The sequence below is a fragment of the Engystomops pustulosus genome, chromosome 3 (genome assembly GCF_040894005.1).
Source record: "Engystomops pustulosus chromosome 3, aEngPut4.maternal, whole genome shotgun sequence".
Taxonomy (NCBI): Eukaryota; Metazoa; Chordata; class Amphibia; order Anura; family Leptodactylidae; genus Engystomops; species Engystomops pustulosus.
In genome coordinates this window covers 117,496,387-117,784,744 of record NC_092413.1, presented here as the reverse complement: position 1 = coordinate 117,784,744, position 288,358 = coordinate 117,496,387, and the positions used below count along the sequence as shown (strand labels likewise).

General features: G+C 41.5%; 2 protein-coding genes and 2 long non-coding RNA genes across 9 annotated transcripts; 2 read left to right on the top strand and 2 right to left on the bottom strand.

Moving 5' to 3' along the window:
• Positions 1–37,379: 37,379 nt before the first annotated feature.
• Positions 37,380–73,349, bottom strand: LOC140121835 (uncharacterized). 6 transcript variants are annotated; one of them, XR_011854198.1, is made up of 6 exons: positions 73,010–73,348; positions 57,987–58,135; positions 45,717–45,773; positions 43,215–45,082; positions 42,998–43,079; positions 37,380–42,074 (listed from the first exon to the last, which is right to left on the bottom strand). It is a non-coding gene; the product is annotated as an uncharacterized lncRNA (long non-coding RNA). The 6 variants fall into 6 exon arrangements; XR_011854196.1 differs by having other exon boundaries at positions 37,380–42,855; positions 42,934–45,082; positions 73,010–73,349; XR_011854197.1 differs by having other exon boundaries at positions 42,998–45,082.
• A 135-nt stretch (positions 73,350–73,484) lies between these two features.
• On the top strand, positions 73,485–76,692 carry POU3F2 (POU class 3 homeobox 2). Its single transcript, XM_072141918.1, has one exon. It carries the CDS (start codon positions 73,609–73,611, stop codon positions 74,746–74,748), a length of 1,140 nt encoding a protein of 379 aa, XP_071998019.1. The 5' UTR covers positions 73,485–73,608; the 3' UTR covers positions 74,749–76,692.
• Positions 76,693–124,944: 48,252 nt separating this feature from the next.
• Positions 124,945–166,355, bottom strand: FBXL4 (F-box and leucine rich repeat protein 4). Its single transcript, XM_072141916.1, has 8 exons — positions 166,172–166,355; positions 158,816–159,411; positions 151,499–151,844; positions 148,155–148,399; positions 136,808–137,021; positions 132,276–132,347; positions 127,244–127,556; positions 124,945–125,823 (listed from the first exon to the last, which is right to left on the bottom strand). Exons 2-8 carry the CDS (start codon positions 159,325–159,327, stop codon positions 125,660–125,662), a joined length of 1,866 nt encoding a protein of 621 aa, XP_071998017.1. The 5' UTR covers positions 159,328–159,411; positions 166,172–166,355; the 3' UTR covers positions 124,945–125,659.
• Positions 166,356–166,463: 108 nt separating this feature from the next.
• Positions 166,464–228,559, top strand: LOC140120544 (uncharacterized). The gene is made up of 3 exons (XR_011853856.1): positions 166,464–166,658; positions 204,191–204,313; positions 228,328–228,559. It is a non-coding gene; the product is annotated as an uncharacterized lncRNA (long non-coding RNA).
• The last annotated feature ends 59,799 nt before the right edge of the window (positions 228,560–288,358 follow it).

Here is a 288,358-nt window from a genome sequence, read left to right as displayed (position 1 = left end):
GCTGGTGGCATCATCACCGATAAGCGTACACGCCTGTCGACTGACAGCGCTGACAGGCTGACGCTTATCAAGATGAATAAAGCCTGGATTTCTCCTAATTTCCAATCTCCACCAGGTGAAGGAAGCTCAACCTGAATAATTTATCCACTCCTCCTCCTCCTCATTTTCCTCCTTCTCCTCCTCTTTGTACAGTAAAGCAGAGGAAACTGGCTATTTTTTGACAGGGCCCACTGGCTCTAGCTATAGTACTTTATGCATTTAATTTTTATGGAGGGCCACCGACCCGGTCCTCTGTTTTAAACAATTTTTGGGAGTGCCACATACAGGCACTCAATCTATTCAATTTTTCTGGAGGGCCACCTACCTGCTCCTCTGGTTTGAAAACTTTTTTGGACTGCCACATACAGGCACTCAATCTATTCCATTTTTATGGAGGGCCACCTACCTGCTCCTCTGGTTTGAAAACTTTTTTGGACTGCCACATACAGGCACTCAATCTATTCCATTTTTATGGAGGGCCACCTACCTGCTCCTCTGGTTTGAAAACTTTTTTGGACTGCCACATACAGGCACTATCCAAATTGAATTGTCTCCATAGCAGCCTCCACACGTTGTCTCCATTGCTACCTCCAAAAGTCGTCCATATAGCTGCCTCCATACATCGTCCCTTTATCAAACGAGGTGTGTCAGGCCGAAATTTGGGTTGTTTTCATGGATTCCACATCAAAGTTGTTAACTTTGTCGCCACCCTGCTGTGTTATTCACAAAATACACTGGCAAACTTTTACCATTTACGGATATTATTTCAGCGCTTCTTGCGCATCTGTTTACATTCCCCTCACCCGCCATATCCTAAACTTATAAGAACGCTACTACACTTGATCTTATACAAAAGGTTCTTAGAAGTGCTGTTTGGGGAGTAGCCTAGAGACAGGGGCTTGGATTGGCGAAAGCTCGCCTGGCAGCGGAGCGCCAGCTCCATGCCAAGAACCAACTAACATAGTTTTAACTGCAGCACCTTTAATCTACTACTAGTTCACTGCCTCCATACATGGCCGCCTTATCAAACGTGCTGTGTCAGGCAGAATTTTGGGTTGTTTTCATGGCTTCCACAACAAACTTGTTAACTTTGTCGCCACCCTGCTGTGTAATCCTCAAAATATACTGGCAAACTTTTACCATTTACGGATATTATTTCAGCGCTTCTTGCGCATCTGTTTACATTCCCCTCACCCGCCATATCCTAAACTTATAAGAACGCTACTACACTTGATCTTATACAAAAGGTTCTTAGAAGTGCTGTTTGGGGAGTAGCCTAGAGACAGGGGCTTGGATTGGCGAAAGCTCGCCTGGCAGCGGAGCGCCAGCTCCATGCCAAGAACCAACTAACATAGTTTTAACTGCAGCACCTTTAATCTACTACTAGTTCACTGCCTCCATACATGGCCGCCTTATCAAACGTGCTGTGTCAGGCAGAATTTTGGGTTGTTTTCATGGCTTCCACAACAAACTTGTTAACTTTGTCGCCACCCTGCTGTGTAATCCTCAAAATATACTGGCAAACTTTTACCATTTACGGATATTATTTCAGCGCTTCTTACGCATCTGTTTACATTCCCCTCACCCGCCATATTCCAAACTTATAAGAACGCTACTACACTTAACTTGGTGCAGGCTGGGACCGAGTCTGACCCTGGGGCTGGTCATATACTGCCGACGCAGAGGATTGCGGGGCCTACCTCGGTCCAGGTGTTTCAGGCCTACTATGCCTCCTCCTCCTCCCACCCCTCCTCCACCTCCTCCTCCTCCTCCGAATTACCATCCGTGGGCATGGCGCCATCAGTCGGTAGCTCTAGGCACAGCAGCAGTGCCGTCGCTAAGCGACAGCAGGCGGTGCTCAAACTGCTGAGCCTAGGTGATAAAAGGCACACCGCCCAAGAGCTATTACAGGGCATTACGCATCAAACTTGTTAACTTTGTCGCCATCGTGCTGTGTAAGCCACAAAATATACTGGAAAACTTTTTTCATTTACGGATATTATTTCAGCGCTTCTTGCGCAGATGTTTACATTCCCCTCACCCGCCATATCCCAAACTTATAAGAACGCTACTACACTTGATCTTATACAAAAGGTTCTTAGAAGTGCTGTTTGGGGAGTAGCCTAGAGACAGGGGCTTGGATTGGCAAAAGCTCGCCTGGCAGCGGAGCGCCAGCTCCATGCCAAGATCCAACTAACATAGTTTTAACTGCAGCACCTTTAATCTACTACTAGTTCACTGCCTCCATACATGGTCCCCTTATCAAACGAGCTGTGTCAGGCAGAATTTTGGATTGTTTTCATGGCTTCCATGTTAACTTTGTCGCCACCCTGCTGTGTAATCCACAAAATATACTGGCAAACTTTTATCATGTACCGATATTATTTAAACGCTTCTTGCTCACCTCCTTTGGTTCCTCTCTGCCACCCATTGGTTTGAAGCCTGAGTCCATTTAGGGTATGTTGCCATGACACTCTCTAGCCTGCCGCTGCTGCCGCTGCCTCTGCATGCCGTCCCCTATAGTGTCAGGGTCAATTATTGCATGTTTTAGATGCTATCTAGCCTCATTCGGTCACTCTGTCATGGCCATGCTGTTGCCCATAATTTTGGCATAATGGTGCGATTAAGCAGCCTCAGAGGCATCCATGCATGCTGCCCCTGCTGTTTCCTGTCCATTTCCGTGGTGTTTCCATCCTTTTCTGAGGTTCCCAGGTGTTTGGCCAAGCTTCCCTGTGCAGAGCCTTGGTCCCCTTGAAAAATGCTCGAGTCTCCCATTGACTTCAATGGGGCTCGTTACTCGAAACGAGCACTCGAGCATCGGGAAAAGTTCGTCTCGAATAACGAGTACCCGAGCATTTTAGTGCTCGCTCATCTCTACTATTAATATAATCTTAAATGGTAGAAGTTCTGCAGCTACTTAAGCTCTGCAACAGGATGTCCAAGATGTGACATCAAGCAAGGTAGAAATCTCAAAACTAAGTCAACAGATGGTGATAAAAAAGGCACATGAACCAGTGCTTTAAATAAAAAATGTTTGACATCCCATAAACCATGCATATGGGGATTATGTCCCCTGCCAAGTCCAAACCAGGATATTCGCTGATCACTTGCTCATTGTTTTTTAAGCACCATGATTACAGCCACAGTGGGTCCCTCCTACCATTATTGAGATACAGTCTACTAATAGCTGTCGGGGTGAGGAAGTCTTGCTACTCTTAATCATGTGTTTTACTCCTTTGCCACCTGGCCTAGCCGGACATGCTAAAAAACACAATGAGATTACACCATTCCATGTACATTACATCATTGAGCTAAGGCTTACTTGGCAGCTGTAATATATGGCTTAGAGTAGAAGCGTTGAGCTTGTTTAGAGTCACCAATATTTACTACTACTGTATAGTAAGACAATAAAACTAATCATGTTGTCTGTCAAATTTCATTTATTTACAGCAGACATATTGTCAAACAGCACAAGCTTCTGATGTGGGACCATGCACAATTATTGTAGAGGTGAAAGGAGATCATGAAAAATTAACAAGGTTTTTGTTTGAACTAATTGCATGAGAATACATTAGTAAGGGTGCACCGTGTGGGTTTTATGTTTCCACAAAAAGGTCACTCTGCATTGAGGCTGAATAGTGAGATAGGAGACCATACAAGCACAATATCTAGAGACACTGGAGGATGCATTTACTCATGTTCATTAGCACTATCTGATTGTAACAGAATAGCTGAGCTTCAGGAGAACCATGAGAGTTACCATGTAATGGGAAAGCCAAGCAAAACCAGAGATTGGCTATTTGAGACTTTACTTATGTCAAAGTGCATGTTTTTCCATGTACAAGGTAGATGGTCTATCTGCTTACAAAGGTGACAGTTTTATTCACAGGTATACATTCACGTACAAGGTTGTCAATTACTCAGGATCTTGCAGTTTTCTTTGAAAGGGCAATTGTAATCGAAACATTAATGTAATGAAATACAAAGCACTCACCACTTAAATTCCACCCAATAAAAGTGTATTACTTTTTTATGTGCAGGCATGGCTCTGTTAGCCATCAGGATCAACAGGCAAAACAAAAAGAAAAAAGGGACCTGGATTTCAATATGTACAAGCAATCACACAAGTGTAATACAGATTTCTGATAGGGACATAACTTGCTTCAATGATACCCAGATTTCTTACAGGGATAGAGGCATGGCTTTATGCTATAAAAGAATGATATGGAATGTATATGTTAATGTCATTTAGTAAATCTAGTACATTTCCATATTCATAAACAACACATTGTTAAGTGAAACATCCAACCAGGAGTAGTTAATACCATCTTGTGTGACCTGTGGAACCCTTCAGTCCCATGCAGCCCTATTTTGGTGCTATTTTAAGCATCTGAAGAGAACTGATAAGGGATTTCATCAAACTCAATAATTCCCACCATTTAAACATGGCCAGGAATGGAGTGTACTGTCGTAGACATTACCTCAATCCCTGGCAGCACCATCAGCTCCTACAGCCATGACATGACATCAGTGCTGCGCTTATGTAAGCATACAGAAATTGGGGGTGGCTGGAGGAGTACCACTGGACCAGAATGCTGGAGAGAGGTAAACTTATTTGTATAGCCACCCCCAGAAGAAGCTTGAATTGGTGAAACCTGGGACAGCAATGTGCTACCTGCTGACTTCACACACCACAATGTATTATATCATTGAGGTGCTGAGGGGGGGGTTATGGAGAGAGCACATGGGCTGAGCTCTCTCCATACACATCGGGTGTCAACTGTATAACACAGCTGACACTAGCTTGTAACTGCTGTGGTCAGTGCTGCCACAGTCCCCTAAACAGAGCTGTGGGTGGGTGCCACCATGTCGGATGGCCGATCAGTGCCCCCCGTGACGTGATTGGAGGACGCTGATCAGTTTCCATGGCAACCTACAGTCTCTTGTGGACTCATAGGCCAATGTAGGCCTAGCATGGATAGTGCTCTCTAATAGCCTGCTGATGGATAAAAAAAACTGTAAAAATCATAAATATGTTAGGTATCGCCACGTCCCAAATGTGCGTTCTAACATAAAAAAAGATTATTCCCAGCCGTGAACACAGTAACAGAAGATTGCACCAAAATGTCAGAATCACCACTTTTTGGCCATTTTTCCATCCATAAATATATGTGCAAATATATGATCCAACGCTCACATAGGTTCCAATTTGACATAAATTAAAGTGTAACCGTGTACAGCAAAAAATGCTACAGATGTCTGTACACATAAGTATGAAAAAGTTATTGGTCTCACAATTTGGCAAGAATAAAGGGGAAGTGCTATTTGGAGCGCACAAGGAAAGCCTTAAAAACCACATCCACAAGAAAATGCTGAAAATGTGTTTTTTTGTCAATTTCAACGCACTTGGAAATTTTTTCCATCTTTCCAGAACATTGCATGGGATATTAATTAGCTGCAGTGAAAAGTACAATCTGTACATATACTTCTCTGTTAAAGGAAAAATTAAAAGTTATAGCTTTTGAAATTACAGGAAAAAAAGAAAAGCAAAAGGAGTTAAAGCGCTTATTGAAGTATTGCTCATATAATAAATATTTTCAAATCACTTTCCCGCTTAAAGTGGTCTGCACTAGGGCTCTACAATGATTTCATTCAGCCTACATAGGTTGTGGATATTAGGTGGACTGACTTTCCTGGATGATCTGCATCATGTGAACACAGCCATAGAAGACACAATGAAAGTATTTTTGTGTCCGGATACAGTTGAAACCACGAGTTTAATATTTACTATTTTCATTACAAACGTCTGGTGACACCAAACTTGTTTTGCTCCCCTGCTTGATGTTCTTAAAGAGTTGAAGTACAGATTTTAATGTATACAGATTTTTATCTATACAATTTTTAACATTAACTTATGATTCTTTTTCACAAATAAATGATAAACTGAGTGTACCAGTGTCACTTCCTGTGTGAACAATAAAGGCAACCTAGTAAGTACCCCAAACTTGCAAAACCAAATTTTGTAGAAGACAAAAACACTCTGGGCTGTAACTTCTGTAAAAGTCTGTGGCACTCCCATTGTCAGGACAGGATTTTTTATGGGTGAGTATAGCTACTACAGTATTCTTATTATTTCAGTCATGCTTCAACTTCACAATACAATCTGGAGGACCAAAAAACATGCTTGTTACTACCCTACCTACTCACAGTATTCCAGGACTGTAGAAAGTTTGGTTATGGCAGTCGTGGGTACTTGGTGCTTTTACTGGACTTTGTACACTCTATTTACCATTATTTGATTCCATGTTAGAACATTTTGTTATTTTGTGTTTCTTGGAGATTATTGATATCGTACAAAACAATTAAAAGAGAAAAGTATGAGATATAGCTCTGGACAGGTTACAGCCTAGGTAAGTTCCAAGTGTTTCTATTTTTAAGATGTTTCATAATTTTGCTCCTTCATTTAAGACTAATTCCACAGCTGGACATTAATGCCTATGTATCCATGTTGGCCATAATGTATAGTTTTTGTAAAGGAATAACTGGAGACAAGTGGAAAAAAGCATGAACAGCCCCAATTAGAGATGGGCGAATCATTTCGAATTAAGTTGAATTTGGTGCGAATTTCAGGGAAAATGCGATTCGTCACAAATCCGAAGTTTACGGTGATTCGTGGGAACTAAGTTTTTTTTTCTCCTTTATTACCAAAATGGGCACGAGTACAACGTGTAATGTGGGGCAAAGAACTCTGGGAATACGAAAGGAACACCCTCGATCACATGTGCAGACCTGTAAGCCAATCAGCTTATGTGATGTCACACAGGCAGCCATTTCCAATCTCGGCATTTCACACTGCATGTGCTGTCTGTAGCATCCAGCTGCTTGTACTATACTGTGCTGTAGTGATTTTTGCTCTAAGGGTGTCTGTTTTTTGTTGCTGAAGTGAACAGGAAGAAATCTGTGCAAAATCCCCATATTTTCTGTAGTAATTTCTGCTCCTATTCCAGGGTGTCAGTGTGCTTTCAAGGTTTTTTGGTAAATAAAGAAGATCTGTGTCAAATCTACATAGTTGACCAATATGTCAGACAGAGAGATGGCAGGTGGAGAAGGCACAGGTTGCAGCACAGTAAGGGGACGTCGCGGCAGGGGTGTCTCTGTGAGGCCAGAACTGCCAGTGTCATCTAGCGGCAGTGTGTCACCTGTCTTCAACAAGCCTCTATCCTGTTCATTTCCCCCAGCCAGAGATCTACTAGGTGGTCTGGGCTCAGCGCCACTATACAGCAAGGATGAATTCTTTGAGGACAGTCAGCAGCTGCCTGGCAGTGAAGAGGTGGGGCAGACATCTGCTGCTTTGTGCAGTAGGCGGGAAAGTAGAGATGTGGAGAGTGAAATGGGAGGTTATATTGCACTTGCAAGTAGTAGGGCTCTGCATACTAAGACCGTTGAGGAGAATAGCAGTGACAGGGAAACATAAATTGATGATGATGTAGCCGATCATACTTGGAAGCCAGGTGAACCCAGGGATTCATCATCATCATTGGGAGAAGAAGGTATCAGCTTGCGCGTTAGGCAGCAAAGCAGGCAGCAAGTCGCTACTGTGGCTGTGAATCAGCAGGGTGGCAGCAGTGCGAGGACTAGAGCCAAACGGCCGCTGGGTACAATCCCAATTCGCAGGTCCAAGTAAGGAGTGGCACAGGGGCTCAGCGAGGCAGCAGCATTAGTAGTCACTCAGTGCAAAGTGTTGGCAGTAAAGTCACCACCTCGGCAGTGTGGCAGTTTTTTGTTAAGACACCAGAGGGGCCAAGCGTGTGCATATGTAGAATCTACGGGCAGAAAGTGAAGCATGGCCATGGAGCTAACGTTCAAGAAATGGTAGGTGTTTGAGCGATAAAAAGGCGCTGGATACTTTAGCCAAAGATAAATGGCTTTTATTTTATGATAAAATTACATCAATAAATAAATGAATAAATAATAAAAGGATTAGAACAACGCGTTTCGCGCCCGAACTGAGCGCTTCATCTGGTACCAGATGAAGCGCTCGGTTCGGGCGCGAAACGCGTTGTTCTAATCCTTTTATTATTTATTCATTTATTTATTGATGTAATTTTATCATAAAATAAAAGCCATTTATCTTTGGCTAAAGTATCCAGCGCCTTTTTATCGCTCAAACACCTACCATTTCTTGGATTTTCATACTGGGACTTGTCATCCACCTTGGAAACGGGACACCCCCAGGAGCGAGGCAGCAGGAAAACGCCACCGCGTGTATTAACAAATACACCCCAAGTCTTCACTGGAGTTGTGCCCAACAGCACAACCCCAGAAGGTTAGTAGTTTCTTAACTATTACACCAATCATTGTCAACAACAATACTACTCTATAGGAGCGCCCCTTCTCTCCTTATATATTTCTACTCATGGAGCTAACGTTGGCACCAAGGCCCTGTGTCAACACATGCAGAGTCACCATCCAATGGCTTGGGAGAAACTTGGCTCAGATGTGGAGATCCATTCTGTTGCCGCAGCAACAGCAGCAGCACCAAGTGGCACACAAGCCATTTCAGCCAGTCAAGGCTCCAGCACCTTGGCCGAAGGGAGTTTTTTGTCTTTAGCATCATCTCCCAGTCCAGATGCTCCTGCTCCTCGCTACATATGGCGCCAGCAGTTGTTGAAAGAAGCGATTACAAAGAGACAACTGTATGCGTCCAGCCAGGGCCGGTTCTAGACAAAGTGGGGCCCTGGGCAAAACTAAAAGTGGGGCCCCAAAATAAAACTATTTTATGACCAGTCGCAGTCAGCAAGAGGCTCCTTTAGTATGGTAAAACAAACTGTAATATGGGAGAATTTTATAGGAGATAGATAAATGATAGGGAGATTTATGGGCAGCATGGTGGCTCCGTGATTAGCACTACAGCCTTGCAGTGCTGGTCAACATCTGCAAAGATTTTGTATGTTCTCTCTGTGTCTGCGTGGGTTTCCTCCGGGTCCTCTGGTTTCCTCCCACACTCCAAAAAATTACTGGTAGGTTGATTAGACTGTGAGGCCCATTGGGGAGGGGGACCGATATTTTCTGAAAGCAGACACTTGCCCCATTTTCAAAATTGCATCAAAGATTTTATAGACATAGGCGCCTTCATGCAATTTTGGTTCAAATTGAAACATTTTATTAAAAATACTTAAAATTTGACTTTGATGGCAAAAAATTTGATCCAAACAGAAAATGTTTACCTCCACATCTCCTAAATGTAATAGATGGACATGTGTAGATTTCACAAATGTGCCCTATTGATATTTTCACATGAATAAATCCACATAATATCACTAAAACTGAAATAACTAGATATCTGCTTTTCAGCTAGACATTTTTAGACAGTCACAACCTGCAAAATATATCAATAAAACAGAATAAAAACCTATAGAATTTTGAAAGCAGACGACCAGGCGATGCATTTGGCAATTAACATTCAAAATTTCCTCTAAAATATGTACAAATCCAGAATACTTATATAAAGAAAATCTACTTTCCTAAAACAGTAAGATGAGAGGAGATGATACAGACCCCACATGTGGATATTCACCAAAATATGCAGCAAAGGGAACTGCAGAAAATTCACACAGATGTATCATTGTCTGTTCCTTACACAATGGTCACCCAAATAAATAATTATATATCCATAAACCCCTCTAATGAGATAATAAAAGTCACGTTTAGATGTGCGCCATTGTATTATCCGCACAATAACAGAACCCTCCGCGCTTCATAAGAATGAGAGTGAGAACGTCATAACATAGGTGGAAATAAAGGAGGATGGTGGGAAATAAAAACTTTATTCCAGGACATGTGTGTGTTTTTGGTATTACATATAACTTTTCGGACATGTTCTGGTCGCGGTGTAGTCACATTAGGCAAAGAGGATTGAATGTTCATCGTATCAGTCAATTTCCCCAACAAAAAATAACTATCACAAAACAAAAGGGAATAAGAGAGAAAGGGCCACATTTATCACTTTTGTGCACATAGGTGTAGTAGTTGTGCCTAAATTCTGGTGCACTGTTTTCCAGAATTATCACAATCTACAACCATCTGTGATAAGTATATTTTCTGCCTCTTATTAATCACTTTACTTTAACACAGTTTAGGCGCAATTTTGGCGCAGTTAAGGCGTAATGTTAGATTCAGGCACTTACATGTGATCCTGCTACAAGCTCCTCTCTGCTTCTCCCACAGCCCAGAATGAAGATAACACTCACAGTAGCACACAGGTGTGTGACACCCTGCACCCAGTGACCTCCTCAGCAGGGGCTTCTCCTGGAGGGGATCCCCCAGTGCTGGTCTCCTGCTGCACCCCTGTAATTCTGCACATTATCCCCCTCAGAAACACTGGTGATACTGTGCAGAATTACATGGGGGACACTTGTCTGTCGTATCTGCAACATTCTGCAAACTTCTGCAAACTTCTCTTCTCTCTTGCTGTGAGCTCAGCGTTTTGCAGAATGTTTTGTAAATAGAAGGTGATGAACTGTAAATAGAGTCTGCAGCTCCTGTCTGCAGAGTATCTAATGACTGTATTATCTGTACTAGTGTCTGCAGAGTATCTCATGTCTGTATGATCTGTTCTAGTGTCTGCAGTGTCTGGATGAGCTTTTCTGCTAGAAATGAGCTGTTCTGCAAAGGGGCTCAGTGCTTTCTTCTCAGTTAACGCCAGCTCCGGGCTGTAGTGTTTTTGCGCCCGTTTTTGCGCCTAAATGAAAAGTTGCAAGTGATGAATATCATTAGCCGCATCAAAACATCTGGATTGCTAGGATAAATGAGGGAAAGCTGGTTATTTTTTGCTGCACAGCTAGCATTTATCCGCATTTAGTCACAAAAATGGCACAAAAACGGTGCGCCTGAATGAAAAGGCGCAAAAACAACAGAAAAAAACGATTGATACATGTGGCCCAAAGTGTGTTCTTAGATTTGCATAGAGAAGGGTTAAAAACATGAATATTAGTTGATATTATCCCTTCTCAAAATGTAGTAACATATAAAGTGAATATTTCCATTATCTGTGCGGTGCAGCAGCTCCTGTGTGCAGCTAATTCTGCCTGCAGCCTGATGGCTAAGAATCTGGAGGGGGGGGGGCACTTCAGGGGGCTGTATCTCTGGTTCTGTGACTCATAGAACCTCACTTCTTTTTTCCTATGAAAGAAGAGAGTCTCCTCTTTTATATGAATCTAAATTTGTGTTTCTAAAATGTAGAAAAACGGAGATATTAACTGTTAAACTGCCGTCGGAAGTGATATTTTATATAAAAATGGCACCTGATATTCTCACTTTAAACCTGAATATCTCTGGATCCAGGGCACCTAGAAACAAAATTCAAGATTAATTTGAAAGAAGAGATTCTCCCCTTTCTCCCTGGGGGCCCTGGGCAATTGCCACCTTTGCCTACCCATAGCGCCGGCCCTGCGTCCAGCCATCCTTAGGTGCAGAAACTGACCATACTCCTGTCCAAGTTGTTGGTTCTGCAGTCCCTCCCTTTCCAAGTCGAACCGAGGTGGAGAGTTCCAAGCCTAAATTTATTTTCCAAAAAGGCAGTGCCAACCCTTCACAAATATGTAGAACAGAAGGTGGGCTAGTCCTTGAGCTTATCGGTTTCTTCCAAGGTGCATGGAAGCGCAGACGTGTGGAGCTGTAACTATGGTCCTTTACGGCCCACTGGGTGAATGTGCTTCCCACCCAGCCACACCAACAACTTGAAAAGGAGACGCAGCTTTCTCCTCCACGTTGTCAAACTGCTGCTTCTGCGCCAGTGTCTGCCTCCTCCTTCTCCACCACCACCTTAGCCCCCAAGTGCTGCTCCATCATACCACATGTGCAGGGCACAGCAGTGTCATGCAGTTCTATACCTAGTTTGCCTGGGAAAACAAAATCACACAGGGGAGCAACTGCTCCGCGTCATGTAAGAAGAAATTAATCTGTGGCTTTCTCCGTGACAACTGAGAATTGGAACCATGGTGAAAGACAATGGGAGGAAGATGGCGTCCGCGCTGCTCTGAGGGGGGATGGTCCATGCGCCATGCTGGTTGTCAACAGATTCCTCAAGTCTTCCACCCATCTGTAAGACTCTAAAAATGGCCAGGAAACTGTGCATGCACTTCAGCCACTCTTACAAAGCCAAGCACACCCTCCTCGAGTTGCAGCGTCAGAACGGCCTATAGTCTGATATGCAATGTTTCCAGCCGTTGGAATTGCAGCCTCCATATGTTAGACCGCCTGTATGAACAGAGAAAAGCCATTAATGATTTTTTTGATGATGCAAGTGGACCGGAGCACTCCCCTGTGTAACTTGGTTGTCAGCCACTGGCAGCTCATGCGTGACACCTGCCGTTTGCTCAGGCCCTTTGAAGAGGTCACGTTATCTGTCAGTCGCCAGTACTGCAGGATGAATAATGTCATTCCACTGCTTCATGTCCTTGTACTCATGCTGCAAAATCTCTTTGTTTGGAGAAGTGGAGACTACATCTCATGGCCACATGGGTCCAGTGGGGGCTGAACTGGAGGAGGAGGAGGACATTGGCGCACATGCAGAGTCTGGTGAAATTAGTATTTGTTTACTCAGGTGACAGGAGAGGAGGAGCAGGAGCATCCGAAGTAAATAGAAGACGAGGCAGAAGACCCAGAAACACCATGGCAGTATACAGTGAAGATGAAGGCCGGGAGTCCCTCAGAGTCACTTGCGCAGATGGCCCACAGCATGCTGCTTTGCCTAACTATTGACAGCCGAATAGTCAACATCCGGCATAGGGATGACTTTTGGCTCCCCACCCTCTTGAACCTTTGTTACCTTTCAAAAATGGGTGTCTTTCTTCCAGTTGCCGAGAGAGAGGAACAACTGGCCGCTGCCTATGTGCGCCACTGTCCATCCTCTGTCAGGTCTGAATGGGGGATTCCTTGCAGTCATTGCTAATGTACTACTGCCATGGCTGCTGTGGGGAGATGGGGGTGTAGAAGCAGTAGCTGCTCCATCAGCAGCAGCTTAAGTCTGGATTCCTTAATAAGCATCTTCCTTCACCCGCCTAATGAGGAGGGTAGCTGCCACCAGCAGCAGCAGGATATGGATCAGACCCTGCACCAGCAGGTGGTGGCCTACTTGGACAGCACCTTACCACCCCAGTTAGAGGATCCCCTGGACTGAACAGCCAAACTTCATGCGTGGCCGCAACTTGCAGGGTTTGCAGTAGAGAAGCTGTACGGCCAGTAGTGTGGCTTCAGTGAGGCGGGGCCATCGTTACCCCAAGGAGAACCCGCTTGTCCACCTGTAATGTGGAAAGACTTACCTTTGTTAAGATGAATCAGGCTTGGATTGGCCAGGATTTCAACACACCAATCGTTGAGAAATAGGTCTGGATTCTAACTACCTGCCTCAGCCACTATTCTGATGCTGCCACCCGCCTGCTGCCACGCATATGCTGCCAGTTGCTCCATCTGCTTCCCACCATCTTTACCAGGGACTGGAATTGTCACCCACCTCCACACTGTGTCATTTTGCCACTCTATGGCCTCCCATGCTGCTGCCAGCTAATGAATTTGTCATTGTGCCACTCTCTGACCTCCTGCTGCTGCTTTTGATGCTGCCACCTCCACACTCTTTCATTCTGCCACTTTGTGGCCTACCATGTTGCCGCCAACTTCACACTTCACTCCGCCACACTCCACCTAAAGAATTTGTCATTGTGCCACTCTCTGACCTCATGCTGCTTCTGCCACCTCCACACTTTGTCATTGTGCCACTTTATGGCCTACCAGGTTGTGGCCACCTCCACATTCTGTCATTGTTCCACCCTGCGGCTTACTCATGCTGCTGCCAACTCACCACTGTCTCCCTGGAACACCCTGTGATTTCCATAATGCTGTTTCCACCCTCCACCACTCTATGACGTTGCCACTATGTTTAGTTTTCCCCTTCATTTCATCTGTCAGAAGGAAAGAAAAGCCTCAGGATTGATAGCCAAAAGCAGGAGTGGATACACAACACAGAGGATATGCAAATATCCCATTTACTGGTCATCTCTGTTTTGGATCAACTCCTGTTTGTCCGTTTGGCTTTAGCAATACTGATGATGGATTATTGACCGATTGAATGCGGACACTGACGGATGAAATGAAGGGCAAAATTATCAGTGACGTCAAAATTACTGCCGACACCCTCACCACTCTTTTGGGGGGTTTCTATATGTATCTGCATTTAACAGAACAGGTTCTGTCGGAATCATCTGATGGCAGCTTAAAAAGAGTGCACTCTTTGATGTTATAGTGGGATCTTGGCCCTCAGCTCAGTCCTTTCGAGCTGGCACAGACATTACCTTGTCAGGCTGCATTCCCGCTTCACTTATTTGGTGAAGTTGGCCTCTGTAAGTGCACATGGAACTGAAGAGTGAAGCGATTCTAAGAGTGGCGTCTGTCATGTGCGTGTCATACTAAAACACAGCATTGTTGGAAACCCAAACCACGGTGCCTATGCATATTTGAGCATGGCACAACCTTCTACAACACCCTACAGGATCTATGCAGCCAGGAAATACCTGTTTTTAACCTGATTCATCATGATTCGATTCGGGTCGAATCAAATGTTTTCGAAAAATTTGGCGAATCGGCTCGAACCAAATTTCAACAAATTCACCTGTTGGGGTAGGATTTAAGATATCCACTTTTAGTGTGCGTTGGCTGTGTTTTTTTTTAACTGTAAATTTTTATTAAGAAAATTTTTTAAACATAGAATAAAACACAATATAAAACAGCAGGTAATGCATGCATTGCATGATGAGTCATACATTCTTCTGCATTTGCAGTGTAGAGAGCAGTAAATAAGAGATATATGCAAATTCAAGTACAAGAGCTTTGGGTAAAAGACATGCTTGTAATGCGATACAATGTAAATCTGTGCCTTTTCACCTTAAACTAAATAAAGCTGCTACATTATGCCATATGTCTCCAGTATTTCCTTAATTGTAGTAATGCTACAACACCCGCTTCAAAGGATGAATAACCGGGATAACACATTAGACAAGACACACAACACACACTTGGTAAGTTAGGACCTGTGGGGGGTGGAAGGGGGGGGCAGAGCCGCATTGTTAGTGGTACAATGGTTATGTATCATTCACACCCGGGGAGGACCCACCGCATCTACAAATCATTGAGTACACAAAAGGAGTTCCAAGGTTCCCATACCTTCTGGTAGGCGTCAACTGTATTATTGAGGGAAGACGTTAATTTTTCTAATCAGCACATCTCTTTCAGCCGAGCGAATGGTTCTGATTCTGCCGGGGGTGCACTCTGCTTCCATGCCCTTGCTATCAAGCATTTGGATGCTGTGCAAAGACTTAAAAAGAAAGTAGAAAGATGTTTTCTCAAATTGCGTGGGGGGACATTGAGGAGATATTGCATAGGGTCTAACGGGATGACACTACCAAACAACTCCCCAGTGAGAGCTTCTATTTGTTGCCAAAATGGGGTTATAAGTGGGCATGTCCAGAAGATATGGAACAGTGTGCCTACCTCAGTATGACACCTCCAACGGGCATCTGGAACCATTGGATTCAGCCTGTATAGCAGTGCTGGAATATGATACCAGTGCATTAGCACCTTGTACTGGGATTCTTTATAAGCGGTACAAATGAACGACTTGGCTGTTCTGCTCCATATAATTTGCCACGTCTCTATCGAGATTTTTTTGTTGAGGTACCCCTCCCATTTTGTCATATATTTGTGTTAGTGGGGCGTCACCTGGTGGGGTTCACAATATTTGGTATATTCTAGAGATCGTCCCTTTTACTGATGTACCTAATTTGCATAGTTGTTCAAATTCAGTAGGCTTAGAAACCTTAGTAGATCCAAATAAACTAGTTATATAATGCTTCACCAGGAGGTAGTGGTACCACTCATCCTTATGAAGGGACCGCTCACTTGATAGATAGGTAAAGGGCCTTAGCTCCAGCGTGAGTGGGTCCACCATATCTGCCAGATGAAACACTCCTGCCCTGATCCATCTCTGGACCATATTTGCCTTCAAGCTGTCAGGGATGTCCGGATTATAGAGGACTGACATCAATGGTGGGCTGCTGGAAGACAAGTTAAAGATCTTTTTACACACCTGCCAAACCGCTAACGTAAATGCTATGGGACCTAATAAAGACTGTGTAGGGGGAGATGAGTTAGAACCCCACAAATACGAGTTCGGGTGTACCGGTGCCATCCACAACTTCTCAATCTTGACCCACTTAGTGTAGGCCGCTGAGGTCACCCAGTACAGTAAGTATCGTAATTGAGCAGCCCAATAATAGTGGGCTATGGCCGGTACTGCTAGCCCTCCCAGGGGTTTTGGGGGCAAGCATGACTGATTTTGGCATTCTATGCCTCCTGTTGTCCCATATAAAGTTAAAAACTGCTCCTTGCAGAGCCTTGAGTCCCGCCTGAGGAACTTTCAGAGGCAACGTCTGGAAATAATATAGTAGCTTTGGTAGCCAAGACATTTTTATTGCTGCCACTCCACCAAGCAGGGAAATATGGTGTCCCCTCCATCTAGTTAGCATTGCCTTCAATTCCCTAAATAAGGGTGGTTAGTTAGCGTTATATAGAGAGGAGTATGAGGCTGTTATTTGTACCCCAAGATACTTAACGGAGCCCGTCTTCCATTGGTAATTAAAGTTCTGCTGTAGTAATAACAATTCCGTAGTCGGAATATTCAATGGGAGGGTTTCCGTCTTTGAGGTGTTTACCTTATACCCAGCATAACGCCCATATTCCTGCAGCACAGTATGCAAATTTGGGAGAGAGACATGAGGTGACCTTAGTGTAAGCAAAATGTCGTCTGCAAAAAGTGATACTTTAAATTCTTTGTCCCTTACTAATACTCCCTTAATATCTGGATGCAGCCTGATTTTGGCCGCTAGGGGCTCAGTGCATAGGGAGAATATGAGGGGAGAGAGGGGACAGCCCTGCCTGGTTCCATTCCGGATAGGGAGAGGGCCTGACATAGCGTGAGGGAAACGCACTACTGCCGTAGGGAAATTGTAGAGTCCTCGTATAGCCGTCAGGAAGCTTCCTGTTATACCATATGCCTCTAAGGCTGCGAACATAAAAGACCAATCAAGGCGATCAAAGGCCTTCTCCGCATCCAGGCTAAGGAGCAATGCTGATTTTGATTCCAGGTTGACTACATCTATAAGTTCAATTGCCCTTCTAGTGTTGTCCGACCCCTGCCTCCACGGTATAAAACCCACTTGGTCTTTATTGATCAAGGAGGGGAGTAGGTTATTGAGCCTATTAGCCAGGATGCAGGTGAAGACCTTCAAATCTGAATTTAAAAGGGCAATAGGTCTGTAATTGCTGCAGACTGTTATGTCCTTACCAGGTTTGGGTATAAGGGATATAAAGGAAGATAACATATCCCGATGCAGGCATGTCCCTTCCATAAAGGAGTTAAATAGGGGAAGCATATGCGGAGCTAAGTCATCAATGAAGACTTTGTAATATAGGTAGGTAAACCCGTCCGGGCCCGGGGATTTTCCCGAAGGTAGCATTTTCACTACCTCGTCTAATTCCTCCCTAGAGATAGGGGCATTGAGGCCGGCCACTGCGGATTCCGTTAGTTTCGGCAGATGGCAGGTGGACAGATATTCTTGTAGCAACTGCTGTCTTACTTTAACATCCTGTGGGAGACCACTTGGCAGTGAATATAAATTAGTGTAGTATTTTTGAAATGCTTGAGCTACATCTCTAGGGTGATATCTAAGGTCCCCTTTTTCATCTCTGATCGCCTGCGGAGTGCCATTTGTGTGTCGCTCTCTAAGCATACAAGCTAGCATTGTATGGGCCTTATTGCCTTTTTCATAATAACGCTGTTTGGAAAATATCAGGAGCTTTTCTACCTTCTGGTGCGCATGCTCTTTCAAACGCACCCTAGCTGCTATCAGGGCTCGTAAAGTAGTAGTGTTAGGACGGGATACCATTTTCTCCTCTAACTCCCTCACAGCCGCCATTATCTTCAAATAATAGGCCGATGCTGTCTTTTTCAGTCTGGCAGACAGTGCCATGCACTCACCCCTCACCACCACTTTGTGCGCCTCCCAGAGTGCCATTTTAGAAGAGAGTCTTAGGCTCTCTTTTGCATAGAATGTGTGGAGTGCAGTCCTCACTTGTTCACGGAGTGCAGGATCTTCATTTAGTCTCCATCTGCACAGTTTTGTTGGCAAATTTGTGCGGGAGAGGGTGACTGTGACAGGCGCATGATCTGACCATGATATGGTGCCCATGTCTGCTGAACTTAAAAGACGCAAAGCTAATATGTTCCCAAAAAAGTAGTCAATGCGAGTGTGACAACAGTGTGGGTGAGAATAGAAGGAGAATGAACAGTCTCCCGGGTGGTCGACCCTCCACAGGTCATACAGCGAATGCATTCTAATTAACTTGCAGAATTCCCTTGCTAAACGCTCCTGAGTCCCCGATGTGGGATTATTAGACAAGGATAGCCTATCTACCGTGGAGGAGAAGACCATATTGAAGTCCCCTCCCAATATCAGGGTCGCCGGTGGCATTGACTGAAGCTTCCGGAGTATGCGCTTCAAGAATGGGATCTGGGCTGTGTTTGGGGCATATACGTTACTTAGTATAAGAGGCTGACCCCTCAATGTACCCTCTAGTATGACGTATCTGCCGTTAGGGTCTATGTGAGTGGTAGATACAGTTATTGGGCAGTTACGCGATAATAGGATCGCCACCCCCGCTCTCTTGCTATCCTGGAAAGCTGAATATACATGCGGGAAGTGGTCTCGAGCAAAATTGAAGGTCCCTGCTTGGTCAAAGTGGGTCTCTTCTATAAAAGCAACCTCAGCTTTCAATAGACGGAGCTCTCTTAGTAATAGTCGGCGTTTAACATTAGTGTTAAGGCCCTTAACTTTTAATGTGACAAGTTAACCATTACATAGGACAAGGATAAACATTAGCAACCCAGTCATGCTCACCCCTCTTGCGTATATTCGAAACCGACACCACCAAGTATATGACCTGCTGGCCACTATACAGGCCTTAGTTCTGGAAAGGCTGCGGCTCCTGGGGAAGGGAAAAAACAAAGAGAATATAGGGGTAAGAAACATAGAAAAAACATAAAAAGAAAGAGAAATTGAATTAGTAAAAACAGGCCTTGGGCACCCGGCAAGGGGCAAATTGGCATTGGGCTTCCACTCCCCACGCCAACCAACTGGATTCCAAATGGGTAATAACCCTAAGTATTAGGAAGGTGAACCATAAGCCAACAAGAGATAACATACCCTTCTAATAATAAACATAAATCCTAGACCACCTTGTAAGCCTTTGTAAGAAGCTATTTTACCCCTATAGGGGGGAAAAGAAAAATAGACAGATTTAAAGAAAGGGCATATGCGTCAAACCCTCTGAGCCATCAACTGTGTGCCATAGAGTCAAACATTCGGAGTTGCGGTTGGGGACCTTCCAGGTGTCGATCTAGCAGATGGAGGGCGACGTTTCTTTGCCCGGACTGGTTGCCAAGCGGGTGGAAGAGAAGGTGGTGGAAGACTTATTTCCCAGTCAGGCAGTTGCGGGACTTGTATGTCCAATTCTTTACAGAAGTGCTGTAGCTCCCCATGAGTGCGTAGGGTGGCTGAGTGGCCATCCCGCCTTGCTGTGAGGGCGAAAGGATATCCCCATCTGTAAGGTATCTGGTGTTCTCTCAGTACTGCCAAGAGGGGGCGCAAGTGCCTCCTTTTTGAAGCATAAGACATGACAGGTCCTGGAATAATATCACCTGCGAGCCTGCGAACTTGAAGTCTTTTGTCGTTCTTGCTTTTGCCATAATTGCCTCTTTGGTGAGAAAGTCATGCACACAGCATATAATATCCCGTGGTTGTGGAGTTAGGCCCTTTGGGCGCAATGCCCTGTGAGCCCAGTCTAGCTTTATCTTGTGAGTGGCAGGTCTGCCTAGTATTGAATTGAAGAGTTTCTCAAGCGTCTCAGGAATATCTGCATCCGCAATAGATTCCGGCATCCCCCGGATTCGTATGTTGTTTCTCCTTCCACGGTTATCTATGTCCTCTATGTGGCGTTGCATTGCTCTCAGGGCTTCTGATTGGTCAGAGACCGTGGATTGGAGTTGGGAGACATATCCTCTAGTAGTGTCATGATCCTCTTCAAGGGTTTCTACTCTTGAGGCAATATGCTGCAGGTCCTGCCGGACCGACGAGAATTCAGAGCGGCAAACTCCCTTAACCTCTGAGATAAGTTGTTGAAAATCTTGCCTTGTTGGAAGGCTGCGCAAAAATTGTGAAATTTCTAGCGGGAATCCATAAAAATCTGCATAGGCAGGCCTGGAGGGGGAGGGTAGAGTGTCCCCAGTCATCATGGAGTGTTGGGCAAACTGTGACAAGGAGGGGGTTGCCCCTAGGCTGTCTTCTGAGCCATCATCCTCCCATGAATGTGGCTCCACCTTTTCTGGTGGGGCCCCCTGCTCTTCCCCATCTGACATATCTCTGTCCGTGTGTGGGGACATCTTCCCCGGGGGAGCACATAAAGGAGTCTCCTGAGGTCCTGTTTGAGGGGCAGGGGGTACCTCTAAGTCTCGTGGCAACTCCTTCTGCCGCTGGGGTAATGCTGCTGCTGGAGGTGGTAACGCAGGCCAGTCTGATCTCTGTTGCTCAGTAGCAGAGAGAAGCTGGGGCCGTGGGTCTGATTTAATGGCGGGCAGTGAAGGAGAGCATGGACGATGATCTTGCTGCTGCCCTGCCTGCTGTTTCTCTGCAGGCCCCTGTTGTACCTGTTGTTCCGCCTTCAGCAGGTTCTGGCTGTCGGGTGACAAGCTCCGTCTCGCCGGGGGAGAAGAGTGGGAGCGGGTCGCAGCTCCGGTTCCTGGAGTCGTCACCGCCGCTCTGCTGCTACGCTGTGCGTGAGGAGAGCCTGCTAGCTGCGGTGCAGGCCAATATGGAGCCTGTCCGCGAGCGGACCGCATGTTCCTCATCAGGAACGGCTCTATGGAGCCTCCGGGAGGTCTCACTGGAGCTGGCACGGAGCTGCTGGGGGTCTTCTTTTGCCTGCTTTTCCCCATCAGAGGCATGTTGGCGGTGGTCTGCGGCTGTAAGGTGAGTGCAGGGACGGAGCCACGAGCTCACACGTCCTCTCTCATCGGCAGTCAGGTCACGCCCCCTCATTGGCTGTGTATTTAATCAATAAGCATGCAAAGAATGACTCAGACAAATTGCTGATTTGCAAGATTTGCTAATGCTGTTACCCAGGGCAAAAATCAGCACTGCGCAGGTTTATTTGGTTTCACAAATCTATATAGAAAAACAAGAGAGAAACAGAAGAGGGAGGAGAATACTCATGATTCCCAGATCATGTAGTCTGTTGATTGGAGAACTTCCCTGCTGTCGCACATTGACGTCAACTAGATTTACCTTAACACACCCATCTCTAGCCCCATTTCAATATTCTTACTGATTTGGCAAGCTCTGTGTAACACTGCGTAATCTATGTGCGCTATGTAAATAAAGATGTTGACCTGGATGGGACTTGAACCCAGGAACTCAGCGCTGCAAAGCTGTATTGCTAACCACTGAGCCACCGTGCTGCCCCCCACTTCTACCTATATTTCAAAATAGAAGGTTTAGGATGTATGATAGTTTGTCACTGTTGTTTTGTTTAAAGGAAGGCTCCTACTTTATACAAGTGTTTTGTTGGTTTGAGACGTTCTCATTGTGTATATGAGTGATGACAGGTTCCCTTTAATTAACTCTAAAGCTAAACTAGACTTACAGTATATGCCAAAATACTATAAATCAGGAGTTCTATCATCACCACCTTTTAGACATTCAATTCCAGTCCTGCCTAAAAATACAATTTCATTTTTTTTTAATGAGTGTGGTTTTTGTTAATATTTTTCATTTTTTATGTGTTATTTCTGTTTCAATAACCACTTTCACACAACAACTTCAGAAAGGCATTTATAGATTGGAGTGAATCATAACTAAACTTAATCAAGCAATAAGAGACTTTTCAGGTTTTTGACTGTGTGACAAGGTAGTTTTATAACAAATTAATAGAAATTGTGAAAAGTGAATTTTCAAATGAAACAAGTGTCGTAAGAGACTGAACTGGGATGCAGAATAACAATAAAAAAGATTAATCGCCTATCTAGATCGTACTATGAAAAGAACTGAAATTTAGCTTAAATTTAAAGCATTGCTACATAATGAGACATCAGGATGATTCCTATAAATTCCTCCAGCCTGGTAAAAGAGGCAGAGATTTAATCAAACTTCCAGAAAGAGAATATTACAGCTAAATTATTTCTCTCTATGTAATGTATTAAGATGAGCAGCATCAATTGTGTTATCAAGAATGATGACCGCTTCTTTATGTCAGAAATGTACTCGATCTGAAAAATAGGAGCTGTATTTTTTAGTGTTGCCATGAGCAGGGTATGTTTTGTTTTAAAACCATGTAATATACATATAAAGACAATTTAAATGTTCTTTTCTGCACATTTGACTTGGGAAACATTCATATTTTATATATGTATCTATAAACGCTGACATTTAAATTGCATAACCTAAGTGAGGGATTTTTACATTTTCTATTTTATAACCAAGATCTGCTTTGTTTTACATGCCTGCTTCTGGAACTACAAGTTCAGGGCTCAGTAGGCATTTCTTATGATGTACTGTGTATTCGCTTACTCACTGCTCTCTTAATGATTTAGCCTGTCCCTTACCACCCATACTCCAGTGATATTAAATGCTTAGAAGATGGCTTATGAATTTTATACTATGAATACTCCATTATCCTAAATATGTTTCCAACATTTAAAAGTACTTTTCACTACCTCCATCAAATCCAACTCTTTGCATCCTTTAATTGGAGTTGGGATTTTCTCTGTAGCCCCTGTTGTTCCCGAGCAAACAGTCACCTTATTTGTAGACCTCTATTGTCACATGGGCGGAGCTATGTGGCCTGCTCAAGTCCAAAACCACTCAGCAGACAGTAAAGAATTTAATTAGCATATTGGTTACGGAAACAGCCCTGCCACTAACTGAGCTCTTACTGCCAAATGGGTGGTTCTGGGCTGGAGCAGACATCCTGGCACCTTCCATGTGACATGAGAAATCCAAAAAGTTTGACATCATCAGTTAAACAATGCTGATTAATATATACGCAGAATTGAGGCTGGTAAAGGAGGCGAAAGGTCCTCTTTAACATGTGCAATATAAAAAGTTGTTTTAGAAAAAAAAAACTAATGTGATAAACTATAATTTTTTTCTATAACAAATAAAAATCTCCTTGAAAGTCATATGCAAATGAGCAGAAAAGAGTCATATTTGACTGAGATGAGTCATTTTAAGAGGCTTCCTGGGAAGTGTTTATTTCAGATGCTCTATCTTCAATTCTATATTAGATAGAACCATACATTTAAAATTAAAGGTAAGAATATCCTCTCTCAAATTGCAAGATTCCAGAGATACAAGCAGTTAAAAAAACAGCAATAAATTCCCAGCTGTGCCTCTAGCTCATTTTTTTTTAGATCACAGAGCAACAAGCCTGATGTGATTTGGCATATGAAGTGATACTCCCCTTCATCCTCAAAAAAATGTTTCATCTCCTGCAAATATGACTCTTTTCTGCTCATTTGGATGACCTATAGGCAAATAGGTAAGACTTCACATAAAAGAGGGAATTCTAGAGAAGGCATTTCATAACCTACCTGAAAATGCCAAAAGTTTAATGAGGTAAAATCTGGTAGAGTCTCTTAAAGGTGCAGACTCCCAACTTAAATTTTCTTCACTTAATTGGTGGAAAAGTTTATGAATTACAGCTATTTAATTTGTAGCTGCCTTTTTACATGGGATTGAAGGTAAATTGTATTTGAAAGGGCTACTGGACCATTCCCTCGTTAATCCATCATCTAAGCAGGTAAAAAGGTCTGTAGTTGACTCCGATTGTGGCATGTTAGCGCGCCAACAAGTGGTCAAAGACAGTGAATCAAACCATCAATCAATCAGTCCAGATGGCACCTCTTCTTTAGGCCAGTACAATAATGGAGAAACACAGTTTTGTTATGTCTAAAGGCCTTTAAAAAACACCATATTCTCATTTAAGTTATTTAAGTTTTTAACACCTTAACGACATTTGACTTATCTGTACATGTAAAGGATGTATTGCGAGGGTGCACAGGATTTATGCACCTAACTTCCTGCACCGAATTTCCTATAAATGTAGTCATATGGTCTTTTAGAAACAAATAGTTTATCCATAAGAAATGGCCAGGAACTGCATGTCCTACAGCAGTCCTGTGGTAATGAATGCCAAATCCAAGTGGTTGGGTGCCTCAATAGCGCATGTGTGTCCACTGCTGCCAGAGTGTGATGGTGGTCGTATCCAAGGACGACTATCTAGTTTCTAAGGTATAACATGCTTACATTTATAGAAAATTATCTTCACATAGGTATATTATTTTAAATAACATTCAAATGAAGAAATGTATATATACAGCAGATAAATTAAAGTAAATGTGGATGCCCAGATGAAAATACCTTTTTAAGTGTCACCATCAAATGCAATGGTAACACTTGTAAGATGGCACCGCAATGGTGCCACCATCTTTGATCCGGCCACCAAACATCCCCTATCTAGGACCCTTAGCATAGTATAATTGATCAGACCCCCTAAATTTCAATAATCGTAGAGGGTCTACAAATACAATAAAGAAAAACGATTTAAAAAGTAAAGAAAATACAATTAAAAAAAAAAGTTCTAATCAACTTCCTTTCCTTAGATCGTAAATCTAAATACATTAAAACACATAAACATGTTAGATATCACCATGTCCCAAAGGTCCAGATCTGTCAAACTATAAAAATAATTATTCCCAGCGGTGAACACTATAACAGAAAATAGTCCTAATGTCTGAATCCATACTTTTTTGCCATTTCACACAAAACACATAAAAATTTTAATAAAACTTTATCAAAAAGTCCATACACTCCTAGAAATGCTACCAATAAATATGTCAGCTTCTCCTTCAAAAAATGACACTTCACACAGCTCTATACACTGATGTATTGAAAAGCTGTTAGCATCGAATATGGCAAAATTAGGAAATCTTTTCTCGTACAAAAAGTTTTCATTTTTAAAATCTATTAAAACCTAATAAATAACTATAAACAAAGAGATGCAAAAAATGTGAATATCCAGTGCTTACCAATCACGACGAAGGACTATAGTAGACATAGGCCTGCAGACATAGGTCTGCTCGGTGTTTTTAACAATGAGCATGCATGCTTTATGTTTTGTCACATTTTTTGTATTCATCTATGGAGTTTTTTTTAATGGAATGAAATGAACAATCTGTTTTGAGTGCCGGACTACTGCTATTCTTGGAAAACCTAATAAAACCTATATAAGTTTGTAATCCCCGTGATCGCATCAACCCAAAGAATAAAGCAGAGTGTCATTTAGAGCCCACAGTACAATCATTGGTACAATCATGAAGATTAATTTAGGTTTTCTTAGGATTTAATACATAAAAAAAAAATATGCAGCCACAGATGTCTAATATGTGCCCTGTCTGGTCTACATTCAGTGAAGGCCTTCACCAGATTTGCGCCAAGGGGCCCTAACGAATCTTATTCCGGCCCTGTGTATATCCCACACAGAAGAAAGGCTACATTAGAGAACACAGTTAGAATGCTGCGTGTAATGCGTCTGTTAGGGTCAGAAGGACAGGACCAACATGAAGCGGGATCTCTTGATTTACTGCTAGTTGAGGAAGCTATTGAGAAGTTGTGTTTGCCTAGCAAAGCCATTATTTTTTGGTTTTAATGTCCATGACAAGCTTTAGAGCGGGTTACAGCAAGGAGACTTGCCTTTTTTAAAAAGAATTGTTAGGAGTTTTAGCTGACCTCAGGATGCACAATAGCGTAGCTTTTTATTACTGTGTTTTCTCCATTGGGTCTTTTGTATCTAGAATTTCATTCAATCCCTTAAAAGTAGACCCCAAATACACTTGTATTGACTCAAAACATGGGGGGGGGGGCATTAAAAGGGCTTATATAAAACATTACAAATATATTGTTTACATGTACATGAATGTTTAACCTTAACTCAATCCCAACCACCAACTCTCTTTTGACGGCAGGCGGTGCAGGTCTCGACTGTGCAGTGATGTCCATTGGCTTTGCTACAGTTTCTCCTGCTCCTGCACAGATCGCAGGAGTAGGACCGGGACAATAGAATGGTCTATTACAACTTCTGCCTTCTCCTTTCCTCACTGCATAGCACTGAAGTAGCACTATGCAATGAATATAGGAGCTGGCATTACCACCAGCTCTATAGACTGCTCTGAAGTTAATCAAAGCTGCTGGGATCAGACCCAGCACAGCTCTGATCCAGACATTTTCCTCACAGGGGTCATTTCAACCTGTGACTGGGGCTTTTATATATGTCCCAGTTACAGTGGAAACCTAGTAAATATGTCTGTGAAAATGTCCCCCAGGAGTCTTTTATGACCTTTTGAGGACATATTAAATAAAAAAACACAAACAAATAAATATATAGAAATACACTAATATTTCCCAATAAAATAAAAAAAAATCTATTTGCAAGACTATATTTAACTTGTACATTAAAACAACTGTCACAAAATAGGGAAGTAATTTGTAATGTTCTGTTTGAGTTCATTTGAAAATTAAAAAAATGTATACTATACATTACAAAAAAAGAGATGTTTCACTTTTTGTGACTCTAACCTAAAAAAAAATAAAAATGTAAAAAAAACATTATTTTTTAACTAACCCTATGTCCCATGAAAAAAAAAAAAAACGCTGCAAAAGTTTTTAAGGTAGCACACAAAAAAGTGAGGTAATGGTACTTAAACCAATACATCTGAAAATTCAATAAAAATGCAGGGACATTATAGCATTTTCAGGCCTCATCATTAAGGGGTTAAGATTACCATTCATTATAGGAGGCCGCTGTAATCTAGTCTCTGTTTGGTGTATTTTAAAAGACTTGAGTTTTTTCACATGAATATATGAACAATTCAAATTCAACTTCTATTCTGTGGATTCTACTTCAATTCATAGTATCATAGTTTATATGGTTGAAAAAAGACACTTGTCCATCAAGTTCAACCAAGGAAGGGAAGGGATTGCATGAGGAAGGGATTTAGGGGAAACAATTCTATATAACATAACCATCAATGTTATTTAGGTGTAAAAAGGCATCTAGACCCTTCTTGAAGCTCTCCGCTGTCCCTGCTGTGACCAGCGCCTGAGGCAGGCTATTCTACAGATTGACAGTTCTCATAGTAAAAAAGCCCTGTCGCCTCCAGTGATTAAACCTTGATTTCTCCAAATGGAGACAGCGCCCCCTCGTCTTTTGATTTTATTTAATCTGAAAAAATTTACCACCATATTTTTTTTATGGACCATTCATATATTTAAATAAATTAATCTTGTCCCCTCATAGTCATCTCTTTTCCAGACTAAATAAATCTAGTTGTTTTAATCTTTCCTCATAACGGAGACCCTCCATACCCCTTATCATTTTAGTGGCTCTACGTTGAACCTCTCCAGCTCCAGGGCATCCTTTTTATGGACCGGTGCCCAGAACTGGACAGCATATTCCAGGTGAGGCTGAACCAGAGGTAATATTACATGCCTATCACGAGAGTCCATACCACTTTTGATACATGACAAGATCCTACTGGATTTAGAGGCAGATGATTGACATTGCATGCTGTTATTTAATTTATTATCTACTAGTACCCCCAGGTCCTTCTCAACAAGGGACTCTTCTTGATTTACTCCCCCAAGGACATATTTTGCCTTTAGATTATTAGCCCTGTACTAGGGGCTAGCCCAGTACTATTAGTACTGTACATTTATCCACATTGAACCTCATTTGCCAAGTGGATGACCAAACATTCAGTTTGTCTAAGTCACCCTGCAGCCTATGAACATCCTCCATAGACTGTATTACACTACACAGTTTGGTGTCATCTGCAAAAATAGACACAGTGCTATTAATTCCTACCTCTATATAATAAATATATTAAATAGTAGTGGGCCAAGCACAGAACCCTGGGGTACACCACTCATTACTGGTGACCATTCCGATTAGGAATCATTGACCACAACTCTCTGGATACGATCCGTCAGCCAGTTTTCAATCAAATTGCAAATGATTTCTGCCAAACCAATAGCCCTAATTTTACCCATCAGGCATCTATGAGGGACAGTGTCAAATGCCTTTGCAAAGTCCAAGAACACAATATCCACAGCTGCTCCTCCATCCATGCATCTGCTCATAAAAGCAGATCAGGTTAGCTTGACAACTTCTATTCTTGGTAAACCCATGCTGGCTGTCACTTATTATACTATTTGATATCACATACTCCAGTATGTAGTCTTTTACTAACCCTTCCAATAATTTCCCCACAATAGAAGTTAAGCTTGCAGGCCTGTAATTGCCTGCGAAGTTCTAGAGCCCTTTTTATATATTGGCACCACATTTGCCTTGCGCCAGTCACTTGGCACCACACCAGACATTACGGAATCTCTGAAAATTTTAGACAGCGGTACAGCAATAACAGAACTGACTTCTTTAAGAACTCTGGGGTGTAACCCATCTGGTCCAGGAGCCTTGGACACATTGATTTTATTGAGCTTAGATTGGATCATGTCTACATTCAGCCAGTCTAGTATATTACTGGATGCCTGACCCGCACTGGCACCACCCACGTTAGAAGTTCTTTCTTCTATCGTATAAACGGAGCTAAAAAACATACCGGTATTAAGTATCTCCGCCTTCTCTTGGTCTCCAGTCACCAATGCCCCATTTTCAGAATAAAGGGGTCCAACATGTTCTGACCTTTTTTTGTTTTGCTATCTTTAGCCACCTGTCTTTCATTTTGTATTTTGGCTGATTTGATTTCTTTTTTATAGATTTTGGTAAGTTTTTTTTAAGTATTGAAAGCCTCAGGTGACCCGTCAGATTTATATTTTTTAAATGCCCTATTTTTCTCATTAATTGCCCTTTTAACTGTAGCTGTAAGCCACGCGGGGTGTAATCTAACCCATCTATACTTGTTACCTATTGGAATAAATTTAGAAGTATAATGACTCAGGATAGATTTGAATTTCTCCCATTTAACATTAGTATCATCATTTGACAGTATCTGATCCCAGTCTATACGTTCTAGTGCAGCCCTGAATTTCTGGAAATTCACCTTCTTAAGATTCAATGTTTTCGATTTTCCCACCTGTTTCTGCTTTTTACAGTTTAAGAGGAAAATAATTATATTATGATCGCTGTTCCCAAGGGGTTCCCGGACACTGACATTTTGGACAATCTCCTCATTGTTAGAAATCACAAGGTCCAACAATGCATTAAACACCAAGACGGGGGGTGTAGCACAGCCCAAGCATATGCGAGCCAATACACAAGAAACAATATCAAACCAAACACGAGAAAAATAATGCATCAAAAGGCTCATGGGATCATGCAAAAACATAAATCAAATTTTACTAGTACATGGCAGACAATTCACAACGCTGATTAAAAACATTTAAAACACATAATACACAGACCAGAACATCGTACAGTGACCAGGTGTTGGTACACTGTAACTACCCACTGTCAATTACAAAATAGTGATGTTAAACCTCCCAATTGATTCTCAGCCTGAACATAACAGTAAGTGAGAAAAAGTACCAAGCATGCTAAATGCACAGAAAGAGGTCCAAAGATCTGTGTATACACAAAGCTGAGGATTGGGACCCCCACTCATGTGACAATTCTAGGCCTAAAGGTGCTAGTAATATGGTAAACGTGACAAAGTATCAAAAAGAGAATAAAAATATAATCAAAGTGTTACCACCAATGAACCAGCATACAGTGGGAGGAGGTTAATCAAGACAGGGGCGACGGGCTCTGCACGCTTTTCGTCGTCAAAAGAGCAGCCAAAGCATTAGGACCAGGAGGAGGCAGGATCAGCCTCTGTTATCTCCTCACATGACTTCTTCAGACATGTCAGGAGGTAGCGCCGCCCACCGGCTGGTGCCGCCCCTGAGTTACAGTCTGAGCTCGGGAGAAGAAGTGACTGCAGCTGGGAAACAGCACAAGGTAAGTCACAGAGATTTTGGGGTTTTTTTTGTTTAAAACCCACAGGGACCTACAAAAAGTGGAGGATAGAAGACAGGGGGACACAGGAGAAGACTGGAGAACAGGAGGCCACAGGAGGAGGCTGGAGGACAGGAGGTGACAGAAGGAGAATGGAGGACAGGGGGCCACATGAGAAGGCTGGAGGACAGGAGACCATAGGAGGAGAATTGAGGACAGGAGGCCACAGGACCAGGATAGAGGACAAGGGGCCACAGGAGGAGGACAGGAGGCTGCAGGAGGAGGCTGGAGTACAGAGGGCCACAGGAGGAGGCTGGAGTACAGGAAGCCACAGGACCAGGATAGAGGACAGGGGGCCACAGGAGAAGGCTGGAGGACAGGGGGCCACAGGAGGAGGCTGGAGGACAGGAGGCCAGGAGGCCACAGGATAAGGATAGAAGACAGGCGGGCACAGGGGAAGGACAGGAAGCTGCAGGAGAAGGCTGAAGGACAGGGGGCCACAGGAGGAGGCTGGAGGACAGGAGGCCACAGGAGGAGGCTGGAGGACAGAAGGCCACAGCAGGAGGCTTGAGGACAGGAGGCCACAGAAGAAGGCTGAAGGACAGGAGGCCACAGGAGGAGGCTGGGGGACAGGAGGTTTCAGGAAGAGAATGGAGGACAGGAGGCCAGAGGAGGAGGCTGGGGAACACGAGTCTGCAGGAGGAAGCTGGAGGACAGACGGTTGCAGTTAGAGACTGGAGAACAGTAGTCCACAGGAGGAGGCTGGAGGACAGGAGGCTACAGGACGAGGCTAGAGAACAGGAGGCTACGGGATGAGGTTGGAGAACAGGAGGCTTCAGGAGGAGCCTAGAGGACAGGAGGCTGGAGGACAGGAGGAGGCTACAGGAGGAGGCTGGGGGACAGAAGAAGGCTGGTGGACAGAAGGCCATAGGTAGAGGAGGATGTAGGACAGGAGGCCACAAGAGGATGGAGGACAGGAGGTTGCAGGAAGAGGCTGCAGGACAGGAGGCTTCAAGAGGAGGCTGGAGGACAGTATTCTACAGGAGGAGGCTGGAGGACAGGAGGCTGCAGGAGGAGGCTGGAGAACAGGAGGCCACAGGAGGAGGCTGGAGGACAGGAGGCTACAGGAGGAGCCTGGAGGACAGGAGGCTACGGGAGGAGGCTGGAGGACAGGAGGTTGCAATACAGGAGGAGGATGGGGGACAGGAGGAGGCTGGAGGACAGAAGGCTACAGGTACAGGAGGACGGAGGACAGGAGGCCAGAGGAGGAGGACAGGAGGCCACACCATGTGAGGATGGGTGGGGGTGGGAGTACAGATAGTATTATGTATAAGTTTGGGCAGATAAATAAAATGTAAAGGGATGATAAAATTAAAGTGGTTGCTAAGTTGCATTAGAGGGTATTATATGGGTCCATATGGGGGTTGGCCACAGGAAGGGGACATTATAGTATGTGGGGGTCATTAAGGTCAATATTACACTATGCTTATGGATGTGGCAATGGGCATGGTTTATAAAAAAGGGAGAGGTACATTTTGTCCCTCCTTCTCTCTCCCAAAAGTTGGGAGGTATGCCACTGTATTTTAGAACTAAAATGCTATTTCTTTCATCCGTAGTATATCAGTTTTCTTAAAGAAAATCTACCATTTGCTTTTATGCATTATGAACCAAACATACCTTGAGAATGCTGTAGCAACACTGATGCAGAAACATATCGTGCTTAATCCCTGAACAGAGTGGTTTTGCTGAAAAAACAATTATAAAATTATGATAATGAGGCTCTGTAGCTCCTGTGGCTGCCCTGGCGCCCTTCTTACCCTAACTATGCCGAGAATACATCATCACTGTATTGTCCCTGACAGGCAGAAGTAATCAAACACTGAAGAGTCCCCTCAGCTGCTGTGTATGAGTCATCCAGCTCAGGTTGATTAGTCCTGTCTGGACAGTTCAGGAGGCTCAGTGTAATGTGTTTATGTATGGCAGCCAGCAGCACCCAGCTTTCCCAAGGTCCTGAATTCTATAATTGTTTTTAGAGCAAAATCACTATGTTCATGGATTAAACAAGATATGTTTCTGCATCGGTGTCTCTACAGCATTCTCAAGGTATGTTTAAAAATAAAATACCTGGCATAATGGATAAAAATAAATGATAGATTTCTTTTAAGCAGCTTTAATTGGTAAGCAAATGACTGACTTTGAAAATCTGTTAGAATTGTGCTTAGAGAGTGAACACCAATTTAAGGAATCATTTGCAGGTTTTGTCCCCACCAAACCATCACCACTGCATCGAAGGCGTAAGAATAAACACTAGATCTAGGGTTTACTTGTATATAGTGGATCTGACAGCTGCACCTCTTATAAATTTCCATTTATAATGCAATCTCATTATGCACTGCCTACTTCTTCACAGTGCATCTATACAAGCATGTATATAAAGGTATGTCCAAGACCTATTCTTACACCTACAATGCAGTGTTAATGGTTCGGGGGAGACAAAATATGTGGCAGACTCCCTTTAACACAGAATACCTTCGTGTGAACCTACACTTAAATATTTGCTGTTAACCACTAAGTGTCCAATGGGCACTGGGCTGTTCACATGACTAGGCCACCCCCCAGCTTCCAAACAAATATATGCCCGGCATGTTAGGGCTTAAAGAGGACATGTCAGGCTAAATAAACCTTCTAGGAGCACTTACTAAAGTAAGCAGCTCGCCAGTAATAGCAGTGTTAAATCACTAGCGTTATCAGAACATACTGATAAGCTAGGAAACACTGCAGTACATAGCCGTCCGAATGTCGGACCAAGATAACAGAGGTCCGGCGGATTCATGAGGGGGAGGTCCAAGGAGTCAGTGACTGCAGCATGGAGCCTGGCAGTCACCGCTGGAAGCAGGTATGAAAGTGTCGGTCTGGGGCAGAAACTGAGGAGAATACGCCGGACTACTGTAGGTGGACGGCTATGTGCTGCAGTGTTTCCCAGCTTATCGATATGTAGCTAGTGGTTTAACACTGCTATAACTGGGGAAGGGATAGGGAGCTTCTTACTTTAGTAAGTGCTCCTAGAAGGTTTATTTTGCCTGACAGGTCCTATTTAAGTTCTACTCTATATCCTTAATCTTGTACTGTTCATAAAGGTCATTTAATGATGAACTTCAAACCTGTTCTTATAACACATCTTTTTAGGAAAGCCAATCACATTCCCTAACTGCATGGAACCATCCGCCCCGACTACCGTCCAGACCAGATGTCCCAGACAGTGTAGGAGCAGCTGAACTCCCCCTCATACTGTAAATACTCACATATAAGGCAATACTCCTAATTTTAGCACAAAAAAACTGGGAAAGTTATTAACTTGATGATACATCCTGGGGATGGAAATACAGCCCCTACTCTAATAAAATGCCCAGCAGCAGCTGCACTCCATTAATGACATGTCCACAACAGAGCTCCCCTTTAATGAAATTTCCCCAGCATAAGACCCCTTTAATGAAATGATCACAACAGAGCTCCCCTTTAATAAAATGTCAACATCAGAACCCACTTTACAGATATGTCCACAGCAGAGCCCACTTTACAGATATGTCCACAGCAGAGCCCACTTTACAGATATGTCCACAGCAGAGCCCCCTTTAAAGAAATGCCCCCATTGCTGTCAACATTTTTTTCCCCAGACAACCCCTTTTAATCACTGAGCTACCATGTAAATCTTCAGGAACATACAAAAGCTTTAGCAGTAATATTTACTTAATTTTGGAAATATGCTAACTGAAGCCACAAATCATGGACCTACTATAAAAGGAAACTAAAGTACCCTTCTGTAATACTAATACCATTTATACATTTTATACTGCCTGCGGGAGATCTACAATAATAGTGCAATATATTTTTACTCTTTTTAACTGTTTAGTGTTTGAGGGATTGAGTATACTTAACAACATACTAGTTTATCAAAAAGTATTACATTACAGCTTTTGAATGGAGAAGCCTGAGAAAAGATAGGATGTTTAGGCATCTAGAAATTGGGTTATTATACAAATGTCTTCAAAAAAATTAATTTCTGGTTATCATTTTGCCTAAGGGCTCAGCTGAGACAAAATTTGATGAGAGAAAAAAATGTAAACTGCTCTCAGCTAAAGCTGTAACATCTTACCTGCAGTACTCTGTTATCTTTAGAAGGCAGAAAGCTTGACTGTACAGTGGCATCACTAGTACGGCAGGGGCAAAGCATTTTCCATCACAGACTTTAAATATGCAAGAAATTCCAAAATTCCAAGAAATACATTTTTCTTTTGTTTCACTTCAATGTTTACTACATGGGCTTAAAGTGATCCAGCTTTGTAGCAATCTCAGGCTCCAGCCATAAAGTAATGCAGAAAGAAGCAGGCAACAGTAGCAATGTCAGCACAATAGACTGGTAATTGATCCAGACAGTACAAGAGTAGCAATGGTAATGAGAGGTGGCAGGTGGCATAAAACCAAGTATGCAATAAAGAGCCAGGGTCAAAACACAAGAGAGCACAATGAAGAAGAAATAAGGTGGCCATAAAACAAGTCCTACCACTCATGGATAGAATTTAGGGTTATGTCTCTAGAAGCCTGTAATTGTCTGTCACCAGACTATAGGTTTAGATAATGCTGTAGGGACAGCCCATGAAGCAGGGCAGCTGCCAAAAAGGTAAAACTTTACACCAAGTCAAAAAAAAAAAAACACCTAAAATGTATTTTCAAAACCAGGTTTTACATCCTAAGCTAGATTTTCCAATATCCAAGTATATTTTATAAAGTTAATTAATCTGTTGAAAAATATATGCATTTTAAAAAAATATAGGCGGTCCTCTACTTAAGGACACCCGACTTACAGACAACCCCTAGTAACAGAGCGACCTCTGCCCACTGTAACCTCTGGTGAAGCTCTTTGGATGCTTTACTTTGCTCCCAGACTGCAATGCTGTAAGGTGTCTGTAATGAATCTTTATTGATAATCCTTGGTTCCATTACAGCATAAAATTTTGAAACTCCAATTGTCACTGGGGCAAAAAAAACATTTTTTGTCTGGATCTACAATTATAAAATATACAGTTTCAACTTACATACAAATTCAACTTAAGAACAAACCTATGGAACCTATCTTGTACGTAACCCGGGGACTGCCTGTATTATATTTTTTAAATAAAGGAAATTCTTATTTCCAGCTCTTCATCGTTCATATATAATAAAGAACTGGAGTATGGTATGTTCCTTATGATGTTTCTTTCATTTCAGCATGTACTGTGGGGAGTTTTTAATCCCATGAATTCCTGTTTCAATGTCTTTTTTTGCAACAGTTTGAAATATAGACAGACCAGGATGTAACTGGAGGGGTATAGACTCATGACAGATTAACAGCATCTAGACCATAGCACTAATCTACACCAACTCATGGCTGCCATAGATTTACACTTGTGTTGAATGGATTGCTCTAATACGCACCAACTATATTAAAGGGGTATTCCCATTTCAGCAAGTAATTGATATTGTTTGAATAACGAAAAGTTAATACACATTCAGTGTCAATTTGCCACAATTTTCTAGATCTCTGCTTGCTGTCATCCTATAGGAAGCTTTATTGTTTATTTCCTGTAGACAGAAATCTGACCATAGTCACACAGGTGCACAGTTTGTTATAACACGCAGCTCTGATTACTTTCTATGATAATAACGAGTCCCGCACCTATGTGGCCATGGTCAGATTTCTGTCCACAGGAAGTAGACATAGAAGCTTTCTATAGAATGACAGCACGCAGAGATCTAGAAAACAGTGAGGAATTGATACAGGAAGTATATTGGAAATGGTATCATTTTTCATCATACAAACAATAACATTAATTTGCCAAAGTGGGATTATTCCTTTAATATTAAGAATATTACTGTTAATAAATTTGGCACCCACAGTTTCTTAATAAAAATGTGGCCCTACAATGTCCACCATCTGGCCTGATGCCATAGCCACTCTGTGCGGAAAGGTGGCAGAACAATTGTAGCTCTCTCCTTTCACATCTATGGAAGTTCTGGCATTTGCCTTCAACTCCAAGCTGATAGCCCCTACATACACACTTTAGCTGCATTACTTTCTTTCTTCTTAGCTTCCTGGACTTCTATGAGCTCGATATGTAAGGCAGTGAACATTGGAATTATTTACATGTGCTAAAAAATATTCTAGTACAAGCCGATATTTCATAAATTGATCTACACCTTGATGTACACCTTGAAATCAAATGACATACACTCTGAACGTGTCCAGAGACATATACTGGTAGATGGTTGTATCTTTTGGGGCACCGTCTTCTCATTAGACAGAATGAAAAAGTGTCTTAGTCTGCAGTATTTCATCCAGCTAAAAGGTGTTATACATTCAGAGGAGAGAGGTGTCACTGTATGGCGCACTCCATTGACCATACACCCAGTGTAATTCCTCAGTTATGAAACTGCCATCATATATAGACATCTTGAACATCGGCAGCAGAAAATCCATGGCTGATGCTGATACTCGCTCTTTCTCTAACTTTCAGAGTAGCGGTGCTGAACTTGAGGATGTATTTGAATAGATGAGCATGCAATGGGATATGCTGTATCCCTCCATTATAAGGATATGTTGGGAATCTTCCTAATGAATACTTACAGAGGAATAAAACCAAGTCTATTTTTTCTAGTTTCATCAAATAAATGCTTAATTTTTGTAATATTTTCAATATTATTTCTCCTTTTAATTGTAGTTTTCTACATCTCCTCTTGCTGTTATTCTTTCGCAACTCCAAGTCCATTTATCCACTGGGAGTAAATAATAAATGGCAGAAAGCAGAGATCTTAAAAAACATAATATATATTATTAAAATAATAAAACAATACGATGGGGGACTTTATACTATGTGACGCCATTAAGGGGATGTAAATTACTTTTAATGGAGTTGTAACTGTACATTGTGTTGGCCATTCTATTTGCACACCACAACGTACAGTTTGGGGGGCCCCTGCCAAAACTTTTGCTTTGTAGCCCAATTGATTCTATTTATGCCCCTGATCTTAATGGTATGGAAATGTCTTCTCTAAAGAAGTGATTGACTGCAGTGGCAACATATCAAGACATTATGATGTCGCACAACTTAAACTTTTTTCAGTGACACATTTTTTATTGTTTTATATACCAAGAAGAACACTACAGTAAACACACACAAGCATAATACATATAATACTGCTAATTGAAAGATATTATTTATCTAGCTATCTATCTTTACATGTTTCTTTCATTTAGTGATAAGAATATATAGATAAATTCTCCTTTTTTTCTCACTTTTACCTGTTTCATTTTATCCCTACATATTTCTCAGTAAAATCCACATAAACATAGTAAGACTTGTGTACAATAGTCCTACACATTGATTGTGATTGTCTAATGGTACATGATTCAATCTCATTGAGCATCTGACAATCTGATGTATGAGACACGGCTCCTTTTTCTTCCAGACACATCAGGGTAGGGCCCCCTGTTGTGAAGCAGAATATCTTATGCAAAAAAAAAGACACCAACTCACGGTCCTTTCTTGATTATAATGCATTGCCTTCTGATTAAAAAGTAGTGCTGATTTTAACTCTTGCATAGACTGTATGTAAGCGAATATTAGATTGCAAACATGAAAAAAAAAGTTCTTCTGCCTTTTGCCATAACAGCTGGATATCTCACATTAACATATTTGTTCTGATTTACAAGTAATGGCATTTTCCAAAAATCTTTATTGTAAATGTGTCTAAATACTGCCCATGGGAGCTTTTAGACTGCTAAAAGTCAGAACAGATAATTCACTTATCATTTCAACATTATTTCTGTAAAAAATGAAGTACAAATTTGCACCACACTGTACATTTGTAGGATTTATAATCAACAGTGTTGAGCAAATCTAATCTGTACTGTTTGGGTCCATGCCGAACATTCGCTTTTAGCCCCTAGCCACCACGACATGTCCAGTTTGGCCGTGGCTGTAACTGGCCAGGCGGGACAGATGACCCCACTATATAAGGTGTGGGGTCAAATGTCCCAGCACCATTACAGCCAGGAGAGAGCTAGGCAGAGGTTGCTCTGGCACAATCAGGCAGGGAAATATCTATTTATTGCCCTTTTCAGGGCAGATAGGTAGAAAGGGAGGCTGCTATATTGAGGGACAGATACCCATATACCCATAGCATCTTATAGCAAAGTGCCCTTAAATTCATGCATATACCCATAGTGTCTTATAGTGAAGTGACAATAACTGTGTGGGGTTTACCCATACTGTCTTATAGTGCAGTGACAGTAACTGTGTGTGTATACCCATAACATCTTAAAGCGCAGTGACAGTAACTGCCGTAGCACCTTATAGCACTTTCCAATTCTTCTCAGGACAATTCCCCTGTCATTACCCCCCATTTTGCAGCCCTCTACCCCTTACTACCCTTGTTTCACAGTCAATTTGAGGTCATAAAGTCCCTATTGATTTTAATGGGGTTCGGTTTAAGGTCAAGTTCAGGTACTAGAACCAATCTTCTGCCAAATTCCTGAACCTGGACGGGTTTGCTTAACACCAATAATCAATTGCTTCAGATTTGTAATTTATAGGAAAATATTTACCTTTAAAAATGATAACATTTGTTTTAATTGTACTATGCTCTTCCCTTCCACAAACTGTATATGAACAAACTAAAGGGGTAATCCACTATCAAAAAAGGGTCTACTTTTTTCCAAAAACTAAGCCACAGCAATCCATGGGCTATTTCTCATATTGATCATGATCCCTATTGAAATGCATAGGGCCAAATACCAGATGCTGAAGACCCTTTTTATAATCATACGGACAATGCTTTTACTCTTCCCATTGCAAAGATAGAAAGCTGTAGAGAAAAATGACACGCACCTACACCAATGCCCATTGATCACCCATTGCCCCACCCGCAAGCAAAGTATAATGTCCCCTTCATGTGGCCAGCCCCTTATGGACCCATATACTGACCAATAATACAATTTAGAAACATATAATACACCCTCTTTAATTTTATCCTACCTTTACATTTGATGCTCCACTTTTATTTATCTCCCTATAATAATAATTCCCTGCTTTCTGTACTCCTACTCACTCCCTAAAATTGTAGCCCCTCTCTCCAACAAAGTGGCCCCTTTCTTCCTCCTCTTCCCATTGTGGCCACTGTTCATCAACCTCCCTCATATTGTGGCAACTGTCCTCCATCCTCCTCACACTGTGACCCCCTGTCCTCCATCCGCCTCATATTGTAGCAACTGTCCTCCATCCTCCCTCATTGTGGCCTCCTGTCCTCCATCCTCTTCATACTGTGGCCCCCTGGCCTCCATATGCCTTATATTTTGGCCCCTTTCCTCCACCCCTCATACTGTGTCCTCCTATACTCCATTCTCCTCAGACTGTGCCCTCTTGTCCTTCATCCTCCTCATACTGTGGCCCCCTGTTCCCCATTGGTTGGAGGACTCTTCTCCTTCTGTTGCTGGTATTAAGCAAAAAAAGCCTGTTACCTTCCATCATTCCCCCACAGCAGGCACAGCAGGCAGTTTCCTCTTCTGGCAGTTATGTGCAGTTTGCCTGTGTGGTGTGCAGCGATTCATGATTTGTGGCGCCCATTCTGCAAGACTCTGGTGCCCCCTGCAATGCTCCGAGGGCTTGCAACACAATTCTGTCGGACTTTGCATGAGAAATGTAGTGCACGGGCCAACTAAGCACAGGAACGCCCATTTCAGTGCAGAATTTTGTGTCACATTGGGTATAGTGCAAAGTGCGCCACAAATGTGTCTCGGGCACTTCTTAAATACCTGTGCAAGTATTTTGCACATGAAAGAACATGCAAAGTCCAATAGCAAACTGGTAAGGGGCTTTAGTAAATCTGGGCCTTTGGGCTAAAAAATTCACCCCTCCCCTCTCCATAGAAAATACATAGAGCTGCACAGCCATTTTTACAGAATGCTCTATTTTTTTGCGGCCATGGCACGGTACAGTGAGACAGCTATAGGGGGGGGGGCGTATACAAGGCCGCAAATTTGTGGCCGTATAAACGTACCTCATACATTTGTGTGAATGCAGCTTTATTGTATGGAGTTGTGTGAACACAGAGCTTAATATTCTTATTAGTGTGGGCTGAGGGATTTTATGATTTTATGATCTATGTTTTTTTGTGAAGGAGTGGGGTCATAGGAGGCACATATATTATATTGGGTTGGGGTAAAAGGGGTCATGGTGTATATAAATAGAGGTACACACTATAATTTGACACCCATATCCTTTTATACTTTAGTGAACAGAGCTGTGTATTTTTTGTGAGACCAACTGGTATCTTCATGATACCATTTCAGGAACTGTACAACATTTTAATTTAAATTTTATGGGTGGCAAAATAGTGACAATTAGCAAGGCCAAATTTTCATTTATACACCAGTATTTTTTCAGACCCTCTTTCTGCCTCTCCCATGTCACCATAGAGAATATTGTATAAATTGCTAAAGAATTTTTATAGTAAAACAGTCATTTAAATAAAAAAAGATAAGTTAGATCACAGATTACCTTTCTGTATGCAGAGCTGTGTCCCTAGTCCCATGGGAGTGGATATGGGGGCATAGGAGTTTTTTTTTATTTGAAATCAAGCATGATGGAATGGTTTCCCAAAGGTGGGTAGGGGGAGAATAACTCCTCACTGGCCACTCACATGGGACTAGGGACATAGCTCTGCATACAGAAAGGTATACTTTTATGTAACTTATCTTTTTCGGGAAAAAGACAGTTTTACTATAAAGACTCTTTGGTAATGTGTACACTATTCTCTATGGGGATATGGGGGAGCCAGAAACTGGTCACAGGTTCCCTTTAACATGCAGGCATCTAAATGGGGCATGGATTACATAGTTGCCCCTCAAGATTTTATCAGGGAAAATTGCAATCAGTTGCTATGACAGCCGGGACAGCCTCTCAAAGGCTCCCATAGCTATAATAGTAGAACCTGCATTAGACCCCCCCCCCCCCCCATTTTGATCCCGTAAAAATGACACCTTACATACCAAATTAAAAAAGTTATAGCTGTCAGAATATGTCAATACTACCATAATAACAAATTAGTTAATATTGGTATCTCCTTGAAAACAAAATCAATACTTGATCCCACATCTCCTCAGCCTCAGTCTGACCTCTGCTTCCTAGACCCCCTGATACAAAAAATACTACTTAGACTCAGCCATGTTTTCCCTTCAGCTAGTGATGGGTCATTTTATGTGGATTGTGTCCATATAATTTCTTCTAAGTGACAGACAAGGGGATGGTATTACCCAGTTTTCAATTTATTTATACATTTTCAGAATAAATAAAATAATTTCCCAATTAAGCCTTATTAGAAAAAATGTTTTAGACTATTTAATTTCTAAAAAAAGAAAAAAAATTAAGAAAGAAAAAATCCTGGAGTGCGTCTTTAATTGTATTACATTACAAGTACATTGTCGCTTATAAATAACTACGGTATTATATGAAATGACTATATTGTATGTAGCACTGCACATCGGAGAAGTGTAGAACTCTCCATCTGTACAAATAATCTTGCAGATCTGAAAAGTGTTGAAATGTTAGTCTTAATAAAAGTGATGGTATATTTTGCTGCCGTGTTTCTGTACGGAACTACCTAGAGAATCCAGATCTTATGACTGTGCTGAATTAGCTTGTCAAGTTGTCGACATGGAATAGAAACTGATGAGTGTTAACTTGCAGCAAGAGGGAAGCAGATTGTTGCCTTCCAGTACAAGGATATGATAGTCAGATGTTTCTGGTAAAGAATTTGACAAGAGCTTCATTCTAGTTCAAGAGAGGGAAAAAAAAATATTAGAGCAATGAGACTGAGGAAAATCCATTGAAGCATCAAGAAACCAACGTAACATATCACGCCGGCTTTAGTATACACTGTGCACTTTATTCACACTTTGCTTTTATTCACCTACTATCTATCCCATGTCAATCTGCATAGTTGCGATAAAATAATATATAACAAAAGATATAGATGGTTATTGTTTTTATAGTGAATACAGTGAAATGTTTTCAGTTTTCAAGCTAAACATGAATCTGGCAAAAATTATGCTTGAAGGTAATATGTCATCATACATACATATTAAAGCTACAATTTTAGAAAAAAAAAATTATAGTTTTTGATGATTTTTTTATTTATTTTTTAGTGTTACATTTCGCTATCTTTATTTAAAATAGTCACGAAAGTGTAAACTGCCTCTTTGCAGTTGGGATATACCCTAACTTAATCAAACCTTGCTACTGCCAGTCCCAGGATACACAAGTCCCAGGATACACAAGTGATCCAAGTGGCATTGACTTGAGTCCTATAGCACATTCATAAAATTCACCTCAACGTGCACATGTATCTAATGGAGAGAGTTACTGCCAGACACCTCCATCAGTGTTTTAACTCAAAAGAACAAAAAGATCAGGCAGCTGAATTTCAATCAGCCCAATCTTTATCTCCCCCAACATCTGCTGGCTAAGGAGACTTGTGAGGAACTAGAGAGGCCACAAACACATTAGGTGGTCAGTTGAACCACCAAAATCAGCAGGTGTGTGCAATTTTGATCTAATGTGAATAGGAGCCTAAAGTCCAATAGCAGGCTGGTACTTGCTAATTTTTTAATGGATTCGGTGCAGCAGTTACATCACAGCAGATTCATCATTTGCATCACACACAAGACAGATAGGATTACAATAGAAAATAACACCTCTATAGAAGACAATCATTGCATCTACTATTGACAATTCATGATGTCACAGCTTATCTATTCCTCCGTGTACTTATCATGCCTAGAAAACAGATAACAAAAACTGATAAGAAAAAGGTCATAGTTTCACTATCTGGTTTAGTCAAAAAGAAATATAGCGATATGTTTCTTCATATACATATATACATATTTAACCAAAAAACAGAAAGGTATTTACCCAAAGTTATAGATATACACTGGGGTCTGTATATTCTTTGGTATGCCATATCATGTCATGTTCATTTGTCCCGGAGAAAAAAAGTGGACACCAAGGCTACTGTATTGCAAAGGCCTTCATCATACATGGGCTGTCAATAATAGAGCAAGCATGAGCTATCACTTTGCTGATAAAGAATGAATTGACATATGCATGTACCACTTCATTATTAGAATAGATTACCAATGAATTGGCATGTTTTTACAATATTCATTCATATATGGGTGTTAAAATAATATGCAATACTCCACTGCATCTAAAGAAAATATATTTTAATACATCAACCTTAAAGGAGTGTTCCCAGGTTTTCATTATATCTGCACCTGAGATGTCATAAATACATGATAGTTGCACCTATTCAGCACAGTCTACCCTGCAAACCAAGCAATTATAGTGTTTACTGCACATGCACATACACTCTCCATTCATGTTTATGAAAAAGGTGAAAACACATATATACTCTTGTATACCTGAATGGAGAGTTTCTGTGCATGTGTATCAGAACCCCATTCTGATATCACCTCAGAGGTGGGATCCACATGTCTCAGGTATTTATGAAATATCCATGGACAGATTTCTGACAGATTCCACCAGATTAGCTCCTAAGAGCAGGGCAGCTGAAAGCCACTGGAACAGGATCGTGGGGTGTTAACAAGTTGCTATGAGAGTCAAAGCCATAAGAATGTCCTCCATGCTAGCTCATTGTGATTTCTGTTAGGCCCAGCTGAATAGTCCAATTCTGCAAACCACAATATACTGCAATACAGAAGTATTTTCAGGTGTCCTTGTGGCACTGTATGGAGGGGGACCAGGCACAGAAACAAGGACAAGATAGTGAACCCTAAATCCGAACAAAACATTCTTGTCATTCCTTTTTACTTGAAGCAAAGTTTTACTTAAACAATGGCTGTTCGTCCCTTCCTATGCTTATGTGTAAAACATGTACACAAGAACAAAACAATACAAACAGATATGAATGGTCTCTAAAGCAAGGTCACAAAAGAGAAAGCATATGAAGTACAAAATCACAAAAACGGTAGAGAGGTCTGAACAACAGTCAAGGTCGCAATACCAGAAACACAATGAACAAATGGGTATAGAGCTACCTAAAAAGCATTTTCACCAGCCTCCTAAGAATGGTGGGCAGGACTCTTATGTGATCGCTATAGGCCAGAACTCCAAACAACAGAGGGGCCGATGGTTAGTGTGAGAAGCTGTTAATTACAGCAGGTTAACTAATTATGCACCAGAGTTAATACTACAGGAAAGAGATGGGTATGGTGCAAAGATACAATGGTACAATCAGCGCCTCCACAGAATTATACCACGAACATAGGATGACACCAACACAGGTGTTGCAGGTCCTAAAAAGATAAACCCTAATAAAAAATAAACTTTCCTATTTATCATATAAAATTACACATATAATTGGTATTAATAATTCATGCCTCCAAAATATTTTTTTAGTCCTGTAAAATGAACACTACAAAAAATGCACTATGCCACTAATATTGTTTTTTCTGTTTATTATCGTTTTTTCTACTAAATTAAAAATGTTATTTATTTCAATTTATGTCAATTTAAAAAAACAATGTGTAACCAATTTACAACAGCCACCATATACATCCGTGTAAAGATGGTGCCAACTCAGGAACTGTATGTGTAGCAATCTCCAATCCCGTCCATAAACCCTTAATTAGATCGAATTAGATCCCTTCATCTGAGGGCTTATTTTCATAGAAAGTATAAGCAAGGCAATGGATCCTCTTGTGTGGAGATCGAGATAGCATTCCTCTTTCAGAACGTCTATGGCGTAACAATTCCATATACTGTAATACAGAAATATTGGATTATATGGTACATGCAGATAATCACATGTTTAAGTCTCTTACAGGGATTGTAAGAAAATAAAATACAATAGCAAAATTAATAAACACATATACACCAACTAATCTGAGACCTTTGCTTGTACCCATTTTCTTCTTTATTTGTGAATTGAATTTTCTGTAAAATAACAGATTATATTGAAGCAGGAACAGTGGGAGGGGATTTACTAACGCCACAATTCTGGTGGTTTTGCTCCAAAAATGCCACCATTGCACCACAGTTATCAAGACTTTGAGGTCTTTTTTTGGCACTTTCCAGACTTGTCGGCTGAGGGGGCGTGACTTTCGGGATATGGGCTTCACAAGAAAGGGCAGTGGCTTGTGGGAAATCGTCCATGCACCCAAATTCTGGCGCACAGTTTAGACCAATTAAAAGTAGGTCTAAAGTCTTATCCTGCACCAGAATGACCATGATAAATCTGGTGCAGCAAAAGACTAGTGTTTTCCAGCCAGAGACTGGTGGAACCTGAGACACATTGTTAAATCCCCCCAGTGTGTCTGGAAAGCTTATATAGTGCCCTAAACACCATGATTTGTGGTACAAGTGTAAGGAAAATAGTTTGAGCCACAAGATTACCTGTTTGTGTAAAGATGCTCCCTGTCCGCGCCTATTTCTGCATACTTCAGTTGAATCCTGTTAAACAATGTCATGTTTAAAGAATTTATACATATCATTTTAGAATTTACAGTGTAACAACGTTTTGTAAAGTACATAAAAGATTTGGTAGTTTTTCAAATACTCATTGGGGCACATTTACTAGGGGCTGTGCGCCAGTTTTCTGTCAGACTTGGCACATTCTTTTAGGTGAAAACTACCGGCACATGTATTTAAGAAGTGTCTGCACCACTACTGTGTTGCACAGGACCCTTTTGAAGCGCAGCAGCACTAGGCATAATGCGACACAAATTAGGGGGGGTTCCGGTGCACATTTGGTCCATGCGCCAGATTTATCATGCAAAGTCCGACAGAATTGTGTTGCACGCCTTCTGTTAACGGTGCCCACAAAAAAAAGTTGGTGAAATCTGTCGGGACAGTGCAGAGAGATCCATGAAGAACGGGCGCCATAAATCCTGAATCTGGAACACCCTGCACTATACACAGGATAACTGCATTTAGTGCAGTTTGCCCTGTTGTTGGTAAATGTGCCCCATTATTCGTGTTCGTATATACAATACTATGCATGGCAAAAAAAGAAAAGATTGAGATTTCTGGTGCATGTTCTCCATGAATCTGTTGCTTCCCTGCACTCCCCCGAGTGCTACAACTTTTTTTGGTGCACCTTTAACATGAGGCGTGCAACACAATTCTGTCAGACTTTGCATATTTAATCTGATACACATCGACTATTCATCAGAACCCCCTAAATTTGTGTCGCATGGTGCCACAAAAGGGTCTTGTGCGGCACAAATGTGATGCGGACACTTCTTACCTGTGCAAGCAGTTTGTACCTAAATGAACGTGCAAAGTCCATCAGAAAACTGGTGCAAGGTCTTTAGTAAATGTGCCCCTGAGTGTTGCATATTTAGTCAACTATTTACTATGACACATAATTTAGTGAACGTTCATTGTTGGAATTCTACCAATCCTACATATCTATTGATGATTCAGGGAATAGATCATTCAGGTTTGATATTACTGTCAGATCTTTCAAAGAGCAATGACAGTAATGTCGGCAGCTCACCCCTCCCAGCTCCTAATATAAATATTCAACAAAGCTAAAAAGCATGTTAGCCTAATGGTCAGAACCCCAAACAGAAACCGCAGCTAAGATAGCAAGGGTGATGGAGGACCCTTGGCAAAAATTCCAAGTAACAGTAATGCCCGAAAACTGATACTGAATAGATAGTAAATAATAAATAAATCTTTAATTCTATTGCACCTTCAAATCACAACTTATGGATAAACTCCCACCTCAGAACCTTATATTATAAACCACAGTTGCTGCAGAACCTAATAATATAAAACTCGGCTGCTGCAAAACATCACAGTACACACCTGAGCTGCTGCAGAACCTCATAAGACACACTTGAGCTGCTGTAGAATATCATAATACACACTTCAGCTGCTGTAGAACATCACAATAGACAAATGAGCTGCTGCAGAACATCATAATAAACACTTCAGCTGCTGCAGAACATCGCAATAGACAAATGAGCTGCTGCAGGACCTAATCATAGACACCTGAGCTGCTACAATACTTCACAACAGACGCCTGAGCCTCTGCAGAACCTCATAAACACACCTGATTTGCTACAGAACCTCATAATACACACATAAGCTACTCTTACTAATACACTTACTGTATATACTGGCGTATAAGACTACTTTTTAACCCCTTAAAATAATGGCTACAGTGGGGGGTCGTCTTATACGGGGGCCGCACTGTGTGAGGTGTTTTTTTTCCCCGTCAGCGCGCAGAGAGCCGCTTCCTGGGACCGCCGCGCATGCGCGGCAGTCCGGCTCTCACAGTCATTAGAAGAGGCTTAGTATGTGCTGACGGGGTATGCTAAGTACGCGCTGTATGCTAATGCAGCCGCCCTGTCACAGCGGTCGGCGTCACAGAGCTGGGGGTCACAGGCGGCACTTACAGAAGCATGTCGGATCTTCATTAATATCGCAGCTTACAGTTATGATCACCAGGCACTCTCTTGCTCTCTTGTTTGTTTTGCAAAGTTTTAAGCAGACTTTTTTTCATTTGGTAGAGGGGTAGTCTTATACAGTGAGTATATACCAAATTCTATATTTTTAGGGCAGAAGTTGGGGGTCGTCTTATACGCCCAGTCGTCTTATACGCCGGCATATACGGTAACTGCTTCAGAACTTTATAATACAAACCTCAACTGCTGCTGAACCTTATAATACACATTTGAGCTGCTGCAGAACATTATAATAAACACTTCAGCTGCTGCAGAACATCACAACAGAAACCTGAGCCGCTGCAGAACCTCGTAAACACACCTGATTTGCTACAGAACCTCATAATACACACATAAGCTACACTCAGCCACTAAGCTACTCTTACTTATACACTCCTGCTGCTTCAGAACTTTATAATACAAACCTCAGCTGCTGCTGAACCTTATAATACACATCTGTAGGAAATCATAATACACACCTCAGCTGCTGAACTATGGATTGATTGCCATAGTGCTTTATAGAAAAGGACATTACCATTGTGTATTCATTTGCATGTAATCCCTTTCTTTAATTGTTATCTGTTCTGTATTCTAATATTGTATATTTTACACTATCACCTGCTTTATTCCACAGTGACCTTCTTTATTGTTTACTTTATTGCTGCTTATCAGATGTAAGTGCTTATAATGAATTAAATAAAGATATATAAGTATATACTACCATTGCAGGTAGTAAATTATTGCCAAATTATATATATATATATATATATATATATACCAAAAAGAAAATTTCTCTACATCCTATATATATATATATATATATATATATATATATATATATATATATATATACAATGGTCCCTATGTAGGTTTACATATCAGCTGCTGCAGAACCTCATAATACAGACTTCAGAAATTCAAAATACACAAAACTGTTGCAACATAAACTTAGCTGATGCAGAATCCCATTATACACAGCTCAGCTGCTGGACAATCCCATAATACATGCCACAGCTGCAGCAGAACCTCATAATGCACACCTCATTTGCTACAGAGCTGTGAGCACTCTCCATACAACCCCCGCAGTACCAGGACGTTAAAGTACGTCCTAGTGAGCGTAGGGGTTAAATAACAATTAATTATACCAGTTAAAATTATACTGTCCCCCCAGGGCCAGCTCCAGGATTCTGTGGGCCCCTGGGCGATAAAGCCTCAGCGGGCCCCTTAACAGTGAACTCATGTGGCTTCATGACCCTGTCACCTGAGCTCAGACACAGTAAGAGAAAATTATATCTTTCAATTACATCAGCGACAAGGATGCTGTCGCTGATGTAATTACATTTTCTGATCAGAGGTGGGGCTCTATAGCATACCTTTCCCTTAAAAACACATGCATATTTTTACACAATCATTTTTACACTCATACACGTGTCTACAGATTCCTAAATTTATACACACATACAGTATATACACATCAAATTTACTGCATACACACAGATATACAGCATATATACACACGCATCCAATATATACAACATACACACACATCCAGTATATACAGAATGTATACACACAAATATATAGCATATATACACAGAGATATATAGCATATATATATACACATCCGATATATACACACAGCATATACGCACAGATATACACACTCATCCAGTATATTCAACATGTACACACAGATATACAGCATATTTACACACACATGCAGTATATACACAACACATACGCACAGATATACAGCATATATACACACGCATCCAGTATATACACAACACACACGCACAGATATACAGCATATATACACATGCATCCAGTATATGCACAACACATACGCATAGATATACAGCATATATACACACACATCCAGTATATGCACAACACATAAGCATAAATATACAGCATATATACACACACATCCAGTATATACACAACACATACGCACAGATATACAGCATATATGCACACACATCCAGTATATACACAACGCGGTCGGGACGTGGTGGCAGGGTCAGGAAGGAGACCGCATAGGAGAGGCACGACGGCTGCGCCATACGTGAGGTGGATAGTGCAAGGCAGGGAAGGGTAAGGCAGGGTGGGGCACGGTGGTGCGGGCAGGACAGGAGTGGGTGGGATTCTGAATTATACTTTGCCTACGTGCCCGTCTCACTAGTGGTAGTGGGAGGGTCCCGGGGGCACGTAATACGGCTGTTGTTAGCGGTGCCACTGTTTTTGGGCCATCATCGTGGTGGGCCCCTTTGATGCTGACGCCGGCCCTGCTGTCCCTCAAGAGTAGAACACGAGAGCAGTTCATACGGGAAGTAGACGAAAATCATACATATTAATTTGTACATATTAGCATGAAAGCCATGAAAGTAGAATATGTATTTGGAGAAGAGGAAGCGCAAAATATATATTTTTTGATACGACAAGGGGTCCTGTAACCTTTAATGGACAATTTAATAGTGAATAGTGTCTGCTGGAGATTTTATTCATGTTGGGAGGCTGCTGTTTGACATTTTCTTTTGAGCGGAGCTTGTTGCTGGACATCTTATTAATGAGTGGAGGTTGCTAGATATTTTGTTGAGGTGAGGCTGCTGCTGGACTTTTTATTAATGATGGTAGGCTGCTTTTGAACATTTTACTAATGAGGGGAGACTGATGCTTGACATCTTATCGTTGGGGAGAGGCTCTTGCTCAACATTTTGTTAGTGAGGGGAGATTGATACTGGACATTTTATTGAGGGGAGGCCACTGCTGGACATTTTATTGAGCAGAGGCTGCTGCTGGACATCTTATTAATGAAGGGAGGCTGATGCTGGACATTTTATCGCTGGGGAGAGGCTCTTGCTGGACATTTTTTTTAGTGAGGGGAGACTGATATTTACATCAATTCTTGATATATTTATTAGTGTTTCTATATATTGCATGCTTAGATTTTTTTATCATTTCAGGCATATTATTTTTCAGTAATCTATTAGTGTTTCTTTCAATGCAGAAGAATGGGGGTAAACAGCTCTTCTAATAATGACCGTCATAAGAGCAGTAATGTCTGCATTGCCATTATTGCCTTCATCCTTAATCCTGCACATATTTCTTAGATCACTCTAGATACATCTTGGAAATTGGTGCCAAGAAACCCTACAATTCAGTGTCCTTGTAATAAATGTGTGTCATTCCTAAGCTTCCTCAACCTTGCTGATAATCTTTATTGGCTGCGACCCATCCTGCTTCATAAATTACACCATCCTTTACTTTCCCTAATAAGGTTATTTTTATGTCAGGCTTAAGTGTAGTATATTTCAACAAATGTCGTTTTTGATCATTTAGATTTTAACATAATCTATATAATAGTTATTTTTGTCATTTTTAATGCTGTGAAAAGTTGATTTAAAATATCATCGGAAGCACAGAGGGCTCAATTAATGTAATGTGCTGAAGACTTTCCATTAGGATCAATTTTAATAAACTTTAAATGAAATTTAAACACTTAGTGACAGCCAGATTTAATAATGGGGGATATTATAGAACACCATGCGAATGGTCAGAGGGATTGGAATCAAAAGTATTAAAACTTACAGTGGGTCTGCAGGGGATGAGACAATTTTTTAATGAAAATATCAGTAAAACTAGAGGAACTTATTTTAGGCTCACAAACACACACACTCATTACTAGTGACCGATGCATATTATATCAGATTAGAAATGTATACGATAACATGATCATGATGTCTGTAAAATTGCAACATAACCAATTGACCTTATAGTGAACAGTTACTCTAGTGATTGCAATGCCTCCATCAGTTGCGTAACTAAGAGAGGCAGGGCCCCCTAACAGACTTCTGCATGGGGCCCCTTCCCCTTAAAAAATATGTCCATACTAATACACACACGTTTATATAAGTATATAAATGTGTGTATATAATGCCCCCCAGTATTTCTTGTCTCAGGCGTGTACTGTGCAAGATGTACACGGTTAAATACATATTATTTAATACAGAATTTATTTATCTGTTGGGGTTTACTATAGCAGGACAGCTGAATAGAACTTTCATCCTATGTCAGGAAGTTCAGTCGTTCGTTTTCTTGATGCCAGAGAACAGTTTGCAAGAAGCAAGCTCTGACTCACTCCCTACTTATCTTTCACTTATTAAACTCTCTCTTCTACAATCTATTCTTACTGCAGCAGCCAGACTCGTCTATCAATGGATGCCATCAGTCACTGCACTGGCTACCATCACCTTCCGTGTTCAATTCAAATTAATAACCCTTATCCACAAAGCTCTGCACATTGCTGCACCTCCCTACTTCTCCTTGGTCATATCATTCTACCGCCAGTGATCTAAGATTACTTTCTTTCTTAATTCAAACCTCCCGGTCGCATTCCCAGGACTTCTCCTGAGCTCCTTCTATTCTCTGGAGCATGTTACCTTGAACTATAAGACTAATAACCAACTACCTGAGTTTCAAACATGTCCTAAAAACCCATCTCTTCAGACACGCCTATCACGCTCCCTTGGTTTCTGGAAGTACCAATAGCCGCTGGTTACTAGTTCATTCAGCGTTATTTATTTATTTGATTATTTTATCCCTTAAAGAGAACCTGTAAGGCAAATTAACCACCCAAAACTAAATAGATTTTTATAAACTCCATTAGAAAGCATTGCCCTTATTGCTACATTGTCCCTGTACAGGCCTGTAAACTTAAACAATCAGGTCCTAAAGCTTTATGCAAATGACTTGAGATGGGTCCAATGATCATATTTAGCAGTCCAGCTTATTCATGAGTGAGAGGCACAGCCACACCCTCAGTGCTTGACTGACAGCCTGTATAATGAAGTGACACTCCTGCTGCTGGCTCCTCTATGTGCTTCCTGGTTCTGGTGGCCGTGCCCCCTGCAGCATGTGTGTATGAGATACTCCTATACACATGACTGACAGCCTGAATAATGCTCTGACACTCCTGGTGCTGGCTCCTCTATGTGCTTCCTGGTGCTCCCGGCCACACCCCCTGTAGCCTGGGTGTGTATGAGATACTCCTTTACGGATGACTGATAACCTGTATAATGATGTGACACTCCTGGTGCTAGGTCCTCTACATTCTTCCTGGTTCTGGTGCCCCCTGCAGCCTGTGTGTGTGTATTAGATACTCCTATACACATGTCTGATAACCTGTATAATGATGTGACACTCCTGGTGCTGGCTCTTCTATGTACTTCCTGGTTCTGGCGCCCCCTGCAGCCTGTATGTGTATGATATAATTCTATACACATGACTGACAGCCTTTATAATTACGTGTCACTCCTGGTGCCTCTTGTGTTTGTGAGATACAACTGCTATAGGATGTAGCCATGTGTATAGGTGAGCAGCCTGACATGCTGTTACTCCTTTACACTACTTGAGTAGCTGATGTCTTTCTCTTTCACACAAACAATATCAATGCTTTACTATACATTACACACAGACATGGGCAGGGGGAATAGTGGGGAAGGGGTAACTTTCTATCTCCATGTGTCCAGGCTCATTTACATAATAAAGAAAATGTATTATTAGAATGATAAATGTATGAATTAACTAGATAAAGGATTGGATGGATCCTTGTGAGCTACTCCAACAGGTAGTGGTGACAGAATTAGTTACAGAGAGATGATGACAGGTGTCCTTTAAAGAATGGCTGGACTATTGAACAAGCTCTGTCACCCCCTGATGCTCATAGATTGTAAGCAGGGACCTCATTCCTTTTATTCCATCTCACAATATTATTGCTCTGCTATGTCTGATTTTATTTAATTTCTATATGCATGTAAATAAAGAGTTATTACTAATATTATTAATATTCTTATTATTAAGAAAGAAGTTAAATTGGCTAATCTCCTCAAACATATCTAGAAGAACTTATCATACATCACTCACCACATGAGCCACATTATTGATTTTATTTCTGTGGGTGAAGCTTTTTACTTGTACAAAATTTTCAGAAGAAAATAAAATAAAAACACAATTGTGTTTGTGGTTTTTCTTTTCACATTATACCCCATGAAAGAGAGATTAAACGTTAACTATCATACTTTATTATGAACTCAGGAGTAGAATAAAGTCTTTTCTATGTTTTGCTCAATATTTTTTTAATTGTGATAAAAATAATATGTTTATTCTTTGTGGTGGTAATAACTTTTTTCTTTTCAAATTAAATTCAAATAGATTTTCCATTTTCTATTTCACTTGGTTACTAACCATTGTATTCACTTGCTTGCCTACTTATTATTTCAAATGATCATTTTCTGTCACTATTATATTATTTCATATGATAAGGAAAAGTTGGCAAAATAGATCTGGGTGGTAATATCCTTTTATTAAAACTTATTAAAATTTTTCTTGTAATTTTCCATTAAAATATAGTAGCTTCTTTTAAAACAATGGCGACACAGGACGAGAAGTCTCGTCCTAATTATTGACTGATTTGGCAAGCTCCATGCAGCGCTGCGTAATCTGTGTGCACTATATAAATAAAGGAATCATTATTATTAATTAGTGGGCTGTTGCCAAATCAGGAGGAGCGTTCTCATACTGATGATTGCATCGGCATTGTGAGAGTGTCAGCCCGATCAGCAGTAGAAGACTCTTCTGGCTGCTGCTAGGTCTGCCATATGTAATTATTTAGTAGTTTTAAAAACACAAAACAAAATTGGTGTTGTCACATCCATAGCGACCTTGGCTAAGCAGATATAACATTAATATACATATACTTTGGAGGGCATAAAAATAAGAAAAAAAACCTATTTCAAAATTGCAATTTCAATGCCAAAAAAGTAAGTGTAATAAAAAAGCCATATAAACTGTTACCTTATTCCACAATAAATAAACCCTATTAGTGTTCTTTCCATTGATAAATAGAAAAGTTACAGGGGCACATTTACTTACCCATCCCTGGCGCGTTCCCCGATGTGCATTGTCCCACTAAGATTGTGTGACCGATATCCTGCATGTGTCGCTTCCCCACTCAGGTCCGACGGAGTTCACCATCTTCTTCCTGGTGCATATAAGTGCTTGTTCTTGCGACACAATTTTAATGTTAAATCCCGCGTTCAGTCCGAATCAGTCAAGTCGTCCAACGCCCTCCCCCCATTTCTGTCCCATGAAAGCCAGAGCAGCTGCGCCAAAATCCAATTGCATGTGACACAATCGCCTTCTAAATACCTATCAAAGCAGCGAAAATCCTGAAAAACTTCTGGAAGTTCAAAGGAGATGCAATCGGGGACCCTTAGTAAATAAGCCCCATAGTTTTAGAATATGTAAACACATAATCAAATTTTCTTTCTCTACAAGGTGTTTTTTTCTGAATGAATGAGTATAAGAAATCATGTACATGTTTGGTGTCTCCTTAATTCTACTAACATATGCACTAATATTGTTATGTTTTCATACTGTACGGTGAACTGCATAAATAGTTGTTTCCTCTGCTCCCCCACAGCAAAGCATTAGTACATTTTTTATCATCATGCTATTTTTACCCTAGAAATTAATCTATTGGAAAATGCACCTTTTACCACAAAAACAAGCCCTTATATACCGATTTCATATAAAAAATCAAAAAGTTATGTTTTTGTGGCAAGTTGAGCAAATATAAACAAACAAAACTGTGTCCTTAAGTTGTTGAAGAAAACAACATTATGTACAAAATTTGAAAATTAACCAAGCGTCTTATTGTATAATTTTGGTCAGTGAAACATTGCAGAAGTTAGAACAGACTTTGACTTTTGGTCCTAGTGCTATTTGACCATCTGTTTTTGTATTTCTAGTGTCAATTTAGCTGTGTCAGATTTTCACATTCAATTTAGACAGCAATTGGCCTTATATAGAGACATTTCAAAAGTGGGATCTAGGTGTTTATATGTATTTTCTATTATTGTACATAATATTGTATTCAATAAAATAATGTACAATATTTCCAAGGGGTATTCTGGCAAAATGAACGTCTGATATAAAAACCCCATAATGATATAAATAAATTAATGCATACAACAAAACTCAGTGGTGCAATCTGCACTGCTATGGGAAGTGTGAACACAGTTGTGCCTTTTTCTTTTTGGTCCATCTTTTATATACAACGTCACAATAATAAATGTCTTGCAAACTCCGACTAAGCTCAACCATGCCCCTTTAGGTGCACAGTTTTCGAAAGTGTCAGACAAAGTGCATAAAACTAGCACAAAAACTTTATATAAAACTGGTGCAGACAGAATGTTATATCTGGCCCCATGTCATTAATCACAAAACAGAGCCTAAATAGTTTGTTTATATGATTTATATACAAATGTATATGAGCTTTCTAAAGCTATCTTTAAGATGGTCACCACAGGATACTACAACTCCCATGATGCCTCAGTTGTTGGTAACAGCTCCTCACTCTCAGGCTATTCTTCTAGTGATGAGTTAACAGACTGTCCTGTTCTGTTACCAGAAAAATGATGTGTATAACTGACAATACTGCACATTGCTTCACTGAGATGATGTTGTACTACTGGCAATACTGGATCTGGAATTGTTCAGTTCACTACAGTTAGTCCTAAAAATGAAACATCTGGTGCCTTAATAATATCCTTCTACATATATTTTGAGGCCAGGATGATTGTGTATATGCATTCTTATCATGTATATATGAATATACACACATCAAAATGTTAGTTCTGACCATTACTCTCACAAATGAAACCAACTACAGCCAAACATAGTGGTGATCACATGACCAGCCCATGCAGGTGCAGGACATGTGATGTGGACATGTGACCAGCAGCCATCTTCTGTCCTGTGTCTCCTCCACAGGGAGGACTGACTGACTAAAGGGCCAGTAGTATTTTAAGTCTTTATGACAGTGTATAAGAACTAATGACAGTAAATAACAACTAATTACATATTAGCTTATATTTTAATAACCTTTTTGAATATAAATTATGCTGATTCCTTGAATACCCCTTTAATGTTAAATAACAAAGTTAGGTTTTAATAAAAAAGATGTTACTACCAAATTCTATCTCCCTACCCTTGCCTTAGCTATGAAGTCACATCAAATCCTTTGCTGCTGTGGTGGACCATTGGCACCAAATATTTGCACCCCTCTAAAGCTCCTTGGATGCTGAAATGGATTAAAAGTACATCATTTAGGGGTTTTGGCTGAATATATGAAACCACAATAAGTACTTTGTAAAGTAGGTTGCATGTAAGGGGGGTTGGGTTCCGGGCACAGCAGTCAAGGAGGTGCCAGCCCTGACAGCCATATCTTTACATAACTGCGCCTCCTTATCTCCTCGTAGCCACAACAGGCCCTGCCTCCTCGCTTCTTGTCCTCTCCTTGGCCTGTCAAGGTTTCATCTGAATTCTCGCGCGGAAATTAAGATGAGACGGAGATAACAGGGAGATTTATGTAAAGATTTGGCCATGAGGGCAGGCTGTACCAGGAAGCCCACCGCCATGATTGGAACCGGACCATGAATATAAGTTAATTTTTCTGCCTGCAGACAGCGGTCTCAATTTATTAAAGACATGTCCAGCACACATGCAGCCAGCCATACAAGGTACTTATTGTGTTTTCATAGCGTTTTGCCTAGTGACAGGTTCCCTTTAAGGCAGGATTTGCCATGAGATACATTTACATCAAACAGAGTTAAAGAGTAAATCAAACTGCCAGCATTAAAGAGGTTTGCCCAGGATTTCTGATAGTGGTGTGCTTTAAATGTTTCCTCAGTATTAAAGGGGACATACCAGAATTACATGTTAGTGCATCTCAGCTAGAGTGTATTTGATTATGTAAAATTGATCTTTTAATAACCATTGTTCATATCATATTTTTTAATTTTTTTTTTTACACAAGAGTAGTGCAAACTGCACTAAAAGTGTTTTTTCCTGTGTATAATTCAGGGTGTGCCACAAAGTTTAGCGTGTGCCACAATTGTATTCTTAAATACCTGTGAAAGCAGTTTGCACTCAAAAGGACAGGCAAAGTCTGACAGAAAACTGGCACACGGCCCTAAGTAAATGTGGGCCTATTTTCTACAAAGCCTGTTTACATGGATATGTTACTGTAAACTGGGTTTATTTACCACTAAGCTCTTGACCATTTCCTGATGTTTAATGACTGTCAGCCACATACAATTTGATGGATAGAAGCAGCAGTAGCCAATAATTTGATTGTAACACCTACCTCATTATGATCGATTCACAGTTACAAGGAAAGGAAATTAATATTTTCAGCACCATGAACAGCGATGTCCTGCTCTCATGTAACACTCTCAAACCAAGCACAGGATGCGGCTTCATCAGAAGTATTGGAAAGCATTTTAGACGGTGTTACTAAAAATGAAACATGGAAATAAAGATGAATGGGGAATAATGGGCACATTTATATCTATCATAAATGGGCATTCATTAGAGCAGTAGTAGTGGCATTGTTTAAAATAGTTTTAGTAAATGTACTTAATACTATAGACTGATATATAGAAAGTATAATATTTGCTTTTATATATATATATATATATAATCATATATATATATATATATATATATATATATAGGAAACAAGCAGTACCATCTAAATCAGAAAAGAAGGGATGCTATCTTTAATCCTCTTGCCCAAGAGTCCAGATATACAATAAGTGTGCAATGTGCACATGGCATTATACTACACTTATACACATAGCAAGGAGGGAAGGACTAACTTGTTGTGCTTATTGTGCAGGGCCTACATCTGCACCATTCTCCTTACTTTCTAAGTACTGCCTCCACTTTATAGGTGGTGGGATAATCACCCCCACACATCGTAAATTTCTAAAACAAAATGGTATTATGAATGTATCCCTTTCATGAAAAGGTCTTTTACCTAATTTAAAAGGGTTTCCACACCTCAGTCATATATTCTGTGGATATAACATGAATGTCTGACATAGAAAACAAACCTTTAGATTTCTTTGAAATGGAACATACTATACATTTTCAGAGGAATAACTTCTCTATCCGACTAACTTGTATCAGCTAAATCATCTTAATTCTAATCAGTAAGACAGCAGCTGGGCCTTACCGTACTTTTATCTGAATTCAGCACATTCCATAGTAATAACCCCCAAGAACACCTCAGGCATAATCTCATATGATCAGTCATAGTCTTACAACTTAACTTAGTCTGACAATATACATTTGATTCATTCAAAACTAAATAGCCAGCACTACCTTTGCATCTCTTGGAGCTATAAGTGAGATCACATAACTATACAGATAACCATCCAAATAAAACAATGTGAGTACTAAGGAGAAACTGCTCTAAGTTCTGAAAAATAACATAATCTTTATTTTTTAATAGGCACTCTACATCACACACAGGCCGTCTGATAATAGGGATAGGGGAGTAAGATGCTGTCAGACGCTAATACAGGTGGTCCCCTACTTACAGTCACCCCACTTACACACGAGTGTCCCCTACTTAAAGGACACCCGACTTACAGATGACCCATAGTTACAGACGGACCCCTCTGCCCACTGTGATCTCTGGTGAAGCTCTCTGGATGCTTTACTATAGTGTCAGGCAGCAATAATCAGCTGTAAGGTGTCTGTAATGAAGCTTTATTAATAATCCTTGGTCCAATTACAGCAAAGAAATTTTGAAACTCCAATTGTCACTGGGGCAATAAAGTTTTTTGTCTGGATCTACCATTATAAAATATACAGTTTCAAATTACATACAAATTCAACTTAAGTACAAACCTACAGACCCTATCTTGTATGTAACCCGGGGATTGCCTGTAGTGATGGCTTATCAACCCAAAATTGCAAAGCATGTTGAAATACAGCTCTTTGGCCATTCCCTGCCCCAAAATCTGTGTTTAGGATTGACTGGGAGCAGGGGTGGAATCCAGACGGCTCCCCCTGCTGGATCACAGACCCAAGGGGAATTAGTAAATGGAGCAAGATTTAGCTACCTATGAGCGTATGTGGTCACTGTGCTTTGTGCAGCAGTTTGCTTCTAGCACCATTATCCACTTTGCAACTCCGGTCCAACTCTTCTCCATTTTCCAGTACTATACATCTAGTACTGTACATCTAGTACTGTACATCTCCCCATAACCCCACACACGGCCTACAGAGAACCGTCTGTAAAAAAAAATAGAATTCCACCCCTAACTAGGAGGACTTCTTATGGACATACTATGGTTGACACCAGGTGCTAATTTTTTTTTTGTGTCCATAAATCTCCCTAAAAATATGGAGCAAATGTAGTTTCTGAAATTTCTACCTACAGGAAACAAAAACTTTATGTAGGTGCAATAAATTTCAGGGTTGATGTCCCAGTAAAAAGTCTAAAATGTTGTATTCTATTAAGCCTTATTCAATGAATATGGAGATGCACATAGTAGGACTGAAGGAAGTAAATGTACACCCCCTCACCCCCCGATATATAGCCTGGGATGGCCTCCAGCTGTGGGATAAAGCCTGGAACTTCAGCCTGTTGTTCTCCAGGTTCAATACACCAGCAAAACAGCTCAGGAAAGCCCTCTCTGAATTTTAATCCGGAAATATGAAAATGCAAATGGAAATTGTTTGATGTATGAGGAGACGTTATCTAATTAGGGCGTAAGAAATGTAATCTTTCCAGCAGGCAGGTCATATAATTAATGTTAATTTAACGCTCAGATTCTCAGCCATTAATTTTTATTCTCTTAACTGTAGTTTGGCAGGGGCCCCTGGTCCTCAGCAATGGATGTGAGAGCACACTGGCTCTTTAGAGTGAATTATCTTGGACCTCCTGGTTTCAATAACAAGATCACATCATGTATGCATTATTAAGCCTTGTAATTGAATGGTCTATAGTTTGCATATCAGACGATTAAAATAATATGTTTTCCTTTTCTTCCAACACGTAATGTTAAAGCCTCTGCGAATATTTGGTGATTCTGATAATTATCAACAAATTACTACAAATGTTCTCTTCATTACAGTCATTTCTTTCAAGCAGTTTTTTTCTCTAAATGTGAATATCATTATCCATTTCCTCTTTTCTTATGAACTGATTAACTTTTAAAGAACATCATATGTTATCAGAGAAAAGAATACTTTGAGGGTAGCTGCTGTATTATTAATGCAGTGTGTTACAAGAACTGCGGAGATGAAGACAGAGTAGTGTTTAAATGTATTGCTCTCCAGATAAAGCATGCATACCCCCAATAAATCATGGAGGTGCCCCAATCTGCAGCATAATATATTATATTGCTGCACCAATAGGGCAATTGGCGCTGACTTTACTCCTTTGCAGTGAACAACAATAGTTTCCATACATGTGTATTAAGAATACTATATGCTACCAAGTTCATTGAACAGCTAATTTAGGGTAATTGAATTATTTTATGTTGCCAATAATAGGCCAAGGAATGACTTGTCTTTAACCCCTTGCCACCAATGCTGTTTTTGCATTACACTTTTCTGCTCCCCTATTTTTTTCTGTTTACGGAGCTGTAATCTAGTGTTGATATTTAACCCCTTAATGACCAGGCATGAAAAGGCTTTAGCGATCGGGGTATGTTTAGTGAATTTTTCTACTTATCAGTTTAAGGGCCAGAACTTTTTTGTTTGTGTGCTACATTAAACATTTTTGCTGTGGTTTTAGGGCTTCTTAAAAATGAACAAATATTAATGGATTTTTTGTAATATTTAGTTTTTCTGGAGGTTTAAAGTTACAAAAAGTGGGAGAAATTACTTTTTTACTATTTTCAATGTATAGTATATATATTTTTGGTATTTTTGATTTTCAAATTAACTCAAAATGACCATTATATATAAATTCCCCTGTGTGTGACTGTGGTTTTGGAATATAACTTGGATAGTCCCGGTCCCACAGGGAAGCTATGGCAATGTTTTGTATAAAGTAGCAGGGGGATTTTTTATTTTATTGGAAAATATTAATGCATTTTTCTATATACATATCAATATTTTATGTGTGTATGTGTGTTTTACCTTATATGTCCCCCATAAGGTCATAAAACCCCTGGGGGACATTTTTACTATTTTTTTCCTTATAAGTTTTCCACCGTAAATTGGGGCATTGACAAGAGCTCCAGCTACAGGTGAAAAATAACTCCTGTGAGGACAAATGTCAGGGGCAGTGCTGTACTGGATTTGATTAGACCCAGCAGCTCAACTTAACTCTTTCAGAGACAGATGTTACTTGACTGCTGGGTCGATAGTACGGGCTCCAGCATGTACAGCATAGTGCTACTTCAGCTCTATACACTGTGGAAAGGAGAAGGCAGAAGCAGTAATAAACCCCTTCTGTCTTCTCCCTAGAGTATTGGCTTCCCCTGACCCCTGTCCTGCTCCCACAATTAGTGCAAGAGAAACTAGACTCAAAAGACAGTGGTCAGACAGGATTTAGTTAATATACCCTGCAGTGTACTGGGAAGCTGAAAAAAAAATTCCATAAGCATCAGGACTATTTTTTTGTTGACTGTTTTTGCCACTTTTATTTCACCATGTTCTGACTTTTTAGCTTTTTCATACATCAGTGTATAGACCTACTTAGAGTGTAATTTTTTTAGGGATGAGATGAAGTTATCATCGCTACCATTTTGGGGACTGTATGACGTTTTCATTACTTTTTATTCAAATTTTTCTATTTTGCAAAATAGCAAAAAAAGATGCAATTTTTCATTAGAGGGTTCGCCGCTGGGAGTTTTATTATTCTGTTTCATTGGCAATTTTCGGATACCTAACATGTTTATGTTTATTTATATTTGTAAGCTAGGGAAAGGAGGATTATTTAAACTTTTATGATTTTTCATTTTTTTTCTTTTTTTTAACTTTATTTTTAGGGCCCCTACAGTACCCTAAAGGGTCTGATCACTCAAACAATAAACTGCAATGCAACAATATTGGTGTTGAATAAAAAGCCTGGGAGTAATGCATTTAAATATGGCAGGAAGCTTAGCCACGTCATTTAAACTGTAAAAAACAAATCAATGCCAGCATAACACAGAAGACACTCAGAATGTACGAAGAGGACTCAGCCTGTAAGCACTCTTTATACATTCTTAACAGCATCATGATGTACAATGATGTCACGTGTCATAAAGACTGCAACCAACATGTGGATATATGAAAAAAAAACTAAAAAAAGAACATCACGGACCCCCACAGTATCATTGCAGAAGCAGAGAAGGAATTAAATAGGTGCCTTAGGCTGTCTTTTTAAAATCCTTAAAACCATTTAAAATCATAGTTGTAATAATGTTGATGATAAGAAGAATTGGATAAAAAAAAATTATGTATCCTAATTTAAAGAGATTTTTAGATTTTATTGTTTTGTGCCTTAAATTGCTATTATGAAATGAATGGAAAAATCTCAGCACTTTTAGACCAAAAAAGCAAAATGTGAAGAGATGCTTTTTAGTATATTTATTGCCACTCCTGCTCCCATGGCTGCATTCACGTATTTTAGCTGTGTAGGGCCAGCAGTTTTATGCTGGAGCTGGACATAACAGGGGAATTTTTGGTGCATCCATTCAGGGCCCGTAGATAGAATATAGCTAGGTAGGAAGGCTGCACTTTTTTGTCTAGCAAAATAACATGAAACTGATTTGCATAAAAAACTATAGGATGTTTTCTGGCATCAGTTTCCCTTTGGCTTTACTGCTCTACAACAGAGAGAAAATAACGTGAATGTAAAATAACGTGATATGTGAATGTAACCTAACAAGTCATCCATCATAAAAACATATCAGGTCACCAAAAGTGACATTGTAGCAGCCATCTCAGGGCACACATTTGTCTCTATCTGATAGTCCTTGATATGGATTGAAACAAATTACCTACGAGTCTTAATATTCTGTATAATATCTAGACTCGGACCCTACACATATACCTTGCACATAAACTTTAAAAAGTCTTTCCCATTTTTTACTTTGCACCTAAGATGTTTAATTTAATAGTCAATAAACGTTAAGATCACACTCTGTCTGGCGCACCATGACTTAGCCGTGTGGCTGAACGGAAAAATATAGGATAAGTCCTATAATTTGACGTATTACAGGGAAGGTTGCTCGGCTTTCAGTGGAAAGGGGAGGAGTGAGGAGCACTCACCCCTCCTCTCTCCTGCACCCAGTTGTATGATCGCCCTGGCTGCAGCCCGGGGGTGTATACGTTCGTGTGCATGAGACCTAACATGAAATTAAATAGAACAGCAAATTAGAAGTTCCTGTGAGCAGGGCCATCACACCTGTTGTTTCATATGACTTTGTTATCGCTCCATGAAGTCTTTTGTTCCCCATGATCAGTAATGTACTGCAGAGTATACCGGAGCCATATAAAAGATTTATTTATAATATTATTATTTATAGTTTCTCTGCATTCAGTATTGTATTTATGTCAGTATTTTTACAGATCTTTGTATCTATATTTTTCTCATGTTTAAAATACAAATACACATGTAATAGATGTAATATAAATATAAAACTTTACATCAGGTATACTCGTAAGAAAGTATGGGCAAGGAATATGTCTACTATTGCCTCTATATCATATAATATAGTAATACAAAATACAAGCACATCTAAACAAAGAGTTATATGCTTGAGACTAAAGGCAAAACATTACATCTATAAGCGCTCAAGTTTGGCAAAGGTAAGTATATGAGATGGAATTGATCTGCGTCTCCCACTTTATGAATATTGAAGCAAATTATATAGAAGGCAATAAGGCAAATATTGTCACTTTCTCATAATAATAATATTTCATATATTAAATTCTTATTTGTATAGCGCCATCATATACAACAGTGCTTTACAAATCATGGGGAACATGTATAAACAGAATAAGACGTTACAGAGTAAAACATTGTCGTATCAGAGTCTGGGCTCGGTGCGCAAGAGCTTACAATCTATGATTGCTGTGTGGGATGTTGTGTGGATCAGGTAAAGTGATTATAAAATAATGGTAATGTGTACAATGATATAAAATAAGGTATAAATGAAAGGCCCCATATTTTAAGTCTAATTTGAGCTATAGTTGTTGCTTTATGACTATTACAGGCATATTATGTCTGAGTGACTATGTTTCTAAAAATTGTAAATGATAAACATGCTTATTTATTTCAAAACCTGCCTTGTAGTCTGTTGCTTCTTATCTTGATATCACCATCTAATGTCACTATTATCAATATGACTTTTTTTTTTATTATTATTATTCAGTTCTTACTGTGCATACTTTGATTATCCATCTAGTTCTCCGTTCAGAACTTTTAGAGTCTTGTAGAGACTTTATACAGAATGTTATTGTATAATTCATACTATCGCTATTGTGCTATAGCAGTACTGTAGATAAACGTATAGAATTATTATTGAGATGTGCAAGAGGAGGGGGTTCTTTCTTTTTTAGTATAACCATCTATTTCCGTCCACCTCCTCCAGTTTGTTTCATGGATACATTTTTGAACATTGAGATATATAGAAAAGCACATTTAAAGCTATGAAAGCACATATAATGCAGCTTATACTACGGTAGATGAGATTTTGACTAATAATACAATTTTATTTACTTTGCATACTAGTGAAATGTCCTATCGCCAAGTTTACAATTGTATATATTTGACGTCGAGTTGTGGATAATGACTATATTATCTCTTCTATCATATAAATTAGCAGCATGGGATCAGTAGCACTTTCACTCTTTATCTCCCTGTTTAGGGTTGTTTGGAGGTAATGAGAATTTACATTTCATTAATGCACTCAGTAATGGTGCTTCAGAGGCCACCAGGTAAGTTCAATAAAGCTCAAATACAGCCATCAGGGGCACATTCATATTCAAAGCAAAGTGGCTACTTGGGATCACAATGGGAGCACTGTGTGAGCTGCTTACATTAGAAACAGGACTAAAAGTTATTTCCTGTACACCCTGCTGCCTTACAAGTCACTGCTACAATGTATGAGATAGATAGAGAGAGGAGAAAGGAAATGGATATGAGATGAATAATAGTAAGAAAAAAACAGAAAGATAAAGAAGACAGATAGAAAAATAGATACAAATAATAAGATGGAAAAATAGTTCAATAATCCCAAAAATAGGTAGGTAGACAGAAATAATAGAGAAGATAGATAGATAGATAGATAGATAGATAGATAGATAGATAGATAGATAGATAGATAGATATTTGTAGGAAAGAGGCAGCACTCCAAAGTACGTGGAAAAGGGTGAAGCGTTTATTCCATGTGCAACGTTTCGGCGTTGTGGCACGCCTTTTCAAGATAGATAATTTATTATTCTTTGGACGATAATGTATTTCTCTAGCTCACTGTATCAGGCTACACCTTATATGAAAACCAACGACGTACATGACAACACTTTAGGCCGGGTGATGTTATAGATCTGAGATCATTGTACATTATAGTCTTCATTTTCCATTACAGATCTGGGATAACTAGCAGAACATTTTCAGCAGCAGTAGAAATTACCACATAGTAGGAGATGAATACACTCTGAGAAACTTTGAGGAAACTTCAGATAAATTCCTACATTTATTTGTCTAGTGGGAATCAATATCCTGTCACCATAGCACCTGGAAAGTGGGCAATTTGAAAGCTGATCCATATATGCATGCGAATATGTTTTAATATCAGGGAAGCTATGATATGTCTCAGTCATTTTCCATCCATTTTGTTTAGATTTTCTTTCTGCTTTGAAATGTGTTTTCTAGATACCTTAGGGAAAAGCCAACAGCAAGTGTTGCTATAGACTTGTCATAAATTTCTCCCTAGCACTGTAGCCTTCTTAGCTGTTTCATTAGAAGAGCCAGCTGCCTCTTTGTGGGGATGGGGGGTTTAAAGCAATCGCTTCTGAAGGAAACCTGGGCCTCAGTTTTGTCCCTTTGGCCCTTAAAGTTGAAGCCTCATTCAGGCGCTGGGTTTATGCACCAAATCAGGCTCCTTGTCTTGTGAGAGCTGCACTGAAGACATGAACCATTCAATGGCTCATACAGAGGAGGTTAAAAGGGGAAGGGTGGGGGAGACCAAAACATTCACTCCTCACAATAGTTACATTAAATGCGACCAGCAATATGCATTACAAAGAGACACCTCCATTTTCATTGTACTCACAGACTAAAGCCTCAACCCCATTCCTTCACCAATCTGGGGTTAGTGAACCAAAAATGGATATACCATCCATAGAAAACTAGTGGAATCCACTGAGAAAACACTTTCTGCCTAGCGGTTCAGCCTATTTATTTTCTCGTTGCAAGCAATGAACAAAACAAATCTTTTAACTTCACCCATGCCAGCTAGTATTTTCTGAGAGAACCGGGCAGCTGAACAATCAGGTATGGGGGAATAAAGTGCAGGCTTTGTCCAATGGGTGTAAAAACTTTCTATTTCATCTAAGGACGTTGTGAGACAAAGAAGTGGCAGAAGGAGTAGAAGTAGAATCAGATAAATATTGGAGCCTGCATAATGTCTCTGTTTAGAGTAGCAACCACATAAACTGCCAAAGAGATTAGGAGAACATATGAAAAATGTAATTGTAATTCATAGCATTTATCATTATTATTGTTATTACTACTACTACTATTGCAACTATTAGTATGGGAGCATTTACAATTATCATACAGGTGGCACAGCACTGCCATACTGTATGTATGATATTTAGGAATATATGTCTCTGTAGATAAAAGTAATCAATAATAACTACTTCTGTAGTATTGTAGAAAAAGGTAGCCAGACCGATACATAGATATAAGATAGATAGATAGATAGATAGATTAGATAATTATACAGTATACATCATGTGTACAACTGTGTTTTCTTATGTCAGTTGAGATGGAATTATAGATAGAAAGAAAAATAAAAAGATATGTAGATAGATAAATAATATACTCAGTATAAATGCTGAATCTATATATATATATATATATATATATATATATATATATATATATATATATAAACATCAGTTTTTGGTATAAATAAATATACTGCATTTATACCGTACATAAATGTTTACTCTGTAATGTCTTATTTTATTTGTATTTGTTTGCCATAATTTGTAAAGCGCTACGGAATATGATGGCGCTATATAAAGATTACATAAAAATAAATATTGTGCTGGTCTATCCACCTAGCCAGTTTTTGGAATATGTGTCATTTATGACCGTTTATTTATATTCATATTCAGTTTTTTCTACCAAACTAGTATTGGCTTAACAAACTAGTGTATAGATCCACTTCCTATAGAATTTCTAACACATCTGGGATATAAGTCTAGGTAATCTTGTGACTCTGTACAGAGGACCCATAGCCTGCCTGGGTATTAGTGTGTAACAAGTCCAGGGCTGCTTAGGAGGCATAATGCAGTAGTTGAAAGCTTTGCATGAGCTGTTTGAAATCTCCTATATCTGAAATGGAGCACAGCCCTGGTATTTGCTCAGCAGCTTTGAAGAGTGAATGAGCTGAACCCAGCTCTGCAGTGTGTACCCCAGGCACAGCATCACCTTCACCTTGCACAGACATGAGAGAGGAAAAGCCTGGATGTGAAGACAGCTAATAATGCACCTAACACTCTGTCATTCACCCTCTAGGGCTGCACTTACTTAAGCCTCATTTACATTAACTTCAGCCCCAGTGCTTCAGGTAGGACCTCTAAACACATCCAAGTCAGGCGGCCCTCCTATATACAGTACTAGGGGACACAACATGACTTTCTATTGCCTAAGATAAAATATAATTTTATTGATAACACCTTCAGTGCAAGAAATATTGCTGTCCATTGTAATGATGATCAACTAGCTGTTTTATTGAGTGAAAGATAGATGACAAGCAAAATATTTTTTAGAAAAGAAAGAGCTAAATAAATACAAAATGAATAATGTGTCTACATGAAGAAACTGTCTGCATAGATATAGAATAGATAATATAAAACAGGCATAAAATAAACAATGACTAGCAATAAAAGATGGCAGATAGATAGATAGATAGATAGATAGATAGATAGATAGATAGATAGATAGATAGATAGGATGTGTATGAGTAACCACCACTGATATGTATAGATTGAAGAATGTGATGGCATCAGTCTTTGCTTGCAGACTTGTAATCCAGCGACCCCAGTCAGTAATGCGGGACCCCCTGATATTCTCCTAATCACATTACAGTCCGGTATAAGAAGGAGAATACAATCATCTACCACTGAATGTATGGATTAGATACATGGGGTATCTGCTAGGAAAGCAGATCTCAAGCAGTGCAGTGTATCCAGTTAATTCTGTGCACCAGACAGGATATTGATACAGTCCCCTGACAGTCTTCTGCTTGATGTTATCTGACACTGTGATTGTACTTTCCCCATTAGTGATTATAGGCTGCCGCCACTTTAACCACTTCACTGCATGCCCAGATAGGTGCCATACTGTGACTTTAATATGTACATTATTCTAATATGTACGGGAGCAATGAAGGTGGATTATAGAGAATGTAAAACACACGGATGTGTCCATTGTTCCTTTACACCCTGTGCATACTATGAATATCCTGGTCATGTACTAGTAACATTGTATGGTAGGTATTTATATACATACAGGCAGTATTATGTGCTGTATATAGTACAGTATAATGTATACTGGTAGAAGAATGATTAAATCTCTTTTCACATGTCATGTGTCTATACATCCTGTGCACACCACTGCTATACTGGTTATGAACTTGTATGGTAATAATTTATATAGATATATACCGTATTATGTGCTTTATATACATATAAAGAACTGTATTATGTATATTGGTAAAATAATTATGAAATCTATTTTCAGATAACATGTGTCTATTGCTCTTATACATCCTGTGCACACTAGTGCCATACCCCTTATGTAATGTTAATATTGTATGGTAGTTCTTTACATGTAGATATAAGTACAATATGGTATGTATGTGTCTATGTGTCTATTTATGTCTATAGAGGTAGAAAAACGATTTAGTTTATTTTCAGATGACATGTCTATATTGCTCCTTTACATCCTGTGCACACTGGTGCTATAGTGGTTATGTTCTGGTAATATTGTATGGAAGTTCTTTATATGCATATAAAGTACAGTATTATGTATAATGGTAAAATAATTATTACATCTATTTTAAGCTGACATGGGTCTATTGGCCCTACACATCCTGTGCACACTAGTGCTATACTGTTTAAGTACTGGTAGTAGTGTATGGTAGTTCTTTATATGCAGATATAAGTACAGTATTAAGTAAACCGGATGACATGTGTTTATTGCTCCTATATTTCCTGTGCACACTAGTGCTATACTAGTTATGTACTGGTAATATAGTATGGTAGTTCTTTAAATGCAGCTATAAGTTAACTATTATGTATACTCGATGACGTGTCTATTGCTCTTACACACCCTGTGCACACTTGTCCTATACTGGGTATGTACTGGTATTATAATATGGTTATTCTTTATATGCAGATATAAGTTGTATGTATACTGGATGACATGTGTATATTGCTCCTATAAATCATGTGCACAGTAGTGTTATACTGGTTATGTACTGGTAATATAGTATTCTAATTCTTCATTTGCAGATATAAGTGCAGTATTATGTATGCTGGATGACGCGTATATTGTCCCTATACATGCTGTGCACACTAGTGTTATACTGGTTATGTAATGGTAATATGGTATGGTAATTATTTGTATGCAGCTATAAGTACAGTATTATGTATACTGGATGACATGTGTATATTGTCCTTGTACATAATTTATACATCCTGTGCTCACTAGTGTTATACTGGTTATGTAATGATAATATGGTATGGTAATTCTTTATATGCAGATATAAGTACTGTATTATGTATACTGGATGACATGTGTATATTGTCCTTGTACATCATTTATACATCCTGTGCACACTAGTGTTATACTGGTTATGTAATGATAATATGGTATGGTAATTCTTTATATGCAGATATAAGTACTGTATTATGTATACTGGATGACATGTGTATATTGTCCTTGTACATCATTTATACATCCTGTGCACACTAGTGTTATACTGGTTATGTAATGATAATATGGTATGGCAATTCTTTATATGCAGATATAAGTACTGTATTATGTATACTGGATGACATGTGTATATTGTCCCTATACATCCTGTGCACACTACTGCTTTACTGGTTATGTAATGATAATATGGTATAGTAATTCTTTATATGCAGATATAAGTACTGTATTATGTATACTGGATGACATGTGTATATTGTCCCTATACATCCTGTGCACACTAGTGCTTTACTGGTTATGTAATGGTAATATGGTAGGGTAGTTCTTTATATGCAGATATAAGTACTGTATTATGTATACTGGATGACATGTGTATATTGTCCCTATACATCCTGTGCACACTAGTGCTATACTGGTTATGTAATGGTAATATGGTATAGTAGTTCTTTGTATGCAGATATAAGTACAGTATTATGTATACTGGATGACATGTGTATATTGCCCTTATACATCATTTATACATCCTGTGCACACTAGTGTTATGCTGGTTATGTAATGATAATATGGTATGGTAATTATTTATTTGCAGATATAAGTACAGTATTATGCATACTGGATGACATGTGTATATTGTCCCTATACATCATGTGCACAGTAGTGCTATACTGGTTATGTAATGGTAATATGGTAGGGTAGTTCTTTATATGCAGATATAAGTACTGTATTGTGCATACTAGTTAACATGTGCCTATTACTCCTATACATCATGTGCACAGTAGTGCTATACATTATATACTGGTAATATAGTATGATATATCTTTACATGCAGATATAAGTACAGTATTTTGTATACCGGTAGACAAAAGTCTAATTTTAGATGACAATGGTCCTTTTAGTTGTACGCAGGGCAGGAGCTAAAGACGGAAGAGAAAAAAAGTTTCATATGCAGCATCGCTGATTTCTTCTGGCACCACAGAACAAAGTTATCTTTGCTACAAGTGTATGAGAAAAGTGAGAAAGCAGATCGGACAAGACTGGATTGTAGATCCATTAGACCCACAATGATGTACCTCTCAGGTACCAGTCACTGATCGCATCAGGATCAGATCAGTCAGTCAATACTTTCCTTGATCTGGTGTGATGATCAGGGGTCATAACACAAGACATGACCAGTACTCGGAGCAACACTCACCCCCGACTACTTATCACACACATAGAGCATTTTGTTACAATTATGAGAAACAAATTGTTAATCTGTACTTTTGATCTCGATAATATAATAACGAGCGACACAAGAAGTGTATCAGTGCCAAGACCTCCCCTATGTATATGATATATGGGCACACGTGGAGTGCCCACTCAGGGTATTTCATAGAGAAAAAGAAACTTTATTTTATGTCACCTTGAAAAGACAGCACTCTTGTGAGTCTGACACGTGTATATATGGATAGCAATGACAAGAAAGGATAGATAGATAGATAGATAGATAGATAGATAGATAGATAGATAGATAGATAGATAGATAGATAGATATGCAAATATATAACTATGGGGTAGATTGATGATAGATATAAGATACATAGACATTAGATAAATAGATAGACATTAGACTATGCATTACACAGAGATTATATCATTGATTACTTATTGCACGTGGCATTATGGCAGATTGTGAGTGCCAATACCTCCTCGATACAACACTTAGGACACATGTGCAGTGTATACTCCACCGATCAATAGAGAAAACACATTATCATCTAACACTATGATAGGACTCCCAGTCACTACCCCCAGTCTACCTGTCTATCTAGGATGCATGGCTAGATGTCAGATGGATAGATAGACAGATAGATAGCTAGACAGGCAGACATGCAGACAGACAGATAGATAGATAGATAGATAGATAGATAGATAGATAGATAGATAGATAGATAGATAGATAGATAGATAGATAGATAGATAGATAGATTTCAGATAGATCATATAGACAGATAGATATGAAATATTTGATTGATAGACGTCAGATAGATAAATGTCAGATGTGATCGATGATATATAAATAGATAGATAATATATGAATATATAGATGTTAGATGGATTGATATGAAATAGTTGATGGATTGATATGAGCTGGATAGATACATATGGAATAGATGATAGATAATATTGGTGCGGGATCATTGTGCCTCTTCAATGCTTACATGCCTGGCACCTGCTGGCAGCGGCTGGCAGTCGTGTGGTGCCGGTGGCCCCTCCAGCAGCTCCTCTGTCATTGGCTGCTCTGACTCCCGGTCTCCTAATGACATTTCGGTTAATGACAGTGACATCACTAGTGGTCGCGCCTCTATTGCATAATGTGAGAGTGAGCTGTGAGTAGCGGGAAGCAGCTTATAGCGGGCACCGCCGCCCATCACTCTCCATAAAGACTCAGAGAACAGTTTATGGCATAAGATGACTTTTATTCCCCTGCACACCCGCAGCCCTCTCACTGCTCCTCTTCCATGTGGATGCAGCAGCTGCAGGTTGCTGATGGGAGTGGGCGGGGCGCCATCTTCTCTCTACCATTCAGCGCGCAGGCCTTCCTCCGGTTGCTAATGGTATCCACGTAAATCAGCCGGAAGGCAGCCAATGGCGAGCGCGTAGGGGCGGGGCTTGGGACGCGTGCACAGGCTGCTGCAGGGGAGAGAGGGGCAGAGACACGCAGGAGAGGGAAGAGAGAGAGGGGCGCCCGGGGCGAGGGGAAGTAGCTGTCAAATGCTCGGCTCCTTTAAGCAGGGCTATCAGTCGGGCTCGGAGAGTCATGGCGACCACAGCGTCTAACCACTACAACCTGCTGAGCTCCGGCTCGTCCATCGTCCATGCGGAGCCCGGCGGCATGCAGCAGGCTGCGGGATACAGGGATGCACAGACTCTGGTGCAGAGCGACTACACATTGCAGAGCAACGGGCACCCTCTGAGCCACGCACACCAGTGGATTACGGCTCTGTCTCACGGGGATGGAGCCCCCTGGTCCACCAGCCCCCTGGGCCAGCAGGACATCAAGCCCACCGTGCAGCCCAGTAGGGAGGAGCTGCACAGCGCAGGTAGTTTACAGCACCAGAGCAGGGCTCCTCACCTGGTGCACCCGTCACACGGGAACCACCATGGGGCAGGGGCATGGAGGACCACCACCTCAGCCCACCTGCCCAGCATGGCCTCCACCAACGGCCAGGGGCTCATCTACTCCCAGCCGTCCTTCACGGTCAATGGCATGATCAACCCCGGCTCCGGGCAAGGCATGCACCACCACGGGCTGAGGGACGCCCATGAGGACCACCACGGCGACCACGGCCACCAGCAGCAGTCCCAGCAGCAGCAGCAACAGCACCAGGGCCACCACGACCACTCAGATGAGGATACCCCAACTTCAGACGACCTGGAGCAGTTTGCCAAGCAGTTTAAGCAGAGGAGAATCAAACTTGGATTTACCCAAGCTGACGTGGGGCTGGCCCTGGGCACCCTGTATGGCAATGTCTTCTCCCAGACCACCATCTGCAGGTTCGAGGCCCTGCAGCTCAGCTTTAAGAACATGTGCAAGCTCAAGCCTTTGTTGAACAAGTGGCTGGAAGAGGCGGACTCGTCCTCTGGAAGTCCCACCAGTATAGACAAGATAGCAGCTCAGGGCAGGAAAAGGAAAAAGAGGACCTCCATTGAGGTCAGTGTAAAGGGGGCTCTGGAGAGCCACTTCCTAAAGTGTCCCAAGCCCTCTGCCCAGGAGATCACCTCCCTTGCGGACAGTCTACAGCTGGAGAAGGAAGTGGTCAGAGTTTGGTTTTGTAACAGGAGACAGAAAGAGAAAAGGATGACCCCACCAGGAGGGACTATCCCAGGGGCAGAGGATGTATATGGGGCTAGCAGAGACACACCACCACACCATGGGGTGCAGACTCCTGTCCAATGAACCCTTCACCCCCCAACACTTAGAACTTTTCATTGTCCTTTTTTATACTAAGAGAGAACAAAGCAGCTCCCTGGACTATCATACTTGGTAGCAGGTGTAGTCATGTGTTATGACCTTTACAGGCGACTGCTGGAGTAGAGTGAGTATACACCACCACATGTCAGGGGCTCATGTAGAATAAAGGAAGCCACCCAAATCCACACCGTTGACAATGGTGACAGCAAGAGTTAGCTTTATCCCTCGGAATAATGATGATGATTCTAACTACTACTGTGCATATCTAATGTGGAGCCCCGAGTTAAAATATTGACTTTCTGTAGAAGTCTAAATTTGCACTGTAAGGAAATTGAAGTTTACATGAACCATTCAATGAAGATTTCATTCCTCCCATACTCATGAATAGACTGATGATACAGGGAGCATTTGTGGGGTTAATGACACCATGTGACACAGTGCTCCCCTTTGTTTTAAGTTCTTCTGTGTTTGTGGACGTTTGTTATAAAAGTTATGTTCCCAATTTTGTGTTCTTCTTATTTACACCCCCCTCCCAGAGCAGGTATTTCACACCCCTAGCCAGGACCGTAGAAAACATACTGGTCATATTATTTCTGGGATATCCTATATCATAGTCATGTGGCATAATGTCCAGCACACAACATGGAAAATCAATGTATCCTCTGATTGCTTCATTTTACCAAAGAGGCCTGAGGTCCTGAGGAGGAGGAGGTTAAGTGTATCTAGAGAATTGGATGTATTCGGCCATGAGGCTGATGGGGGTCTATTTCCCTAATCTTTTATAATGTAATATTTCTAATAATATTTCATCTTATCATTGGCTATTTTTACTCAAAAATGCTATTTTCCCCTCGCCCTAAACTGATGGGGTTTTTGCTTAGCATTTTATTTTTCAGCAGATGTGAGACTTAGAAAGGTTTTGCTTTCATCTATTGTGGGAAAGGGAGTAGAGGGACAAAGGATCTACCCATTTCAATCTCTATTCATTGCGTTGTCTAGAAGCTGAATTCTTGGACATTATCTTGGAGGTAAACCGCTAGTCCTAGTCGAACAAAGGTTTTTGGTGGCCAGAAATGAGCCTAGTCAAAAGTTCTATAACAGTGAAGGCGCATATGGGAACATGGCAACCTGAATGTGGCTCAGATCCCTATCCGATCAGTAGCCATGGCATGTGTTTTGCACTGGGACATTGTGTTGCTCTCCAGCTCCGAAAGGGTTAAATTAATCCCAAACTTCATTGAAGTGTTCCATGTTTAACAGGAATGAGTAGGCTGTTGAGGAAGAGGGCATCACTCTACCGGCTTACTAATATACTGTACAACTCTGTAAATATGTTGAAATGTGTCTTATAAATGCAGAAATAGTTTAAACGTTACTTTTTGTCTATGTTTTTTAATGCTGCCCAGGGAGATATTTTTCATATAAGTGGCATCTGCCTCACTGTATATTTATTTCTTCAAAAAGATTCTGGAGACTTTTATTTTGTTTGTTTGTTTTTTTCCCCCTATCATTTTTCTGTCGGTTTTCAGAAGTAGGTGAATGGAATCTATATAAAGATGTACATTTTACAGACTCTCTTTCTGGTCTATTTTGAATGTGCTCGTGGGGAGAAATAAAATGCAGAATCTCCTTCTATATTTATGTTAAAGGAAGATTTTATTATTGACATAAAAATACAGAAGAGCTATTGGATTTATTTCTTTCTTCATGTCACCACACACCTGATACTGTAGAACAAAGATTACAAACAATTCTGATATTTATCTTTTTTGGACCTGATACATTTCCTATGAAATCTGGTTACTACGGGGAACGTTTTGCACTCCATAGGGCTGAGCGCAGTTCTTGTTATTATAGCTCATCTATTCTATGTAAAAAAAAAAAAAAAGGGTAATTAACAATGAAATTAATGCAAATGAAGTGTGGATGAGCGCAAATCTATAGCCAGGGAATAGATAATGCCCTAGCGTGTGCAACCATTGTAGTAAATAATTAATAAACACTGTAAACAGTATAACAGTATAAATTATTGCTATATATGTATATATATATATATATATATATATATATATATATATATATAATATATTTGTGTATATATATATTTGTGTATATATATATATATATATATATATATATATGTGTGTGTGTATGTATAATTTTTTGCATACATGTATAGATAATATTTGCATTATTATAGTTGTTATATTTCAATCAGTGACTGGTTGATAGATTGGATTTGAGCGGTAGATTGGAATCTACATTGTGGGTTATTATATTTGATCATCTTTTCTAGCAGCAGTCAATACTACACGCGTTTCAGATTCAGCTAAATGATCTTATCAATAGTCTAGGAGGAAAGTGACAGAAAGAAGAAGTGTTTGGTGACCGCAGACATGCTGATGGGGAAGATCTTTAAGCTGAGTATAGATCTCAGTGCTATGGTCAATACTATCCCGACCATCACAAGCTGCATGTGCCCTCTGCAGGACGTTTCAAAGGACCAGGGATATGATGGGGGCCTCTAGCTGCCCTCTCCCTGCCAATGGCTCTGATTGATGGGAGCCTGGAGTTTATTGTTTGGCATGGGGCAGGCAGCGTGCTGTAGGTCATGTAGCCACATAATGTGTATGTTTGAAGGCGGATTTCTGTATATATATATATATATATATATATATATATATATATATATATATATATATATAATACAAGTGTAGCAGATGTCTCGTTATGCTGTGTGTCGCCTATACAGAAGGCCTTTGCCTGGCACTGACTGGTGTGGCTTGCAATAGTCACAGATGTTTAGCAGTGCTAGTGCCCTGGGCAGGTTGTTAGTAAACAAGAGCTTGTGGTGACGCTATACTATGCTACCAATCCTCCTGGCAATTCCGCTCCACTCATACATAGCACAAGGTAGAGCCGATTTTATGGCTATTTATGGGAGTCCTATGGAAATGTGAAGTTGTAGAATAAAATAGATATCGTCTGCTAGAAAAAAAGTATATAAAATGTAATTTATTTTGCAGAAGCTTTATTTCTCTTTTGTCTGTTTAGATTATCATTGGTTTAAATATCTTCAAAATCTATATCTATTTATGTTAGATTATCATCGGACTAAATTTCTTCATATTTACATGACCATATCTATCTATCTATCTATCTATCTATCTATCTATCTATCTATCTATCTATCTTATTTGTCTGTTGGCTAAATATCTATCCTCCTACTTAAAATACTCGCAACACAATATAAAAATGATCAGCCAAGAATTAGCTTCTTACAGAAAATTTTAGATGATGTATTAATTTCCGATAAGGATGCTAGAGTAGATGTAGATTGCGCTATACAGAATATTGAGTCTTAAAACATTTGCTCTAGTCCTTAAGTGTATGAAAGTAGTCTTATATAAATTACTGTATTATTTTATGATTTTCAATATTACTATTTGTATTATTGTTTGTTTTATATTCATTATTCTATTATTATTATTATTATTATCAACAATAGTAAAAAAAAAATCCGAAGCATTTTAATTCAACAAGCAACAGATTTTGTATACAAACACATTTTAATAATAATTTTATAATACAAACTGCTACACTGTTTGCAAGATACGGCTAGTTTTGTGAAATATTATATATAGGTTTATTTATAATAGCATTTGTGTGTGTATAGTTATATATATTATAACAGTAATCTATTTTTGTAACAAAAAAAATGGAAAGAAAAAAAAATTACAATTATAGTTGATAGAAAATGAATACATCAGATTTTGGTTCTTCATATTCTCTAGGAAATTTATACAGCCCATAGAATTTTTTTTTTTAAATAATAATAGTAATTTTAAAAAGTTGTAACAAAATATTAATATTGATAATAGTCACAATCCTATCATAATAATAACAGAAGTAATTATAATATTGATAATAATAACAGTCACGTTCCTGCTATGTATAAATTATAATAAAACAAAAAAAATAACTGTGTTGTTAAACTATTGCCGACTTCCCAGTAGAGTGGATCTTGTAGATTGTGTGTGGAGTGAAGTGTCCTATAGAAGAATAATAAATTCGGAGACATGGCGCATTGTGTAATATCCTAGCCATGTGTAATATAGCATTCACTTATTTATGAAGCAGATCTACATCATCCTCAGCCATCATTCATTGTTCAAACAATATTGTTATTCCTCATGCACCTCTATCAATGATCATACTGTATAGATATTTTAGATTTAGTTTTTTTTTTCAATGTTTGGCCACATGTGATTGTGTATTAATTATGTGGCTGTCATTAGTATGTACCTAGCAGAAATAATCTATTGCCAGGGTCAAATGGCCTTTAATAGGCCATGGTGTGGGCCTCCCTCCAATGGAGCTGTTTAGTATATATGTATGCATTATATCCTGCTCCCCCTCCCTGTGAGTCTCCAGACAAGGCTCAGTGTCCCCCTGCCAGTGCCTGTGCTGTGCATTCATTTGTATGTGATTGTCTGGGAGGGCTGGGGGTGACTGGGGCTGCACTACACATCCAGGCATCACTGATTAACAGTATATATTAGATAAACCTGTTTGTACACATTGTCCTTCCCCATAGAAGCACAGTCTTATTACTCTAATTACTGTAATTAGTTCATTGAAATGTTTGCTACTTGATTTGAAGCGACAGTCACTGGCTTTACATTTCTGGATGAAAAGAACACCATGTGCACTGCATGATATTTACTCCACACAGATGAGCTGGTCCTGCATACCTATACTTAGTGCATGCATGTGGGTAGTTAGTTGAATCTGCACTTTTGTTCTTTATTTTGTTAATATAAGTTAGCAAAAGGTCTAGGAACAATCATTAAGAAATTATCAGCACTGCTACGGCAACTTGGAGTTTTGTCACCAGAATTTGCCAGCTGGTATATATTCTACACATCCCCTCTACTTGTATATACTGCATATATTTCTACATGACTGATGTGGATACTAGCACTAGACCCAATACCTTTAGGTAAATAGAAATCACTTATGCATCCGCATCGGTTTAACCAAATTGCTTTTCCCCCTCAGTGCACCCAGGTCCTGTGTAATTGTGTCCCACAAGCCTTAAATGAATGTTACTATTAATTGATAAGATCAGGTAATCAGACATTGCTTTTCGATAGGGAATTGTAATTAAAACTTCAATCCCTTCTTGCTCTCTCTGTACATAGTTTGGGGAAGTTCAGGGTAATAGAACATAGTACTATGAGAGCTGGGATTATTTCTTCTTACCTAAATTACAATCGCTATTGATCAATGGCTGCTAGTCACCTAGGATTAAAGAAAGGAGGACTGAATGAGCCCACAGCAGCCATGGCATAGGAGGCCTCAGCTACTGAAATGTAGAGAAGCCTTTATTCAGGTTTACTGTAAGGTTATTGATTATTGGCAGCGAGAGGCAGCTGGCCATATACAAGCAGGATATGATACACTTTTGTTTCCACTTTATTACTCTTAGATGATTTTCTATTTCTCTTTTTATCCATCTGTCTGTCCATCCCAATTAGTGTTTCCTTGCACTACTTTATGCAATGAAGAAACACAGTACATAATAAGTATAGAACAATGATGTAACATTCCTGTAACAGCAGCCAGTGCAGCTATTTAGAGCAAACATTTACTTGTGTGAGTGTGTTGTGTGGATGCTTTGTAATACACGAGTGATACAAGTGCTGTTATTTTAGCTTTGATGTTCTTTCCCATGGTATTTAGAAAGTGAGCACTGCTTCTATGCTGGCCGACTCCTGTGCTGACTAGTAGAGCTATGGCGACCTCTATAGATAATATTGAGGTATTACTTAACGATGAAAATTTTATTTCCACCCTGGAAATGAAGTTTCCAGTTATAATGCAGCATAGGGCGATCAAACAAATCATATGATAATGTGTTATACAGAGCATTTTTCTTCATGCATCTATCCATCTCTCTCTCGGATATGATTGGGCTCAGCTCATACAGGTTATCTTTTGGACTGTACTTTTTAGCCATTTAGTTGAACTGCTGTAAAACCTAAAATTCAAGGCTATATCATCTTTACTACACCCACAGACAAATAATCTTTGTTTTGTGGATATATATATACATATATATATATATATATATATATATATATATATATATATATATACATATATATATATATATAATGATTAAGACTGCACAAACAAGATGTGTGATTGGGGAAACTTTCAATGTACAATATTGATATCAATATCTGAATGAGCGGTTCCTGCACTGCTACATCTTCCATCTCAGCTGTGATATGTGTTAATAGTAGATGCATGTGATCAGCTAGTGTATGAGATGATAGGGAGCACTTAGTAGGGAGCTTACCCTTGCAGAGTTGACCTACCCTCCAAGCTCCACACTGCTACTTTCCCTCTTGTCTAACATCACAATACAACCAAGTGGTTCTTCTATTAGGAGGAACTTTTCATTGACAGGGATGTGTGACAGGAGGAAAATAATTTGCAAGTCTCTGAAGGTTTGGAGGAGTGATCACAGGACAGGCTGTATTGTGACAGTGCTGTGCTGCTATGGTGAGATGTATCTTCAGATGAGCCAGTGACAATGCCATCTTCAAAGCCTCTCACAACAAGCAGCCTCACGTTTGATATTTTGATTCAATAGGACCTGAGCTTCACAAGATCCCTCTTCCCTGTTTATCACTTTCTTCCTTCAAGTTCTGATTTCTTCCCTCACCCAGTGTCTTTCTGGTGCCTGCTCAAATTAAGCTTGTCTTGTTTCCACCCTGACAACTGTTCCACGACTTGTCCTTCTTCAAGCTCCTCAAAGACTCTCTCATCCTGCCTGATCTTCCCCAGCAATCGTTCTGAATTTGCCTCTTGTCTTGCAGTTGATGCTGAGAATGCTGAAGGATAATGTATTTAAATGGCGCTTTGCAAGGGATGCACCAGATCCAAATACATGTTCTCTGTGTGATTCCTCAGGTCTTTGCAGAATGAAGAGGGTTAATAGTACACACAGTGAAATGCTGCACCATTGTATAACCAATAGAGGTCATGTATAAATTGAGAAATGACAAACAAATGACTGCTCTGTTCACATTTAGTTTTTAAGCTTTCCTTAATATATTTTAACTAGTGACATATGTCAGATGCTACACTTGAGAGAATGATAGGCCGTATTTAAGAATCGTTCACACTAGTGTGTTTTTAAATATTTTTGTTGTGCACTGTGGCAGAAATGTGTACACTAAAAATTAATACAAGCTGTCAATCAATTCTTCATTATCAGTTAAAAAACAGAGTTAAAAAAACTGCAAAAAAAAATGCAGAACGTACATTTTAGGCTACTTTTGCAGTGTTACTTCATTTTTTCTTTTCCGTTAGTTATGTGATACTTTATTGTGATGTGTTGGTTTTGTGCCACTTTGTTTATGTAATTTCCAAGATAGATGTGAACATAGCCGTAATCTATTTTGCACCTCAGAAAATGGAAATATAACTAAGCCATTGCTATATGCCACCATATGTATTAACAGGTTGCGACTAATTCACTTTGTGTCCTCTATAAAGGGATGTTATACATATACTGTCAAAGAAAAGATCCCTCACTCCTAATTGCTAATAATTGATTTATTCTGTTAATATTTACTGTCCATTTCTTATTTTTTAATTCTTACTTTTTATGGCATAATTATATTAGTTTGCATCATTTATATCAGTTTTTTTCAGGCCTATTTGATTTCCCAGAACTTAGACGTAATGTACTACATTTTCCATAACATGGATAAAAACTACATTTTTATACTGTATAGAAATTTATGGTACATATCAAGCCATATATTAAAACACCTTAAGATGAAAAATGAAACGTTTCATTTGCCTCAAAAGTAACAATTTTAAAAAAAACTCCTTAATACATGGGATGTTTTCCAGCACAAAATAAACTACACTGAACATACATAGCCGCAATATATAAAGTAAGAGTGTATCAGAGTACGTAGCTTATTTTTCACAGTAATGCAAATAATAATCATTATGTTCATCCTTTTGTATTAGCAACAACAATAATAATAATACAGAGACCAATTATAGCTTCTATTTAAAATGATTATTGTAAAAAAAATACTAATTGTTCTCTCACAATAGAAATATTTTAATATGTCCATATGTTATATGATTATGGATTTTTTTTTCGCCGGTAAGAACAATAGCAATGATCTCAAAATCTTCATTCCACATGGACTAAGAATGAGGTATAATCTTGTACCTAATGTATTTTAAAAATGACCTATTCTTCTCTAGCTAAACTAAAAAATAAAGTTGGAGTCACGGTTACCATTGAGATACCTGCACATATCCAATATTATAGCTAATCCCCCACACCCCTAAAAAGATGATAACAAGCCTAAAGAAGAGAACCATTTCTTTGAATCCATAATTTACCCTATAAAAATGACTATAGATTTATCGCTTTCACTAAAGCAGTCAGAAAAAGTAAAAGGCCATCAACCTGAAACTTAACTATTAAAATAATGGGCATTCTAATTTATGTAAATGTGCTATTATAAGTCATAAACATGTTATATATTTTTTTTATTATAATACTATTGAAATGTTTAAATGTTTATCAACCTGTTTACATTTAATACATTTTTATTAAATCAAATGTACACTTTTCTGGTAATTACACAGAAAGAAAAAATTGATTGATGTTAATGAGGATAATAACATCAATAATAACATAAAATAATTGTAACAAAACAATTCATCATAATTCTTATTCTCCTGCACTCGTTAGAATATTATAATTAGCAAGAACATATTTTAACTACTAATCATGGAATATTATTATTAATTTTATTGTGATTGTTAATATTCCCATCATGTTAATATTATAACCATGGTCATAGATGGGCATTTTATTAAAAATCTAATTTACAGATGTTTCTTCTGTAATATTAAAAGATCATACATATTACTACTAACTAATTCCTATTGTTATAGGCCCGAATCCCCCTGTAGGTTAACTGAAGCCATTTACAATCCGAGCCTATTTTGATTTTACCTAAAGACAATGTAGCAGTTGTGACTGCTTTCCCCATTACAGACTCATTAATAAGAGCATCTCTGAATCTGCGAACCCTGCAGAACTGCAAAATGACTTTTTACACTATGGCAGAGCTTAACAAAAGATGACATAGTCTATGGATATTCGATTTTGTGTATCTTCCATACATAATGAGTATGGGGGGGGAAAAAAAAGCTTCTAGTCAAAGGGCATCTTATTAGATGAGGTTTGTATGTGGCTTTCTGCAGCCATGCAGCCACACTAATTCAGAGGGAAAAAAACATTTACAAATCATTAGTATTAGGCAGTCCCATTATACAGGCCTTTCTTACCCATTCCATTATCTTTCCGTTTCCATTTTCATGTAGCTAATTTTACCTCTCCATTTTTATTGCTGTGCTTACTAACCTTTAAGCTGCAGTGGGTATAATAGAAGGGCAAACAATTTTCTCACAGTTAACTAGACAGCATAAATGTCACATGTTGCAAACTGAAGCTTATTTGCAAAAAGAAAAAGAGACAACAGTGAATACATAACATGCTGTAATCCCAGTGATTTGCTTTCCACATTGATGCAGCTGGAGCTTCCTTCCACTGTATGTTTCTGCTCGGAAGTGATGGATTGTTTACTGCAGCACTAAACAAAGAAATAGTGGACAACGCCACCATACATCACATGGCAAGTGGCCTTTTCAGACAGCAGGCAATAATAGCACATTGGATTGTTAAAACTCACTCTCTGTTACATTTTCCCAAAAATCAAGCCAACAATGATCAGTCTTACACCAATATTGGAGAAAAAGTAAGCCCAATACTTGATACCTGCCAATACAATTAATAATTATTACTATTTATTATCAATATTACATTTTCTGTTGCGAACATTTTTCTAATATACTTTGTTAAGAAATCCTGCAAAGTTTGTAAATCTCGCGGCTGCAGAGCTCCCTTCTTAGTAACAGAGTGTAGAGATTGTATTCTAGGCTGTATAGTGTGTGTCTATGGAGAATGACTGTATCTATTCTCCCTGTGCTTGTTTAGCAGCTCTGAGCAGTGAGGATTAACCCTTTCTGCTCTTTTCTAGGCCACAGTTTTCTACGGTAGATCTTATCAATCTCTGCCTGTCTATTGATATCAAGCTGAAAGTGAATGTAAAATACAGGGAACACGGATGTAATTACAGTAGTAGCAGCCATAGCAGCTTCTATGGGGCACAAAGTGTCAGTGGGCCCGGTTACCGACCGGAAACACTAAAGAATGAAGGATGTGCACCATTATATACATATTATGCTGCACATTGTACATATTAATATGTATATAACAGTGCACCTCATCAATCTGCAGCGTGGATAAGAAATGTCAAGGGAAAGTGAGTGGAAAGCAGACTGACAAGACTAGGGATCTGTAATTTCTGCCATGTACTTCCCCATGTGGTCAACTGCTACTGGGACAGAGCTGTGTACGTGTGTGAATGTATATATCAGTGCATAAATGTGTGTGCATAAGTGTATAAATGTGTGAGTATACAATTATATACATTTTCTCAGGGGTTAGGGGAGACCCATTCAGAAGTCTGCTATGGGGCCCTGCCTCTCCTAGTTACACCCCTGACAAAAAGAGAAACAATTCTGCTTGAAAGCAATGCTCATAGAATACTATTGCCAGAAGAGAGAGAGCAGAAAGAGTTAAAACACACTCCTCAGAGCTGTTTAAACCATCATACAAAGAACAGAAAAACATTGTAGTCTGTCTGGAATATGGATCTTACTCATCAGCAGAGATGAAGCTGTTACTAAAGGCACTTTACAACCTTTTTGTTTACAAACTAAACTGAATTTCTGAATAAAGTATATTAGAAAGTGTTCACAACACTCCTCCTGACACAATATTAAAAATGATTTCAAATGACGGTTTCTCTTAAATCACAATAGTTATTATCATGTTATAAATAAATATCAGAATAATCGTTTTATTCATATTTCAAGATCAACACATTTCCCAAAAACAATAAATAAAATAACAGTTAGGGGCTTGCCCATTGCAATGGAACAGAACCATTCACATTCAAATTTGTTCATTTCTTGTAATCTTGTTGTTAGTACACATTATTTATAGTTTTGATGTCTTGGTTAGATTTGACTGAAAATGAGTGCTCAGCAATGGATAGAGAACAGTTAATTGTATAGTACTGTTGTAGTGGTAACTTTCTTTATAAATAACAATAAATTGTTTTTTTTACATTGATCGGAACTACAATAGTAATGGAAAGTCTAGCCAGACAGCATTTTAGTTTTGGATGGAGTAATTTGGGAAAGGATGTGCACATCTGGAATAGACGATGGAAAAATGCCAGCCAGCAGGTGTCTAGGATTGTCCAAAGAATTCATTAACATGCATGTTTGGCTCATCCAAATATTCCTGTTAATCCCTACGGATGAGATGGTGGAAGTTGCTGCCAAATTCCTCTGGCACCACTTATCTATTGGGAAAATCAATAATACTGTATGTAAAAACTAAACATGGTTAATCTAATAGGCCTTAAAAGAAATCAACCACTCCAAAAAATAAAAAACGCTAGAAATACTCACCTCAGCTCCTCTTCATCTTGATCCCTGTGGTGTCCGTCGCTAGTCTTGACACGCCGTGATCACCTAGAAAAGGAAGTTATAATTAGCAGCACGGAGCATGGCTGTTAATTATGCACATTCTCGCACCTCCCATGGTGGGAGTGGGAGGAGTCATAGTAAGACATCTTGTCCACGCTTTGTGCTGCTAGTTATACGTTTGTTTTCTAGGTGATCCCGGCGTGTCAAGATTAGCGACAGGGATAAAGAGCAAATACCTGAGGGTGCACAGCAGCCTTCATAGACTGATCAGCAATCAATGCAGCTGAGAACAGATATCCAAAGTCTAGTGTTGAGCGTTCCCCTAGACAATATGTTCCTCTTGTCTGCACCATGATGGTCACTAAAGTTTTAGCAAACTTTGCATAAATTAATAATATTAGTAGATACAGGAAACTTTGTAATTTTTTTTATCAATAGTGATGAGAAGACCTGAACTGGTTGGGAACCAAACTTTCTGAGTTCAAGTCCCCCAGACCAGATCCCAAACTTCATTAGAAGTTCATGACCAGCTCCAGGTTTGGCTCAATGATCCCCCCAACCGTATCATTTATTAACTTTTATTAAATGAAACCTACCATGAAAATATAGCATAATAATAATTTTACATCATGCTAATGAGTTAGAAGAACTCTAGGAGGCATTAGCGGAGCCCCTCTGTACTGTAGTTTTGCAGGCTGCAGGAGCACTTTCCCCTCCCACTGTGGGAGATTAAGGAAGGCAGAGGGAGGAGACATGCTCCTGCACTGTGTAACAGTCTGTGAAGTTGAAGAAATTAGGGGGTCTGGTAAAAAGCCCATAGCTATCCAGGATCATTAGCATAATTTTTTTATATTTTAGAAGGAAGGAGGCCATGGATAAAAAATATAAGAAGATTAACTTGAAGATTTTGATTTCATTTTGCACTTTAAATTTTGTGCAATTTGCCATGTGACTTAAGCCACATAATACATTATTTTTATGGTCTGAGATTGTATCATTCCAAAAATTTTTTTTTTACATTTTTTTACAAGTATAAAAACAAAACTATATAAATTTGGTATCTCTGTGTTGGAACTGTCTACTGTACCGTATAGGTAATTATGTAAAAAACAACCTGTAGGAAAATAAACAACTGTGTTTTTGTCAATTCTTCCCCCTTTGAAATGTTTTCCAGATTCCCTGCACACTGAACAAAATATAAAATGGGGCCACCTGGAAAAACAATGTGTCCCACAGATAACAAGCCCTCTGTAAACAGAAAAAATAAAAAAAAGATACGGCTTTGAATTGTATGGGGCATAGCTGCAATGCCCCATATAACCTGCAGATGGTTTGGGGGCTATTTTTGAAATAAACAAGCCAATTTTTCTTTAAACTTTGCATAGCCCCTGTAGCATGTGATTGCCTGATTGCTTCTGAAGCAGACTGCCCTACTGTATGTATGTAATGCAGTATACTAAACTTGCACAGCCTAATATGTATATGCTAAAGTCCACTGTGGAGCCTTTGCTAGACCTGTAGATTCCACAGGTAACGGTTAACAGATAACTCAATGGGTTAAAAGTTCCAGGTCAGAGTTGTTCTGATCCTAGGTGTTAGGACCCTGAATGTCTGGGTATATATAAATAAATAAGATGATAAAAGGCACATAGAAAAATGGAAAGAACTTGAACTAATTGGTGTTTCCACGGCTTTGCAGATTTTTTTGGACGTTTGTTTTTTACATTGCAGATTTCCCCCCGAAATCAAATCACAGGTAAAAACAAGAGGTAATAAACATTTGAATCTGCATCAAAACACACTACATATAATACACATCTGTACAACATTTGTGAACAGAAGGCTAGATTCATAGCACATTGGGGCACATTGCCCGACGATAACATATTGTACTGCAATTCACTAAGATCCTGCGCCTGATATAGTGCATGTATCGCTTCCCCGTTCAGGTCCGACAGAGTTCACCATCTTTTAAGTGGTGCATGTAAGTGCTTGCTTGCGTCGGATCATCCGATAGTAAGCCCCCCCAAATTAGTGTTGCATGAAAAATACTTGCGAGTGCCAAAATACAAGTGCAGCCACCTGTTAAATACTTGTCCAAGCTGTGTAATCCCCGAAAACAGTGCAAAGTCTGACGAAAATGAGCAGTGCAACCCTTAGTAAATGAGCCCCATTGTGTCCCTCTTCCATAAGGATACAGAGGGCCCAAACTATCCCCTGCATGCACATACAGCCGGATACGTTGTTCAGTGCCTTCTCCTCCACCTCAATGCTGACTGCTGCATCTGCCTCCCCATAGATTTTCATGTCATCTGCAAATCGATGAGATTGGGGCCCAAATATTAAGCCAAAAATAGCAACCACAAGGCTGTAACTGTGGTAGTAGCCCTAGCAGCTGCTACAGGACCCATAGTGTCCAGGGGACCAGTCACCTGACCTGCCACACTAAAGAATGGATGATGTGCACCATGATATACATATTATGCTGCACATGGTCTATATATCTGCTGTATTTGTGTGTATGCTGGATGTGTGTTTGTGTTTATTGTTTGTGTATGTCTATAATGTTTATATACTGTATGTACGTGTAGTATTTGTGTATGTAGTGTGTTTATACTGTATGTATCTGTATCTATTGTATGTGTATGTATATGATATATATATGTGTGTGTATATGATGTGTATGTACTATACAGTATGTGTATATACTGTATGTGTTTATATGATGTGTATGTGTGTATAAATGTATGGATTTGTACATATTGTGTGTATATATACTGTATGTATGAGTATATAAATGCTTTTGTGTAAAATTGTATAAATGTGTGTGTAAATAAATATATAATTGTGTGTATATTTGAGTGTATAAATGTGTGTGTACATATATGTATATATTTTTTAAGGGGAAGGGGAACTCCATGCACAAGTCTGCTTTGTGGCCCAGCCTCTCCTAGTTATTTCCCTGGCCAACTAGATCACTTTTCAAATAAGCCTCACTTTGATAAACGACAATTTACATTGCCGTGTCCTTCTTATCACCCAAACAAAAAAGGCCGATGTGATACATACATAAATGTAAAAATACATGTATAAAATAATTATATGAATTCTAAGTAACTTCTATTTTTACTTGAAAAATAAAGTCTCACTGAGTATCTCATGTAACATATTTTTAACATCATTTTATATTATTACTTCTAGAATTTGTGTTAGATCTTTTGGTAAATCCAATCTCACAGCTTATTTACATGCTGTGCACAAGCGCTTTCTTTACTATGTAATTAAACATTAAACAACACTGCAAGAATGAATATGCAAAGCATGATGGGCACATTATCAAAGACAACAAGAAGACTCAAATTTAGTGCTGGGAAAGCTGCACGTATCTCTCCAGGAACACAGCGTAATGGGTATGTCCTCACAGTGTTTATACAGTGCTTATACCAGTAGTATGTATTACATGGAGTGTTTCTGGAATGGTATCTACTCATACACATACTTCACTCAATACTCAGTTTATTAAAATAATTTACATTAAAAAAAATAAATAAAAAAAATAATGTATATATATAAGTAGAAAAAGGTGGTACTCTATAATAGTACAGGATGAAGGAAGTAGTGGTCCTCTTTATTCCATAACCCAGTACAGCGATGTTTCAGCTCAGTGTGAGCCTTTTTCAAGCCATGTGATAAGTGTGAACAATACATATATATATAAAAAAATTCAGGTCACATGACCACATAGTTCCACCCCCTCATTAGCATAACCCACAATGAATATTGATATGCAGAAATTGATATTATGCAAAAACTCAAACTGAGCCGAAACGTTGCTGTATTGGGTTATGTAATAAAGAGAAACACTTCTTTTCACCTGAACTATTTGGACTGCTGCCTTTTTATTACTTTATATTACTGAAGACCTGCTGCCTGGCCCTGTTAGGTGTGCCACCTAATTGTTTGTGTGCGGCTCTGGACTTTTTAAAGTATATATATATATATAAATCCACAGCGGCACAGCCAATTATATATATATATATATATATATATATATATATATATATGGGTGCCATGGTTCTGAAGAAAGGAAGCTAAAGGAATAAAGTCTGCTGATTTTGTCCACATTTTTGGAGTGCCGCTATTTTTCTTGTTTCATTATACACTTACCGGCCACTTTATTAGGTACACCTGTCCAATTGCTCGTTAACACTTAATTTCTAATCAGCCAATCACATGGTGGCAACTCAGTGCATTTAGGCATGTAGACATGGTCAAGACAATCTCCTGCAGTTCAAACCGAGCATCAGTATGGGGAAGAAATGTGATTTGAGTGCCTTTGAACGTGGCATGGTTGTTGGTGCCAGAAGGGCTGGTCTGAGTATTTCAGAAACTGCTGATCTACTGGGATTTTCACTCACAACCATCTCTAGGGTTTACGGAGAATGGTCCGAAAAAGAAAAAACATCCAGTGAGCGGCAGTTCTGTGGGCGGAAATGGCTTGTTGATGCCAGAGGTCAGAGGAGAATGGACAGACTGGTTCGAGCTGATAGAAAGGCAACAGTGACTCAAATCGCCACCCGTTACAACCAAGATAAGCAGAAGAGCATCTCTGAACGCACAGTACGTCAAACTTTGAGGCAGATGGGCTACAGCAGCAGAAGACCACACCGGGTGCCACTCCTTTCAGCTAAGAACAGGAAACTGAGGCTACAATTTGCACAAACTCATCGAAATTGGACAGTTGAAGATTGGAAAAACGTTGCCTGGTCTGATGAGTCTTGATTTCTGCTGCGACATTCGGATGGTAGGGTCAGAATTTGTCGTCAACAACATGAAAGCATGGATCCATCCTGCCTTGTATCAACGGTTCAGGCTGGTGGTGGTGGTGTCATGGTGTGGGGAATATTTTCTTGGCACTCTTTGGGCCCCTTGGTACCAATTGAGCATCGTTGCAACGCCACAGCCTACCTGAGTATTGTTGCTGACAATGTCCATCCCTTTATGACCACAATGTACCCAACATCTGATGGCTACTTTCAGCAGGATAATGCGCCATGTCATAATGTTGGAATCATCTCAGACTGGTTTCTTGAACATGACAATGAGTTCACTGTACTCAAATGGCCTCCACAGTCACCAGATCTCAATCCAATAGAGCATCTTTGGGATGTGGTGGAATGGGAGATTCGCATCATGGATGTGCAGCCGACAAATCTGCGGCAACTGTGTGATGCCATCATGTCAATATGGACCAAAATCTCTGAGGAATGCTTCCAGCACCTTGTTGAATCTATGCCACAAAGAATTGAGGCAGTTCTAAAGGCAAAAGGGGGTCCAACCCGTTACTAGCATGGTGTACCTAATAAAGTGGCCGGTGAGTGTATATGTGTTTAATCTTTCACTTGAGATAAATATTTGATTAAAATAATTCAGGTGAAGGAGGATTCTCTGGTTACCAATGGCTACATATTTGTACAATAGACAACTGGTGGGCAAAATACATTAGCTTTCCAATAAAGTCAAATAGATCAATTAAAAGAAGTAAAAATGGTTTCTCTTTCCCATTAAAATTAATGAAGGATAATCCCAATAGATCAATTGCAAACATGTTAAAGTCAATGATGCGGGATAGAAAATAGGTTAAAAACAACTAGAATTCTTGCTCCCATCAAGCAATAATCCATTATTGATTGACTGTGGATGGATGTTTTTTGTAGAAAAAAAAATCATTATGCTAATTAAAAGAAACCTACCAATCAGGAATCTACCTATTTAGATAGATCTGTTGGTAGGTTCTAATGTCCTAAGCTATCTTTCTTTATTCCTTTTCTATAGCCTAACCTGATCCAAACTTTATCTTCCTAATATGCAAATTTTAGGAAAGGCTACTGGGGCATAGAGTAGCCTCTCCTGGCTGTGGGAGTAGGGGTCACTCCACGCCCCACGAGGAGGTGGGACAGCAGAGGATACTGGGGCAAGGAGTAGCAATTTTCTCCCACAGCCCAAAGAGTCCACTCCATTCCGGTTCACAGGCTGCAGATGGTATTGCAGTTCCACCCTACTAGAATAAGGCTAGAATAAGGTACAGGACAACAGTGGAAAGATTTCTGGAGAACCTACAACCTCATCCACATATTACAGATCTTTGTACAATGGATCTATGTGCAGATCCCATACAATTCTATGGCCTATATATGTGACTTACATATTGCTTATATTCAGGGTTGGGATCTGGTCAGTTATTACTAGTTTTTCCAAACAGATAAAAAACCTGGAAAAGCATGACTCCCAACTGTAACAGATCCAGCAAGAGAGAACCCAAATTTGATGTGCTGTCTTACAGTCCCTGAAGGCGGGGCCATATTTACAGCTCGTACTAGGCGCTCCTGGACAGGTTCCCATTAAAGGTCCATTTTCATGCAACAATTTTCTCTCTGTTAGGTCTCATCCACACTAACATAATAAGGACCAATATTCAGGGACCATTTGAGGCCACATATTGGTCCCCATTGACGTCTATGGTGCCCAATCACCGTGCAGTGAGCACATGCTGTCTCACCACACGGTAACCATGCACAGCGAGATATAGAACATTTCCTATATTTCACTGTGTTATGACAGCTGCCATGTACTGCTCCATGGAGAGGGGAGCGGTGAGCAGCGCTCATCCCTCTTCTTATCTGGCGCGCTGATGTGTGCCAGGCAGGCACACGTTCGTGTGAATGTACCCTTAGTGATAAATATCAATTGTAACCCCATAGATCATAGTATATAAGTTTGGAAAAAAAAAGTCCATCAAGTCCAACCTTTAAGAATTAAATATTTTTAATAATAATAATTTTTATTTATATAGCGCCATCAAATTCTGTAGCGTTTTACAAATCATAGACATATAATATAAATTATATACAAATATAATATTACATTACAGAGTACAACAGTCATATGGAACACTAGGAGTGAGCCCCCCAGTCATTATTGGGCTAATTGAAGTGCCCCATGATAAGTTCTTCACCATGCTTTGAGACCACATCTATTTGACTTATAAGCTCTTCCCCTGCTTCCTCCATTATATTAAGAGCCTTATAACAAACACTGCTCCAACCTTATAGCCATTTTCCCCCCAAAACAGCTGCATCTTCTCCATAGAGATGAAAACTATTCCAGATGTAGAGCCCGTAGCTGACAGCAAAGTCAACCCGATCCACAACATGCCGAGCCCCAAGCACCTGGTAAACAACAGATGACACCCATGAGACTTTAACCTTATGATCAAGATTTCTTATCAGCTATGACTTTCTTGTGCCTCACTCGAATATACTGTAACCCTCTGTGTCCCAACTTCTATAGATTTTCTACTTAAAGAGAACCTACCACCACGAATCTACCTATAAAGGTAGATCGGGTGGTAGGTGGATGTAAGGGACGTGAGGATAGCTCTTTTTAGAGCTAATCCTCACGTCCCCGCTAACTTTAGGTACACTTTATTAACCTAATAAGTAAATTTCGTTATGCAGCTACTGAGGCGTGGAGTAGCCGGCACGAGGCTACACGGCGCGGCTACTCCTCGTAGCTGCGCGCCCTCGTCTGTCATGATGGCGTTCTGCGCATGCGCAGAACGCAGGCCGACGGCTGAGCAGTCCCAGCTCCGAGGCCAGAGCTACGAGGGCGAGGGCCGCACGCAACAGGGTAGGAGTAATGTGTCTACTGGGGCGTGGAGTAGCCGCGCCATGTAGCCTCGTGCCGGCTACTCCACGCCCCAGTAGCCACATAACGAAATTTACATATTAGGTTAATTAAGTGTACCTAAAGTTAGCGGGGACGTGAGGATTAGCTCTAAAAAGAGCTATCCTCACGTCCCTTACATCCACCTACCACCCGATCTACCTTTATAGGTAGATTCGTGGTGGTAGGTTCCCTTTAAGTATTTACTCCTATTTACTATGATTCTATACATAACTCTTCTAACTTTTATACACTGTTAACCTCACTCTCGTATAAACTATCATGCCCCCACTCCTATATACTTTGATGCCACAGTGGCATAGGTAAAAACAACACACAAAGGCTCAAAATGGGTTCAGATAACCCCCGGCCAAGTAAATGAAATTCATTCATTTTTATTACAAATGAGTAGCAAACAAATGTTTGAGATAGATTCTAGATCCCTTAAAATAAAAAAGTTGCATTGGCTGAATACCAACAATGAGATGAGCCTTCTATGTAAAGTGTGTAGCTGAAGTTCTGCGCTAAAGATTTTAAATTGATGTATCACAGCCAAATCCTGACCTGCATTTTGAGGGCTTCTATAGAGAAAATGAGATACAACTGTTTCAGCCAAGGCTCCATACAAGCTCAGCACCAGAAAAAACACTTGTTGTTCAGGACATGTGAATATCCCTGACGTCAGAAGACATTACTTTACAGCATGAACATTTTTTGGCAAGCTAAATCCATATTTTTCATCAGACCAGAAGACTCCTTCCTGCTGCATTCATTTTCTTCTAGCACCAAATAATATATCTTGCTTTATACAAAGTAAGGGGAGAACCAAATGACCAAATGATTGTACAGTAGAAATTCTGAAAATCAATTGTAGCAAATAATACACTTAGGTAAAGATAGAAGTGATGACTATGTTATTTATGTAGAGAGAAATAATACAGCTATGGCTCACTTTTACATCAGATGTTTGTATATTTAGTAATTATGTTACACTTATTACACTTGGTTATAGATTTTTTATGTTAGATATTCCCTGCTTAAGAATGTGAATAAGGCCAGAATTTTTATCCTGTGTGAACACTGTAAAGATGCTTCTAACATTCAACCAAACAGTATTGGGCCAATGAAGAGGATGCATTGTTGCACCATATTCCATTCCATCTGCAGTTCAGAAAGGATACTGGAAAACAAACTCACACTGGTTAGTCACTGATGGCCTATCTGTGCATATGGTCCAAACAAAACCCCTTTAAAGTAAATCTACCATCAAAATCAAGCATAATAAACCAAGGACACCACCAGGGGCCCCCCACCCCAGCAGCCTACCCCTGATCTCATTCTATATTCATCCCACTAAATTTACAGACAAAACTTTAAAAGGTACCCACAACCCTGAACAGAAAATGCTGAGAACATTACTAAGACCCCTTCCACACGATGAACTCGCATCACACTCGCAACACATGCCTCCCGGATCTCCCGGCCCAAACTCTGCAAACCAGAACTGAACTCAGCATGTCAGTTCAGTTCCGTTTTGCTGCGTTTGGGCCGGGAGATCCGGGCAGCATGTGTTGCAAGTGTGGAAGGGGCTTAATAGCTGCCATTGTCTCTCACATAGTAGTAACACAGACATTAGCTTGATTACACACCTTATACTGCTGAATTCACTGCCAGATATTGTCACTTACAGTATAATGTCACCTGGGTAACAATAAATAGCAGCCCCCCAGTCTATATTCACTGAACTCATAGTTTATAAACTGCCCTCTCATAGTACATATACATCACCCTCACAGTCTGTATACAGCTACCCCTAGTAAATGTATATGACATGGCCATCAATAAAATAATAAAACTACTGTATATACTTGAGTATAAGCCGACCCGAGTATAAGTCAAGGCACTTAAGACCCCTGCCCCCCCAGGTATATAACCAGCAGTCCCTATCCCCAAGTATTTAGCCAGTAGCCCATGTCCCCCAGTATATAGCCAGCAGCCCCCAAGTATATAGCCAGTGCCTGCCACTAGTATATAGCCAGCAGTCCCATAGTATATAGCCAATGCCTGCCTCCTAGTATAGCCAGCAGCCCCCTAGTACATAGCCAGCAGCCCCATAGTATATAGCCAACGCCTGCCTCCTAGTATATAGCCAGCAGCCCCCTAGTATATAGCCAGTGCTTGCCCCATAATATATAGCCATCAACCCCCTAGTATATAGCCAGCAGCCCCCTAGTACAATAGCCAGCCCCTGCTTCCTAGTATGATAGCTAGCTCCTGCCCCCTAGTATAAAAGCCAGCCCCCTGCGGCGAGTATGCTCAGCCTATTAAAAAAAACCCCTCTGTACTTACCTTTCTGATGCACCCTGCAAGTCCTCAACCCATGACATCAGCACACACACTATGATGTTGGCAAGTGGCTGATGTCATGGTGTGTGCAACACAGCGCTGAGGGACAGAAATATCCACGGCAGAGTACCCTTTTTCAGAAATATCAATTTAATCCAGCAATTTTATACTGCACACATGAACCAATTACTTGGGCCTCATGTACACAAGTGCGTGCAAAGCCATAGAAAATGGACCGTGTGCCATTGTTTGCAGCCTGTCTCTCATGGCACGGTGCATACACAATGCATACACCACACTCTTAGCAAACCCATTGGTAATTCAAACACAATTTTTCAAATGTTTTATTAAAAAATGCTTCCATCACCACAGCCCACTAAACCTAACCCTGCTAACCTTTTACCTGCTAACCCTATGGCACAATGGCATAGCCCATTAACACTCCCTAACCCAAGCCTCATTAAATACATAAAAAGAAACCCTTCCCCTTGAACCTAAACCCCAAAAGGAAACCAGGCCCTTTGTGAACACTGGCTTCAAACAATACTGGGCCCAGAAACTTCCCCCAGGGACCCCGGCACCATCAGGAACCCAGGCATCAACCAATAACTTGCTTGAAGATTAGGAGCTGCATAATCTTAAATCTGCCAGAAGGAAAGTATATCTTACTACAAAAGCTGCTCCCGCACAGTACAAAGCAGTTGAAGCTGCTATATTATACTCGGAGTGAGGTTGGTCACAACTATGAGGAAGTGTTGCTTAACTGATGATGGATCAGCGCTGATCACTGTGCCAATGCCCAGGTCTGTGCAAAGTGATGAGGAACAATCCAGTGACTGGCACTGATCCCACTGTACACTGAAGTTTGCTGGTTTAGAGTATTCAGGTGTGTTACCACAATACCAAGGATTATCAAGAAGATTTCATTGCTGTCCATTAATCTGGGAAAAATCATAATCAAAAGATTATTCAAAAGTTAAAAACCAATCATGTGCCCAAGAGTGGATGTTCCAACAAATTCAAACAAAGATCAATAAGACCCTGGCCTATCATATAATTATCACTTTATTCTGTGCGTATGGGACACAAAGAATGGCTTCATTGCCACCAGTGTTGACTTGGTCAGTTCTGTCAGCAGGTTAGTTGAGCTAACGAGAGTAAGACCCTCATCGATTTGATGTTAAGCTAAAGGAGGACTCTGGTCTCTTATGATACTTATTTATACAGTCATATGCAGACACATAGCAATAGCAAGGCCTGACAAAGTAACGTTATTACCTGTGGACTGACTTACAATGACTTATCCCAAATGGAGGTATAATAAGGCAAAAAAACAAAGACAAAGTGCTCATAAAGTAGTATTATCTGGTGAAACTTATAATTGGTTCTTTAAAAAAGTTGGAGGGAGGCTCAACATAAAATAATTGTGCTGCAATTAGGCACAAATCTAGTTACAGGGTACAGCTTGGTGCTGCCTTCAAAAACAATCATCAGGTCTCAGTAGCCGCACTGGTCTGGATCAAACTGGGAAAGAGGGAGGTGTTTTTATGCTGGGTGCATACCGGTAACCAGAGATGGATGCAGGGATCATGTTTTGGGGTCACTGTGTATGTATAAAAAAAAAATAAAAAAAATATGGTCAGTTTGGCATTATCCGTTATCCATGTGTTATTTTCAAAAAAGCCATGGATAACGGAAACCTGCGTAAACGAAACATACCAGATGGCATAAACTTTACATTGATGTCAATGGGATTTTTTTATTGAAACGTTAAACCTTAGTTCTTTACTTTTTTATCAGAGGAAAGGAACGGAGGTTTGAATGGTAGTGTGAAATTAGCCTACATTATAAAGGAAGAAAAAAAATGGCAGACTAGATACCACAAAGGGCTTATAGAAATAAACTAATAGAGGAGTGACTTGGGGACAGTGAGAGGAAGTTATTAAAAATGATTCTCAAGGGATTTGTAGAGAACAATTGGGACTTAACATTTGATTTTATGAATCCTGACATAAACACTGATATTTATTCAGATTGTGAGTGTGCCCATGACTGGAAATGCTACGTTTTATATAGCAATTTGTGGTATTACTGCGGTGCCTATCATTCTGGTTTTCAGTTGTTGTATAGTTCGACCCCATAGTGCAGGCCACAGGTACATTCCAGAAGATATTTTTTTGAATAAGTAGAGCAATTCATAAAAGTGTTAATATGAAATACTTCATTAGTGGTGTTGCTTCTTGGTCTTGATTTTGTTGCAGATGTTAAAACAACATTTGCAGTTCGGTTAGCCACATTTATAGCTACCAACTAGATTTGACAAAATTGTATTTCAAATCAGTTTTTGAGTTTTGGGATTAAGAATTCTTTCAAAGTTCAGCATCCCGTGTAAGTGATAGAGGGTTTCTTTGCTATATGGCTGAACAGCTAACGATCATTGAATAGGACTGGCCAATGTTTCTGAGAGTGTTTCCGACAAGATTATGTAGTTAAAGGGGTAGTACTATTTCAGCACATAAATGTTATTGTTTGAATTATGAAAAGTTATACAATTTTCCTATACACTTTCTGTATCAATTCCTCATGGTCTTCTAGATCTATACTTGCTGTCATTCTATAGGAAGCTTGATTGTTTATTTCCAGTGGACAGAAATCTGACCATGGTGATGTGACACAGCTGCGTGACTCGTTATAACACACAGCTCTGCACAGCCGTGCACCTTTTACTGGAAGTAAACATAGAAGTTTTCTATAAAAAGGACAGCAAGCAGAGATCTAGAAATCCAGGAGGAATTGATACAGAAAATATATTAGAAAATTGTATAATTTTTTTATAATACAATCAATAGCATTAATTTGCTGAAGTGGGAATACCCCTTTATGGAGTATTAAAGTGGTAATAATGTTTGTATTGTATTTCTTTTGTGATTGGCTAAAGGTTTGAGATAAAGGTGTTTTTTAGAAGGGAAGGGACAGTCCATTTGTGACAGTTTTTATGCGTTCGAGTGCTGAATGCACAATCTATTTTTGGAAGCCTTTGTCTAGGAATCTTTTATTTAGAAACAAATGTATTCATTTCTGAACAATTCCTTCTAATCCTCCTGATATCGCAAACAAAGGATACCAAATGTAAAGTTGAGGATGAACAATAAATTTGTTTAAAATTTTATGCCCTAATTTAGATGTCAACATACAACACAAAAAAATCATAACTATAAGGTAAGTAAGCTTTATTATATAAAAATGTAATATCCATTGTTTTAATTTCTGCATAAAGCATGAATTTACTTACTGTATTTTTTCTAATACAGGTGATAACAGTAAACTAATTAATGATAGATCGGAGGAAAGCTTAAAACCTTCTCACAGTTGCAAACGGAATTCGGATTGGATGATAACATGTGGTATAGCTATTTGCAAATACAAGTAATTATTAATCAGCAAAAAGATAAATGTAGCATTGTTGAAACTCCCCCATTGATTCAAATGCTATATGGAGCAGTTCTCTCTAAAATCAGAATTGCCAAAATTTATTAGATACTTAATAACAGCTTTAGAGAGATAAGTATAGACAAGATATACAAAAAATGGGATAAGGTAATACCTGGGATGGAAAGGGATACTTGGGTGTCACTTCAAAGAGATTACTCAAAAGGTTTTTTCACTCCCAGTCAAAAAAAAAAATGCAATTCTTCATTGCTTATCGATTATATTATTCCCCCAAGAAGCTATCCCAATTTTACAGGTCAAAAGATTCTAGATGTAAACGATGCAAGATGGAGGAAGCTGATGACGCACATATATTATGGCTATATGAAAAAATCAAAGGTTTTTGGGGCAAGGTGATACAGGAGATAACTGATTTATATAAAATAGATGGTATCTTGAAATTCGAAACCTGTATCCTGGGGATAATGGGCAACAACAAGTCCTTAAGTAATATAGACATCCCGGTGAAGAAGCTATTAATGACTGCTAGATACTGTATTGTAAGAAACTGGATAATGGAACATCCACCTACAAAAGAAATGGGGATTAGTATGACAAACAAAACGCTGCAGACTGAAAGGTTTTCGTTCTATCAAAGCAGAAATAAAAAGTTACAAAGGTTTGACTGCGCATGGAAGATATGGGAAGATAGGAATTTTCCTAACAAAGATATATTTTGGTAAAGGGATGATACCAGGCGTGGAATTGGAAAAACCTGTATAGAGAAAGCATGGTACAAATGTTGATTATGCTTGAATAAGTAAAAGAGAAGGGGAGCAAGGAAGGGATTTTTTAATTTTTTTTATTTTTTATTTATTTTTTAATTTTTTTATTATTATTATTATAATCTTTTTTTTGGGGGGGGTAGAATATATTGACAGTATAGGTACAAGGAGAGAAGATGGAAATTTGTGGATGGAGTGCAACGGGCAGTTTTAAGAGTATTTGTCAATTTAAGTGTTTATATGAACAGTAGAAAATATTGTCTAAGATATGCAATGTATAAATATTGTAATTCATCGAAAGTAATGTGTCAATGTATTTCTTTTTATAAGAGAACAGTTAATAAAAATTATAAAAAAAAATAATAATAATGATAGATCGGACATTTTGGGATACCTAACATGTTTATGATTTGTTTATTTATTTTTCTTTCCTTGTTTTTACAGTTTTCCTTCTCTTTATTGCAGGTGGTACTTATCAATTAGCCCCCTTTGGTTCGTCAGATGGCAGTTGGTTTTCGTTGCTTCTAGAACTTTCCTGTCACCAGGCAGAGATGTGTAGGTGGATGACAATAAAGAAAAACATGTTGTTTATAGAAAAAAATTCAGCTCACCGCACGCAGGTTCTAGATGGTGGTGTGAGATGAGAGTCAGGTGCACTGCTACCTTGGACCTCAAATCATCTGCTTGTGCATGGCCATTGTGAAGTAGCCACTCCATAGAGCAGGATGGCATAAGAACGGGGCTGGAAACTCTTATACTCTTTCGTACCTTCCATATAATCCAGAACTCTACACTACATAAACAGTTTACCCATCTCTACTGCAACATGTACAAATAAGAGTGAAGTTGCATCTTTATTATATTTCCTATGGTTCCTGGCAAACCTTAACAGGGTATTCCCATTTCAGCAAATCAATGTTAATGTTTTACTATAAAAAGTTAGACAATTTTCCCATATCCTTTCTGTATCAATTCCTTATGGTTTTCTAGATCTCTGCTTGCTGTTCTTCTATAGAAAGCTTCTATGTTTACTTCTAGTGGACAGAAATCTGTCCATGGTCAAATCTGTCCATAGTCACACAGGTGCCAGGTTCGTCATAACACACAGCTCTGATTACTCTCTGTGATACTAATGAACCTGTGTGACCATGGTCAGGTTTCTGGCCACTAAAAATAAGCCTACTGCATAGTGACAGCAAGCAGTGATTAAGAAAACCGTGAGGAATTGATACAGAAAGTATACAGGCGGTCCCCTACCTAAGGACACCTGACTTACAGACAACCCATAGTTACAGACAGACCCCTCTGACCTCTGGTGAAGCTTTCTGAATGCTTTACTATAGTCCCAGATTGCAATAATCAGCTGTAAGATGTCTGTAATGAAGCTTTATTGATTATCCTTTGTCCCATTACAGCAAAAAATGTTTAAACTACAATTGTCACTGGGGCCAACATTTTTTTTTGTCTGGATCGACAATTATAAAATATACAGTTTTGACTTACATACAAATTCAACTTAAGAACAAACCTCCGGACCCTATCTTGTACGCAACCTGGGGACTGCCTGTATTGGTAAATCGTATAACTTTTTATAATACAAACAATAACATGATTTTGCTGAAATGGGAATACCCCTTTAAATTGTAAGCACTTAGCTCTTTAAGGGTAAGCCAATTATGTATAACCATTATGTATAACAGGGGTAAGTGTACTTATTATTGGTGAGGTTCACAGAGAAGGAATGAAATCTTGAGAAACTCACTTTAAATATTTACACATATCAATGAAAGTAGAGATTTTTGTAGACAAACAACTAAAAAATTCTGTTCAGGCATCTGTTATCTGCATACCGTAAATTAACTGACAACAAGTACTGTGAACAAACTAGGAATCTAGTATCTTGTGGATTGTAGACTCCCATGGTTGCAATATAAAGCCAGCCCAATGCAATTTATCAGTGTCCTCAAAATAGATAGTTATAACATTGCTGTGGGATGTAAGTATTGACAGCAGTAAATGCTCCTGATGCTTCATAAAATAAAATTAAATAGACTCACATTCTAGAAATCATAAATTAAGCCCAACCTAACTCAATTATTAATTGAGACTTCATTAGCAAAGAGTCTCAGGGCGGTTGTTACTGCAGTTTCCATTTATTTTCTAACCATTAGACAGAGGCTGTCAGATATAATCTTTGTGGATGCATGCAGAGTTCAACAAGTTCTAGCAATAGTCAAAGTGGTACATAAACAGCATGCAGACGGCACCATGTAATGAAGGAGTGAACTACACAGGCAGCAGGAACATAACTTTTTTCATAACATTTTTAGAGTACAATATACTAAAACCCCTCATTTTAATAATACTAAAAACCACATTATATAATTTTAAAAGTTGCTTTTAGAAGGAATACAAGGGGTGTCGTCTAGCAAAGTTAAAACAAAAAACTTTGACATTGCACGTGATGTTGATTTAATCTGGGACCTCTAATCCAATATCTACTGAGAAGCAAGAGGATGGATTTTCTATTTCTATTCCATCTGATCAGGTTTCAAGAATAACAATATTAATTGCCTAAAATTAGTAAAAAAAAAAAAAAGGCTAGACCAGATTGGCATGAGTCTGGCTCTACACAGCCAAACATCAATCAAATCTACCTGAATGTTGTTTACATGCAGCTCCAATGCAGGGCATTACATCCCAATCTAATTTACATGAATGGAATAAGGCAGCATTTTCTACCACTTCCTCTACCACTGCTACTAAGTAGTGTCATGGATGGACTGATACAACTCTCCAAGCATTATGGCTTCATCGAACAGCTGATTGGCAGAGGTGCAATCAGTTGCACTGCACCTATCTGAAGTCCAAGGACATCAATATTGCTAAACCTTATTGTTCATGGGGATCTGCAGATAATAATTTGTAAGCTGGATCTGTTAAATATGAGAAAAAAATGTGCACCTGCTATGAACTGGTGTACTAGATGAATATAACTATTACAGTATGCTCTTTTTGCCTCTTTTCTTCTGATCATAATACCAATTCTTATATATAAGATGCACAATGCGAAAACTACAAACTCAGATTGGTGAACATTCAAGAGATAGCAACAAGTCCCTGAACCATGTCAGTAGCATCCAGACATGTTGCCACATACCATGAGGGAGATGTGAAATGTTTCAAAAAGAGAAGGTGATTGGCATAAATGGTTATTGAAATGTGGAGCCTTTTGGATCTTCTGGCAGAAATCCGATTTTCCTGCTGGATTAAATTTTAAAACAGATATCACACTTTTTTACTAGAGGTTTGTCATCTTGGAAATCAATTATATATATATATATATATATATATATATATATATATATATATTATATACATACATACAAGGAAAGAGTCCAAACAGCACAAACGATAGTCCAAAATGGTGGGTGCGCGTTTTTAGAACCGGGCCTCGGGTCCTCCAAAAATATCCTAAGGAAAAAACAGCACTCGCACAGGCTATTGATGAAAGATGGTGACTTTATGTATTCCATAAAGTGTGACATTTCAGCTCTACATGAGCTTTCTCAAGCAGTGCACAAGTGATATACAGGGGTTATATATGGTGATATACAAGGGTCACATGACCTTAATAACAAACCCCCTAATAAGCTTACAAGTTATACGTAAAAACAGTGAAATAGTGTTCAAATGTATCATACAATATATCATTACATATTAGAATATCAACAGTGACTGATGGACATAGATGTAGGTGCTAAATTAATGCATACACTCACCGGCCACTTTATTAGGTAAACCATGCTAGTAACGGGTTGGACCCCCTTTTGCCTTCAGAACTGCCTCAATTCTTTATGGCATAGATTCAACAAGGTGCTGGAAGCATTCCTCAGAGATTTTGGTCCATATTGACATGATGGCATCACACAGTTGCCGCAGATTTGTCGGCTGCACATCCATGATGCGAATCTCCCGTTCCACCACATCCCAAAGATGCTCTATTGGATTGAGATCTGGTGACTGTGGAGGCCATTTGAGTACAGTGACCTCATTGTCATGTTCAAGAAACCAGTCTGAGATGATTCTAGCTTTATGACATGGCGCATTATCCTGCTGAAAGTAGCCATCAGATGTTGGGTACATTGTGGTCATAAAGGGATGGACATGGTCAGCAACAATACTCAGGTAGGCTGTGGCATTGCAACAATGCTCAATTGGTACCAAGGGGCCCAAAGAGTGCCAAGAAAATATTCCCCACACCATGACACCACAACCACCAGCCTGAACCGTTGATACAAGGCAGGATGGATCCATGCTTTCATGTTGTTGACGCCAAATTCTGACCTTACCAACCGAATGTTGCAGCAGAAATCGAGACTCATCAGACCAGGCAACGTTTTTCCAATCTTCTACTGTCCAATTTCGATGAGCTTATGCAAATTGTAGCCTTAGTTTCCTGTTCTTAGCTGAAAGGAGTGGCACCCGGTGTGGTCTTCTGCTGCTGTAGCCCATCTGCCTCAAAGTTCGACGTACTGTGCGTTCAGAGATACTCTTCTGCCTACCTTGGTTGTAACGGGTGGCGATTTGAGTCACTGTTGCCTTTCTATCAGCTCGAACCAGTCTGCCCATTCTCCTCTGACCTCTGGCATCATCAAGGCATTTCCGCCCACAGAACTGCTGCTCACTGGATGTTTTTTCTTTTTCGGACCATTCTCTGTAAACCCTAGAGATGGTTGTGCGTGAAAATCCCAGTAGATCAGCAGTTTCTGAAACACTCAGACCAGCCCTTCTGGCACCAACAACCATGCCACGTTCAAAGGCACTCAAATCACCTTTCTTCCCCATACTGATGCTCGGTTTGAACTGCAGGAGATTGTCTTGACCATGTCTACATGCCTAAAAGCACTGAGTTGCCGCCATGTGATTGGCTGATTAGAAATTAAGTGTTAACAAGCAGTTGGACAGGTGTACCTAATAAAGTGGCCGGTGAGTGTATATATTCTTATAAAAGACATTCAATCTTGAATCCTTTGAATAATGAAAATCTATAAAATGTTGAGTGGTATCAGTGGGAACACCACATTTATAAAGGTTTTATTATACTTTAATAGATTTGAAAATATTTAAATCTTCTGTACAAGAATGTAAAAAATATACATTTTGCCATATTCTGACACCAATAACTTTCTCATACTTCGGTGTATGGTGCTTTGCAGGACATGATGAATTTTTCATTGCTACCATTTTGCAGACTGTACAATATTTTTATTACATTATTTATGGCATAAATGGGCATTTTGTCAAAATGCAGCCAACACTCACCATGTATCGAGAGGGATCAACCTGTGGACCCTCTTCATACATCCTTAATGTATATGTAAAATACATATAAGATAAAATACATATAAGATTAAGGACCTTAAAACTGCATATAAACTATTTTAGCACTGTCGCCCAAATAATTGAAAGACGGGGGGTAATTTTTGCATCCCTCCCATATTCAGCATATAAGTTTTTCTTTCACATTTTAAACTTTCATATCTCTTCTACAATTATATTATACTGTATGTACTGCTAGAAGGTATTTCTTGAATGTGACAGACATTATAGAGCAAATATGAAAGTAATAATGTTGACAACCTTCTTCTTGAAATTATTCCTTTCTTAAAAACCTTTTCATAATCTATAGACCCTGACCATATTGAATATTTTTTTCCCAGAGTTCTTCCCATAAGGAAAAACTAAAAAACAGACCGATAATGATCGGGAAGTAAAATGCTTTTGTCTTTTAACCCCTTAACGACTTGGCCTTTTTTAGTTTTTTCACTTCCATTTTTCACTCACCAACTTCAAAAATCTATAACTTTTTTAATTTTCCACATAAAGAGCTGTGTTATGGCTTATTTTCTGCGTAACAAATTGCACTTCGTAGTGACGGTATTTAATGTTCTATGGCATGTACTGGGAAGCGGGAAAAAAATTCCAAATGCAGTGAAAATGGTGAAAAACCACATTTGTGACGTTTTCTTGTGGGCTTGGATTTTACAGCTTTCACTCTGCGTCCCAAATGACATGTCTACTTTATTCTTTGGGTCGGTATGATCACGTGGATACCAAATTTGTATAGGTTTTATAATGTTTTCATACATTTAAAAAAATTAAAACCTCCTGTACAAAATATTTTTTTTTATTTTGCCATCTTCTGGGGCCAATAACTTTTTCATACTTTGGTGTACGGAGCTGTGGATAGTGTAATTTTTTGCGAATTTTGATGCCGTTTTCATTACTATAATTTTTGGGACTGTGCGACCTTTTGATCACTTTTTATTAATTTTTTTATATTTTTCAAAATGGCAAAAAAATGCCATTTTCGACTTTGGACGCTATTTTCCGTTACGTGAACATAGTGAAAAAACATTATCATATTTTGATAGATCGGGCATTTTTGGACGCGGCGATACCTAATGTGTTTATGATTTTTACTGTTTATTTATTTTTATATCAGTTCTAGGGAAAGGGGGGTGATTTAAATTTTTAGGTTTTTTTATTATAATTTTTTTTTTTTAAACTTTTTTTTATTTTTACTTTTACTATTTTTCAGACTCCCTAGGGTACTCTAACCCTAGGTAGTCTGATCGATCCTATCATATACTGCCATACTACAGTATGGCAGTATATGTGGATTTTACTCCCCATGCATTACAATGTGCAATTAGCACATTGTAATGCATGGGTTAAAAGGAAGTAGCCTCGGGTGTTCGGAACACCCGAGGTTACCATGGCGACGGATCGCCGCTCCCCGTGACGTCATCGGGGAGCAGCGATCCACAACAAGATGGCGGCGCCCATGCGGCGCCATCTCTTTGAAGCCGCCGGCAGCATTGCCGGCGGCGATCACTGAGAAAACACCCGCGATCGGTGCTAGCACCGATCGCGGGTGTTACCGGTAAGCCTTTGCTGCAATATGCAGCAAAGACTTACCGGCTATGGAGAGGGCTCGGCCCGCGAGCCCTCCCCATGCACCGGGACCCGGCGCGCGCCTTACTCGTACGGCGCGCGTCGGGAAGGGGTTAATGTTTGTTCCCAATTCAGCAACTACATATTACTGTCTGAATAATGAAAATGAATACAATTTTCCAATATACTTTCTGTATCAATTCCTCCTTCCTGGTTTTCTATATCTCTGTTTTGTCATTGTATAAGAAGAAAGCTGTCCATGTGATGTCACACAGGTGCACACCTTGTCAGTATCACAGAGCGTACTTCTGCTGTGGAATACATGGCTTCGGACAAAGAGAACAATCATCTTTAAGACCATGGACAGGTTACTATCCACTGGACGGGAACATAAAAGCTTTTTATAGAATGAATCAGGCAGAGATGCTGACAACCAGCAATTGATACCGAAAGTATATTAAAAATGTATACAACTTTTTATTATACAAACAATAACTTTTATTTAATTAAATTGGAACAGCCCTTTAAGTTTGCCACCTCTCTGGAACTCTCTCTTTAAATCCAACAATATTGGGGGCCCTTCTAACCTGGAAAGCTAATTGCCAACGCAAAGAGGAGGGGGGACTGAGGGCAGCCTTGCCTTGTCCCCCGCTCCAATACAAAACTATCAGATAATTTTCCATTTGCCCTAATAAAAGCTGAACCATTGCAATGGATTTAAAGCCCAACCTGAATAGTATCGCATTGTATGAATTTTAAATAATTAATAATTATTTTATTGCATTAAATAAATATTTGATACCATAGAAAAACAGAACATAATATTTGGTACAGAAACTAATTACAGAGGTCAGACATTCCTGTATTTCGTGACTAAGTTTGCACACACTGCAACAGGGATTTTGGCCGAGTCCTCCATATAGATCTTCTCCACATGTTTCATGTTTCAAGGTTGTCACTAGGAAACATTCAGCTCCCTCTAAATATTAAGTCTGGAGACTGGCTAGACCACTCCAGGACCTTGAAGTTCATACAGAACCACTCCTTAGTTGTCATGGCTGTGTTTTGATTGATTGTTATACTGGAAGAACCAGCCAGCTTCAATGCTCTAACTAATAGAAGGAGGTTTATGTCTTTCCATACATATCCCCATGCATCCTTCCTTCGATATGGTGCAGTCATCCTGTCTCCTTTTGCAGAAAACCACCTCCAAAGTATGATGTTTCCTCCCCCATGCTTCAAGTTTGGGACTGTGTTCCTAGGCATGTACTCATCCTCCTTCTTCCTCCAAACCTAGCAAGTGCAATTGATACCAAAAAGTTCTATTTTGGTCTCATTTGACCACATGACCTTTTCCCATGCCTCCTTTGGATCATCCAGATGATCAGTGGGGGACTTCAACTGGCCTGGACATGTGCTGGTATGAGCAGAGAGACCCTGCATAATTTTAATCTGTGGCGGTGCAATGTTTTACTAAAAGTAATCTTTGAGACTGTGTTCTAAGCTGGCTTCAGGTCATTGACCAGGTCCTTCTGTGTAGTTCTGGGCTGATTCCAGACCTTTCTCAGAATCATCCTTACCACATGAGGGGAGATTTTCTATAGAGCCACAGATAGATGAAGATTGACGGTCATCTAGTGTTTCTTCTATTTCCTAATAATTGTGCCAACAGTTATTGTGTTCTCCCTCAGCTGCTGTCTATTGTCCTATATTCCATGCAAGCATTGTGCAAGTCTACATTTTTGTCCCCGGTGCTCTTAGATAGCTCTTTGGTCTTTGGAGTGTGTATCTCACTAACTCCATTTGCATGTCTCTCAGTAACTCTGTCTCTCCCTCACTCTCCCTGCCTGTTTCTCTGTCTGTCACTCACTCTCTCTGCCTGTCTCCCTATCTATCTTATCTCACACATAAGCTGTTTTATACTCATTACCAATAGTAACCAATCGCAGCTTAGAACTCACATCAATGACCTGTGTCAAAACAGCAACCAATCACTTCTCAGCTTCTAACTGCCACAGTCGCAGCAGACAATGGCTCCTGTATATGGTGATTAATAAGTGTATTTTGGAAAGCACAGGGTGAAAATTTTGATTCAAAATCTATGATGTTCCCTGAGTCACAGAGAGCAACTATGCAAAATTTGGTGATTGTAAATGCAATGGTGCAGATTCCTTGAGAGGACACACATACACTCAGCTTTATATATTAGGCTAGCTGTAACTCCTGGCCAATGATAGTAAATAACCACTCTTAGCTATAACAAAATAAGGTTAATAAAATGGGTTAGCTATTTCTCTCTCTTACTGTTTCTCTCTCTCACAGTGTCTGTGTCTCTCTGTCTCTGTCTGACTCGAGTATAAGCTGAGGGTGGGAAATGCATTGGTCACAGCCTCCCAGTATATTGCCAGCAAGCCCCCTGTAGTATATAGCCAACCCCCTGTAGTATATAGCCATCCAACCCCTTTTAGTATATAGCCAGCCTTCTGTAGTATATAGCCAGCCCTCTTTATTATATAGCTAGCCCCCTTTAGTATATAACCATCCAGGCCCCTTTGATATATAGCCAAACCCCTGTGGTATATAACTGGCCCCCTTTAGTATATAGCTTGCCAGCCCCCTTTAGTATAGCCAGTCCCCAGTTTGCGCAGCACATAAAAAATAAACTAAGCACTCACCTTTCTAATACCTTTCAGGTCCTCTACTTTCCTTAGCTCCAGGTCAGTGACGGCTATAACTGCTCCGGAAAGGCAAGTTTTGACTTTATTTTTTTTCTTGACTCGAGTATAAACCAAGTTTGAGTTTTGTGCTTGTACTCGAGTATATACGATATATATAAAAAAAAAAATCTAAAAATTCAAATCACCTCCGTTTCCCTAGAAGTCATATAAATATAAATAAACAGTAAAAATCATAAACATGTTCGGTATCCCCGCTTCCCAAAATGTTTGATCTATCAAAATATAATAACGGTTTTCCACAGTGTTTAACCTTGTAACGGAAAATAGGGCTCAAAGTCGAAAATATCACTTTTTTTGCCAATTTGAAAAATATAAGAAATTCAATAAAACACGAACAAAAGGCTGCATGCAATGGTAGCATTGCAAACATAAACAAAAATTGTAAAAATTACACCACCCACAGCTCTGTACACCAAAGTATGAAAAAGTTATTAGCGCCAGAAGATGGCAAAATAAAGAATTCTTTTTGTACAGGTTTTAATTTTTGAATATGTATGAAAACATTATAAAACCTATACCAATTTGGTATCCAATCTTTGGGTCGGAGCGATCATGTGAAGTAGACATATCATTTGAGAATCACGGCACTCACCAGCTTCATCGTAGAAACGTTTCTTTATAAAACAAGGTGACTAGCACAGAGAGGGTGCATGCCGTACCCGTTATAGACTGTGCCTACCTCATGTACTTATTCTTGGACTTGACTGCATTTTTTTCACTATTTTCACTGCATTTGGAAATTTTTCTCACTTCCCAGTACATGGCATGGAATATTAAATACCATCAATATGAAATGCAATTTGTATCACAGAAACAAGCCCTCATACAGCTCTTTACATGGTAAAATAAAACAAGTTATGGTCGTTTGAAGGTGGGGAGCAAAAAATGAATACACAAAAATGAAAAGGGCCTCAACGTTAAGGGATTAAGAGTAATGGCTCCTACAGACTGGCAGGCTTGAGGGCTAGTGGACCGACTGGACCACCACTGCATACTGCATCATTTGTAAAGTTGCCAATGGCATTTAAAGTTACTCAAACCTCGCTTGTGCTAATACTAACATGCTGTGTGTTACCATTTTGGGGAGGATTGTTGCTCCTTTGCATGTGCGTAAATTGTGCCCCCATACAAGTATGTGCATAAGGCCTAAGCCTGCATATTTTTCAAATCATGTAAATTCTGAAATTACTTTTTACAATGCAGCAAAAGTTCTTTTGCATGTGGGATGAAGGGGATGTGGAACCTTGTGCTCTGTTGCTGCAGTAGTGTGTCGTGTTGTGTATTGGGTGGGTGTAGTTTTTCACAATTGCGACAAATTTCCTAAGGCATCTGGTTTGCCAGACATCCTCTAGTGCAGTGATTTTCAACCTTTTTTGAGCCGCGGCACACTTTCTATACTTAGAAAATCCTGGGGCACACCACCAACCAAAAAGCTCATATAGTCAGCATTATTGGTGGGCATTACCTTGGCGGTGGGCAAATGCGAGAGTCTCTCCGCTCTCAGGATGATGTGCCTGCCTCGGTGATGTCATTTTGTCGCGCGAGGTTCAAAGCTTGCGCATGTGTTATTGTACATGTCTCCTACATTGTAAGAAGCCGTGACTGCGCATCGCTGCGCATTGCCGGGAAACAAAACACAGGCGGCACCATAGTTTGGGGAACTTTCCCCGCGGCACACCCGACCATGTGTTGCGGCACACTGGTTGAAAATCACTGCTCTAGTGGACGCATAGTGCTTTGGGCTCTTCGGATAACCTTCTTAAACCAGTTTTCTCTACTGTTTAGGCCTCCTCCACAACTGCGTAGAACAACACACTCTCCATCATCGTTCGTAAAATATTTTCAATATTAGGTGGAGATTTGGAATGACCTCAACTTTCTCAACAAGTGCAAACTGGTCATCGCCTTGCTGCATACCCAGTCAATATTGGTCCTCCATTCCAGCCTGTTCTATAGGCATCCGCCAGGTGCTTGTAGGTGTTGACCAGATCTATTTCTCGCCCGTTGATCCTAATTGATACTGCGGCTGTTTTTTTCCTCTTTAGGTTGATGGCCATCTCCTTTGTTTTTTTTGACATTGTTGCTTTCACTCCACTTTACAATGTCTAGTGATCAAAGTGGCTTATAGTATTTCTATACTCCGCATTGTTGCCGTTGTTGATGCAACTGACAATATCCAAGTCGTCCGAAACTTTTTGCAGGAGGCAGGAGATAGTTATGTCTTAAAGGGGTTGTCCGAGTTCTGAAAAAAAACTAATTGTGGCCGGGAGGGCGCTGCTTAAAAAAATAAAGTCCTACTAACCTTCCGGTGCCCTCCGGTATCGCTGTCGCTTCAGTCCGGGCGCCATGTAAACAAACATGACCACCGGAACAGCGCTGGACTCAGCTTCCGTCCGGACCCGACAACCTTCCGGCCTGCATTCACAATGCTGTGAATAGGGACGGGCAGGCGTGCCCGGCCGTGGCCGGCCAGAAGCTGAATCCAGCACTGCTCCGGAGGCCATCTTCGTTTACATGGTGCCCGGACCGAAGGAACAGCAGCGCTGGATACCGGACGGCACCGGAAGGTAAGTAGGACTTAATTTTTTTTAAGCAGCGCCCTCCCGGCCACCTTTAGTTTTTTTTCGGAACTCTTGGACAACCCCTTTAAGTCCAAAGTGTAGAGGGTGAAGAGAAAGGGGGACAGTATGGTCCCTTGTGGTGTTCCGCTGTTGTTGATGACTGTATTGGACGTACTGCGGTCGATTCCTCAGGTAGTCATAGGTCCAGCCTATTAGGGTGGTGTCCATTCGCAGTGCTTTCATTTTTTTCTCTCACGTCACCTGGTTCTATTGTATTGAAGGCACTGGAAAGATCGAAGTACATAATTCTGACTGAGGTTCCCCTATGCTGTAGGTGAGAATATGCCCTATGCAGCAGAAACAGCACTGCATCATCCAGCTTATCCTGTCATTGTAGGCGAACCGGAGTGGGTCCATAAGCCCTTTAACCTCCCTTTTTAGGTGCTTTGAATGACTTCATTATATGTTATGTCAGAGCAATCGGCCTGTAGTCATTTGGGCTAGTCAGTTTCTTGATGTTATTCAAAGGTCTGATGCATAAGGTTTTCCATGCCACTGGTACCTGTGCCTGCCTTAAGCTGACATTGAACAGATCCACCAGCACATTACATAACTCCATGGCACAAGTTTTGAGTAGGATTGGACATATCTCATCCAGTCCACTAGCTTTGTTAACTTTGAGGGCCCTCAGTACATCTAGTTGCTCCCCTGTGCTCACCGGTACTATGCCATTGGTTTACTCGATTTCTGTTCAGTTCTGCAAGCTCTTGTTTCAGTGCTTGCTTTGTCCTGGTGCCCTTCTGAGAACCAATTGAAAAAGAGGTTCATGTCTATTATATGCTTGCTTATTTACATGCACTGCTCTTATTTTGTCTAGGCCCGTAATTTTCTTGAGTCCTGTCCACACCCTCCTTACATTATCGGTTTCTAGATTGGCTTCCAATTTTCTCCTATAAGCTTCCTTCCACTCTTTAATCTTAGTTCTCCGTTCTTACTTAATTATATTCAAAGCCACTTTGTCCTTTTTCCTAAAGGCTTCCTTTTTCCTGTTTAGGACTGCTTTCAGGTCTTTGGATACCCAAGGCTGTTGCTCTGGAATCACCGGATTTGCTCCTTAGGGATTACCTGATCAAGGCAAAATTTGAGATAGGCTGACAAACTGTCGGCCCACTCATTGATCTCTTCTGCTCTAAAGACTCTCCAATCAGTTAGTTAGGGCTTCAGTTTTGGTTACTGGTAAAAATCTTTTCACCTGCGGTTTATAGATAGGCATCCCTATGACTATGTTGTGGTATGATCTGCCTAATCGTGGGCAGGTCACTATTCTATATGAGTCTTTTGAATTTGCCAGGACCAGGTCAAGGGTTTTTTTCCTCTCTAGTGACTGTCTATACATACTGCTGGAAGTCTGATAGGACAAGGTGGGGGGCTGCCTGGTTGAAATCCCCCATTACTATGATCAGACAGGTGGAAAGTTTATTCTGTTGCTCACGGATACTATCAGTGAGAATTTCACAGGCGATGTCTGCGTCTGCAGCTGGGGGAGATGTATAGGACACAAACCAAAGTGTGAAGTTCCGGGGCAGATAGTAACGACGAGTACCATTAGTAGCTCAAGGTTTACACAACAGTGCTGTTTCCTGATGTTGTAGTGGTTGTGGTGGCTCCATTTGTGGTTAATATAGAGCATCAATCCTCCTCCTAAACCCTTAACGACAAAGTAACGTAGTACTACGTCAAACGTCATCTGCAGGTGTTCTGAAGGCTTAGAGGCTGAGCCCCCTATATAGCTGGTGAGTGCTTGCTGCATATTGTAGAAAACACCAGCTCCTAACAGGGAGTTAAGCCTGCAATCACCAGCTGCAAAGCTTTCTTGTGGACTTTGATTTTACGGCTTTCACCGAGTGCCCCAAATAACATGGCTACTTTATTCTTTGGATCATACAAAGCCACGAAACGATCTGGTTTTTACCCTTTTATTACAATGTGTGATTTTCACGATGTAGATGATGTGGAAAATTCCCATATCCTGCCATATTGTAGTATGGCACTATACGGTAGGATCAATAAGACAACCTAGGGATAAAGTACCCTAGAGTATCTGAAAAAAAAAAATCAGTTCCTTTCCCTAGAACTGATATAAATTTAAATCAATAGTAAAAATCATAAATATGTTAATTATTGCCACATCCCAAAATGTCTGATCTATCAAATATAATAACTTTTATTCTGGGCATTTAACCCCATAGCGGAAAATAGTGACCAAAGTTGAAAATGGCACTTTTTTACCATTTTGCAAAATATAAAAATATATACACACCACACACAGCTCCGTACATCAAAGTATGATAAAGTTATTAATGCCAGAAGATGGCATACAGGGGCGCACCTACCATGAGGCGAGTTGAGAAACTCGCCTCAGGCGGCAGCGCCTCCTGGTGGACGGAGGGGCGGCATCAGGTAGGTCACTCACCGCAGCTCGGCTGTGAACGTCCACGGCCCGCCTCTCCTGTCCGCGCGGCCCGCCTCTCGCAGCCACCCGGCCCGCCTCTCCTGTTCGTGGCCCGCCTCTCCCGTCCGCGGCCCGCCTCTCGCAGCCACCCGGCCCGCCTCTAGCAGCCACCCGGCCCGCCTCTAGCAGCCACCCGGCCCGCCTCTAGCAGCCACCTGGCCCGCCTCTCCCGTCCGCGGCCTGCCTCTCCCGTCCGCGGCCCGCCTCTCGCAGCCACCTGGCCCGCCTCTCCCGTCCGCAGCCCGCCTCTCCCGTCCGCGACCTGCCTCTCGCAGCCAGTCGGGCCGCCCTTTGCAGCCACCCGGCCCGCCTCTCCTGTCTGCGGCCCGCCACTCCCAGCCACCCGGCCCGCCTCTCCCGTCCGTGGCCCGCCTCTCCCGTCCGCGGCCCGCCACTCCCAGCCACCCGGCCCGCCTCTCCCGTCCGCGGCCCGCCTCTCCCGTCCGCGGCCCGCCACTCCCAGCCACCCGGCCCGCCTCTCCCATCCGCGGCCCGCCACTCCCAGCCACCTGACCCACCTCTACCGTCTGCGGTCCGCCTCACCTATCTGCGGCCCACCTTTCCCACTCGCCCGCCGTCCACGTAAGTATGTATCTATTTTATAGTAAGATGTGTGGGTATATATATATGTTTATATTCATCTGTATATACTGTATGGTGAGTGTGTGTGTGTGTGTATGTATACTGTATGACTGTATAGAAGTGTGTGTATACTGTATATGTGTAGCGAGTGTGTGTGTTTATGCATGCTATATGAGTGTATATGCTGCATATTTGCTGTATATATGTGTACATGCTGTATGACTGTGTGTGTATATCTACATATACTGCCATATAGTATATTTTACAAGGATGGTATACTGAATGTATCTAAATTGCATGGCGGAACGCTGTAAATAATATAGGGTATATGGCGGCACAGTGTATGTATTATATGGTATATGGCGTCACAGTGTATGTATTATATGGTATATGACGACACACTGTATGTATTATATGGTATATGGCGGCACACTGTATGTATTATATGGTATATGGTGGCACAGTGTATGTATTATATGGTATATGGGGGCACGCTGTATGTATTATATGGTATATGGCGGCACGCTGTATGTATTATATGGTATATGACGACACGCTGTATGTATTATATGGTATATGGCGGCACAGTGTATGTATTATATGGTATATGGCTGCACAGTGTATGTATTATATGGTATATGGGGGCACGCTGTATGTATTATATGGTATATGGCGGCACGCTGTATGTATTATATGGTATATGACGACACAGTGTATGTATTATATGGTATATGGTGACACGCTGTATGTATTATATGGTATATGGCGGCACAGTGTATGTATTATATGGTATATGGCTGCACAGTGTATGTATTATATGGTATATGGCGGCACAGTGTATGTATTATATGGTATATGGCTGCACAGTGTATGTATTATATGGTATATGGGGGCACGCTGTATGTATTATATGGTATATGGCGGCACGCTGTATGTATTATATGGTATATGACGACACAGTGTATGTATTATATGGTATATGGTGACACGCTGTATGTATTATATGGTATATGGTGACACGCTGTATGTATTATATGGTATATGGCGGCACAGTGTATGTATTATATGGTATATGGCTGCACAGTGTATGTATTATATGGTATATGGGGGCACGCTGTATGTATTATATGGTATATGGGGGCACGCTGTATGTATTATATGGTATATGGGGGCACGCTGTATGTATTATATGGAATATGGCGGCACGCTGTATGTATTATATGGTATATGACGACACAGTGTATGTATTATATGGTATATGGCGGCACGCTGTATGTATTATATGGTATATGGCGGCACAGTGTATGTATTATATGGTATATGACGACACAGTGTATGTATTATATGGTATATGACGACACAGTGTATGTATTATATGGTATATGACAACACAGTGTATGTATTATATGGTATATGACGACACAGTGTATGTATTATATGGTATATGGCGGCACAGTGTATGTATTATATGGTATATGACGGCACGCTGTATGTATTACATGGTATATGACAACACAGTGTATGTATTATATGGAGGCATGCTGTATGTATTATATGGTATATGGCGGCACGCTGTATGTATTATATGGTATATGGCGGCACGCTGTATGTATTATATGGTATATGACAACACAGTGTATGTATTATATGGTATATGGCGGCACGCTGTATGTATTATATGGTATATGGCGGCACAGTGTATGTATTATATGGTATATGGCTGCACAGTGTATGTATTATATGGTATATGGCGGCACAGTGTATGTATTATATGGCATATGGCGGCACGCTGTATGTATTATATGGTATATGGGGGCACCCTGTATGTATTATATGGTATATGGCAGCACGCTGTATGTATTATGTGGTATATGGCGGCACAGTGTATGTATTATATGGTATATGGAGGCACACTGTATGTATTATGTGGTATATGGGGGCACAGTGTATGTATTATATGGTATATGGGGGCACACTGCATGTATTATATGGTGTATGGCGGCACAGTGTATGTATTATATGGTATATGGGGGCACGCTGTATGTATTATATGGTATATGGTGGCACGCTGTATGTATTATATGGTATATGACGACACAGTGTATGTATTATATGGTATATGGCGGCACGCTGTATGTATTATATGGTATATGGCTGCACAGTGTATGTATTATATGGTATATGGGGGCACGCTGTATGTATTTTATGGTATATGGCGGCACGCTGTATGTATTATATGGTATATGACGACACAGTGTATGTATTATATGGTATATGGCGGCACGCTGTATGTATTATATGGTATATGGCGGCACAGTGTATGTATTATATGGTATATGGCTGCACAGTGTATGTATTATATGGTATATGGCGGCACAGTGTATGTATTATATGGTATATGGCGGCACAGTGTATGTATTATATGGCGGCACGCTGTATGTATTATATGGTATATGGCACCACGCTGTATGTATTATATGGTATATGGGGGCACGCTGTATGTATTATATGGTATATGGCGGCACAGTGTATGTATTATATGGCGGCACGCTGTATGTATTATATGGTATATGGCAGCACAGTGTATGTATTATATGGTATATGGCTGCACAGTGTATGTATTATATGGTATATGACGACACAGTGTATATATTATATGGTATATGGCGGCACGCTGTATGTATTATATGGTATATGACAACACACTGTATGTATTATATGGTATATGGAGGCACACTGTATGTATTATATGGTATATGGCGGCACGCTGTATGTATTATATGGCATATGGCGGCACAGTGTATGTATTTTATGGTATATGGCTGCACAGTGTATGTATTATATGGTATATGACAACACAGTGTATGTATTATATGGCGGCACGCTGTATGTATTATACGGTATATGGCGGCACGCTGTATGTATTATATGGTATATGGCGGCACGCTGCATGTATTATATGGTATATGGGGGCACGCTGTATGTATTATATGGTATATGGGGGCACACTGTATGTATTATACGGCATATGGCGGCACGCTGTATGAATTATATGGTATATGGTGGCACGCTGTATGTATTATATGGTATATGGAGGCACACTGTATGTATTATATGGTATATGGCGGCACAGTGTATGTATTATATGGTATATGGCGGCACAGTGTATGTATTATATGGTATATGGCAGCACAGTGTATGTATTATATGGTATATGGCGGCACAGTGTATGTATTATATGGTATATGGCGGCACGCTGTATGTATTATATGGCATATGGCGGCACGCTGTATGTATTATATGGTATATGGGGGCATGGTGTATGTATTATATGGTATATGGGGGCACGCTGTATGTATTATATGGTATATGGTGGCACGCTGTATGTATTAAATGGTATATGACGACACAGTGTATGTATTATATGGTATATATGCGGCACAGTGTATGTATTATATGGTATATGGCGGCACGCTGTATGTATTATATGGTATATGGAGGCACACTGTATGTATTATGTGGTATATGGGGCACGCTGTATGTATTATATGGTATATGGAGGCACACTGTATGTATTATGTGGTATATGGGGCACGTTGTATGTATTATATTGTATATGGCGGCACGCTGTATGTATTATATGGTTTATGGTGGCACGCTGTATGTATAATATGGTATATGGCGGCACGCTGTATGTAGTATATGGTATATGGCGACACGCTGTATGTAGTATATATTACATGAAGGACGCCGGATGTATTTTATGATATATGGTGGCACGCTATATTGATTTTATATTATATGGCGGATCGTTTTTTGTATTTTGTTCTTTGTGGTAACTTGCTGTGTGTATTATATAGTGAACGGTGGCACACTTTATGTATTTTGCATTGCTTTATTGTCATATTAACCCAATATGATTGGGTCTGGTCCTGACGCTCCTTGATATATTACATATATGGATTGGGGGGGGGGGGCGTCTTTCTATAGCTCGCCTCAGGCAGCAGAAAGGCTAGGTGCACCCCTGATGGCATAAAATTAATTTAAAAACATTTTGTACAGGAGGTTTTAATTTTTGTAAATGTATAAACACATTATAAAACCCATTTAAATTTGGTGTCCCTGCGATCGTACCAAGAGAAAGAATAAAGGATATTTGTCATTTGGAGCGCACAGTGAAAGCCATAAAATCCAAGCCCACAAGAATATGGTGCAAATGTTTTTTTTCACCAATTTTACAGCATTTGGAATCTTTTCCTGCTTCCCAGTACACGCCATGGTACATTAACCCCTTAAGGACGCAGGGTTTTTTTGCTCATTTCTCGCTCTCCACCTTCAAAAATCCATAACTTTTTCATTTTTACGTGTACAGACCTGTGTGCAGGCTTATTTTGTGCGTAACAAATTTTACTTTCCCGTAACGTTATTTATTTTAACATGCCGTGTACTGCGAAATTTCCAAATGTGGAAAAATTGAAAACGTCACGTTCTTGTGGGCTCAGTTTTTACGACTTTGACTGTGCACTCAAAATAACACCTCAGCTTTATTCTTTGGTTCGGTGCGATCGCGGTGATACCAAATTTATATTGGTTTTATTGTGTTTTAATACATTTTCAAAAATTAAACGAATGTGTACAAAAAAGAAAAAAAAAAATTTGCCATCTTCTGAGGCTAATAACTTTTTCATACTTTGGCGCATGGAGCTGTGTGAGGTGTCATTTTTTGCGAAATGAGCCGACATTTTCATTGCTACCATTTTGAGGTCTGTGCGACATATTGATAATTTTTTATGTGATGTAATAAGGTGTAAAAGACGGATTTCGGACATTTGGGCACCATTTCCCGTCCCAGAGGTCACCGCCGGCCGTAACCGTTTTTATATTTTGATAGATCGGGCATTGTGGGACGCGGCGATACCTAATGTGTCTGTGATTTTTACTGTTTATTATGTTTTATATCAGTTCTAGGGAAAGGGGGGTGATTTGAATTTTTTATATTTTATTAATTTTTTTTTATTTTTTAAACTTTTTTATTTTTTTTTACTATTTTTTAGACCATCTAGGGTACATTAACCCTAGATGGTCAGATCGCTGCTACCATATACTGCAATACTTCTGTATTGCAATATATGGCATTTTTGCAGCACATTCATTACAATGAGCCACTGGCTCATTGTAACAAATCTGCAGAAGCCAGATAGCTTCGGGTCAAATGAAGACCCGAGGCTACCATGGCAACTGATCACCGCCCCCCAATGACGTTCGGGGGCACGGCGATTGCAACAAAGATGGCAGCGCCCGCGCGCCGCTTTCTTTTAAATGCCGCCGCCGACTTTGCTGGCGGCAACGGAGGGGTTAATAGCCGTGATCGGTGCAAGCACCGACCACGGTTATTAGCGGTGGGGGTTTTCTGAAATATGCAAAAACCCCCACCTTTGTATGAAGAGGACTCAGCCCGTGAGCCCTCTTCATACACTCCTTATACCTCTGTGGCGTAAAGCTATGGAGCAGAGCGTTAAGGGGTTAAATACAGTCACTATGAAGTGCAATTTGTTACGCATAAAACAAGCCCAAACACAGTTCTTGACATGGAAAAGTTTGATTTTTGAAGGTGGGGAGTGAAAAATGAAACCTCAAAAATGGAAAAAAAAAAAAAAAGGCTGGTTGTTAAGGGGTTAAACTTTTAAATCATTTCCCAAAATAAAAAAAATTTGATGCAACAAATTTAGATGGATATACATACATTTAAGCAAAGTTATTTGTGCATAAAATCATCATATTGGTTTTACATGAAGTGACCATCATAATAATCTCTGAAAAAATTTGAAAGATTGATTGTTTTTTTAACGATTCGAAATTTAACTTTACTTTTGGTAAAAGTATAGCTGAAACAAACTTTCCAAATGATATGACATTTTACCCTGGAAATATCAAATTAGCATAGCAGACAAACATTTCATAAGTCTGCCAAGAAAAAAATATCTTGGTTTTTGTTTAACTTTTAGCTGGTGTTTTAAAAATGCTGTGTAATCATCCCATAAAACCACAGATATACAGGAGAGATGAAGTCATTACTTGATAGTGCTCTGTAGTGAAATTAAATGCTCTAACCTCCGCTTCAATACCAATCTTGTAATTTCAAAAGTAGAAGGGGAATACACAGGGATTGGAAAATGAAAGATTGATCTGTCGGCGTAATATTGACAGAACATAACCACAAGTTCTTATTTGTTGCTGAAGAAAGATAAATTGGGCATACATTTTTATTGCCAATCTATTATAAAAGAATAACCAGAAGTGCAGAATTCAATTAAAGACAATCATTTATTGATATTTATGTCTTATGGAATGTGATACCATATCATAAGGCTGCAGATTTTCAGTAATTTTTTTTTTATGTAAAAAAAAATAAATAAAACTTAGATACTTTTTGAAAATGGTGAAAGGTCTTAAAATTATCAATGAGTTTAAGTGTAGGACATATGGTTATTGCTCAATAGCTTTAGTGCTTGTTGACATTGATGGCACCAAGTGGCAGATATTCTTTATCCTGAAATCCACTAAAAAAAAAAAAGTGTAGTGCAAGAATGGTAAAATATTGGGCCGTCCATTTACTAGACAATAGCTGACTGGAGAAAACATATGTTAAACTACTTTTTGAAGACAAAGATAAGACCGAATAAAGTCTATGACACCCAATGGATACCCTGTTGAATTATAGGATACTTCTATCTGGTAAAGGTTCAAAAGTCCTCCCCATATCACATTAAATTACTTGCCAATGATATGCAAATGAGGGAGATGTGTCAAATTCTGAACTGAATTTGTTTGGGGAGAGATTTTACTGGTGGTTGGAGCCAAATTTAAAGTGGGACGCCTTCAATTTCCAACAAAGGCACAATGAGGGGGGAGGGTAGGTTGTTGAGGGGAGAGTAAGCTTTATTTTTAATCACAGGTTCTCTTTAAGGTGGATAAATTAAGGCGAATGGTTTACATTTACTCTCTATATCACAACTACTACCTATCCCTCTACATGCTTTGACATAAGGGGAAGTGAAACTATTCTCTGTATTTGCACTAGCACATAATCCAATGAACTACCTCTTGTGATTATCATGCCACATCTGCTGCCTTCTACCACCGACTGACTTGTTGATGATACTAATGGTACTACCCCATTTTCCCTAAAATAGGACATCCCCGAAAATAAGACCTAATAAAATTCTGTTCAAGGTTGGAAATATAAGACCTCCCATGAAAATAAGACCTGGCGGTAGTCATCGCTACAGCTCCACCCACTCCATACATTAGTAGATCTTTTAGCTGCTGCAAGAGGTTGTGCCATGGGTGAAAAATTAATGGGGTAAAATTGATGACTATTGTACTATGAGCAGGCTACCAGAACAAGCAGGGGTCATTTAAAGGAAGGTGCTATTGCTAAACATGAGAGGTTGGGGCCAAAGATTTTGATAGAAATCAAGTCACAAGAAATTCAGAGTTTTGAGAGTTTCAAGGATGTTAGAAAAGTTGATTTTTTGTTCAACAGTAAATGTGAATTCTTGTTTATTGGAAAATAAGACATCCCCTGAAAATAGGACCTAGTGCCTCTTTAGGAGCAAAAATTAGTAAAGGACACAGTCTTATTTTTGGGGAAACACGGTAGTGCCTAGGTACCTTTTATCAATAGAATTGGAATCTATCACTGTGAATTATGTTCCATACTTTTTTTTTCTTGGGCTACAATCACATCATGATTTATAGATATGTTCAGTGGATACACCAGGAAAACTTCCAGAGTATAGACGCAGAATACATCAATAAACGTATAATGGCAGGTGATGTATACTGTGCAGACAGAGGCAAACATCACATCCATCAGGAAAAACTGTGAAGTATACAGTCTGTGGAGGCCATAATAATCTATGGAGAATGCATGCAACTGTATCACATCCATCCCTAGGCTCTGCTGAGCATATGCTCTGGGAGGGAGGGGAGATTTATCAGAAGTGTCCAAGGTAAAACTGTTCTAGTTGCCCATGGCCAAGCTTTAGTTTTATTAACAGCTTTGGAAAAGGTAAGCTTTGATTGGTTGCCGTGGGCAGCTAGAACAGTTCTGCCCTCAGACACATCTGATAAATCTCCTCCTAGGAGTCTTCCCATTTATGTAACTGTCCTATCAGGGTAACTGTCCTATCAGGACAGTTGCTTCTCTTGGGAGACACCCAGAACATTGGCAGCAGCCAATCACTGGCTCAGATGTTCACTCCTCCCACTTTAAGGGGATAGGGGTGGAACAGGACAATGTTTCCCACGGTATAAGCATACAGTGGCATACATCTTAGCCCTCTGTTTTAAGGATTCCTGAAGTATCCTTACAACGAAGGGCAAGAACGTTGTTACATAGTTTGCACTTCATAATTCCACTGGACCATGCTCCAAAATTTGTAGCAATCTTATATACTACATCCAAATAACTGTATATGCTATGGGTTATGTTATAATCATAGTGTAAGGCACAGTGGTGGCCACTCAGCAGATTAGAAAGAAAGACTGGTATAAAAAATATGGAGCAAAGCATATTATCATACATCAATTTGAGAGCTCCCATACAAACTCATACAGGGTCAAAATCTGTGAGTGATTGGTTTGAGGAGCAAGCAAGAAAATATTTCATCTCCGAGCAGTCACTTTTAGAGGTCCATCTTACCTTTTACTCAAAAAAGTGCCCTGATGCAAGGTGAACTATGTTCTGTAACACCAAAAATAAATCACTATCAAACAAATAATTTTGTTAACAGTAACATCACTTTGTATAGTTCATGTACTAGAGACATAGGCGTCTGATAAAGAAAGACAAAATTTGTAGGTATGTGCAGGAAAGCATTTTATTTTAAAAAGAGAAGATTGATGTTTTTTGCCTGTACAGGCAGTCCCAAAGTTAAGTACAAGATAGACTCTTTAGGCTTATTCTTAAGTTGAATTTGTATGCAAGTCGTACCAGGTATATTTTAGAATTGTAACTCCAGACAAAATTTTTCTGTCACTGTGACAATTGGATTTTCAAAATTTTGTGTTATCATAGGAACAAGGATTATAACTAAAATTTAATTATAGACACCTTGCAACTGATCACTGCAGCCTGTGACTATAGTAAAGCATCCAGAGGCCTTCACCTCACAATGGGTAGAGAGGTCTGTCTGTAACTAGGGGTCGTCTGTACGTTGGGTGTCCTCATGTCAGGGACCGCCTGTACATCACAAACAGTTTTATTGAAGAATATCCTTAGAATCTCTGTCTTCAGAGCAATAAATAAAATACATGAACATTAAGCCTGCTATATACTCAGAGTAAGGTAAAGATCAGTACATCTGCCCAAGAGGCAGTCATTTTTTAATATAAATGTGTATTTTAAGTACAAGGCAAAAATATAATAATTTATTTTTAAAAAATCCACTTAAAGAACAACATGGTCTTTTTAAGCATAAAATCTTTCTTATTTTAAATGAACTCTGCAAACATATCTATAGAGTGGAAGAGTATTTCCATAGTAAAAGAAAGTAAAAACTGGAGCAGCATCTAGATTCATTGAGTAAAACTCTTTTTGATGGACACATTTGGAAATCTGGAAGCCAGTTCCTGCACCACTCGGCTGTCAATTTGTGAACAAAAGGAAACATCTAATAGGATGAGTTCCTTGCAGCATTCCAGCAACTTTCGTAAAGATATTGGACTCACCAATCTGGTACCTAGAAAAAAAAAGGCAAAAATACAGACATCATTTTGGAACACAACTAACCTGTGTGCTGAATTAAAATGGTTAAAAAGGTGTTTTTCTATGCGACCTTAAAAACCGCACAACTTCACTTTCTACACAGACCTTTTAAATAGTTTAACGGCTTAAAAATATCTTTGGTACAGTTAAAGTATCCAAAGCTTTTTTTTGAGGTGGCCAACAACCTATACTGTCATCAGATTCAGTAATTGGTTGGGACTAGTATTCCAACATTGATAAGGGTTGTCTGTACTGAGGAGATTAATTGTATACTGTATATACTCGAGTATAAGCCAAGGTACCTCATTTTAACACAGAAAACTGGAAAACCTATTGACTCGAGTATAAGCCTAGGGTGGGAAATACATTGGTCACGGCCTTCAGACAGTATATAGCCTACCAGCCCATATCCCCCAATATGTAGCCTGCCAACCCTTCCAGCCTGTGCCCCCCCAGTATATAGAATGCCAGTCCCCCCCCCCCCCACACACACACACAGGTCCTAGCTTCTGATGCCTCTTCGGGTCCCTGTGCAAGGCCGGCATACACAATGACGTCAGCCACTTGCCGAAGTTATTGTTATTTGCGCCGCCGGCATCGCGCGGGAACCTGAAGAGGCACCTGAGCATCCGAAGCAAGAAGAGGATCTGATGGGGGACGTCAGAAAGGTGCGTACAGTGTTATGTTATATAGAATTGTTTCCCCTAAATCCCTTCCTCATCCAATCCCTTCCCTTCCTTGGTTGAACTTGATGGACAAGTGTCTTTTTTCAACCGTATAAACTATGAAACTATGAAGTTGTTTTTATAGACTCAAGTATGAGTATATACGCTAGTCAATCACTTCCATCTTTATGGTCTGATGTTCAAAGGCCAGGAAAGACCAATATAGGATTTGAATCAGCTGTAGCTTCACTACAGTACTAGTGACCTGGTAAATTCAGCAGCAACACTGCTTGAGCTGCCTTATGTCTGTTTAATATGCAAATACATTTTCCAGGATGGGATAAGAAAAAACATTGACTCTTCTTTCAAAAGGAACTTATTCCCAACTCTAGACAGAGCGGTTATGAGGTCATGACTCAAAAATTTCTTATAACTTCCACTCTTCAGTACAATTTAGGGAACTGGTTTAGTTGAGTGAGAGACTTTTGACGAAGGTTGAGTATATTTTCAATGATGAGATAAGGAAAACATTTCCTCTTATCTACCTTGTAAGGCAGCCCCTTGACAGTATGTATGTAAGTGTATAATATATATCATGCATTTTGCTGCTACTTAGAATTGCAGGTGGAAATACCTGGTATTTAGTGATGGAAATTCACCATGCACCATGTACACATAACCTCTTTAACAAAAGAAATCTTAAAAACATAGAAAACAAACATTACTTACCCAATATATCAAGGTATTGCAGATGTTGACAACTTGCTGCCAATTCTTCTATATCAGTGTCACACACAGAGCGGTTAGCAGTAAGAAAGAGCTTTCGTAGACCTGGAAGCTTATGGGCAAGGTTTGTAAAGCATCCAGTACCGCTATGAAGTGTAGGACACCAACCAAGGTCAAGCTCTTCGAGAAGAGGACATCCAGATGCAAGTTCCTTTATACCCTTTTCCGTAATATTTTTACACCTCCATAAGTCTAAAGAGCGTAACTTTTTGCACTTGGCACCTATAACTCCAGCTATGAGGTCATAGTCTTCAATCTGCCAAAATAAAAGATATTTGGTACTTAAAGATTCATTAGATCCAGGTTTCCCATTGTGTTGTTTCGTAACCCCTTAACGCTGCAACCCTTTTTCATTTTTGCGTTTTCATTTTTCACTCCCCACCTTCAAAAATCTATAACTTTTATATTTTTCCATGTACAGAGCTGTGTTATGGCTCATTTTCTACATAACAAATTACACTTCAAAAGCGGTGGTATTTAATATTCCACGCCATGTACTGGGAAGCGGAAAAAAAAATCCAAATGCAGTGAAAATGGTAAAATAACACATTTGTGCCGTATTCTTGTGGGCTTGGATTTTATGGATTTCACTGTATGCCCCAAATGACATGTCTACTTTATTCTTTTGGTTGGTGCGATCACGGAGATACCAAATTTGTATAGGTTTTATAATGTTTTCATACATTTTAAAAAAAGTAAAACCTCCTGTACAAATTTTTTTTTTGCATTTTGCCATCTTCTGGCGCAAATACTTTTTTTTATACTTTGGTGTACGGAGCTTTGGGGGGTGTTGTTTTTTTTTTTGCGGCTTTTGATGACGATTACAATGTTATAATTTTTAGGACTGTACAAACTTTTGATCACTTTTTATAGAATTTTTTTTTAAATGGCAAAAAAGTGCCATTTTTGAGTCTGGGAGTGATTTTCCGTTATGCGGTTAAACGCAGTGAAAAAAAAGTTATTATATTTTGGTAGATCAGGCATTTTTGGACACGGCGATACCTAATGTGTTTATGATTTTATGGTTTTTTTTTTAAATATTTTTTTATCAGTTCTAGGGAAAGGGGGGTGATTTGAGTTTTAAGGTTTTTTTAATCATATTTTTGTAACTTTTTTTTAATTTTTATTTTCACTATTTTTCAGACACCCTAGGGTACTTTAACCCTAGGTGTCTGTATGATGCTATCATATACTGCCATACTATTCCTCATTCATTACAATGTGCTGATAACACATTGTAATGAATGGGTTAACCCGAAGATGCCTCGGGTCTTCGCAAGGCTACGATGGCGGCGCCCATGCTGGCACCGATCGCGGGTGTTACCGGTTAGCCTTTGCTGCAATATGCAGCAAAGACTTGCCAGCTATGGAGAGGACTCAGCCCGTGAGCCCTCTCCATGCACCCGCACCCGGCATGTGACGTAGTATTACGTCGCATGTCAGTAAGGGGTTAATGATATATGAAAAATGAAAATGGTTGTGAATATAATAAATAATTTTGGGTAAATTCATTTATCCTGTATCTATACAATGCCCTCCTGGTGCACTATTGTACACTTATTCTCCTAATCCTTCGGTATCCTAGCACTCGGGTTTGGAGAATGAACAAAGAAATGGAGAACAAATTGGTGTATATAAAAAATACAAACCAATAACACAAAATACCATATATCCTCAAGCATTAGCATAGTTTTTCACTTGTCTTATACTCGAGTAGGGTTGCATAATGTATGAAAACCTAGCTGTCCCACATTAATCCTCTCTGATGAGATTGAGAACTTCCATCAACTGTCCATATATGGTATTCCTACATCTCTGAGGGTTTCCCTTGATACAAGGTATCTAAAATATTTAATGTTATCCAATTTATGCATTTTTGGCCAGATAAAATTGAAACAAACTCTACTCTCTTAGGTACGGTGGCGGGCTTGCTCTGCTCACTGTAACAGCCTGTAAAAGCTACAGCATTGAGAGGCACTGGAAACACCCACAATAGCCTTCCTGACTAATAAACCAAGCCTTCTGGCCAATTAGCATATGTTTATTTTAGAAGGAAAGAGGCCAAGGATAACAGATATAAGAAGATTGCCACATTGCCTTGATCTATAAGCAAGGACCCCTAGTTTATCATGTGTGATTTTGATTTCTATGAAAAAAAAAAAAAGAAACCACATCATTTAGGGCTCATTCACATGGCCAGGGGCGTTGCTAGGGTGGTAAAAGATCCGGGGCACGGGCCCCAATGCATGTGTATTGCACTTTCAGTAATGCCCTCCTGTACATAACCTTGTCACATGTGGTTGTGCCAATAACAAGGTTACTTCTGGTATATACAGCTACAGAGAACAAAGGAGAAATCCCCATCACCACATCTTATGTTCCTCATTGTCCCTACATCTTGGTTCCCTGGCAGTGTTATCCTGCTGCCGCCCCTAACAATCTCCCCCAAATACTGTAAGGCGGAGCTCACACTTTGTCTTGCATTTAAACAAAACCAGGTGCGTGTTACCCATCACATGTGTATTACTGGAAAATATATGTGATCAAACCAAGACCTGTGCTAGTGCCATGTGTGAACACGCTCCAAGAAATGTCCCCCACACAGCCCCCCCCATAAGTAATGTGTCCACACAGCCCCCCAGTAAATAATGTGCCTCACACAGCCCCCCAGTAAATAATGTGCCTCACACACAGCCCCCCAGTAAGTAATGTGCCTCACACAGTCCCCCCAGTAAGTAATGTGCCTCACACAGTCCCCCCAGTAAATAATGTGCCTCACACAGCCCCCCAGTAAGTAATGTGCCTCACACAGTCCTCCAGTAAGTAATGTGCCTCACACACAGCCCCCCAGTAAGTAATGTGCCTCACACAGTCCCCCCAGTAAATAATGTGCCTCACACAGTCCCCCCAGTAAATAATGTGCCTCACACAGTCCCCCCAGTAAGTAATGTGCCTCACACAGCCCCCCCAGTAAATAATGTGCCCCACACAGTCCTCCAGTAAATAATGTGCCTCACACAGCCCCCCAGTAAGTAATTGCCTCACACAGCCCCCCAGTAAATAATGTGGCTCACACAGCCCCCCAGTAAATAATGTGGCTCACACAGCCCCCCAGTAAATAATGTGCCCCACACAGCCCCCCAGTAAGTAATGTGCCTCACACAGTCCCCCCAGTAAGTAATGTGCCTCACACAGCCCCCCAGTAAGTAATGTGCCTCACACAGTCCCCCCAGTAAGTAATGTGCCTCACACAGTCCCCCCAGGAAATAATGTGCCTCACACAGTCCCCCCAGGAAATAATGTGCCTCACACAGTCCCCCCAGTAAATAATGTGCCTCACACAGTCCCCCCAGTAAATAATGTGCCTCACACAGCCCCCCAGTAAGTAATGTGCCTCACACAGTCCCCCCAGTAAGTAATGTGCCTCACACAGTCCCCCCAGTTAATAATGTGCCTCACACAGCCCCCAGTAAGTAATGTGCCTCACACAGTCCCCCCAGGAAATAATGTGCCTCACACAGCCCCCCAGGAAATAATGTGCCTCACACAGCCCCCCAGTAAGTAATGTGCCTCACACAGCCCCCCAGGAAATAATGCGCCTCACACAGCCCCCCAGGAAATAATGTGCCTCACACAGCCCCCCAGGAAATAATGTGCCTCACACAGCCCCCCAGGAAATAATGTGCCTCACACAGCCCCCCAGGAAATAATGTGCCTCACACAGCCCCCCAGGAAATAATGTGCCCCACAATGTTCTCCCCCTTCCCTAGTCCCTATCATGTTTCTCACCTCACAGATGCAGCTCTCTTTCTGTGCTCTGCTTTCCCCTGCAGGTCACGTGATAATGACATCATCACAGGTCTTTCAGCCTCTGGAACTCTTGGAGGCTAGGTCCTTGCAGGGGAAAGCAGCGCCTGCACTCGTTCTCATCACGATCTGAGGACACAGATCGTGATGAGAACGAGAGGGAAGGAATCTCCCGGGCAGCGGGGCAGATGATCTGCTGACCCGAGGAGATTCGGGGCACTGGCCAAAAGATCCGGGGCACGAGCCCCGGATCTTTTGACCTAGCGACGCCCCTGCACATGGCTGTCTGTGGGAACGTACATGCGGCTGCAAATTTGCAGCCACATATACGTCCCCATAGAAGGGAGTGGCCGCCTGACGGCGGTATGGTCCCACACAAGTGTGGCACCGTTCCACGACGTACAAAAAGATAGAGCATGCTTCCTAGGGGCCACCTACTTCTCCTCTACTGCACACGGCGGAAGTCTAAACCTTTACAAAGTGCCACCAGTAGTTTGTAAAAAAGGTTAAAAAGATGAACATCGGCATACTTTTATGAAAGAAAATAGCCATCAGTTTTTTTGTAAAAAAAATTAAAATAAAGGGTTTAACCTTAATGTAAATTAGCCTGAATGGATGGGTTAGAAGCACTCTTAGAGGTGTGCTTTCGGAGCTTAGAGGCCTGTGACCAGGCAATGTGAAATGATAACATCTGGAAACAGGGGACCCATGTGTATTGTCACAAATTTTGCTTTCTCAGGGGGATTCCGAATCATCTAAGGCGAGTGTATATACACACAATAAGCTAGGTCAGGCTACCAAAATGGAAGGAGATAACTGCATGCAGAAATATTTACTGCATGTTGTTGCATTCTTCCAGTGTTCCACCGACACACGCACAGTTCCCCCAGAGTCCCCTAGCTCCCATTTGGAGAAGCTATGTAATCATAATGGCCATGCAGCAAAGCCATCCACACAGCCAGAGTATGAAGGGCAGCAAGGTAGGTTTTGGAGTGTAAATACAATTAGCAATTCACCATGAAAATAAGATCTGTACAAAGGTTTGTACAAGGTTTGTGCAAACTATAACGGTCTCCAAAGGGTTACCCTGCTATCTAACAGGTTATGCATTTTCAGCTGCACATAGCTTAGTAGTAGGTGAAATGCTGAGATAATAAATGCTACTTACCAGGACACAGCTTCCAAGGTTAAGGTGCTGTAGATCTGGACAGAAGTTCAGAATGCTAAGTAGAGCTGTTTGCTGCCATTGGAATTATGTCAAAAGCAGATTTGAGAGGAAGAGAAGAAAAAAAAAAAAGAAAAAAGGGGTCAATTGGGTCATCACCTGCCTTGCTTAAGATGCAGCTTTAGGCTTCCTATACAAACATTACAAATGCTATCTAATGAGTCCCTAGGTATCCTTAACATTGATTAGTTTATAGTCTAAAAATCATTACAGGGCTAAATGTCTGTCACTTTGAAAGTGATTTCTTATCCCCTGGGGAGATCTATTCTTTAACTTTGGCAGGCATTCTCCCCAGGGATTTTTCTTTCCGAGAACAGTTAAGTTCAAAGATGTAGGGAAGCCGGGTCAGAAACACACAGACCGAAGAGCATCATATACAAGTGGGCAATAGCATCTCGGACGTCTCCATCCAGACTGATAGAAATGCCAATAGAGATGAAGAGATTCTGAATGAAATTTCTGACCTTGGAGTCACATGTGGCACTGAGCTGACAAGGCTACTCTCTGGAATCTACCAGAAGACAACCTAGCCCGGAGCACACAGTAATCCAGATGTGCACACAATACATCCGAGTGAGGGATGCAATAATATTTGAGTGGGAATCATGTCAGTTTCTGTACAGGTATTACATTGTTATCTGCTATGTATTATATAACAAACGTGGACAAAATCATTCAATGAAAGAAAGACCCACAATGGTCACAAAAATAACTCGAATTTGACAAAAGTAAAAATAAATATAGTTTCTATAAAAAAAAAAGAACAAATAAAAAGGCAGACATTGCTTTTCAACCATGCTGCAACAGAATTTTATAAAAAATAAAACTCATGTCAGATCAGGACAGAAATGAGGGTCCCTTAACTTAACCCCTTAATGACTGCTATATTGTGTTTTTACAGCGGCCATTAAGGGGACTCTTTTTGGAGCGCTGCCTTCCTACGTCGGCACGTCAGAAGAAGATTGCGGGACATCATGTCCTGTTGGTGCCAGAGCTTAGCTGTGTCATCACAGCCCAGCCTGGCACAAACACACGGGATTGGAAAAACTCAAGCATGAAAGCAACCCCTTCCTGGTGAGCTTAACGGGGGATCCTTCCTGCTGCAGCCCCGGGGTCCAGCAGGTGCCCCGAAGCTGCTGCATCCTCTTCATGCCGGGCTCTGCCTCCTGGCAGTACCCGGCTGTAGCTGCATGCTCAGTTACTTTCATTGTACACTGCAATACAAGTGTATTGCAGTGTAAGGGCTTGAACAAGCGATCGGATGAACGATGCCGAGAAAAAAAAAAAAAATCCAAATAAAGTCTATAAAACAAAAAAAAAAAAAACCACAAAAAGGCATACGTATTTGGTATCACAGTGTCTAGATTTATTGTACAGATTAATACAAAATCAATATTGAACCCACTCAGTGACCGACGTAAATATATAAACAAAAAAACAAAAAAAACACATCCCGTTATATACAATTTTTCATCAAATACTTTCACAAAAAATGTTCTAAAAAGTGATCAAAAAAGTTACGCACCCAAATATAATACGACTGAAAAGAACAACTCTTTTTGCAAAAAAATAAGCCCTCAACCAGATCTGTCAACAGAAAAATACACAATAGAAAGTATAGGTTGGACTTAATGGACTGATGTCTTTTTGTAACCTTGTTTACTAGAATACAGAAAAATATGCTGTTGAAGGGTTACAGAATTCATCCTTTGTCTCTCTATGTTCAGAAGATGACACTTCTCACTGTGAACAGTTGGCATACATGCCACATTATAGAGGCATCTACTGTACAACCCAGCTGCTGTATTCTAAGCGGTCGTCATATAGGCTTCTACCTATATGGGTCATGTGAGCTGATGAAAAACCCGTTTTGTGAAAAAGGTAGAATTTCTCCTCTTCAGTTTTTTGTATATGCCAGAAGCGTAGAGCCCCTCGCAAGCCAAAAACGCCGGGCCCTATATGAAGATTCGTCATCAGTCTTAAAAAAAATATAGATATCTATACTCACCTTCCAGCTTTATCCCACCCCCTACCCCGGCTCAGTCTTCTCCTCTTCCGCCCCAGGCGCATCACAATGGGGTCGGGGAGAAGAAGCCAGAAGGTAAGTATAGATTTTTTCAAGAGTGCTGTACTGTGGCCATTTCATTAATAATGGGGACCATCTGGGGTGGCCATTTCTTTTGTACAGGGGGGGCTCTGCTGAGGCCATTTCATTTGTAACGGGGGGCTCTGCTGTGGCCATTTTATTTGTAAAGGTGGGCTCTGCTGTGGCCATTTTATTTGTAAAGGGGGTGTGGCTGCTGCTGAACATTTCAGGAAAGGGGGTGTGGCTGCTGCTGAACATTTCATTAGAGTAGTAGCTGCAATTTAGTAGCTGGTGTGGATGGTAGTGGGGGTTGATGGTTTCAGATGATTGAACAGGATTGAAGTTCATCATTAAATTACTTTTATGAACAGTATAAGATTAAGCATGTAGAGGATACAGAGTAATACTTAAGTCCTAACATCCAGGCTCATGTTGGTTTGGACGCTGGGGTACCCTAGTCATGTGAACAGCCCGGGGCCATGGGACACTTAATCCGCCACTTTAGGCTATAACAAGGGTAAAAAAAAAAAAAACATACTTCCTAATATTGGCAATACCTACAATCTTACTTCCAAAACTTCTAAGGAAAATAAGTAGAGCTAATTCAATATTCCAGCTTCTTGTACAAATTAACTCATTACTGAACACAGTTGACATGAATTTGACTTTGTGCTGCCAAATTATTATTCACAAGCCAAAGGCACTAAAATGCAGGTCATCACCTTCATACCTGGGCAGGTTAGGGATAGTGAAATAATTGACAAGAGAACAATATAAGAAAACACTGCATGGAATAAAGACCTGAATATTAAAAGTGATTTACAGCCAATATAAAAACATATAAAACAAGCAATGTATGCTGATGGAGGATCTAACTGAAAAAAGGGCAAAACTGATGCTCCAGCAGTGGTGAATTGTTTAGAAAGTCCACAAAGAAATTACAGAAAGTAAATAATCAAGCAATTACTTCCCCTCCATGCTCTAGACCAGTGATTTTCAACCAGTGTGCCGCAACACATGGTCAGGTGTGCCGCGGGCAAAGGTCCCCAAACTATGGTGCCCCCTGTGTTTTGTTTCCAGGCAATGCGCAGTCACGGCTTCTTACAATGTAGGAGACGTGTACAATAACACATGCACAAGCTTTGAACCTCGCGCGACAAAATGACGTCGCCGAGGCCAGCGCATCATCCTGAGAGCGGAGAGACTCTCGCATTTACCCACCGCCAAGGTAATGCCCGCCAATAATGCTGACTATATGAGCTTTTGCCTGAGTATATGAACTGTTGGCAGAATACTCAGCATATGAGCTGGTACTTGTAGTACTCCAGCAGTATACTGCATATAACAATGAGAAATGTAACATGAGAAATACTATAGTAATGAGGCTGGAGTACTACAAGAACCAGCTCATATACTGAGTATACGAGCCGGCACTTGTAGTCTGGCCTCATGGCCATAGTACTTCTCATTGTACCCCTTTATTTTGCAGTATATGAGCCACATAATAATCAGCACCATATACTAAAAACAGGGAGAAACAGAACTGTTGAGGAAGAGCTTCGTGTGAGTCTTTCCACCATTCCTGCCAGGATATCCCTTTTGTGTTTATCGAAACAGGCCCAGGTTTCACACTGAGTAAAATAAATTTAGAATATTTAGAATATTATTAACTATATGTATAATATGACTGTTTTAGTGTCATTTTGTGCTATTTTGGTTGGTGGTGTGCCCCAGGATTTTCTAAGTATAAAAAGTGTGCCGCGGCTCAAAAAAGGTTGAAAATCACTGCTCTAGACTACAATATTTCACAAAATCTAAGGATTTAAGACAGCATAGATACAATTACAGGTGCAGGGAACCCTTGTATCTCAGCTAGAGCAACTGCATTTTGTGAAGAAATGCTGCTGTCCCATTCAACTACATGTGGCCAATGTAGATAGCTGAATGAACTTGGCATGCCTTGAGCAATACCCAGAAAAGGGTACAGGGGCCCCATTCTTATGAGTGGTGGCGGGGTTGACTTTCAATGATCAGACACATCATCTATTCTAAGTACAAGTGTTTTAACAAGGATTGCTTAATGCCAGTGATAAGTATCTTACTGCATAAACAGATCTCAATAATGTAATAAAAGTGTTCTGAACAAACAGAAAGCTAGACTTAAAAACTACAATGAATTTTTACATGTACATGAACTACATGAGGAAGATATCTTGGGATCAAACCCTATTTTATAAAAACATCGCAAACCATGAAACTTTATTTTGCAGCTATTCTTTCTATAGTAACACAATTTAATGCAAAATACTAAAGGGCATGAGTTTTATTAAGCTTCATTTTTGTTTTTTCAATTTACAGACATAAGGCCAAAACATCAGCATGTCCTCACCTCAATTTTTGTGCGGTAAAGAACGAGGCGTTTCAATCCACAGAGCTTGGAAATATGGCTGAAAGCCTGAGGTGGCAGCTTATCACAAGAGGAGAGATTTAATTCCTGTAGGTTTGGGCACATCTCCGCTATGACTTCCAGACATGCTTCATTTAAGAAATGGCCACAGGCCAGTTCCAGACGCACAAGCTCCGAGCCACACACTTTTAAAAGTCTGAGAAAGGAGGGAAAGAGTGAGACAGAATTTAAAGAAAGAAATATGACCATAGAAAAAGAAAAAACAAACAAACCAAAATCAAGTTGCATATTTTTCTAGTGGGCTTTCAATCAGCACAATCATGGAGATAACAAATTGTTTACAGTTTTGTTATATCTTCCTACCTTTAAAACTTTTTTTCTTCCTTAAATGACAGATTGAGTCAACTTTCGACTTAGTACATTAGACTACATGCACACAGTACATGCCATTATGCAAGACATAAACAACAGTCCACTAGAGAACCAAGGTGTCATCGGTGGGTGAGAGCCACTCAAGCAGGTAGCAATACGGTCAGGACCTTGTCTATATTTTGTTGCTCAGGCAGTTGACGCAATCGGCTATGAAATCCATGTCCTGGTGCATGAGCCCATATAAAGCGAATGGGATGTGTGCTAGCTATACATTTGTGTGCAAGTAGCATTACCCAGTACAACTTAATTGATCAAGAACCTACATCAATCTAACTTGACGATTGAACCTACATTTTAAAATGTTTGGGATCGAACCCTGATTGAGATTTTTACAGACTAGTGTCAAGGAGTAGGAGCTCTCCTTATGGAGAGTTTTTCAATTAAGGCCGCCTTGCAGGCTTGTGGAGACTTATAGCCATTCATGCTCCACAAGGGGATTCTGGAAAATAGGCAAAGGTTCCAGGATGGAACAAGCAAAATCATGCTGCTGTTCTTACCTTGTAAGGCAGCCATATCAAGCATGATTTTCAGGAAGCCTAATACGGGATTAAAGCCAAACCAGTATATCTGTTCCAGAAGGATCAGATTCCTAACTGTAGATAGTGCTGTTTCGACATAGTTGCATCTCTTTAGTAAGTGTGGGGAAATGGCTTAGCTGAGTTATAGGCTATCATTACAAAATAGGAATTTCTATAAACAAACGTGTGCCATTGGCCCGTGAAGTCCGTTCATGAAAGAAAGGCCTTGAGTGTGAACCAATTAAAATAAAAGTTAACATGTGCCATCTGTTGCATCAGATGGCACTCACACAAAATCTATATTTGTGTGCAAGGAACCTAAGAACGACTATAGGTAAATAGAAAAAAAAAAGTGGAGGATTCTTACAGCAATTTTGGGACAAGTTGAGAGTCCTCAGTTGATGATGCCTTTTACTGACCAAATAAAAAAAGATTAAGACAGTTGCAAACTTTCAAGGCTACTCAGGTCTCTTCATCAGGCATGTTGTTATAAGACAACATCTGAATATAACACAAATGTATACACAAATAGAAACAGTGGGGGTATGATCGCCCCGCCGCTGCAAATCCGCAGCCCGATACACTGGCGGTGCGCAGAGGTCCTGATAAATATGCCCCAGTAAGGTTATGTTTGATGAGACAAGTGATAAGAATCAGAACAATCAATTTAAGGAGAGAACAATATATACAATTCGCAGTAAATATTGAGGAATTACATTGAATAGTTTTATTGTCCATTGAATGATTGCAATTGTCATCATCTTTTTTTTTTAATTCAAAAGCTTTATTGACAAATTGAAATTCCAGAGTTTGTGAATCAATCCAGGACTCACCATTTACAATACAAAACAAAGCAACGATAAGATAGACCATCTCTCCAACTCAAATAAGGAAATAGGCATAGTCCAAAGGGCATTATACCAGGAACGTAAGGAGATATTGTTTCATTGGATCAGGCGCACACCACCCACCCTTAGGGAATATAAAAATAGGATGAACAATATTATTTGCTTGGCGTATGGGGTTTATTTGAAACGAAAGGCAATAAAAAAATTTGAAAGTATATGGGGTCAATGGTGAGACCACCCAGACCTTCTGTCGGAAGCATTGCTATCTATTAGGCAAGGACTATCGTACCTATTAGCTAGTGCGAATAGTAGGGTTTCTTAAGTAACTAATAATATAAGGGACATCACCATATAGGGCCTAGATACTGGTTAAACCTATGACGGCTGCTAGGGGGTGGTTGGAAAGACACCGGACTGGGGGGGTGGGGGGGAATGGGGAGATAGCTGGCTGCGACCGGCTGGGAGGGGGGGATTGTGGGTTACGTTGTATCTATCACGCAAGATGTTTTGCTGGCTCAGTGTCTCTTGTCCTTGTGTACCAATGGTGTAAATGTATGTGCTGTCTGTGTGCAACTTAATGTTACAAAATGTAAAACTGTTAATAAAAATGTTTTGATCAAAAAAAAAAAAATAAATAATACACACAAAGTAAGAAGCTCCTATTCTTTAAAAATACTTTTTTTCAGAAATCGCCACCTACCTTTTATACAAAAATAACTTTTAAATTCATACACAATACCACCTTCATCGAACTTTGCAAACATTATGCAAAAATTACATGAGAATTCAAAATTTCCTCTAAATATGTACAAATCCAGATACTTCTATAAAGAAAATATACTTTCCTAAAAACAGCAAGATGTGAGGAAATCATACATACCCCACATGTGTATATTCAACAAAATATATACCAGAGGGAATGTTAAATCCACAAGGGGCGCCAAACATTTTTTGCAGAAAATTGCACTAAGCTTCACACAGATCTATCATTGTATGCTCCCTTACACAATGGTACCACAAATAAAAATATATCCATAAACCAAGCTAATGAGGTAACAAAAGTCACTTTTGGAAGTACGCCAATATAATAGCCACGCAATAACGGAACCCTCCGTGGTCCATAAGAAATTGAGTAAGAAGCCATAACATAGGTATCGGATGTTGTGAAATAAAAACTTTATTTGTGTTACATATAATATTATAGACATGTTCTGGGTCGCGGTGTTAACATGTAGCCACATTAGGCGAAGAGATTCAAATGATCATGGTCTCACTCAAATTTCGTAAAAAAAACAAAAACAATCACAAAATATAAAGCAAGTGTTCTCAGATTGTCCTGGATAGGAGAGTGTTAAAAACATGAACATTAGTTGATATTATCCCTTATCAAAATGTAGTAACATATAAAGTGAATATTTACATTATCTGTGAGGTGCAGCGGCTCCTGTGTGCAGCATCCTCCAAATTCTCCCTGCAGCCTGATAGGGAAGAATCTGGAAGGGGGGGGGGGGCACACTTCAGGGGGCTATATCTTTGGCTGAGTGGCACCTACAAACTGACTGATTTTTTTCCCTATGAAAGAGGAGAAGCTTCTCTTTTAATTTGTGTTTCTCGGTGACAGGAAAAGTCGCATTTAAAAAATAAAAAAGAAACACAATAGGAGTGATACATTTCCCCCATTGAATCACATTAATTGGTACCAGGAAATCCAAGGCCAGGGACATTTTACATGCTACATACAATAAAATGCACAAGCGTGGAGACCCATAATCTCCCTCACCGAATCTATTTCAGGATTTCCGAAAGGTTTTCTCAAGGCACTGGTGAACGGCACAGCTCTGACCATTCTGTTCACCATGGAATTTGGAATCCCTATATTCAAATATTCCACATCACAATGGATTGAAAGCCTGATGACCACCCTGTAAAATAAGGGTATTGACACCGATTCTTTGGTAAGACTCACAAAATTCATCCTTACTCATAGCTACTTTTCATTTGGAGACAACATGTACTTACAGCAAACCGGCACAGCCATGGGAAGTAAAATGTCACCACAATAACTTTAAAGGGGTATTCCTATCTGTGCATTCACATTTAAAAGGGCACCTACCACCACAAATCTACCTATAAAGGTAGATCGGGTGGTAGGTGAATCAATGGGACGTGAGGATAGCCCTTTTAAGGGCTAATCCTCACGTCCCCGCACTGTTTTGTAAACTTTTATTACCCTAATATGTTAATTTACTTATGCGGCTACTGGGGCGTGGAGTAGCCGCATCTGAGATTACACGAGGCGGCTACTCCACGCCCCGGTAGCCACTTTTCCCCTCCTACTCACCATGTTTGGTGCGCAGCTGCTCGCCCTCGTCCGCCGATCCTGCCGTCTGCGCATGCGCAGAACAGCAGGCCCGCGTCTGTGCAGCCCCGGCTTCAGAGCAGTGACCGCGCAGGCGCGGGCCTGCTGTTCTGCGCATGCGCAGACGGCAGGATCGGCGGACGAGGGCGCGCAGCTACGAGCAGCTGCGCGCCGAACATGGTGAGTAGGAGGGGAAAAGTGGCTACCGGGGCGTGGAGTAGCCGCCTCGTGTAATCTCAGATGCGGCTACTCCACGCCCCAGTAGCCGCATAAGTAAATTAACATATTAGGGTAATAAAAGTTTACAAAACAGTGCGGGGACGTGAGGATTAGCCCTTAAAAGGGCTATCCTCACGTTCCATTGATTCACCTACCACCCGATCTACCTTTATAGGTAGATTTGTGGTGGTAGGTTTCCTTTAATTTAATTCATTTGCCATATGTAAACATTTCTGCAATTGGACGTTATTAAAAAAAATGTTCCTGTGTGAAGATAATTTCTTATAAATGTAGCCATGTTGTCTCTTAGAAAAGAGATAGCTTCCTCGGATACGACCACCTCACATTTTGCCAGCGCAAATCCCTCCAGCAGAGGTGGCCGTATCCGAGGAAGCTATCTGGTTTCTAAGGGACAACATGACTACATTTATGAGAAATTATCTTCACACAGGTACATTGTTTTTAATAACATCTAATTGAAGAAATGTTTATATATGGGAGATTAATGAAACTGAATGTGAATGCCCAGACGAGAATACCCCTTTAACTTTGTAAAACAACTGGAGGTGCTCAGGCCAATGGCGCCCGAGTGTCTCTTGGCCTCCACAGCTTTCAATTTAAGCACAACTCCGCTGCACTCCTCCTCCTGCCGGCCGGCCAACTAGGAGCGATCACACAACCGGCTCTCTCCGCACCCTGTAATTCCCCAGCTGGGAACAGGAGAAGGCTTGCTTGGAGGGGAAAGTGGGGGAGGGGAACATCAGCCTAAGCACCTCTGGCTGTTTTACAAAGTAAATATTTTGTTATTAAAAATGCCAGAAAACTTGAAAAAAAAAAAAAAAAAAAAAAAAAAAAAAAACCTGTTCCCCCATCCCCTAGATGGAATAAGCAGCCAAATTAGGACACTCCTCCACCAGTATCATCAACTGAGGACTCTTAACTTTCATCTTTTTACCACTTGCTAACAAAGTACAAAGAATCTTTAAGGAATTTAGGTAACATATGAAATATGCGTATAGGCAAAATGTAATATATTAAAAATGATACCTCTAATGCTTAAAATAAAATGACCAATTGTGCAACACATGTACAGCTACAAATATATCTCTCATAGTAATGAAAAGAGGTGTGAAGCCTCCGTTGTGGAAAAAAAGGACAAAAGCATCTATGTATCACATTAGTAATTTGTTGAAAAGGAACAGTCATTTGCTGTAGGGTCAGCAAGTAAACATGGAAATATATGGACTAGGAAATCATTGCTACAGGCCAACATCTTGCACAAGAGGAACCTGTGAAAGAATTAATTAGGAAAGGTGCAATGCTTACCTTGACTGGCTCCTGGCATGGAGACACTTATGGTGTGATAGCACCTTCTAGACCTTCTGCTTCTCTAGACAAGCCCGACAATTGCACATTTTCAGTGTGCTTCCTAAATGAAGTATTGACTTGCAAAGCACAGCTCAGCTTGCTGCTGAAAATGACAGCCGATGGCTCTCATAATTACGCTGATGCATTCAAATAATGAGGATTTTTGCTCTAGAGATACTTTTTCTCTAAACATCATATGACACCAAGATGGCATAAGATACCCTTTTCTATAATAGAAAATATCCTGAGCTTCATACAGTGGGGTAACCTCCACTTTCAGGCACCATCCACTGTTTCAACAGTGATTCTTCCACTGAGACTAAGACAAGGCATGGCTTTTTCCATTTACCTCTGCAAGGCAACCTAAAATTCCCATACAGAAGACAAGGGCCTTCCTTGGGGGGCGTCACTTTGCCATCTCAAACAAGAGAGACAATGCAAAAATCATGTGGGATGCATCTTGTTCACAAACGTTTTTGGTTTCAGTTTCCTAGCCCCTCTATTAGCGGGTAACTTGTACTGAAATCTACCATCAAAATCAAGCATGATAAACAAGGTACACTAGATCCGAGATCTGTGACCACGGTAATCTTTTTTTTTTTTTTTTATCTTTGGCCTCCGTCCTTCTAAAATAAACTTTTATAATTATACTAGTTAGCCTAAGGGGCCCGAGGGGGAAAGTGAACCTGTCAGTGATGTCCTTTCACTGGTTGTTGCAAAGAGCAGAGCAGGTCTCCCCTCCCCATAATGGTATACAACAGAGTATTCTAGGGAATCTGGGTCTGCTGAGGCTGTAATTCCACATATTTTCTGGCCCATTTCTTCATCCCGCACTTATAAGCCAACAGACGGCTCACGCTTTATTTCCCTCTTATTTGTTATACACCTGTGGAATATCCTTTGCTTATAATCAAATATATATGGTGGTACAAACTTATTACATTGAGGTTGCATGCAGAGTTTTTCAGCACAAACAAATGTTCTAAAAAAATCTAACTCAGTTTATACTAGGAGTCTATAAAAAAATGTATTCTGTACTCACCTTTCCAACGTCCTCCACAGGTCTTCTTTCTTCTGGTGCTCCAGCTGTTAACGCTCACAATATGGCGTCAGCCTCTTGATAATTTCATGTGTGCGCCGGTAGATGGAGACGGAGCACCGGAAGAAAGACCTGCAGGGGGCGTTGGAAAGGGGAGTACAGAGTTTTTTTTTTTTTTTTTTAATAGACTGGATTGCTATATACACCAGGAGGCAGGGGCTGTGTGGCCGGCTATACACCAGGGGGCAGGGGCTGTGTGGCCGGCTATACACCAGGGGGCAGGGGCTGTGTGGCCGGCTATACACCAGGGGGCAGGGGCTGTGTGGCCGGCTATACACCAGGGGGCAGGGGCTGTGTGGCCGGCTATACACCAGGGGGCAGGGGCTGTGTGGCCGGCTATACACCAGGGGGCAGGGGCTGTGTGGCCGGCTATACACCAGGGGGCAGGGGCTGTGTGGCCGGCTATACACCAGGGGGCAGGGGCTGTGTGGCCGGCTATACACCAGGGGGCAGGGGCTGTGTGGCCGGCTATACACCAGGGGGCAGGGGCTGTGTGGCCGGCTATACACCAGGGGGTAGGGGCTGTGTGGCCGGCTATACACTAGGGGGCAGGGGCTGTGTGGCCGGCTATACACTAGGGGGCAGGGGCTGTCTGGCTAGCTATACACTAGGAGGCAGGGGCTGTCTAGCTAGCTATACACTAGGAGGCAGGGGCTGTGTGGCTAGCTATACACTAGGGGGCAGGGGCTGGCTGGCTAAATACTGGGGGGCAGGCTATTTACAGGGTGGAGGCTGTGACCAATGCATTTCCCACCCTAAGGCTTATACTCGAATCAATAGGTTTTCACAGTGTTTTGTGTTAAAATTAGTTACCTTGGCTAATACTAGAGTCAGCTTATACTCAAGTATATACGTTACTCAATTATTTAAGGGCATCGAACCCAGTTTTTATGTCTATAATAATATGAAAAACAAATACAAAATACAAAACTTCTTGTGACTCAAACACAACAAAGAGATTTTTGCCCTCAAAATAACCCTCCAGAGCTCTCATGGCTGATTAGCATACTTTTAAGAGATGATTTTAGAAGGAAGAAGAAGGTCATGAATAACAAATATAAAATTACCACAAGTCACGGTGGTAAGCGTCGCTGGTTTATCATGCTCAATTTATTGGTAGATTTCCTTGAACTGTGAATTTGAGCAAGTGAATTTGATTTTGAAGAGGAAACCTGTTCAAACAGTGTCTTTCACCTTTTAAATTAAGAAGTTCCATGCAGTTGAGACTGCTTCCAACTTCACAAACACATAATAAATTATCAAAATTATGAAATTTCCTTTCACCGTCTGTTCTATTCCTGATCTAAGGATATAGGCCAGGGGTGAACAACATTTGTAGGTTCAAGGGCCATAGTGTCATACAGCTCAACTTTAAGGGGCTGCACCAGTAACCAGCACAAATCCTGGAGACCCCCAGAGAAGACAAATGTTAGAGATCACCAGAGCAGATAAATGAAAAAAATCCTCCCTTTTCCCGGCTTCTACTCTCCTCTGTGAACCACACTGCAGCTTCTCTCCTCCATGTGCCACTCTACTCCATTTCCTGCGCTGGTTGTACATGGTGCATTTAGGACCCGCAGAAGAACTGAGCAAGGAAAGGACCTGGGAGCAGTACAGACCAGACAAGTATTTTACAGCTCCAGGGTCCTCTCCTGCTCGCCTGGAATTAGGAAACGAGGCAGAGGGTTGGGTGAGGATCTGGAAGCAGTGAGGACTTCTCGGCTGCACTCCCCTGCTACAGATTTGGGGCCTCTGAAGTGAATTTACATATTACTAAAATAAAGTTTTTTAAACAAGTTAGGTTCCAAGATTATTAAATTACAGATTAGGACAGAGGCGGACAGGGGAAATCTACCATCAGATCTACTTCTAATGGTAGATTGTTCATGGTAGGTTTCCTTTAACGTCATATGCAGATTTCCTCTAGGTGTTAACTGTAACAAGGTGTTGAAAAGGAGAATGTGTGAAACTTTATAAACAGGATGTTGCACTTGGAGAGACTGGAAGGAGCCTGTTATAAATACATAAATAAGGCACCTGAAAGAAATGCCATTTTACTGCAATTGTACCAGATAACTCGGATAATTCCCCTAGCAAGTCCCCCCCCCCCCCCAAAAAAAAATACAGCTGGATATATTTTTATGCCAAATTGCATATAGCTCACCAATAAATAACATCATCAATAAGTTAAATTACCTTCAGCCTAGCCTCTGGATATTTACATGCCTGAAGCGGTGTACTGTGTATGCACAGAGCAAATATACTGGAAAAATGTATGTCAAATCATTTGGCTGGAGGATGAGGGGGATTTGAAAATAGCAAGGTGGTTAAACTTTTACAAAAACCTTCTAGAAAGTCTATTAAATTATAATCGCTGTTGCACATTTCGTTAAAAGAATGATGTGATTTTTAATTATTATGTCATTGCCTCTGGCGCAGTCCAGGAGCTTTGCCAAGGATACATGCCTGGAATGATGCTCTACTCTAAACAGTCATTCAAGCAAATGTGGTGCCTGCATTCAACTATTAAAAAAACCAAACCAGCCTTTTCTCATGCTGCCCAGAGGGTTTAATTAAACGGCAAGACTGATGTTTCACACAGAACATGAAATGGTTAACAAGTTCTTTTGTGGCCAATTAGCCACTTGTTGTAATTGCACATGTGAAGCATAAATGTTGCCATACACACACACACACCATATATTATATACCGTATATTTGTGTGATAGATATATATATATATATATATATATGCAGTGTGCATGGATGCACTGACCTGCTGAATCTTGGAAGTTGGTAATTATCGAAATTCAAACATACATACCTACCATTCTTTTAAATCTTTGTTTCAGCACATTTTATATCACATTCACATGCTGCTGCAAAGCATTAGAGATGAAAATGAGGCCTGAATCATGGCATATAGGCCAGAGGACATGTCAGGGCAGGTTCCCACGTGGTGTTTTTATTGCGTTTTTTAAAATGGGAGGGGGTTTGCCCGAAATGCACGTTTCCAATGAAATGCATGCGTTTTATTGGAAACACATATGCATTTTTAAAAACGCAATGTTTATTTACAGAGGCAGGGTACACTGACCTGCAATTTCGATTACCGGCTACAGCATTGAATTTAGTGTGCAGCAGTGGTTGGGTCATTGAAGCTAATGCTCACATGATGCAGTCACTGCGAGAAAAATAGATAGAAGCCTGACTGTAGACTCCTGCTAATAGCACAGCTCCTGCCTTGTTGTGTCATATGGTGGGCAAGGACTGTGAAAAAGATACATGAATATTTATATGCATTCAGCCTTTTTCAAGGAGTAAAGCAGCCTGGACAAGCATCTATGATACTTTCACAGGCGTTAATGTAACCTCTGATACTGGTTAGGGGATATTTAAAAAGAACCCGTCATGCAAAATAACCCCCCTAAACTAAATATATTTTCATAAACTGCCATTAGAGAGCATTGCATCAATCCCTTCATTGTCCCTCTACATGTCTGTAAACTTAAGCTATGAGGTCCTAAAGCTGTATGCAAATGACCTGTGAAATGTCCAATGAAGCAATAGCATATTCAAACTGTCCAGCTTATTCATGAGTGGGAGGCACAGCCACACCCCCAGTGCATGACTGACAGCCTGTATAATGATGTGAGGCTGTATAATGATGTGCTTCCTGGTGCTGGTGGCCACATCCCCTGCAGCCTGTGTGTGCATGTGTGTGTGTGTTTAGGAGAGATACAACAGCTTCAGGCAGCCATGTTACAGCAGAACATGTCAGGTACTTGTGTAGCTGATGTCTGTGTCTCTGTGTATTAGGAGAATGCAGCATGTCAGCAAATGCAGCACACACACTAGCAATGCTTTACTATACATTACACAGACATGAGCAGGGGAAGGAGAGGGGAGGGGTAACAGGAGTGACATCACTGCCTCTGACCATGTGACCAGCCTCATTTACATGATAAAAAATAGATGATTTTACGATGAATAATGTATGAAATAACTAGATAAAGGCTGGGATGGGATCCTTGTGAGCTGCTCCAACAGGTAGTAGTGACAGGACAAGTGACACAGACCTGATGACAGGTGTCCTTTAACAAAACATATTTCCCCTCCATTCTGCAGGGATTCGGCGACATGGTGACTTCAGGGTCAGCATTCTATTGGTTTGCTTTCATTATTTTCCTTTAAACAGGGTTGGATTTTATTAATTTTCTGTCCAACATTGGACATTATCCAATATGTATTGCTCCTGATGATACCCCACACACATGTATGTTTTCTGAATAGGTAAAGAAAAAAGTATCAGGCCTTTTGGAATACAACAGGCTGTTGAGCCTTTTCTCTGCCAAAGGGGAAACCACCATAAACATCAGAAGGGTCAGTAAATTTTGCTTAATTTACCAGGTTTGGTCAACATGTATTCAATGTTTATTGCCACCTACAGCACAGTTTAACAAAACAATATGGAAAATGTAATTACCTGCTAAATCCTGAGGTAGAGATAAAGCCTCTGTTTCCAGTCCAGGACAGGTTCAGCCACTGGACTAAGGTGCATCGAGGTAAAAGGTACTCCAAAGAAGCGTCAGTCAGAGAGGCCCAATAAGGCTGTAAACTCAAGTGCGTGTACTGGAGAGGATCACAGCAATGCTGATACAGTAGCTTGCAGGTCTGTGCAAGCCGACACAAGTCTGGAAGTGCTAAGTGGCTAATGATCAACTGGATTAACTACAAAAGAGAAAATACAAAATCGTGCAGCACATTATAATACATTGTCACAATCAAAAGCCAAGTGAGCTCAAAAGAAAGTGGCATCTTTATAAAATTGCGATCTGAAATGTCAACAGCAATGTAATTAGACAAATCTCCACTCCTCAGGTGTTGGATTGCGTTTTAAAATTGGTGTGTGCTCACATTTGGATCAACTCCTCAGAAGATACCAGCAGTCATGGCAGCTTGTAGCAGACAGAGACTCAAGCGCCCATATCCACTAGGAGGCTGCATTAGTGACTGCTCATGACCTGTGGCCGAGATGTCCGTGCTGTTTTGATTGGGGGTGAGGAGGAGGAACGGATTGAAGACATCTTACAGAACGTGAGGAACTCTTTGCCTTGCACAGGCAGTCCCCGGGTTACGTATAAGTTAGGTTCTGTAGGTTTGTTCTTATGCTATGCAAGGCAGATCTGTATATTTTTTTGGTCTTTGTGACAATTGGATTTTAAAAATGTTGAATTGTCATAAGAACCAGAATTAAACAATTAGCTGATTATTATAGCTTAGGGCAGTGATGGCGAACCTTTTAGAGACCGAGTGCCCAAACTACAACAAAGACCCGCTTATTTATCGCAAAGTGCCAACACAGAAATGTAATTTGTGATTTATTCTCCCTTCTCTGTCACAGTTTTCATTGATACCAGCCCCTGAGGACACAAAGCAGAAAATAGTCCCAGGTACATCTGTCACTTTAAAACAGCTCTGTGCACAGAAAATCCTGGGCTGTCTGGGACTGCAGGAAGATACCTGGAGTCATCTCTGGTGATGGCCTGAGTGCCCACAGAAAGGGCTCTGAGTGCCACCTCTGGCACCAGTGCCATAGGTTAGCCATCACTGGCCTAGGGTAAAGTACAGTGAATTACCAACATCCAGAGGTCCATTTGTAACTAGGGGTCGTCTGTAAGTCGTGTTCTTAAGTAGGGGAATTGATAAATGCCTCAACTTTGACGAACCTCTCAATTCTGGAAATATGCAAACAGTAGTTCACCCTGCCTTAAAAAGCCCAATTATTTACAATTTGTAGCTGCCCCTAGATACTAGAAAAATTGGAAGCAACGGGGAGGATATCTGAGTATGTCAGAGGCAAATATTATTTTTATCCCAAAAGAAGGGAAGGGTAAACTGGAAATGGTATCATACAGACCCATCTCACTATTAAACGCAGACATTAAAATTATTGACAAACTCCTAGCAAATAGACGTCAAAATATAATAACCTCTATTTTTCCATACTGACTAAAATGGGTTAATACCAGGGGGTTGGTTACATGACTGTATTCATAGGCTGTATTCTGCAATAGAGATGGGTGAAGGAAGGCTCTGTTCCTTCCCGTCATTAGATGCAATGAAAGATTTCGATAGGGTAGAGGGGAGCCTCTTATGGGAAAGTGCTGAAAGGCTTTGACTTTGGGACGGCTTTTATAAGCTGGATTTAAAGAATTTACAGTGCCCCAGTGGTGGTGAATAATGGTATTTATTTTGATCAGTTTGCCCTAACTAGAGGAACATGAAATGGTGTCCCCTCTCGCCCTTATTATTTGCCATATATTATCGAACCCTTGGCCATTTTGTTGAGAGATAAGAAAATAATGGGAGGAGGATGTGGGGGGAGTAGGGACAAATTATGCGTATATGCAGATGACCTGATTTTATATCTACAAGATACAGAGGTTGCAGTCCCCAGTGTGATGGAAGTTTTAGAAGAATTTGGAAAAAAGTCTGGATTAGCAATCAACAGGACAAAAAACACAGTTACTCCCACTGGTCTCTGGGGTCAGGGGTGAACTTTTAGGCCAAAAGGCAACTATATGTGATACCAGTTTGAGATATTTGGGGATACAAGTGGCGAAACAATTGAATACGTTTGTAGAACTCAACCTAATACGCCTTCTGAAAGCACTTAGAGTGAAAACATTGTTGGGATAGACAGCCAGCATCCAGGGCAGATAGAATTCCTGTAGATTCCTTTGCCACAAATGTTCGTGTGTTGTCAGCTAGCCTGACTTGGATCGAGGAATAATATTTAATGATTCAATATTTAAGGCGATTGTGGCAAAGATTACAGTCCTTTGGAGGGAGTAACTTATTTTTTCCCGGTTATTGTATAGCTGCACAAATGAACAGTTGGGAAAATGGGAAAGCAATCACACAATTGGCAGGTTGATGCACACCTACTTGTTCAAGATTGTCTACAACACACATTAACTGCTCTCCACCTACCCTCCCATATAGATTGTGAGCCCTCAAGGCCAACATCCTTCTCCCACTTGTTCCAGGTCTCTGTAGTTTTTGTATTAGTCTTTATGTAACGTATGTGATCCAGTCATTGATTATAGAGCGCTATGAAATTAATGGTATATATAATGGCATATATGCAAGTATAAGGCTAATTTTAGCACAAAAAAAAACTGGGAAAACCTATTGACTCGAGTATAAGCCTAGGGAAATGCATTGGTCACAGCCCCACCTCCCCCAGTAGTAGATAGCCGGCAAAAAAAAAAACCCAGTGTACTCACCTTAAGAGGCCTTGTGGTATCGGCTCCACGTTCCCGCTTGGTCCAACGCAGGCACCATGACGTCAGCCAATTGCCATCAAGCCCCCGCACACTTTAGAATGTCAGCATGCGGCTGACATCACGATGCCTGCGATGGACCGTTGCGGGACACAGAGCCGATGCCCGAGCATTACTGTATAGAAGAGGACCTGCTGGGGGGGGGGGAGGAAGCGGAATGGCGTCAGATAGTGAGTACACCATTTGCTTTTTCTCTTGACTTGAGTATAAGCCGAGTTGCTACACTCCTATGCTGCTACAACCATTGAGTTACTTTTGAGGGTAAACATGTCAGGTCCCCCCTAAAATGTGCCCACCCTGTGATAAAGGATGTGCCAGGCACCTGTAGAGTGGGCACAGGTGCTCACCACAGAAAATAATTTACTCAGTACATAACAATATGTTATACCCCACTTTAGATTAGCTTTGTTAAGGGAAGATACAATCTACACAAAAAGCAGTAGCATAAAACCAGGTATATGTAACAAAGCGATCATTTTACCTCATAAGGCAGCTTGTCAAAATAGCCATTATTTGTCCAATCCCTGAGGCTGGAGCTACTGAACTGGTTAGTAAGGCAGTCAATACCACAGCCATCTTTATCTTCATACTCGTCATCTTCTAAGTCATTCATATCAATGGCAACGGTCTTCAGCGAAAGCATGGGCTTCTCTTTAACACCATGTAGTTCTACAGCATCTAACTCAGTGTAGTACTCTAGAAGAGAACTATTGGTTTCCAGACGTAATAGATTTGTTGGGAAATCGATTTCTTTTATACAAGGTGTGAACTGGCGAGCCTGAGGAGAATGAACATGTGTGGGTTCTGCCGACCAGATTGTTTCCCATCTAGAGATGACACAGAAAATATTAACATTTTCACACGTTCAGGATGCCAACTTTTTTCATAAAATGTTATGGAAACAGCAAACCCCAAAGATGCAACCAGGTACTTCTAAACCAGTGTTTCTAAGGGCTCATTCACATGGCCGTACTGGGGGCCGTGATCTGGTTGCAACTGCACACCTCTATGGCTCCCCATTAAGGCGCTGTGAGCACAAGGTGCATCAACACACCGGGACCGAGTCGGTCGGCTGCACTACAAGGTATAGGACTTGTCCTATACTTTGGCATTGAAGCGCGACCGTTCATCTGCCTATATGGGAGGGCAGAAGAGTGCTTACCCGTCCAACCTCCTCCTCCCAACCCTGTGCTTGTCTGGGATCCCAAAAGATAAGGGCATAGTATGTAAAGCAGAGGATGGTTTACAATGCTTTATCCTGGTGGTAGATGTCCTTTAAAGCTGTATTTTGTTTTTTCAATAAACTTTGGTGGAGCCTGGACTTGGGCTTTATATTGGTGTCTGTAAAAGCCCCAATTGCCTACCGGATCTTAATGCCAATCCACACAACGTGGGGCTCTATGGTCATTTGTAGTGTAAGCAAATCTCACAAACGTGAAGCACGCAATGGACTAGGGGCCATTGTTTGTGGTCCTTGAAATGCACTAGGCCTTAAATCGGAGATGCTCCAGACAACTATTGCAACTCAGGAGAGGAGAGCCGTGGTCATTAATATGAGCTCTGAGCTTTGATTGGTTTGGTAATATGGAGAGTGATACAGATATAGGGGGAGATTTTCCAGTTGCCCATGGAAACCAGCGATCAGCTGTAATTTTATGAACAGCTGTGCAAAGAGACACGGGAGAGGAGAGAGCCAGAGAGCTGGTTGTATATAAAACTGGATGGTAAGGCGATAGAAGATATATGATTGAATTCTGAATCAGTAAAAGGTGAATAACAAGGCAAATAAATTGTTGAAGTTGTTTTTTTATTTCCGTAATCAACAACACAAGTGTTTATAGTGAACTGTAATATACTTTATAAGAAAAAATGTTCAGTGTTCTTTTTTATTAACCTGCAGGGAGCAGCAATTATGGAAGTTGCATATGTACAGACTGATGAGAGGAGAGTAGGCTAAAGCTTAATGGGAACTGGCCACCTACTTTAACCACACTAAACTACTAGCACCCTCAAGTAGAGTATGAAATGCCCCCCCTCTTATGTAAAATCTTGTTGGTAACGTGTAGCACTGTACGTATCAGTATTTGGCCTGGTTATGGCGGCAGAGAGGAACCAAAGGAGGTGAGCAAGAAGCGCTGAAATGATTCCCTATGTGAACAAAAGGTTGACAGTATATTTAGTCGATAACACAGCATGGCGGCGACAGAGTGACCAACTTCCATAACGTATCTGGTGAAACACCCGAAAAATGTGGAGGCAGCTATGGAGACGGCGTGTGGAGGCAATTGGGATGGTTATGGCACCCGAAGTGAACGTAAGGAGGTGAGAAAAGAGGAGTGAAAAGATAGATTTTAAAGGTAAAAGTTTATAGGTTGTCGGTTGAAGGTTGCTGCAGTTCAAACGATGTTAGTTAGTTGGATCATGGGATGGAGCTGGCGGTCCGCTGTCAGGCGAGCTTTGCCAGGCCTTGTAAAGCGTACCCCTGCCAGTGCTGGACAAGCTGCCTGCTCGCCTACTCTCCCTCGCTACTTGTCCCGCAGAAGTACGCCCTCTGCCGCTAGCACTGTCAGAAGGGAAATACTGTTTCAGCTTGTGCACCAGGGCCTGCTGGTATTCATGCATTCTCACACTCCTTTCCTTTCCTGAGAGTGGAAAGATTTTGCTTGTAATGAGGGTCCAGGAGAGTGAATACCCAGTAATCGGTGCTGGAATAAATTTTTTGAACGCGAGGGTCACGGGATAGGCAGCCTAGCATGAATTCTGGCATATGCGCCAGAGTCCCAACGCGCAAGAATTCACTCCCCTCACTGGCCTGACTCTCCATTTCCTCCTCAAACTCTTCTTCTTCAGCCCATACACGCTGAACAGTTAAGGACTGAGCAATGCTCCCCTCTTCTGTCTCGTCAACATTCTCATCCTCTTCATCCTCCTCCGATATGCGCTGAGAAACACACCGGAGGGTCTGAGTAACTCAGCACCTGATAGATATCAGACATCCACGTCCAGTCCTCATTGTAGACTTGAGGAAGCTGACTGACCTGACTACCAGTTCTGGTGGAAGTTGACATCTGGCAGTCTACAATCGCTCTGCGCTGCTGGTAAACTCTGCATAACATGGTTAATGTTGAATTCCACCTCGTGGGCACTTCGCACAACAGTTGGTGAGCGGGCTGTTGGAGGCGGTGCTGCACTGCCCTGAGAGTGGCAGCATCTGTGCTGGACTTCCTGAAATGCGCACAGATGCGGCGCACCTTCGTGAGCAAATCAGACAGATTGGGGTATGTCTTGAGGAAACGCTGAACTATGAGATTTAACACATGGGCCAGGCATGGCACATGTGTCAGTCTGCCGAGTTGCAGAGCCGCCACCAGGTTACGGCCGTTGTCACACACAACCATGCCTGGCTTCAGGTTCAGCGGTGCCAGCCACAGATCAGTCTGCGCCGTGATGCCCTGTAATAGCTCTTGAGTGGTGTGCCTTTTATCGCCTAGCCTCAACACTTTGAGCACCGCCTGCTGTCGCTTAGCAACGGCACTGCTGCTGCGCCTAGAGCTACCGACTGATGACGCCATGCCCATGGATGGTAATTCGGAGGAGGAGGGATAGTAGGCCTGAGAGACCGTGACCGAGGTAGGCCCCGCAATCCTCGGCGTCGGCAGTATATGAGCGGCCCCAGGGTCAGACTTGGTCCCAGCCTCCACCAAGTTAACCCAATGTGCCCTGCCCGGCAGCACTCGTCCACGTGTCCGTGGTCAGGTGGACCTTGTCAGAAACGGCGTTGGTCAGGGCACGGATGATGTTGTCTGACACGTGCTGGTGCAGGGCTGGGACGGAACATTGGGAAAAGTAGTGACAGCTGGGGACCGAATACCGAGGGGCGGCCGCCGCCATGAAAAGCCTCAGTCTCTACCAGTCTATAGGGCAGCATCTCCAGGCTGAGTAATTTGGAGATGTGGACGTTGAGCGCTTGGGCGTGTGGGTGGGTGCAACCATTTCCTCTTGCGCTCCAGCGTCTGGGGTATAGAGAGCTGGACGCTGCGCAATGAGACATTGGTGGACGCTGTGGAGGATCGCGGAGGCGAAGGTGTGGTTTTCGCCCGGGAGGTGTTTGTGCCAGTGTCCTGGGCAGGGGGCTGACTAGCAGAGGCAGCAAATGACACAGGGGAAGGGGCAGTGGTGGACCGGGCCGGAGGTGAACGGCCTTGGTTCCATTGAGTGGGGTGTTTAGCATTCATATGCCTGCGCATACTGGTGGTGGTTAAGCTAGTAGTGGTGGAACCCCTGCTGATCCTGGTGTGGCACAGGTTGCACACCACAGAACCTCCAGACTTCAGAAAATCTAGCCCTCGACACGGGAGCTTCACTACGTGAAACATTTGGCGCTGATGCACCAGCTCTCCGTCTGGCCCCACCACTGCCTCTTCCAACCTGTTCTCGTATAGGACTCGCCTCAGTCTCACAAGCACTTTGTTCACCCGGCCTATCAACACAGCTTGGGTCTGTCACCTCATCATCCTCCGATCAATCAGTCTGCTCCCCCCTCGGACTTCCTGCCCCGACAACAACTTCACCACTGTCTGACAACTGTGTCTCCTTATCGTCCGACACCTCTTTACACACTACGTCAAGAAGGTCATCATGACCCACAGACTGCGACCGGTGGAAAACCTGGGCATCGGGTAAGAGCTCAGCAGCAACCTGACAAGTGGTTTGTGACTCTGGGAAGGGTCCAGAAAACAGTTCCCCAGAGTATGCCGCCTCAAATGGCAAATTTTCCTGGGAGGGGGTAGACTGGGGGGGGAAGGAGGTTGAGGAGCTGGAGGAGTGCTCACTCAGGTAACATGGGTGGACTGTGTGGGTGGAACAGTGCTCTACCACGAGTCCCAGTAACTTGAGACATGATGAACCTAGAGAGTGTAGCTCTGCGGCATTTCCCTGCTCCTTCATCAGTAGGTGGTGTCTCAACCCACCCAGGACCATGGCCTCTGACCCCTGCAGTAATTGGACGCCCACGTCCTCTACCCCTAACCCTCGGGTTCAACATTTTCAAAATTAAAGTCTATTATATAGACAAAACAGAAATATAAACTGTAATTTTTTTTGTGTGTGTTTTTTTAGTTTTTTTTTGTGGTTTTTTTTATTGTGTTTTTTTTTTATAGAACAAAATGTGCAGAAGAAATCAGACAGCAACCACAGAAGATGATTGCTATGGCTAGTTTCTATGCTACACTGACAGCACACAAAAGGATTTTGTGCTGTGACTGAGTCTGTCACTTTAACTTTTGAAAAACGCTAATGTAGCCCTAAAGAGGGCTTTTGGGTTCTTGGAGAATCACTCTTGCCTAACAGTAAGGTTCTTGGAGAATCACTCCTACCCAACAGTAGTCTACTAGCACCCCAACGCTATCCCTGACCAGCAGCAGCTCTCTCCCTAACGGCATCCAGACAGAGAATGATCCGAGCAGCGCGGTCAGGGGCTAGTCTATTCCAGGGTCACTTGATCAGGCCAGCCAACCACTGCTATTGACATGTAAGTGTACCACGTGATGCTGGGTGTACTGCAGAGTCTCCTGGCTAGTGATTGGCTCTGTTTCTGGCCGCCAAAAAATCTAAACGCCGCAAGATTACATTTTCTCGAGCGGGCAAAATACTTGTCCGTGCACCGAGCAGTTGCGAGTATGCTAATGCTCGAACGAGCATCAAGCATCAACGAGTATGTTCGCTCATCTCTAATCACGACTGATTGCCACAATAACAAATCTGTCAACACCTATCATTTGCGTTTCTTATATGCGGATATAAAAAGTACCTCTTACCGCATCGGATTTTATATCAGCCTATATAATGTTTACGGAATACTGACCGCAAGAGATGTGTCCATTTATACAACAATACCGTCTAGATCAATCTCAGTCTAGTATCACAGTTTGAGGTACAAGCGGATGTTTATTAAACATGTGCAGAGAGTCTGCAGGGCACTCTTATCGGCAATTATTTGGGTCTACTGTCATGACATCCCTTGACAAACCACTCCTTTTCCCATTGAAACGCACTGACACACACTCAGTGCATTATGGGCATGACACACATCCGGCTTCGTTATGATCAGTACCATGACGCACTTCTAGGTCTCCAATAATTGGCACTTTGCATATGCTTCTTACTATATGAATAAATATGTATTCCCACTTAGATACGATAATAGAGGATTGTTAAGAATGCATTTTAGACCTCACATTATCTTTTTTTTCACATGTTATACACATCTTTCCTGGTTTGTCAGGCAGAACGTGTGGGGTTCCTCCTCCTACCACCCAGATGGGCTACTTAGACCCTTCACATAATGTTAACACAATCTCAAATATCATGTTATTGTATTTTTTTTTATGCTTCTTTCATTCCATTACTATTTTTTTGGATAATACTTACTCATACACATTATTTCTGGAGCATAACTAGTATTCTACCATCTATGTACATGTATATCATACCCTGAGAGCTAGGTTTTATTTTGTTCAGCTTTTAGATGTTTGTAATTATTGTATTTAGTTATTGTTTGATCCATATACACATTTCCTTTGTTTTGTTCTCCATTTTATGTAACTCTTTAGATGTGTGGACTTTGCATGATACACAGACTAAGTTCTTGTTTCCCTGGTTAGCCTGCTCACTAAAGTAAGAAGCTCCTACCGCTACCCCATTTTTAGCAGTGATAAACTTCTAACTTTATAGGAACCCTCCAATAAAGCTAGCAGACACTGCAGTGCTGTGCCTTCAGAATGCCGGACCGAGCTCAAAGCGGTCGGGCGTATTCATGAGGGGGCCGGACAGGAAAGAAGCAGCGCCTCGGACTGCCACCTCATGAAAAAGCCTGATCGCTTTGAGCTTGGTCCGGCGTTCTGAAGGTACTGCGCTGTAGTGTCTGCTAGCTTTATTGGAGGGTTCCTATAAAGCTAGCAGTTTATCACTGCTAAAAATGGGGTAGCGCTAGGAGCTGCTTACTTTAGTAAGCAGCTCCTAGTGCATTTTTTGGGGTGAGACAGGTTCTCTTTAAAGTACTTCTAGCACCATGATGAAGGATTGTAAACCAAGCAGACTGCGATACTGGTGTATGCCCCCTCTGAGAAGATCTCTTGTGCTCTTCAAGGAAAAAAAGGCTTTAATTATTTAACTCCGTTAACACCTATGGAGCCTGGAGCCACTCTCAGGCTCATTTGCATACCATATGTACTCAAGTAGAAGCCGACCGGAGTTTAAGCCGAGACCCCTAATTTTACCACCAAAAACTGGGAAAACCCATTGACTCGAGTATAAGGCGAGGGTGGGAAATGCATTGGTCCCAGCTTCCCAGTTAGCCAGCCACCTTAAGTATACGGCCAGCCAGCCCGCAGTTTGCCAAATATATATATAAAAAAAAAACTTACATACTCACCTTCGGGGGGTCCCGATGCTCCAGTCCCTGTGGCTCCTCTTTTCTCTCTCTGCTGTAAAACCAGGCAGAGACGTACTGCCGGCTAATACAGCCGAGTAGATAGAAGAGGAGGGTGAGCATGTTTTGCACATGCACAGTAGCTCCGGCTTTGTGGATGAGTTACAAGGTGCTGCACGCTGAAAATGGCTTGGTAGGTGGAACGCAGGTTACTAGGACGTGGAGTAGCCTCTTTATTTACGTTATTAAAAATGATAAAAGATACGAAGGACTAAATGATTAGCCATAACAGGGTGGCTCCTTAGTCTGTAATATGTTAAATCTGAAAAAGTTCTACCCTATGTATTAGGATTCACATACTAGCCTTACCTTACTTCAGTAGGGGTCGTTTGAGAGTACGGATTTGCAGAACAAGCCAGTATCTTCACAATAGATCCTGGATGATAAGTTTCAAGAATATGAATTGCTGTAGGATAAACAGGCTCCTCAAACGCAAGCTCAACATAATCCTGACTACAGAAGCTAGGTGATGTTCTCTTGAAAGGAAGAGTAGAACAACCATTCTGATGCCACCAATTTCCATACGTCCGAAACACAGCTGTCTGGGTGAAATCTCCAGAACTCGGATAGACATTGGGAGGACCTGCTAAATTCCACATTGTGTAAGACATGCTGTTTTCACTTCCATAGTGAGAGCTGAAATCCAACACTTCTTTGGCATACTGTACAGCTTCCACGGACATTGGCAGAGCCCGGCTGTTTGATTCAATGGCTCTGCGACTGTTAATCATTTCCCCCCTACTAGCTAACCGGGCACGGCGCCGAAGGCAGATGTAGTAAAACATGCTCAGGACTGTTAGCATGGGAAACCAAGACGACATGTGGCTTACACAGACGAGACCAGTGACTTGTGCGGTCTAACTTGTTTCTTGTTATGACTGATCGATGCCTTGGTAAACACATCCCTGCAGAAAAAAAGAGAAGGGGCTTTAGACGGAAACCTTACACTGCAGCCCTAAAACCATGTGACAAAGTGTAGTCATAAATGTAAACGAGGTAATGAAAATAACTACTAAATATATAATCAATATATTCAAAAGAGAAATAACATCATAATGTAGATTTTAAAATAAAGGGTTTCAGAATTGTTCCATTTTGGAGGAATATAAAAAGTAGAATACAAGGTAGTCCCGAGGCTACGTACAAGATGGGAACCTGTCACCAGCTTTTGGACTATTGCAATTAGTGCCAAATTCCCATAGCAGCTTTGTAAGTCAATAGCACCCCATTTCTAGAAGAAGAAAAAAAAAAAATCTGTGCTGCAGAACAGCAGAAAAAAAAAAAAAAAGCTTATAATCTTTACTTGAATGCAGCGAGTTGGACAGGGCAAATAGACGCCTTCCATCATGTCCTCAATCCCTCCCCTCCAGTGACATCTTCTGCCTGGCCGGATGATTTCCCGAGCCTTCGCTCTGCTCAACGTTTACTTGCTACTAGCAACACTAGCAGTGAGAGCAGTATTCAGGGAAGGTTGATGTCACTGGAGGAGAGGAGTAGGAGGGAATGGAGACAAGAATTACGGCTTGACTTGGCAGAGTTGTATACGTCCCGTCTGACTCGCTCAGGCCAGATTATAAGCTATTTTTTCTGGTGTTCTGTAGCAAGTGTTTTTTTGTTGGTGCTAGAAATAGGGTGTTAAGTTACAAAGCTGCAATAGTGCAAAAGCTGGTTACAGGTTTCCTTGAAGTTGAATTTTTATGTAACTTTTTTTTGTCTCATTGTCAATTGGATTTTCAATTTTTTTTGCTGTCATGGACACAAGTATTATTATTAAAACTTGATACCAGACAATCATATACAGCCAAGCTATACGCTACAACCGTATCTGCTCAGATAAGACAGACCTGGAAAAAAAAATGGCCTGGAGCTCAGGTCTGAATTTCTCCAGTTGAACTACAGACCAAAAGTGACTGACAACCAAATAAGAAAAGCCGCAGCCGTCAACAGAGACCACTTACTCACATATAAGGAGACCCAACAGGGGGCCAGAGTACCCCTAGTAGTCACTTACAGCCCACAACTGGAGATCCTGCCAAGGAACTACAACCAATTCTGCATAAAGCCTAAAACAAATATTCCCAGTCCCTCCTGTTCTTCTGGCAACCACCAAACCTGAAACAACTTGTTGTCCGGAGTGCCCCAAGAAAATGGTACCTCACCCTGCCTGTAAAACAGGTATAAAATGTGCCAGAACATCTGCACAGGTGACCAGGTACCTGTACCTCAACCACAGTAGGTATATTAGAGAAAAGGGACCTTTTCCTGCATGCCTTCTAATGTGGTCTACCTTATTATGTGTGAACAGCAGATTACAGTCCTGGCCATAAGTTTTGAGAATAATACAAATGTTAATTTTTACAAAGTCTACTGCATCAGGTTTTATAATGGCAGTTTGCATATACTCCAGAATGTTATAATGAGTGATCAGTTTAACAGCAATTAATTGCAAAGTCAATATTTGCGGAGAAAATGAACTTTATCCCCCAAAACACATTTCAACTTCATTGCAGGCCTGCCTTAAAAGGAGCAGCTAACATCGTTTCAGTGATTGCTCCAGTAACACAGGTGTGGGTGTTGATGAGGACTGGGCTGGAGATCAATCTGTCATGATTAAGTAAGAATCACACCACTGGACACTTTAAAAAGGAAGCTGGTGCTTGGCATCATTGTTTCTCTTCTGTTAACCATGGTTATCTCTAAAGAAACACATGCAGTCATCATAGCACTGCACAAAACTGGCCTAACAGGGAAGAGTATTGCAGCTAGAAAGATTGTAACTGAGTCAACAATCTATCACATCATCAAGGAATTCAAGGAGAGAGGTTCCATTGTTGCCAAAAAGGCTACAGGGCGCCCAAGAAGGACCAGCAAGCCCCAGAACGGTCTCTTAAAAGTGTTTCAGCTTCCGGATCGGGCTACCAGCAGTGCAGAGCTTGCTCAGGAATGGCAGCAGGCAGGTGTGAGTGTATCTGCACGCAGTGTGAGGCGGAGACTCTTGGAGCAAGGCCTGGTGTCAAGGAGGGCAGCAACGAAGCCCCTTCTCTCTAGAAAAAACATCAGGGACAGACTGATATTCTGCAAAAGGTACAGGGAGTGGACTGCTGAGGACTGGAGTAAAGTCATTTTCTCTGATGAATCCCCTTTCCGATTGTTTGGAACATCTGGAAAACAGCTTGTTCGGAGAAGACAAGGTGAGCGATACCACCAGTCTTGTCTCATGCCAATGGAAAAGCATCCTGCAACCATTCATGTGTGGGGTTGCTTCTCAGCCAAGGGAATCTGCTCTCTCCCAGTCTTGCCTAAAAACACATCCATGAATAAAGAATAGTACCAGAATGTCCTCCGAGAGCAACTTCTCCCAACCGTCCAAGAGCAGTTTGGTGATCAACAATGCCTTTTCCAGCATGATGGAGCACCTTGCCATAAAGCAAAGGTGATAACTAAATGGCTCAGGGAACAAAACATGGAAATTTTGGGTCCATGGCCTGGAAACTCCCCCGATCTTAATCACATGAAACGGGTGGACAAAAACCAACAAATTGTGACAAAATGCAAGCATTGATTGTGCAAGTATGGGCTGCTATCAGTCAGGATTTGGTCCAGAAGTTGATTGAGAGCTGCCAGGGAGAATTGCAGAGGTCCTGAAGAAGAAGGGGCAACACTGCAAACATTGACTTGCTGCAGTAACTCATTCTGTCAATAAAAGCTTTTGTTACTCATAATATGATTGTACTTGTATTTCTGTATGTAATAAAAACATCTGAAAAACACACATAAAAACCAGAGGGCAACAGATCATGTGAAAATATAATATTTGTGTAATTCTAAACTTATGGCCATGACTGTAGCTAAAGAACAAAAAATGCCTTAACTCCAGAAAGAAAAGCAAAAGCAGCACAAAATGGAAATCATTATGTTGGTTTTCAAAAGGAGAATCAGAAATGACAATTTGCTAAAAACTATATGTGTATGTATAACATACACAGAGCATAACATTTCAGTCCAAGGCCTGTAAGAAAGGGAGATGGATAACGTAGGTGACTGCACAGTATATACACACATATAATACGGCTACATGTCCTGTCAGCGGTGAGCACATACTGGCACACACATAATACGGCTAGATGTGAGCACATACTGGCACACACATAATACGGCTAGATGTGAGCACATACTGGCACACACATAATACGGCTAGATGTGAGCACATACTGGCACACACATAATACGGCTAGATGTGAGCACATACTGGCACACACATAATACGGCTAGATGTGAGCACATACTGGCACACACATAATACGGCTAGATGTGAGCACATACTGGCACACACATAATACGGCTAGATGTGAGCACATACTGGCACACACATAATACGGCTAGATGTGAGCACATACTGGCACACACATAATACGGCTAGATGTGAGCACATACTGGCACACACATAATACGGCTAGATGTGAGCACATACTGGCACACACATAATACGGCTAGATGTGAGCACATACTGGCACACACATAATACGGCTAGATGTGAGCACATACTGGCACACACATAATACGGCTAGATGTGAGCACATACTGGCACACACATAATACGGCTAGATGTGAGCACATACTGGCACACACATAATACGGCTAGATGTGAGCACATACTGGCACACACATAATACGGCTAGATGTGAGCACATACTGGCACACACATAATACGGCTAGATGTGAGCACATACTGGCACACACATAATACGGCTAGATGTGAGCACATACTGGCACACACATAATACGGCTAGATGTGAGCACATACTGGCACACACATAATACGGCTAGATGTGAGCACATACTGGCACACACATAATACGGCTAGATGTGAGCACATACTGGCACACACATAATACGGCTAGATGTGAGCACATACTGGCACACACATAATACGGCTAGATGTGAGCACATACTGGCACACACATAATACGGCTAGATGTGAGCACATACTGGCACACACATAATACGGCTAGATGTGAGCACATACTGGCACACACATAATACGGCTAGATGTGAGCACATACTGGCACACACATAATACGGCTAGATGTGAGCACATACTGGCACACACATAATACGGCTAGATGTGAGCACATACTGGCACACACATAATACGGCTAGATGTGAGCACATACTGGCACACACATAATACGGCTAGATGTGAGCACATACTGGCACACACATAATACGGCTAGATGTGAGCACATACTGGCACACACATAATACGGCTAGATGTGAGCACATACTGGCACACACATAATACGGCTAGATGTGAGCACATACTGGCACACACATAATACGGCTAGATGTGAGCACATACTGGCACACACATAATACGGCTAGATGTGAGCACATACTGGCACACACATAATACGGCTAGATGTGAGCACATACTGGCACGCACATAATACGGCTAGATGTGAGCACATACTGGCACACACATAATACGGCTAGATGTGAGCACATACTGGCACGCACATAATACGGCTAGATGTGAGCACATACTGGCACGCACATAATACGGCTAGATGTGAGCACATACTGGCACGCACATAATACGGCTAGATGTGAGCACATACTGGCACGCACATAATACGGCTAGATGTGAGCACATACTGGCACGCACATAATACGGCTAGAGGTGAGCACATACTGGCACGCACATAATACGGCTAGAGGTGAGCACATACTGGCACGCACATAATACGGCTAGAGGTGAGCACATACTGGCACGCACATAATACGGCTAGAGGTGAGCACATACTGACACGCACATAATACGGCTAGATGTGAGCACATACTGACACGCACATAATACGGCTAGCGGTGAGCACATACTGACACACACATAATACGGCTAGATGTGAGCACATACTGACACACACATAATACGGCTAGATGTGAGCACATACTGACACACACATAATACGGCTAGATGTGAGCACATACTGACACACACATAATACGGCTAGATGTGAGCACATACTGACACACACATAATACGGCTAGATGTGAGCACATACTGACACACACATAATACGGCTAGAGGTGAGCACATACTGGCACACACATAATACGGCTAGATGTGAGCACATACTGACACACACATAATACGGCTAGATGTGAGCACATACTGACACACACATAATACGGCTAGATGTGAGCACATACTGACACACACATAATACGGCTAGATGTGAGCACATACTGACACACACATAATACGGCTAGAGGTGAGCACATACTGGCACACACATAATACGGCTAGATGTGAGCACATACTGACACACACATAATACGGCTAGAGGTGAGCACATACTGGCACACACATAATACGGCTAGATGTGAGCACATACTGACACACACATAATACGGCTAGATGTGAGCACATACTGGCACACACATAATACGGCTAGATGTGAGCACATACTGGCACACACATAATACGGCTAGATGTGAGCACATACTGGCACACACATAATACGGCTAGATGTGAGCACATACTGGCACACACATAATACGGCTAGATGTGAGCACATACTGGCACACACATAATACGGCTAGATGTGAGCACATACTGGCACACACATAATACGGCTAGATGTGAGCACATACTGACACACACATAATACGGCTAGAGGTGAGCACATACTGGCACACACATAATACGGCTAGATGTGAGCACATACTGACACACACATAATACGGCTAGATGTGAGCACATACTGGCACACACATAATACGGCTAGATGTGAGCACATACTGGCACACACATAATACGGCTAGATGTGAGCACATACTGGCACACACATAATACGGCTAGATGTGAGCACATACTGGCACACACATAATACGGCTAGAGGTGAGCACATACTAACACACACATAATTCGGCTAGATGTGAGCACATACTGACACACACATAATACGGCTAGCGGTGAGCACATACTGACACACACATAATACAGCTAGATGTGAGCACATACTGACACGCACATAATACGGCTAGCAGTGAGCACATACTGACACACACATAATACAGCTAGATGTGAGCACATACTGACACACACATAATACGGCTAGATGTGAGCACATACTGACACACACATAATACGGCTAGATGTGAGCACATACTGACACGCACATAATACGGCTAGCAGTGAGCATATACTGACACACACATAATACAGCTAGATGTGAGCACATACTGACACACACATAATACGGCTAGATGTGAGCACATACTGACACACACATAATACGGCTAGATGTGAGCACATACTGACACGCACATAATACGGCTAGCAGTGAGCACATACTGACACACACATAATACGGCTAGCAGTGAGCACATACTGACACACACATAATACAGCTAGATGTGAGCACATACTCACAGAAGTGATATATAGAGACAGAAGCAGTGAGGTCAATGTGACATTAGAGACCACAGTAGTCAGCAAGATGGTGAACTCTTAGTGGTTATAACAATATATAGAGAATAGGAAATCCGATAAAGAAAATGGGAGCATCAGGAGGGAGAGAGTACAGCCACCATAGACTCTAAATGGAGACAAGCATAAGGGCAGCACATAACCACTGCTGTGAGACAACGAGAGGGACATACCTGTACAGTGAGAAGGCACATGGGGAGACAGGTGAAGGGCTTGTGATGGCCACGCTATATCTAGTGTGAATTGTGCCTGCTTCGTGCTACATGATAGCAGGTTTTCTGTGCGCTGCGATCACATGACAGGAAGTAGTATGTGCTGCAATCACATGTCAGGAAGTTTACGCTGAGCTGTACTCCCGGAAGTGGAGAGAAAAGGTGCACTGGGCGGAGTCTGTACGTGTGACGTATTTTTAGGGAATTAGCAGGAGGAGGAGGCAGGGTGGCTCTAGTGTGGGTTTGGGCTGTACTGAGTGAGACAATGCCGATATATTAGTAGCCTGAGCGGGAGAATATAAGGAGGTAGAAGACACTGTATTCTCCTAATTATGTGAAGTACGACCCATAGTATGTGATCTGCTAGTGAAATGACTATGGCATACAATGCAGAATAAGGGGACCAAAGGCCAGAGAAAGCCCTGCCCCTGCTTGAGCCAGAAAAGTGGTAAATAGTCAATGCTTAGTAGTGTACACATTAATAATAATAATTATTATTTATATGACCAAAAAAGGGACGGGCACTACCAAATATTATTATTTGTATAGCGCACACAGATTACACAGAGCTGCACAGAGTTTACCAGATCAGTCCCTGCCCCCATGGGGCTCACAATCTGATCAACCTACCTGTATGTTTTGGAGTAGTAAACACAGTAAGAAAAATACAATAGATTTAACCCTAAGGCCCTTTTTTAATTATCGCATTGCTGTTACATGTGGGACAAATTGTATGTCTAAGGCCCCTTCTACACTCGCGAGTGTGATGCGATGAACTCGTATCACTCTCGCAACGCATACTGCACAGAACGCACGGCCCGAACGCTGCACACCAGGAGTGAACTGACATGCTGGTCCGTGTGTTCCGAGCAGCATGTGTTGCGAGTGTGATGCGAGTTTGTCAGGGAAATATCCCCATATCTCGATGTGATGTGTGGTTCCAAATCATTGTATAGTACGAGCTGCTCGGTGAATCACTCAGACCTTCACATGTTTGAGAGAATTCCAATTTATTTAGGTTGCAGACAGTTTTTATAGGTTCTTGAGACAAAGGAACCTACTGACCATACCCACATTCCAATAGCCTACATCAGTGATGGCTAACCTATGGCACTGGTGCCAGAGGTGGCACTCAGAGCTCTTTCTGTGGGCACTCAGGCCATCACCAGAGATGACTCCAGGTATCTTCCTGCAGTCCCAGACAGCCCAGGACTTGCTGTGCACAGAGCTATTTTGAAGTGACAGCTCTACCTGTGACTATTATTGGTGTCCTCAGGGTGCTGGTATCAATGAAAACTGTGACAGAGAAGGGAGGATAAATCACAAATTAGATTTCTGTGTTGGCACTTTGCGATAAATAAGTGGGTCTATGTTGTAGTTTGGGCACTCGGTCTTTAAAAGGTTTGCCATCACTGGCCTACAGGATGTAACTGAAAGATGATCTGTGTACACGGGGGATGGTGCATAGGGGTCTTTTCTATCAATAGAGACAAAGAAGAAGACATATAGAGGGAGAACACAATAGAAAATGGATTATGTTCCCTCACAATTCCTCCCTTTTTGTGAATAATTTCAGGTACTGCTCAGGTGGTACATTGACATATGCTAATCACACATCCAGGACTTATCTAACCCTTCACCTGCTTCCCTCCTGAGCATCCTGAACATTATATCACAACATAATTTATGTAAATCCACTGTAAAGGGTAGAATCTGTACATCCTATTGGTGTATATCCTTATACATGTCAGCCTACCAACCCCTGAGTACTATTAGACATGATATGCGGCGCACACACTGTAGTAGGATTGGTAGGAGTGGTAATGTCCATAGCAGGATCGAGCTACACAGATTCATGTTCAACAGTCTCTGGGTCCAGCACTCTTCTTCAGCTGTCGCAGTCTCGTTGTAGTTTCTACACGTTGATGTGTCACAGGTACTTGTGATGACCCTTCAAAAGACTCTCAGGTGTCACATCAGGACCATCTCATCACCTGGGTGCAGGTCCTCTGCTCTAGCTACTTTAGGTTCTGGAACTGAAACAGATACTTGGTTATGCACCTAAGAAAAAAATGTATCTGCAGGTTTTTGGAGATCCCACCAATTCTCTATGACCCCTCTGGACAACCTTAGGGAAGTATATGTTCATCCATGGGGCAATTCTAAAAACAACCTCAGTAGGTGAAAAGACTATTTAATCCCTAGAGCTGTCGTCAACTATATTACTGCCCCAATAGGGATTATTACTTTAGTCTCTAGAATAAGTGGACTAACATATTCCTCGATCCCTGGCTGTGGTCTTTACAGTTGCTTTAGTTACCGGATAGGGTTCAGATTACCCAGAAAAGAGGTCCACACACATAAGCACATGTTCAGAGCTACTTACCTTTGGTAGCTGTACTTTGCCAATCTACAACCTCTGGAAGGGGTAAAGCGGCTTCGGAGTGCATATATGAGGGTCTTCACTACTCTCCCTACTTTGTTAAATGGACAGTAGCAAAAGTGAATCTAAGTGATACTCAATACTTATCCACCACGGAGCATATAGAGTCTTAGACTGGTGCCTCACCCTGTGGGTGCACTGAACCATCATAGGGTAAAGGGCCCTTGGCAGACGTTGCTTGTCACCTCTTTGTAACACCAAAACACGGGCTACATATGCTAAAAGGGGTATCAAATTAGTGCATTTCTTCTCCATTATGGCATCGCCATGATGCACTCTAAGAGGAGATTCCCTTTTTCTTTAATGCGTCAAATCATATGTTGGCTAACAGATACTAAACACCTACAAACAGAACATTAAGCCAATTCGAAAATTACATATATTTTATTGCATATACAGTAAGGACAAAAAAATCACAGTATATATACAGTTCAACAAGGAGACACATATGGGTCAGTGGGGCTATCACATAGAAATGTTAAAAACATGTGGGACGGGATCAAAAGGTGGGGTACATAGTCATATGGATCACATACAAGTACAATTTCAAATGCATAATGCAATTCATACCCAATAATTGGTTGTTGTGCAAATACTGCAATAAAGTGCTTACCATACAGCTTAATGTACACAGGTTCCCTATAGGTATATAAAGTGCTCAATGCATGTGCAAATCCTAAAGTGGAAGCATACCTTTAGCCATCATACACCACCCGTCTACCACAAACAGGTTCCCCGACGCGCGTTTCGGCGCTAGCCTTCGTCTGGGGTTTTCTTGTCACCTCTTTGCCATAGTCCACCCTCCATCCATGGGGTCCCAGTGTTACTCCAGTCTTGCTTCCTCACCTGTGAAGCCGGTTTCTATATAGACAGGAGTATAGATAACCCTACTGGGCCAGCGAGGGTCACGGACTGTACTGATCCAGGCTCCTTTCCCCTAGGCTTTCTGGTAACCAGTATGGTCACTTCATGTGTTATAGCTTTAGAGGTTTTACCTTCTATTATGGACCTTTATGTAACACTAAGGCCTCTATCAGCTATTTCAAAGTCTCATAGTTGTTGATATACTTACTATATGAGGTCAGGAATCATAAGGAATCCCAAAAGACTCACATTCTTCCCCTCTGCCACTTTACACCCCTCCATCAGTGCCTTCACCTCCGCCTCCCGTACAGACAGGTAAGTCAGGAGTGGTTCTGGTGCTGTTACCTCATGTTGTGTGACCACTGCACATCTGATGTAGAATTAACCTCATTCCTGGTTTCTAAAGCCATCTACAAAAAACTCAAAATGCAGATTAATGATATATTTAGTTTTGACTTATTAAAAGGTAACTGGTTCATTAATCCTTAAGATAATAGAAAATTTTAAATACAACCCGTCTACCTCATGTCTCCCCCCTTTGAATCTAGCGAAAATAGTGGAGCTGGATTCAATGTAATACATCATAAAGAGGGCACATTATAACCAAGGTTTCTAGTTATGAAGAGGTGAAATAGTAACAGGATAGTCCAAAACTACTACAGAAGCTTTTTATACGTAGGCAGCAGTAGGATACAAAACCAAGAAGGATCCAGGTTGTCATGTGACACACGATCAGCAGCTTCTGGCCTGTGTCCTCTCCTCTGAGGTGCTTGGCTTAAACTTAAAGGACACCTGTCATCAGGTCTCTGCCACTAGTCCTGTCACTACTACCTGTTGGAGCAGCTCACAAGGATCCCATACCAGCCTTTATCTAGTTATTTCATACATTAATCATTGTAAAATCATCTATTCTTTATCATGTAAATGAGGCTGGTCACATGGTCAGAGGCAGTGATGTCACCCCTGTTACCCCTCCCCTCTCCTCACCCTGCTCATGTCTGTGTGTAATGTATAGTAAAGCATGGCTAGTGTGTGTTGCATCTTCTAACATGCTGAATCCTCCTAATATACAGGTGGGAGACACAGACATCAGCTACACATGAATCTGACATGTTCTGCTGTAACATGGCTGCAGCCTGGAGCTGCTGTATCTCTCCTATACACACACACATGCACACACAGGCTGCAGGGGGCGTGGCCACCAGCACCAGGGAGCACATCATTATACAGCCTCACATCATTATACAGGCTGTCAGTCAAGCACTGGGGGTGTGGCTGTGCCTCCCACTCATGAATAGAGTGGACAGCTTGAATATGCTAATGCTTCATTGGACATTTCACAGGTCATTTGCATACAGCTTTAGGACCTCATTGCTTAGGTTTACAGGCATGTAGAGGGACAATGAAGGGATAGAGGCAATGCTCTCTAATGGCAGTTTATGAAAATATATTTAGTTTAGGGGGGTTATTTTGCATGACGGGTTCTCTTTAAATGAGAACAACAGAAAGTGAACAATATATTCCAGAAAAAAAACACAGTTTTGGGACCAATGCCGATGTATGAATGCTGTATAATTATAAAACTATAGAGTCATACTGGGGACACATACTGGGAGACAGTGTTACTGAGCAGAAGCATCACTAGAGACAGTGACGTAGGAGGCTTCTAGGGGTGTTATAACTTCTGCCTAAAAAGCTCCTAATATTAATCTCAGTCATAGCTGCTGAATAGGACTAATAGTATGGGATCATAGGGAGGTTTCTTTGTTTCCATACATCAATTCATCCACCATTTTAGGGTGGAGGCCGAACCTTTTCTAAATGTTGTCTTGTCTGTCCAACGTTTTTGTCCGTCATCGTCATAACACTCATACAACACACAATTTCCTATGGCTGTTTCTTTATAACCTCCTCTGGTCACTTCCTCTGTAACTTTCTTCTATCCACTTGCAATTTCCATCATATCATCATTATGCAACCAGCCTTTGTTCTTTTAAGAACCTTTCCATTTACCAACATACAAACAACCATCTTTTTTATATACTTGCCCTTTTCCAACATTCTCTGACATCGTTTTACAGCTTCTTTTCCCTCTCTCTCTCTTACTATCTGTACAGCTGGTTTTCCCTTTGAATTGCCTCTCATCCTACCTAGCAAATTTCCCATAATTTCCTATATTATATCTCTAGTGCCGGCACACACTCGCAGTCACTCACTCTTCCATAGGGCAGTTTTAACCACTTATAATTCTAAAAAATTTTTTTTTCTTTTTAAACCGTTTGCCCGTCAAGAAATTACTGCAGTCCCCTTCCTTGAAGCAGCTCTGGAACTCAGTCTACTTTGTCTCAAGCGAATTACGTTCCAAAAAGTAGCTCGTCTAAGAAACTCTTTAGGTAGGGGCAATCCCTAGAATTTTACTCTCTTAAAACCAGTACAGTACAGTATCACAATAGCGCTATCAAACACACATGTTCAAACTCACACAATACCCATATACACTACCACACATCACATGGAGTTTTCAAATAAACTAACAAGATTCTTTGGACTGGGCAATATAGGCATGCAACTCACCGGACGTGGAACAATCCAAACAAGGAGAGACAGAGCAATTTTGTAAGAAAAAGCTTCTTACCTTTTTGTGCAGCTGCATGGTCTGTCTGTCCTGAAAGGATGATCCCTAAATTCTCCGGTAGGCGTCATGCAAACCCAGGTCCCTGTTCGGGCGCCATGTTTTGTCAGGGAAATATCCCCATATCTCGATGTGATGTGTGGTTCCAAATCATTGTATAGTACGAGCTGCTCGGTGAATCACTCAGACCTTCACATGTTTGAGAGAATTCCAATTTATTTAGGTTGCAGACAGTTTTTATAGGTTCTTGAGACAAAGGAACCTACTGACCATACCCACATTCCAATAGCCTACAGGATGTAACTGAAAGATGATCTGTGTACACGGGGGATGGTGCATAGGGGTCTTTTCTATCAATAGAGACAAAGAAGAAGACATATAGAGGGAGAACACAATAGAAAATGGATTATGTTCCCTCACAAGTTCATCACACCGCACCCACGAGTGTAGAAGGGGCCTAAGGCTACATTCACACAGAGCGCCGCTCATCCCCCCTCCATAGAGTAACATTGGGCACAGCGCCGTATTCCGAGAAAAGATAGGACATGTCCTATCTTTTCACCAAACGGTGCGCTGCCACACGTGTGCTGCAATATTCCATGCAGAGAAGACGGAAAAAATACAGATCATAAATTTATATAGTTATGTTATGTTTTAATAGCTTTAGAAATTTTTTAAAAAACATAGCAAAACAAAATAGTTCTCTGCTTGCCATTTTCTGATACCCATAACTTTTTTCATACTTTTGTGTACAGAACTGTGTAAGCCATAATTTTTTGACCGCTTACTTTGCAATTTTAGTCAATGTTTGTGATGAACATGCAGGTATTGTCTTGTTAATCCAGCCACCCATATCTCTCACCCCCTCTCCAGTCTCAGCTTAACCCTTAGGCGCACCAGGACGTTATAGTACGTCCCGGTGGCTAGATATTTAGCGCACCAGGACGCACTATAACGTCCTGCTTCTGGCACCGGCTCACGAACGGAGCCAGTACCAGAAGCAGCGGCTGTCAGCTGTCTAGTACAGCTGACAGCCTGCGCTAACACCCGCGATCGGAGCCGACTCCGATCGCGGGTGTTAACCCCTTACACGCCGCGGTCAAGCATGACCACGGCGTGTAAGGGTCTTCCCCCTATGGATCGGATCCCCCGTGCCGCTTACCGGGGGATCCGATCCTCTTCTGGGCAGCTCCGAGGACTGGCATGTGCCTCGGAGCTGCCCGGTCTCCATGGCAGCCAGACCCCTTCCGGGTCTGACTGTAAACTGTCTGAGCATGCGCAATCATGCTCAGACAGTTTACACTGCTCTACAATAAAATAGTATTGTAGAGCAGTGTATTGAACTTAAACCAGCGATCAGAGCATCGCTGTTTTAAGTTCAAGTATGTATAAGTAAAAATATGCAAAACACTTAACACTACACATTATAATAAACAAAAAATAAATACATAAAAATATAAGCCCCTAAAATGTCACTTTCCCATAAAAACACTTAATAAAGTATAAAAAACATAAAAACACAAAAAACCCCCGCATATTTGGTATTGCCGCGTCCGTAACAATCTGCATAATAAAACAGAATCATTACTGGACCTGCACGGTAAACGGCGGAGGAAAAAAACGCAAAAAACGTTCCGAAAAAAGATCATTTTTAATTAATACCCTATAAAAAAAATGCTCTAAAAAGTGATTAAAAAAAATTTATGCACTCTAAAATAAGCCCACTAAAAAGAACAACTGTTCTCGCAAAAAATAAGCCCCTAACCAGATTTGTCAGTCAAAAAATTAAAAAGTTATGCATATGAAAAGATGGTGATGCTAAAATGAATAAGATTTTCTCCAAATTAGTTTTTATTCAGTACAATTGAATAAAATACACAAAACCCCCAAATATTTGATATCCCTGTGTCCGTAACAATCTGCATAATAAAACAGAATCGTTATTAGATCCGCAAAGTGAACCCTGTAAAAAACAACCTCAAAAAACACTCTGAAAAAAAGATGATTTTTTTATTAATGCCCTTTAAAAATGCTCTAAAAAAGTGATTTTAAAAAGTTACGCAATCTAAAATAAGACCACTAAAAAGAACAATCATTCTCGCAAAAAATAAGCCCTTAAACAGATTTGTGAGGTGAAAAATAAAACAGTTATGCATATGAAAGACGGTGATGCTAAAATTAACAACAATTTCGCCAAATTACTTTTTATTCAGTAAAAATGGGAAAAAATTAAAAATATATATAAATGAAGTATTTTCGTAATCGTGGCGACCCATAGAATAAATTAATAAACTATTTTTATGGTATGGTTAACGGCCAAAAAAAAAACACATAAAAATTTCCCTAAAAATTGATGATTTTAATTTCCTCCACCAACAAAGAGTTAATTAAATCTCACCAATTAGCTATAGATGCCCCAAAATTACGTACCAGAAAAGTGCATCTCATGTGGCAAAAGAAATAAGCCCCCATAGGCCCCCAAAAAAGAAAAAAAATGATAGCCTGTACAATGTGACATAGCAAATCTGATCTGGATGGCACCTCCTTCCCTTCTATACCCGGCCGTGCGCCCATACAGCAGGTTACCACCACATATAGGGTATCGGTGTACTCGGGAGAAATTGGGTATCAAACTTTGTGGAGTCTTTTTTCATTTAATCCATTGTAAATGTTTAATTTTCCACCCAAAATGAGTGTATTGTGAAAAAATATTACAATTTGCAGACTGCACCTCCATTTTGTTTTAACCCCTATAAAACACCTAAAGGGTTAACAAACTTCTTAAAAGTGGTTTTTCATACGTTGAGGGGTGTAGTTTCCACAATGGGGTAATTTATGAGTCTAGCTATTATTTAGGCCTCTCAGTGTCAATTAGAAGTTGAGCAGGTCCATCTAAATACGGGTTTTGGTGATTTTACAAAAAATGTGAAAAATGGCACCCAAATTCTGAGCCTCATAACATTCTAGTAAAATATGTGGAATCTTAAAAAACCATGCCAACATAAAGCAGACATTTGGGAAATGTAAGTTATGAATTTATTTGGGTGCTTTGACTATCTGCATCAAAAGTAGAGAATTTAGAACGTTGAAAATAAAGAATTTTTACAAATTTTTGCCAAATTTTGTTTTTTTTCATAACTAAACGCAAAAGATTTCATCCAAATTTTTAAACTAATTTGAAGTACTATGTGTCACTAGAAAACAATCTCATAGCGTTCCCACGCTAGAACCACTTATAGTGACACAGGCCAGATTTGAAAAATGGGGCCGCGTCCTTTAGGCCAAAAGATGCTGAGTCCCGTAGGGGTTAATTGACCTAATTGAGCTAGATTGTTTGCAAACACAACACGTGACTGTGCTTCAAAGACTTTTGCAGTAGGATCATCTCCATGCATCCCCCACCCCCCACAAGCCTCAAACAAAGAACCATTAAAACTCTCAAATGACCAGGTTGAATAGTGCCAGTTATGTAGTTATGGTCCATATCACCAAAAGAACAAATACATTTTTGGATTTGTGATATTCAGGTGATCATGGGGCTGCGACTTCTGGAACTCTAGGATACTCTCTTCCAGAGATATCAATATCTCTAGTTAGGACCATAGAAAATGGGGCAGGTTTGGTATCAATGCGATCCAGGGATTCACCCGGATCCAATGATAACAGAACCATGACCCTACAACTTCCCCTTTATAAGCTATGGCTTCTCCAGGGCTCTGGTTGTAGTACCAGGTAGGAGGGACCCATGATCCCTCCTGTTGGGTTGGCAGAGGTGTTACTCCACCTGACATATTCAGGCACCTCTGAATGTCCCTTATCTTTCACCTGGGGGAAATCTTACCATCAACAAGCGCAGAGAGTCAGGGGTCCAGAACGTCGCGGTTTCCTTCACACTGTTGTTGCAGCTTTAGCTCCTATAACTCAGTGATGGTCAGTATAAAATTCCAGAGTGTGGGTCGGGAATCTCTAAGCAGACACTTCATGGTTCCTTTGTGCAATGAGATGCTGGTGCTGACAGTGTGCTGAGATTATCAGAAGTGTTTTGAGAGCAGAACTGCTCAAGTTGCCCATCAGAGCTCAGCTTTCATTTTCCCACAGCTGTTTATAAAACTAAAGCTGACCTACCAACCTACCACATTAAAGTCAATTATACTGGTCCAACCCTCACAGTCCACCTGGGAGACCTCTCATTTACCAATTTGTGTCCATTGCTCTGGACACTGTATGCCGGACAAAGCCCTGTGGCCGGCAGTCTTTAAGTCCCCTCAGACTCCATCGGTCCGTCTGAGGCTGAGGTTTCATCCAGCCCTGACTCTGCTCCTCCAGGTCTCCACATTCATCCGGTGCCTACCCAGACTGGTTGCTGCCTTCCTCTCGACTGTCTGATGGCTACTTGCAGGTTGGAGCCAGGGCCTCGATTTTGATGCATATCCAGCAATGAAGCTCTCTCCTGCTGATCTGCAATTTCTGGCACCTCCTGCTGAGGAACGCCATCTAACCTCATCATCTCTACAGCAGTCCACTCCAGGAGTGTTTCAGCACCACATGTGGCAAAATCCTGCATTATTCCTTCTGGCAGTCATCTGCTGCACCCCTCTCAGGCCTGCTGGGAACTACCACAGCACACCTCTTTTATTTGCTTGGGGCCACTATCACTGTTTTCAGTTATATCCTGTTCCTTTCACATTCCCAATACGCCACTATCAGGCTGGAGAACCCAGGTTAAGTTGCACACCATTATATTCCCGGATTGCTAAATACTACTTCTCTTGGTGCATTTTACACTCTAGATTCTATCATTATTCTGTCACACACCTGCAAAAATACTCGGCTTGCAAACCAGACGCTCCTCCAGGTGTGGAGCAAACGAAAAGCAGAACAGCCTGAGGATACATGGCTTGCCTGAGTGCCTGGAATGTGATGAACCAGTGCAACAGTATATGGTTAAAGAAGATGTTACCTGAGGTGGAGTTTTCACCTGCTTTTGCTATTAAAGAGTGCATTTCGAGCTCACCCACTTAGTAGCCAAACTCGGGACACAGCTTTGAAGGCAGATTGTCACAATAGTCCTTTAAGGTACCATAATTCAGCTTTTTCAATTTTTCCAAACTTCTCACTTGTGCTGCAAAAGTAATTTTCCATGCAGTTAAGAATCGTCTTCGAGAATTACAGCTTTGCTTTTCGATGATGAACCCTGCTCATCTGAGGGTAATATATGATGGCAAGACACACTTCTTCACCTCACCTGCTGATACGGATACCTGGCTGAGAACTCTGTGCGGACCTTAGCAGAATTAACACCCTTCTACTTCCTTCAACTGGGACTTTGTTACTTGCATATTCAACACCTGAATTATCTGAAAGTAAGGGCTCATTCACACGGCCGTCTCCGGGGACGTACATGCGGCCGCAAATTTGCGGCCGCATGTACGTCCCCATAGACAGCAATAGCGGCACGGCGGGGATCTGGTGCCACACATGTTCTATCTTGCCACACATGCTCTATCTTTTGGCGTGTGTGCGGCCGTGCGCCGCTATCCTCTATGGAGGGAGGAGGGGTCACCTCCTCCTCTTCTCCAGCACACGGCGGTATGTCCGCACGGCGGGCATACCGCTGTGTAAATGTACCCTAAGACTCTCTGTTGCCATTCTATCTGGCTGACTGTGTTATACTATAAGTTATCCTTATTTTATCCTGGACTCCTGGGGACTATGCCTTTTTGCTATGGCTATAAGCGCCAAAGGGTACTTGGGGGTTTTAAAAGTAGTAAAAAAATAAATTAAAAAATCCCTAAAAGTTCAAATCACCCCCCTTTCCCTGGAACTGTTATAAAAATAAACAAATAAAATCATAATCACCGGCTCCGAAAATGCAAATATCTCAAAATATAAAAACTGTTAATCCTGGTGGTCCTTTAAAGGAAACTAGTACCCAAATGTCCATACCCATTTTGCGCCATAAACATTTTTATAAAAAGTGAACAATAGGTCATGCAGTCCCCAAATGGTAGAAATGTAAACATTATCGTGTCCTACAATTTATGGCACCTTATAAATCTATGTATGCTGAAGTATGAAAATGTTATTAGCATCAGAATAGAGAATTTGTACAAAAGGTTTTAATTTTTTAAATCTATTAAAACACAATAAATCCTATAGAAACTTGGTATACCTATGATTGCATGAACCGAGGAATAAAGCAGCGCTTTCATTTGGTGCCAACAGTGAAAGCTGTAAAAACTGTTGGCACCATACTGTTGTAGAAAATGACTCAAATGTGTTTTTTCTACAATTTCATTGCATTTTGAATTTTTTTCCAGATTCCCAGAAACCGGAATATGGAAATGAAATGCTGTCACTAGGAAGTACAGTTTGTAACACAGAAAACAAGCCCTACAACAACTCTCTAAACGGAAAAATAAGAATGTCATGGATTTTTAAAGACGGGGAGTGAGAAATGGAAACACAACAATGAAAATGAAAATGGCTTGGTTCTTAAGGAACAGATAATACTGGAGAACACATGGCAGGATAACAATACTGGAGACCCCCAGATCATAAAACTAATAATGCTGGAGACCCCCAGAGCATAAAAGTAATAATACTGGAGAACCCCTGGAGCATAAAACTACTAATACTGGAGGACCCATGGCAGATAATAATACTGGAGACCCCCAGAGCATAAAACTAATAATACTCAATACCCCATAGCGCACAATAATACAGGAGACTCCCCCCAAGCAGACAAATACTGGAAACCCCAGAGCAGAGAGAAAAATAAATTAATACTCTGCATTCCTGGCTCCTTTAATGCTCCCTGTAGCACATGGCAGCTTCTTTTCTCCTCCATGTGCTGCCCATGTGTTCCATGCCAGTTGTATGCGCCTTAATCATAAGCCAGTGTAGAGATGTGCCAGGAGCACTACAGTACAGCAAAAAAGTACTAACCACTCCTTGGTCTTCGCTTGCAATTGGGGCCTTTCTACTCAGAATCTTAATCTGACACATACAACCATCAGGAGTCAGGACACAGAGCGGAGCAGCAGAGGAGGTCTTCTCAGCTGCACTCAGCACTATGAGGCCTCCTGCACCAAAGAATGCTACCATCAATTATAGAAGTTTCTGTCAGCAGGGTGCAGACCTCAACCCAAGGCTTGACAGGCCGCATGTGGCCGTTGTGCCTTCTATTCTACGCTTTTAGTTAAGGTGAATGCTCAGAAGATGCTCAACTTTATGGCTTGGCTACTATTTTGCAAGCTGCCCTCATTGGTACTGCAGATCAGTGTGAGGGAGCAAAGGGAGAGGCTGCAAAAAATTTAAAGCAAGCAAAGTGCCAACAACAGCAATGAAGGCTCAAGCACCAGCGTGAACAGCCTACCCCAGCCAGGCGCAAGTCTCCTGATACCCAGGTGCCAAACTACAGGCCCTTTAAATATATAAATACTTTCCCTGCAGGACCACCCTGGGTCATGAGGAAATAAAATAGGTTCTGGTCTGTACCGGAAACCAAAGGAGGGTTCTGAAAAAGCAACACCTCCTGATGAGTGCATCAACAACAGAAGTCTGATTGCGGAAGCTCTTGCTTTCTTCTCCACAACAGTGATAGAACCCTGACTGTGAAACCTTTATACAAAGCCAGGATACTTCAAGGCTGTGTGTCCACAGTTCTTTCCCAAAAACTACCCGCCATTTTTTGTGTGGGTGGGGGAAGTTCTGTCATAATTAGCAGTCCGTCACCAAAAGGCCAAGCCATGGCCATGGGACTTAATTGACTCTGGTATGGTACCGTTTGCCGTCCCTACAGGATTTGGTATCTAGTAAATCCAACACCATCTCCTGAATTGGAACTCAACTGACACGTCCCATTACCAAGGTTTATTTGGACTGGGGTGCAAGCAGGGGAGTGAGGGAAGGGGATATTGTCCAAAATCCCTGTAAGCGTTTTGCTCGGGATGGACTTGGGGCACCCTCTTGGGGGGATGAAGCCAGTCAAGCAGGTTGTATGGATGTCTTGTCTAAAAATGGTTGTTTTACTTTCCTACTGTCCATCGATCTCACCAGGACTAACTATCCATATCAATGCCTCACTATGCTCAATATGTTATGTAACCATACTAATTTATCACAGTGTTCTGCTGTTAAGCAAGAAATAATTTCTTATAAATCTTTAAAGAATCTTTTGTCTTTTGTCTTTCTCCTTCTGCTTGCTGCAGGGGACATCTCTCCTAACCCAGGTCCACCTTCTGCTTATTTTAACACTTCTTACAGAAACCATGATAACCTTGTAAAGATTCAGTGTTCTTCCTCTTCTCCTCCTCCACCCGTAGCTTCTTTTAAATGTGCCCTATGGAATGCCCGCTCTGTGTGTAATAAACTAGAATCAGTTCATCACCTCTTTCGTTCTAAGTCTTTTTGACATGCTTGCCATCACGGAAACATGGATCCAGCAGGATGACTCCGCCTTGGTTGCAACATTGTCTTATGGCGGTTTACACTTTTCTCACTGTTCCAGACCTGAGAACAGGCAGGGAAGAGGGGTAGGCATACTCCCCTCTCCACAATGCACCTTCCAGGTCATTCCTCCTGTACCCTCTCTTACTTTCCCAACTTTCGAGGTTCACACCCTCAGATTTTTCCGCCCTTTCTCTCTTCGTGTGGCTGTAGCATATCGTCCTCCTGGCTCACCCTATCAGTTCCTTGACCACTTTGCCTCTTGGCTCTCTCACTTTCTATCCTGTGACATTCCAACCATCATCATGGGAGACTTCAACATCCCTGATAACACTCCCATTACCCCTCCTGCCTCTCAGCTCTTAGCACTAACTACTTCTTTAGGTCTTTCACAACTCTTCTTCTGACCATCTTCAATATCTAATTTTACCAATTTTTCCTTTCCACTTTCAGACCATAACCTTCACTTTAAAATAATAACCCTCATCCACAAAGCTCAGAATAATGCTGCACCTCCCTATCCCTCTTCTCTCATCTCAGTCTATTGCCCTTCTTGTGCTCTTCGATCTGCCAGTGATATTAGATTGATTTTTACCTTAATTCGAACCTCTCATGCATGTCTCCAGGACTTCTTCGGAGTTGCTCCAATTCTCTGCAATGCCCTCTCCCGGACTCTCAGAGTAATACCCACCCCCCAAAGCTTCAAACATGCTCTTAAAACCCATCTCTTTAGGCAAGCCTATCACACTCACTAACTGCATGAAACATCAACTCTCCCTTTATTCATCCATCCTACGTCCTCTCTCCCTTCTGTTATTCTGCAAACAGCACATATATACCAGGCTTCTCTGCAGTCTTTTTCACCGTGGACCCTGTAAATAAGATGGCGGCTGATGGCTGGTTCAAGCAGCAGAATTTTTATTTATTTAATGATTTATTAAATTATTTTAAATTGTTCCGTTTGTTCTTTGTAATGTAATATTATATTTTTATATTTTTCCCTATGATTTGTAAAGCACTACGGAATTTGATGGCGCTATATAAATAAAGATTATTATTCTTATTATACACTCACCGGCCACTTTATTAGGTACACCATGCTAGTAACGGGTTGGACCCCCTTTTGCCTTCAGAACTGCCTCAATTCTTCGTGGCATAAATTCAACAAGGTGCTGGAAGCATTCCGCAGAGATTTTGGTCCATATTGACATGATGGCATCACACAGTTGCCGTAGATTTGTCGGCTGCACATCCATGATGCGAATCTCCCGTTCCACCACATCCCAAAGATGCTCTATTGGATTGAGATCTGGTGACTGTGGAGGCCATTTGAGTACAGTGAACTCATTGTCATGTTCAAGAAACCAGTCTGGATGATTCCAGCTTTATGACATGGCGCATTATCCTGCTGAAAGTAGCCATCAGATGTTGGGTACATTGTGGTCATAAAGGGATGGACATGGTCAGCAACAATACTCAGGTAGGCTGTGGCGTTGCAATGATGCTCAATTGGTACCAAGGGGCCCAGAGAGGGCCAAGAAAATATTCCCCACACCATGACACCACAACCACCAGCCTGAACCGTTGATACAAGGCAGGATGGATCCATGCTTTCATGTTGTTGACGCCAAATTCTGACCCTACCATCCGAATGTTGCAGCAGAAATCGAGACTCATCAGACCAGGCAATGTTTTTCCAATCTTCTACTGTCCAATTTCGATGAGCTTGTGCAAATTGTAGCCTCAGTTTCCTGTTCTTAGCTGAAAGGAGTGGCACCCGGTGTGGTCTTCTGCTGCTGTAGCCCATCTGCCTCAAAGTTTGACGTACTGTGTGTTCAGAGATGCTCTTCTGCTTACCTTCGTTGTAACGGGTGGCGATTTGAGTCACTGTTGCCTTTCTATCAGCTCGAACCAGTCTGCCCATTCTCCTCTGACCTCTGGCATAAACAAGGCATTTCCGCCCACAGAACTGCCGCTCACTGGATGTTTTTTCTTTTTCGGACCATTCTCTGTAAACCCCAGAGATGGTTGTGCATGAAAATCCCAGTAGATCAGCAGTTTCTGAAATACTCAGACCAGCCCTTCTGGCACCAACAACCATGCCACGTTCAAAGGCACTCAAATCACCTTTCTTCCCCATACTGATGCTCGGTTTGAACTGCAGAAGATTGTCTTGACCATGTCTACTTAATGCCTAAATGCACTGAGTTGCCGTCATGTGATTGGCTGATTAGAAATTAAGTGTTAACGAGCAGTTGGACAGGTGTACCTAATAAAGTGGCCGGTGAGTGTATGTCTTAGAGTAGGGCTAGACAGCTTGTGGGAACCTGTTATCCTCAAATTTCCACTGAGTGGAAAGACAAGGGAAAGCTGCTGAGGAGAGGGCACCTGAAATTGAGGAAAGGGAAGTCCCAGGAGTAGTAGGCCTTCCAGGTAAGGCCACAGAGCAGTGATGCAGAAAAAGTATGTATTGACTATAGTAGACTATGCCACTTGGTACCCAGAAGTGGTAGTTTTCTCATTTATTTGGCCTGAAAAAGTGGCCACCACATTACTAGTAATTTTTTTTTATCCTAGAAAATGGTCACTGAAAGGGGAACCCAGTATATGTCACAATTGATAGAAATACAGGTGGGACATCTAGTGACCAGCCCATACCACCCACAGACTAATGGTCTGCAACAGCAGCTCAACACCGTCACATACCTGCTCACCCTGGACTCCACTTGAACTTGATGAATGTACATCATAAGCAGCAAGCATGTGTACCTTTTGTATATGCTAGCCAGGTTAGGGTAGGTTGATCCATTAATGATTAATGATTTTGAGGTTTGACGTCAGCACCTGTTGGACCAGTTGCCCAGCTGTGGGCAATCCTATACCCGTTTTGGGAGTTGTTTAGCAACAAGCCTGAAAGGGCCAAATTGGCAGTCTATCACGTGGACAAACAGGGATCACCCCCAATTCAGTGTTCAGCATATTGAGTCTCCCTGGAAGTGCAACAGCATATGTTCCAGGAGATTGACGAGATACAGAAGCAGGAAGTCATAACTGCTATGAAGGGGTACACAGAGAAGTGCTGCCCCCTAAAGTCGTCTAAAGGGGGAAGTTGTGGGGAATATAGCACGGGAGTCACGTCAGGTTTTTCATGTGCATCACAAGCAGGTGACCAGAGAGTGCCTGTGAAAACGATAGCTTACTGAGTTGTGATGATGAAAAAAGGATAAAAGGAAATCCGCACAGGCAACTTGGTAAAGGTTAAAAAATATCTTCAAGTTTTATTAGTTACATGTTAAAAAATGTGACATCACGATAGAGAGAAGGCAAATAATAGGTTTCGGACAAAAAGTGTCCTTAGTCATACCCATGGAACATCGTGCTATGGAGTTCCTTTTAAGCATTAGAGGAGAGACGCCACCGGAAGTCTCGTGGGAGGTAAGAAGAGGGTGTGTCAGGTAGAGAGATCACGTGATCGCTGGAGAAGAACTTGTTTGTATTCGGCCGTAGAATGGGTGTGTGAGATCTGACAGGAGGCGAAAGAGGGGTGTGTCAAGTGAAGAGTCACATGATAGCGGAAGGATGAACTGTATGTGTAGAGCCACTTAAGGAAATATAGGTAAGTAAACATGGAGTATTGGTACATTAAAAGATGTGCATAAGATCGTTTCTGAAATTCATACCATTCGGTGAGCGTGTGTCCAGTACCAAGATCCAGTATGCTTCACGCATGTGTAGTTTTTTTCTGCGATTGCCTCCACGTTTAGTGGGTGGAATATGTTCAATCGCCACTACTGACATATATTTAGTGGAGCCCTGATGAGCTTCCTTAAGATGTTTGGATAGCCCTGATGAATTCCTGAGGCTAGTTAAATTATTTGGGTTTGCTGCTGTGATGTGTTCCGCTATGCGGATTTTTAATTTTCTTGTGGTGCATCCCACATATTGCAATTTGCACTGTGTGCACATGACAAGGTAGACTACAAAAGTAGTTTCACAGTTTAGATGTTTTTGTATAGGGAAAGTGTGTCCCGTGGTATATGAGGAGAAAGTGGATGTTTTTTGTATAAGATTGCATAGGTTGCATCTCTTGTTGCCACAGCAGACACACCCCTTATAACTGAGCCATGAGTTATTGTGTGATATAATGTGGAATTGGTTGGGAGAAAGTATTCCCCCTAATGTGGGAGCACGAGTGGATACACATCTGATACCCTTGTCTAGGATGTTTGCCAATGTGGTATCTTGGTATAGTATAGGTAAATACTTTTTTACCACCTTCGTAATTTACGAGTATTGTGGACTAAATTGTGTTGAAAAGACAGGGATATTATCAGATTTGTGATTGGTATCCTTGTTTTTTTCTTTTAGATAATGAGAACGGTCCTTGCTGTCTACTATGTTATGTGCTCTATGACATAATTTAGGACTGTGACCCCTCTTTCTCAGGCGTTTTGTAATAGTCTGACATTCGGTTGTGTAAGACTCAGAGGTGGAGGAAGCTCTTTTGGCCCTGATATACTCTCCTATCGGTAAGTTTTTTATAGTGTGGGCTGGGTGACAACTATCAGCTTTGAGTATGGTGTTGCCCGATGTGGGTTTACGGTAAAGTCCTGTTAGGATACTGAATGAGGAATGATCCCCTGTAAGGAGAATGTCTAAAAAAGATATTTGTGTTTTTTGGCGTTCAAAAGTAAATGTTAGATTGTAAACATTATTATTAAGGTACTGTACAAATTCGACGACTGCCTCCTCATCGCCAGACCAGACGAGGAGGCAGTCGTCGATGTACCTTCCGTACCATGTTATGCATGAAGCAAAAGGATTATTTTCAGAGAAAAGGTAGTCTTCCTCCCACATAGCCATGTATAAATTGGCAAGAGTTGGTGAAAAGCAAGCACCCATGGGGCAGCCCATCTTTTGTAGAAAAAACTGGTTGTTAAAAATAAAGAAATTATTACTTAATAAGAACCGTAATACATCAATGATAAAACATTGTAATGTCACAGAAAAGGTACTGAATTTATGTAAGTGTGACGCGACGGCCCTGCAGGCCCCATCATGAGGGATGGAGGTATACAGGGCCGCCACATCACAAGTAAGCCAACTGTCATGTTCAGACCAAGGGACATCATATAATGCATTAAGAACTGGTTTACTTTTTAGCTTACTGACCTTACTTATCCATAGGCAGTGTGGAAGGTCAACTTTATTAAATGAAAATGAATTACTAAATTCTGCAACAGAATTCTGGAGCACAAATCTGTATAAAATACCTTGCTCCGCACTAATTGAAGGGTTTAGACAATGAAAAATGATCATGTCTATGGATAAAGGGGCATGGTTTCGCTGAAAAAATGTGGCCCTTTAGACTAACTAATAGATGTGCAAAATACATCATCAGAAGCAATGATAAATCTTACACAACAGGAGAATGTTCTATGCCACATCAGTGGCATAGAAGCACTAGAATAATTGCAAATGCTAGCTTGTTCGCACTTGCAATTATTTTGCCCTTGTCACCACATCCAGGGGCTAAGGGGGGCGTGATGGGAGGATGTGGCCGAAGGGTGGGCACGGGTGGCGGGGAGTGGGTCGGCGCTGGGCATTCCTGTGCCTGCACCTGCTCACTCACTGCAGCCTGGCAGCAGGGCCGGTTCTAGACAAAGTGGGGCCCTGGGCAAAACAAAAAGTGGGGCCCCAAAATAAAACAAATTTATGATTAGTCACAGTCAGCAAAAATACTTATATAAAGAAAATATACTTTCCTAAAACAGTAAGATGTGAGGAGATTATACAGACCCCACATGTGTATATTCACCAAAATATGCAGCAAAGGGAACGTTAAATCCACTGGGGACTCCAAACTATTTTTGCAGAAAATTGCATTGAGCGTCACACAGATCTATCATTATATGCTCCTTACACAATGGTAACCCAAATAAATAACTATATATCCATAAACCGAGCTAATGAGATAACAAAAGTCACATTTAGATGTGTACCATTGTATTAGCTGCCAATAACAGAGACCTCCGTGCTTCATAGGTGTAAATAAAAACTTTATTCCAGAACATGTGTGTGTTTTTGGTGTTGCATATAACTTTATGGACATGTTCTGGGTCGCAGTGTTAATATGTAACAGCGAAATTAGGCAAAGAGGATCGAATGTTCAGTCAATTTTCAAAAAAAAAAAAAATTATCACAAAATAAAAGGCAATAAGAGAGAAAGTGTGTTCTTAGATAGTTCTGCAAAGAGAAGGGTTAAAAACATGAATATTAGTTGATATTATCCTTTCTCAAAAAGTAGTAACATATAAAGTGAATATTTCCATTATCTGTGAGGTGCAGCAGCTCCTGTGTGCAGCAAAATCTCCCTGTAGCCTGATGGCTAAGAATCTGGAGGGGGGGACACTTCAGAGGGCTGTATCTCTGGCTCTGAGACACATAGAACATCACTTCTTTTTTCTATGAAAGAAGAGAGTCTCCTCCACTTTTATATGAATCTAAATTTGTGTTTCTAATTGTCAGGAAAACGGAGATATTAACTGTTAAACTGCCGTCGGGAGTGATTTTTATAAATAAAAATGGCACCTGATATTTTCACTTTAACCCCTTAAGGACGCAGGGTTTTTCGGCTGATTTCTCGCTGCTCTCCAACTTCAAAAATCCATAACTTTTTCATTTTTACGTGTACAGACCTGTGTGAGGGCTTATTTTGTGCGTAACAAATTTTACTTTCCAGTGATGTTATTTATTTTAACATGCCGTGTACTGCGAAGCTGAAAAAAAATCCAAATGTGGAAAAATTGAAAAAAAAACGCACGTGCGTCACTTTCTTGTGGGCTCAGTTTTTACGACTTTCCCTCTTCGCTCCAAATAACATGCCTACTTTATTCTTTGGTTCGGTGCGATCACGGTGATACCAAATTTATATAGGTTTTATTGTGTTTTAATACATTTTCAAAAATTAAACGAATGTGTACAAAAAAGTAAAAAAATTTTTTGCCATCTTCTGACGCTAATAACTTTTTCATACTTTGGCGCACGGAGATGTGTGAGGTGTCATTTTTTGAGAAATGAGGCGACGTTTTCATTGCTACCATTTTGAGGTCTGTGCGACATTTTGATCATTTTTTATTTCATTTTTTATGTTATGTAAAAAGGTGTAAAAGTCGCATTTCGGACATTTGGGCGCCATTTCCCGCCTCGGAGGTCACCGCCGGCTGTAACCGTTTTTATATTTTGATAGATCGGGCATTTTGGGACGCGGCGATACCTATATGTCTGTGATTTTTACTGTTTGTTATGTTTCATATGCGTTCTAGGGAAAGGGGGGTGATTTGAACTTTTAATATTTTATTAATTTTTTTTATTTTTTAAACTTTTCTTTTCTTTTTTTTTTCACTATTTTTTAGACCATCTAGGGTACATTAACCCTAGATGGTCAGATCGCTCCTACCATATACTGCAATACTACAGTATTGCAATATATGACATTTTTGCAGGTCATACATTACAATGAGCCACTGGCTCATTGTAACGAACCTGCATAAGCCATGTAGCCTCGTGTCAAAAGAAGACCTGAGGCTACCATGGTAACCGATCGCCGCCCCCCGATGACGTTCGGGGGCGTGGCGATCGGAAAAAAGATGGTGACTTTGCCGGCGGCGTTTAGAGGGTTAATAGCCGCGATCAGTGCAAGCACCGACCGCGGTTATTAGCGGTGGGGGTTTTGTGCAAAATGCAAAAACCCCCACCTCTGTATGAAGAGGACTCAGCCCGTGAGCCCTCTTTATACATCCCTTATACCTCTGTGCCGTAGAGCTCTTTGGATCCATGGCACCTAAAAACAAAATTCAAGATTCATTTGAAAGAAAAGATTCTGCCCTTTCAGGGGCCCTGGGCAATTGCCCACTTTGCCTACCCATAGAGCCGGCCCTGCCTGGCAGGTCCTGGCGTAGATATTGATGCTACGCAGGCCCCGCCAGATGCATCAAGAGGCAGGAGCCTTTCTATGTGTCTGGCTGTGCCGGAGCAGCAGCGGGGCTGTCATACGCCGGCACATGGGCAAGAACCCCTTATCTTTATTAATCGCTTTGATAAACCTCCGCCATAATATTAGGCCAGGCTAAGTTCACACTTGCATTTGGCAGGTTTGGTTATGCTTTCCATTGTTCATAGTGGGAAAAATAGCACAAGAGCCCAGATTATTTTTCGGGTGTTAACAATGGAAGCTTCCCTTCCGTACCTTGCAGCCTTTTGGGAAACGTAAGGTGACTTTTTGTTTCTGTTATGCTCTAGAGAGCATAAGGGAAACCTGCCATGCAATTTAGAAGCTATGCCTTATATGATCTATGTGATAATAATATTACTCCTCCACAGTTTGTTATATATATATATATATATATATATATATATATTTTTTTTTTTTTTTTTCTTTGTGTTTCATTCTGCCTGTTATAAATCATTAGGCTCCATTTGTTTAAGATCAGCCAGGAAGGTGAGCCTGGCAGGGTGGTTATAAAACCCCAGGGAGTCTATGCTTGATCAGAGAAGCATGGTCTTCCTAAGTGGTAAAATTAACACCTCTCGCCCAGAGTAGTCTAGTTAGTGGGGGATGAAAAGAAGCCACAGACTGCATGTTTTTCCCTCCAAATTCAGACAAAGGGGAATATCATAGCTGCCCATAACTGGGACATAATTCATAATTATAGGTCCCAAGTTACACAGGACAGTTATGGGGTCTAGACACACTCCTGGTCCGAAAATCAGAACATTAGCTGCAATGGAAGGCAGCCAATAGCAGAACACCCCTGATATTAGGCTAAGACACCCCGAGTTTGGTATGGGGTTAATGGGAATAACATGCCCGTTTGGTTGGAAGCCATGGCACAATTGTGCCATCTCCCAATCAAAAGTTATGGGGTTCTGATAAAAACCCAGACCCAAAAAGTAGCTCACTGATGGGAGGGGGATAGAAAAATCCCCCTCACAGTGACATCACAGCCAGGGGTGGGGGTCAAAAAATCACCTGGGCTTAAATTAATGAAGCAGCCACATAGTAGTGTTCAGTCTGGGTGACTCTATGACAATAGAAGGCTGGATCGATGCTTATGCCCTGTCCTCGGGCCAAAGAATTTCTTCCTATTTCACTAGCAAGAACTTTTTTGTTTCCTCTTCTTCCATAACTGTTTGTAAGTATTGTATGTGTATTGTTTTAATCCTTTTTTTTATTTTATCTGACAATTGAATTCTTTGAGTGTACTGCATTTTTATGTAAATTAAAACTTTTTAATAAGCCTCTGCTTGTAGCCTTAAAGAATCTGAGTCTCTGAAGGGAATCACATTACCAGAGGTCATTATTAGCATAGTCCATGTAGTAAGCGATTGCATGTTCTGTGTGAGTTTATAATTGTAATATCGTGTAAGTAGTGAGTGCATGTGCTGAGTTATCATCAGGGTGCATTGTCTGTGTGGTTGAGGTGCCTACGGCCTTCTTTGCATAAGTAACTCGTGGGTGGTGGCAGTGCGGATTGGCTGGGGCTGAGATTCTGTGGAGTAAATTTAGCGTAAGGACGACATTTTGTGGGAGTGGGCGGAGCTTAAGGGCTAAATTCTGGGACTCCATAGAGTAGTTATCCCAGTGTGTGAACTCCGGTGAGTCGGGTTCGTGACAGATTGGTGGCATAGCGGTGGGATAGTGTATAATTTTTTATTACACTGTTAAGGCTTTAAGTGTTTGGTTTAAGCAATTAACCCTTTCACTTAAGGGCTGAAGTATTCCTAATACTACAGTCCACAAGCAAGAGACTCAGTGCACTCAAAACTTGTCAGTCAATATACATACGTGCAAAACAGTTCCCCTCCCCCTCTTTTCTATCTTTTGTTAGCTAACTTGAGACCACTGCTAAGATGGCAGAGGTATACAGAAACAGATCCAAGGCTGATCTGCTGACTCTCTGTGCGGAGAGAGGGCTAATAACAACGGGCCAGAACAAGGCGGAGATAATTCAAACGCTGGTGGCGTTTGATTTGCAGTCCCATCCTTCTGCGGAACCGGACCAGGGACCTCCAGCCTCAGAGGAACCGATAGGAGATGTCCTGCAGCAACCGGCTGGGCATGGCAGCGCCAGCGGTATGGACACTTCTTTTTCTCTAATTCTCCAGCAGATCGGTGACTGTGATCCTAGCCTTAGGATGCAGCTGTATATGCAACAACTGGAGAGACAGGCAGCCCGAGAAGCTGCCCGAGAAGCAGCACAACAACGCCAAGCAGAGCGGGAGCATGAGCTGCAGATGGCCCAGATACAGCTCCAACAACAGCAAAGAACTTCACCATCAGCACAGAGTGAGTCCATGGACAGTGTTTCTTTTAGGCCCCGCCTGGATCGTTTTCCTGTCCTGGAGAATGATGGGGACCTGGACGTCTTTTTGCAAGGATTTGAGAGGGTCTGCAGGCAATTTCAACTGCCGCCTGCTGAATGGGCCCGATACCTTACCCCTGGACTTAAAGGCAAAGCACTGGAGGCGTTTGTAGCCTTACCTGCCTCTGTGGAGCACGATTATGAGGCTATCAAAAGGGCTCTGATACAGCGTTTTAACCTCACTCCAGAGGTATACAGGGAGCGTTTCCGTACTGTCAGGCGGACAGATACGGATAGCTATGCCGAGTTTGCCAGGAAACTGCTAAACCTGGTGAAACAATGGTCCAGAGGATGGGGTGTGACCACTCTAGAGGAGATGGATGACCTGATCGCCATGGACCAATTTATTCACACCTGTACAGCGGAGGTGCGACAGTTCATACGAGAACGGGAGCCAAAATCGTTGGAAAAGGCTGCCCAGCTGGCAGATGTGTTTGCTGCCAGCAGAGTGCCCGAGGCACGGAAACCTGCAGCTGCAGGATGGAAGGGGGGCAAGCCCCCTGTTAACTCTTCTACAGTTTCCCACAAAGCTTCTGGGGCATCCCCTTCTTCATCATTTAAGCCAGCGGGAGACCAACGCAGGTGTTTTGTTAACAACAGATCGGGGCACATCAGCATTACATGCCCTGAGAAGAGGAAGACCACCCCTTTGACCAAACCAACATTGTCTTCACCATCTGTTTTGTTTGTGGGTGGGAGTAAGCGGGTGGTTGGTGACAACCTACAGGAGGTTACTGTGGGTGACAATGTCACAATGGGGTTGAGGGACACTGGTGCAGAGATGACCCTTGTGCACCCCTCACTTGTCAAGCCGGAGGATCTCATCCCAGGACGGACTCTTACAGTTGCTGGAGTTGGAGGCCTCACCCCTGCATTGCCCATGGCCCGGGTGTACCTGGATTGGGGGGCGGGGAGAGGGATGACAGACGTGGGTGTAACGGATAAAATTCCCACCAATGTGTTGCTGGGGACCGACCTGGGGCGTCTGGTCTCTAGATATGTAATCCAGGATGCCAATGAGGACACAGGCATCCCTGGTGCCCCACGTGAGTTAACATCTGATATTGTTGGGACTATGCCTACTGTAGACTGTGACAATGATGCATCATGTGATATTGTTGAAATGTGTAGTAACCATTTACCTGTTTCTGACCTAGCTTCTAATGCCATAGACCATGAATGTGAACATAGTAATGATGTAGAGTTTAACTGTGTTAATAATGTGGCTAAGAGTGGTAGTATGTTAACACCCACAGCTCTGCGCTAAAAGCTGGAGTGTGGTGTGTCCGTGTCCGCTGTAACTCGCAGTCGGAGTCTTCAGGAAGCTCACCGTTGCCTGAGTCCTGAACCTCCTGCTGTCCGGGTTACAGAGGAACAGGAGCAGACTGACAGCCTGTCACCAGTGGCTGAGACCAGTCAAAGGGGTAAACTATTAACCAGTACAGAGTCAGAGCGTCGCCAGTTTCTGGACGCCCTGCACTCAGATGAGAGTCTACACAAGCTACGTGAGAGGGCTGGTCAGACCCCTGAGGAGGGGGACAAGGAATGTATTACATGGGACCAGGGTAGGCTGTATAGACAGAGCCTTCACACTGACCCCCAGCAGGATGTATCCTTTGATAGGCAACTGGTGGTACCTCGCCCTTTCCGGGAGCAGCTTTTGAGAGTTGCCCACGAGATACCACTAGCAGGCCATCTGGGGATAAGTAAAACCAAAAGTCGACTCAAGCAGAATTTCTTTTGGCCCAATATGGGGAATGATGTGGCGGAATACTGCCGTTCCTGTATAGTATGTCAAAGGGTGGGGAAGGCCGGCCAGGTACAGCGAGCACCCCTCATCCCTTTACCCATAATTGAGGAGCCTTTCCAGAGAATTGCTGTTGACATTGTAGGCCCTGTGAATGTCACCAGCAGCTCAGGTAAACGCTTCATCCTGACGGTTGTGGATTATGCCACACGTTACCCAGAGGCCGTGGCATTGTCATCCATCCGGGCTGACAAGGTGGCAGATGCGCTCCTCACTATATTCTCTCGTGTAGGGTTCCCCAGAGAGATGCTCACAGATCAGGGGACCCAGTTTATGTCTCACCTTATGCAGTGCCTCTGTAAGAAAATACAGGTGCAGCACTTGGTAGCCAGTCCTTATCACCCGCAGACCAATGGACTCTGCGAGCGGTTTAATGGGACCCTCAAACAGATGCTCCGGACGTTTGCGGATACCCATGGGAAGGACTGGGATCGTTATCTACCACACCTGCTATTCGCTTACAGAGAGGTACCGCAGGCATCGACTGGATTCTCTCCCTTTGAGCTTCTCTATGGCAGGAAGGTACGGGGCCCACTAGATCTCATGAAGGAGTCATGGGAGGGAGAATTAGGGTCACCAGAGGTCTCTGTAGTTGACTATGTTCTGAAGTTCAGGGACAGACTGCAGGCATTGACAGGGATGGTGCAGGAGAACCTGACTCAAGCCCAGGCCGACCAGAAATGGTGGTATGACAGGAACGCCAGGGAGAGAGTGTATGAGGTGGGCCAGAAGGTGTGGGTCCTGATCCCCACTACTCAAAACAAACTCCAAGCTGCGTGGGAAGGCCCGTATCCCATTCATCAACGCCTAAATGACGTGAACTATGTAGTCACGATCGACCATGTTCGCAAGAAGCACAAGGTTTTTCATGTCAACATGATCAAGGCTCATCATGATAGGGATACGTGCGTCCTGCCAGTTTGCAGTATACCAGAGGAGGGAGAAAGGGAGGCCTTGCCTGACTTAGTGGCATCCGCACAGGAGGGAGGGTCCATTGAGGATGCAATAGTCAGCGCCCAGCTGTCTGGATCTCAGAAATCCCAGCTGAGAGAGACACTCAACCCATACCTTGACATTTTCACCGGTAAACCAGGTAAAACCCCACTAGCCTCTCATCATGTAGACACGGGGGAACACCCACCAGTCAGACAGGGTGCATATCGGGTTTCTACAGAAGTAAGGGCTGACATTAAGAGGGAGGTGGAGGAAATGCTGGGACTGGGGGTGATCCAAGAGTCTCAAAGTGCGTGGGCATCACCTGTGGTGCTTGTCCCCAAAAAGGACAAGACCACACGCTTCTGTGTGGACTACAGGAAGCTGAACAGCATCACAGTTTTTGACGCTTACCCAATGCCCCGCATAGATGAGCTTTTGGATCAACTCGCCAGCGCCCAGTATATCACCATCATGGATTTAAGTAGGGGGTATTGGCAGATTCCCATGACAGTGGAGGCGCAGGAAAAGTCCGCCTTCATCACCCCCTTTGGACTATATGAGTTTAAAGTCATGCCCTTTGGCATGAAGAATGCCCCTGCCACATTCCAGCGCTTGGTGAACAAACTGCTAAGTAAGTCTGAAGGGTTTGCTGTGGCATACCTGGATTATATTGCAGTGTTTAGCCAGACTTGGGAGGAGCACTTGACACACCTGTCACAGGTGCTCAAGCGCCTCCGGGAAGCCGGTCTCACCATCAAGCCTGGAAAGTGTCAGATAGGCATGTCTGAGGTGCAATACCTAGGACACCTGGTAGGTGGGGGGACACTTAAGCCCGAGCCAGGGAAAGTAGAGGCCATTGCAAATTGGCCTACCCCCAAAACGAAGAAACAGGTGATGTCATTTCTAGGAACAGCTGGGTACTACCGTAAGTTCGTCCCTAACTACAGTACCCTGGCCAAGCCCCTCACAGACCTCACAAAGAAGAAACTACCACAGGTAGTCAGCTGGACTGCCGATTGTGAGCGGTCCATGGCGGCTCTGAAATTGGCTCTGACTAGCTCTCCAGTCTTACAGAGTCCAGATTTCAGCCGCAAGTTCGTAGTCCAGACTGACGCCAGCGCCTATGGCTTGGGTGCGGTACTCAGCCAGGTCAACCCAGAGGGAGATGAGCACCCCATCCTATACCTAAGCAGGAAACTCTTACCCAGGGAGGTGGCCTATGCCACCATAGAAAAAGAATGCCTTGCCATTGTGTGGGCCCTACAGAAACTCCAGCCCTACTTATATGGCCGAAAGTTCACCGTGGTAACGGACCACAACCCTCTCAGTTGGCTTCACCGGGTATCTGGGGATAACGGAAAGCTGCTGAGATGGAGTCTAGGCCTACAGCAATATGACTTTACCATTCAACACAAGAAGGGCAGTGAACATGGGAATGCGGACGGGTTGTCACGGCAGGGAGAGCCGGCGGACAATGGCTTGGGATATTGATTAAAATATCAAAATCCCATGCCATCTCTCTGGAGGGAGGTGTGATAATAATATTACTCCTCCACAGTTTGTTTATATATATATATATATATATATATATTTTTTTTTTCTTTGTGTTTCATTCTGCCTGTTATAAATCATTAGGCTCCATTTGTTTAAGATCAGCCAGGAAGGTGAGCCTGGCAGGGTGGTTATAAAACCCCAGGGAGTCTATGCTTGATCAGAGAAGCATGGTCTTCCTAAGTGGTAAAATTAACACCTCTCGCCCAGAGTAGTCTAGTTAGTGGGGGATGAAAAGAAGCCACAGACTGCATGTTTTTCCCTCCAAATTCAGACAAAGGGGAATATCATAGCTGCCCATAACTGGGACATAATTCATAATTATAGGTCCCAAGTTACACAGGACAGTTATGGGGTCTAGACACACTCCTGGTCCGAAAATCAGAACATTAGCTGCAATGGAAGGCAGCCAATAGCAGAACACCCCTGATATTAGGCTAAGACACCCCGAGTTTGGTATGGGGTTAATGGGAATAACATGCCCGTTTGGTTGGAAGCCATGGCACAATTGTGCCATCTCCCAATCAAAAGTTATGGGGTTCTGATAAAAACCCAGACCCAAAAAGTAGCTCACTGATGGGAGGGGGATAGAAAAATCCCCCTCACAGTGACATCACAGCCAGGGGTGGGGGTCAAAAAATCACCTGGGCTTAAATTAATGAAACAGCCACATAGTAGTGTTCAGTCTGGGTGACTCTATGACAATAGAAGGCTGGATCGATGCTTATGCCCTGTCCTCGGGCCAAAGAATTTCTTCCTATTTCACTAGCAAGAACTTTTTTGTTTCCTCTTCTTCCATAACTGTTTGTAAGTATTGTATGTGTATTGTTTTAATCCTTTTTTTTATTTTATCTGACAATTGAATTCTTTGAGTGTACTGCATTTTTATGTAAATTAAAACTTTTTAATAAGCCTCTGCTTGTAGCCTTAAAGAATCTGAGTCTCTGAAGGGAATCACATTACCAGAGGTCATTATTAGCATAGTCCATGTAGTAAGCGATTGCATGTTCTGTGTGAGTTTATAATTGTAATATCGTGTAAGTAGTGAGTGCATGTGCTGAGTTATCATCAGGGTGCATTGTCTGTGTGGTTGAGGTGCCTACGGCCTTCTTTGCATAAGTAACTCGTGGGTGGTGGCAGTGCGGATTGGCTGGGGCTGAGATTCTGTGGAGTAAATTTAGCGTAAGGACGCCATTTTGTGGGAGTGGGCGGAGCTTAAGGGCTAAATTCTGGGACTCCATAGAGTAGTTATCCCAGTGTGTGAACTCCGGTGAGTCGGGTTCGTGACAATCTATATTCTTGATCCTCGCTATAAGTGCAAACTATGATGGTATTTATATGTTGCAAAAGGGTCAAAAGTTATAGTTTTACCTTACCATACTTAAACCAACTGATTATCACTTTTAAGCCTATACTTTTATTTTCATAATGAAATGTGTATACAAGTTTTAGGGATTTTAGTTTCAAGATAAACATTATTTTCAAGATACAGAGCCTTTGCCAGCAGCCATTTTTGCCTCAGAGGGTGAAGTGTTTGTCTTACCTTACAAAATCATGTTTAAATAGGTTTAATGTATGTAAATTAGAAATAAATTGGACCATGCACAAAATGTGCACTCTCCCTGCTTCTAATAGCCCTGCTGGTTTTAAAGCTGATTAATGAAGACTTATGTATGATTGTCATGATTCACTCATTGCTTAGGACATGTTACGTCGAGTGCAGAACAAGATTCAGTTTTATGTTGCTGCATTCAATATCTCAATTATCCGTCCAAGGAATTAATGCACAATTAGCATGGATCTCTGTTTATACAGGAGAGGATTGTTATGCAAATGTCAAAATCATGTGGCGCAAGATAAAATACACCTCTGAATCTTCTAAACATGATATCTGGCACCTATAGTAGTTCTACAACTTTGTTAAATAGATTTGTATTTCTTTATATTTCTTGGAAATGCAGTGCCATACTGGTGCAAAATCGCATAGTGCACCAAATTTATGTCAGAAGTCCTACATAATTTTGGCGCACACATGTTAAACTGAGTGCAGCATCCAAAAATTTGGTACATCCAGTTTATGCGCTTTGGGTGCCCACAGGGCTCCAGTCTTCATGAATCGGGGGCACTCTGCATGATGATCATGATTCTGGCGCTTCATTGCACTGGCCCGACAGAGGTCACCAACTTTATTGTGGTGCGCCTTTAACATAGGGCATGCGACAGGCTTTGCATGTTAAATTCAGTGCATGGTTGGACTGAGCATCAGAGAGCCCCCTAATTTGTGCCTCATGGTGGCCAGTACAGCTGCACCACAAAACTGTCGCGTGCGACACATTTGTGGTGCAGACACTTCTTAAATATCTGTGCAAGCAGTTTCCACTACAAAGAACGTGCAAAGTCTGTCAGAAAACTGGCGCACGGCCCTTAGTAAATGTTTTATGCACTGTTTTAGGAAACCAGCTGTAATTCCAGACTCAAACCATGAGTGGCACTTTTGGGAAACATGTCTGTAGTGAGCTTTTTAAAGTAAACCAGCAGAGGGACATATGCGGTCAGCTTTTGTTTTGATAAAGTTAAGTATAAGTATTAACTTACTAGCACAGGACATTGACTAGATATCAGGAAGCTTTTACAGCAGTTTCCATTTGCGCTCAAATTACTGTAAAGATACTTGAGGAGTTACACAGAGACCCATATACTTGCCTACAGTAGTGAAGACTAAGCAGTCAGGTACTGGAAAATGGACTGATTCTAATTGTTGAGAAGTCAGAAGTACAGCAAGGTGGCCAGTACTTATAGCTTTGCTAGAATGGCAGACAGAAGTCAAACAAGATTGTTAACTGGTAAAAGAAACTACTAGTACTAGGGATACTAAACACAGAAGGGGGATTTATCAGGCACCACCCTCCTCTGTGCTGGATCTATCCTGCTGTAGTATTGCACTATAACTAGTTCAGTCTATAGCTAGAGCACTGGCATGGGGCAGGTACACCTCACTCCAGCTCGCTCCACTATTTTGGCCAGGTTCTTTTCGCACCTCCACTAATGAAGACCAAAGTTTCTGGCTGGCTACCAGCTATTACAAGAAGTGTTGACTCCTTCCCCTGGACATTAAAAACCTAGAAGCAGTGTATCTTCAGTTCCGGGAACCTAGAAACATCCTTTTGATATTAAAATCCTTTCCAGTCTACCAGAAACAACCGCCTACCTCTCACTGTCTTAGTATCCAGGATCTCCTTCACCTCGAAGACATCAGTAGAGTCCACTGGTGGGGCCGGAGGGAGAGGAACTTGTCGGGTGAAGCGGTTTAAGATGACTGGCTTGAGGAGGGAAACGTGGAAGGAGTTGGGTATGCGCATGCTAGGAGGCAGCCACAATTTGTAGGCCACCGGGTTGATGCGACTGTGGATTTCAAATGGACCCAAGAACCGGGGTCCCAATTTGTAGCCAGGGATCTTCAGTCGGACGTACCTTGAGGATAACCAGACCCTGTCACCAGGAGCTAAGATAGGAAAAGGCCGACGTTTCTTGTACGCTTGATGCTTGGTCTTGGCAGAGGTTTGGAGCAATGAGGTACGAACTTGTTCCCAGATGGCTTTTGGATCCTGTACCAAGTCCTCCACAGCAGGAACATCTGCAGACACAGGTAACGGAAGAGGAGGCCGTGGGTGCAGTCCGTAATTAATAAAGAAGGGAGCAGAACCAGCAGAAGTGGAGTCCAGGGAATTGTAGGAAAACTCCGCCCATGGTAAAAGAGAAGCCCAGTCATCCTGACGAGCGGACACTAAGTGGCGGAGATAGCACCCCAAAGTCTGATTCACCCTCTCTACTTGACCGTTGGACTGAGGATGATAGGCAGAGGAAAAGTCCAATTTCACTTGCAGCTGATTGCACAGAGATCTCCAGAACTTGGACACGAACTGAACACCTCGATCAGAAACGATGTGCCGGGGAAGGCCATGAAGCCGGAAGATGTGCTGGAAGAAGAGACTGGCAAGACGTGGGGCTGAAGGCAAACCTGGTAGAGGGACAAAATGGGACATCTTAGAGAAGAGGTCTGTTACCACCCAGATAACGGTATTGCCAGATGATGGCGGCAGATCAGTAGCGAAGTCCATAGCCACGTGAGACCACAGGCAGGTAGGCACGGGTAACGGCAACAGAAGACCAGCTGGTTTTTGTCATGAGGGCTTATTGCGAGCACAAGAGGCACACGACCGCACAAAATCCCGAACGTCCTTGACCAAATCAGGCCACCAATAGAAACGGGAAATCAGGGCCACAGAGCGCTGCACCCCAGGGTGCCCAGCCACTCGAGAAGAATGTCCCCAGGTCAGGATCCTCTTTCGAAGTCCAGGTCGTAGATAAGTCTTGCCGGGAGGTAATTGCCGAAGGTCCACCGGCGCTGCCAGCACAAGCCTCTCTGGAGGAATGATGTGTCTCGGAGCATAGTCCTCCCCCATAACAGCGGAGGCACGTGACAGAGCGTCAGCCTTGATGTTTTTCTCGGCTGGGCGAAAATGGATCTGGAAGTCAAAACGGGAAAAGAAGAGGGACCACTGGGCTTGATGTGGGTTCAACCGTTGAGCTGTCTGTAGGTACTGGAGGTTCTTGTGGTCCATGAAAATACTGACTGGAAATCGAGCTCCCTCCAGCAGATGACGCCATTCCTCCAAGGCAAGCTTGATAGCCAGAAGCTCACGATCCCCTATAGAATAATCCCTCTCTGTGGAGGAAAATGTTTTGGAGAAGAAGCCGCAGGAGAGAGTTCGGCCCCTCGGCCCCTTCTGGGTAAGAACCGCTCCACCTCCTACGGAAGAGGCATCGACTTCCAGAAAGAATGGCTTCTCGGTATCAGGTCTGGTAAGAACAGATGCAGAGGAAAACGCCGTCTTTAATCTCGTGAAGGCCTCCTCAGCCGCAGGGGGCCAGAGACGAGAATTGACACCTTTCTTTGTTAGCGCCACCAGTGAAGCTACCAGGGATGAAAAATGTGGAATGAATTGCCTATAATAATTGGCAAATCCCAGGAATCTTTGGATAGCACGCAGTCCCACTGGGCGTGGCCACTGAAGAACTGCAGATAGTTTAGCGGGATCCATCTGCAGGCCTCTGTCGGAAATAATGTAGCCAAGGAATGGAAGGCTCCTTTGATGAAAGTGGCATTTTTCCAGTTTGGCATAGAGATGGTTAGTCCTGAGGGGACTGAGCACTTGCCGTACATGGGACTGATGGGACTCGAGATCAGCAGAAAACATGAGGATATCATCCAGGTAAACCACAACACAGCTGTACAATAAGTCCCTGAAGATATCATTAACAAATTCCTGGAAAACGGCTGGTGCATTGCAAAGTCCAAAGGGCATAACTAAATATTCAAAATGCCCATCACGGGTGTTAAAGGCAGTCCTCCACTCGTCACCCTTCCTGATGCGAATAAAATTGTAGGCACCATGAGGATCCAACTTGGTAAAGACTCTTGCGCCCCGTAGACGATCAAACAACTCCGTGATCAGCGGCAAGGGGTAGCGATTCTTAACGGTGACTTTGTTAAGACCGCAATAGTCTATACAGGGGCGAAGAGAGCCATCTTTCTTGGTGACAAAAAAGAAACCTGCGCCAGCTGGAGAGGAGGATTTACGTATGAAACCTCTTTGCAGATTTTCCTTAATATATTCAGACATGGCGGCTGTTTCGGGTACCGAGAACGGGTACACACGACCCCGTGGAGGAGAAGAGCCGGGCAGCAAGTCGATGGGGCAATCGTAGGGACGATGTGGAGGAAGAGTCTCAGCCTGTTTTTTGGAGAACACATCTGCGAAATCCAAGTATGGAGCGGGGAGCCCCTCCAGGGGCTTGGGAGACAAGGTGGAAGTCCAGACAGGGAGCGGACGAGGGATCTCCATACAATGAGAAGAACAAGCCGGGCCCCAACGGAGAATCTCCCCAGAGGACCAGTCCAGCACAGGGGCATGTTGCTGCAACCAGGGGAGACCCAACAGGAGGGTGGAAGTGCTTTGGGGTAGTACAAAAAAAGAAAGTCTTTCTTTATGCAGGGCTCCAACTTGCAGAAGCAGGGGTTCCGTGCGAAACCGGATGGGCACGGAAAGAATCTGGCCACTGACTGAGGCAATGGACAATGGTTTCTCAAGACGAACCACTGGGAAGTGATGCCGGGAGACCAGGGCTGCATCCATAAAGTTCGCTGTAGAGCCTGAATCCAGGAAAGCAGAAACTTGGATCTGTCTACGCTGAGGAGCACAGGAATAATCAGACGTGGAGAAGCTTGGCACACACCTAAGGACGCTTCTCTCAAGAGCCCTAGGTGCTGGCGTTTCCCGGACGTTGGGGACGAACAGGACAAGTCCCGATGAAGTGCCCTGGACTGGCACAATACAGACAAAGGTTCTCCTGTCGTCTTCTGGAACGCTCTTGTAGAGAGAGCCAGATTCTGTCCACCTGCATGGGTTCCTCAGCAGACGATACAGGCGGAGGCTGGAGCGGTCTTTGGAAGGCAGGTGCGAGGCGAGGAAAACGTCTTACCTGAGCTTGAGGATGCTCAGAGCGAAGTTCCTCGGTGCGTTCCTTAAACCGGACATCTATCCAGACAAATCATAGGGGACATATACAACTACATTACATTACAAAGAACAAACAGTCATATGGAACAATAGGAGTGAGGGCCCTGCTCACAAGAGCTTACAGACTATGAGGATGAGGGGGTGACACAAGAGGTTGTATAATGGTCCAGCCATTCTTCATAAGGGACCAATATGAAATAATTTAATAAATAATTTACTAAACAACGATGTTGCTGCTTGAACCAGCCATCAGCCGCCATCTTATTTACAGGGTCCTAGGTGAAAAAGACTGCAGAGAAGCCTGGAGCTTGGTATATATCAGCTGTTTGCCAGATAACAGATGGGAGATAGGACATAGGATGAATTAGTAAAGGGAGAGTTGACATTTCAAGCAGTTAGCGAGTGATAGGCTTGCCTAAAGAGGGTAGGTATTAGTCTCAGAGTCTGGGGAAGGGCATTCCAGAGAATTGGTGCAACTCGGGAGAAGTCCTGGATACGTGCATGGGAGGTTCGAATTAAGGTAGAGATTAATCTAATGTCACTGGCAGATCGAAGAGCACGGGAAGGGCGATAGACTGAGATGAGAGAAGAGAGATAGGGAGGTGCAGCATTATTCAGAGCTTTGTGGATGAGGGTTATTATTTTAAAGTGAATACGGAAGGAGACAGGCAGTATCTACCCTAAGCAGTAGGTGACATCAATTATATTTTAAATTGGGGAATGTGGAAATGAGGGAGTTTTTACGGGATGAGATGCACTTTACAGATACTTCATTTATGATTGATGATGATGGAGGAAAAGAAAATAATTTTAATTCTTGTTTTGGGTTTTTAGCAATACCTCATTTATACAGTTTAAATTTTCTGCCAAATTTTACTGAATAAACACAATATTAGAGAAATCTCTTTTGTTATATCATTGCCATATTTTCAGAGGCTTAATCTCTGTATTTTTCTGTTGACATAGCTGGTTGAGAGCTTATTTTTTGTGGAAAGAGGTGTTCTTTTCAGTGAAATCTTTTATAACTTTTCAGAACATTTTTTGTGAAGGGTGTTAATAAAAAACCTTTTTTGTTTTTTTTTACACCATTCACAGTGTTGATCGATTAAAGATTTAGATTTATTGTACAGATTAAAGTAAGTACTGTATGTACTGCTTCTAGGAAATGTAGAGAAATATGCATTATTTGGAATTTTCATAATGTTCTTTTTTATTAACAGTGAAATGTCTATAACAGCTTATTGTAAAAATCTTTATATATTCACACAGACAACAAAAATTATTAGTCTTTTGGTGAGGATTTTTGCGATAAATAAAAGTATTCTGATGTTGGGAGTGTTTTGCAGGTGACACAATCATAAGTAGAAGCCAAAGTTTAAAGGGAAACCACACCTCACCACAAACCAGCATTATAAACCTCATACAACACCTTTGAGAGCATTACAGGCATTCCAATGATTCTCTTGAGATTTCTGTATATTCCTCCTCAGTCAATTCCTCTTTCCAGTCAGAGAGGCTGGGAGGGCTATCAGATCCAGTCAAGCTCTTCTTGCATCCTCTCTGCCATCTAGCCACCTAAACTCTTCTCCTCGTCACTGCCCGCCTGTTCCCAATGGAGTGTGATGTACATGTATCTTTGAAGCTGGCCTCCTCGTCCCTGGCTACCTCCTCGGGTGCACCGCACCCTGTTTCCTACATCTCTACCTGCCCTAATGGCGACGCCTGTAATGTGCGCTCACTGTGCAGTGTGGCTGCGATGAAGATCTAGGTGGCCATGCAATGTGAATGGCTAGCTCTTTATTGCAGCAGTGCAGCACAGTAAGTGTACATTACAGGTGCACATGCATGCGCCCCCATTAGGAACAACAGGGTAGTGATTTGGAGAAGATGGCAGGGCAGAGGGGCAGTGCAGTGGGGTTAGTTTAGGTGGCTAGAGGGCAGATAGGAGGCGGGAGAGCTTGACTGGATCTGAGAGCTCTTCCCGCCTCCCTGACTGGAAACAAGAATCAACTGAGGAGGAATAAAAGATGTTTTTACAGCACAATGGAATTGTGCATGTATTCCTCTCTCTGTGTGAGGTATTGTGTGAGGTTTATACTGTAACAGGCGGAGACACTGATCAACAAAAGTTATATCAAGTTTTTTGTGGCATATGGCCCAGGCTGTTAAGTCCTTAACTTTGCTGCCATGTTTCAGATGGAAATATTTTGCCACTGTCGTTGGTAAAAATGGTTTCCCATTCCTCTTACATTGTTCTTCATTGTACCTTTTGATGTTGTTCATATTGTCAGGCAGGGGTTGCTGGGAGAAGTCAGCTTTTCAAGAATCAATTAAATCTGTGAGTGCCGGCACGCGCCCTGGAGAGCGGGGACACGCCCGCTGGCCAGCCGGGACGGGAGCATGAATGCGGAGAGGTAAGTGATGCCGGACCATGGTGCTGCCACGGAGAGGGGCACGGGTGTGTCTGCGATTCCAAGATGTGTATCACAGGGGCACCTGTGACACATGTGTTCTCTTGTATGCAAACCCATAGTTCTCCTTTTGATTTTACCTACATAGTGAAAATTATAAGTGCATTTTATAGATAACATCCGCAGTTGTGCAATTAATGTAATGCTAAGAATTACCATAGCTATCATGGAATTCCAATTTCTTAACAATCACTATACATGCTGTAGTTAATCCTGGGTATTTTGAGATTGTCTTGCTTCATGAATTTTGTAAATTGACTTTTGGTAATAACATTGTGAATTGTGGTACATTTTCTATAACCAAATCTTTGTCTTCCTTTGCAAGGAGTTCCATTTACCCAGGATCTACTTCATTTCTATCCACCGTGTATGTGGTATGCTGTGATAAACCTCACTGGATTGTTTTTTTTTTCTATTGAATTACAGTTCTTCCATATTGGTTCTTTAAGCAATGTTATAGGCTAGTTTGATAATCGTATTACTATAGTGGCTGTCTCTTAATTTTGATTTAATATCTTTGACTCATTCTCCTCTCTCTTTTGTAATTCCTCTCATTGTGCTGTGTAAGTAAGTCTTACGGTACAACTCAGTTTGTATTTCATCTTTTCATCCATTCTAATGTTGACATCCTAATGCTGATTTTTGTGCTGCGATATGCCAAGGTGAGTTTCTGTTCTGAGCTTTTCCAGGTGATCACTATATCATCAATATTGTGTCTCCAGATTTGTATGTGTCTAGTGATATCCTTGATTGCATAACTACATATACTGCTTCCCACCATCCCAGAAGATTGGAGTGCAAGCTTCTCCATCTGCTATATTAGCGCCTATTGAAGGGGAAATAATTCCGTGTTAAAGCATTAAAGTTTGTTATAAGAATTAATTCTTAAATTGTTTCTCTTTGTTTAGAAGGCACTCAGCTACTTTTCAGCCCAATTCGTGCCCAATACTCAAATAAAGCTCCCTGCATCAAAGCTTACAAAAACATCCTTATTGTACACTATTTAGTTCTTTTAAGATTTGTATTGTATTCCTTAACCCCTTATCACCGACACTAGCTTTCAGCTCACATTTTGAGGAACAACTCAGCTTCCAAGTGACTTTGAAAGGCCTAAATTATAGTAAAACCCCATAAATTACCCCACTATAGAAACTTCACCCCTCAACGTATGTAAAACAACTTCTATTAAGTCTATTAACCCTTTAAGTGTTTCACATGGGTTTAAACAATATGAACCTGCAATATGAGGGCTTATTATTTACGGTGTGAGAAACACTTGTAAAAATAATTCATTTGGGGGTCTATAGCTTATTCATTAGATTTTATTAACTATTTAAAGGGGGACACAAAGAAAATCATTAATTTTTATTTTGGATTTTTAGCACTTTTTCCCCCCTGATTATCAGAATGTAAAACTAATATTATATATTTATTCTCTGGTTCATTACGATTGCGGTGATACCTCATTTATATAGTTTTTCTTATCTTTGCTCAATTTTACTGAGCAAAACCAATATCGGAGGAAATCCCATTGTTTTTACTATCGACAAATTTTCAGGGCCATAACTTCTATATTTTTCTGTTGTCAGATCTGGTTGAGGTTTTATTTTTTGCGAAAAGAATTGTTCTTTTCAGTCATATCATATTAAAGCACAACTTTTTTTGATCACTTTTTAGAACATTTTTTGTGATGGCGTTTGATGAAAAATTGTATATTTAGGCGAAACTTTTCGTGTTTTTTTTTTTCGTCATTCACCGAGCGGGTTTAATATTGATTTAGATTTATTGTACAGTTTAATACGGATTTGGTGATGCCAAATATGTACGGTTTTTGGTGTTTTTGTGTTTTATATACTTTATTTGCATTTTATGTGCAACTGGGGAGATTATGGGACTTTTATTTTATTTATTTATAAACATTCCATATTTGGGCTTGAACAAGTGTTCCTCTGATCGCTTGTTCAAGCCCTTACACTGCAATACACTTGTATTGCAGTGTATAGGGTAAGTAACTGAGCATGTTGCGCATGCTCAGTTACTTACAGCCAGGTATTGTCAGGAAGACGGTACGCGCCGAGAAGAGGAGCCGGAAGCCTCGGGGCCCTCATTGGACCCCGGGGCAGAGGCATGAGGGATCGGATCCCCCGATAAGCACTCTGGGGGGGGGGGTCCAATCCATGGGGGACATACTTACACACCACGGTCATGCTTGACCGCGGCGTGAAAGGGGTTAAACACCCGGGATCAGAGTTTTTCCGATCCCGGTTGTAGTGCCGGGTCTGGTCTGTGACAGTTTCCCCAAATCTTCTTCTGATGCGCCTCTGTAGAAAGGCGTTGCATCAGAAGAAGTACCCTTAAGGACCACCGTAGAATCCCGATAGGGCGGTCATTAAGGGGTTAAATAAGATAGGAGTCCGTAAACAATTCCAGAGTTTGTTATCGAGCCATTGGCTACATCTTTCTGTATGACTGTCTATGCAGTCTATGATTTGCAGAGGTCTATGGCACCTGGACACAGTGTATATGTAAGCCACTCAGCTTTCTATGGAGAAGGGAGGGGTTAGGAGTGGTCATGCCTCATCCTTTGTACTCGGCTGTGTACTACACCCAGGTTGCTGCCCCGGGGAACAAGTCTACATGAGGCGGCTTTTGGTACTAGCCTGGGAGAACATACCTTTGTGTTTTGTAACAGTGGGACTGTGAAAACTGAATTACTACTCCAGGGTTGTAATTTAGTGAAAGCTCGGCTGAGAGCTTAGGAAAAGACCTGTAGAGGAGTTTAATGTAGACGGCTGAGAGCAAAGCAGTGTGAGGACATAACCCTAGTGCACTTGAAAAAGCTATAATGCTGGAATTTTTTGGCCTTGTTACTAACAACTGTAATTTGTCTGGAGTTCAGCATGAGCAAATCTACTGGTATGTTGCTTGTAATGCCATATTACATAATTTGTGCTCCTTGAACTTATTTCCTATATTTACCCCCATTTAGGGTTCTTCTATAGTCCATTTGAAAAATATAGAATGTATTATGTGTTCATACTGTATATATAGTTTGTAACTCTAGCTCCATTCACAAATGAAGGTTTGTTCTGTTACAGAATCTAACATTAGGTTGAAATCATACACAATAATAGGTAATCTTGGCTAAGTGAATTATCATAATGTACAAATTACATATTCGGCACTGTCACAGCTGTACAATGAATGGGGTGCTGGTAGATCTACTAGGGACAGTGCATGGCAATGGAAGCCTGCACATTTCAAGCAAAATCGTTTATACTAAGAAGGAAATCTGTCACATGAGGCAAAATAAGACCTCCTGCACTAAAGTACAAAAGACAAACTACAAATAGAAATTGCAATTCTTAATAAACATTGAGGTAAGCATTTTACACGGCTCCTGTTGATTCAGTCACGTTTTATGTTTTCATTTAGCGGTGTAGGGACTTCTCATATTTGTGTTTTTATCTGAATTAGATTGAGCAGGGTTTTTTCCTACTAAAACTAATGGATTTCCAGGTTGTGTGATTAAATTCTTATACCAAGATTTCTAAGGGGAATTAAAATGCCAGGATGCTTGATATAGTAATATTCACATTGAATTCTGATTAAATATAGTCTTATCATCCTAAAGGCACAGAGGAATTATGCAATTAGTGTATAAATATGCCACTAGAAAATAATTTAACTCTATATACAGTATACATTATCTACAATTTATATGTAATCTAAAGATCCTGTTAGCTCTCTGTTCATCTTAAGGGCACATCTATTGCATAGTTGTATCTTTCCACTAGTTTTTAGCCTTTCAGCACTACGTGTCTACCTTTTCCTCGTCTGCAGAAGTCAGCAAATTTGACATCCATTGTAAGAAAAGCTAGTCACAATGAGTGATTCAAACCTGCTGACATTGATCATATTATTCACTGCAGTGTGCAGAACTATATGCAAAATGCCCGTATCCTCTACACAGCCCTCAAAGGGAAAATTATGCAGGTAGAAACAATGGGAACAGTCTGAAAGCACTCAATCTTACAGTCTGGGGTATACAATGGGTTGCAAAATTATCCATACTCCTTGAACTTTTTTGAACTTTTAAATGTTAGAGCCACAAGATTAATTGTATTTTATTGATATTTTATGTGATAGAGCAACACAATAGGGGAGATATATCAGAAGTGTCTAAGAGCAAAACTGTTCATGACAACCAGTCAGATTGCAGCTTTCATTTTATGACACTTCCATGGAAAAATTAAAGCTGAGCTGCCATGAGCAACTAGAACAGTTTTTTTCTAATGAATCTACCCCATTGTGTCAAATATTTGTGAAGTGTAATGGAAATTATGTGTGGCTTTGCAAGTTAAAAAACTGAGCTGTGTGACACATACATATGTATTCAGCCCCTTTGATTCACTACATTGTTGGAGCACCGTTTGCTGCAAGTCTGTTGGGTTATGTCTAGACCAACTTTTTTTACTTTTTGTTTTTTTTGCAAAATAGATTAACACATGAGAATGCTTTGTTTTACACCATTCCATTGCAGCTTTGAGTGTATGGCAAGGGTCAATGTCCTTCTGGAAGGTGAGAGCTGATAAGACCCCCTTTGATAGAGAAAAATCAGTAACTTTTAGCTTCGTAACTCACTTGTACTAAAATATGTTTTATTCTTACTGATATTATTGAGATATACATAATTTATTTTCCCTTATGTTGTAATGGCTAGTTGACGAAAATCATCATACTGTTAACCATATCAGAACCAAGACAAAAGAGTAAACAAGGCCCTTAATATTATAAAATTAATAATGTTTATTAAAAACAGAGACATACACAAAACTGTTATATCATTGTGATCATTTCAGTTAGTCATATGCCAGGTCAGGGTGTATATATGACTAGTGCATGACAAAAATTTGAAAAAGTGCAGCCTGTTATTATTAGTTATTGTGGTTATACGTTGTTATGATTGCCATTCTCTGTTTTGGATGCTAACATTAGTTTATAATGTAAAAACAATGGAACCAGTGTATACTGTGTATGTGTATGACATCTATCAATGACTATTGATGGAACTTTGTATCAGCTTGGTTCTAATAAAAATATTTTTCAAAGAAAAAAAAAATAGAAAAAGACAAAGTGCATGTGCATATGAAAATATTGCTCACATAACTCAGACCACCCAGAAACAGTGAAGTGGCAATGCACTAGAACCTCCCAGGTCAGCCAAGTGATTATTTTGAGAATCGCATATACAGCTTGTAATCTCCCATTACTTCTCCTCTGTAAAAATGTCAGGCACCCCAACACACATTTAGCACTCCCACGCTTCCGCAAGGGGCTTTAAACACAAGCTGGGGTGTCGTGTATTTATGTGGGAGGAAGGGTTGGTGTGTGTCTGACATCGAATCATGGCATACACAGGTCTGCCCCACTTCTGGTTTACCAGTGCCCATTTCTGGTGACTATGATGCTATAATGCATTTCCTTGGATGCTGCATTGGGGGTTGGCAATCTGCTTGCATCTCCGAGAAACAAAGTGACAGATAGAAAGCGTCTGCACACGGCGCTAAAGAACACATCATTACTGATTTTTGGTGGAGTATGCCCTTTACATTGGCTTATTTGCAACATGCTGAGTGTTTTAATACTATAAATAAACTTGAAGGCATATCTAATGCATTATTTGTACAGCATTCTGAAGTTCACACCTTCATCTGGGATTTCTATTACACTCTCCATTTTCATAGTGGGAAGTAAACTTCAATGTATAGAGGGAAAACTTCTTTTACATCTCTGTTAGTGTGAAAAAATGAGCTGGAAGGCAGTGCTATTTTTCTGCTCTTTAACACCGGTAGAGGGAACAGGACCTGCCAAATGCATGTTTGAGCTTAGCCTAAGGTACTTAAAATGTTTTGGATTATAGAAGTCACAGCTCTAGACCATTTGCTTTTCTTTTTCTCAACCTATTTTTACTTTCAAGAAAATCTACCATTTGCTTTTATGCATTATGAACCAAATATAAGAGAATGCTGTAGCTACACTGATGCAGAAACATATCTTGTTTAATCCCTGAATTATGTGGTTTTGCTGAAAAAACTATTATAAAATTATGATAATGAGACTCTGGGTCTCCTGTCGCTGCCCTGGCGCTCTCCTGGCTCCCTGGCTCCAGCATTGTCCCGCCCCGCATAAGCTGAGAATATGTCAGCTGCTGTGTTTGAGTCATCCAGCTCAGGTTGATTAGTCCAGTCTGGACACTTCATGAGGCTTGTGTGTATTGTGTTTATGTAGGCATCCAGCTTTCCCAAGGTCCTGAATTTTATCATTGTTTTTTAGCAAAACCACTTGGTTCAGGGATTAAACAAGATATGTTTCAATTTATCCACCTTAAGTCAAACAATATGTAAAGTAGCTGATGATCAAAGCTTTGATAGTGTTGTGTGAACCACATGCACTGCAGTAGTTTGGATTATTTTCTTATTAATTTATACTGTATATGTTACATGCCATGAGTACAGTGGAACCCTGGATTACAAGTAATGTGGTCTGCATGCGTTTAGCAAAACACTAAAATAAAATTATATTGGTTTACAAGCAAAATTTCATTATACATACGTTATGTGAGCCCTTCCCACCATCTACTGTACTGTACCTCCCTCTCTCACAAAATTGTATAACACAATATTGAAGAAGTACAAGATATATGAGTGATTTGGATTATGAGCACGAATTCTGTGGAACCAATCGGCTGGGTTTCAATGATTTCCTGTGGGAAAACTTGCTTTAATATACAAACAATTTGGATTACAAGCATGTTCCCTGAATGAATTATGCACGTAATCCAAGGTTCTTTTGTACTTTAAAATGCAAAATTCCCTGATACCAAAAACATTAAAAACTGTGTTTTATTATTAATGTGTTAATAACCATTATTGTTTGCTATCTCTTTTAGCTGTCATAAGAGAATTTTTAGGACCTTAAGTGAACATTGTATATGTAATTGTCAATGAAGCTTTATTATAACCATCTAGGAAAGGGTTAAGGCTTTTTTTTTAATAAATACAGTGTATTTGATATGGAAAACACCAGTGTTTGATATGTCAAGTAAAACATTTGTCAATCAAAAGTCTTTAAGCATAGGTCTATGTGACATTTACTCTTTTACAAACCAATATAGTCCCCAGCGGCATGCCTTTTTTCTTCTCATTTAAATAGTGGTAGAAGAACAAATCATACCGTAGGGCAAGTTGATAACTGCCAGTCACGATTCTTCCCTTGTTTTCTATAATGAGGAGGGTAATAAATGCATCTGACCATTTCGGCTGGCATTTGCATAGATGAATGATTTGTCCAGTCGGTCTCTCTCCAGTGATTTGGACCCTTTTGTGAGCACAAAGAGCATTCAGCCTCGCAGGAATTTTCAGCAGCCAAGCACTCATTAGCAAACATCCTTTAGTATGAATGATGCAAATAACTGCCACTGAAATAATAAACTGGTACACAAAATATTCTATTTGATGGCTCCGAACATCAAATTGCCTGAATTGTTGACATTCAAATAAGCCAGAGAGCTTTATTGTTTTGGAACAATGAACCCTTGTAAAAAGGGTGGACATTGTTTTACCTCCAGTGGACCTTGGCCAGTTATCAAATGTGTCTCTCAAACTGGCATCCAGCATTTTAAATAGTCATTGTGATAGTACCAGATGGAGTTGTGGCAATGCCTTATCAGTCCCAGTGTCTAAAGTCTTTTCTGTTTTTAATTGAAATTTAATTTCGTTGAAACGTTGTAAACGCATTGATCCAAACCAATTAGCTACAACTTTTATCACGTTCCACAAAATAATATTATAGCAAATGCCAATTTTACACTGCACTGTGCAGCAGGGGACTGTGCTGCTAATAGAATTTTAGCCTTCAGTTATTTAGTAAGTCAGTTAGTAATGGTTTTTAAGTTAGGAAAAAACAATGGCGCTAACCTTATTTTCTGAAGTCCAAAGTGGAACTGCAACTAATTACTCCATCTATAGCATTTGTGAAGGTGTCATTTTGTCTCAGAAATTTGGGAGAAGCAAATCATTTAGATTTGTCACAGTAGGATATGAAAAGAATGAAATGAAGTAACAAAATGCTACTTTATAATAGACTTTAGCTCAGCACAGGAGAAGGCTGTAATGGATGTCAATGCTTACTACATATTGGGGGTCATTTACTAAGGGCCCGATTCGCGTTTTCCCGACGTGTTACCCGAATATTTCCGATTTCCCCTGAATTGCCCTGGGATTTTGGCACACGCGATCGGATTGTGGCGCATCGGCGCTGGCATGCACGCGACTGAAATCGGGGGCGTGGCCAAACGAAAACCCGACGGATTCGGAAAAACCGCTGCATTTTAAAAAAAAATAAAAATCTGTCGCGGAGCTTGCACTTACCTTCACTCAGCCCAGCCCGGTGAACTCCAGTGTGTTCCGATGCTTTTCAGCGCAGCAGCGCCACCTGGTGGACGGCGGAGGAACTACCTTAATGAATCCAGACCCGAATCCGGACCCGAATCCAGCGCAGAGAACGCGCCGCTGGATCGCGAATGGACCGGGTAAGTAAATCTGCCCCATTAGGTTTATAAAGGGTGCAATAAACTGGAAGGGGTGTTTTGACCTGCTATCTTGGATGTCGCTCGGTCTTAGTAAGGCCCCTTCCACACTTGCGTTGCAGATCACGTCAGAGTATGATCAAAGTTTGTTCCGTGTTTCAGTTTTTCTTGCGCTTTTTCAATGCATTATCAATGCAATTTCAATGCGTTTTTCACGTGCAGATAACAGGCGTGAAAGGGACTCAGGACTGAGATCTATCTTTATTGGCAATTGATGTGTGAAAAAAGCATTGCAATAGCATGTGTCTCCGAGTACAATACGTTTTTGATGCGTCTCCATGGACTTGTATGGTACGTTTTTCACGCGCGTGACTTGCAAAAGTAGAGCATGCTGAGATTTATACGTGCGTTTAAAAAAAACGTGCATGTGTGCGTGAAAAAAAATGCAAGTCTGAAAAAGTCCATTGATTACAATGGGTCGGAGTGCAAGTTCCGCACGTCAAAAACATGCGTTTGAAAAAGGCAAGTGTGGAAGGGGCCTAAGTGTTTGCTACTACATTGCATTACAAATCCCAGTTAGATTTGGATAAGCAAGATTTTTACATTTCTTGTGAATTCAAAGATAGGCTAAATTTCTTTAGTTAAAGGGGTATTGTAAAACTTTAAGACTACATATACCTGTGCACCTTTATTTGCAGCCAGGGTCGGACTGGGATGCCTAGGGCCCACCAGTGAAATTGATTATGGGGGCCCACCTACTGCTACATGGAAATATTACATGTCCATTTTTAGGCCTCTGCATATGGATAAGTGGATTATAGCGCATCTTACAATTACAACTTTATTGGCCACTGCTGTATAGCAAAAAGTACTTTTCTTTTATTCAGCAATGCAAACATGGCATTTGGTAGAGAAATGTTAAGGGGGTTGTCTTAAAGACATGTCTACTTTCTTCCAAAAACATCCTGGTCATAACGCTGTGTGAATGTAGCGTAAGATTACTGGGTGTACAAGTAGTTTAACAGAGATGAAATTATACCCCCGTAAATAAAGCTTTGACACCAGGTCAACATCTGCAAAGAGTTTGTATGTTCTCTCTGTGTTTGCGTGGGTTTCCTCCGGTTTCCTTCCACACTCCAATAACATACTGGTAGGTTGATTAGATTGTGAGCCCCATGGGGACAGGAACTGATCTGGCAAGCTACTTACAGCCCTTGCTGAATCTGTAGGCTCTATATAAAAAAAGGACTTATTATTATTATTTATTATTAAATGTATCCATGGTGCTTCATTAACTTTTAAAGAAGTTGGCCACTTTCAGCAAATAATTGATATGGTTTGTGTAAGGAAAAGTTATCAAATTTTCCAATATCCTTTATGTATCAATTCCTCAAGGTTTTCTAAATCTCTGCTTGCTGTCATTCTATATGAAGCTTCTAGGTTTACTTCCAGTGGATAGAAACCAGTCCCTGGTCATGTGATGGTCATGCAGAGAGTAATTAGAGCCGTGTGATACTAACGGCTTGCACAACTGTTTGTCCATCACACGACCATGGACAGATCTCTATCTTCTGGAAGTAAACATAGAAGCTTTCTATAGAAGAACAGCAAGTAGAGATCTAGAAAATTGTGAGGAATTGATACAGAAAGTATACTGGAAAATTGTATAACTTTTCCTTACACAAACAATACCATTTATTTACAGAGAGTGGACAACCCCTTTAAGCGGCTGTTAAATTGACTATTGCATAGAAGTCTGTGGGAATGTAAAGGCTATGGTTGGGACTAGGTAGTGACATCATAATAATAATTCCTTTATTTATATAGCGCCTGCAGATTACGCAGCTTTGCACAGAGCTTGTCACATCAGTCTCACAATTCTGATCAACCTACCAGTATGTTTTGGAGTCTGGGAGGAAAACGGAGGACCCGGAGGAAACCAACGCAAACACGGAGAGAACATACAAAATCTTTGCAGATGTTGACCTGGATGGGACTTGATCCCAGGACCCCAGCATGACACACAGATCACACAGAGACTACATATGGCTCAGAAACTGACTACACTCTGATGACACATAGGCCTGGGTCTATTATTCTGGCTGCGCCAGTTTTCTGTTGACTTTGTACTAGAAAGAACATTATCATACCTCCCAACTTTTGGGCAAGAGAAAGAGGGACACAAAGCCCCTCCCCCTTTTTCTAAACCACGCCCACTGTCCCACCCACAGGCATAGTATAATATATACCTTGATGGTGCCCCCATGGTACAACACCCCTTAATTTGCCCCCATGGTACAACACCCCTTAATTTGCCCCCATGGTACAACACCCCTTAATTTGCCCCCCCCCCCTTCCCGTGGACCAATATAATATCCCCTAATGCAACTCTGCAACATGTAAACCATATAAGACCCCTCTTTAATTTTATTCTGCCTTTACATTTGGTTTTGCACTTTTATTTATCTCCCCAAACTTACACATAATACTATCTGAACTCCTACACCTACCCCTTCTCACATGGTGTAGTCCCAGTTCTCTATCCTCCTCATTTTGTTCCCTTCTGTCCTCCATCCTCCTCCTGTAGCCCCCTTCCCTATATCCTTCTCCTGTTCTCTATCCTCCTCATTCTGTGGCCTCCTGTCCTCCAGCCTCCTCCTGTAGCCTCCTGTCCTCCAGCCTCCTCCTGTAGTCTCCTGGCCTCTATCCTCCTCCTGTAGCCTCCTGTCCTCCAGCCTCCTCCTGTAACTCCTGTCCTCCATCCTCCTCCTGTAACCTCCTGTCCTCCATCCTCCTCCTGTAGCTCCTGTCCTCCATCCTAATCCTGTAGCCTCCTGTCCTCTACCCTTCTCCTGTAGCCTCCTGTCCTCTATCCTCCTCCTGTAGCCTCCTGTCCTCCATCCTCCTCCTGTAGCCTTCTGTCCTCTATCCTCCTCCTGTAGCTCCTGTCCTCTATCCTCCTCCTGTAACCTCCTGTCCTCCATCCTCCTCCTGTAGCCTTCTGTCCTCTATCCTCCTCCTGTAACCTCCTGTCCTCCATCCTCCTCCTGTAGCTCCTGTCCTCCATCCTAATCCTGTAGCCTCCTGTCCTCTACCCTTCTCCTGTAGCCTTCTGGCCTCTATCCTCCTCCTGTAGCCTCCTGTCCTCTATCCTCCTCCTGTAGCCTCCTGTAGCCTTCTGTCCTCTATCCTCCTCCTGTAGCTCCTGTCCTCTATCCTCCTCCTGTAGCCTCCTGTCCTCCATCCTCCTCCTGTAGCCTTCTGTCCTCTATCCTCCTCCTGTAGCCTTCTGTCCTCTATCCTCCTCCTGTAGCTCCTGTCCTCCATCCTCCTCCTGTAGCTCCTGTCCTCTACCCTCCTCCTGTAGCCTCCTGTCCTCTATCCTCCTCCTGTCCTCTATCCTCCTCCTGTAGCCTCCTGTCCCCCAGCCTCCTCTAGCATCATCCTGTCCTCCAGCCTCCTGTCCCCCAACCTCCTCTAGCTTCATCCTGTCCTCCAGCCTCCTGTCCCCCAGCCTCCTCCAGCATCATCCTGTCCCCCAGCCTCCTCCTCCTGTACCCCAGCCTCCTCTAGCATCATCCTGTCCTCCAGCCTCCTGTCCCCCAGCCTCCTCTAGCATCATCCTGTCCTCCAGCCTCCTGTCCCCCAGCCTCCTCCAGCATCATCCTGTCCTCCAGCCTCCTGTCCCCCAGCCTCCTCCTCCTGTACCTCAGCCTCCTCTAGCATCATCCTGTCCTCCAGCCTCCTCTAGCATCATCCTGTCCTCCAGCCTCCTGTCCCCCAGCCACCTCTAGCATCATCCTGTCCTCCAGCCTCCTCCTCCTGTACCCCAGCCTCCTCTAGCATCATCCTGTCCTCCAGCCTCCTGTTCCCCAGCCTCCTCTAGCATCATCCTGTCCTCCAGCCTCCTGTCCCCCAGCCTCCTCTAGCATCATCCTGTCCTCCAGCCTCCTCCTCCTGTACCCCAGCCTCCTTCAGCATCATCCTGTCCTCCAGCCTCCTCCTCCTGTACCCCAGCCTCCTCTAGCACCATCCTGTCCTCCAGCCTCCTGTCCCCCAGCCTCCTCCAGCATCATCCTGTCCTCCATCCTCCTGTCCCCCAGCCTTCTCCTCCTGTCCCCCAGCCTCTTCCAGCATCATCGTGTCCCCCCAGCCTCCTTTCCCCCAGCCTCCTCCTCCTGTCCCCCAGCCTCTTCCAGCATCATCGTGTCCCCCCAGCCTCCTCCTCCTGTCCCCCAGCCTCCTCCAGCATCATCCTGTCCCCCAGCCTCCTCCTCCTGTACCACAGCATCCATCATCCTGTCCTCCAGCCCCCGGTCCCCCAGCCTTCTCCTCCTGTCCCCCAGCCTCCTCCAGCATCATCGTGTCCCCCCAGCCTCCTTTCCCCCAGCCTTCTCCTCCTGTACCCCAGCCTCCTCCAGTTTCCTTCTCCTGTCCCCAAGGATACCAAAATTATAGGTTTTATAATGATTTTATACTTTTACAAAAATTAAAACCTCCTCTTCATATTGCCATCTTCTGATGCTAAGTTGTTCTTTTTAGTGGTCTTGTTTTAGAGTGCAGAACATTTTTTACATCACTTTTTAGAGCATTTTTTTAAAAGGTATTAATTAAAAATCTTTTTTTGGAAAGTTTTTTTGCGTTTTTTTCTCCGGCGTTTACCGTGCAGGTCCAGTAACGATTCTTTTTTACAGATTGTTACATACCAAAATACCGTATATATTCCGGCGTATAAGACGACTTTTGAAGACAGAAAAATCTTCTGTCTTGTCTGGGGTCGTCTTATACGCCGGTAATCCCGACCGCCCTCTGTGTATTCACGGGCTGAGCCCTCACCATAGCCGGTAAGTCTTTGCTGCATATTGCAGCGAAAACACCGGTTTTCACAGCGATGGCTGCCGGCAGCCTCAAAAATCTGCCGGCAGCCTCAAAAAGACATCGGGGCGCATACTCGCCCTCCGGTGGCCCCGATGTCTGCGCGGCTCGTCTTCAGCCTACCGCGCCGTCTTCTTTCTTCTGCCAGGCGCCGCCATGTTTTTCCCCGGGGCAGCGCCTAGTATGACGTCAGCAGCGGCGCATCATACTAGGCGCCTGCCGGGGAAGATCAATGGCGGCGCCCGGCAGAAGAAAGAAGACGGCGCGGAAGACTGAAGATGAGCCACGCGGACATCAGGGGAGCAGCGCAGCACATCGGGGCCACCGGAGGGTGAGTATATAAGTTTTTTTTTTAATGCTGGGCTGTGCTGTATACTACTGGGGGCTGTGCTGTATACTACTGGGGGCTGTGCTGTATACTACTGGGGGCAAGCTGTATACTACTAGGGGCAAGCTGTATACTACTGGGGGCTGTGCTGTATACTACTGGGGGCGAGCTGTATACTACTGGGGGCAGTGCTGTATACTACTGGGGGCAGTGCTGTATACTACTGGGGGCTGTGCTGTATACTACTGGGGGCAGTGCTGTATACTACTGGGGGCTGTGCTGTATACTACTGGGGGCTGTGCTGTATACTGCTGGGGGCTGTGCTGTATACTACTGGGGGCTGTGCTGTATACTACTGGGGGCAAGCTGTATACTACTGGGGGCAGTGCTGTATACTACTGGGGGCAGTGCTGTATACTACTGGGGGCTGTGCTGTATACTACTGGGGGCTGTGCTGTATACTACTGGGGGCAAGCTGTATACTACTGGGGGCTGTGCTGTATACTACTGGGGGCTGTGCTGTATACTACTGGGGGCTGTGCTGTATACTACTGGGGGCAAGCTGTATACTACTGGGGGCTGTGCTGTATACTACTGGGGGCTGTGCTGTATACTACTAGGGGCAGTGCTGTATACTACTGGGGGCTGTGCTGTATACTACTGGGGGCAGTGCTGTATACTACTGGGGGCAGTGCTGTATACTACTGGGGGCTGTGCTGTATACTACTGGGGGCTGTGCTGTATACTGCTGGGGGCTGTGCTGTATACTACTGGGGGCTGTGCTGTATACTACTGGGGGCAAGCTGTATACTACTGGGGGCAGTGCTGTATACTACTGGGGGCAGTGCTGTATACTACTGGGGGCTGTGCTGTATACTACTGGGGGCTGTGCTGTATACTACTGGGGGCTGTGCTGTATACTACTGGGGGCAGTGCTGTATACTACTGGGGGCTGTGCTGTATACTACTGGGGGCTGTGCTGTATACTACTGGGGGCAGTGCTGTATACTACTGGGGGCTGTGCTGTATACTACTGGGGGCTGTTCTGTATACTACTGGGGGCAGTGCTGTATACTACTGGGGGCTGTGCTGTATACTAATGGGGGCTGTGCTGTATACTACTGGGGGCAGTGCTGTATACTACTGGGGGCTGTGCTGTAATGGTAATGTTGTTGTTGTATGCCTTATGTTTATGAGCGACAGTTCTCCTGCTATATACCTGCATGTCATAAGAATTTACATTAAAAAAAGGACCATGTTAAATTCAAATCTGTTTTTTTTAAATTTTTATCTGTGTTTTGTATGCGTTGGAAAAGGGGTAGTCTTATACGGCGAATATATCTTAAACCCTATATTTTAAACAGGAAAGTAGGGGATCGTCTTATACGCCGGAATATACGGTATATGTATGTGTGTGGGGGTTGTGTTTTTGTGTGTTTTATACTTTATTAAGTGTTTTTATGGGAAAGTGACATTTTAGGGGCTTATAATTTCATGTATTTATTTTTTATTCAAGTCCAATACACTGCTCTACAATACTTCTTCATTGTAGAGCAGTGTAAACTGTCTTCCAGGGAGATTGTGCAGCCCCAGGGCACTTGGCAGTCCTCGGGGCTGCCCAGAAGAGGAACAGCCTTACACGCCGTGATCATGCATGACCGCGGCGTGTAAGGGGTTAACACCCGCGATCGGAGTCAGCTCCGATCGCGGGTGTTACAGCGCGGTGTCAGCTGTGATAGACAGCTGCCAGAAGCGGGACGCTATACTACGTCCCGGTGCGCTAAGTATCTAGCCACAGGGACGTGGTATAACGTCCAGGTGTGCCTAGGGGTTAATAGCTCACTGATGGCTATATCCCCCTTGGTGTGGAGAAGGGAAAAATAATCGCAATGTCTGGCGGTTCACAAGACATTGCGATTATTTCAGGGCTTGTATGTCACAAAGCTGCCATACAAGTCCTGATAGAGGTGTCCTGTCACCCAGCACACACAGCTACAGGTTACTGTGGGGGTCAGGCTGTGTCCTACCTCATCACTGCTGTGCAGATTCTCCTAATGGACGTCTGTAGCCTCTGGAGGGGGGCACATCACACAGGCTGCCCCCTCCACAGCTTCAGGAGCAGAGGGTCTCCGGGTCACACAGCAGCAGACCCTCCTGTAGATTCATCCTCAGAGATCGTGGCAGCTCACACAGGGGGGGAGGAGGAGGAGGGGCCCTGCTGTGCCATGTTCTGTGCTGGGAGCTCACGATCTCCAGGTGACACCCCCCCTCCCCCCTGTTGATTCCTCCTTAGACATCCCGCGGCAGCTCACACAGGGGGAGGGGGGCGGCCCGGGGGAGGAGAAGGAGGGGCCGTGCACTGCTGTGAGCTCTGCCTTCACAGCCTCCGCGCTGCCTCCTCTGTCTCTGCAGCCGGTGTGTCCCGGGACCAGGAGACGGGACAAAGTCTCTTGGCCCGGGACAATGCAGAGGAAAGCGTGATAACCTCTTAACCTCCCGGGGCGGCGGGACACAGCTGAAAAACCGTGAAAGTCCCGCCGAAACCGGGACGGTTGGGAGGTATGCATTATATTGCTGGCTCCAGTTTTGTGCCACGGCTGCTCTGTGCTTTACACCTAATGGGGCGAGTTACTGCTTAGTTCGAGTTTAATTTATTGCTGCCACTTGACAGAATTGTGTCGCTTGCTGTATGTTAAAGGTGCATCAAAAAAGGATGGTGGCCACTTCCTGAGCAGTGCATGGGCGTTAGATTACAGAAGACCGTGCGCCAGTATTCAATAATGTGCCGCACATTGCCTCACTTCTGATAAATGTAGGCCATAGACGGGCAGTTAGCATAAGTAATCCTGCATTTCTGTCAGTATATCCTATTGTGTGTCATGTACTGGGAAGCATTAAAAAAAATCAGATGTGATAGAATAAAACACAGTCCATTGGTCAGTACGATCATGGAGATAAAACATGGCGATTTAAAAAATTTTTCTGAAAGGTAATCAATAGAAAGTTGTGTTTTTTTTATACTTTGGTGAGGTAAGATGTCATTTTTTATTAGGCAAGCTGATGTTTGTATTATATAATATGCATTTTGGAGTATCTTTGGAAAATCTTTGGTGGAGGGGGGGCACATGGAGCAAAGGGGGTTAAAGTAAACCTATACAAAATTAGAGTGGGCTGAAGAACTACAACTTTCAGCAGCTCCTTCAGGTGCTGGGAGTTGTAGATCTCAGATGGGAAGTTAGTGTAGTGCAGTTTATTGGTGTAAATACCTAATCGTCTGTGCAGGAGGCCACCATGCAGATATGAGGAGCGGGAACAGCTCTTCAGCACCCAGGTCCCGTCGGCGCACATCTCAGGGTTAGGTCGGGCTTCTTATTAAAGGAAACCTACCACTTGAAGTGGCAGGTTTCTGATGGAAATACTGGGCACCAGCTCAGGGTGAGCTGGTGCCGGAGCTTACTTTAGTTAGTGTTTTAAACCGCGGTATCGCGGTTTAAAACACTTTTTAAACTTTATCGCCGGCGCAGGCAGGTACGCGCTCGGCGCTTACCGTGTGCGCGGCTACATAGGAAGTGAATGAGAGCCGCGCGCACGGTAAGCTCCGAGTGCGTACCTCCATGCGCCGGCTATAAAGTTTAAAAAGTGTTTTAAACCGCGATACCGCGGTTTAAAACACTAACTAAAATAAGCTCCGGCACCAGCTCACCCTGAGCTGGTGCTCGGTATTGCCATCGGAAACCTGCCACTTCAAGTGGTAGGTTTCCTTTAAGGGTAGACATCAGAGTGATGATGCCTCAGCTACAATCTTCCTTCTCATTGGTGGCCCCAGATGCCTTGTCAGGAGCAGGAGGTGGGCCCACTGTGCAATCTAGTGGGCCCATGTCTGCTCAGCAGCTCCAGTGCTGGCTGCTCTTGGCCTTGCTGCTCAGTGCAGCTGGCAGAACAGTTAACCCATTCTTTACCTGCTGGCAGGAGCAGAGCCAGGAATCTCTCACCTTCCCCCAGCACTGGGCAGTGAGGTGTAATGTGCTCACAGTCACTGCCTGAGGTTTGTGTGAAGATGAGAGACTCCTCCACTCTCCAGCTGATTCTGCCCTCTGCTGCTCTTGGAGGTATGATTCTGACAGTCCGGCTGGGATTATTGAATGTGTCTGCTCACAATCACAGGAGCCAGTCCAGACCTAGCTACTGCGAGCAGGCACACTCAGTGACACTGATACATTGTTTCACAGATGCAGGAAGCAAGGCATCAGCGTTCTGCATAGTACAATGAGGGGGTGCAGCCAACAGCTGTCAGGGCCCACTTATTCACAAGGTCACAGAATCAATGGCCTTGTGCATGAGCCCACAGAAGTGAATTAGGACATGTGCTAGCTATTCCAAAATCCTAAATAGCTAGCTAGCATGTGCTAGCTATCCTAAATACTGATGGCCTATCCTTGGGATAGAAGTCCAGCACTCCACAAATCATATAAAAGAGGTGAACCACTCTATTTACCCAGCACAACAATTTTATGGTTTTAAAAAGTCCATAGGGCTTGCTTACACTGAGGATTTTGGCTTTTTTTTTTGTCTGGAAAATCAAGATCCCTCTCCCGTTGAATTCAATTGGAGGTCGCTAGTGAAAAATCTGGTTAAATAAGCTGTTTTTTAATTGGAATAGTCAAGTGCTGTGGCTATTGTATTTTTGTGATCATTTGCTGATGCTTGGTACCAGGATTGGTTGCAGTAAGGACTGTATTGCAGAGTTGGATTGGAGAGCCTAGGGCCCACCAGTGATATTACTTGTACATTCTTAGGCCACATTTACACAATGTATAAATGTATGAACATATTTTCATTGCATTTTGAAAGGCATCAGGATAACACACATCACATATCACATTAATCTTAATGATAGTAAATAAATGCAGATTTATTTTGAAGTGCAAACACATGTTTACATGATATGACTCAGTTGCGCTTGTGTTCAGGGAGGAGATGACCCAGTTGAGCTTGAAATGCATTTTAATATGCAATTCAATCTTTAGATCATGGACTTAAAGAGAACCTGTCATGCAAAATAACCCCCCTAAACTAAATATATTTTCATAAACTGCCATTAGAGAGCATTGCCTCTATCCCTTCATTGTCCCTCTACATGCCTGTAAACCTAAGCAATGAGGTCCTAAAGCTGTATGCAAATGACCTGTGAAATGTCCAATGAAGCATTAGCATATTTAAGCTGTCCACCTTATTCATGAGTGGGATGCACAGCCACACCCCCTAGTGCATGACTGACAGCCTGTATAATGATGTGAGGCTAGAAAACCAAAGATATTCCCCAGCGCGGGGAAAGAGAGGAAAGACACTAACAACTAATCATAAAAAGTAATGATTCTTTAATGAAAAAATATTTGGAAAATTCATACAAGAATGTGTGATAAGTATAAGACATGAGATGCAGACAACTATACAGGATGATGAAACACAGACAGTTTGCAGTCAAAAAAACAGCATAGGGAACACAGTAGAAAATTCTACTAGGTATGGGTGTATACCAGGGCTGGATATGATATATAACCACAAGGATGTTGATTAGAAGTACTGAGGTGCAGATAATTGCCAGATTGGCACATAGAAAAACTAATAAAACATCCAAGATGATGTAAATGCCAGTCCTTACCAGTAGGTCAGGTATGGTGTTGCCCGTGGCTGCGAGGACTGCAACGCCCCGACGCGCGTTTCGGCCGCTAAGCCTTCGTCTGTGTTTCATCGTTGACCTACTGGTAAGGACTGGCATTTACATCATCTTGGATGTTTTATTAGTTTTTCTATGTGCCAATCTGGCAATTATCTGCACCTCAGTACTTCTAATCAACATTCTTGTGGTTATATATCATATCCAGCCCTGGTATACACCCATACCTAGTAGAATTTTCTACTGTGTTCCCTATGCTGTTTTTTCGACTGCAAACTGTCTGTGTTTCATCATCCTGTATAGTTGTCTGCACCTCATGTCTTATACTTATCACACATTCTTGTATGTCTTTTACAAATATTTTTTCATTAAAGAATCATTACTTTTTATGATTAGTTGTTAGTGTCTTTCCTCTCTTTCCCCGCGCTGGGGAATATCTTTGGTTTTCTAGCAATGTTGCGAGGTTTTGACCGCTTTAAAATGCGTATACCTAAGGGGTGCCACTAGGCATTTAGGTGGGGCTTAAATACCCACACCTGCATTACAATCCATCCACTTTCCCCTTTAGACTGTTCCTTTCTGTTTGCTCTCAATGATGTGAGGCTGTATAATGATGTGCTTCCTGGTGCTGGCCACGCCCCCTGCAGCCTGTGTGTGTATGTGTGTGTTTAGGAGAGATACAGCAGCTCCAGGCAGCCATGTTACAGCAGAACATGTCAGGTACTGGTGTAGCTGATGTCTGTGTCTCTCACCTGTATATTAGGAGGATGCAGCATGTCAGCAGATGCAGCACACACACTAGCAATGCTTTACAATACATTACACACAGACACGAGCAAGGGGAGGAGAGGGGTAACAGGGGTGACATCACTGCCTCTGACCATGTGACCAGCCTCATTTACATGATAAAAAATAGATGATTTTACAATGAATAATGTATGAAATAACTAGATAAAGGCTGGGATGGGATCCTTGTGAGCTGCTCCAACAGGTAGTAGTGACAGGACAAGTGACACAGACCTGATGACAGGTGTCCTTTAAGGTCCAGCATAAGGTAGAGCCTCTTATTAAAAGCAATCTATGCTTCTGCCAGCTCCTATTATGGCCCCTTCATCTCCTCCTTAAATTGTTTTCCCATCTCATCTCCCCTTCATCCTGTGGCCTCTATCATCTCCTCCTTATATTGTGGCCTCTAATCTACCACTCATATTTTTGTTCCTTATTCCCCCCACCTATTGTGGCTTTTATTATCTCCCCATAATATTATGGCCCTCTCATCTTTCCCTCATATTGTGGTCCCCCTCATCTACCCCTTATATTGTGGCCCCTCTTACCTCCTTTTCATATTGTTAGTCCTCTCATCACCCCCTCATATTGTGACCTTTCTCATATACCCTCCTATTGTGGCCTCTCTTATATGCTCCTCATGTTGTGATCAGCCCCCCCCCTTTATATTGTGGCCACTTATCTCTTCCTCATATTATGGCCTCTCTCATCTACTCATACTGCGCCCCCTCATCTTTTTCTCATATTGTGACCTCTCATCTCTCCCTCGATTGTGGCCCCTCATCTCCCTCTCATAGTTTGGTCTCCCATCTCCTCTCATCTTTCCCTCACATTGTGGCCCCTCTCATATCCCTCACATTGTGGCCCCTCTCATATTCCTTTCATATTGTGGCCCCTCTCATATCCCTATCATATTGTGGTCTATCTCATATTCCCCTCATATTGTGGCTCCTCTCATCTCCCCATCATATTGTGGCCACTCTCATCTACCCCTGATATTGTTTCCCCTCTCACCTCTCTCATATTATGGTCCCTCTCATCACCCCCTCATATTCAGGCCTCACTCATATTCCCTCATATTCTGGGCTCTCTCATATGCCCCTTATATTGTGGTCTCTCCTCTCCCCTTTATATTGTGGCCTCTTATCTCTTCCTCTTTTGCTTTTGCAAAACAGTCCCGATTATAAAGCCCCATTAATCATTTTACATTGGCAAGGTCATTAGTTCATAAAGCATCTATCTGCTAAAATAATCTTCATAAATATAGAATGCTGAGAGGTCAAAGGGTAAAAGTTGAATTCAAAATATTTTGGGCAAACCTAAGATAATTAGTCTAGTAAATCAATATAAATTAAGTTTTGATTGGAGGATGGGCTGTAGTTTGCATACCTAAGTGCCTCAGCAGACAATAAGTAGAGAGAAATAAAAGACCAAGGTCAATGACAGCTTAAATCAATATCAGAGTTCAGGGTTCAAGTCTGAGTTTGACTACCTAATTTTGAGTTCAATTGCAAGATAATGGTCCTAAAACTGACTCCAACAAGAATTGGGAACAGAAGTTTAGACATGCATGAATACCTGATGACTGTACAAATTCCTAGGACTGACAAAGATTGACCAAAGACCATTAATGGAATATTTAAAATGCCTTTAAAATATCCCTAATAGGAACTTAAATTAGTTGTCCAACTAAGGTGAAAAACAAAGTAAACACAGAGCATGCTATGAGCAAACCTGATATATGCTTCCTTCGGTTGTATTCTATTCTAGCTGTATGAGAGCCGGTCCCCAGGAGTCGTAACTCTTAAATGTTGAAGGTACTGATGCTTTACTATTTAGTTTACAGCATAACCCGCATAGCCTGCTTTTCAATGTCATACAACTCCTTTGTGCCACTAATTTTGCACAGTCAGATTGTTAGTTGCTCTTGTGGCCCCCATTCCTATTTGCTAGACACATGTAAACAATGCATTGTACATATTTGCTAAACAATATCTGCTGATGATTGACAGGCACACTGTTACAGCAAAAAGCTGAGAAACCAATTACAAACACAAAGAGAAGCAGAGCACTGAAAATATAACACGAGTACAGCCCCGAGGCACACGCTTTGATGGTCTGCCCTGGGCAGAAATATCACTGGGGTGTCTCATTCCTGAAAAAAGAAAGGTACAAGAGCGTTTACACATAAGTTGTGCTGTCTAGGAAGCAGGCAAGTAGCCAATGCTCAAATATTGTTTTCAACTGTTCCTCCAGCCAAGGCATATGTTTTTCTGCACGAGGTCACTACGTACCCATGTATGGCTAAAAAACTGAAATAATAGGAAACAATTTAATGGAAATCCTTTGATTGAAGGTGTTTGTGTGGATTGTACAGTAGTTAATAAAAATGATCAAATTAAGTGGTTTTTTTAAGAGCACTATTTTTATAGCAATTTGTCAGTAGCGTAGCAGTTTGTCGTCTCTGAGAGATCATGTCAATGTATATAAACACTGCTTTCATCAAAACATATTGATTATATTTAATAAGTATATTTTGGTGTACTGTTCACTGTCTCCTTTTCCTGATCCTCTCCCTTCCTTAGAAATGGCTTAATCCTTCATGCAAAAGCTGTTAATTAGCTAGCACTGTTGCTGCCACTTGTTAAAATTAGAGTTATTTAAGTAATTGACTTTGTGTCCATCTTTATGTCCATATTCATTCAGTGAATTGTAACCATGCTGTGAGGATCAGGGGTACTGGACCCACAGAACCACTGCGAGCGATGACGTAAGCCAACAGCAGGGAGCGGAATCTTTGACCAGAGCCCGCCGCAAAGTGGGTTGGTCTTGCTGCGGCGGGATACCACCAGGTCGCTCCAGGCAGAAGGTCAGGACAGGCAGTACAGGATTGAGTCGGTGACGTAGCCGAAAGTCAGGACAGGCAGCAGAGAATCGAAGTCAGAAATGTAGCAGGAGGTCACAGCGGATAGTACACAGACAGGGAACGCTTTCTCAATGGCATAAAGGCACAAAGATCCGGCAGGGGTCACAGGAAGAGGCCAGCTTTTTAACAAGTCAGCGGCCGGCCAGCACCAATTAGCGGCGCACTGGCCCTTTAAATATCACATAGCCGCGGGAGACTCCATTGAAGTGTGGAGAGGTAAGTGAGGCACGGAGGGGCACACATAGGTACACAGTAGCAGGGGCACCCGTGACACATGCCAATTAGGTGTCTCTTTAAAATGGCGGAATAATAGATATTACTCCTTAATTCTTTGTGACATTATCATTATATTTATTTGTTTGTTTTTTTTACATAGAGCATTTCATATACTCCACATAACTTTTATTATAAGGGCATTTTATACCATGCAAAACATAATTTTGTATTTTATTAATTCATCATTGTTATTATTAAGTAGATAGAATTCCAAAGATTAACATCCTTTGCATTTTCTATAGTTTAAAATTCAGTTTTTATATATTACTTCACTATATTTTTGATACAACAACCAGGGCTTTTGAGTTGGCAAGCCAAACTTCAGACTCCAATTCTGACTCAATTACCCTTCGACTCCAGCTCCACCAAAATGGTCACTCACTCCGACTCCACAACCCTGTTTTCCTCTGTTCTGTGTCCTGACTCCTGATGCTGATTGTTTGCAGTGACCCAGGAGGGGTAAGTACTTCTCAGCTTTACCGTCCGTTTTCTGCTGCAGGTCTTCTCTGGCGGGAAATCCAGTGTGGGATACAGAGCAGAGCGGCACACGGAGGAGAGAAGAAGCTGCAGTCTGGTGCAGGGAGCAGAAGAGGAGCCAGAATAGGAGAGTATTTTTTCTCCAGTATTTGCTCTGGGGGGTCTCCAGTATTATTTGTCTACTCTGGATGTCCCAAGTATTATACATAGTACATATTATGATGTACAAAGTGCAGCATAATATGGATATAATGATGCACATCCTCCACTCTTTATGATGTACAAAGTGCAGCATAATATGGATATAATGATGCACATCCTCCACTCTTTATGATGTACAAAGTGCAGCATAATATGGATATAATGATGCACATCCTCCACTCTTTAGTGTGTCAGGTCAGATCCTGGGGCCCCCTGACACTGTGGGCCCCATAGCGGTTGCTATGGCTGCTACCACTGTAGTTACGCCCCTGGGGAGGACACAAACTAATATTATGAACTAATGATGATTTTATAAATAGTCTCTTAGATTATTTATAACAAAATATAGAGGGAAGAGGAAGAGACATCCAACAAGAACAGTAAAAAAGATCAGTTGAGGACTGTAGTAATGGAAAAACATGTTTATGCTTGAGCACACCTTTCATAATTTTAATAACTATATGACAGTCATAAGGGAGAAACCTATTAAAAGACTACAAATTGTATCTTGTTTTACTTAAATGAAGTCTGAATGCAGCAGGTAAAAAAATGTTTCAAATACTTTAATAATACATTGATCATCTGCTGCTAAAGGGGATAGCAATACAACAAATGCACCCCGTGAGTGGTAGCTAAACATAATCTGTCAATGTAAACACAATATTTGCATATGTACTGTGAACTCTATGACTTGGAAATATTGCATTAAGTCTCATTAGAATGTATCCCTCTAAGGGTAGATGATCAGTGAACAAGCTAAGCGCTGACATTAACAATGGGGATATTTATCGGGAAGCTAATTAGCTAAATAATAGCTACTATTATTTAATTACAACTTAAATGGTTACACTAGTATCTTGTAACTTTTCCACTGACTAATTTGGATTCAAGTCCTAGTGACATTTAGGCCAGCAGTATATTAGCAAGCTCAGACATGGTAAAGATGGAAAGCAAGCTATGACCTTTTTCTAAGAAATTAAGAGCCTAATTATTTTATTTAAGGTCCATTACTTTTCTTCTGTAAAATCCTAAAATGAAAAATACCTCTTACATGTTTTAAATTTTTTCGATGAGCCTCAGCTGCAATTCATAGGTAGCACAAAGAAATATCATGTAGTGCATAGTTTATTTTACCAGTTATCAAAATATTTGAAAGAGAATATTTAAAACCAGGCCTTAGATATTATTATACGGAGCAATGTTATTATTATATTAACATTCAGATCAGTTTGGTTGTGCACATTCTAAAAATATTCTATATTTTATTGGAGATATCTTAGTGGAATTATCTGCACAGCACATGATTAGACACTTCCAAGAATATTAATCTAATGAACAAATTTCGGGTCAAGGACATTTTTGGGTGGAACTTACGTTGTAATTGGAGTCAGAATAAACACCAGCAACACAATACAAATTATTAGTTTTTAATGTATTGTGAGTAGAGATGAGCGAGCACTAAAAAGCTTGGGTGCTCGTTATTCCAGACAAACTTTTCCCGATGCTCGAGTGCTCTTCCCAGATGCGGCGCACTTTCGTGAGCAAATCAGACAGATTGGGGTATGTCTTGAGGAACCGCTGAACTATGAGATTTAACACATGGGCCAGGCATGGCACCAGGTTACGGCCGTTGTCACACACAACCATGCCTGGCTTCAGGTTCAGCGGTGCCAGCCACAGATCAGTCTGCGCCATGATGCCCTGTAATAGCTCTTGGGCGGTGTGCCTTTTATCGCCTAGGCTCAGCAGTCTGAGCACCGCCTGCTGTCGCTTAGCGACGGCACTGCTGCTGTGCCTAGAGCTACCGACTGATGGCGCCATGTCCACAGATGGTAATTTGGAAGAGGAGGTGGAGGAGGGGTGGGAGGTGGAGGAGGCATAGTAGGCCTGAGAGACCTGGACTGAGGTAGGCCCCGCAATCCTTGGCGACGGAAGTATATGACCAGCCCCAGGGTCAGACTCGGTCCCAGCCTCCACCAAGTTAACTCAATGTGCCGTCAGCGATATATAGTGGCCCTGCCCGGCAGCACTCGTCCATGTGTCCGTGGTCAGGTGGACATTGTCAGAAACGGCGATGGTCAGGGCACGGATGATGTTATCTGACATGTGTTGGTGCAGGGCTGGGACGGCACATCGGGAAAAATAGTGGCAGCTGGGGACCGAATACCGAGGGGCGGCTGCCGCCATGAGGTTGCGAAAGGCCTCGGTCTCTAACAGCCTATAGGGCAGCATCTCCAGGCTAAGTTTGGAGATGTGGACGTTGAGGGCTTGGGCGTGTGGGTGGGTTGCACTGTATTTCCTCTTGCACTCCAGCGTCTGGGCTACAGACAGCTGAACACTGCGCATGGAGACATTGGTGGATGCTGTGGAGGATCATGGAGGCGAAGGTGTGGTTTTCGCACGGGAGGTGTTTGGGCCGGGGTCCTGGGCAGGGGGCTGACTAGCAGAGGCAGCAGATGACACAGGGGAAGGAGCTGTGTTGTGCCCGGCCGGAGGTGACCGGCCTTGGTTCCATTGAGTAGGGTGTTTAGCATTCATATGCCTGCGCATACTGGTAGTTAACTTGGTAGTGGTGGGACCCCTGCTGATCCTGGTGTGGCACAGGTTGCACACCACAGTCCGTCGGTCATCCGGTGTTTCTTTAAAGAACCTCCAGACTTCTGAAAATCTAGCCCTCGCCACGGGAGCTTCGCTACGTGAAACATTTGGCGCTGGTGCACCAGCTCTGGCCCTGCCTCTCCGTCTGGCCCCACCACTGCCTCTTCCAACCTGTTCTCGTCAAGGACTCGCCTCCGTCTCATAAGCACTGTGTTCACCCGGCCTATCAACCCAGCTTGGGTCTGTCACCTCATCATCCTCCGATCCCTCAGTCTGCTCCCCCCTCGGACTTCCTGCCCTGACAACAACTTCACCACTGTCTGACAACCGTGTCTCCTCATCGTCCGACACCTCTGTACACACTTCTTCCACTACGTCAACAATGTCATCATGACCCACAGACTGCGACCGGTGGAAAACCTGGGCATCGGGAAAGAGCTCAGCAGCAACCTGACAAGTGGTTTGTGACTGTGGGAAGGGTCCAGAAAACAGTTCCTCAGAGTATGCCGGTTCAAATGCCAAATTTTCCTGGGAGGGGGCAGACTGGGGGAAGGAGGCTGAGGTGGAGGAGCTGGAGGAGTGCTGATTTCGGTGACATGGGTGGACTGCGTGGAAGACTGACTGGTGGACAAATGGCTAGAAGCATTTTCCGCAATCCACGACATCACCTGTTCGCACTGTTCTGGCCTCAACAGTGTTCTACCACGAGTCCCAATAACTTGAGACATGAACCTAGGGAATGTAGCTCTGCGGCGTTCCCCTGCACCCTCATCAGCACGTGGTGTCTCAACCCGCCCAGGACCACGGCCTCTGACCCCTGCAGTAGTTGGACGCCCATGCCCTCGTCCTCTACCCCTAGCCCTCGGGTTCAACATTTTCAAAATTAAAGTGTAAACTGTAAATTTTTTTGTGTTTTTTTGTGTTTTTTTTTTATTTTTGTTGTTCTTTTTTGTGTTTTTGTTTTTTAAACAAAACGATCAGAAGAAATTACACAGCAACCACAGAGGAAGATGATGATTGCTATGACTAGTTTCTAACCTACACTGACAGCACACAACAGGATTTTGTGCTGTGCCTGTGATGACTTTCAGTTTTGAAAAAAAAAAATGCAGACTGTGCCTAATTCAATCAAACCCCTAATAAATTGTCCCTTTTAGTTGTTTGAGATGGATATGTGTGTCACTAAGAGCTAAATAGAACGTTCGCAAGTCTCCCTGGAAATTCGTCACAATATGGTACTAGCTGCACTACTAGTGCCAGCAAGACCAGCCACAAGCAAATAAAAAAAAAATAAAATATATAACACTATTGTAGCCCTAAGAAAGGCCTTCTTAGTATGGCTAGTTTCTAACCTTCACTGACAGCACACAACTGTATTTTGTACTGTGCCTGTGACTTAAAGTTTTGAAAAAAAAAATAAAAATCGGCAGACTGTGCCTAATTCAATCAAACCCCTAATAAATTGTCCCACTTAGTTGTTTGAGATGGATATGTGTGTCACTAAGAGCTAAATAGAACGTTCTGCAAATTCGTCACAATATGGTACTAGCTGCACTACTAGTGCCAGCAAGCCCAGCCACAAGCAAAGAAAAAACTAATATTCTAGCCCTAACAAGGGCTGTTGGGTTCTTGTAGACTCCTTCCTGCCTAACAGTAAGCTAATATAACACCCTAACGCTATCCCTGCAGCAGCAGCAGCTCTCTCCCTAACGGCATCCAGACAGAGAATGATGTGAGCAGCGCGGGCAGGGGCTAGTCTATTCCAGGGTCACCTGATCAGGCCAGCCAACCACTGCTATCGATGTGTAAGTGTGCCACGTGATGCTGGGTGGAGTGCAGAGTCTCCTGGCTTGTGATTGGCTCTGTTTCTGGCCGCCAAAAATCAAAACGGCGGGAGATGCCATTTTCTCGAGCTGGCAAAATATTCGTCCGAGCAACAAGCAGTTTTGAGTACGCTAATGCTCGAACTAGCATTAAGCTCGGACGAGTGTGTTGGCTCATCTCTAATTGTGAGTTATTTATTTATTAGCAAAGTTTGGAACTTTTAATTATGCAATTATATGCTATGAACACTGATACATATAATAGGCGGCATGGATACAAGATACCTCCACTAGGTTTAATAGATTGTTCCCAAAATCAAATAGGCATACACAAGTATATACAGACCAAAGGTGGACACCTCCCGACACGTGTTTCGCCTTGACAAAGCAGTAACCACTTGAAAAAAATAGTTTTTATCTGATGTCAGTTACCATCAGTTTGAAGCCTCTTTACTAGAGATGAGCAAGTTGGTCAAAATTCTGGTTTGATGGGTTTGTCTGAATTCCCCCCAAAAAAGCTCAGTTCGGGACCCAGATTTCTGGGCGAACTTTAACCGGTTCGCGACCGCCCGCCGTGTATTCACGGCGGCAGTCGCGTTCCGATGCATGGAGAGGGCTCGCGGGCTGAGCCCTCTCCATAGCCGGTAAGTCTCTGCTGCATATTGCAGCAGAGGCTTACTGGTAACACCCGCGATCGGTGCTGGCACCAATCACGGGTGTTTTTCTTGCTGATCGGCAGCTTTGCCGGCGGCTTCAAACAGATGGCGGCGCATGGGCCGCTCCCCGTGAGGTCATCGGGGAGCGGCAATCCGTCGCCATGGTAGCTTCAGGTCTCACGAAGACCCGAAGCTACTTCGGGTTAACCCATTCATTACAATGTGCTATCAGCACATTGTAATGTATGAGTAGAAAAATCCCCATATACTGCCATACTGTAGTATGGCAGTATATGGTAGGATCGATCAGACAGCCTAGGGTTAAAGTACCCTAAGGAGTCTGAAAAATAGTAAAAATAAAAATAAAAAAAAAGTTAAAAAAAAAATTATAATAAAAAAACCTAAAAATTCAAATCACCCCCCTTTCCCTAGAACTGATATAAATATAAATAAACAGTAAAAATCATAATCACATTAGGTATCGCCGCGTCCAAAAATGCCTGATCTATCAAAATATAATAACGGTTTTTCACTGCGTTTAACCCCATAACTGGCGCTTTTTTGCCATTTAAAAAAAAATTAAAAATTCTATAAAAAGTGATCAAAAGGTCATACAGTCCTAAAAATAATATAATTGAAAACATCATCAAAAGTTGCAAAAGATGACACCACCCTCAACTCCATACAACGTAGTATGGAAAAGTTATAAGCACAAGAAGACGGCAAAATAAAAAAAAAATTTTGTTCATGAGGTTTTAATTTTTGTAAATGTATGAAAACATTATAAAACCTATACAAATTTGGTATCCCTGTAATCGTACTGACCAAAAGAATAAATTAGATGCGTCATTTGTGGCGTGAAGTGAAAGCCGTAATATCCAAGCCCACAAGAATACGACACAAATGCGTTTTTTCAATATTTTCACTGCATTTGGAATTTTTTTCCCGCTTCCCAGTACATGGCATGGAATATTCAATGCAATCACTATGAAGTGCAATTTGTTACGCAAAAATCGACTCGTCACATAGCTTTATACGTGTAAAAATAAAAAAGTTATAGATTTTTGAAGGTGGGGAGTGAAAAATGGAAATGAAAAAACGGGAAAGGGCCCGGTCCTTAACCGGTTAATCTGAACACAAACTCCATCGAAGTCAATGGGGGCTAACACCCAAAAGTGGCTATAAAACAGGGCTTATAAGGAATACAGGTGGAAACAACAGGGCAGTTTCTCTTCCTACAATAAGCTAAAGAAGTATTTGAAAAGACAACATAAAAAAAAATGTGGTTAACCCCTTCCCGCTTTTCCATGTACAGAGCTGTGTTATGGCTTATTTTCTGCATAACAAATTACACTTCAAAATGGTGGTATTTAATATTCCATGCCGTGTACTGGGAAGCAGGAAAAAAATTCCAAAAGCAGAGAAAAACGCATTTGTGCCGTATTCTTATGGGCTTGAATTTTACGGATTTCACTGTATGCCCCAAATGACATGTCTACTTTATTCTTTTGGTCGGTACGATTATGGGGATACCAAATTTGTATAGGTTTTATAATGTTTTCAAACATTTACAAAACTTAAAACCTGTGCAAAAATTTTTTGGGGGATTTTGCCATCTTCTGGAGCTAATAACTTTTTTATACTTTAGTATACGGAGCTTTGGGAGGTGTATCTATTTGCGGATTTCGATGACGTTTACAATGTTATCATTTTTAGGACTGTATGACCTTTTGATCACTTTTTATAGAATTTAAATTTTTTTTTTTAAATGGCAAAAAAGTGCCATTTACGACTTTGGCCGCGACTTTCAGTTACAGGGTTATACGCAGTGAAAAACCGTTATTATATTTTGATAGATCAGGCATTTTTGGACTTATATTATTTTTACAGTTTTTTTATATTTATATCGGTTCTAGGGAAAGGGGGGTGATGAGTTTTTAGTTTTTTTATGATAATTTTTTTTTTATTTTTACTATTTTTCAGACTCCCTAGGGTACTTTAACAGTAGGTTGTCTGTACGATCCTACCATATCATTTCCAGGTTCCCCAGCAGCTCCTCTCCTTCGCTGCTGCTGTGTACAACAGGCCGGCAGGCGATGGCGTCATCATATTGCGTCTGCCAACCTGCTGTACACAGTGGCAAAGATGCACAGTGATGATGTGGAGAGCTCATAGTTCGCTGCATCATCATTGTGTTCAAATCCGAAGGGCACAAAGTTGAAGCCGTGACCGGAAAATAGGGGCGGATTTGGCGAGGCTAGGGGGTGGAATGGGCGCAGATAGGGGCTGAGTCAGCAGTCCAACCCTGGTCATTAGTATCACAAAGGCCTTCAGAAGGAAGAAGCAATCTTGAACCAGGTGTGAGATTATCTGCACACCCTGGGGTCTATCCTGTGGGGTTTTAGGGTGGAGTTATGAGAGGTGGGCAAAGGCTGCCGACAGGGATATATAAGCTGTTGAAAACAGAAATCTTCTCTCTGACCCTCCTGGAGAATCACTTACCATAAGGAGCCAGGTTATATTGTGTGTGATTTCTGTGAATGTATATGACTTTCTAAGAGTAATTATAGAATAGTAGACTACATACATGTTCCTATAGATATTACGAGTGTTATGTGTTATACCATATATACATAACTGAGTGTCTGCAGTGAGTGTGTTTATACTAGTATAACTACATTTACAACCTGTAGCCATATTCCATTCAGACATGTGGATCTGTGCCCTGCATGTGTATTGGAGGAGTAGATATATAGATGCTATTGTGCATGAGTCTTTATATGTACATGTATATGGTCAGGTACTGGATGTGACTCCTACTTCAGGATATATACAGGAGCTGCTGTAGTATTAGAATATATCCTATATACGTACACATTACTGGGGATCCAGGAGGGGGCAGGAAAGGAGGCCTCTGTGTGTAGTTGTGTTTTCTATGTATTTTGTATTGTATTTTATGTAGTTACTTTGTCATATGTATGTTACTAGTAAAGTCTGTTTTATATATAAGTATCTTCGAGAGTTGTAGGTTACTTCTGTGATGTATGAAGGACTGGAGTGGGTGCTTATGGTAAATAGCACAGACTAAGGGGCTGGATAGAACTAAGGGAAACTCTAAGGGAACTGGGTAAAAAGAACCAAAACCCCAAAATCCTTTATCATATACACAATATACACAACCTGTTCTACAAAGTAAAATTATACAGTTGCTTGTGGTATATATAAATATCAGACCAAAGTCATATGAAAGGCAATAACTATAGGAATTTCCTGGTGAAGGATTATACACCAGAAAAATACAAGAGTACATAGACTTAGTACAAAACCATTGTAACAAATCCACAGTATCAGAGACCACCCCCACTGCACCCCCTGAACACCTCTGAATTCTTGCCAAGCTGTAAATCCTTCCCAATGTTTTAGACTATTTCAGAAAAATGAGTCAGGTCTCTTCTGTTCTAAAGATGACATTGTTCTAGTCCATAAAAGCTTATTAAGGGATTTTACAATTTCTATTACCATAAGCAGTTCCTAAATCAGCACTACAGTTAATGACTTCATAGCTCCAATCTGTGCATGTTAGATTCAAGCCTACATCTTTCCTGAATATATAATCCAAGGAATTCTACCTAGTGTACATCAAAACACGTACAGTATCCGTCTGTGCTGTGAACGTGCCAAATTTGCACTGTGGCATGAGTGTAACAATCTGCTGGTGCCTTGTTTCAGCATTTAGTAATAACTTCTCCAGTATTTAATTATTGTTTGGAACCTCTGATGATACTTTTTCTTTTTTAATTTTTGCATGACTACCAAGCAACCACAATTCACAAGAACAAACTAATTAATGGATTCCAGTTCTGACAGCTACAAGAAGACAGATGAGAAAGTAACATGCTTCTGGCAGCGTGTTATCAATTGGAAAGCAACAGCGCATCCCCTCTGTGTGGTACAGTGAGCTGGAACAGACAATGACAGATGACACAGCCCCAGACAGTGATGCCTGTACAGTCTGACAGCTCCACTTGCAGTCAGTCAAGACCACAGTTTGATGTGGAACTTAAGCAACTTGATTTGCAGAATATGCTTCCCTTTGTCAGCCTTAAGGATGTAGGTGAAATGTATAAAACTGTCATGTCATTTACACTATCTGTGAACCTCATGATCCATTATAGTGCAAGAAGGAAGGCACAAAAACATCCGTCGCCAAGGGGAAGAGGATGAACAATGTCCTAAATAATGGAGATTGCCAACAGATTGTTATCTAAAAATAAGATGGACAAAACAGTCCAAGCCTCATATGATGTCACGCTTTCTTGCTGTTTTCTTGTAACAACACAGAAAGAAAATAAATAGCAAGAAAAAAAACTATGATAATATATATTCATATTATTATTTAAATGACCATGTATATGTATAATGGATAACTTCTACACAAGACATCTATCTGCAGTGACTCTCTATACACTATAAATGGTTTTACAATAGAAAAATAACTTATACTAAAGACAACCTGACACCAAGTACACAATCCTGAGTGAAAAACTTCTATGATTGCTGCCACGGTCATAATGAATTTGGTGTCTTTTTTTTTCAAATATCCCTCCATTCAACCAAAAGATGTAACCCCCCGAGAAGTTTATTTGTTTATTGGTCTATTCCAAGGGGCAGTACTCATTCATTTTATGACGGGGCATCTCTCTTGGTGCTGTATAAAATAATCCCCTTATGTATTGTAGGTTAATTCACATATAAACTTGTTAGGGCCATATCTTTTGAATATGTGAGAAACAAATACCATTCACAGTTAAGGTGTAGTTATTTTAAGCATAATTTGTGAGATTCAATTAAAATACATCTAGAAGAGAACTGCAATACTAATGTCACTCATAATTCCTTAAATTGATTCCAAAAGCTGGTTGATTGCACCATATATTATAAACTAATAATTTCTGATTCTGAGTACTACCCAAAGAGAGAGAAAAAAAAGTTATAGTATGATGGTATAGTACCTACCCTGGCAGGTACCAATTTACCCCTGGTCCTAATCCAAAGGTTTTGGCCAATAGTTTAAAATAATTAATAAAGAAATTGAATGTAGATTAAAAAACGGCCTCTGGTATATTCAGTCAATCTCTACTGCAACTTTTTCATTTCTTCAGCCCAATCTGTCTGGACTTCATGCAATTTCTGCCTCAAATGAGATTGTTGTAGAAATGGATGTAGTATATAATAATTCTAAAACAATGATATGACCCAAGAATGTTTACTTCTTTGTACAACATATTTGAGGAGGTTGAGGTCCGTTTGCCTGCCTATTTTTTCTGTATTGTGGGAAACCCCATTGTTAAGGTCCAATGAATCCTAGAGTTTCTGTGCTAATGAAGAAACCATGTGCTAGGATATAAATACATTGCTTTTTTATCCTTCAAACAATAAAGCTTATGTACTATGAGAAAGGTGGTAGGAGAACTATAAGGCCCCTTCCACACTTGCTTTGTTCACACGCGTGTTCTGCACGTGCTTTTGGCACGTAGAACTTGCATTGCACTCTGACCCATTGTAATCAATGGGCTTTTTTGCTATTTTTTTTCACGCACACACACGTGTTTTTTTAACACGCATTTAAATCTCGTCATGTTCTACTTTTGCAAGTCACGCGTGTGAAAAATGCACTATACAAGTCTATGGAGAGGCAGCAAAAACGCATTGCAATCTGCATTGCATCAATTGCCATAGAAAAAGATAGAGCTCAGTCCTGACATTGAAATTGCATTGAAATTGCGCATGAAAAACTGAGACACTGAACAAACTCTTACTGAAAACTGATTAAAACTGCAAAATGTCAGTTTTTCACTGACCAAACCCTGACGTGATCTGACGTGTGGAAGGGGCCTAAATCAGTTAGTTGAATGATGGTTTTCACATTGTAAGGTTTAATTGTATCCTTCTCAATGACCAGCAAGGTTTTGGAAGACTTATAGAAGAAGCCTTTAAAGAAAATCTACCACATGTTTACCAGTGCTTTCAAGAGGTTAAAAATCTGAATGCCAGCATAAGGTACATTTATAAAAGGTAATCACCATCTAAATGTTGGTAAAAAAAAGAATTTAATCCTTATGTAAATTATCCAGAAGGGCTCCAGAGTTGTGTAGCTAGAGTCCAAGAGTTCCGCTTCTAACTCGCCTTCTGCCAGGCGATTATCTTGTATAAAAGTATGTCAGATTTATAACCTTTGCAAAGCACTGGTGGTGCTTTTGTAAACGTGAAATCGTGTGGTAGATATATTTTAACCTTAACTGCTTTGGTCAGGTTTTCACTGCATACAAGTATCTTAAAGGAAATCTATCCATCATGATGAACCAGAGACACCTAATCAAAGATCTGGGCACTGTGATTGTGGTAATCTTCATATATTTGTTATCCATTGCCTCCTTTCTTCTAAAATAAACTTTTAAAATTATACTAATGAGCCTGAGGGGTCTGGTGGGTAATATCTGTTCCTTGAGAAGTGGCATGTTCTGCTTATTGTAACAGCCTGTGAAGCTTCAGCACTAAGGGGCTCTGGAACCTAAAGCTGTGCTTAAAGGGAACCTGTCAGCAGATATTTATTTAATAAACCATTACTGGAATGTTGTATGCAGCTAAACACTTTCCGCATAATGTTTCTTTCATGGTCCCGCATGGTGGCATCATCCAGAATATCAGCTGGAAGTAGGTCGGAAGTAGGGTGGTGGAGGGGGGTCAATTCCTTTATTGTTTTGACCTACTTTAGGCTAGATAGTGGTACCAAGTGATCTGTAATGGTCCTCTGTGTCATATATCCAAACTTCTCAGCACTGATTTGTCAACACCAGCTGTGCTATCAGGGAGGGAAACAGGAACTATCGGCAGTGGAAAACCTTTCCATGTAACATTTATTGTATAGGAACGAAAAAAAGGTGTAGTCCAATTTTGGACAGTAATTGGTCTACAAAAATTATTAGGAATTACACAATGCAACTCGGTGCTGTACTTATTAACAGATCAATAATGGGAATAATTGGAACACCAATTTGTTTGGATTTTAGGTATATTGTGCTGCTGAAAAAAATAGCTTGCCAGAGAAAGAATATGCAGTATTTCAAAAGTGGAAGTGTTTAAAGGATTCATATGAGCTTAGATTTTCCTAACTGTGCCACATTTGTGCCACACTTTACAAAAAAAAAACAGGGCTTCAAAAATTATGCAAATTTACCCATGGCTCCTAAGCTGTCAGGTTCTTTTGCATCATTTTTAAGGGCCTTTTGTAAAAAAAAAAAAGATAAAAGACAAGTGGATCCTGCCAGAGGGAGAACACATCAATATGTAAGTGTGCTGGGTTTAGAATCCTTCATCCAGTTGGTAGATTTCCTTTAACATCGGTTGTAGGTCAAGAACGCACTATAGATATTGGTAGAAACACACTCTGCATTTAAAGTGTATAATAACGTTCTAATAAATTGAAGACAGAAGGAAAATTTAATTACCCGCATAGGAAATTATTGTAGTATTTAAGTCAAGAGAGGGAATTTTTAAATATTAATGGTGTATTGATGAACGCTGTGAATACACTCTTAATATGACATGTTTTATGATTAATACTTTTTGTATTGTTTCTTTAAACTTATGGGCATAACTACCATGATCACAAACAGCTTCGCTGGGGTGAAGTAGTCATGTAGAGCAGTCCATAGAGGGGCTATTCAAAATACCCATTAGCTATTCTGTTCCATACATGTTAAAATTGGTTATGACACAGTTGAACCCCATTCTAAATTTACTGTGGCTACTTATTATACCCCTGCTACAAATGTAATAATGTTATGTGACAGAAGAAAGCTGGACAAGTATAAAACCACACAAAAATAGATGAAAAATGGATATCTATAGTGTACAATTTTTGCACAAATGACAAATATGTTGCTTGGAAAATGAAATAAAACAGTAAAACCTGTTACCTTAAATTACAAATGAAGAAAAGCAAAATGTAGCAAACTATAATAGTAGTAGTAAGAAAAGTGAGTGTATATGAAAATGTGGACATTATTTTAGAAGTTTTACTTTTGAAAGCAAAAAAATGAAAGATTGATCTGCTTTTCTATTTACTGTGCCATGCTTCATTTTCATCCCAAGGTTAGAGCATTCGTTCTCTGCATACTTAAAAAAGGCCACCCAAGGATTTGAGGCTACAGTCAGAGACAGAAATTCAAAATCACAGCATGGGACAAATGTATGAAAAACAACACAAGCAATAATAATAACAAAAATATATTGCACTACTTTGAGAAAGCTACTTAAAAGGCATTAAGAAAAAAAGAAACATGGGGAAGTTGACAGTGATTTTACTCCAAGTATTTTTGGAATCTGGGAACTTGGGAGAAATAGTCTCTTGTTCTTTATTTACAAAGATTTACAGAACTGTGGTATGTATAATGAATTTAGTGCACTTCTGCATAAATGACACTTTTAAAGGACAATGAATCCTGATGAGACATCAATGAAAACAGAAAACATATCAGTTACAGACATTGTAGAGTAGAATGTATCACCTACCTCAATAAAGTCACAGAAAGCGTGTGTATAGAAAGTGCTGACCAATATTCTATATAAGTAAAAGTGTGTGCATTGTGTATAGTATAACCTTGCTTTTTGCGTGCTGGTCTTACAGGTAGTTCTGTGCCAGCTGTAGGCCCATTACCATGGAGAGTAGACCAGAGCCTCCCTCCAAATAAAGGATAAAATAAAGGGGGCATCTGAGATAGCATTGACAAAATAAAACATGGCTTAAAGTTTATAGGGAGTAACAGAAGGGATTATATTTTTGCTACAATGAAAATAAAAGGAACAATTTATCCCTCAAATTCACCAAATTTGACCAATCTGAAATATTGGCACTTCTTCAGTAGTATACTAGATCTAGCCAAAATGCTTAACACCCAATACATATTAATATATGTTAAAGTTACACTGACTTTGTTTAAATACTTCAATTGTTCTTGTTGCGGAAAGGATGTGTGAAGGTGTCTTGATTTATTTAGGTAACATTGTTTTACAAAAAGCATTCTCACATCTATAAAGATCTTATTTGTGTTAATTAGTTCAGTAAACACCATTACAGTCTGTGAAAGCACACTTCACACCGAGCTGACTTGTGCATGCCCTAGTTACCCATCTACAAAGTTTTATTGCTCTGTAATGGCCGTGGATATAGTCATATGAAAAAATAGTACTTTTTAAATATACTCTTTAGCACTACTAGTTATATGATGATAATTTGCTAAGGATTAATTTATTTATCAATTTTAATTATTTATATACAGTGAAATTCACCTAAAGAGATTTTCCTAATGGCTGGTGACTGTTGAAGGCAGATGGAGGTATGTACATAAATCACATACATGTTGTTTGCACACAGTACTGTAGGCCCCCTGCAAATTATTACTTGTTACTGCAACCGTTTCAGCATCAATATGTTCAATCAAGTTGAAAAGAAATCCACAAATCATCTGACTAAAACGTTAAAGTGTGTTGTGCATCAGTGTTTTTTTTATGGACAAATTGGTGTGACAATTCAGCAATGTGTAACCCCCTGATGAGTTTGTGCGGATTGTAAAAATAAATGAACAACCGGTTGCTACCATTCCCAGTCACCATCCCAGTCAACTCTGACTGTATCACACTGTGTAGAGACACATTTACTTGACAAGAAATAACATATCAGGAACACATTTGATATATAAAGGGTTTATTCAGAGGACATTGAGAAACTCAAATTTGCAGTCATTTTTGTAATGGACAGAACACTGACAAAACTCGACTGACATAGCTTATTAACCAGACATGATAACTCAGTCTGTAGTGATCGGTGATCCAGGGAACCATCCCTCTTGTGTGTAAACTAAATAAGTTAACGCACCTCAAATCATGTGAACCAGCTGCAATCAATAGACTCTTGTGGAACATCAAAACATACATAACTGTTACCTCATGGAGGTGGCAGATGCTTTTTGCATCCAATGACCATTGGTTATGTTTTGAATTTTGGATAAAGGTAAATGAGACAGAACTCCTATGCAAATTTTGCGGGTGAAAATGGCAGGTGCCTGCAGTTGTTAAAGGAAACCTACCACTGCTAATGGTAGGTATTAGCTGTAAACACCGGGCACTAGCTCAGGGTGAGCTGGTGCCGGAGATTACCTTTGCTAGTGTTTTAAACCGCTATATCGTGGTTTAAACACATTTTGATGAACAGAGGCGAAGGAGCTTCGGCGCATCATAGGAAGTGCCGGAGGTGTCACGCGAGCACGGCCGCGCGCAGCGCCGAAGCTACCTCGGGTCTGTTCATCAAAATGTATATCGCGGTTTAAAACACTAGCAAAGGTAACCTCCGGCACCAGCTCACCCTGAGTGTTCTTGTTACTCCCAAAGTAGACTGTTACTCCATAGAAAAAAAAAATCACCACGTAGTGAAATCATGTACACATTTTAAAAAATGTCAAAGCTTTATTACATTAGACAGGTGGTCCGCTACTTAAGAACACCCCACTTACAGACAATCCCTAGTTACAAACGACCCTCTGGATGATGGTAACTTACTGTACTTTAGCCTTAGGCTACAATAAACAGCTATAACAGTTATCAGATGTGTCTGTAATGAAGCTTTATTGTTTATCCTGGTTCTTATGACAATCCAACATTTTTAAAATTCAATTGTCACAGAGACCAAAAGAAATGTAGCCGTGGTTACAATGATAATATATACACTTCCGACTTACATACAAATTGAACTTAAGAACAAACCTAAAGAACCTATCCTGTATGTAACCCGGGGACTGCCTGTGCTTGCAAAAATGAGTGTTAAAAAGGCTCTGTAAAAAAATCAATAGAAAAAATAAGGAAATAAAGGAAATCCGCACTAGCAGCTGTTAAAAAGTAGAAAAAAATCTTCATAAGTTTATTCATGACATTTTAAAAGCGTGACATCACAACGGGGAATTTCCCCCAATTACTTCACTAATGATCAACACAATAATACCTGGTTAAACTTCAAGGGCAGCATTTGTTGTGGCAAAATCAGATGCAACCTCTGTAAATAGGACGACCGCATGAAAAAACTTCACATGCGGGAAGCCTTCTGGATTATGATGCTGGATACCCGTTTTCCCAAAGGGATGAACTACAGAAACGATCTAATGTTTGTTTATTAATGTTTCTCCCGCATACGTTTTACTCACATTTCATCCATTCTGGTCTTTACATGTTCCCTCTCCCCGAATGTCATGTGATTCAAGTCTAAATCCTTCTCCCCTGTCACGCCTCTCACACGCCCACCATACTGTTTCCGGTGGCGTTTTCCTCCATTATAAAAATTTGCCTCAATGTCTCCTCCAGCAGGTATGATTAAGGACTATATTCTGTCCGAAACGCGTCACCTGTAATTTTGCTATACCCCGTTGGGATGTCACGCTTTTAAAATGTCATGAAGATTTTTTCTACTTTTTAACAGCTGCTAGTGCGGATTTCATTTATTTCCTTATTTTTTTCTATGTATTTTACCTTGGATCCTGACCAAGTGTCATTTCTTATCCAGCACAGCCTACAATCAAGACGTACCTTGGAAGGGTGAGTACACACAATTTTGTTTTTTCTCTTTTTCTAAAAAAAATCAAGCCTGTATTCCTATGACACAATACTCCCCACCTTTTTGTGTGCTTAGAATGAAGGTTTGATTTTTATACAAGGCCTTTTTGACACTCGTTTGTGAGTATAATGTAAAAAAGCTTTTAAAATATTTCTATTTGTTGACTTGATTCTGCTGTTTGTGTGACGGACTATGGGATTTCACTGGAAGTTCACTATTTGCTGTCCTGGTGCATTTTTTTTATAATAAAACTCCAGGTTCCTCCTAGTGCCAACTGAAATGTCCTCCAAAACATATTGCACAATTTATTGTTTTCACATGTTTTCTAACATCAAAGCAGCAACCTTATCTGGTGAAGATTATTTATGTATTCACCGTGTCCTATTGAAGTATTCCAGATTAGACACAAAAAGGTATTCTCTTGATACATATAAACTTGACCCACAGACTTCACTTTAGCTCCATGTACCAGCAGCCTCAGGACATTGAGCACACTAGAATGGCATTAAGGCCTAACCTAGATGAGGAAAAAAAAAACTAGTGTTTCTTGGTACACCCTCACCTGGATATTCTGTGTGCAATACAATACACTACTTCTTAAAGGAAATCTACCATTTGCTTTTATGCATTATCAACCAAACATACCTTAAGAATGTAGCAACACTGATGCAGAAACATATCTTGTTCAATCCCTGAACTGAGTGGTTTTGATGAAAATACAGTTATAAAATTATGATAATGAGACTCTATCACTCCTGTGGCTGCCCTGGTGCATCTCCTTACCCTAATTTTGCACTGCTATAGTCTAAAGTATAAATATAATCTAAAGTATAGATTAAGGAATGAGAATAGGGTAGAAGATACTACTGTCAATGTAAATTCAGCTATTAGAGGGCAGGTATTAATATGTATTGTATTGTGTATAGAAGATAGGCACTCTTGATTTGTATAGACAGGTTCTTCACCTTGCATTTTGATTGTTACGTTGACTTGTACAAATCATTGTATTTTTTTCTACATGTGATGTGTGAATTAATTTCATCAATAAAAAAGAAAAAAAATTATGCAAGACTGTAGTCTTGTCCTGCCCAGCATAAGCCGCAAATACATCATCACAGTGTTGTCCCTGACTGTTGTTACCGTACTTATTCTGAAGGGACCTATGATTGTCTCTATCTTGGAGTAGTTGTTCTCTTGGAATCTTGTTTATCCTGTCTATTGAGGAGGAAATTAGACTCTTTTTGTATCCTCTTTGTCCTAATGAGCTCACCAAAGGGAATGTTATGGGTGACATGTTTCGGGTGTCCTGAGGAGTACAGTAGGATTGAATTGCCCGCTATTTTTTTACGATAGGGTACCACTATAATTCTGTTCTGTTGTATACAGAAAGACGCGTCCAGGAAGTCTATGTCTAGTGGTTACCTATTTTGTGACCACTGTGGGGATATGTTTGGAGAGGCTCTGACAAATTTTCAATATTTACCTTGTGGTTACCAGTTTTGGAACATGTACAGATGTCTTTATTAGATATGTAGACCAATCACTAACAAATTATTATTGGACAGAAACTTTGTTACATTTTTTTGCACGTCTACAAAACTTGTGTAATAATTATTGTACTTTTGCAAAGAAGCAGGCTGTGTGTGGAGGAGCTACTGCCTCCTTTGAGAAATAATGCATTTTTTCACACTGTAGCATTATGGAGTTGTCTCTCCCCCACACACAGACCCTATTTATAATATGTCTTTTGAGTATTAGTGAATTGTGTGCACACGCCCTATGACATACTCTTCTGAAGATCTACTATCTGCTGTCCACATGTTCCTGCTTAGACGTCTAATTGAAGTGAGTGAGCCTTTCAAGTACTGTTCACACTGGGCAACATGAAACTGTACTAAAAAAAACCTGTGCATGCTAGTAGCACATTTTTGCACATATCTGTATGTCTACGATTGTTCATTCTTCGTGCCACTGTGATGATATGCTTGGAAGGGCTCTGCCACTTTATTTATTTATATCAAATATGTGGTTATTACTTTGTAACATGTATAGATGTCAGATCAGACATGTGTAAAAATTACCAACAAGAATTATGTGGCAACAAACTTCACTAGTTTGTTTACAAAACTTGTCCAATAATCATTGTATCTTTGTAAAGAAGCACCCTGTGTGTGGATAAAGCGGATCATTTTTATAATTTGTTTCTGTTTTTGAACATTAGTGAATTGTGTACACTTGTCTAATGTCTTAGGGCTTGCTCCCCATAGGCCCATGTTCACATTTGTATGATTAGTGATCTCTGTTTAACAAGGCCAGCAATTCAAAGGTTATTGTTGGTTTGCACCTTTTCCCCTCCCACTGGACATGCAAATATTACGATGTACCTGTATTTGTGATCGCTATGTCGGATTTTAAACAATAAAGAAAAGGATTTCTTCACCTAAATTGTGAGTACCGGATCCTCTTTCCATTTGAAGGTGCTCTAGCAGCCTGTAGTAGCCTCAGGCTTTTCCTGTGCACCAGGTGAGGGTAATCATCACCCTCTCTGAGCTGGATCAACCACAGATGTTAAAATGTAAAAAATTGACACAATATTTTATAGAGCTATGTCTTTAGTTGGATATTAGCAGACAGTCCCTAAGTGCAAGGAAGCAGTGCAGTGGTTTGAGGAGACACAGAGCTGTCAGTCAAAATAAGGGGGCGTGGTTCACTGGCAGCCTGGGAGAGAAGAAGAGTCAAAGACAGGAGATATGAGTCTGAAAAGCTAATTTGCACAAAAACAGCTGTAATTAATTAAGGTACGGTGCCTCACTGGCAGCTAATTCTTCGGGTGGACTTGAAACCCTTTACCAACAGGCATTGTCCGTTTTGGGGAGGAGGGGGGGTTAAAATTTTGGTGACAGCTCTTCTTAACCCCTTCCCGACATTTGACGTACTATTACTGCATGGCGGGAGGTGCGTTCCCGCAATATGCAGTAATAGTACGTCAAACTTCTGGCCCCGGCTCCTGAATGGAGCCGGGGCCAGAAGCTGCGGGTGTCGGCTATATATTATAGCCGACACCCTCCTCTAACACCCGCGATCGGAGATTTCTCCGATCGCGGGTGTTAACCCCTAACACGCCGCGGTCGCGCTGACCGCGGCGTGCTACGGGCATTTAACTGGATTCGGACCCCCCCCGCGGCGCTTACCGGGGGGGTCCCGCTGCTCCGATCGCAGCCCCGGGACTGCCAGTGCCCGGGGCTGTGCGATCTTCTTCCGGTAGCCGGGTCCGTGCCTTCTGGCAGGACCCGGCTGTGACACACTGAGCATGCGCAGCATGCTCAGTGTGTCACATAATACAGTGTAATACACAGGGGCGGACTGGCCATTGAACCCACCGGGAATTTTCCCGGTGGGCCGGTCGGTCCTGGGCCGGTGTGGGGCCGGTCCGGAGCTGGTGCGGGGCCGGTCCGCACTCCCTCCCTACAACTTTTCATCTAATCTACAGTATCTGCATCGTTCGGTGCAGGTACTATTGATTAGTACACAGACGCAGCGCAGCACCGCTGCTTCTGCGTCTGTGTATAACGGGCAGCTACACAGGTCGCGCAATTGACGTAATTGCGCGACCTGTGTAGCGTGGAGGAGGCTGGCACTTACCATGTCAGCTGTCCGGCCCTCCCTGCAGCTCCGCGGCTTGGTGTGGAGGCGCGGAGCAGTGACGTCACTATCCCGCGCCTCTACACCAAGCCACAGAAGACCGAGGGAAGAAACCTGTGCTTAAAAGGGTGAGTATGATGTTTTGTTTTGTTTTTAATGATAGAATGGGGACAATAATTATTTCTGGGGCGGGAGGGGGGTGCATTAAGGCTGGCAGGGGGCATAAATTATAGGTCTGGGGCAGGGGGGGGGGGGCGCCTGAGGGCTGGCAGGGTTCATAAATTATATGTCTGGGGCGGGGGGGAGGGCATTATTCTATATCTGGGGCTGGTAGGGGGCATAAATTATATGTCTGGGGCGGGGGGGGGGGGCATTAATTAAATGTCTGGGGCAGGGGGCATTATTGTATATCTAGGGCTGGCAGGGGGCAGACATATGTCTGGGGCGGGGGGAGGGCATTATTCTATATCTGGGGCTGGTAGGGGGCATAAATTATATGTCTGGGGCGGGGGGGGGGGGCATTAATTATATGTCTGGGGCAGGGGGCATTATTGTATATCTAGGGCTGGCAGGGGGCATACATTATATGTCTGGGGCGGGGGGGGGGGCATTATTCTATATCTGGGGCTGTTAGGGGGCATAAATTATATGTCTGGGGCGGGGGGCATTATTGTATATCTAGGGCTGGCAAGGGGCATAAATTATATGTCTGGGGCAGGGGCATAAATTATATGTCTGGGGCGGGGGGGGGGCATTATTGTATATCTAGGACTAGCAGGGGGCATTAATTCTACATCTGGGGCTGGCAAGGGGCATCAATTATATGGTGGGGGCATTATTGTATATCTTGGGCTGGCGGGGGCATTAATTATATGTCTGGGGTGGGGGGGGGCATTATTCTATGTCTGGGGCAGGTTGGGGCCATTAGTTCTATGTCTGGGATAGGCTGGGGCCATTAATTCTATGTCTGGGGTAGGCTGGGGCCATTAATTCTATGTCTGGGGTAGGCTGGGGCCATTAATTCTATGTCTGGGGCAGGCTGGGGCCATTAATTCTATGTCTGGGGCAGGCTGGGGCCATTAGTTCTATTTCTGGGGCAGGCTGGGGCCATTAATTCTATGTCTGGGGCAGGCTGGGGCCATTAATTCTATGTCTGGGGTAGGTTGGGGGCATATATTCTATGTCTGGGGTAGGTTGGGGGCATATATTCTATGTCTGGGGTAGGCTGGGGCCATTAATTCTATGTCTGGGGTAGGCTGGGGCCATTAATTATATGTCTGGGGCGGGCTGGGGGCATAAATTCTGTGTCTGGGGTAGGCTGGGGGCATTAATTTTATGACTGGGGAAGGCTGGGGCCATTCAATTTATGTCTGGGGCAGTCTGTGGCATTGATTCTGTGTCTGGGGCAGGCTGGGGGCATTAATTTTATGACTGGGGTAGGCCGGGGCCATTATTATTACACCTGGGTCATAGTCGGAGCTCTATCAATAGTGGGGTGGAAGTGGGGGGTTAAGGAGGTTAAAGGTGAGAAAGAAGAAATACATTATCCTTACATTATGGGGCACTATTTGTGTGGTACTAATATTGTAGGGGGCTCTATTACAGTATTGGTGGTAGCAGAAGAAGGGACAATGGGAAAGTGCAGAACATAAGACATCTGTGTGGTAAACTCTGCAGGAAAGCTGTGTACCTGGAGGAAGAGACAAGGTGATGGTGGAACTAATGGAAAAGATGAGGAACGAGTACAATCCGAGGAGACGTCACCTGATGTCACTGGATGCAATAGGTGAGGATCTCATGTGTTTTCTGTAGCTGTATATGATAAATACTGATTTTTTGCATGTTCGCTTCTGTGTATATATGTAGTATTATAGTAGTTATATTCCTGTACATAGGGGGTAGTATTATAGTAGTTATATTCTTGTACATAGGGGGCAGTATTATAGTAGTTATATTCTTGTACACAGGGGGCAGTATTATAGTAGTTATATTCTTGTACACAGGGGGCAGTATTATAGTAGTTCTATTCTTGTACATAGGGGGCAGTATTATAGTAGTTATATTCTTGTACATAGGGGGCAGTATTATAGTAGTTATATTCTTGTACATAGGGGGCAGTATTATAGTAGTTATATTCTTGTACATAGGGGCAGTATTATAGTAGTTATTATATTCTTGTACATAGGGGGCAGTATTATAGTAGTTATATACTTGTACATAGGGGGCAGTATTATAGTAGTTATATTCCTGTACATAGGGGGGGCAGTATTATAGTAGTTATATTCTTGTACATAGGGGACAGTATTATAGTAGTTATATTCTTGTACATAGGGGGCAGTATTATAGTTGTTATATTCTTGTACATAGGGGCAGTATTATAGTAGTTATTATATTCTTGTACATAGGGGGCAGTATTATAGTAGTTATATACTTGTACATAGGGGGCAGTATTATAGTAGTTATATTCCTGTACATAGGGGGGGCAGTATTATAGTAGTTATATTCTTGTACATAGGGGGCAGTATTATAGTAGTTATATTCTTGTACATAGGGGGCAGTATTATAGTAGTTATATTCTTGTACATAGGGGGCAGTATTATAGTAGTTATATTCCTGTACATAGGGGAAAGGTATATAAGGCTTACCGGGTCGTGTGTTTGCATCATTTACTGATCGACAGGTCACATTCTTTGCACATCAGATTCACTTACTAGTAAAAGATGTTCTTGTTTTGCGTTAAGGCCATCTACCAACAATTTGTCTGTTATAACCCCACCCACATTATCTGACCACACCCACTTGTTTTGACTCCACCCATAAAATGGGGCCACTTTTACAGTTTTTTCCAGGGCCATTTTAAATTCCCAGTCCGCCCCTGGTAATACATCTGTATTACACTGTATTAGGTGAAGAATAGCTTGAACAAGTGATCAGTGGATCACTTGTTCAAGCTAACCTGTAAAAGTAAAGAAAAAAAGTTAAAAACACTGAATAAACACAATTTTTAATAAAAATAATTAATTAAATAGAGTTAAAGTCCCCTAAACACAAACATTCCCTATACACATCTAATAAAGTAAAAATACCTGAAAATCAACAAAACCCCCCACATATTTGGTATTGCCGTGTCCGTAATAATCTGTACAATAAGTCAGAAATATTATTGGACCCGTACGGTGAACACCGTAAAAACAAAACCCGAAAAACTCGCCAAAAATATAAATTTTCATAAAATCCCTTCACAAAAATGTTCTAAAAAGTGATCAAAAAAAGTTATGTGCCCCAAAATGGTACCAATTGAAAGAACAACTCAACACGTAAAAAATAAGCCCTAAACTAGCTCTGTCAACCAAAAAATATTAAGGTTAAGTTTCCGAAAAGATGGCGATGCAGAAACAAATGAGATTTCCTCTATATTAGTTTTTCTCCAGCAAAATTGTAAAAATAAATGAAAAACTATATAGATGAGGTATCACCATAATCGTAGTGATCTATAGAATGAAGATAATATAATATTTTTAGTGTATGGTGTACGACCCCCAAAATATACAAAAAAAAGAAACCCCAAATTGACAATTTTCTTTTCCTCCATACATTAAAGAGTTAATAAAATCTCATTGAAAAGCTACAGACCCACTTAAATGAAGTATTTGTAAAGTGCATCTCATGTCGCAAAAAATAAGCCCTTATATGTCCAAATTGCCAAAAAAATAAAGATTGTATAGCCAATAAAAAGTGACAATGCATAATCTGCTCTGAATGGCGCAGCTCCCCCCTCGATGCCCTGGCGTGTGCCCATACAGCAGGTTACCACCACATATGGGGTATAGTTATAAGCGGGAGGGATTGGGTATCAAATTTTGTGGAGCGTTTTGGTATTTTATCCACTGAGAATTTGTACATTTTATGAAAAACACATTCATTTAGCCAAAGAAAATGTAATTTCGAAATTGCATCCGATTTTGTTTTAACCCGTGTAAACCAATTAAACGGTTAACAAACTTCATAAAAGTTGTTTTACGTACGTTGAGGGGTGTAGTTTCTATAATGGGGTAATTTATGGGGTTTTACTTTTATTTAGGCCTCTCAAAGTGACTTGAAACCTGAGCAGGTCCCTCAATAGCAGGATTTTGCTTTTTTTATGAAAAGGTGAAAAATAGCACCTAACGTTCAAAGCCCCATAACATCCTACAAAAATGATAGTATGTATAAAAAACCACGGAGGTATAAAGTAGACATTTGGTGAATGTTAGTTATTATGTTTTTTGGTGTTATGACTCATGTGTGGAAAAAGTAGAAAATTTTGAATTTTGAAAATTGCTAATTTTTCAAAATTTTCACCAAATATCTGATTTTCTCATAAATAAATGCAAAACATACCACCAAAATTTTTTAACTAACATGAGGTACAATGTGTCACGAGAAAAAAAAATTCAAAATCACTTGGATATGTTAAAACGTTCCGAAGTTATAACCATTTATAGTGTCAGAGGGCAGATTTGAAAAAATGGATGGGTGAAAAGTGGCTTCGGCGTTAAGGGGTTAAAAACCCTTAACTTCACTCTCCCTCTACTCTGCCTCAATGGTGCCACATTAGTATCCCTCACCTCTAAGGCGAACCCAACGAACCATGACAAGCTCTCAAAATGTCCCACAATGTTTATTGGAATTTTTGTATCAGTCAAGATTAAAGTGATTCAATAAACTTTACCCACCATTTAAATAGCCACTCTGTGTCATGCTCACCAGTGTTTTAAAGGTGCCTATTTTCTACAGCAGACCAGGCATGGATTTCAGCAGTAATTTTATAGATTTCATTTCTTAGTGCCAAAAATTATTTTAATGATTTTGCAGCTTTTATTGTCCACCCAGGGCTTATGGGGGTTTTCTTTTTACCACACTTTCCCTATAAAAATCCAGACCTTTTACTTCCTTTCTATATTTTTAGAAGAATTTACATCTGTCTATTTTAATTTGGGCCCAAAAGCTGATCTTGAAGACCACTAGAGACAAAGAATCCTTATTCACTATGTGAGTTTTATTTCTCTTCTTCCTGAGAAAACTATCTACAACAAACCTTTGATATACCGTTTTAGCTTCTTTGTGCATAAGATACCCATACAACTCCAAAAAACTGAAAAAAAGAAGAAAACATCCTTCCAGTAATTTAAAAAATGTTTACTTAATTTATAGTCCCTGGGCCCTGTCCACGTATTAATGAATTGTGCAGAGGTTGCATAATTTCCTTTGGAAGAACAAAGAACTATTCTGCTAATTAATGTGCTTACTTACTTAGTCACACGTTCAGTAGTGTATGCAAAAGACAAAAGTTGTCATTTCCTTCACTGGTAATTATGTCAGTTTATTGCTGCGGACCTCCAACATGCTAACAAGCTAGGACGCTGTTTTATTAGAATTCACTCTGCTCCGACACCCTATGCATATTTATTATGTGAGAGAATAGGATTCTCTTCTTCTATCTTTCACTAATTTAAAAGAAGATATCCTCGATGAAATGTATTCAAATATTTTGACATTTTGCTTCACCTCACTTACAGCGCAGAAATTGTTTCTGACAGTTATTATACAGTATGGAATCCTGCTGCTTCCTTCTGCTGCAGCACAGGTTCAAAAGACCTAGAAATTGTGTTTTGTTCAAAGAGAGAAAATCTTGGCCCAGAAATAAGAACACTGTCAGCTGTGATTCACAAAAAGTTTAGATATGATCAGCTTTCAAACTTAACATGTATTTGGTCCTTCAAGCTGCGAAAGAAGCTGAGTGTTGTAAGGTTTGTCGTTCTTTTGCTTTTTTTTTATTGTAAAACGCTCCTTTATTCAAAGAAGGTGCTCAATCATTGGATTTATTACCAGAAATTTATTTAAAGGGTTAACATTAAAAAGTCCTGCCTGATGAATCACATGGATGTGTATTTGTTGTTAACTGGATGTCATGTTTGTTGGATGCAAAATATTTGAAGCCAATTGCTTTTTAAGCTACATAAAAGCAGCTTCAACACCAGGTATGCTTCTCTTGAGAAGTCTAAATTTCTCCACGCAGTTATACAGGACACACAGTTCTGCCCAAGGACTTGACACATTCCATGAGACTTACAACCAGGCAAAACATCATTGGCAAAAGACAAAATAAAAAAAATCAAACAGCCATTTCATCTTATTGTAGTTCCAAACACACTCTATTGATCCATAAGGACTCAATTTTAGTCTGTTTTTAGTGAAAAGGTCTAGATCAGTTCTTTATCTTTACGCCTTGTAAATAAATGAATTTATACTGTGGACTATCCATGATAATCATTATAAGTCCTGATATTTAAAGAAATAAATGACAGCTTTTAGACTAAGTTCACACTACCATTCAAACCTCTGTTCCCTACATCTGTTAAAAATAAAAAGTAAAGAAAGAAGGTTTAACGTAGCTTCAAAATCCCATAGCCATCAATGTAAATTTTATACCATCCGTTATGGTCAGTTTGGCAGGTATCTGTTATAAGCCTCATTAATTTTTTTTTTTATCAGAAAAACGCATACTAGCCAAACTGAACATAACTGATGACATAAAATTTACATTGATGTCAATAGGATTTTTAGCTGATACATTAAATCTCTATTCTTTACTTTTATTAATGTAGGTAAGGAACAGAGATTTGAACAGTAGTTTGAACTTGGCCTTAGCCATGCAGCCGCTATGAGGCTCTTGGAGGTAGTGGTCCGTGCCCTGATCTTCTCCTGCTTACCAATAGTAAAGGAAATCTACAGTCAAGCATGATAAATCAGGCACCTTCACTGTGGTTATCTTCTTATATTTGTTATCCATGGCCACCTACCTTCTAAAATCAGCTTTTAAAATGATGCTTCTACTATTATATCTAGGCTTTTAGTAGCTCAGAATTAAAATGAATAAAAAAATTAATCTCATCTCATATCTTGTTTTATTAGAAATACTTTTTTTTGTAGATGAAGAAATACACATAGTTTTACACATTTCCTAAATGTTGATGACATTGTGTAGTCCTGTGTGAATACCCTAACATGAGTAAAAAAATTTGCACTTGAACATTTTGAAAATAGTAAAAAATTATTGTTGAGTAGTGCTGTAATCTAATTGACAGACGCAGACAGGAGGATGTTATGTGGTGTATTCAGAGGCATCGCAGAAATTATATCAGTAAAGGACATTAAGGACATTTTGACAGCACTGTAGGCATATATCCCAACAAGCACATTTACCAAAAGTGGTAGAAGACAAAACACTATACAGTGTTAAATACATTGCTAATGTTAAGCGGACAGTTTGGGGGCTGGGTTCGGCACCACTTCCCCGCCTGTCAATTCCCACAATTGGTGCTGGCACTTATCAGGGTGGATAACTATTACTATTGTGATGCCATAATCTTTCATTGTGATGTCATATTCTTCCATTGTTATGTCATAATTTTCCATTGTGATGCCATAATGCTCCATGTCTTAATGTTGTATTGTCACTTCATAGCATTCCATTGTTGTTCTATAGGGTTCCATCTTGAGGTTATAATGTTGCATAGTCATGTCATAAGGTTCCATTTTATTTGCATGATGTTCCATTGGGATAGCATAATATTCCATTATGATGTCATGATATCCCACTGTGATGTCCCAGGCTTACATTATTATATTATATCCATTGCTATGTATTGTTCCATTGTATTGTTATTAGGTTCCAATATGATGTCATAATGTTCATCTCTTATGTCATAATGTCCCACTGTGATGTCCTAGGGTTCCACTGTGATATCATAAGAATCCAACTGCTCCAGGATGCAGCGATGTGTATGGATGAGCATGTTAGATTCATGTGTAGCTGATGTCTGTGTCTCACAAATGTCTATGGGAGAACAGAGCATGTCAACAGGTAAAGCACAAACACTAGCAATGTTGTACTATACATTACACATAGACATGAACAGGGGGAGGAGAAGGGGGGAGGTTACAGGGGTGACATCACTTGCCCTCTCTATATGCCCAGACTCATTTACATAATAAAGAAAAGATAATTTTAGAATTATTAATGTATGAATTAACTAGATAAAGGCTCGGCAGAGATCCTTGTGAGCTGATCCAACAGGTAATGCAGACAGAATTAGTCAGATTAGAGATCTAATCTCAATATATAGTCAGGTAACAAAACCTATAGGGGGACATTAATCATAGTGGGTCTCAGGTTCGCCTATTTTTGCGCCTGGTTTGCTCTTCTTTTTGGCTCCTGATCTATGATGGATCTGGTTCTGCCTTAGTAAATGCACTTTGGAACGGTCGCATGTCCGATTCATTTGTTAGATCTCATTTGTGAGCAATAATGAAAAGAGACTGAGAAAATGTGACAGAACGTTCAGGGCTTCATCTCTGCACAAAAAAACTATCATTGTGATGTAACTGCAGGGACTAAAAGTTACAGAGATGTAAAAAAAAAAAAAAAAATTCTTGCTGAAATGAGTCTTTGCCTTTTTTATTATAATTTACATGAAATGGAGACTGATAATATTCTCAGATCTGTACAATAAGACAATAATCACTCACAGAGATGATCCCATAGACAATGATGAAGTCGTTACTGGAGAAATTTTACATTTTAAAACTGCTCCGAAGTATTTTCCATGTTGCATAGAGGTTATTCTTCATTTGGGAACCTAAAATGTATGTTTTTAGTAATAAAAAGGGAAGTTTTTTGGAAGTGCACCTGCTCAGAGCAGGTGCATTTTCTGCGCCTATTTTGTGCCTTTTTAGGCGCACTTTTGTGATAGATCCCGTGCAAACATCTGTATAGGACGCACTCACTATGTCAGATAAGGCGCAGGGACTCAAAACCACTACGTGCCGAACTTTGCCGTGCGCCAGAAAATGGCGCATAAATGCGCCTAATTAATGAGATGTGCCAGATTTTAGCGCTAAAAGACGCTCAAAACAGTCTAACTGACTATGATTAATGTCCCCCATAGAGAGATATTCAACTGCAACAGTTACAGCATTCTCTTCTTGCCCAGCCACTCACCTAACTTGGGTTCATAGATGAGCCCATGGAACCTTCAAGATCTGAAAAGTATTTGTTAGAAGAATGGGCCAAAATCACATCTGAGCAATACATGCAACTGGATTCACGAAATAGGAGGTGTCTTGACATTATCATCAGTAACAAAGGCTTTTGTACAAAGCTTTAAACAAATTTCAATAATTTCTATATTTCAGCAATCAACGTATTTACCATGTGTCATTTCTCATTATTACACATAACTTAAAGGAATATTCCCACCTTAGCAAAAAAATGTTTTTGCTGAAGTGGGAATACCCCTTTTAATGCATTGACATGTGTAATGGAACTCAGATAGGACAGTGAGCCCTTAATTACAGCCAACCCTCTCTCCCCCCAAATGCCCGGCATGCTTGCATTTGTGTATCTTATTGATACCGGACAATTTTTAAGACAAAGACTCCAGAGGGATTTTTTTTCCAAAGACAGCAAACAGCAGACACCTATGAATAAGCTTGCCACGATTTTCAGTGAAATCCTTTCACAAAACACTTCTGAGGCCAGTGAGCTGCAGCAGTCACATGACATCACCATGACGTCACCACTGCTTCCATGCAACACCTAAGCATTACTTCATTATTTATTTCCTTCCCTTCTAGGATCCAGACATGACTTAACCACTTTAAGCATCTTTCGCTCATCTTACTTGTGGAACACTAAATATTACATAATATGTTATAGAGAACATGTTTCATGAAGCATTTTTCATCCACATCATTTTATTATTCTGACTGGTTTCATTTAATAAGGTTTCCTTATCTTTTTGAAACCTTGTCTAACTATTGGGTTCTATGGCAATTACTAATAATGTAGATAAATAGGGACACAAAATGAATATTGTTACATAATGCAATTGGTATACTACTGAAGTGATGTAAATGTCAAAATGTTATCAGTGAGGTCTCCATTTTGTGCTTTAAAAGAAAATTATGCCATTATAAAGTAGTTCTCCTAAGATGCTCTTACTAGCCAAATGACTTCAGCAGTTTGCTTGCCTTGCATCTGAATCCTAAACATCAAGAAATTGCCTTACTAAATTTTACAAAGCTAACATTAAGGCGCATATGATCATTTGGCAAGTTTGATCATTTCCTTTAGGTCCACATTTGTGAAGAAGAGAAGAAGAATAAAAAGATGTGTGCTTTAATACATTGTTAGTTTAGCTGTTCCCAGGCTATGTATTCAGATGCATCCTGTGGTGAGATTAGAGAATCAATTTGAGTTGGCCTTAGATTGAGCTACCAAGTGATTTGTCATTTGTGAAATCTCTTTTTTACATTTCAGAAATTACATTTAACATAACTTTCAGAAAAGCCTTGAAAATGTATTTTAACTTCAAACTGTCCTTTTCTAAAAGTTGGTATATTTCAACAAAAGATAGTTTGAGGCTGTGTGGAATAATTTGTAAAGCCAAATACGGCCAACTATATTGTTCGCATTTCTCTTTTAGAAGTTGTACTAAAAAATGTAAGATGGAGAACTAACAGAATTTAAATGACCTGTCTTTCAATTTGAAAAGCTATAAAGATGCTAGTTCTTCACCCCAGTAAGAAGATTCAATTACCAAGCTCTTTATATTCATGCTCCTTCACACAAGTGGATACTTTTTTTCCCTTGGTATCATTTTCTCAGCAGGAGTTCTACCTCAACAGAAGTGCTGTGTTTCAGTGCCTTTCTCATTAAAAAGAAGCTACATAGTTGGATTTTAGATATAGGTACTAAGTCAGGACCCAGATATTACTCTTCCATGTAGGCAGAATTGCAGACAATCAAAAGTCAGATTCAAAGCACCATTTAGCTTCAAACAAGGTCTCTTACCTTCCACATTCATGATTAGTCTACTTTGAAGCTAGGTGAAAATTCTGATTGACCTGGCCTGCAGGTACATAGAATTAAGTCACCCAAACAATCATCCGTAGGCTAAAGGTACAACTTATTATCTATTGGGAGGTCTGGTATATCCAAATTCATACCCCGTACCTTTATAGCAGCAGCACTGCTGTCAAAAACTTGATTAAACATATTACATTGTATATAGTACTGCAGTAGTTCTATGCCACAAGGGTTGAATTTTGAGAGATCCCTTTCTGAGAGATCAGGATAATCAATCTCTAGAAGCACAGGCAAAGGTCAAGCAAGCAGAGATATAGGACCTAACATTGTGAGATCCAGATGGCTCCAAAAAGATGAGTAATTAATTCAAAATGAGGGAGGCACAGACAATTTTTAGGAATCTATGAACTTTAGAGTTTATTGTTGACACACTGTGATGCTGGTGGCAAGATCAGGAGCAATTGCAGAAATGATATTATTATAAGATTAGTTTTAGGTTTAAGGTCAAGAGCTGGAGAAGAGCAGAAACTCGTCATCAATATTTTTTTTGGATTCAGGACTATATGATCTACATACCCTTTAAAAATTACCCTAAAAGAAGAAGGTCAACCTACCCTGTCTGGGGTTAAACTAAAAAAATCCATAGAATGAAAGATTGGAGTGGCACTTACCATAACAGGTCCAGTGTTCTTCTTTATTCAGTAAGTTTACATGAAAAAGTTAGTACATCACAAAGGGGAAAAGTGTAGTAACTCAAAACTGCCATCGCTATTTTGTGATGTCTTGTGAGTCCTTCCTTCCCTCTGTGATGTACTAACTTGTTCATGTAAGTTTACTGAAAAAATATGAACATTGGACCTGTTACAGTGAGTGCAACTCCGCACTGCGCATGCGCAGCTTACCACTGACGTCTCACAATATTTCCATGTCACTATGTTCGTGCCAGCGTGATTGATCATGTGATCTCTAATTCGTCCCGCGATATCATGCCGCTATTGCAACCGCCCGACCACATGATTGACACTCTGCTCTACCATTGGCTCTTGGATTTCTTTTAACTTGGCTCGTTGCCCTGTTGACCACACCCCCAGACGAAGGCTGTCCATCAGCCGAAACGCGCGTTGGGGTTGCTGCTATCTCGGGCAACGATCGCAACATGGGTAAGCTTGACACAGCAGTCTGTGTGTACTGAGTTTAGGTTACATGACCCATTATTTCTCATGCTTCCCAACAGTATTACTTTATACCTGTATATGGCCATTGATGCCCATACATGTTTACATCTAGATGTATTGATCTGTTGCTTGTGATGCAACTCTTGCTTGTGTCCCCTCTGAGTGGGGCTCATTTTTAACCAGTATGTTACATTTGGGCTTAATAAAAATTTACAATTTTCTACCGTTTATCACGTTTTTTGCTGTTTATGTTGGTTTTTTCACCCCTCTCTTTGAGGGCTGAACGATAGGTTTTAATTTATGCTCTCCAACAAGCTTCATGGAGTACAATCAGTATAGGGAAGCGTGATTATTATACTGTGACAGACACATTGTACCATTATTCTTTTCCCTATATATGTGTGTTCAATTTCGGTTTATAATGTTATTAAGGTGTAGAAAGGCATCTAGACCTTTCTTGAAGCTCTCTGCTGTCCCTACTGTGACCAGCGTCTGAGACAGCCTTTTCCACAGATTCACAGTTCCACGGTTCTTAAAGTAAAGAAACCTCATCACCTCCGGTTGATTAAACCTTGTTTTCTCCAGACGGTGACAGTGCCCCCTTGTCTTTTGACTTGATTTAATCTGAAACAACTTTCCACCATATTTTTTGTATGGGCCATTCATATTTTTATATAAATTATTCATGTCCCCTCTTAGTCTTCTCTTTTCCAGACTAAATAAATCTAGTTGTTTTAATAGTTGTGAGGCATCCTTCTTATGGACTGGTGCCCAGTACTGGCATATTCCAGTTAGGCCGAACCAATGCCTTGTACAGTGGTAATATTACATCTCTATCCCGAGAGTCCATACCACTTTTGATACATGACAAGATCTTGCTGGCTTTAGAGGAAGCTGATTGACATTGCATGCTGTTATTTAATTTATGATCTACTAGTACACCCTGGTCCTTCTCAACAAAGCACTCTCAAAGATTTACTACCCCAAATCATTGACCACAACTCTCTGGATATGCTCCTTCAATCAGTTTTCAAGACAATTGCAAATGATACCTGCCAAACCAATAGACCTTTTTTTTTTTTTTACCAATACGGCATCTAAGAGGCACAGTGTCAAATTCCTTTGCAAAATCCAAGAACACAATATCCACTGCAGCTCCCCCATCCAGACATTTGCTCACCTTTTCATAGAAGCAGATTAGGTTAGTCTGAAAACTTCTATCCTTAGTAAACCCATGCTGGCTGTCACTTATTATACTATGTGATGTCACATACTCCTGTATGTAGTCTTTTACTAACCCTTCCAATATTTTCCCCACAATGGAAGTTAAGCTTACAGGTCTGTAATTGGCTGACGAAGTTCTAGAGCCTTTTTTAAATATTGCCACCACATTTGCCTTGCGCCAGTCACTTGGCACCATACTAGACATTAGGGAATCTCTGAAGATTTTATACAGTGGCAGAGCAATAACAGAACTGAGTTCTTTAATAACTATGGAGTGTAACCCATCTGGTCCAGGAGCATTGCACTCATTGATTTTATTGAGCTTAGATTGGATCAGCCAGTCTAGTATATTACAGGATGCATGACCCAAACTGACACCATCCACGTCAAAAGTTCTTTCTTCTATTATTTAAACTGAGCTAAAAAACCCATTTAGTATCTCCGCCTTCTCTTGGTCTCAAGTCACCAATGGCCAACTTTCAGAATATAGGGGTCCAACCTGCTCTGACCCATTTTTCTTTTACATTGATATACTTTAAAAAATTCTTAGGTTTTGTTTTGCTATCTTTGGCCACCTGTCTTCATTTTGTATTTTGGCCGATTTTATTAGTAGGAGCTGTTGGGATATTCTGGATTTAATTAAAATTTTCCCATGGATAAAGAATTATTCACAATCTTTGTTGTCCACCTGAACACACTTTTAGTGTTAGTTGGCTGTTTACAATCCACCAGCTCCTTCTCTACATTCTGTATCTTTACAGACAATTCCTCATTGACATTGTTAAGTGCTCACAAAGTTTAGCTTTCTCAAGCAAAGCTTGCTTGCTTCCCATGCAATCTCAATTCAGAAATGTTATTAGTAATCTCTAAATGAGCATGTTTAGACTCTTCTTCCTTCAATCTAAGCTCATCATTTTTCTGCTTAACTACCTTCATCAAGACAACAAACCTTGCACCACAAAACCCTTGCACTTTCTCTCTTTAACTTTTTTATCAAAAACTTCCTTCTCAAGAAAACATCTGATTTCGTCTATATTCCTGAGGAATCTCATATGGTCCACCATGACCTTTTGTATAATTTAGTAAAGAAGAAAAGGTAGGATGTGTAAAAGGACAACTTAGCAGTATGAGGTAAGAAATATCAATTTATTTATACAAAACACTAAACACTGACATTTAAAAACATTTAAAATGAGCACTCCAAGAGTAAAGTGCTATCCACAGTGCATGACAATAGCATGTCCTGTTCTCCCCCTTCTAGAGATTGTAATGTATCTAGGCTTGGTGTTGATGTGAGAAATAATGTAATCGATGATAGACTATGCATTGGTTGCCAATATGGTCAGGATATAGACAGTTGCCCACAATCAATATGACGCTATAAATAGAACCAGTCAATGCAATGAAGTCTAAATATAAATAAAGAAAGGTTGATATCACCAAGTTGTATGATGGGGGAGATCACGCGCCCCACGCGTTCCGCCTACGTTGTGGCTTCCTCAGGGGTCTAGAGTTTAGTGCCCTAGGGTGATGTATATATGTTGTAGTGGTGATTGGAGAGTTGGCTCACCTGTGTGGGGAGACGCTGTCAGACTGGCCATGCGTGTGTATGCGGGCGGCCATGTCGCGGTAACTCTGCGCATGCGCAATCCCGGATCTCGCGCGACTGACACAATCCTCCACCTCCAGCTTGCGTCAGTCGCGCGTCACCAGGAAGGCACGCCCCCGGAGTCCCGTGTTTGTCGTATAAGGGAAATTGTAAGGTATCTTGAATTGGTATGTTAAGACCTCTGGAATTGGAGGACTAAAGAAACAAATTGTTTGGGCTAATATGGCTGTGAGGATTGACTTTGGAATGTAATCCTGTATCTTAAATTGAATATGTTAACTTCCTATTCTGAGTATACATGCAATATGCGAGGGCTAGTGATAGATAGAAATAATCTGTGGAACAGTTTGTGAGATTATAAATTGACCACGTATATATATTAAAGGCAGGTACATGTGCCTATATGGAACATATTAATCTAGGATATAATAATAAACATATTAGTTAGAGACCACTATGGTTATATTATGGCTGTGGCGACGTTTTAAAGTGAAAAAAACCTAAAATCTGTGGTGATATTGTGACCAAAATTTTTAATATGTCCCTAGGGCACTAAACTCTAGACCCCTGAGGAAGCCACAACGTAGGCGGAACGCGTGGGGCGCGTGATCTCCCCCATCATACAACTTGGTGATATCAACCTTTCTTTATTTATATTTAGACTTCATTGCATTGACTGGTTCTATTTATAGCGTCATTTTACATATTGATTGTGGGCAACTGTCTATATCCTGACCATATTGGCAACCAATGCATAGTCTATCATCGATTACATTATTTCTCACATCAACACCAAGCCTAGATACATTACAATCTCTAGAAGGGGGAGAACAGGACATGCTATTGTCATGCACTGTGGATAGCACTTTACTCTTGGAGTGCTCATTTTAAATGTTTTTAAATGTCAGTGTTTAGTGTTTTGTATAAATAAATTGATATTTCTTACCTCATACTGCTAAGTTGTCCTTTTACACATCCTACCTTTTCTTCTTTATTATATACTCGTTAGGGATGTGTGACATGTTGAGTCATCCATACTCTACATAATACTTTTGTATAATTTAGCAACTAATTATTTACATTTAGAGATGAGCGAGCACTAAAATGCTCGGGTGCTCGTTATTCGAGACGAACTTTTCCAGATGCTCGAGTGCTCGTCTCGAATAACGAGCCCCATTGAAGTCAATGGGAGACTCGAGCATTTTTCAAAGGGACCATGGTTCGGGAATAAAATGTGTTATTTAATTGAAAAAGAATGTCTTCTGATAAGTTATCAGATGTATGCAAACATCTGCAATCTATTCTTCACTGTTCCGCGCGTATATTATCTCCCGACAAGTTATCAGATGTGAAGAACAGTGAAGAATAGAATAAAAACAGTGAACACAGGATCATTTAAGTGAAAAACACAGTGAAGAATAGATTACAGATGTTCGGCACATCTGCTTACTTGTCGGGAGAGGAGATACGCTGTCCCGGGATCCGCTCCTCTTCTTCCACTGAAGTCTCCCCGATGTCTGCCTGCTGCCCGATGTCTGCCTGCTGCCCGATGTCTGCCTGCTGCCCGATGTCTCCCTGGTGCCCGCGATGTCTCCCTGGTGCCCGCGATGTCTCCCTGCTGCGCGCGATGTCTCCCTGCTGCGCGCGATGTCTCCCTGCTGCGCGCGATATGTCTCTGCTGCGCCAGATGTGTCTCTGCTGCGCCAGATGTGTCTCTGCTGCGCCAGATTCTCCCTGCTGTGCGATGTCTCCCTGCTGCCGTTCCGCGTGTATCTTCCGACAAGTAAGCAGATGTGCCGAACATCTGTAATCTATTCTTCACTGTGTTCTTCACTTAAATGATCCTGTGTTCACTGTGTTCACTGTTTTTATTCTATTCTTCATTGTTCTTCACTGTGTTTGTTTAATTAAATGCTCGATCTCGAGCAGGGGAAATACTCGTCCGAGCAACGAGCCGTTTCGAGTACCTTAATACTCGAACGAGCATCAAGCTCGGACGAGTATACTCGCTCATCTCTATTTACATTATCTCCCCTTCACTACGTTCCTCACTAGACATGTTTACAGCCATACTAACAACCAAAAGTGCTAAACACAATAGTAAGAGAGAATAAATATACTCACCAACCAGACTCCATCTTGCTGGGGCCTGCTAGGCACAGACACCTTTGGGTCACAATTCTACTTGACCACAATCCTTAAGAGCTTCTTTTGGTCACTTGTCACTGAACCAAAATGTTGTGATATGATAATATGATAAAATATGATCATTTGTCAGCAGTCCGCTTTATACCACTCAACCAGGTACTAATTCAGGACAGACAACCTTGGTTCTTTTTCTAGAGACAAAACTTCGCTATTGGATTTCAGGCACAGCAACCACCTGACATTGACAATTGTGTTAATATATATTGTCCGCTCAGCCCCACATAGCAATCAACCCTCATTCCTTCTTCCTTCTTTCCATTCTCTCTACACCTTATACAGTCCTCTCTTCTTATACCATTTTTTTCACATTGACTAACATGTGGAGGATCTTACTGGTTTTCTACAGCTGCAGTTAGCTAATAGTATGCAAATGGAATCAACCCTGGAGGAAGCCATAAACTAGCCACCAAGATAGGGTCACTTCCTTCGCATAATAAAATGGTACAACTTAACTGCCACCTCCTGAGATGTTGTGCTTTACCGTTCCTATCTACATCACACCTCACTTGTAGGGTGTCATAAATAACTACCCCCTGTTAACCAAAGCAACACATGTTACACAAGTTGCAATAGAGCTATGGTAGATCAATGTACACAGAAATTAAAAGATTATAAAATATATGCCTACAAGTATCTGATCCCATTCTATATCCTGTAGCTCAGTCCTGAATTTCGGGAAATTAGCCTTCTTAATATTCAATGTTTTCGCACATGTTTCCCACATGTTTTTGTTTTTTTCACAGTTTAACCCCTTAACGCTCTGCGCCGTAGCTCTACAGCGCAGAGGTAAAGGGAATGTATGAAGAGGGCTCACGGGCTGAGTCCTCTTCATACAATGGTGGGGGTTGTTGCATATTGCAGCAAACCCCAACCGCTAATAACCGCGGTCAGTGCTTGCACCGATCGCGGCTATTAACCCGTCCGTTGCCGGCGACATTTAAAAGACGTCATCAGGGGCGGTGATCAGTTGCCATGGTAGCCTCGGGTCTTCGTTTCACCCGAGGCTATCTGGCTTCTGCAGATTCGTTACAATGAGCCAGTGGCTCATTGTAATGAATGAGCTGCAAAAATGCCATATATTGTAATACAGAAGTATTGCAGTATATGGTAGGAACGATCTGACCATCTAGGGTTAATGTACCCTAGATTGTCTAAGAATTAGTGAAAAAAAAAGAAAAAAAAAGTTAAAAAAATTTATAAAATATTAAAAATTCAAATCACCCCCCTTTCGCTAGAACTGATATAAAACATAATAAACAGTAAAAATAACAGACACATTAGGTATCGCCGCGTCCCAAAATGCCCAATCTATCAAAATATAAAAACAGTTACGGCCAGCGGTGACCTCCGAGATAGGAAATGGTGCCCAAATGTCCGAAATGCGACTTTTACACCTTTTTACATCACATAAAAAATGAAATAAAAAAATGATCAAAATGTCGCACAGACCTCAAAAAGGTAGCAATGCAAATGTCGGCTCATTTCGCAAAAAATGACACCTCACACATCTCCGTGCGCCAAAGTAATTTTTTTTTCTTTTTTGTACACATTCGTTTAATTTTTGAAAATGTATTAAAACACAATAAAACCTGTATAAATTTGGTATCACCGCGATCGCACCAAACCAAAGAATAAAGCTGAGGTGTTATTTTGAGTGCACAGTCAATGTCATAAAAACTGAGCCCACAAGAACGTGAAGTGTTTTTTTTTTCAATTTTTCCACATTTGGAATTTAAAAAAAAAAAAAAAATAACATTACGGGAAATTAAAATTTGTTACGCACAAAATAAGCCCTCACACAGGTCTGTACACGTAAAAATGAAAAAGTTATGGATTTTTGAAGGTGGAGAGCGAGAAAAGAGCGAAAAAACCCTGCGTCCTTAAGGGGTTAACAGGAAAATAATTATGTTATGATCTGTGTTCCAAGAGTTCCCTGGCATTTTGGACAATTTCCACATCACAAGGTCCAACTATGCATCACCGTAATTTTCCACAGTAATTTTACTGGCATATGTAGCCTGTAACTTGTGGATCTCACAATTCACTCCATTACTCCCCCATCCAATTAATTTTCAACTAGGCTTTACCATTCTCCCAGTCCATAGGGTGTGTTCACAGGGATGGTTTAACATCAGAGAGTGTATCGAGCGCAGCCCTGCGACAGGAGACATAGTTGTCAGTCTATTCATACATATACAGAGGAATGAAAAAAGCCTAATGCATAATTTTGAGGAAAAGTTGTTTTATCCCTAAGGCTTGTTTGTTTTCTAAAAATCTGTTAAAATATGCAAGTGGCACATTAATATAGATCATGTGTAAAATCCCTACATAGTGTCATACTGTAGTATGGCAGTATATGGTAGGATTCAAGGCACTAACAATTACCTTTTGGGCTCCTTCAGGCAGGTTCAGGATCCTGCTGTCTCCAGATCATTAACCTGTGACTCTTAATTCAGAGAAAATGGGCAGATTTATTTACCCGGTCCATTCGCGATCCGACACTGATTCGGGTTCTGCTGGGGTTCACTAAGGTCGTGTGCCTGATGTCCACTAGGTGTTGCTGCTGCGCTGAAGTCTGCCGGAGTTTGCTGGAATTTACCTCCTTCGGTGCGGTGTATGTTAGCGCTATTTTTGTTTTAAATTCCGCGTTTTTTCCGAATCTATCGGGTTTTCTGACTGCCACGCCCCCCATTTCTGTCCCGTGAAAACCGGCACCGATGCGCCACAATCCGATCGCGTGCGCCAAAGTCCCGGCGCAAAACGGAAAACCCGACGTAAGTGGGCCGTTCGGACCCTTAGTAAATGAGCTCCATTATGTTCTGTTTGTCAGAAAACCTGAGAAAGAGATACAGTTAGGTCTATAAACTGGGACAGCATTTTTCAAATTTTGGTTCTGTACATTACTATAATGAACTTTGAACAAAACAATTCAGATACTTTTTAGGCTTTCAGCATACAGCAGGTTGAACAAAATGATTGCATAAAAATGTAAGGAACTAAAGGATTTTTAAAGACAATGGGGAGCATTTACTAAGGATCCGTGGACCAGATTTTCGTCGGGTTTCCCGACTTTTTCCATTATGCGCCTCATTTAACTAGGGTTTTTGGAGCACGCAATCGGATCAGGGGGCGTGGCCGCCGGAAAACCCGACTGATTCGGACTAGGCACGGGATTTAACATTCAAAATTTTGTAAGAAGCCATGCACTTACATGCACCGGGAAGAAAATGGTGAACTCCGGTGGACCTGAGCGGGGAAGCGTCACATGCAGGATATTAGACACACGATTTTAGTGAATCGCGGCAGCTCCGAAACCTTGTCAGACAATGCACCTCAGGGATCGCAACGGGATATGTAAGTAAATGTGCCCCAATCTGTCACGTCTGCGCCTGCTGTCTCCTCAATCCGTGTTGGTACGATTAGGATACACTGAGTTTTCGTCATCCCACAGTCTAAACTAGGTTCTAGTGGCTTTCTGACCTGATTTTTGCTACACCCCTCACTGATTCTGACTTACAGGAGTCTACACTGTGGACCTGTAATTGCTTGCTCCTTCCACCTGCGGCAGGGCCTAATTTCCTTACAAGTGTCCAGTCTAGCCTGGACTCCTTTCTGGTCAAACTGCTATCTTGCTGTCTTCTCTAGCTCTCTTGTATTCCCTAGTTTTCTGGTTTCTTATCTCCTGCCTGTGTCTTGACTTCTCTATTTGGATTGTGATTTGGTTATTGTTATTCCCTGCTGTTGCCGACACAGATTGTATACCTCACCTTATTGTGTTTTGTCTGTCTGTATTGTTACGTGTTCACACATTACGCACGGAGGAAACGTCGCCCAGTTATTGGCCTCCGTTTAGGGGGAACCCAATAAGTAGGTAGGGACAGATTGGGGGTCTCAGTGCCAGGGCTCACTGTCCTTGTTTGTGTCCTGCCATTACACAATCCCTTCATTTCATGGGTTCAAAAGTAATTGGAAAAATTAAATAATTGTACATAAGATGTTAATTAATACTACTTGGTTGAAAACCCTTTGTTGGCAATGACTGCTTGAAATGTTAAACTCACTGTAAAACGCAGTGATTTCTCCATTTTAATGCCTGCTAAGCCTTTACTACAGCAATAGCGATTGCTGTTTGTTTTTGGGTTGAGATGAGTGGGTTGGTCGAAATCTGTGTTTATTCGAATTTTGCAACAAAATTTGTTTTGGGGCCCCGAGTATGGCCCGAACTTTGACCCACACACAAGTCCCATTGTAGTCAATGGGGACCGGATCAAAAATGGCTGTAAAATGGGGGTAGTAAGGGCTAGAGGGCTATACTAATGGTGGGAAAAAAAAGCGCTTGAAATAATAAAATAACATAAAAAAATAGGGAAAGAAATAATTAAAATTTATTTAAAAAAAAAAAAGATATCATAGCGGTTAAATTTGATTTGGGTGTTCAGACCCAGCTATTTACATAGCGGATTAAAGAAGTAGTGGAAAAACCACCCTTCCTCTCACTGTGGTTAAAGGTGCTCTAAGTGTTCAGACTCAGTTATTCTCTCTGTGTTAAAAAAAAGAGCAATGGAAAAACCACAAACCCTTCCTCGCAGCAGCGTGGCCATCCAGTAATCGGCACTGTTCCAATGATGTCTGTGAGCTGCTCAAGGTGTCACTTAATGCTTTTTCATCCTCCTGCTCCAAAACTGTTCCCTGGTCGGACATTGCAGTAGTATATCACTGGTCCTAGAAACCACCTTTTGACCCTTTTGTGGACTGGCCTGGCACCTATTCCTTCTCGTCTGCCACCATTATTGCCGTAATAATGTGAGGAGCTTTTTCAAGCAGGTGAAAAATGGGGATGGTAGAGCTGACAATGGCATCATTGGCACTGACATATATGGGGCAGTGCAGCACTGAACAAATGAACAAATGTGCCCTCTGCAGCACACTACTTTGCCATGTTTACAGATTATGTATTTTGTTTTGGATGAGCTGTACCACAGCTTCACCATACTTTTTTCTTTCCATTATTCTTGTAAAAGTTGATCTTGGTGTCATCAATCCAAAGACTATTCTTCCAGAACTGGGTGTCCAGGTCTTTTTGCATTGATGAGTTTCATTGATGAGGCCGTTGTCAGGATCAGAGGAAGTGGGTCCTCTGAACCACCGCAGACGATGACACAAGCCAACACCTGGGACCGGAGTCTAAGTGGCACCCGGTCTTCACCAGAGCCCGTCGCAAAGCAGGATGGTCTTGCTGCGGTGTGGTACCACGGGGTCGTTCCACAGGCGTGACTTGTCTGCAGTGGCAGCCAAGGTCGAGGTACAGGAATGGCAGGCAATCTCGTAGTCGGGACAGGCAGGAGGTCAGGACAGGCAGCACGGGTCAGAGTTGGGGACGTAGCCATAGGTCAAGGCAGGCAGAGAAGGAGCGTAGTCAGGAAGGAACCGGGGTCACAACAGGAATTCTCAATAACAGTGCAGGGCATTAGACAAAGCTTTCTCTAAGGCACAAGGCACGAAGATCTGGCAGGGTATGCAGGTAGAGGCAGATTTATATAGAATTCTGGGAAAATGGGCAGCAGCAATTTGCTGACTGGTAAGAAGCGCGAGCGCCGCGCTGGCACACAAAGAGGGGCATGGGTGAGCCCGCGACCTGAGATATGGGTCACGGGAGCACCCGTAACAGCCGTAATGTATGAGAATTACTTTTTGTTCAAAGACCAATTTTATGCACAGAAAAGTGGACCGCTGGGTGGTACTATGCTGTGCATATATACTATGATTATGATTTAATCACTGACTTTTTTTAGTAAAAAAGACATTCCTTAAGTACTTGCTACTTTTCATGTGTAATTATCCTAAATTGATGATAGAACCTTTTCCCAAATCACAGATGATAAGGATTAGACATTTTGACCAGTATGAGAACCAATGCATGCAAAGACTGATTTAAATGAGTAATATGTTTTCTAGAAAGGGTAATGTTTTGCAGAAGCATCAATACTCAGCCTTAGAAATCCCTAGACCTGAGTTACTGAGGCCAGGTACTTGTAAAACCAGTGGCAAAGTGGCAAATAGTACACAAATGGTGAATATCCTCAAAAAGTACTGTTAAAGAGGACCTGTCACCTGGGACCTGTACAGGGGCCTGTAAGACTCACCGGCAGCAGCGCATGTATTGTGCAATCGCTGCCGGCTCTATGCGATTCAGCGCTGTGCTGACAGCAGCCCCAGAGGGGCTTATTTACAGCGCCGGCCGAACATTCGACCAGCGCTGTGAATAAGCCCTTCTGCGGCCACTGTCAGCACAGCGCTGCATGGTCCCTGACTGACAGGGGCATGGAGGGGGTGTGTGGGCCGGCCCCCTCATGAATACGGCCGACAGTCTGAAAATGGCATTTTAAAGGCTGTCCAACTTTAAGGACAAGCTCATATATGTGAAAAATTAGTGCTAAAACATGAATTGCCACGACACTATGCCCTTTCCTTCAGAGTAAAATATTTATTGATTGGAATGTTACTGTTACAATATCTCATTGCATATATGACAATTGGTAGCCACTGATACTGTAGGAGCAGTAACTTATTAACTTTGTGTGTTTTAAGTGTTATGTCCCTTATTATAGGCCACTCTACAACTATAGTGACATACCAGCATGAAATGTGTTAATGATGAGCTGCGCAATCAATGATTAATTGCCTGTCCACTAAAAATCAATATTTCCCATCTATTTCTCTTTATTGCTGTGATGTCATTTTTATTTTGGCCTACTTGCCTTCTGTAATCACTTTATCCATATTCTAATAATAGAAAACCTAGGAATTCATTGAGAGCAAATAGTGGTGTGTTTTTCAATTCCAGTCACACTGTTATTATTCTCTTCCCTGGACTGTGATGCATCACTCTGCCATTTTAACCACTTGCTCTGTGATCCCATTTACTTTGCCACTTGACAGGAAAGGTTATGAGGTCAGTGTAAGAAGTGAATTTAAGGAACATGGATCAAATGAATTCTCTATAAATAAAAACAGGTAAAAATATGGTATTCTTCCTTGCTGCTAATAAATGACATTCTGGTAGGCTACAAATTTATTAGCTGCTATACTAGCTACAATACATAATTTTGCATTCAAATTAGGTAAACATTGTATTAAAAAGTTTTTTGATACCTTTGTATAATGTTCTAAATGTATACATTTTTAGAACATTTTATTATTATATCATTTATCATAAATATTTACAGTTTTACTATTGTTCTCTACAGGAAAATATAAATAAACTAGAAAAGGCTTTACAGACATTAACCCTAAACAATTTATTCTAGTTACTATTAGTCTACTCATTTACTATTAATTACACAGACCTTTACAAGATAACTTTAGAAAACAATCTCACATGAAAAATGGTGATGGCCGGTTTGACATCAGGGAGTCACATACCCAGAAATAATCTTACAGTGGAGCAAATTGCATTCACTAATTTCCAGACAGAAGTGGGTTCTAAGCCACCAGGAACTCCATTTACTATTTTAGAAGAATAAAAAGCTAACCGTTGTCCAAACCGCTTGTGATGTTAACTTTAACCCATGCATTTTTCTAAACAGCCAGCAGTTTAACCAGTGCACTGTTAGGGTCTGTTCACATCTATTAGTTGCCAATGGTTTTTTATCCTCAGATCAGCATCTTTGCATTAGTTGATGATAACTAATAAATGTGAACAGACCTTCACACTCTACTTCTATGGTACAGCTCTCATCAGATACTTTGACCCACAGACGGCATTTCCCTATTTTCTTGTGGGCTCTGTTTTTACTTGTGACTAAACATTGTGGATCCAGTTGGAAACAGCCCCAATAAATTGTTTTGCTCCTCAAAAGAGACATTTTTTTTTATAACCAGACATTTTTGCTGAGTACATCCTAATGTTTGGCAAAATAGCATAAGACTTGGGTTAGTAGGTTAAACTGATAGGTTGGAAAATAACAAGACACAGTTTTGGTATAGATGATTAGTTGTCAATATTAGTAGTTTTATTGCCAATTGTAGGACATTGGTGGTTTGTATTTTGCACAGTGATAACCTGTAGTAGGTCACATTCTATGGACAACCTCATTTCCTTACAGCTCACCTAGAGATTTAATAGTGTGTCCATTTTCATATTATGCACCAGGACACTAGTCACAGATCCTTTACAAAATACATGGGGGCTTATTTACTAAGGGTGCTGTGGTGGTGGTCGTGATTCATTGGTTCACAATTTTGGTATTATGCAACACCTGGGTGGGTAATATGGTTGGTTACAACCAAAATTGGGTATACCGTGATCATTTGATATTTATGCATTTGATAATGCTTGCTACGCATTGAAAGACTAGTGACCATCGCCACACTCTTGTTCTTGTGGATTTTATTAGATGTTTTTAATTGTCTATTTTTTGATGGCCATACTTAATGATAATAAAGTTTGTGTAATGTTTTCATTTCAAGTAAGTAGTAATGAGCATTATTCATTGATTAGGAATATTTTGGTCCTATACACCTCTATTGGTATTATATACTTATTTACTAAGGGTCCCGCGGCCGCATTTCCATAAGGTTTTCCAACTTTTAGGGTATCACGTCACCAGGACAGGGATTTAGAAGGGGGCGGAATTTAACTTCAAAATTGTGTCGCAAGCCAAGCACTTACATGAGCCGGGAAGAAGATGGTGAACTCCGGCGGACCTCAGCAGGGAACGACACATGCAGGGAAAAGGGCGCAGGATCTCAGTGAATCGCGGCAGCTGTGCATTCTCGCTGAGGAACGCACCTCAGGAAACGCGCATGGACGGGTAAGTAAATGTGCCCCATGGTGTCAATACCAGATGAACATGGTATAAAAGTTATAGAAGAGCATTGCATTAAGTGATTTGAGATTTTAATTTGTGTTTAACCCCTTAACGCTCTGCGCCGTAGCTCTATGGCGCAGAGGTATAAGGGATGTATGAAGAGGGCTCACGGGTTGAGTCCTCTTCATACAGAGGTGGGGGTTTTTGCATTTTGCAAAGCACCGACCGCGGCTATTAACCCTCTCAACGTCGCCGGCAAAGCCGCCGCCGGCAAAGCCGCCGCCGGCGTTTAAAAGACGGCGGCGCACGGGCGCCGCCATCTTTTTTCCAATCGCCGCGCCCCCGAACGTCATCGGGGGGCGGCGATCGGTTACCATGGTAGCCTCGGGTCTTCTTTTGACACGAGGCTACATGGCTTATGCAGGTTCGTTACAATGAGCCAGTGGCTCATTGTAATGTATGACCTGCAAAAATGCCATATATTGCAATACTGTAGTATTGCAGTATATGGTAGGAGCGATCTGACCATCTAGGGTTAATGTACCCTAGATGGTCTAAAAAATAGTGAAAAAAAAAAGAAAAAAAAAAGTTTAAAAAATAAAAAAAATTAATAAAATATTAAAAGTTCAAATCACTCCCCTTTCCCTAGAACGGATATAAAACATAATAAACAGTAAAAATCACAAACATATTAGGTATCGCCGCGTCCCAAAATGCCTGATCTATCAAAATATAAAAACGGTTACGGGCAGCGGTGACCTCCGAGGCGGGAATTGGCCCCCAAACGTCCGAAATGCTACTTTTACACCTTTTTACATAACATAAAAAATGAAATAAAAAATGATGAAAATGTCGCACAGAACTCAAAATGGTAGCAATGAAAACGTCGCCTCATTTCGCAAAAAATGACACCTCACACATCTCCGTGCGCCAAAGTATGAAAAAGGTATTAGCGTCAGAAGATGGCAAAAATTTTTTTTTCTTTTTTGTACACATTCGTTTAATTTTTGAAAATGTATTAAAACACAATAAAACCTATATAAATTTGGTATCACCGCGATCGCACCGAACCAAAGAATAAAGTAGGTGTGTTATTTGGAGTGAAGAGTGAAAGTCGTAAAAACTGAGCCCACAAGAACGTGACGCACGTGCGTTTTTTTTCAATTTTTCCACATTTGGAATTTTTTTCAGCTTCGCAGTACACGGCATGTTAAAATAAATAACATCACGGGAAAGTAAAATTTGTTACGCACAAAATAAGCCCTCACACAGGTCTGTACACGTAAAAATGAAAAAGTTATGGATTTTTGAAGTTGGAGAGCGAGAAATGAGCCGAAAAACCCTGCGTCCTTAAGGGGTTAATATGGTGAATAAAACACATTTTACTATATACATACAGTTTACACTGTAGGGGCTGTAATTCAGTGAATATTTTGGCTGAAAGTGAAAGTATTGAATCTAGAAAGTGAAAGTTTTGAATCTAGAAACGTGGATAGAAGGTAGCAACTAGAGATGAGCGAACATGCTCGTCCGAGCTTGATGCTCGTTCGAGCATTAGCGTACTCGAAACTGCTCGTTGCTCGGACGAATACTTCGCCCGCTCGAGAAAATGGCAGCTCCCGCCGTTTTGCTTTTTGGCGGCCAGAAACAGAGCCAATCACAAGCCAGGAGACTCTGCACTCCACCCAGCATGACGTGGTACCCTTACACGTCGATAGCAGTGGTTGGCTGGCCAGATCAGGTGACCCTGGGATAGACTAGCCGCTGCCCGCGCTGCTCGGATCATTCTGTGTCTGGATGCCGCTAGGGAGAGAGCTGCTGCTGGTCAGGGAAAGCGTTAGGGTGTTCTATTAGCTTACTGTTAGGCAGGAGTGATTCTCCAAGAACCCAACAGCCCTTCTTAGGGCTACAATAACGTTCTACTTTTTTTTTTTTTATTTGCATCTAGTACCATTTTGTGAGGAATTAGCAGGGGGACTTGCTACCGTTGTGTTTAGCTCTTAGTGGCACACATATCCACCTCAAACACCAAAGTGGGAAAATTTAGTAGGGGTTGGATTTCAATTAGGCACAGTCTGCCATTTTTCCTTTTTTATTTTACGTTTATTTTGTTTAATAACTCAGCGTCATCTCATCTGGCATAGTAGTGTGCTTTCATACTTGGCTAGAAAATAGCCATAGGAGAATCCAAACGGCTTACGCCTACAGTAGCGTTATATATTTGATTTCTGGTTGATCTGCTGGTGGCTGTACTTGCTGCAGTGCATCTACTAGCCAATTGTGAGCAATTTGTAGTGAGACTTGCGACCGCTGTGTTTTGCGCTTAGTGACGCACATATCCATTGCAAAGACCGAAGTGGGAAAATTTAGTAGGGGTTGGATTTCAATTAGGCACAGTCTGCCATTTGTCCTTTTTTATTTTACGTTTATTTTGTTTAATAACTCAGCGTCATCTCATCTGGCATAGTAGTGTGCTTTCATACTTGGCTAGAAAATAGCCATAGGAGAATCCAAACGGCTTACGCCTACAGTAGCGTTATATATTTGATTTCTGGTTGATCTGCTGGTGGCTGTACTTGCTGCAGTGCATCTACTAGCCAATTGTGAGCAATTTGTAGTGAGACTTGCGACCGCTGTGTTTTGCGCTTAGTGACGCACATATCCATTGCAAAGACCGAAGTGGGAAAATTTAGTAGGGGTTGGATTTCAATTAGGCACAGTCTGCCATTTGTCCTTTTTTATTTTACGTTTATTTTGTTTAATAACTCAGCGTCATCTCATCTGGCATAGTAGTGTGCTTTCATACTTGGCTAGAAAATAGCCATAGGAGAATCCAAACGGCTTACGCCTACAGTAGCGTTATATATTTGATTTCTGGTTGATCTGCTGGTGGCTGTACTTGCTGCAGTGCATCTACTAGCCAATTGTGAGCAATTTGTAGTGAGACTTGCGACCGCTGTGTTTTGCGCTTAGTGACGCACATATCCATTGCAAAGACCGAAGTGGGAAAATTTAGTAGGGGTTGGATTTCAATTAGGCACAGTCTGCCATTTGTCCTTTTTTATTTTACGTTTATTTTGTTTAATAACTCAGTGTCATCTCATCTGGCATAGTAGTGTGCTTTCATACTTGGCTAGAAAATAGCCATAGCAATAGGATAGCATTGTTTGGTTTTAAAAACTCAAAAACACAAAAAAAAAAAAAAAACACAAAAAAAAGTTAAAAAAAAATTAAAGCTATAACTCTCATTTTAAAAATGTTTAACCCGAGGGCTAGGGGCAGAGGACGAGGGCGGGGACGTGGGCGTCCAACTACTGCAGGGGTCAGAGGCCGTGGTCCTGGCCGGGGTGAGACACCACCTGCTTATGAGGGAGCAGGGGAACGCCGCAGAGCTACACTCCCTAGGTTCATGTCTGAAGTTACTTGGACTCGTGGTAGAGCACTGTTGAGGCCAGAACAGTGCGAACAGGTGATGTCGTGGATTGCTGACAATGCTTCGAGCAATTTGTCCACCAGTCAGTCTTCCACGCAGTCCACCCATGTCACCGAAATCGCCACTCCTCCAGCTCCTGCACCTCAGCCTCCTCCCCCCCAGTCTGCCCCCTCCCAGGAAAATTTGGCATTTGAACCAGCATACTCTGAGGAACTGTTTTCTGGACCCTTCCCACAGTCACAAACCACTTGTCCGGTTGCTGCTGAGCAATTTTCCGATGCCCAGGTTTTCCACCAGTCACAGTCTGTGGGTGATGATGACCTTCTTGACGTAGTGGAAGTGTGTAAAGAGGTGTCCGACGATGAGGAGACACGGTTGTCAGACAGTGGGGAAGTTGTTGTCAGGGCAGGAAGTCCGAGGGGGGAGCAGACTGAGGGATCGGAGGATGATGAGGTGACAGACCCAAGCTGGGTTGAGAGGCCGGGTGAACACAGTGCTTCTGAGACGGAGGAGAGTCCTCGACCAGAACAGGTTGGAAGAGGCAGTGGTGGGGCCAGACGGAGAGGCAGGGCCAGAGCTGGTGCATCAGCGCCAAATGTGTCAACTAGTGAAGCTCCCGTGGCGAGGGCTCTTGCAGCGAGGGCTAGATCTTCAGAAGTCTGGAGGTTCTTTAAGGAAACACCGGATGACCGACGGACTGTGGTGTGCAACATTTGCCAAACCAGGCTCAGCAGGGGTTCCACCACTACTAGCTTAACTACCACCAGTATGCGCAGGCATATGAATGCTAAACACCCCACTCAGTGGCAACAAGCCCGTTCACCTCCGGCCGTGCACACCACTGCTCCTTCCCCTGTGTCAGCTGATAGTCAGCCCCCTGCCCAGGACCCTGCCACAAAAACCCCATCGTCGCCTCCACGATCCTCCACAGCATCCACCAGCGTTCAGCTCTCCATACCCCAGACGCTGGAGCGGAAACGCAAATATAGTGCAACCCACCCGCACGCCCAAGCCCTTAATGTGCACATCTCCAGATTGCTTAGCCTGGAGATGCTGCCCTATAGGCTAGTAGAGACCGAGGCCTTTCGCAACCTCATGGCGGCGGCCGCCCCTCGGTATTCGGTCCCCAGCCGCCACTACTTTTCCCGATGTGCCGTCCCAGCCCTGCACCAGCACGTGTCAGACAACATCACCCGTGCCCTGACCAACGCCGTTTCTGACAAGGTCCACCTGACCACGGACACGTGGACGAGTGCTGCCGGGCAGGGCCACTATATATCGCTGACGGCACATTGGGTTAACTTGGTGGAGGCTGGGACCGAGTCTGACCCTGGGGCTGGTCATATACTGCCGACGCCGAGGATTGCGGGGCCTACCTCGGTCCAGGTGTTTCAGGCCTACTATGCCTCCTCCTCCTCCCACCCCTCCTCCACCTCCTCCTCCGAACTACCATCCGTGGGCACGGCGCCATCAGTCGGTAGCTCTAGGCACAGCAGCAGTGCCGTTGCTAAGCGACAGCAGGCGGTGCTCAAACTGCTGAGCCTAGGCGATAAAAGGCACACCGCCCAAGAGCTATTACAGGGCATCACGGCGCAGACTGATCTGTGGCTGGCACCGCTGAACCTGAAGCCAGGCATGGTTGTGTGTGACAACGGCCGTAACCTGGTGGCGGCTCTGCAACTCGGCAGACTGACACATGTGCCATGCCTGGCCCATGTGTTAAATCTGATAGTTCAGCGTTTCCTCAAGACATACCCCAATCTGTCAGATTTGCTCACGAAGGTGCGCCGCATCTGTGCGCATTTCAGGAAGTCCAGCACAGATGCTGCCACTCTCAGGGCAGCGCAGCGCCGCCTCCAACTGCCCGCTCACCGACTGTTGTGCGACGTGCCCACGAGGTGGAATTCAACACTGACCATGTTATCCAGAGTTTACCAGCAGAGCCGAGCCATTGTAGACTGCCAGATGTCAACTTCCACCAGAACTGGTAGTCAGGTCAGTCAGCTTCCTCAAGTCTACAATGAGGAGTGGACGTGGATGTCTGATATCTGTCAGGTGCTGAGTAACTTTGAGGAGTCAACACAGATGGTCAGTGGCGATGCCGCCATCATCAGCCTCACCATCCCGCTGCTTGGCCTGTTGAAAAACTCTCTGATCAGCATGAAGTCGGAAGCTTTGCGCTCGTCACAAGAGACGGGGGAAGAAGATTCCCTTGTTGATAGCCAAAGCACCCTTAGGTCTGTTTCTCAGCGCATATCGGAGGAGGTGGAGGTGGAGGAGGATGAGGAGGAAGAGGAGGAGAATGTTGGCGAGACACAAGAGGGGACCATTGTTGAGTCCTTCACTGTTCAGCGTGTATGGGCAGAAGAAGAGGAGTTGGAGGAGGAGGAAATGGACAGTCAGGCCAGTGAGGGGAGTGAATTCTTACGCGTTGGTACTCTGGCGCATATGGCAGATTTCATGCTAGGCTGCCTATCCCGTGACCCTCGCGTTCAAAGAATTTATTCCAGCACCGATTACTGGGTGTTCACTCTCCTGGACCCACGGTACAAGCAAAATCTTTCCACTCTCATCCCTGCAGAGGAAAGGAGTGTGAGAATGCATGAATACCAGCAGGCCCTGGTTCACAAGCTGAAACAGTATTTCCCTTCTGACAGCGCTAGCGGCAGAGTGCGTAGTTCTGCGGGACAAGTAGCGAGGGAGAGTAGGCGAGCAGGCAGCTTGTCCAGCACTGTCAAGGGTACGCTTTACAAGGCTTTTGCCAGCTTTATGTCACCCCAGCAAGACACTGTCACCTGTCCCCAGTCTCGGCAGAGTAGGGCTGATCTTTACAGAAAGATGGTGAGGGAGTACGTAGCTGACCATACCATCGTCCTAAATGATCACACAGCTCCCTACAACTACTGGGTTTCAAAGCTGGACATGTGGCACGAACTGGCGCTGTACGCCTTGGAGGTTCTTGCCTGCCCTGCCGCTAGCGTCTTGTCCGAGCGGGTTTTCAGTGCAGCTGGTGGCATCATCACCGATAAGCGTACACGCCTGTCGACTGACAGCGCTGACAGGCTGACGCTTATTAAGATGAATAAAGCCTGGATTTCTCATAATTTCCAATCTCCACCAGGTGAAGGAAGCTCAACCTGAATAATTGATCCACTCCTCCTCCTCCTCATTTTCCTCCTTCTCCTCCTCTTTGTACAGTAAAGCAGAGGAAACTGGCTATTTTTTGACAGGGCCCACTGGCTCTAGCTATAGTACTTTATGCATTTAATTTTTCTGGAGGGCCACCGACCCGGTCCTCTGTTTTAAACAATTTTTGGGAGTGCCACATACAGGCACTCAATCTATTCAATTTTTCTGGAGGGCCACCTACCTGCTCCTCTGGTTTGAAAACTTTTTGGGACTGCCACATACAGGCACTCAATCGATTCAATTTTTCTGGAGGGCCACCTACCTGCTCCTCTGGTTTGAAAACTTTTTGGGACTGCCACATACAGGCACTCAATCTATTCTATTTTTCTGGTGGGCCACCTACCTGCTCCTCTGGTTTGAAAACTTTTTGGGACTGCCACATACAGGCACTCAATCTATTCTATTTTTCTGGAGGGCCACCTACCTGCTCCTCTGGTTTGAAAAATTTTTGGGACTGCCACATACAGGCACTATCCAAATTAAATTGTCTCCATAGCAGCCTCCACACGTTGTCTCCATTGCTACCTCCAAAAGTCGTCCATATAGCTGCCTCCATACATCGTCCCTTTATCAAACGAGGTGTGTCAGGCAGAAATTTGGGTTGTTTTCATGGATTCCACATCAAAGTTGTTAACTTTGTCGCCACCCAGCTGTGTTATCCACAAAATATACTAATAAACTTTTATCATTTACCAATATTATTTCAGCGCTTCTTGCGCATCTGTTTACATTCCCCTCACCCGCCATATCCCAAACTTATAAGAACGCTACTACACTTGATCTTATACAAAAGGTTCTTAGAAGTGCTGTTTGGGGAGTAGCCTAGAGACAGGGGCTTGGATTGGCGAAAGCTCGCCTGGCTGCGGAGCGCCAGCTCCATCCCAAGATCCAACTAACATAGTTTTAACTGCAGCACCTTTAATCTACTACTAGTTCACTGCCTCCATAATAATAATAATAATCTTTATTTATATAGCGCCATCATATTCCGTAGCGCTTTACAAATCATAGGAAACAAATACAAATGTAATGTAACAGAGCACAACATTTGTATGGAACAACAGGAGTGAGGTCCCTGCTCGCCAGAGCTTACGGTTTATGAAGATGATGGGGTAACACGAGGTAAAAGAATATTTAATGGTCAAGCCATTCTTCTTAGGGAATAGAACAAAATATAATAAATGGAATTGCTGTCGCTTGAACCACTCAGCCGTCATCTTATATACCAGGTCCAGGGTGAATGGGACTGTAGAGAAGTCTGGTGCCTGTTGGTTGCTGGATAACAGATGGGAGGACGACACAGGACGGGTTAGTAGAAGAGTTAAAACTTCATGCAGTTAATGAGTGTTATAGGCTTGCCTAAAGAAATGGGTTTTAAGAGCACGTTTGAAACTTTGGAGGTTAGGTATTAGTCTGATAGTCCAGGGCAGAGCATTCCATAGAATTGGTGCAGCTCTAGAGAAGTCTTGGAGACGCGAGTGGGAGGTCCGCACTAGGGTAGAGGTTAATCTAAGATCACTGGCGGATCTAAGAGCACGGGTTGGGCGATAGACTGAGATAAGAGAGGAGAGGTAGGGGGGTGCAGCATTATACAGAGCTTTATGGATGAGGGTTATTATTTTAAACTATTCGAAAGGAGACTGGCAGCCAGTGCAGCTACTGGCATGAACTGTAAGCATACATGGTCCCCTTATCAAACGAGCTGTGTCAGGCAGAATTTTGGGTTGTTTTCATGGCTTCCACAACAAACTTGTTAACTTTGTCGCCACCCTGCTGTGTAATCCACAAAAAATACTGGCAAACTTTTATCATTTACCGATATTATTTCAGCGCTTCTTGCGCATCTGTTTACATTCCCCTCACCCGCCATATCCTAAACTTATAAGAACGCTACTACACTTGATCTTATACAAAAGGTTCTTAGAAGTGCTGTTTGGGGAGTAGCCTAGAGACAGGGGCTTGGATTGGCGAAAGCTCGCCTGGCAGCGGAGCGCCAGCTCCATGTCAAGATCCAACTAACATAGTTTTAACTGCAGCACCTTTAATCTACTACTAGTTCACTGCCTCCATACATGGTCCCCTTATCAAACGTGCTGTGTCAGGCAGAATTTTGGGTTGTTTTCATGGCTTCCATGTTAACTTTGTCGCCACCCTGCTGTGTAATCCACAAAATATACTGGCAAACTTTTATCATGTACCGATATTATTTGAGCGCTTCTTGCTCACCTCCTTTGGTTCCTCTCTGCCACCCATTGGTTTGAAGCCTGAGTCCATTTAGGGTATGTCGCCATGACACTCTCTAGCCTGCCGCTGCTGCCTCTGCATGCCGTCCCCTATAGTGTCAGGGTCAATTATTGGATGTTTTAGATGCTATCTAGCTTCATTCTGTCACTCTGTCATGGCCATGCTGTTGCCCATAATTTTGGCATAATGGTGCGATTATGCAGCCTCAGAGGCATCCATGCATGCTGCCCCTGCTGTTTCCTGTCCATTTCCGTGGTGTTTCCATCCTTTTCTGAGGTTCCCAGGTGTTTGGCCAAGCTTCCCTGTGCAGAGCCTTGGTCCCCTTGAAAAATGCTCGAGTCTCCCATTGACTTCAATGGGGTTCGTTATTCGAGACGAGCACTCGAGCATCGGGAAAAGTTCGTCTCGAATAACGAGTACCCGAGCATTTTAGTGCTCGCTCATCTCTAGTAGCAACACATGATAAAAGATTTATACATAGGGAAACATTCAATGACAAAAATAAATCTCCTCTAGATATTCAGCTAAATAGGGCACATATGTCTCTTTAGAAAGTCATACATAATAGAATTCAGACAGAAAAGAAAAATGATCCCCAGCTTTGACTGTTTATTGTTTTCTGTGGTGTTGATTTATGGGCAAAGTAGGTTTAAAACCAGGATTTTTTTTTTTCGCTAAAGCAGAGTGATATCATTTCGAGTAAGCCTTAAATATAGATCCTACCTTACATTATAAATTAACTTTTTCATGTTTATATACTCATTGCAGTTAACTTATTTTTTTAAAATAACCATTGATGGGACTATAAGGAATAAATAAGGGACGCAATTGTCGTTTGAAACATTATTGCTACGCTTATATACAGTAATGGTTTGTTTTCATAATATCAACTATAATTCTAAAAGTTATTTTACATACAGGGGTTTTGCTAGTTTAACCCCTAAACGCCAAAGCCACTTTTCACCTTCCTGACACGGCCCATTTTTTCAAATCTGCCCTTTGTCACAATAAGTGGTTATAACCTTGGAACGGTCTTTTTTTTATATAGCTTATGAAAAATTTTGGTGGCATGTGTTGCGTTTATTTATGAGAAAATCAGATATTTGGTAAAAATTTTGAAAACTTCGCAATTTTTGAAATTTAAAATGTTCTACTTTTTCCACACATAGTCATAACAGTAGAAAAACGTAATAACTACAGTTACCAAATATCTACTTTATGTGGACATCGTTTTTTACGCATCCTCTCATTTTTGTAGGAGGTTAGGGGGCTTTGAACTTTATGTGTGATATTTCACATTTTCATTAAAAAACACAAAGTCCTGCTATTGAGGGACCTGCTCAGGTTTCAAGTACTTTTGAGAGGCCTAAATAAAAGTAAAAACCCTGAAATTACATTATAGAAACTACACCCCTTGACGTATGTAAAACAGCTATTATGAAGCCTGTTAACCCTTTAATTGTTGTACAGGGGTTAAAACAAAATCGGATGCAATTTTGAAATTAAATTTTTTTTGGTTAAATTAATGTGTTTTTCATAAAATGTACATATTCTCAGTGGATAAAATACCAAAACGCTCCACTAAGTTTGATATCTCCTGAGTGAACCAATACCCCATATGTGAAAAAAAAATGTCTCACATGACTAGAGTCCTATATAAGTATGGTTGTGTTCCAAAGCAAAAATTTTATAAATCTCAAAAAACTAACAGCCAAATAAATAACTGCCTGTAAAAAGGAACATTAAAAAGTCTCTTTATTCAGTTATTCATATTAAAAACTCGGCTCATAACCAACAAGAGCCTTGTGCAAATACAGGCTTAGGTACCTCCTAATGAACCAGCCCTATATCATCCACCCTAGTCTTGTTCATTGGGGTGAGAAGACAAGAAGGGGTTAATCACCTCGCTGGTTGTTGATTGTAAGGGATTTCACCCCCAAAGGAGGACCTACTAAAAGTGCAAACAATGGAGCTAAATTGAGGGTATAGACCTCTAAAGACTTCAATCAATGTGTGTAACTCTTATTACAGTGCCGTGGTACAGTAACGACTATTGGCACAGCAATACCCCTGCAATACACCTAACGCGTTTCCCTGCTAATAGTGGGCGTAGCAGTTCATCAGAGGTGCATGGTGATTTATAATAGAGTATAGCACATAAGGGACCAGCCATGTAGTGTCAAATTCCATTGGTGCTATTGACGCTCATATCCCTGATCTCTATGTGCTAATTTGTCTGAGTCGGCGGAGTTACAAGATCTGTGCCCAGATTTCAGGCCAGGACATTTGTTGTTTTAATTCATCCTTTCTATCTGGCTTCTATATATACAGCACAACACCCTCGCTGACTAGCTTGACAAGATGCCGGGACTAGTTTGGCCGCGCGTCCCACGTGCACGTGCGGCTATATGTAGCCTAAGCACCGCCCCCTGCCAATGGGGTTTCCACTAATCCACCTTTCATGCTCCGTCATATGTGACAGATCAGGTACGTCACCAAAGGAGGTGCGTCCCGATCCACCAATCACAAGAGCCGTGGAGGCGTGTCTACCCATCTCGATCTACGCTACTGCCGCAAGATAATACAGTAAGGCGAAGAAATAAAGTGTAGCGCGGGAGGTTATATTGCGGACCTGCAAGGTAAGTATCCATCATACCTCAATGAACAATAAAGGCCTATACATTTTAGAAGTAAACCCAAAGTGGGATCCACCCAGGTCAGAGACAGTAATACATCAGCATAAAAAACATCAGCATTAAAAAAACGATCGAAGGAAGAAGACCAGACAACATATATATATTGGTGACCATGACAATAGCGCCGCTATGGGCTGTATTGCACAGCCGAGGGTCCATAAGTTAGGGGAGGTAGTGCATCAGGCTTTATGGCTAAAGACCATCAGCATTCTAAAAGCCTGAAATGCACAATTCATGGAACCATAATTGGAATGCACTAAGGCACAGAAATAAACACATATTTACGGTTATTAAAAGGGGATGACATATCAGCAAATCACCGGAAGATATATAACACTAGGTATATTGAATCAAATGAAGCAAGTGTATGTAATATGCTCATTTAATCCATCCGGCTGTACCGTTCTCATATTGAAGATCCACCTAGATTCGCGCTGCATGATTTTTCATCTAAAATCTGCCCCCCTTGGAGAAGGTGTCACTAGCTCAATGGCTTGAAACCGCAGCACTTATTGGTCCCCACCATGATGTTGCCAAACATGACGTGTGATAGCCGTATCCGCATCATTCTTGGTGTCATTGATATGGTCCCTGATTCTCATGTCATCAAATAGACAATTCCAGTAGTTCTAAAACTGACAAAGTCCCTTATCCAAAAAGTCCTGTCAGTGACCGTACTTTTGAAGGATCTACCCGGTTGGATGTATTTACAGGCTTTACAGCCACCACAGCTGAGGTTTTTCTGGAAGCCAAGTACCCTTCCCTGTCAGGGGTTGAAGGTGGCTGTGGACCAAAACATATTTCGACCCCTCCTATAGGTGATTGAGGGAAACTCCTCAATTACATCCCTAATGTCTTTGTCCATTTTGAGGATGCCCCAGTTGTCACGTAAGATCTTGCGTACAGCGTTATGGCACCCATCAAATGTGCCAATCACCCGAATCCTCTGATCTTCATCATCACGTTGCTTGGGATTTAGTAGGTCATTTCTCGAAAGGGCATGATGATGTGCATCCTTTAAAATTTGTGCAGGATAGGCCCTGTCAGTAAACCTCCTCTGCAGATCTTTTGCCGCTGCCAAATAATCTCCAGTTGTGGAGCAGTTCCTCTGCATCCTTAGATATTGGCCCTTTGGAATACCTCTTTTCAGGGGCTCCGGATGCCAACTCTGCCAACATAGCAGGCTGTTGGTTGCCGTGGGTTTCCGAAATACCCTAGTCTTTAGATCTCCTGACGAGGTGACAGAGATAGTGACATCTAGAAACGTGATTTCACTAGGGCTGATCTCATAGGTGAAAAATAGACCAAGCTCGTTCACATTGAGCCTCTGGACAAATTTGATGAAGGAGTTCTCTGTATCATTCCAGATGATCAAGATGTCATCTATGAATCTCAGCCATAATAAAATGGCCGAGGTCCACCCCTCCAAATCCTCTTGAAAAACTACCTCCCTCTCCCACCAGCCCAGGTAAAGGTTAGCATATGTGGGAGCACAAGGGCTCCCCATTGCCACCCCCCCTGAGCTGGTGGAAGAACTTGCCCTCAAACAGAAAAAAATTTCTCCTGAGGACAAAATCCAGTAGCTTCAAAACCAACGCATTGTTTGCCATATGGTGGACTCCTCTCGTCTTTAAAAAGTCCCCTACAGCCTCACAGCCCTTGGAATGTGGTATAGAGCTGTAAAAAGCCTCTACATCTAAACTGGCAAGTAGAGTGCCAGCCGGGAGTGAGACACCATCAACTCTCCTGAGAACGTCCATAGTATCCCTCACATAAGAGGGGAGTGAAGTTACAAATGGACGCAGAAGGGTATCCAGATAGATGCTCACATTTTGTGTGAGACAATCCACCCCCGAAACGATCGGTCTCCATTTCAGGGGGGAGAGCCCCTTATGAATTTTAGGGAGGGAATAGAACGTGGCCGTACTGGGGTTCTCCGGGAGAATAAAGTTGAATTCATTCCTAGAGATA

Coding starts and splice junctions, on each gene's coding strand:
- POU3F2 (XM_072141918.1), top strand. CDS start 73,609: ATGGCGACCACAGCGTCTAACCACTACAACCTGCTGAGCTCCGGCTCG.
- FBXL4 (XM_072141916.1), bottom strand. CDS start 159,327: ATGTCGTCTTGGTTTCCCATGCTAACAGTCCTGAGCATGTTTTACTAC. Junction 127,557..132,275: donor ACCTTGGAAGCTGTGTCCTG/GTAAGTAGCATT, acceptor TTATTTTGGCAG/ATTGAAGACTATGACCTCAT. Junction 125,824..127,243: donor GCAATACCTTGATATATTGG/GTAAGTAATGTT, acceptor TTTTTTTTCTAG/GTACCAGATTGGTGAGTCCA.